General features: G+C 41.0%; 53 protein-coding genes and 1 non-coding gene across 54 annotated transcripts; 31 read left to right on the top strand and 23 right to left on the bottom strand.

The window, feature by feature from the left end:
• Nucleotides 1-911: 911 nt before the first annotated feature.
• Nucleotides 912-2,759, bottom strand: PCOAH_00007760 (Glucose-6-phosphate isomerase; the record flags this gene model as incomplete). The annotated part of the gene is made up of 1 exon (XM_020057586.1): nucleotides 912-2,759. One exon carries the CDS (start codon nucleotides 2,757-2,759, stop codon nucleotides 912-914), a length of 1,848 nt encoding a protein of 615 aa, XP_019913012.1.
• Nucleotides 2,760-4,935: 2,176 nt separating this feature from the next.
• PCOAH_00007770 (Uncharacterized protein) lies at nucleotides 4,936-5,868 on the top strand (the record flags this gene model as incomplete). The annotated part of the gene is made up of 1 exon (XM_020057587.1): nucleotides 4,936-5,868. The coding sequence occupies one exon, from the start codon at nucleotides 4,936-4,938 to the stop codon at nucleotides 5,866-5,868; it is 933 nt and encodes a 310-aa protein (XP_019913105.1).
• A 359-nt stretch (nucleotides 5,869-6,227) lies between these two features.
• PCOAH_00007780 (GTPase) lies at nucleotides 6,228-7,691 on the bottom strand (the record flags this gene model as incomplete). The annotated part of the gene is made up of 1 exon (XM_020057588.1): nucleotides 6,228-7,691. One exon carries the CDS (start codon nucleotides 7,689-7,691, stop codon nucleotides 6,228-6,230), a length of 1,464 nt encoding a protein of 487 aa, XP_019913063.1.
• Nucleotides 7,692-11,013: 3,322 nt separating this feature from the next.
• PCOAH_00007790 (Uncharacterized protein) lies at nucleotides 11,014-15,016 on the top strand (the record flags this gene model as incomplete). The annotated part of the gene is made up of 9 exons (XM_020057589.1): nucleotides 11,014-11,878; nucleotides 12,062-12,177; nucleotides 12,348-12,523; nucleotides 12,753-12,859; nucleotides 13,017-13,049; nucleotides 13,149-13,403; nucleotides 13,590-13,690; nucleotides 13,986-14,090; nucleotides 14,237-15,016. 9 exons carry the CDS (start codon nucleotides 11,014-11,016, stop codon nucleotides 15,014-15,016), a joined length of 2,538 nt encoding a protein of 845 aa, XP_019913156.1.
• A 3,264-nt stretch (nucleotides 15,017-18,280) lies between these two features.
• On the top strand, nucleotides 18,281-23,377 carry PCOAH_00007800 (Uncharacterized protein; the record flags this gene model as incomplete). Its single annotated transcript, XM_020057590.1, has 1 exon — nucleotides 18,281-23,377. The coding sequence occupies one exon, from the start codon at nucleotides 18,281-18,283 to the stop codon at nucleotides 23,375-23,377; it is 5,097 nt and encodes a 1,698-aa protein (XP_019913132.1).
• A 414-nt stretch (nucleotides 23,378-23,791) lies between these two features.
• Nucleotides 23,792-24,508, bottom strand: PCOAH_00007810 (Uncharacterized protein; the record flags this gene model as incomplete). Its single annotated transcript, XM_020057591.1, has 1 exon — nucleotides 23,792-24,508. The coding sequence occupies one exon, from the start codon at nucleotides 24,506-24,508 to the stop codon at nucleotides 23,792-23,794; it is 717 nt and encodes a 238-aa protein (XP_019913034.1).
• Nucleotides 24,509-26,103: 1,595 nt separating this feature from the next.
• On the top strand, nucleotides 26,104-26,679 carry PCOAH_00007820 (Uncharacterized protein; the record flags this gene model as incomplete). Its single annotated transcript, XM_020057592.1, has 1 exon — nucleotides 26,104-26,679. One exon carries the CDS (start codon nucleotides 26,104-26,106, stop codon nucleotides 26,677-26,679), a length of 576 nt encoding a protein of 191 aa, XP_019913286.1.
• Nucleotides 26,680-29,465: 2,786 nt separating this feature from the next.
• Nucleotides 29,466-38,510, top strand: PCOAH_00007830 (NAD(P)H-dependent glutamate synthase; the record flags this gene model as incomplete). Its single annotated transcript, XM_020057593.1, has 1 exon — nucleotides 29,466-38,510. The coding sequence occupies one exon, from the start codon at nucleotides 29,466-29,468 to the stop codon at nucleotides 38,508-38,510; it is 9,045 nt and encodes a 3,014-aa protein (XP_019913183.1).
• Nucleotides 38,511-39,254: 744 nt separating this feature from the next.
• On the bottom strand, nucleotides 39,255-41,383 carry PCOAH_00007840 (Uncharacterized protein; the record flags this gene model as incomplete). Its single annotated transcript, XM_020057594.1, has 4 exons — nucleotides 39,255-40,055; nucleotides 40,157-40,338; nucleotides 40,493-40,568; nucleotides 40,705-41,383. 4 exons carry the CDS (start codon nucleotides 40,792-40,794, stop codon nucleotides 39,255-39,257), a joined length of 1,149 nt encoding a protein of 382 aa, XP_019913175.1.
• A 1,455-nt stretch (nucleotides 41,384-42,838) lies between these two features.
• PCOAH_00007850 (Uncharacterized protein) lies at nucleotides 42,839-43,885 on the top strand (the record flags this gene model as incomplete). Its single annotated transcript, XM_020057595.1, has 1 exon — nucleotides 42,839-43,885. The coding sequence occupies one exon, from the start codon at nucleotides 42,839-42,841 to the stop codon at nucleotides 43,883-43,885; it is 1,047 nt and encodes a 348-aa protein (XP_019913076.1).
• Nucleotides 43,886-44,059: 174 nt separating this feature from the next.
• On the bottom strand, nucleotides 44,060-45,292 carry PCOAH_00007860 (Cytochrome c oxidase assembly protein; the record flags this gene model as incomplete). The annotated part of the gene is made up of 1 exon (XM_020057596.1): nucleotides 44,060-45,292. One exon carries the CDS (start codon nucleotides 45,290-45,292, stop codon nucleotides 44,060-44,062), a length of 1,233 nt encoding a protein of 410 aa, XP_019913335.1.
• A 1,374-nt stretch (nucleotides 45,293-46,666) lies between these two features.
• PCOAH_00007870 (Uncharacterized protein) lies at nucleotides 46,667-48,342 on the bottom strand (the record flags this gene model as incomplete). Its single annotated transcript, XM_020057597.1, has 4 exons — nucleotides 46,667-46,786; nucleotides 46,956-47,164; nucleotides 47,308-47,437; nucleotides 47,744-48,342. 4 exons carry the CDS (start codon nucleotides 48,284-48,286, stop codon nucleotides 46,667-46,669), a joined length of 1,002 nt encoding a protein of 333 aa, XP_019913228.1.
• A 677-nt stretch (nucleotides 48,343-49,019) lies between these two features.
• On the bottom strand, nucleotides 49,020-49,784 carry PCOAH_00007880 (Mitochondrial glycoprotein domain containing protein; the record flags this gene model as incomplete). The annotated part of the gene is made up of 1 exon (XM_020057598.1): nucleotides 49,020-49,784. The coding sequence occupies one exon, from the start codon at nucleotides 49,782-49,784 to the stop codon at nucleotides 49,020-49,022; it is 765 nt and encodes a 254-aa protein (XP_019913216.1).
• A 2,379-nt stretch (nucleotides 49,785-52,163) lies between these two features.
• Nucleotides 52,164-52,652, top strand: PCOAH_00007890 (Uncharacterized protein; the record flags this gene model as incomplete). The annotated part of the gene is made up of 1 exon (XM_020057599.1): nucleotides 52,164-52,652. The coding sequence occupies one exon, from the start codon at nucleotides 52,164-52,166 to the stop codon at nucleotides 52,650-52,652; it is 489 nt and encodes a 162-aa protein (XP_019913118.1).
• Nucleotides 52,653-54,010: 1,358 nt separating this feature from the next.
• Nucleotides 54,011-55,639, bottom strand: PCOAH_00007900 (Methionine aminopeptidase 2; the record flags this gene model as incomplete). Its single annotated transcript, XM_020057600.1, has 1 exon — nucleotides 54,011-55,639. One exon carries the CDS (start codon nucleotides 55,637-55,639, stop codon nucleotides 54,011-54,013), a length of 1,629 nt encoding a protein of 542 aa, XP_019913236.1.
• Nucleotides 55,640-57,149: 1,510 nt separating this feature from the next.
• PCOAH_00007910 (Uncharacterized protein) lies at nucleotides 57,150-78,452 on the top strand (the record flags this gene model as incomplete). Its single annotated transcript, XM_020057601.1, has 1 exon — nucleotides 57,150-78,452. The coding sequence occupies one exon, from the start codon at nucleotides 57,150-57,152 to the stop codon at nucleotides 78,450-78,452; it is 21,303 nt and encodes a 7,100-aa protein (XP_019913342.1).
• Nucleotides 78,453-79,936: 1,484 nt separating this feature from the next.
• On the top strand, nucleotides 79,937-81,103 carry PCOAH_00007920 (Uncharacterized protein; the record flags this gene model as incomplete). The annotated part of the gene is made up of 3 exons (XM_020057602.1): nucleotides 79,937-79,976; nucleotides 80,164-80,208; nucleotides 80,334-81,103. The coding sequence occupies 3 exons, from the start codon at nucleotides 79,937-79,939 to the stop codon at nucleotides 81,101-81,103; spliced, it is 855 nt and encodes a 284-aa protein (XP_019913084.1).
• Nucleotides 81,104-81,835: 732 nt separating this feature from the next.
• PCOAH_00007930 (STI1-like protein) lies at nucleotides 81,836-83,518 on the bottom strand (the record flags this gene model as incomplete). Its single annotated transcript, XM_020057603.1, has 1 exon — nucleotides 81,836-83,518. The coding sequence occupies one exon, from the start codon at nucleotides 83,516-83,518 to the stop codon at nucleotides 81,836-81,838; it is 1,683 nt and encodes a 560-aa protein (XP_019913182.1).
• Nucleotides 83,519-86,203: 2,685 nt separating this feature from the next.
• Nucleotides 86,204-87,612, top strand: PCOAH_00007940 (Calmodulin; the record flags this gene model as incomplete). The annotated part of the gene is made up of 2 exons (XM_020057604.1): nucleotides 86,204-86,490; nucleotides 87,071-87,612. 2 exons carry the CDS (start codon nucleotides 86,412-86,414, stop codon nucleotides 87,439-87,441), a joined length of 450 nt encoding a protein of 149 aa, XP_019913284.1.
• Nucleotides 87,613-88,281: 669 nt separating this feature from the next.
• Nucleotides 88,282-89,472, bottom strand: PCOAH_00007950 (tRNA-ribosyltransferase; the record flags this gene model as incomplete). The annotated part of the gene is made up of 1 exon (XM_020057605.1): nucleotides 88,282-89,472. The coding sequence occupies one exon, from the start codon at nucleotides 89,470-89,472 to the stop codon at nucleotides 88,282-88,284; it is 1,191 nt and encodes a 396-aa protein (XP_019913033.1).
• A 767-nt stretch (nucleotides 89,473-90,239) lies between these two features.
• Nucleotides 90,240-91,805, top strand: PCOAH_00007960 (ABC transporter; the record flags this gene model as incomplete). Its single annotated transcript, XM_020057606.1, has 6 exons — nucleotides 90,240-90,416; nucleotides 90,569-90,668; nucleotides 90,829-91,063; nucleotides 91,216-91,362; nucleotides 91,557-91,645; nucleotides 91,780-91,805. The coding sequence occupies 6 exons, from the start codon at nucleotides 90,240-90,242 to the stop codon at nucleotides 91,803-91,805; spliced, it is 774 nt and encodes a 257-aa protein (XP_019913130.1).
• A 356-nt stretch (nucleotides 91,806-92,161) lies between these two features.
• PCOAH_00007970 (Serine/threonine protein kinase) lies at nucleotides 92,162-97,363 on the bottom strand (the record flags this gene model as incomplete). Its single annotated transcript, XM_020057607.1, has 1 exon — nucleotides 92,162-97,363. The coding sequence occupies one exon, from the start codon at nucleotides 97,361-97,363 to the stop codon at nucleotides 92,162-92,164; it is 5,202 nt and encodes a 1,733-aa protein (XP_019913227.1).
• A 1,684-nt stretch (nucleotides 97,364-99,047) lies between these two features.
• PCOAH_00007980 (Uncharacterized protein) lies at nucleotides 99,048-105,755 on the top strand (the record flags this gene model as incomplete). Its single annotated transcript, XM_020057608.1, has 1 exon — nucleotides 99,048-105,755. The coding sequence occupies one exon, from the start codon at nucleotides 99,048-99,050 to the stop codon at nucleotides 105,753-105,755; it is 6,708 nt and encodes a 2,235-aa protein (XP_019913333.1).
• A 979-nt stretch (nucleotides 105,756-106,734) lies between these two features.
• PCOAH_00007990 (Uncharacterized protein) lies at nucleotides 106,735-112,363 on the top strand (the record flags this gene model as incomplete). The annotated part of the gene is made up of 2 exons (XM_020057609.1): nucleotides 106,735-111,983; nucleotides 112,120-112,363. 2 exons carry the CDS (start codon nucleotides 106,735-106,737, stop codon nucleotides 112,361-112,363), a joined length of 5,493 nt encoding a protein of 1,830 aa, XP_019913081.1.
• Nucleotides 112,364-112,525: 162 nt separating this feature from the next.
• On the bottom strand, nucleotides 112,526-113,086 carry PCOAH_00008000 (Microsomal signal peptidase 12 kDa subunit; the record flags this gene model as incomplete). Its single annotated transcript, XM_020057610.1, has 3 exons — nucleotides 112,526-112,615; nucleotides 112,755-112,901; nucleotides 113,018-113,086. 3 exons carry the CDS (start codon nucleotides 113,084-113,086, stop codon nucleotides 112,526-112,528), a joined length of 306 nt encoding a protein of 101 aa, XP_019913262.1.
• Nucleotides 113,087-117,016: 3,930 nt separating this feature from the next.
• PCOAH_00008010 (DNA topoisomerase 2) lies at nucleotides 117,017-121,993 on the top strand (the record flags this gene model as incomplete). Its single annotated transcript, XM_020057611.1, has 4 exons — nucleotides 117,017-121,259; nucleotides 121,465-121,565; nucleotides 121,725-121,793; nucleotides 121,952-121,993. The coding sequence occupies 4 exons, from the start codon at nucleotides 117,017-117,019 to the stop codon at nucleotides 121,991-121,993; spliced, it is 4,455 nt and encodes a 1,484-aa protein (XP_019913011.1).
• Nucleotides 121,994-126,540: 4,547 nt separating this feature from the next.
• PCOAH_00008020 (Uncharacterized protein) lies at nucleotides 126,541-141,881 on the top strand (the record flags this gene model as incomplete). Its single annotated transcript, XM_020057612.1, has 4 exons — nucleotides 126,541-128,473; nucleotides 128,620-128,652; nucleotides 129,036-137,869; nucleotides 137,976-141,881. 4 exons carry the CDS (start codon nucleotides 126,541-126,543, stop codon nucleotides 141,879-141,881), a joined length of 14,706 nt encoding a protein of 4,901 aa, XP_019913104.1.
• Nucleotides 141,882-142,380: 499 nt separating this feature from the next.
• On the bottom strand, nucleotides 142,381-144,324 carry PCOAH_00008030 (Chromatin assembly factor 1 p55 subunit; the record flags this gene model as incomplete). Its single annotated transcript, XM_020057613.1, has 4 exons — nucleotides 142,381-142,485; nucleotides 142,651-143,766; nucleotides 143,877-143,958; nucleotides 144,125-144,324. The coding sequence occupies 4 exons, from the start codon at nucleotides 144,322-144,324 to the stop codon at nucleotides 142,381-142,383; spliced, it is 1,503 nt and encodes a 500-aa protein (XP_019913201.1).
• A 2,715-nt stretch (nucleotides 144,325-147,039) lies between these two features.
• Nucleotides 147,040-150,324, top strand: PCOAH_00008040 (Uncharacterized protein; the record flags this gene model as incomplete). Its single annotated transcript, XM_020057614.1, has 1 exon — nucleotides 147,040-150,324. The coding sequence occupies one exon, from the start codon at nucleotides 147,040-147,042 to the stop codon at nucleotides 150,322-150,324; it is 3,285 nt and encodes a 1,094-aa protein (XP_019913190.1).
• Nucleotides 150,325-150,741: 417 nt separating this feature from the next.
• Nucleotides 150,742-154,640, bottom strand: PCOAH_00008050 (Uncharacterized protein; the record flags this gene model as incomplete). The annotated part of the gene is made up of 6 exons (XM_020057615.1): nucleotides 150,742-150,972; nucleotides 151,144-151,238; nucleotides 151,518-152,622; nucleotides 152,789-154,119; nucleotides 154,290-154,527; nucleotides 154,632-154,640. 6 exons carry the CDS (start codon nucleotides 154,638-154,640, stop codon nucleotides 150,742-150,744), a joined length of 3,009 nt encoding a protein of 1,002 aa, XP_019913296.1.
• Nucleotides 154,641-155,185: 545 nt separating this feature from the next.
• PCOAH_00008060 (Ribosome biogenesis protein Nop10) lies at nucleotides 155,186-155,585 on the top strand (the record flags this gene model as incomplete). Its single annotated transcript, XM_020057616.1, has 2 exons — nucleotides 155,186-155,317; nucleotides 155,475-155,585. Coding segments are annotated over 2 exons (243 nt in total), but the record flags the coding sequence as incomplete, so codon positions are not given.
• A 975-nt stretch (nucleotides 155,586-156,560) lies between these two features.
• On the top strand, nucleotides 156,561-157,492 carry PCOAH_00008070 (SF-assemblin/beta giardin domain containing protein; the record flags this gene model as incomplete). Its single annotated transcript, XM_020057617.1, has 2 exons — nucleotides 156,561-157,280; nucleotides 157,427-157,492. 2 exons carry the CDS (start codon nucleotides 156,561-156,563, stop codon nucleotides 157,490-157,492), a joined length of 786 nt encoding a protein of 261 aa, XP_019913163.1.
• A 952-nt stretch (nucleotides 157,493-158,444) lies between these two features.
• On the top strand, nucleotides 158,445-160,286 carry PCOAH_00008080 (Uncharacterized protein; the record flags this gene model as incomplete). Its single annotated transcript, XM_020057618.1, has 1 exon — nucleotides 158,445-160,286. One exon carries the CDS (start codon nucleotides 158,445-158,447, stop codon nucleotides 160,284-160,286), a length of 1,842 nt encoding a protein of 613 aa, XP_019913154.1.
• A 1,607-nt stretch (nucleotides 160,287-161,893) lies between these two features.
• On the top strand, nucleotides 161,894-163,264 carry PCOAH_00008090 (Protein-L-isoaspartate O-methyltransferase; the record flags this gene model as incomplete). The annotated part of the gene is made up of 3 exons (XM_020057619.1): nucleotides 161,894-162,208; nucleotides 162,436-162,589; nucleotides 162,843-163,264. The coding sequence occupies 3 exons, from the start codon at nucleotides 161,894-161,896 to the stop codon at nucleotides 163,262-163,264; spliced, it is 891 nt and encodes a 296-aa protein (XP_019913258.1).
• Nucleotides 163,265-164,653: 1,389 nt separating this feature from the next.
• Nucleotides 164,654-168,124, top strand: PCOAH_00008100 (Uncharacterized protein; the record flags this gene model as incomplete). Its single annotated transcript, XM_020057620.1, has 1 exon — nucleotides 164,654-168,124. One exon carries the CDS (start codon nucleotides 164,654-164,656, stop codon nucleotides 168,122-168,124), a length of 3,471 nt encoding a protein of 1,156 aa, XP_019913145.1.
• A 112-nt stretch (nucleotides 168,125-168,236) lies between these two features.
• PCOAH_00008110 (Uncharacterized protein) lies at nucleotides 168,237-169,775 on the bottom strand (the record flags this gene model as incomplete). Its single annotated transcript, XM_020057621.1, has 2 exons — nucleotides 168,237-168,471; nucleotides 168,628-169,775. 2 exons carry the CDS (start codon nucleotides 169,773-169,775, stop codon nucleotides 168,237-168,239), a joined length of 1,383 nt encoding a protein of 460 aa, XP_019913052.1.
• Nucleotides 169,776-170,785: 1,010 nt separating this feature from the next.
• PCOAH_00008120 (Uncharacterized protein) lies at nucleotides 170,786-177,626 on the top strand (the record flags this gene model as incomplete). Its single annotated transcript, XM_020057622.1, has 18 exons — nucleotides 170,786-170,811; nucleotides 170,942-171,177; nucleotides 171,413-171,662; nucleotides 171,798-171,877; nucleotides 172,000-172,067; nucleotides 172,217-172,441; nucleotides 172,614-172,690; nucleotides 172,804-172,923; nucleotides 173,076-173,210; nucleotides 173,329-173,391; nucleotides 173,516-173,650; nucleotides 173,748-175,096; nucleotides 175,244-176,058; nucleotides 176,160-176,252; nucleotides 176,413-176,648; nucleotides 176,768-177,197; nucleotides 177,293-177,337; nucleotides 177,564-177,626. 18 exons carry the CDS (start codon nucleotides 170,786-170,788, stop codon nucleotides 177,624-177,626), a joined length of 4,446 nt encoding a protein of 1,481 aa, XP_019913306.1.
• Nucleotides 177,627-179,932: 2,306 nt separating this feature from the next.
• Nucleotides 179,933-185,662, top strand: PCOAH_00008130 (SICA antigen; the record flags this gene model as incomplete). The annotated part of the gene is made up of 6 exons (XM_020057623.1): nucleotides 179,933-180,743; nucleotides 180,892-181,709; nucleotides 181,928-182,668; nucleotides 182,832-183,780; nucleotides 183,900-184,402; nucleotides 185,327-185,662. 6 exons carry the CDS (start codon nucleotides 179,933-179,935, stop codon nucleotides 185,660-185,662), a joined length of 4,158 nt encoding a protein of 1,385 aa, XP_019913203.1.
• Nucleotides 185,663-187,174: 1,512 nt separating this feature from the next.
• PCOAH_00008140 (Uncharacterized protein) lies at nucleotides 187,175-192,156 on the top strand (the record flags this gene model as incomplete). The annotated part of the gene is made up of 3 exons (XM_020057624.1): nucleotides 187,175-189,778; nucleotides 189,900-191,859; nucleotides 191,990-192,156. 3 exons carry the CDS (start codon nucleotides 187,175-187,177, stop codon nucleotides 192,154-192,156), a joined length of 4,731 nt encoding a protein of 1,576 aa, XP_019913106.1.
• A 4,582-nt stretch (nucleotides 192,157-196,738) lies between these two features.
• On the top strand, nucleotides 196,739-197,821 carry PCOAH_00008150 (Uncharacterized protein; the record flags this gene model as incomplete). Its single annotated transcript, XM_020057625.1, has 1 exon — nucleotides 196,739-197,821. One exon carries the CDS (start codon nucleotides 196,739-196,741, stop codon nucleotides 197,819-197,821), a length of 1,083 nt encoding a protein of 360 aa, XP_019913343.1.
• A 3,727-nt stretch (nucleotides 197,822-201,548) lies between these two features.
• Nucleotides 201,549-201,884, top strand: PCOAH_00008160 (Uncharacterized protein; the record flags this gene model as incomplete). Its single annotated transcript, XM_020057626.1, has 1 exon — nucleotides 201,549-201,884. The coding sequence occupies one exon, from the start codon at nucleotides 201,549-201,551 to the stop codon at nucleotides 201,882-201,884; it is 336 nt and encodes a 111-aa protein (XP_019913238.1).
• A 3,268-nt stretch (nucleotides 201,885-205,152) lies between these two features.
• PCOAH_00008170 (Uncharacterized protein) lies at nucleotides 205,153-208,939 on the bottom strand (the record flags this gene model as incomplete). Its single annotated transcript, XM_020057627.1, has 3 exons — nucleotides 205,153-205,332; nucleotides 205,436-205,545; nucleotides 205,699-208,939. The coding sequence occupies 3 exons, from the start codon at nucleotides 208,937-208,939 to the stop codon at nucleotides 205,153-205,155; spliced, it is 3,531 nt and encodes a 1,176-aa protein (XP_019913141.1).
• Nucleotides 208,940-209,925: 986 nt separating this feature from the next.
• Nucleotides 209,926-211,494, top strand: PCOAH_00008180 (Polyprenyl synthetase; the record flags this gene model as incomplete). The annotated part of the gene is made up of 1 exon (XM_020057628.1): nucleotides 209,926-211,494. The coding sequence occupies one exon, from the start codon at nucleotides 209,926-209,928 to the stop codon at nucleotides 211,492-211,494; it is 1,569 nt and encodes a 522-aa protein (XP_019913278.1).
• A 721-nt stretch (nucleotides 211,495-212,215) lies between these two features.
• PCOAH_00008190 (Uncharacterized protein) lies at nucleotides 212,216-213,130 on the bottom strand (the record flags this gene model as incomplete). Its single annotated transcript, XM_020057629.1, has 3 exons — nucleotides 212,216-212,457; nucleotides 212,781-212,861; nucleotides 213,094-213,130. 3 exons carry the CDS (start codon nucleotides 213,128-213,130, stop codon nucleotides 212,216-212,218), a joined length of 360 nt encoding a protein of 119 aa, XP_019913299.1.
• Nucleotides 213,131-213,871: 741 nt separating this feature from the next.
• PCOAH_00008200 (Palmitoyltransferase) lies at nucleotides 213,872-215,731 on the top strand (the record flags this gene model as incomplete). Its single annotated transcript, XM_020057630.1, has 9 exons — nucleotides 213,872-213,878; nucleotides 213,967-214,009; nucleotides 214,137-214,204; nucleotides 214,321-214,423; nucleotides 214,645-214,805; nucleotides 214,949-214,996; nucleotides 215,155-215,216; nucleotides 215,320-215,509; nucleotides 215,658-215,731. The coding sequence occupies 9 exons, from the start codon at nucleotides 213,872-213,874 to the stop codon at nucleotides 215,729-215,731; spliced, it is 756 nt and encodes a 251-aa protein (XP_019913014.1).
• A 327-nt stretch (nucleotides 215,732-216,058) lies between these two features.
• On the bottom strand, nucleotides 216,059-221,506 carry PCOAH_00008210 (Uncharacterized protein; the record flags this gene model as incomplete). Its single annotated transcript, XM_020057631.1, has 1 exon — nucleotides 216,059-221,506. The coding sequence occupies one exon, from the start codon at nucleotides 221,504-221,506 to the stop codon at nucleotides 216,059-216,061; it is 5,448 nt and encodes a 1,815-aa protein (XP_019913108.1).
• A 2,844-nt stretch (nucleotides 221,507-224,350) lies between these two features.
• On the bottom strand, nucleotides 224,351-230,626 carry PCOAH_00008220 (STE/STE20 protein kinase; the record flags this gene model as incomplete). Its single annotated transcript, XM_020057632.1, has 1 exon — nucleotides 224,351-230,626. The coding sequence occupies one exon, from the start codon at nucleotides 230,624-230,626 to the stop codon at nucleotides 224,351-224,353; it is 6,276 nt and encodes a 2,091-aa protein (XP_019913166.1).
• A 21,744-nt stretch (nucleotides 230,627-252,370) lies between these two features.
• Nucleotides 252,371-253,705, bottom strand: PCOAH_00008230 (Uncharacterized protein; the record flags this gene model as incomplete). Its single annotated transcript, XM_020057633.1, has 1 exon — nucleotides 252,371-253,705. One exon carries the CDS (start codon nucleotides 253,703-253,705, stop codon nucleotides 252,371-252,373), a length of 1,335 nt encoding a protein of 444 aa, XP_019913268.1.
• A 1,068-nt stretch (nucleotides 253,706-254,773) lies between these two features.
• Nucleotides 254,774-255,463, top strand: PCOAH_00008240 (Nucleotide excision repair protein; the record flags this gene model as incomplete). The annotated part of the gene is made up of 1 exon (XM_020057634.1): nucleotides 254,774-255,463. One exon carries the CDS (start codon nucleotides 254,774-254,776, stop codon nucleotides 255,461-255,463), a length of 690 nt encoding a protein of 229 aa, XP_019913077.1.
• A 510-nt stretch (nucleotides 255,464-255,973) lies between these two features.
• On the bottom strand, nucleotides 255,974-257,528 carry PCOAH_00008250 (Uncharacterized protein; the record flags this gene model as incomplete). Its single annotated transcript, XM_020057635.1, has 5 exons — nucleotides 255,974-256,079; nucleotides 256,225-256,392; nucleotides 256,569-256,658; nucleotides 256,895-257,043; nucleotides 257,239-257,528. 4 exons carry the CDS (start codon nucleotides 256,896-256,898, stop codon nucleotides 256,066-256,068), a joined length of 276 nt encoding a protein of 91 aa, XP_019913177.1.
• Nucleotides 257,529-258,536: 1,008 nt separating this feature from the next.
• Nucleotides 258,537-258,608, top strand: Gln_CTG (the record flags this gene model as incomplete). Its single annotated transcript has 1 exon — nucleotides 258,537-258,608. It is a non-coding gene; the product is annotated as a tRNA-Gln (tRNA).
• Nucleotides 258,609-259,991: 1,383 nt separating this feature from the next.
• PCOAH_00008270 (Uncharacterized protein) lies at nucleotides 259,992-261,542 on the top strand (the record flags this gene model as incomplete). Its single annotated transcript, XM_020057636.1, has 1 exon — nucleotides 259,992-261,542. One exon carries the CDS (start codon nucleotides 259,992-259,994, stop codon nucleotides 261,540-261,542), a length of 1,551 nt encoding a protein of 516 aa, XP_019913310.1.
• Nucleotides 261,543-262,113: 571 nt separating this feature from the next.
• Nucleotides 262,114-263,398, bottom strand: PCOAH_00008280 (MAK16-related protein; the record flags this gene model as incomplete). Its single annotated transcript, XM_020057637.1, has 2 exons — nucleotides 262,114-262,151; nucleotides 262,297-263,398. 2 exons carry the CDS (start codon nucleotides 263,396-263,398, stop codon nucleotides 262,114-262,116), a joined length of 1,140 nt encoding a protein of 379 aa, XP_019913121.1.
• Nucleotides 263,399-265,201: 1,803 nt separating this feature from the next.
• PCOAH_00008290 (Uncharacterized protein) lies at nucleotides 265,202-268,738 on the bottom strand (the record flags this gene model as incomplete). The annotated part of the gene is made up of 12 exons (XM_020057638.1): nucleotides 265,202-265,375; nucleotides 265,552-265,641; nucleotides 265,889-266,271; nucleotides 266,394-266,490; nucleotides 266,674-266,712; nucleotides 266,889-266,996; nucleotides 267,189-267,260; nucleotides 267,393-267,483; nucleotides 267,682-267,793; nucleotides 267,973-268,014; nucleotides 268,157-268,205; nucleotides 268,340-268,738. 12 exons carry the CDS (start codon nucleotides 268,736-268,738, stop codon nucleotides 265,202-265,204), a joined length of 1,656 nt encoding a protein of 551 aa, XP_019913218.1.
• Between the last annotated feature and the right edge of the window lie 1,078 nt (nucleotides 268,739-269,816).

Below are 269,816 nucleotides of genomic sequence, written 5' to 3' on the forward strand. Positions count from 1 at the left end.
TTTTTTTTTTTTTTTTTTTTTTTTTGCACACTGGGAATGGTGAGTAGATATACAGGCAAACTATAGTCATGCAATTTGAGTGACTCGTCGATCGTTTTTCTTTTTCCTTTTTAATCTGATCACGTTGGCAAATTTTTGTACGTATCGAGGGAGGCTAGTTTTCCGAGTTTCCCACTTTTAACACAGTTGTAAGTTTAACAAAGGCTCGTGTGCGATTTTTCCCAATTCGTAAAATTCCTATTTTTGCCTCCTGCGTTGGTCCAGTGGACGAGAATTCCCCTCTGTTGGATGCATCACCGGTCATGCGACTCGTTCAGCATATGCCCGGTGAGCTACAATCCCTGTTACACAACTAACAGGTAGAAAAAAGGTAAATGGGCGGACCCCTTTTGCAGGAGTGAAGACGCACTTTTACGACTTACTTGGTGACAAAAAAATTATAAGTACAAGAGTACCTCCAAAGAATGGTAATATTTCGCGCATGGGAAATGGTCCCTATCGTGGCATTTTTTTTTTTTTTTTTTATTGCAAATTGAAAACGCGTTTGGTGATGTGGGCACATGTACGTTTGCATGGGAATAGAAAAAACTTTTCGCATTTTTCCTTTTTCTCCGTTTGGCACATCAGCAAGGTACTTGGCAAACATAATCCACACGAACTTTAAAAAAAAAAATTAATTTGAAGAGACAGACATATGGGGACACATACGGAGGGGGGAGAAAAAAAAAAAAAAAAAACGAAAAGTTCAGAATCAGAGGAGCACAGGGGTATACATGCGTGTGCATCGGTAAACACGCACTCCTACGCGTGATTTTTAGCGCCCCGTTAAATTACGTGCCAAAAAGGGGAAATGAATAATTTTTACAATCACGCATGGTGGATATGGATTTGTCCGTGCGATGACGCTGTACCTAGCTGAGGTAGTAACCCAGCAATATTTTGGTGGATTCGTTAAACCCGTAGGCGGTGGTGGTGGTGGTGGTGGCGGGCTGCTTCTTCGAACGCACCTCGTGGAAGTAGTTGCGGACCTCCTTGGCCAGGACCTTGCCGAGTTCGACACCCCACTGGTCGAAGCTGTTCACATTGAGCAGGTATCCCTCAGCGACGATTCGGGATTCGTATAGAGAGAGGAGCAATCCGCACGTGTAGAAGTTTAATTCATCAAACAGTAGCAAAGTGGAAGGTCTATTACCTTGGAAAACTTTATGGGTTAGCAATTCTGGAGCCATTTTTTTTTTGTTCATTTCGTTTTCTTGAGCTACTTGTTGTAAGGTTTTCCCCATGGCTAAAGCATCGGCTTGGGCAAAAAAGTTAGTCATCAATTCATCATGGTTACTAACCTTTTCACTTGGGAAGTGAAGAGGAAAGTGGGAATGTTTGAAACCGATTAATTCTACTGGAATGATCTGTCCTTGGTGAATTAACTGATAGAAGCTGTGTTGTCCATTGGTCCCTGGTTCTCCGAAAAACACCTGACACGTGTTATAATTTATAAGATTGTTACTTCGGTCTACTGTTTTCCCGTTGCTCTCCATCGACAGCTGCTGAATATGAGCAGCAAATTTTAGCAGGTTCTGGAAGTATGGCAAAATGGCCACATTTTTACAATCCCAAAATTGGTTATTGTAAAAACTGGTTAACGCTAATAGGACTGGAATGTTCTCCTCAAACTTTGTTTTTAAAAAATGTTCATCCATGTCATGACAGCCATTTAGGAATTGTCTCATATTTTCATATCCAAATGCAATGGAAAGAGGTAGAATACCTACTGCACTTGTTACAGAGAATCTTCCTCCTACCCAGTCCCAAAATTCAAATACGTTCTCACGCACTATGCCGAATTCGTCTGTCAGTTCTAAGTTCGTACTAACTGCAACCATATGTTTGCTCAAATCTTGGTCATCTTTTATCTTTAATTTTAGCCAATGTTTCATGGATCTCGCATTAAGCATCGTCTCTGCTGTTGTAAACGTTTTGGAAATTATCACGATAAGTGTGTCCGTCTGATCAATGTTGTGTATAGCCCTGTTGATATCGTTTGGATCCACGTTGGCCAAAAATCGTACGTTAATAATTTCGTCTTGGTCATAATTTATATTGAAATTACTTTCTGCGTCATTTTTGCACACATCCTGGTTTGCCCCGTTTGCCTGGTTCGCTCCGTTTGCTTGGTTTGCCCCGTTTACCTGGTTTGCCTGGTTTGTTTTTTTTTGTTTTTTTTTCTTCTCCAGTATGGTGTTGTAATAGTAGTACTTCATCGCCTCGTATACGAACTCCGTTCCAAGGTACGATCCCCCTATGCCTATACATATTAAATTTTTAAACTTGGTGTTTTTGCAAGTCCTTATAGTTCCGTTTCGAATGCTATTTGAATATGCTTCAATTTTTTTTAACACCTCATGTACATTTTCAAGAATATTTTTTCCGTCCAGGACAATTTTGTGTGTATTTATTTTTTCGATTGGCATTCGCAAGGCAGTGTGAAGGACGCTCCTATTTTCTGTCATGTTCATTTTTTCTCCTTTAAATGTCTTCTCAATTTTTTCCTTCAGTTTTACTTCCTCCGCGTAGTCGATTAATTTGTTTAGCGTCTTCGTTCCATACCTTTGCCTAGACAAGTCAATGTAGAAGTTCTTAAACTTTTTGATCAGCAGCTGCGACCTCTCCTTATCCTTCAGATACTCCTTCAGGTTCACTTTTTTCTCCTCCTCGGTTAGCTTTACCAGTTCCGTGTAGCTTTTCAGCCCGGTGACATCCATGGTTACGATGGCGTAGCGGTGCAACGATAAAATAACGTTAGATCAAATGTTCGATCAAGTGGTAAAAAATTGGCAAAAAAATAATGAAAAGGGGAAGTTACTAATGCAGCCGGCTTAGCGCACGAAGTGAAGCGGTGTACCCTGCCAAACACACACTCGGGGGGACATGCAAACACGCACAACTACATATGTATAAGCATACAAACGCAAACGTACGTATTATCACTCGTACAGGTGCGTGTGCTTTCGCGGTTTTCCAATTTAAAAAAAAAAAAAAAAATTGCTCCTCCGATCATGTAACAACGCCAAGATTGCAGCGAAGTAAGTAAGCAATTGGAGAGGGCTCAAGGGATAATTTCGTGTATCGTTAATATTTTTGCATTTTCCCTGGATGGTCTACAGTGCGATTTCCTCGCAAGCTTTATCGTTCATTTCGATGTTGCAAACGAATGACAACTGTTCATTCCTCTATGCTACGCATAATTACTGCGCAAACAAATATGTACACGGATGGTAAACGAAAAAAAAAAAAAAAAAAAAAAAAATATAGCACGTTCACTTTTGTTAAATCCTTTCTGTTCCTTCGCTGGAACGGCGTACGAATATTTCAAACGTATACGTCACAAGCACAGGTGGTTGCCAAAGATCGCACCCATGTAACTGTCACACATGTAGGGATAGATGTTTTACGCAGAATGGCGTAAAAATATACTTTTTTTTGCAAGTTCTCACGTGCAGCAAATTTTTAACAACTAAAAGCTGCGTAAAGGGTGTCATGCAATTTTCGCCAAAAAAGTCAACTTGTAAGAAATGTAAATAATTGCGGCGAAAAAAAGGAAATAATTCTGCCAAAGGATTGTAGAAGTTTGTTAAGAATTTGCCAACTTTCCAGTTTTACAGTTGTCACAATTCGACAAATGTTCACCCACTTATGCTCGACAGGTTAGGCACATTAAATTAATGGTCAACGTTGTATAGGAGGTGAAAAATAAATTATCTTTCCCTTGCGAAAAGGGATATTATATGATACGTGTTCTTCGCTCCGCGGTAACGATTTGGTGTAGCGTTGCCAAATTTTTGTCGACACTTGGGAGAAGAATCGCCCCCCCAATTGGCGAAATATTGCGGGCTAAGCTTCACACAAAATTGGTGCAAATTTTACAAAAAATTCACATATATTTCATGCAAATTCGATGCAATTTTTTCCCCCTTATTTTTGTTGCTACTCACGCCGCTGTATTCCGCTTACCGGTTCTGCTCTCCCGGAGTGGCAATATAACTATCCGCTACACTGACACATTTGACGGCACCGAATAGGGCTGCGCCATTTGCCGGGGCTGTCGCGGGCGCTTGTGGCGTTAACACCGTTACGTGATTGCTGCAGCTAAAAGGTACGCTTCGGGAGTGTTGCTTAAAAAGCTACGCTAAAAAGTTACCTGATAAAGCTTAAGCTTCGAATGCCACTTGTATGCCATGCTCCGCATCCGCTTTGCCAATTGGGTCGAAAAAATACATTCATGTCTTAACTGCAAGTTTACGCCTCCTGCATTCAAAATTAGTTATTGCCATTTTCCCCCTCGTATGTTTACAAAAAAAAAAAAAAAAAAAAATACACACATAACATATACACGGTAGGGCCTCATTTTGAAAGGAATGTCTTCGCAAGATCCAAATAATTTTATTTTAAATAAATCAAAAAAAAAAAAAAAAATACCTATTCGCTCATGTAACCTTCATTTAAATGGAATAATTACGAAGCAGCAGATGGTGTAGCATATAACTCCCATTTCATTTTTCGCACCTGCGCATTATTCGCGCTTGCCGCAAATTGGCATATGCATATTATTTAAGTGCCTAAAAAAAAATATATTTCTCTTTAAACTCATGTATAACCCTCCGCGTGCGTTTCCATGACGAGGTACTTCCCCCTATTGCATTTTTCGCTACTTAAAAATAAACGTAAAAAATACCGGCGCGGTGAGCCCCCTGCATAATCGAAGAGGAGCCTGCGCAAAGGACATCCCACTTTAAAAAGGTCGTGCAATTACGCCTTTGAATAACACCAGCGCTTATGTACCCTTATGTTTACGCAAACATGAACGTGTGATCAGAGCAACTGATACACGCGTGCAGCGCGCACATTATATATGTACCCCCCTCCAACGAAGCGCGCAAAATGAACCCGTTCCTCCTCCGGCGCTGCCAAAAGTTCAAACCCTTTGAGACATTCAAAAGGTCCAAATGCCTAATCAACAACGCACTGAGTAGTAAAAACTTAAAATGGAAGACCACAAACGAGTCGTACTGTGAGTACATACTCACGCCCGAGGAGGAAGCCCAACTAAGACAAAATCATTTTCGCATAATTGCAAGCAGCGACATAAATGTAGATGGGCATGTCATGCACGAAGGCGTTAAAAATTATAAGGACAATATGAACACCTCTACATACTACAAAAAATTAAACTCCAATTTGAATGACATCAAAAGTGGCAGCAGCTTCTTTGGTCAATATTATGTGAAAATTTTAAACAGTCTGATGGAAAAGGTTCGGAATGTTCCCGTTATAAATTATCTGTACAACAATATCGTCTTGAGGTACAGAGTAAACATTCACGTGTTTGTTTCTCCACTGTACGAAAGAATAAACAATGAAAAACTGTTTGTAAAATTTCAAATAAACAAAAACGACGTTCGACAAATTATGTACTTTTTATGTATGCACGTGTGGATTTACTGCGCCAAGTTAAATACAATGAATAATCGATATTTAAAGATTCTCCTGTGGGAAATCATATGGGATTATTACAGGGCATTACTCATCAAGTACAAAATTTCTGAGTTTTCCTTCAATACGTATTTGATTAATATGCAAGAATATTCCCTAGGCTTTTGCATCGGGTTGGATGAATGCATAGGGAAGGAGTTCTACGCGGGAAATATTTGCAACCTGCTTTTTAATCACATTTACAGCGAGAATGAGCAATTTAAGAACTCCAAAGAGTTAATAGACTTAACCGTTTACTGCATACGGATGTACCACTTTGTTAACCAGTTGCCCGAGGACAACTTCACGAACGCGAGGTTTACTTGGCCAGACGTGAAGTAGGCTTCCTCAGCCCTTCAAAATTTTGAACTGCATTAAAGCCTGTTAAATTGGATTGTTTTTTTTTTTTTTTTTTTTTTTGTGTGCATGTACATGTGTACATACAGCTAGCCACCGACTCCCCGCGCACACATCGCAGGTGCGTACTTTTCTCCATAGGAGAACAACAACAAAAAAAAAATGCTAAAATAGCAACCCTATATGGGCTTTAAATCATCGGGGTAAATGCACACGTAGGAAACCCCCCATAAAATGTGCAATTTTTACTTTTTTTTTGGTTAGCTGGTGTGTCTTCCAAATGAATTATGCCTGACTTGTTCAGGTAAATTCGCATTCGCAATTGGGATGTGTGCCTCTCCCTGTTAAGTGCTAACCGACTTCACGTGGATGTGAACGTACACATTCTGGCCCCACAGCTGCGTCAACTTGTAAGACACATTTCTGCGCATGTTAATAATAAGCTTGTTGTGAACGCCGCAAATCATTTTAGCAACCTTTTGGCTTTTCACAACAATTTGATATTCAATGATGAGGGAGTTGTCCAAATTCACACACCATGACAGCATGTTGTGCTTGACTTTATAAGGGACATCCTTATTAAACCAGCAATACAAATAGGTGTTAATCAGCTGTTCAACGACTTGTACTTTGGTCAAAGTTGTGTTGGAATCCTTGGGGTACACCCAAAATTGATTTTTAGCCTTAAACTTGGCGATATAATCCAATAATTCCTCAATACCTTTGTTATATTTTGCAGAAATAAAAAATATGTTGTCAAAATTCCCGTTGCTCATAAATTCCTTAGCCCGCGCATTGGCCCACTTATTGTTTGTGCATAAATCTACTTTGTTTAGGACGAGTATCACCGGCGGGACCAACTTTTGCTGTTCCCCTTCACCATTCGGCGTGTTCTTACTGTTTACATCACTGTTGTACGATTCAATAATTTTTTTCCTATTTTTAAGTAAGTTTTCTTTGACACTTTTGTCCCTATACTTGGCCTCCTTTTCCATTGCGGTGGAAAAATAATCTACAAATTTTTGCACATTTTTTTTGGAATTTTCGTAAAGCTCTTCATTAGTGGAGCCGCTATTCAAATCAATTTGTGGTTCCTCCTGATCATTGTCTTCACTAGGATGGTTATAGCTGTAGTGCTGCGTTTCCCCCTCGTCTTCGCTCTCACTGCTGTATGCTTCTACCTTTTTGGGTGCTAGCATTCGTACTATGTTGAACACATCGTGCGTTGGCCTCTTCACAGTGTCCGCGATAAATAAAACCAAGTCTGCTTCCTCATATCCCTTCCATGCATAACTCACTAATTCTTTACAAAACTTTTTTTTCTTATGTGACGGGACAATACCAGGCGAATCAATAAAAATTATCTGAACGTTGTCTTTTGTGTATATTCCTTTTATGTCCTGTCTGGTAGTATTAATTTTTGGCGAAACTGCTGAAATGGTTTTATTCAATATTGAATTTAGGAGAGAGCTTTTCCCTGCATTGGGGGCCCCAATTAGTGCCACTTTTAGATATTTCGGATTTGCCGGCTGTTCTGGTATTTTCCACGTATTCATGTAGGCACTTTTGGGTATAACTCCTCTGGTTATATTGGGGGGGTAATATGTGCTTGCGCCTTTTTCACTGGCCTTTCTTGCCCCTTCACTTTTGATCCCTTCATTTTGCGCCTCCTTAATTTTCAACTCGTGTGACAGCGGCTTCGCCCTTATGTATCTTTCCAAAATGGAAAAATTCCGCGCACTGAAATGTGGGGTACATTTGGGCTTCCTATTTAGTGGGCCAAATAGATACGCGGCATATTTCAGCATTTTTATTTGTACACACTGCGGGGAACATGCACAAAGTGTGTGCGTTCATTTGGTGGTTTCTTTTATTTGTAGGAGGCCACCAGCCGCAGGTAGATCCATTTCGGTTTCAGCGCAAAAATGAGGAAAAAATGAGCATAGGTGTGTCTCCTTTTGATACCCTCCAGGGGAGTGGGATTTTTTCCAGTGCTGCTGCGTTGCAGTTTGCTTCATTGATGCACGAACGAGAGATGTGCCGTTTTGCAGATTTAGCCAGATGGTCTATGAGAACACAATACGTGAGGATGTGCTTTCCCAATTCCCCTCCACATTGCTAAGAATTTTTTGTGCCCCTAAAACGGTGTTCCCCTTATGGAAGCAAAGCCCAGGTTGAACAGTTGAACATCGGGGTGGTCAGAAAAAAGGAGGGGAAAAAAAAAAGGAACATTTATTAACGACCATGTGAAAGCAATAAAATGCTGAAATCCTTGAAAAGTAGTGAATCGAGTTTTTCCTTTTGGCATTCAATATATGAGGAAAGATAAATAGCATGTTCTCAAAATGGTTCATTTGCACTAGTGCGCGATTGCGTAACGGGTTTGTCAATGCAGTAGGCGACGTGAGGACATGTCCCGTTCGCATGACACATTTTTGGAAAAAAAAAAAAAAATTCAAAACATATTCTTTTCGATAAATAGATATTTGTGCCTTTCCGCTAACTGGGTGAACCTCTTTGAGTATAAGCACTTTCCCATTTTTTGGGATACTCTGCGTTTTGTTTCTTTTCGTTTGTTCCTTTTTTGCACTTTAGCAAAGGGATGTCGCGTTTTTCAAACCTGTACATACAAAGCGCGTGTGACAACAGGGAAAAGGTGAAAAAGTGAACGGTCGCTTTTCTTCCTCCTCTTTTGTATTTCACACCAACCACTTAGGATCTCCTTCTACATGTGGAAAAATTTACGAAAGGGTTAGGAACTCATTCCATTTTTTGTGTGTCACATTTTTTTTTCAACAAATTGGGGGAAAAGGTTAACAGCCCAGACATATCGTTTGGGAAAAAGGAAATGTGCAGAAAGGGGGGGAGAATTATCCGTCCAGTGGGTGGATAAACGAAGGGGAAAGTATAAGCAAATAAAAAAAAAAAAAAAAAAAACTTTTTCTTCAAAGGGGAATGCGAATTGCGCATGATATATCTCACATCACACATTTTGATGAAGTTTTTTTTTTTTTTTTTTTTTTTTTTCTTTTGCTTATTCTTTCCCCTTCGCTTGTTTGGAAAAGAAACCACAGCAGAAAGAACGGACGCGACGGGAAAGACATTTTCACCTCTTCAGACATATTATTATCCCCCTATTTGAACATATCCCAAATTTTATGAAGTGATATAATACCATATTTAACGCTCTACATGGATGTTAATCCGTGTAACTCCTCGTGTAAGACTTGTTCTTTGCATGCGAGTTTCTTCCTAACGGCATTTTTTTCGCATTCATAAAATACGCATATGTGCAAGGAATACACACACAAGCTTGTACATATGTGGGCGTCTATATACACATGTAGCCATTTTATGAGCTTCTTCCCCGATATATTTTTTAACGACCGAGTGACAAAACTTCCGTGCAATGTTTTGTGAACACCTCTTGGTGGGCCTTAGATAATAAAGAACAAAATCAATTTTCACCGATTGGGACACTCGTTTCTCATTTTTCGCCACCCCATATGCACATCCCTCAACAAATTTATTGAACCTGCTCAGAGGAAGCACCTCGGGTGGGCAGCTACACAATCACACGCGTAGGCACATACGTTCACATGTGCACAGCTTAAACATATTCTCTTTCGTCTGGCCAGTCCTACACATGACCTAACAACGCGCTTTTTCTTCCAAACGGGTGTAGGATAAAATTTTGCGTGCCTTTTGGCGAACGCCGCCAAGTTGAAATCTTTTACGAGTCCTCATTTGAAACGAAAAAACGGAGCTATCACCTATAGCCGGTTGAAACTTTTTTCGTTGACCTGTTTTTTTTTCCTTTTTCTTTTGTCCTTACTTATCCCTTTTTACAATAGGGACAAAAACGCAATGTTACGCAAAACAGCCGTGCTTGCTGCCATACAGGAAAGTAACTCCTCTATGTAACACAGAACCATTCGGAAACTTGCAAATGGGTGGAGCGAAATCAGGGCGCCAGTCAGCACATGTGCACAATTTTATTTTTCCTCCCCCTTTGTGCAATCTTTGCAATATATGAAGAATACCACGTTGAGGGCATACGACCGTACATCGTAGATTTACAAACCTGTTGCAACAAAGTGCCAAGTTAGAAGCAGGCTTGCGTGGGTTTTATTTCCGGGCAATCATCTTCGCGAGCTTGTTCATATTTTTTTAATGTGCTTACGTATTGCACATCCCCCCCTACATGCGTGCAGTTTTGGCGGTAAGGTCACCCGTGGGGCGTTCCTAAAGGCGTTTGGCAAGATTGTTGGTGTGCTCATCTGTGAGCTTAGTAGTCAGATTACCAGTGCTTTACTAGCATGCTTGCTAGATGCTTATCACCATTTTTTCGTTCCTTTGCCGCCACGCCAAGCATACTTCCACACACCTCAAATAATTTTTTTTTTTATCCCAGATTTGGTTTTTTTCCTTTTTTTTTTCCGTTAGATAAATATACCGACTTATTGTGTGTTCCATTCCTGCCTACATTTGTTTGTTTTTTTTTTTTTCGTTTGTTTTTCCCCCCTTTTTTTCTGCAATCCGTGCGGTTTATTATTCTTTTCCAAATGTGAGGGGGCCAACCGTTTTTCTTCTTTGCTTCCAATTGTGCCTACCCAATACATACATGCAGAGTAATTAAAATGTTTAATTGCGCCAGGGGGAGAAGCGTTCGTGAAATTTGTTTGTAGCAGTACGGATTCGTTGCAGAGGACGAGGGCCAAGTGGCAAAAAAGGAGAGGGGAAATACGTCAGTATATTACCACTGTGTATATATACACATAATATGTGATCACATGTAGGAACCCCACACAGGCCTACGTATGTACCACTGCCCCCGTCCTGAAGGCACCGTCGCATGAGCGAACCGGGAAGAAGCACCCCTCCCCTCCGCAAAAATACAAAATTAAAACAACCGTCGTAGAAGCTGGGGAACCGGCTCTGGCAAGGGACAACCAACCAGTGAGGACACCGAAGGAAGTACCGCCTATCCGTTTTGCGAGCCGCTTAACAGACCGCCTTACAAATCGCTTTCCAACTGCATAGCAACTGCGTAGCAACTGCTTTTGACGCCCTCCAGCGAAAGAATGAATTTGCACCCCACACCACCTACCCCGCAAGAGTAATCACACAATGAAGAAAACGGGACAGGGAAAATCGTCCGAAACGCACAGGAGCGTCAACCAGGAGAGGCTGGCCTACGTAATGTGCTGCCTCGTAGGGAACGAAGTAAACGTTCATATGAAGGATGGAAATGAAGTGAAAGGATTATTTCACGCATATAATTATGCAAATAAAGGAGAAAAAAAACAAGGTGATATTTCGTTAAATTACGCTAGGGTTCAACCGAAGAAGGACCAAGTTAGCGGCCCAATAAATAAAGCAATGATCATTCCAGAAAATTCATACAACGTAATTGTTGTGAAAAATATGAACCTAGAGTTAAAAGACCCAGATGGGGTGCAAAATGTGAAAGGGAGGTTTCAAATTGATACAGACATTTCGGAAAAAAAAAAAAAATATAATTTAAATAGTGCCAATAGAGAGTTAAAGAGGTGGGTATGTGAAGGCTCATTTTACGACGAAAATAAATTAACGTTAGACGATAACACGAAAGAACCATGGGATCAATTCGAACACAACAGGAAGTTGTATGGGGTCACAACTACATATAAAGAAGAATTATACACCACAAACTTAGACGTGAACAAGATTCCGCAGCATGTAAAAATGCACGCAGATAAAATTGCCAAGGAATTGGAAAACAGAGGAATGCACCTCGACCCAGAGGATGCAGAAAGGGACAATAAAGAATTGGACGAGGAAGATTTGTTCGGAGCCGTTAGACAAAGTAAGGATAAATTCGGGAAATTTTTCAAAGGCAAAAGGGAGGAAGGAAAAAGCAGCCACCCGCAGGGCAGGTTTAACCAGTTCGCCCTCAGGGACTTGAAGGAGAAAATCCAGTCAGTCAAAATGGAGAACGAGAAAAAATATCCAAGTGGGTGAACTCGCCACGCAACTGCGTTAGCGTCCGTGTTAGCGTCTGCTCAAATGGCGCCCCGATTGACCTAATCCTTTGGTCACCTTTGTATCCTCTACCATTTTTTGCCGCCCCTACCCGACGGACAATGCAACATTTTCCCTCTCTTTCCTTTTCCTTCCCCCCGCACATTATCTGAAGCTAATAAGCAGAAAAAAATAAATTTCACCATATCGGCAAGTGGGGAAGACGTGGAAAGCAGCGAGAAAAACAATGACTCCTCGAAGAAGGAAGACGGAAAAAGCGCGGAGTTTATTGTAAGAGTTCAAAGGAAAAATAGATGCGTTCTAGTTGCCCATTCATTTGCGCGTTTGCCCTATGCGTATCATGTGTGCATACCCAAACGAACACATCCCCCTGACGTTCCCTTGTTTGCACTTCATTAGTACATCTATCAGTTCACCCTCCTGTTCATCCGCCCGTGCAGGGAATCAATGCCCTAAATTTAGAACCAGCGTTGCCAAGACTGGATGAAAAAACCCGAACGGAATGGATCATGTTTAAGAATAAGGCAAAAAATAAAATTGTCAACAAGAAGGACAAGTCAACGGAAAAACAAGAATTTATAACAGCAGCAAAGGAGTTTAATGAAAAATTAGCCAAGTAAAAAAAAAAAAAAAAAAAAAAAATTCGATTTTTTTAAATTGAGCACGTTAATACGTCATGTATACAAATGCTGATATGTACACATATGCATTTACACCCCATTCGATAACTTCGTGGAAGACATAGTTATGTAAAATTTATCTCTCTTCATTTACATCTCCCGATTACAACTGTTAAATATCAAATGAGTAAATTTTTCCTTTTTTTTTTTTTTCGCAATTTTTAGCAAAATGAGTACACACACGCAGGAATCGAAGAATGAAGGGAACTTTGACCAGCTGGAGATCGACAACCCGCCGTCGGAGCTGCAGACAACTGAGTCAAACATTACAGGTGAGGTCTCCGTGGGGGACTCTATCGCACTGGTGGCAGTTGACCGAATGGTGGATAGGCCCATTGGAAGCGCTACGGTGGTCACCACATACATATACGCGTTACACTAATTACACATTTTTTTTTTTTTTTTTTTTTTTTTACCGCCCCCCTGCAGAGAACGTCAACAATGACAACGTGGACGAAACGGGTAAAACATCCTGCACATTGTAGAGATGACTAAGTGATACGTCCGCAATAACGCCCTCTTAACTATGCCTTCTTCTTCTTTCCTCCCGTCAATAAGCAGATGAGAATATAGCCCCTGAAAACGAAAACACGATAGTAAAGAGCAACACCGTCAGTTTGAGCAACTCGAGTCTGCGCCCGTACGATGCCTACATTTCAAACTTTAACAACTTTAGTAACCTAAGCAATTTTAACAACCTGAGTAGCCTGAGCAACATTAGTAACCAGAACAGCATTGGCAATCTGAACGACCTGAACGAGTTTAACTATGCCAAACAATTTAACATGAAGCATGGCATGGTTGGCCATAACGCGGGTACGAGGGAGGAGTGTACACACAAGCGCTACTATGCAATGCCCGCGTGAAGAGGAAATATATTTGCGGGGAATAGTTTTCTTAGTTATACACATAGCAGACAGTTGTAGGATGTGCCTGCCCCAATTGAGCATTTCTAAATTACTTTTTTTTTTGCCCCCCTTTTTGTATTATCACCCAACGCAGAGTACCGCCCCATGGTAGCCCAAGTACCCAACACGCCAACTCAGATATACCCTACGTCCGATTTGTATATGCGAAAAAATGTAGGGACGAGACCAACATATGTAAGAATGGCCCCTTAGTACATGTGTGCATGAAGTGAATCCTCCACAGCTTGATCATTTAGGGAGATCACCCCTGTGGAGTTCACTCCACCTCCAATTGTTGAATCCGTTTGGGGGTTAATTTGCCATTTGTTAATTGAACTGCATGTGGCTACTCGCATCCGCGGCGTGTTTACAAAATAAATGGCACCATTGTAGTGTTGGATAATTGGGGCATATACACATATGTATACATATATACGTACATATATTTTTCAACTCATTTATCTGTTGCCCTTTCCCCCTTTTATTGCAGCAAAATGTGGACATGCTGGTGAACAAGTTTCATAACAATGTCAACCACCACCACAAGTATCCATCGTATAGGAAGCACCACAAGGAGTTCCACCCCTTTCCGACGGTAATGCATTACGGCAGCGTGCCCGTAGGAGACGCTACGAATTCTTTTTGTATCCCTGTGCATGTGAAAAAGGGTGCAGAGAAGAATTGCACTCGAACTGAGTAGACATATTTATACGTGCACATCCCCACTTTTTCTCCCCTCAGCGAACTTTCACACCGAAGAAACACTTCGACTCCCTTATGAACAACACCCTGAGGAACTCCAAAATGGAGGACTGCGTAAAAAGTCCCATCCACTTCAGAAACAACAGGCAGTATAGTTACAAAAACGTTTTCGGAGGACCTGCCATGCGTGCACCTGTCCACATATACAAGGAGGCAAACCATTTCCCCAGGAACATACCAGTGCAGCCGAACGTGCCAGGCATTCTGGTAAATGTCCCCGTCATACCTGTTGTCCACCCAACAGTTAATGGACCATTTATGGATAGCCACCCCCAATATTATAACCCCTATGTCAGAGGGCACTACGCGAATTATTCAATTCCTCCAAATGCAAATGGTGCATATTATTATAACATGCCCGTATCCAGTATGGACAGTAATTATTCTCCAAGTAAAAACATGAATTTGTTTGCGCCGCCAAATCCGCATGTACAATCTCCACAAGTGCCAAACGTGCACATACAGACTCCGCAGGTGCCAAATTTGCATGCACAAGATTCACACATGAACATTCCCGTAGCGCCATATATACCCCCAACACTGAACTATGGTGTTAACAGCAGCAACCCCCTGAACATGTCGAATAATTCCACTGTACCAAATCCGAACATTAACATTCCGCCGTATCCACCAGAATATGTTGTTATGAATACCCCGAAATATCCGAACACACAGACAGTGCCTATGCCTGTTTACCCACAGTATCAGTACCAAAATTATTATCCACCGTCATCGCCCCATGGGATGAAGAATTCTTAAATAGTGCTGAAAAATTTTACAGCTAGCTATTTTTTTTTTTTTTTTTTTTTCTACCGCTATATGTGTACTTGTTTAGTAAATAAAAATGTGTGCACGTGAACGACTTTTACTCGTGCGGCTGGTGAGTCTCCACTTGGAGAAGATGACGACAGCGTGGAATGTGCCAAGTTTGACTTACTGGAAGGAGAAGATCGGACCGTGCGGTCGCAGAAGAGATAAAAGGGCAGAAGGGGAGAGCTAGCCAAAGGGGGGGAAAAACTGAACAGGAAAAACAACATATGGACAGGAGGACAATATATGGAGATACTGCCACCGAATGGGCAACCTTGAAAAGCCAAAGAAAGGCATTTTTTTTTTTTTCGGAAGATCCCTGCCGCACAATGCATGTTCGTATGCACTGTTACCAAGCCAGCTTATTCCCCTCATAATTAACTTTATATGCCCAATATATATGTGACGTATTCGAATTTGTGTTTCGTAACGCCAGTGTATAGAGCAATACAACTGCTATACACATGGACATCTGTGTACCAGACTCGGTACTCTGCACCGAATGAAGAAAATTTTGTTTACAATTTATTTATTATTATTATTTTTTTTTTTTTTTTTTGCATATAAAAGTGCACGCTTAAAAGACAAATAACATTCGAATTAAATTAAATTTAATTTTTAATATTTGAAAAACAGAAAGTTTAAATAGAAGTAGTGCGCTTTCTCGGGCAAACCGGAACAAAGCCAAAAGAACAAATGTTCTATGCGAAAGTTGGAGCGAGAAAGCCGAGCGAGTTCCGTAAAAGGTGGGGGGAAAACATATACACATGTGAAGAGTCCCCACGAACGCGAAAAAATTTTAATTGAGTCTTCGTCGCAGTTTATTCAAAATGTAGGTGTACAGCGTAAGCAGGGTGCAGCGGCAACGCGCTAGCTATGCTTTGCCCCCCTCTGGTTCTATGCCACCAATGCGTTTGCGTGGCGCACAAACGACGCGATAAGTGATTTCCCCTAGCAGCCATATGAAGGCATAAAAATATACATACACATGTGTTACCATCCTTTTATTTTACACAAAATGTAAAGGAACGCACGTTCAAATGGTGAACTCATGAATGCTTCCACACACAACAATTGTTTAAAATTTCCCACTGGAGATTAATCAGAAAAGTGCACCCTTCCCTGAGAATTTTTATTTTTATTATTATTTTTTTTATTTATTCTTTAACAAATGGAAAAAACCTTTTTCTCATATTGCAGTACCCTTTGCGATGCACTGGGGGGCCTTTTAACTTGTGCAAAATTGAACAATCCCCCTGTTGCAGTTATAAGTGAAAATTTCGGGCAGGAATATATGTAGAAATATGAGGTGTTCATCCGTACGAGGCTGCGTTTAAAAAAAAAAATGCCTCACAGTTCTTTGCCGTGGCGCGCTTTCGCTGGAAAATGCAAAACAGTTGTATATTTGTGCAATCAATAAAAAAAAAAAATACAACAATGGGGTGTGACATAACGTAGGCCACATTTAAATATAATTTCTTTTTTTCCCTTTGACAAAAGGGGTTGCAATTAAGTGCTTCCTTTTGCTAAAAGGATCTGGGTCAGCAGTTTGGTTTGTACAAATGCCTTTACCACATCGGTATACAGCAGAAGTGCAAAGACGCACATTTCGCGATAAAACGAAAAGGAAAAGAAATAACGCTATTCAGTTACGAAGGAAAAAAACACTTTAACGATAGTAACATGCAGAATTGTTGGCCATCATTTTTTTTTTTTTTTTCTTTTTTCTGCACACATACGGGGAAAATTAAAAACAACGACACCACAACAACAACCTATTTTTTTCCCATTTTGCATTGACCATTTTTACTAAAAAAAAGACTTGTAAATTTTTCCTTCACGAACAGGAATAATATAATCGCGTAGAAACTGTTGTATTCATTTTAGTTGCTGAAACAGAAATGTGTGAGAAATGCGGAAAAATTGTGCAACTGTACGTGGTCAATTTGTTCAGTGTTCACTCGTAACGTAGTCTACAGTGTGTAGAAATCACCGTCACAGTTTTTTTTTTTTTCTTTTTTTTTTTTCCTTTGCTTCCTTTATGTACATATAACTGCACTGTCGTTTGAAATGGTCGTTCAGCTGGGGAACGGAAGACTGTGGTGAGGAAACGTTAGCGTGCGGACAATTCAATGTGCACAGGTGAATGTACTCACGTCTAACCCTACCTGCGCGTAACCGTAATTACACATGCGTGTGCGCGAACACACTTTCTTCTTCCACAAATGTTGCGTTTGCGTATACGTCAGACTTGGCGAGAAATTTCGCTCTTCCAGCGAACACTGCTATGTGTTGTCTACCCAACCTTTGACGTTCTTATTTCTGTGTGAACACTTTCGTTTTTCCTGCATAAATTGATCTTCCATTTGGGAATTTTTTTTTTGCAATTTCTGCGTAAGATGGAATGACCATGCAGAGTGTTTTTTTTTTTTTTTTTTTTTCTTTCTCTCTGTCAAGAATTATGCATTAATTTTTTTTCTTTTTTCCGATTTTCCACTTTGTTGTTTTTTTTTTTTTTTTTTTTTTTTTTCCAGAAGTGCCGAAACTGGCGCCTATGACAAACAACCCCGTGGCGTGTGGCATGGATGAACAGTTCTGGGGAAAAAAGAAAACGCCAATTTCTCGCAATCTTTAGTTTGTTGCGTTTTAACTATTTTTTCTTCCTTTCCTCCTTGTCATATAAAATTCATTACACGTGTAAAATTTCCAACTTTTTTTTTTCTGCGAAAGGTGAACGAAATATACGTAGCAGAATTGTAATTTTTTTCACAAAATGAGTGCCACATGAAATTGTTCTTTTTTTTCTTTTTTTTTCTCCTCGTTGTTAAACCGCTTTTATAATGTAGATTGTTACATTTCCCCTTTGTTGTTTCTTCCTTTGTGGTGGCACGACGCATTCGTGTGTATGTGTACGAACGCGCAGATCTATGCATGCATTCGCGTGATATACGTACACACATCATGAATAACACAGCATGAATACTTGTAGGTGTAGGAGTGACACTTTTGTAAAATTTTTTCACTCCACCACAACCTGCTTTTACAACGAAGTACTGGCTTTCATGACCTTGTCGTCTTATTCCCCCCTTGGCAATTTTTCGAAACATTGAACAGACCCCTCAGGAGCAAAAAGGGAAGTTCAATGATCTGTGATAAGTTGTCCCACTTCTAAACGTTTTGCATTTTTTCAAGAAAAGCAAAAAACATCCCGCCATGCAAGACATAATCGACACGTACGAAATAATTGGGAAAATAGATGATCAGAAATCCATTTCTTCGAACAGTTTGCTCAGCAATGAGGAATCCCATGAGGAATCTCATGAAGAGTCCCTGGGTGCAGGGGGGCAGGACCCCAATTTGGACAACACGGAGAGAAAACAATTAAGCAACAACGCGGATGGGAGAATCATCGAAAGTACGATGAATGGGGAAGAGGCTGAACAAGCGAGCAAAGTAAACGGGTGTGAAAGGGACAAAGTAGGGTGTTCAAAAGGGGACACGAGTAACTCCAAAAGTTGCACGATGGAAAATGTGAAGGGCGAATTCGAGGGGGAGACAAATGGTGGCAACTTAAATGGTGGGAATGAAAACAACTTCGTGAGCATCCACAATGGTGCTGGGAAGGACGCCCCCATTGGGGAAACGGAAAGCAAAAAAAATAACCAAATTGAGGAAACTCTAAATGGGGGTACTCCCCATGGAGGAAACCCCCCCACGGCGAACAACCCATATTGCAACCCCAACCAGGAAAGAACCTCCCAAATTGGCAACTCGAAAAATAACTGTAAGAAGCATTACAAAGTGCTCATACACGCGCCTGCCTGCTGGAAGGGAGAAAAGTTTAACTCCACTCCGTTCATTTTTGTATACGATAAATCAAGTAACTTTTTTACATATAGTGAATCTCCACTGGAAATTGAAAAATACATAATCGATACGAGTGCAGAAGATTTCCAAAGCAGAGTTCTGACAATTATTTTTTACGACTCCGTTTTTGCTTGCACCACTTCATCTCTTCTTCTGAAGAACAACAAGGGAGATATTCAGAACTTGCCCAAGCCACTCAGTGTGTTCTATCTCCCCCTAAGCAAGCTAGACTTATGTAACGATTCGGTTAAGTATAGGTTGGCTCTTAGAACGAATAGTATCCTTTGCGATGTAAATATTAAGGAAGCAATTAGCTTGTTCAATAACAATTCTAAAATAGCAGGACCGAATGTAAATAAGTTCAGTCTACATTTTATTTTAAAAAATAGAAACTACAATGACAATGAGCCGTATGGATATTTGAATTATCAGACAAAGTTTTACGGGTTGCCCAGATCTAACCTCTCATCCTGTGTGCAAAAGTACACAGGGGCCAATATGGATAAACCCCCCAGCAACGTGGCCAATAGGTACTTACCCAAATCGTCCAAGAGTCAGGTGTATACATTCACAAAACATGAGACGGATCCGAACCAGTTTGCTTCCCTCGAGAGGTTAAAAAATAAATGGGAAAATTACAACCACGTGAATAATGAAAAGAGGACTCAAAACCATTCGGTATACAATCCCTTAAAAAAAAAGGACACCAAACTTACTTCGTACGATATACCAAACGATAATGAATCCTTTGTTAGCAGGGTCAAATCGGAGGTGGCTCGTCAGGAGGCCGCCATGGCTGCGAAACGATCATCTCGAAATGACACCCGAAGGTTTGGCGAAGTGAACAATGAAGGGGGAAACCCACTCAACAGGAACCACCCCAACAGAAAGGACACTTACAATACGAATGATCAGATCAACTCATACAATTATGGGAAGACCAAATCGATGTATGATATTATGCATTCCAGTAGGGAGAAGCTGTCGGCCGATTTGGACGTGAAGGATGACGTGTTCCCAGAAGACAGTGCGTCCATGATAAACGTTTTTGAAAAGGGGTCCATTTTTTCCGAACGGGGGAAGCAGGGCGTAGAAGGGGGAAGCACCTTAACTAGCAATATGAGGGTCGCCAAAGATATGTACTCTCGTGTGAAGAGCGTTATGAAGAAGCGGGGAGATGCTAGTGGTCACACTGGGGATAACTATGGAGACCGTTTGGACGGAAAACCGGAGGAAGGCAACCCAAAGGGTCAGGTGGACCCATTCGAAGAGGATAGATCGGCGTGCTATTCCCAGGTGGACAACTTCAGATACTTCAACACGAACAACTCCGTGTGTTCGTCCTACGGAAAGAATGACGAAAACGTAATTCTGGCCATGAAGGAGATTAAGGAGTGGATGGAAAAGATAGAAGACAAGATGAGCACCATCTCCTGTGACAAAAGCGACCTTAACGCAGCAGTAGGGAATAAGGAACCCACAGATAAGAAGTATAACAAAATTATAGCCTTCCTCATGAAAAGCGTCAAAAATAACATAAGGCTGAAAAATAAGTGCATATACAGAAGCTGCTATCTGAACATACGAAATTTGTACTTGTTAAAAAAAAATGAAAAAGTTAAGTTTGAAAACAAACTCATGATGAGAAATTACGGGAATTTAAAGTCCAAGTATAAAAACGTACTCGTAAATCTGTGCAAAAAAAACCTACTCATAAAGTACTATTCCATAAAGGACAAATTTCAATACAGCAAGAAGTACGAAAATATGATGAGACACCTGCAGCAGGAGAAGAATGACCTACTGAGCGTTATAGAAGAGAAGAAGTACCAGCAGGAAAACAGCCACAATATTAATATGATGCTTTCGGAGGAGTTAAAAAAGGCGCAGGAAGATAAGGAGTCCATTTTGAGCGAAAATTTTTTCTACAAAAGTGAGACGGATAAAGCTGCCACCAAGTGTAAGTTGCTCCAGAAGGAGGTGGACCGCCTGAACGAGGAGCTGCAATGCGCCAAACGGGAAAGTGAAAAGGCGAAAACGGGGACAGGGCAGATCAAACTGGAAACAGAACAACTGAGAATAGAAAGGGAACAGCTTAAGATGGAGAGGGAACAACTCAAAATAGAGACCGAGCAACTAAAAATGGAGACGGAGCAACGCAAACGGGAGAAGGACGCCCTGATAAAGGAACTGGGAGACACGAAGGCGAAGTATTTCAACCTGACGGGGATACTAGAAGGGGAGGAAAAAATGTACAGCCAGAAGGTTAAAGAGTTGGAGAAAAAAATCGAAAATCTGACAGAAGAAAAAAATACACTCATTAGTGAGATAAAAAGCGAAATTGATAATTTCACAAAAATGCTAAATGATAAAGAAATGGAAAATACAAAAATGAAGGAAAAACTGAAGGAGTTAAAAAATGTAGAGGAGAAATACAAAGACACGCAAATAAACTTTGATTCGCTTAAGAAAGAATTTGAAAAGTCCTTCGATGAGGTCCAAATTATTTTAAAAGAAATGATACAAAAGGAGAAAGAATACACGAAAAAGTACAACAACAACATCAAATCTTTAGAGACGGAACATAAGAAGGTTGTGGAGAAACTACTCACCGAGAAGGAGCAATCCGTGACAGAAACGAATTACTACAAAGAGGTATGTCATAGTCAATGTAGTAAAATGACCTCCTTCGATGAAAGTCTAACCACAGCGGAAAAATTGCTAAACCATGTTTTGTCTCAGTACCCACAATTGTTCAACGAATTTAAAGTCAGCTCCAGAAACAATGTGCTAAATAAATCCTTTGGAAAAATGCACTACGAAAATATACAAGCTGTTAGAGATAATATTAAACTGATTAGGAAGTCCTTGAGTCAATTCAAAATGAGCTTTAAAAATAGTTCCTTCAACTTCCAAATGGGGTCTGATTACGGTAGGAAGTACTCCACCCAGAAGAAGACAAGCCTGTCGACCACCACGGGAAATAAACGAATGAACAGCATTATGAGGTATTATGAGAGCTATCACAAATATTCTAACCAGAGGGAGCAGCCACCATACGACGAGGACGAACCTTTATATGAAGAGCAAACCAGCAGGAGGAGATCCATAAGCAATAACAGCGCTAGAAATATGTCTATCATTTCGAACACCGGGAAAAGCATAAACTTGAAGAGCAAAATCGATTCGTACAATGCTGACCTCCAGAGGAATGTCTCCCAAAGTAGATGCAGAAGTGGATCCATTCATGGCAAGCAGAAGGTATCCCCATTATATGACGACTTGAAGAAAAGGCCCCCTAGCCGAAAGGGAAGCCACGATGAAGGGGCTCCAAATGAGAACGTAGAACATGGCAACTTGGATGATCAGCTCACCGAAAGGGACTCATCAAGGTACACCAAATCGAGGAGCGAACATCTCGGTGAGGAGACCCCCAAGGGTGGACACATTTCCCCTGGAAAGACCTACGAGGATGGGATAGAATGGCACGCAGACCCCAGCAACGGCATAAGGGGGATGAGTCACGTAATTGGCACAAACGACATGGACCAGCTGAACCACATCGATATTGTAAACATGTACGAAGAGAGTGGCTACTTCGACCAGGGGGAAGCCAAGAATGGATCCCCCCACGGCACATCGAACAATCTGTCGAACGTCCCATCCAATGCAGCCGGGATAGACGCAGAGGGAGATTTCTCCAACGACCACCCAAGCAAAACGGAAGCAAAAAGAAAAAACAACGCGAAGGAAAACTACGAGTTTGACAAGAACAACTTTAAGGAAATCATATCCTTTATAGAAAAAAACGTTATAAAAAATTCAGACACTTTAAATACAAGTGGGAAGGATAGAAAGAACGTAGATGATTGGAAGGGAGGAGAAGCCACGTGCGAAAATGAGGAGGAAAAGGACAGATCACCCAGGAGGGCACAAACGGGTCAGAAAAATATTTATCAATCCGCTGATAGCAAAAAAATAGGAACGTCTAATTACACAGATAAGGTGAGCAAACACGTTACAGACAACAACGTTCTCAAAAGTGTTAGTAATAATTCCAGGGCGAATAGTGGTCGAGGTAATATAGTAAGCAGCAAGGGTGATAACCCGATTGGACTACAAAGCAGCAGAACCAAGAACCCAAGCAACACGACACCAGTGACCAAAGTGGTAGTAGGCAGTTCCAGGAAGAACTCCTCCATGATTTACGGAAAGGGAAGCGAAAGTGGCACCGTCGGTAATAAAAATGACGATGCGGAGAAAAGACATATTAGTACTAGCTATAAGTACAAGGCTGCAGATGAGTCTGCTAAACATTTGAAAAAAGACAACACGGACGTTCTCAAATACGCGAAGGGGTCCATAGTAAGAAAGAGTGTAACTCCGGACAAGGAAAGGAATACAAGTAGCAATGCGAATAAATCAGCTCTTTCGAGGGCATAAATGGTTAGGACACTTGGTGGGTATAGGTCTTTTGTTCCATTTGATTGGAGCATTTACTAAGCGCACAGGGGGAGGGGGGTCCCAACAAAGTGTACTCCGTTATTTAGCCCCACCGGAATGGAAAAATATTTTATTATTTTATTTTTTTCCCACTCATCCGTATTATCAGTTGTACGTTTTGCATTTCTCTCTGCATTTTTTCATAAACTTAAGGTAACTTAAATTTTTTTTAACATTTTTATGAAAAAGTTGTTTAGGATTGTACTAATGTTATGGGGAGAGCGGTTCAGGCAAGCAGGTGAGCAATTCTCGCGGCTCCAAAAAATGGCGAGATGACTCCACCCACGCGGATGAAAAAATATACCCCACAGTTGTGCATGCAAAGGGGGGTGCTAGGAAGGAGTGCCAGACAAATCAGGAACCCTCGCTTTTCATGAGCTTGAGGAGGACCTGCTTCATTCGGCTGTTCTCCTTAAAATACTCCCCCTTTTCTACGTCCAAATATTGGAACACCTTCAGCCAAGTTTTGTTTTCCAAATTTTCTTCCTTTTTCTTTTCTTCATTTTTTTTTTTTTTAGACAGTTTTTTTTTCTCTTCAATTACAACGGCCATTTCTTCATACCATTTTTTTAAGTCTTCCGCAGCCTTCTTTTTTATTTCGATTTTTTTATTTTTTTCGTACTCTTTCCTTTCTTCTATCCTTTTTAATCTTTCTGATTCCCACGTGGTTGATTGTTCCGTGTCTGATATGTCGGATTCCTTTTCGTAAAATTGTTCGTATGTATTTTCGAAGGACATTTGGCTTTCCTTCTTAAGGGATGTTGTAAACTTATTGGGGGTGCCATTTTTGGACTCTCCCCAATTGTACTTGTTACTGCTACTGCCTGTTTCGTCTACCTCCCTTTTCGCTACATTCTGATCGCTATAAATGCTGTTAAGTGACATGTTCATGTGGTTGTAGTTGGGGCTGTTCTCCATAAGGTTCTCATTCAGTTCGTTGGATAATCCTAACTCTTCGCTCATTTCATACCCTCCGTTGGGCGCCGCCAGGTTCTTTTCCTCCATGGGGCCTCCCTTGCTGCCATCGTACTCGTTGAAGTTGAACTGGTCGAAGTCGTTCAGATCGCTCATCTTGTGGGTGGGTCGGAATCAGATTTTTATGCAAGCAAAACGCACACACTTGAACAAACAAACCAGCCGTTACACCGATTGGCAGTACATTACGCGAGGGGATCCCCTTAGCGAAAAACGAAAAAAACGTAAAAAAAAAAAAAAGAAAAAAAAAAGGGCAAACAGCGAGGTCTCAATAACGCTACGAAGCGCTAACGCGGTGTGAAGGTAAAAAAACAACACAGTTGCAACGTCTGCATGAATGTCCAATCGGATCAAGGACGCACCTTACGACGCAAGGGGGGATAACAAAAAAAATAAAAATAAAAAATGTAGCAACTGTGAAAGGGACCTTTTTCCGTGCAGTGTGAAATTTCTTCTTAAAGCGCGTTTTACCAGGTCACAAGATTAATAGCATAAAGTAAGGTGCCTGAGCAAACATGTAACGTAGGTACATGCACTTGCGTAGCCATATACCTCTTTTGGCGTAATTACCAAAGTATACCACATGGAACATCCTTTTTGCGAGGAAAACAGCAGGGCGAAAAATTCCCTTCCTTTACCCATGTGAGGCACCAAGTGGGAGAAACCTACCACCCACCAATGACATTAGGATGGTCATTCACCTGTATCTTAAATCACGCAGTACTTCATGGCTGCGCTTATGAACAAAAAATGCTTCAACGCGCACAAATTGATAAATCGACATAGGTATAATTTTTTCTAACCCTGGTGGTGGAATGGCCACGGTATGTCAGCTTATCTGTTTCATTTTTTTATACCACTTTAGAAAAAAAAAAAAATTGCCATGTGAGTGGAGCTCTCAATACGGATTAGTCCAAGTCGCACCCACAGCCTCTTCAAGGTGAGTATAAAATATATTTTTTTTTTTTTTTTTTCAAAGCGGCTTTCCATTTTGTGAACAGAAACCGTTCGAGGATGTTTCCCCGTGCAACGTTACGTGAAGGGCTGAATTAACATGCGGAGAAAATAAAAAGAGAGGGTTTGCAAAATTGGCGTTCAGCGGGATAAGAGCAGCTTGTACAGTCATATAAAGATACATACATATATATATATTTTTGCATCCCCATTCGATGCGTATTGTTCATAATTTCAGCTTAAATGGGCATTGTATATATTTTACCAGCTCAGCAGCATTACCCTACATAGGCCATTACAGCATAGTAATGTGATGAACATTTGTATTGCTCCGTTCTGCATATGTGTGGCTCATCGATTGCGCAGCTTTGATGGGTTGTTCCTACATCCTCCATCTTTCCATACTACCCCATTTTTAAGTCGATAGCTCCGGCCGACTGTGCACGAACAGCGTTCTTTGGGGGAAGCCTCTTTTTATTTTATTTATTTTGTTGCCTTCCCCGCCGCTTGGCACAGCAATTTTGGAGGAACCATTTCGATGTTGCCCCCAATAAGCATACGCACGTGTGAGTATATCTAGATAGAGACAAACCGACGAAGGAACGCCGTACAACTGGAGATAGTCTCACGTAACGACGTAACACTGCGCAAGACAGTCCCAATATACTAACAGATCCGTACCGCCATCCGTGAGCGCCAATATTCCCCCCTGAAACAGAAAAGAAAAAGAAGATAAAATGAGTAGATGGGAATTCAACCTTAAGAAATATGACGAAAAATGTGAAGGCACGACGGAGCCCTTTGGATACAAATTCGAGAAGGACGTGAGAGGAACATACGGAAGTGGAGACAGTTACATGAAAGTCGAAAAAAATATAAATAATTTACATAAGATAAGCAAAAGCGAAGTTAACAAGTCAACCACCTCATCTGCCATTAATCAAAAAGTGCTGGACAAAAAAGCGTGGGGCATTTGTCTTAATGCATTCAAAGGATTAGTGATGAATTTATTTGTTATGTTTATGTCTGGTGGGGCGTCAGGAATTTTTGGCATAATTTTTATTGTGTACTCAGTGTACAATATTTTAAAATCGTTACTTAACATTAATGATGCGTTTAAAAGTGTGGAAAATAATTCCAATCAGAAATTTTTGCCACAGAAATTTTGCTTTGCTCTTTTAAATTTTCTTTTTTTTCTTTACATTATGAATGTATGCTCCAACAGTGGGTTACTTCCCATAAGGTCTGCTGATTATTTTTATTTCATTCCCCACCAGACGATTCGGCAGAAGGCCATGTCGACTGTTTTTTAGTGCCGGCCATAACGTCCGCGCGTTTGGCGTGATTTCTCTGTACTCCTTTTGCGAAATCGCCTTACACCGGTTAACGTTACACCGACAATTTTTTTTTCCTTTTTTTTGTACAAACTCGAACTTTCTTTTTTTAAAGTTTGTAATTGCTCAACAGGAAAATGTAACACTCCGTGTGTTCGTTTGGATATGCCCCTTCCCACATAATCTATCAGAGGGAAATTTAAAAAAATGGGAAAAAATGCACGCATCCCTTTTTTTGCGCTTCATGGGCAACAATGGGGGGAGGCAAGTTGGGGACCACTGTCCTGTGTAGACCTGCACGGGGGAGTGCCACATTGAGTGCATGTACACTTAAGTGGAAATCCACAGGGAAAAAAATAAAAAAATACCTGCAGAAGAAGGATCAAGGTGAATTTTTTCCACTTTTTAAACACCCACTTTAGGAAGTTCCTGTCCACCTTTTTTTCTGCTTCACTACGCGTGGGTGTACGTACGTCTGTGCGCACATGAAAAGCGACGATGCAAGGAAATGTATTCCCCCATGCAGGACTGCACATTAATATGTATATATTTATATGCATATATGTACATTGCAAAGTTCACCCTGCATGCGTTTTATTTTTATTTTTTCAGATCACTTCTCGCGCTGTGTGGCGAATTAACACTCACTGTTCCGTAGAGGACATGCCAGCAAAACAATTTAACCCCAATTTTGTGAAAATCGGTTTGCATGGAGGAAATACACGGTGACGCGTATAGACCTTGACAAGCATGCAAAATCGTGTGTCTGCGCGTACGTACATGCATATTGTACACAGACAAATGTACATACCGTAATTTTTTTGTGCAGTGTAATCCACATGGAAATTGCGACTGGTGTAACAATTTGGCCATTTGGGTTGTTTTATTTGATGCTTTTTTTTTTTTTTTTTTTCCCCCATTTTTGAGCTCATTGGGGGAAAATACGCATGGCACACTGCGCTCTGGAAATATGTGCAACCCCATTTTTGTACACACTGCTGGTGCGATCTACAGCATACCTTACAATTTTCTCGTTTTTATGTTAAAAAAAAATAAACTTAAAAAGGCACCCCCGTGAAAGTTGCGTAACCCATGCGCAAGAAAATTGTTACAAAAATTTTCAAGCTTAAAACTGGTCAAATGACTTTTGCGTACGTCGCTGCAAAACTTCGCAACATAATTTTTCGTGCCCATTTCGTGTGCTTATTTTCGCGTCCTCACTTTCGCGATTAACGAATTTGTAACAAATTTATAATTAATGAAATATCTTATGCATGCATAACATTTGCCTACTTATTTGCCTTCTCATTTGTTTACTCATAATTTGCCTTTTCATTTTCCTACATGTTTGCCTTTTCATTTGCTTACTCATAATTCGCCTTCTTATTTGCTTACGCACAGTTTGCCTACTTATATGCTTACGCACAGTTTGCCTACTTATCTACGTACGCACATTTTGCCTACTTATCTACTTATGCACATTTTGCCTACTTATTTGCGTATTTTAAGGTGACCCGCAGCGCCAACAGTTAAGGCCTGCGGGCATCCCAACCCCCCACAGGAAACTGGAGGCGCGAATTAACTCGACATACCGCAGTTTGTCCCTCCCCCCCTGAATTTTCCACCGCCGCTGTGCGAGTGTATATGCGCACTTTTTTTTTTACTTTTTTTTTTTTTGCGACGCGGTTTGGAAGGAATTAAAAAATCGAAAAAAATACGCGAAAAAAAAGTGTACAAAAATAAGCAAAATTTATCCAAAATTAACAAAAATAAAAACAAGTGAAAAAAAAAAAAAATTAACAAACAAATGAACATATAAATGTGTAAAAAAAAAGAAAATAAAAACAACGACGAGAAAAGGAACAACGAACCAACAACGAACAACGAAAACAGCGCGCAGTTACATTCTGCATTTTTCTCTTCCGCGCTGAGAGCAAAATTACACGCGTTTGAGCTAACGCGTAAAAGTGCAAAAATCAGCCGCAACATTACTAGCAGTTGGAAATGCTGTATGTAAAAAAGTCGGCAAAAATATAACGCAGCTGTTGGGCGCAGTCGTACACATATGCCCCTGTGAACACCTGCGAGGAATAGTGTACCCACGCATACACATGTGCATACATTTGTCCTAGCACATATTCATATGCACCATCCTACGCATACTCCTACACACATGCATCACCTGGTGCGTACACACCCACAGTGAACTGCTTAACACATTCGAATTTTTTTATTTTTTTAGCCTTTAAATTAGTTCTCTTTTTTAATTCGTTAAAAAATTAACTTCAGAAATTTGAATCAACGTTCAGTCTGTTTTTTCTACGTCTACAAAGAAGATTTGCCGCGAGTAGTGCCACTTCATTTTGCTGCACGGTCGCCTTTGCGATTTGCGGAACTCGCCCTTTTTTTGTGTATATCATGGGACATGCGTGGGGGAACGCACCGTTAGTTTGTGCATAATAAACGAGTGAAAATATATTCATTATTTTTTTTTTTTACTTTGCCTGGCCGGTAGACCTCGATTCGAAACGTATCCCTGCTGCCTTGTCTCTGCTGACATATGTGTACTGTACACTCATGCACACAGCCCCCTCAACCATGAGCACCACCACCCAATTGCGCTCCTCCAATTAGTCTTCCAACCCCCCTGTGGCAGCGTGTGTTTGCTTCTTTGCGTCGCTGCGCCGTAGTCCCCAATTGGTTCTTAACCAGACAGTAAATTCGAAGTGTCGACTTGGCTTCTCGAATTAGGAGGTAACAAAAAGATGAGGAAGGACGAGCAAAGTTGTGACACGCCGGAATTAACTACACAATATGGGCTGAAGACGAAGAAGATGAAGAAAACGAAGAAGAGGAAGGCCAAGCAGGCCGAACATGGCCTATACGACAGTAGAAATGAGAAAGACGCATGTGGAGTGGGAGTCGTGGCAGATATCAATGGAAAGAGTTCGAGGAGTGTTATCCAAAAGGCAATGCAAATACTACTTCGGCTGAGTCATAGAGGAGGAGTTCAATCGAATAACGGAGATGGAGCGGGGATTCTAGTGGGTATACCACATGATTACTTTCAAATGTTAAGTGACACATGTCAGTTGCCATTTTTGCTGCCAGAAAAAGGAGACTACGCAGTTGCACAAATATTCTTGCCACATAATGAAGAGAGGAGGTTATTTTTGTATCATGAAATTGAAAAGGAAGTGTACAACAATGGACTTGTAGTGCTGGGTTGGAGGTCGCCAATCCCAGTTCGCAGTGATGTAATTAGTGCATCTGTGAAGAAGAGTGAACCGTTCATAGCGCAAATGTTTGTATGTAAAAGGTCGGTATTTAAAAATTACGACGATTTTAATATTTACCCATTTTCAGACATAGATTTTACAGATGATAGCCACTTGAATTTGAGTAGCTTGCCAGACGACATAGAACTGCTAGCCTTTTTTATAAGAAAAAAATTGGTCAGACATAATGACATGTATTTCTGTAGTTTCTCTTCCAGGACGATTGTCTACAAGGGACTGTTAACCCCTTCTCAGATATATCTCTACTTTGAGGATTTACTAAGTGAGCAATTTACCACCTACCTGGCAATGGTTCACGTGAGATTCTCGACGAATACTTCCCCCACGTGGTATGCAGCACATCCATTCAGAAGAATATGTCACAATGGAGAAATCAACACCATTAGTGTGAACTCAATTTTATTTCAAGAGAGAATGGAGCTGTCGAAAGCGCCCAATTCGTTTAAGTCAGTGTCGATAAAAGATTTAAGACCCATAAATGAGGAGAATTATATTATATACGATAACGATGATGAGATTATTGAAAAGAAAGACACCTTTGAAGATATCATGTTGACAAAAAATAGACTAAAGAAAAAATCCAGGAGGAGGTTACTTCTCCGGTTGAAGAGAGACTTTACCTACAACAGTTCCGCTATCCATTACAAAATAAAAAGAGAATATATGAATTCGGACATTAATAGCAATTCTGAATTTTTAAGCAATGTGAATGAGCCGTCTGGGAGTTCGTCGGACGATTCGGAAGACCTCTCAGGGAAGGATGATAATGCTACCACTGCTAGACGGATAAAGGAGAAGAATGCCATTTCGCACATTTGCAGGAGTGAGAAAAACTTTGGTCACTCGGTAAAGACGCAGCTGAAACATGGGGAGTCTCGAAAAACTAAGGGCGCTATTAGCTACCCTTCTGATTCATCCTTGTTTGATAATGCCATCGATTTTCTGACCATGGCGGGAAGAGAAATAGAGCACGCAATTATGATGCTGATGCCAAGGGCATATCAAAAGGATCCAAATATAACTCCACTGGAAAAGGCCTTTTACGAATATCACACATGTATGATGGAGCCGTGGGATGGACCTGCATTAATTATCTTCACGGATGGAAATAAAGTAGGCGCTTCGTTGGATCGAAATGGATTAAGACCCGCTAGGTACAGCATCACAACTGATGGGTTATTCGTTCTGTCCAGCGAAACGGGGGTCGTCGATTTGGCTTATGATAAGATTACCCATAAGGGATGCGTATATCCTGGGAAAGTAGTCCTCATCGATTTTAAGGAAAAAAAATTCCTAAGACATGAAGAGGTGTTAAGCAAATTTTTGAAAGAGAAGCCTTACAAAAAATGGCTAGATCATTATTCCATCCACTTGGACAATATTATAAAACCGGCTTCCAACATGGAAAACATACGAATGAATGCTTATAAGTATGGAGCTATATTGAATAAGGAGAGTTCCTATGGGAGTAAGGATGCCGAAGAGGTTGACGACATGGATGACCCTAACGATGAGGCGTTAATTAAAAAGTTAAAAGCCTTTGGTTATACATATGACGCGTTTAATATGATAATTTCCCCCATGGTAAAGCATGCCGCTGATGGGCTTGGCGCAATGGGAAATGACACCGCCTTTCCCTTTTTAAGTTACTTACGGAGGAATCTTCTCTATTACTTCCAGCAAACCTTCGCACAAGTGACCAACCCGGCCATCGATCCGATTAGGGAGGAAAATATCATGTCTCTTATGAGCACCTTGGGAAAGGAAGGAGACATCCTCCATTCCAACTATACGAATTGTCAACGTATATTTATTAATGGTCCCATTCTGAATGATGCACTTTACAACTTGCTGCTCCAGTTGCCAGATTTCCCACATGTCATAATAGATATGACAGTAGATCTGAATAAACTGGAAGCGCTCATGGCGGGTGAATCGACTGACGAACTCAAATTTGATGTGGTCAAAAGTGTGTCTTCCCCAAAGAGGAGTTACCACGCGGATTGCAATATCAGCTACACGTTCAAGCTGGACGAGTATAAAAGCAAGCATAGCAAAGAAGATATGAATAAAACGAAAATAAAAAATAATATCATATCCAAGTATTTAATTAAATTTATCGATAGCGTTAATACGAATGTGGAAAATGCTGTTAGGAGGGGTAGCCAGCTGATTATTCTCTCACACGGTAACATAAACGAAAAGAGAGTGCCCATATTTTCCATCCTAATTGTTGGTGCGTTACATAAATATCTGTTAAGTAAAAATCTAAGAACCAAGTGCTCTCTCATAGTTAAAGCTGGGGATTGCTTCGAAATTCACCACTTAGCAGTGCTCCTCTCATTTGGCGCTGATTGTATATACCCCTTCATCTTGTACGAAAGTTTGCGCTTCATAAAATATGGAGATAATGAGGCCAGACTTAGTAACCAGCAAATGATAAGTAACTACCGTCATGCAGCAAATTATGGTATCCTAAAAATTATGTCGAAAAATGGTATTTCTACTCTCCCTAGTTATAAGGGATGTGGGCTGATGCAGCCATTGGGGATATCAGACGAAATTCTAAAAAAATGCTTCATCAATGTATGCGACTCCATTATCGGGGGGGTAACATTTGAATTTGTGGAGAAGGAAATTTTAAAGATGTTTTACAACGCCTACCCGAAGAGGATAATAACCCTGAACGTTAAGGACGCTACGGAGGAGCTCGACGACTATGGGGAGTACCACTTTAGGAGCATAGGAAATACACAAATACACATGAACCATCCAGAGACGATTAGTTTACTGCAAAAGGCAACTCGCACAGGCAGCACAGCTACGTATAAAAAGTACGCAGAACTGCAGAACGAACTGATAAACCATTGTGAGATTAGAGGACAGTTAGAAATAAATTATAAAAAATGCCCCTCGTATAATAAGAAGAAGAAAAAAAATGAACCCATAAATATTCAGCTAGTAGAATCTGTGAACAAAATTTTACTCAGATTTTGCACCGGCGCTATGTCTTTTGGGTCTCTCTCGGAGGAAGCACACACCACGGTTGCCACGGCTATGAATAACATGGGGTTGAAATCGAATACAGGTGAAGGAGGGGAAGCAGAAGATCGCATTAGGAGGGAGCCTACCGAAGGGAATGGGCCTAACGAACCCAACACCAACTCAGCGGTTAAACAAATCGCATCCGCCCGGTTCGGTGTCACGGCGTACAGTTTGGTAAACGCTCAGGAACTACAGATAAAAGTAGCACAGGGATCCAAACCTGGAGAAGGGGGAGAATTACCAGGATACAAAGTGAGTGCAAAAATTGCCTCTGTTCGTAGAAGCACACCAGGTGTTGGGCTAATTTCACCACCACCACACCATGATATGTATTCCATTGAAGATGTGGGTCAGTTAGTCTATGACTTAAAGAATATAAACAAGGAAGCTAAGATTTCTGTGAAACTAGTGTCGAAGCTAGGAATAGGTGTTATCACTTCAGGAGTTGTGAAAGGAAATTGCGAACAGATTCTGATCAGTGGAATGTCTGGTGGCACGGGGGCATCCAAGTGGACTTCCATTAAACATGCGGGTCTTCCATGGGAAATCGGACTAGCAGAGGCGCACCAAACTTTGTGCAAATCCAAGTTGAGAAAAAGAGTTATCTTACAAATTGATGGACAACTAAAAACAGGGAGAGATGTCATCTTAGGTGCACTACTCGGTGCAGAATCTTTTAGCTTCTCGACCCAACCGTTAATTGCTTTAGGGTGCATTATGATGAGGAAATGCCACCTGAATATCTGCCCTGTTGGCATATGTACACAAGACCCAGAGTTGAGAAAAAAATTCGAAGGCAAACCAGAATATATAATAAACTTTTTTTTCATGCTAGCAGAAGAGGTCAGGGAGTACTTGGCCAGCATGGGGTTCAGGAAGTTTTCCCAAATTATCGGAAGGTCCGATTTGCTCAAAAAGAAGGACCACTTAAAATATGACGAGAAGAGGAAGCTGCTGGACTTCTCCAAGTTGCTCTTCCCAGGGTGGAAATATTATGCAGAAGAGGAAATGAAAGATGTTGTGAAGAAAAGATACAACAAAAATGCCAACGAGAAGAAGAGGCAAGTTGGTGGAAGTTCCCTCTACTCTGGTTCGACCTACAAAGCAGGAGGGTCGCTCTCCCCGGGGGTGAACAACGCGTTAGACAAAATGAGAAGGAAGCAGGTACTCATAAACGAAAATTACAACACGGTGCAGAAGTACGATGTGGTGAAGAGGGCAGACGAGGGTGGAGAACACACGGACGGACTGAATCATGCGGGGGAGACGTGCTCCTCTGTGGGGGAATACGATGAGGAGGCGGCAGCGGATGATGCGGAAGATGAGAAGGAGGACAGGGAGGATGACGACGATAACGAGGAAGAAGATGACGAAGATGATGAGGACGATGATGGAGAGGAAGAACGTGACAGCAGCGATGGCGAAGTAGAAACGAACCCGAATGACCCCGATGAGGTGCGTGTTTCGAACGAAGTGAACGGCTCCGTCCACCCACGCAGCGTGCAGACCGGCCAAGGCAAAAGGGAAAAACCGAAGAGGAGACAAAAACCGCTGTGCGAAGAAGATGACTTGAACCTGGAATATTCCAAAGGTGAACGTATCAAACATAACTTAGCGATAAACAGAAGGAGTGCAAAGAACGCTATGGTGTGCACCACCAAGATGATGAGAAAAAAAATGAACGAGAAAAAAATGCATTCGAAGAAGAAGGAACCCAAACCGATGGCAATCTTCTGTTGCGAAACGCAGAACCATAAATTGTCTGATATTATTGATAGAGAACTTATAAGAAGGTCGAAAATAGCTTTGCTGAATTGTACACCTGTGAATATAAAGATGCCTATAAAGAATACGGACCGAGCAGTGGGAGCCATGTTAAGTTACCATATCATTCAGAAATATGGGGAACCAGGATTACCCATGGATACTATAAAGGTGAAATTTAGAGGAACAGGAGGATTATCCTTTGGAGTATTCTTAACAAGCGGTGTGAACTTTGAGCTGGAAGGAGATGCAAACGATTTTGTGGGGAAGGGTCTATCTGGTGGAATTATATCTGTGCATTTTCCCAAAACGTCGTTATTCATAAATGAGTGTCAGAAGAACATGATTGCAGGAAATTCTGTTCTTTATGGTGCCACAAAAGGAAGAGCTTTTTTCGCGGGAAGAGCTGGGGAAAGATTTGCAGTTCGTAATTCTGGGGCTATTGCAGTTGTGGAAGGAGTCGGGTGTCACGGGTGTGAGTACATGACAAAGGGGATAGTAGTTGTGTTGGGTGAAATTGGATGTAACTTTGCTGCAGGAATGAGTGGCGGAATTGCATACGTCTTAGACATTAACAGAAAAAACGTAAACCATCAAATGGTAGATTTGAAGGTATGCAAAACGATGGATGAAAAAATGACTCTAGAAAAACTACTACATGAGCATTACGAAAGGACCAATTCGTATACAGCTAAGGTTTTGCTGCAAGATTTTGACGCGAATCTTCACAGGTTTACGAAAATTATTCCAAGAGATATTAAACGAGTGCTAACTGAAGCGTGTATCGAATTTGTGAAGACAGGGAATGAAGAAGCCGCAGCGATTTTAGACGATTGGGCGTCTTTGTTGAAAAATGTCGACCAGCCAGAAAACATGTATAAGAAGGCTATGCAATTTTTTACCACCATTTCGGATGACATTTCTGGATTGCCCAAAACGCTAGCACTGAGAAATGTGGATGGACTGATCATATATGATATTTTGCAAGACAGTCATAGTAGGAAATTATTAACAGTGAAAAATTATACGCCCGAATTGAATTCCACACAGGGGAGTGAACAATTGCAAGGACAGGTGAAGAAGAAAAAAATTTTTGACTTTGAAGGGTTTATTCATAATTTAGAACTTTGTAGAAAAAATAACCGAAAGTGGAGGAGGTTCACAGAAATCCCATTTAAGTGTAGCGCCTTTGCGGAATTTAAAAATATTTTCCCAAAAAAGCTAGATGAAAAGTCAAAGGAAATGATAAAAAAGTATATCCTAAATGAGAAGTACCTGCTGGATCTTCACCTAAAATCCCTAAATTCGAATTCCTTTATTGACAGCCTGATTGATAGGGAGGAGGGAGACGACTACATGAACATGAGTCAGCAACAGATGAGCCCCAATGTGTTCTCTTTGAAAAGTTTTCTCTACGCAAGTGAGAAGAGTGAGGGAAGTGTTAAGGATAACCAGCCTGCCGTCCGATCTTCCGACGGCGGGGGATTTAGGGGCACTTCTACCACTTCGGCACGCAGCATCGCTGGGGCGTCCATCTCATCGGTGGATCCATCTGACGGAAAACCTGACTCCACCACCACGTCGATAACCGCCCCACTGAATGGGTCTATCCCTGGGATTACTTCCGGACCGATTGCCGACCCCATCACTACAGCATGCACCACCCCATGTGCCAATGCTGCTTCCCCCCCGGTAACCAAACCGAGCATCACAAACACGCAAGGAAGTAGTTACGAAGTGGAAGCCACAGAGTCGGTAATGCCTGGAATGAGCCAAGCCAAACCCTTTCTCGCGGTAAACCCGAATAAAGTCACCGGGTTTAAGGAGTACGAACGGTTATCCCACCCGCTAAAGGATATTAGCAGTAGGGTGTTGGACTATTCGGAGATCATCGTGCCAATTAATGCAAAAAGTAAACTCCACAACCAGTTGCTAAAGACACAGGCATCTAGATGCGTAGACTGTGGAACCCCAACTTGTCATTATCCAAACTCCAGCGGAGGAGGGTGTCCTTTAGGCAACAGAATATTTGACTGGAATAATTTAATATACGAAAATGAGTGGAAAAAAGCTCTGGAAAGATTGCTAGATACAAATAATTTTCCAGAAATCACGGGGCGAGTTTGTCCAGCTCCTTGTGAAGATGCTTGCGTTTTAAGCATTAATGAGAAACCAGTATCGATTAAATTTATTGAGTTATCCATTATCGAATGTGGATTTTTAAAAAAGTGGATTCAGCCAATCATTCCGCATACCAGGACGGGGAAAAAAGTTGCCATCGTAGGTTCAGGTCCCGCAGGACTAACAGCAGCTCAGCAGTTGAATAAAGCAGGACATGAAGTAACAATCTTCGAGAAGGACGAATATTTTGGAGGCTTACTAATGAACGGAATACCAAACGTTCGACTGGATAAAAAAATTGTAGAGAGAAGGTTAAGCATAATGAGAAAGGAAGGGATCATTATGAGAAACAACACCAACGTAGGGGAGGATATAACCTTATCCGAGCTAGCCAAAAATTTCGACGCTGTTTTATTATCCACTGGGTATAAAGTCCCAAGGAAGTTGGACATTCCAGGATCGAATTTGAATAATATTTATTTTGCCATGGATTTTCTCACCACATGTCAGAAGTCGCTCCTTAAATCTGACCTAACGGATGAAAACTACATAGATGTATCAGAGCGGCACGTAATTATTCTAGGCGGAGGGAAGACAGCTGTGGATTGCATAAGTTTGGCCATCCGAATGGGAGCAGCTAGCGTTTTACAATTCACCAGACAAGATATTCCACCCATGACAAGCACAGAATATTCTTGGCCAGGGGTGAAAAATGTATTCAAGGTAGATTACTCACATGATGAAGCGATAATAATCCAAGGGAGGGATCCACGGGAATTCTGTGTTAGGAGTTTAGAATTTATTCCCTCTAGTAAGGACCCTAAGAGAGTGTCTGGCATTAGGGCCATTAAAGTCAAATTGAAGAAAGTTCCCAAGGGGGAGGTGCATAAGCATGCCCTGGTGAGGACGCCCTCCAAGAAATCCACAGATGTCACCATTACCACGTCGAACACCACCGCTAGTATGCCCAGAAGCAATGGGGTGATATCCAATCTGGAGTCGAAAAAACATCAAACAAAATCTGGCAAAGCGAAGGGGAAGAAGGATACGTCCAAGTGTGGAACTGGGAAGGCATCCGGGACAGCGACCGCTAGTGCATCCGCCACAGCTACATCCAGTCGAACCTCCAGCGCAAGGACCAGCTCGCATTCCTCATCCCCCGGAACGACCAACGATATTATTCAAAACTACCAAACGACGAAGAAGCAAAAGGAGTATGTCGATATCCCTTTCACCGAAAGGATTTACAAAGCAGACGTTGTTATCATGGCCTTGGGATTTTCCAAGACGGATGACTCCCTATGGGAAAATGACTCCATTAAGATCGAGCTGGACAATTATAACTGCATTAAGACGAAAATTAGAACTTACCAGACGAACTATAAGAAGATATTTGCCTGTGGGGACTGTAGAGTCGGGCCTAGTACCGTCGTGCAGGCCATAGCCGATGGGAGAGACGTTGCCGCCAAGATCGATGAGTTTCTCATGAATGCAGAATCGATACTACCCTCCTGCAACACGTACTATTACTACCCCCCCAACTATAAGAGCGTCCCCTTTGGGTCTGCCCACTGGGGTTAACGCGAGGGGGGCTAAGACCTAGACGTTGGTGAGCACCTTCATTGGTGATACCATTTCATCCCCCTATTACCTCTTTTTTTATCCAATTTTTCCTTTTTCTTTTTTTTCCCAATTTGCGGCTAATTTTCCCGTGCACACTTCACCAACGTTGTTTGTTACACATCGGAGCGTCACCCCATTTGTATGTCCAAAATGAAAAAAAAAAAAAAACGCGGCGCAACAAAGTCAACCACAGATACAAACCCCCAATTGAGAATTAATTAAAAATATTCGTAAATTTTGCAAAAAGGCTAAATGAACGAGTTCAGTCAGTGGAAGGATTAAAACGAAACAAACGGCATTGCCTGTGTAACGCGTGTGGAACAAGCACGGACAAACATTTTGGGAAGGCTTGGAAGGCCAGGCGAAATATACACACGCACGTGTAGGGGGGGGGGGGGAAATGTTTGCGCTAAATCCTCCTTGGCATGGCTGCTCATGTGGATGGAAGAAGCGCCGTATGGTGTAGGTACATCTGTGCGGGTGTGCCGTCAACCGGACAGGGGTAAACAAAATTGGGGCAGGAAACACATACGTAGTTCCCCCCTCGGCAGGGAAAAAACAAAATTCACAAAACATACATTTTTAGGGTACCATGTGGGGCGCGTAAAAGAAAGGCGCACATCTCGTATGGAGGGATTTCTTCAAATCGTTGCAGGATAGATTAAAGGACAGTTTATCTTTTGCTTCCCTTGGAGGGGGTGCTCACTTGACTAAGGTCCTCTTCACGTGTACCCTCCTACTCAAGGGCTCATCCTTACCAATAGAGGATGTCTTCATTTCCAAACTTCCCTTCGTACTCATGGAGGACAAATCGACATACACTTCCTTTTTCTTCTTCCTTAAAGAATACATTTTCGAAGAATCCGTTTTGTTGTTATCGTTTATAAGTTCCGTGATTATATTTTTCATATCTTGTTTTGTTGAGCGTCGTATATTTTTCATTCCAAAGGATCCGCTATTCTGTGGAGGAGGCAGCTGACTTGTGTTGGACTTTGAGTAAGCGAGCAGATCTTTTCGCTTTTCGTTAATTATTCTTTCTTGTTGTGCATTTATATTGCTAATTTCGTTGTTTAATTTTTGTATATATTTTCTCCTTTCCTGTTCGTGTTTCTCTTCCTTAGTGTGTTCACCCCGTTGGTGTTTCCTCGGGACATGTGTCTGTTCCACGGTTGCTGTGTTGTCCACTCTGTAGGGAAGCTCCCCTTCGTCTTCTCTTGTGCTGTTCATGTCGTAATATATATCCTCATCACCTCCGGTATCTTTCACAGTGCAACTATTACTGTGGGATTGTTCAGCAAAATCCTGATCATTATCTCCTTTATATTTTTTATGCGCACCAACTGAGTCAGTGACAAATGGAGCTCCACCGTATTGTGCGAACTCTCCCCCGTCATTATAAAAAGGTGCAACAGTGCCTCTCTTCATCATTTCGTTTAAAGACATGGAGTGTTCTCCTGGGGAAGAATCGAAGTTGGGAATGATTTGGACATTGCTAGATTGCTCCTGCGTGGGTGTAAGGTAAAAAGGGAGTTTTTTTTTTTTTTTTTTCTCTATCACTCATAAGGGAGGGTGTGCCTATATCTTGCGCGCACCGTCGTTCCTACCTGTTCCTTCTTCCTCGCCTGGACGTAGTTCTTCCACTCAGCTTCAGTCATCCCAATTTTCTCGGCCACATTTCTGCAAAGGATATCTTCAGGGTTCAAAATGTTGTAGTTCCCTATCCACATTTTCGGCTTCATTTTGTTTGGGTAATAAACGAAGGTGCCTTGGACGGTGCTCCCATCAACTGGTAAGGAAAAAAAAAAGAATGACTGATTTGGGGGCATAGAACTTTGTGGCATAACATGCACAGAGTGGTGTCCAAGTTATGGAAAAAAAAATGATAACAATTCTGCGCTAGTATGTTTAGGACAGTTTTATCCCCTTCCGAATTTTTTTACCCGTTATGTTCTTGCTTAATGCTTCGTTCATCATTTTCCGTGGGAAGTCTGGATCTTCGACCATCTCAGGATCTCCCTGAAAAGGTGAGCAAGTTGAGCATATATGCATGGGGGTGTCGACAGGTCCACTTATTTGCCTTTACCAATAGGTGCTCACACGTCTATATATGCATGTTTGTGGCTGCGTTCGAGGCGCCTACTGCTCTTTGCACCTCATTTATCGTTCGGTATTCCCCAATCTTTGTGCTTAGCTCAAGCAGTGTCAATGGCTTCCTGGTTTGCCCACTGGATATGTTCCCCATTTGTATGTGGAGCGTTTCTGTTGTGCCTTTTTCGCGAAGTGCCAGTTGGTCTGCGCGGCTATATGGGTGTTTATACGTATAGACACACGTACATGCACAAGTATATATTTAGAGTGCGTGCTTCCTTCCAGATCAGCTTGGCAGTGGGATAATCACAGACAGAAACGTTCGCTTCTACCAAGGAGTGTGTCCTTCCCCCTGATTGGCACAAACGGGCGGTACACCGAAAAGTTAAAAACACTGTACTGGTTCAGTCGTGCTTTTTTCGCTTTTTCAATTAAAAGTGTTGTTGGTGCAGTTTTGTGAAGCTAGCCAAGTTGCTTTTTAATTCTTTTAAAATTTTCTTAAATGTGTGCAAAAAAAAAAAAAAAAAAAAAAATAGCGTACAACAATGGGTGTGTAAAACCCTTTTTTGCAATTGAAAGTCCTGATTTGTTGCCTTTTCGAGGAACTGCTTACAGACTAAATAATTTTTCTCCCATTAAAATTGGTTCAATTTGATATGTACAGGTAAGAATATAATTTTTTCTTTTCCGTTTAGGTAGAAATTTGTGTACTTCCCTTTTGTAAGTACCAAATTGTAGACATTTTTTTTTTTTTTTTTTTTTTTTTTTCTTGCAGCTCAAAAGGTTAGGCGTAGTAAAACGTGACCTACAAATTTGTAACTTTGTTCGTTGTGCTATATGGGTGTAAAGGGGGAGGGCCTTCCCTAAGCAGATATATCCGCAAGTACACGTTTGTTTTCATTTGTGTAGAGGTCTGCACAGGGGCGTTGAATTTTTTGATCGCCGTCGCCGTCTGTTAGGCATTTCGAGCGGGGTTTACAGCGTTTTTTTTTTTTTTTTTGCAATGGTCCCATTTCGTTGCCGTTGGTTAAATTTACGCAGGGCAGACAGTGCAGTCCTCGATTGTTCCTGTCTGTCCTTCCTCTTACATAAGTGTGCAAGCATGTCACATGCCTGTCACATTTTTTCCCCTACGTTTAGAACGAACATGTCTACCTTTCATGGCACATAAAAAGGAAAAAAAAATGTTCAGGCTAGCCAATTGAAAAGGCGCACGGGGAATCAGCTGATAATGCCGTGCAGGCTAATGCAAAAATAAATTTCTGTGTGAGGTTCCTCAAAAGGGGTTAAACCGGGGAGGTCACCTCTAGTGCAAACACAAGTAAACATATAACCCTTTTCTATATATGTACATGGGTTGTGCTAAGGATGGGGAGCGTATGTGTTGGGGGAAGACTTGCCTTCCTTGTCGATGATCTGTACGTTAGAGGTGACAAAATTGGCAGAGCGAATTAGACTGCACAAAGGAACACACTAACAGGGATGAATAACGCCACAAATATTTTACCCCTTTATTGAAAGTGTGCACTTTTTTTACTTGGCAAATTGTGCCCCTGGTTCGATTGGCTCTCACCCTTTTTGCAGCCTCCATCGGGGGGGTGCCCATTTTTAAGGGGAAAAATGAACCATTGATGGGATTTCATCGGGGAGGATTACTCACAAAGGTGGGCATAGAAATAAACCGGACACATAGGCACACACATGTGTGAAGTGAAAATGGTGGACCATTTCCGTTTCATTCGCCTCACACATTTAAGTAGGACGAGGAAATTATTCTACTTGGCGTTTGTCTTCTCACGGGCATAGGTGCTCAGGTCAGCCTTCCTACTTTTGCGTTTATAAATCCCCCCATGGGTACATTTTTTTTGGAATTTAGGGAGACATGCCTTTGGGGGGAGGCCTAATTTGCAACTTGCTATTTTTTGCGGCCTATTTTCACCGCGTGCACGTCCCGCGAGACGCCCTATTGGGGGGGGAAAGGCTTCCCCAATATTTTGCCCCTCAGCAGAATGGTACATCCATATGCGCGCACATGCGCGTTGTGCAGGTCGTCATGTGAGCCAAGCGTGATTATGGGAGGACCCCTGTTTGTCGTCGTTTTGGAGGAAGATAAAAAGGGAAAAAATATATGGCGCGAACTTTTCCCTATAAATTTTCCATGTCAATTAGCCCCCCTCCACAAACCTCCTTTACGCACGATGGAGGATTCGAAGAATGCGTTTCTGTTCCACCTATTCTCCTCCTCAGAGGGAGAGCAGGCAGGGGAACAAAAAACCAAGGTGACAAATTACAGGTTCATTAAACTGCCCAGCATAAGCGAGCCGCACAAATGTGTGTTATACCACTACAATGAAAGGAACAACCTGCTGTACCTACTGGAAAGGAATTACTATAATCCAAAAATTGAGTCCTTAAAACATGAGAATGAAAAAATAAACAAAAGCTGTGTTTCCCTTTTTATAAATAATTACGCTGTGCAAAATGAATGCAGCTTTTTCTGTTACCCCATCGATGCAATTTTTCTCTTCATAAGTATCATATATCAAAATTGCGCCAGCAACACGTATACCACGCTGGGGGATTACCTAGACAATGTTTTAAAAGACAAAGAAAAGAGGGAACAAAACGAAATAAGAAAAAATGTCTTTTTCATTTTCAACAAAAATGTCAGTAACATCAAGGAGAGGTTAAAAAATATCTGCGACGAATGTTACGAGATGGGAAAATATTATTTCAAACCGAATTTAAAAAAAGTCCAAAATTTTTTCAATCTTAAATGTGTAAAGTTATTCAATTATATTGTCGAAAATAAAATTGTCTTCTCTGATTATGCCCACACAGTGGAGGAGGATATTTTGAAGAAACACAATGTTGACATGGACCTCCATGAGAGAAGCACGTCTAAAGTTAAAAATGCTAAATGGAAACAAATCGATGTGTATGGTGAATATAAAAAGCTGGTAGACTCATACGTAATACAGTTTAATAAAAAGTACTACAAATTTGGTGGATCCAATTTGAGGACATTCGTTTGGCTAATTGTGAAGGGGTTTATGAGTTCTTCTTTGAGTGAAAAACTCACCCCTTTAGATATACAGGAAAAATTAAGCAAAATGAAGGAGGACGATAAGAAGAAGAAAATGCAACAGAATGATAATTTGCCCAAGGGGAAGAAGCACTCCCTGCAGCAACCCAGGAATCAGCTGATGATCGAGTCCTTTTTTAAAAAGAAAAAGACCAAGTGAGGGGTGTCTCCTCCACGGTGTACCACGGGGGGGGAATAGGAACAAACAAGCGAATGCAATTGTGTACGCCCCATTTTGGTGAATCACCTTAAAGATGCCACAGAAGACAGGGGAGTCAACATGGGAAAAAAAAAAAAAAAAATAAACACACACACAAAAACAAAAATCTGCTCCTTACACGCGGAAGACCCGCTTGGCCAAGTGAAGCAAGGTGGACAGAATGCAAAAGCCCCCGAACTGGTGCACCAGGGCCAGGTGCACAGGCACGTGGTGCACAAGGGTGCTTATGCCGGTGAGCATTTGCGCGGTTGTGATGAAGGGCAACACGAAGAAGAGTCGTTTGGTTTTTTTGCTAAGTGCCATTTTCTGCGACCAAAAATATAAGAGGAAGCTATTCAAGACAATCAAGTAGCTAAGCATCCGATGATTAAATTGCACCAAAGCTGTGTTCTCAAACAACTGCTCATACTTTCTCTTCTTGCTAAGGTAAAAATTTCTCACATCATCCGGAATGAATTTGTCTAACATTTTGGGCCACGTGTTGTAGGCATACCCTGCGTCATTTCCAGCCACAAAGCCTCCATACATAATATTAGAAAGAACGAGAAAGGCAAAACAAAGTAGGCCCAACTTGGTCCCCCTGGTAAAGTTTCTCCGTTCATACGCTTCGTGCATTAATTGACTTCGTAGAAATTCTGGCCATTCGGCTATTTGACTCTTAGCAAACTGTTTCCTCAGTTTTCCCACCTCGATCAACGTCAGTCCGTTAAGAAAAAGATAGCTGTACGTTACGGTGGCGCAGAAGAGGTGGAAGACTAACCTGTATGGAGACACCCTGGGGGTCTTATTCTCCGTCTGTGGAATTTCAAACCCACTTTTAACCATCCACCAACCTACAAATCCTTGAAATGTTCCTAAGGCGAAGATGACACTCAACTTTTTAATCATACTTTTTTTTAAATAATTTTTATATAAAAAAAAACTAGCACCTCCGACAAAAAATAATCCTATAAAACGACCAAATGTTCTGTGTAGCCATTCATTAAAAAATATTTTTTTATAATCCTCCAAGGACAGGTTATAATGTACTTGTTTATATTCCGGTGTTAATTTATACTTTTCAAATTCTTGCAGCCATTCTTCTTCATTTTTTGGGTACTTTACGCCCTGAAATTTCCAGTGCGTTATTGACAACCCACTTTCGGTCAAGCGGGTGTAACCTCCTATACTTATCATGCCTAGTATTAACAGGCTGCATGTGTTCAGCCACATTCCTACTTTAAATTCTTGGCCTTCCTTCACATAATTCATGTACCTATTCGCCTTCCTAATAACGAACGATTCTTCTGCTTTACTCAGTTTGTCGAATGTGCTGAAGAACCTTCTACTTTGGAATGTCCGATTCATGGCTGTCCTGTTGAGCCCGTTCCGTACATGGGCATAGTGCCCCAAAGAGACAACTCTGTGTAGGCACATGTTGACAAGCAGCTGGACGGTGCAAAATGTGAGGTGTGCCTAACTGTAAATATGCTCACACAAAAAAAGAGGACACACAGGGGAGACAAAAAGGAGGAGAATATACCACGTGACAGAATTATACTTAGCCATGTCAAAAATTGGAAGAGAGACGTTCCAGGTAGAGGGGGAACCTCAGGGCACTCTTCACAGTACGGTAACAACAGATTGGAAAAACATGTTAAACCCTCCACTCTTCAATAATTCGTATTCCACACATGGAAAGGTTAGGATTATTCTCGCAGATGCTATCCCCAATAATTAGGGTCATATTTACAGCTCCGCAAAAGAGAAAAAATTGTTCATCCATCCATGTGGGACTTATTTTTCCATCGCCCCTTTTTGCACAGATGTATTATAAGCTTTGTTGATTCCATTCGGAGGATATTTTGAAAAAAGAAAAATCCCCTCGTTCATTTCTACTTTTCTCTACATTTTTTTTTTTTTTTTTTTTTTTTGTGCGTAAAGGAGTACTCACATGTAACCCTTAGATGCTTCAAAGGTAATGGATGATAAGCCCAACGCAGCAGCGATTCTTTACCCCATAGAGGTACAACGGCGTAAATTCCTTGTGGATTCAAAAGTTGGTGCTTTTTCGCTGTTAACAGGCAAGGTGGAGCCAAACCACCTGTGCAGCAAAATAAATTTTGGTGTGCGTTACACATGCGTAGATAACGAGGATGTGTCTTGTTCTTTTGGAATGGATGCCGCTAGAACATAGTGAATACCTTCTCAAAATGAGGCCAAAACGATCTCGTGTTGTCCACACATTTTTTTTTTTTTCTCATGCGAGTTTTATTAATAAAAAAAAAGGCGAAGGGATCATGTGGTAGCCTCCCTAGCAGTGGTTGTCGGCCCCCACACGTGTGGCGCTAAACAGGCAACGCGTAGCAACAAGAGTAAGCCCCAATAGGGGGGCACAGAATGATGGATAAGGTTAGCACATGCCTACACATTAACGGTTAACCGTTCAGCATGTACACAACAGTTCGGCAAACTCGTCATGTGCATTGTTGTTGGTGAGGGGGAGCACCTTGCGGACGCGAATCAGAAACAATTGGCAACCAAAGAGGAGCACCCACAAAAAAGGATATAAAAAAAAAAAAAAAACGATTCTACAAAACAATTGGGGTAGGGGTGGAAGCAAAGAAGAAAGTGGCCATGTTGCGAAGTATAATCACTGCGTGCTAAACAATGCACATAACAAAATGACATGCAGAAACAAATTAATATAAAGCAAAACAGAAGGTACTAACCCCACTTGCGTCAGCAGAAGGCGGTGCAGCTTTCCTCACTTGCAATTTTGAGATCAGTGGGGGCATTCCACTTGGACCCCTCCAACGTGTACCTACTATTTAACGATCTAACCTTAACTGTCTTTTCAGCCTGTAAAAAAGGAGGAAGGAAAAATGGTCGGATGAAATTGGGCAGAATTGGCCAGGATTGGCCAAAATTGGAGTCGCCTCAAAATGTGGCAATTTTGCCCATGCCATTTATTCCGCGAAAAACGGAATGTGTGTCCATTTGGGGGGACCCCTATTTTGCCGCACATTACCAAATTGTGGTGCCCAGGTATGTGTCTCCTGTCAGGTTCACCTCCACCCGATTCTTCATTCTTCAAGGGAACGTTTTCTTCCTCTGAGTCGTTTTGCATTATATAGTCTCTCAAATGGTCCATGTGAGCAGGAAATGAGACAAACTCGTAGAATGTTCCTTTCTGTTCATTTAAGGGGGTCTCCTTACGTTGCAAGGAAGCAATTTTACCTGCGAAAAAAAAAGGGGAAATAATTTGGGTTAAATTTTAAAAGGTATAAAAAGTGGGACATACTAGGGGGAAATTAAAAAAAGGTTGTCTGCCCTAATATTTTGGAAGAGATATCAAAATAGAAAGGTATAATGTGTTCCACCTTTTAAGACATTCCTAGTGTGATTTAACGCCCTGTCTTTGTAGTTCAGTCGCAGGTTGTACATCGCGTTTGTCTTCAGGTAGGATCGATTTAGCTTGAGCAGGTCCATGGGGTAGCAATTGTATGTGCCCTGAAATGAAGCAGGAAAATATATTTTTCTTACTACGCAGAATGTGCAGCCATCGCCGCCGGGGATACATAAAATTGTCAATGAAAAAATGGTTTAGTCATATTTTAGTTGGACTCTTTCTCCTAAAATGTGCAACAATTCGCATGTTAATTGTTATGGTGCTTTTCCAGGCAGAGGCGATTATCTTATTTTTTTCCTTAAATCGCACTCCTGCATGGTCAATTTGGCAGAGGCAAAATAATTTAGTGCGAAGATGCACACGCTCCTCTGCATTATGGATGCTTAAGGAGGCAATCATTTACGTACATTTTCCAGCAAGACGTACACGTAATTTTCCCCTATAAATTTTAAAAATTTGCCCTTGCCTTCTGGTGCTACAATTTCACACATGTCATCCAGCACATCGGAAATGGGGTCATTCGTCCGTGCTACTCTGTTCTGCACTTTCTGTTTGCTGCCACATGATATGTAACTGCTTGGGTGCTTATCTATTTTCAGACTTTCCAGAGAGCTTTTACTCTTATAGAAGCATTTGGATTGCACTATGCTGTGACGGCTTCTACTGCTTCCATTGCTTCCTCCTTCGATTGACCCTTTTAAATGGTGCGAAGAACTCGTAGCACTTGATATTTTGGACTTCGAAGAAGCCGCGTAGTCATAGATCGCTCCAAATTTGTTCTCATTTCTGGCCGGGTGCTTGTTGAAAACTATCCCACGGTCCTCATCGCAGTATTTCATCACTGCCGCGGCCATATCATTCTTGTTGCACAGTTTTAAATAGTTGACAAGGATGTCTTTTTTGCTTATGTTTTCCATGTTTGGAGCGTGGATTGGGGAAGTTGTGTGCATGGTGTGGAAGAGAAAAGCTGCCTATTTTGTGCAGAGGAAAAATTACACATTTTACACCTCCTTCAAATGTTACTGCCGTGCACACGCGGTAATACAAAAACGTTGTAAAGAAAAAAGAGCACACACGGATGAAAAGTAAGGGAACTCGCCAGTTGGTTAAAGAAACAGCCAATTTTAACATTCTACATGAAAAAAAAAAAAAAAAAACTTTGCAAAAAAAAAATACACAAAACACACAGAATGGCTAGATCTTTTCCATGTTTACCTGACCTGTTCATACAAAAGTGAACTTTTTTTTTTTTCTCCTTTTTGCTTCACGTTTCCTTATTAAGCCGCATGATGTTGCAAAAAATGGAACTGGCCTCATGTGCATTTTTCCCTCGCACAGAGAAGTACAATAGCACGCATCCAAGCGGGGCGATGTAATACAGAATAAAAAAGAGAAAAAAGCTGAGACAATAATTTAAATTAATAATTCTTTAAAAATGGGCTTTGTTGTATAGTTAATTTAAAAAATACAGTTAATTTTCGCCAGGAAAATAAACTGTTAAAATGGGTGGGTGGGTTGTTCAATTGTGGCACTTAACAATTTATATAATGCATAACATAGGCGTTGCATACCATGTAGGGAAAATGATATGAGATGTCAGTCTGTACACATATATATAAAAATAGTTAAGACGTGTTGTGCACACAATTTTATGTTAAAAATGTGGGGGGTGGGGGAACGAAATTAAGATTCGATAAAATTCGAAATGTTCTGTAACCATGACATGTATTCCCTTTGCTCTTTGTCAATGCTACAGGAATCGATAAAATCACACAACTCGGAATCTACTCCTAAGTTCGCCAACCATTCATCGAGCGAAGTTTGTAAGGAGTCATCGAGGTCTTCAAATTCAGGTCCATTATAAGCAGACACGGAATTTTTTCCTTCTTCATTTTTATAATACTTAACATTTCCAATCATATATCTGAATTTCTCATCATTCTGTAAGGTGGTACAATAAAATGTAATACCTCCTTGTTTGTTTGGCTTTTCAACGGTGACAGAAAAGTCAGTCATTTCTGCTTGCGCTTCATTTTCTCCTTCGGCTTGAAATGGGGACACAAGTTGAAAATCGATAATAATTTTCATTCCATCCACATTTTTGGTTAACACCATGTTGACATCCCCTTCTTGTTCCTCAAATTTCCATCCGGAGGTTTGCAAAAACTTCTTAATATTATCTGGTGCCTCATAATTCGACTTCTCATGTTGCACTTCTGCTTTTACAACTTCGGACAGCTTCTGCGCTTCACCTGAAGCAAATCTTTTTGCTCCAATGATAGAGCCGGAATTGGTTGCTTGGTACCTTTGTCCATATTTTCCAAGGTTTATTATGTTGGAAAACTTTCTCTTATTCAGGTTGGTTAACTCGTGCACAGAGCAGTTCAGGTGCTTTCCCAAGACTTTACCTTTACACAAATTTGCTGCGTTTCTTCTTAGGAAGTTCATCTTTTCAAAAGTTGTGTTTAAAGTGGAAGGTGTGGGTATAACACAGTGTGGTGTGCCTTACTACGTATAAAAAGGCTGCTTATTCGCGTAACCCGAACTATACTCACACAAAAGAGTTGCGTTCAGATGTTCACTCGGGGGAGGCACGTGTGAAGATTACGAGTAAGGTTCATTCACTAACGGTGATGCGGCAAAGGCTCTACAATTGCGTGCTACCTTTATTTTGGCTATATGTTTTTTCCTTTTTTATTTCAAAAACTGATGGGAGAAGCACTGTTTAGCGTTAAAACTGTAGCGTGGTAACTGTGTGGTTAGTTTTCTCAGTTGATTCGCACGTGAGGAAAGAATGTTGCCGAGGTGTTGAATTTGCGCGGAATGATAAATGTTAACCTATGACATCATGCTTTCGTAAAATTTTCACATTTTTGCGATTTTAAAAAAGAATTAAAGCGACGAGGGGATTTACGCATACCAGTAATGTACATTTATTCGTGTACTTATGGGGGCATATATTTATATATGTACTTGTGCGTTGCGGCACATTCCCACTCACCTTTTTCCCGCATAAGCCAGTCTCGCCCCACAGAATACGTATCTGAGCCATGTACACTCAGCTTGCACCAAGAAAAAAAAAAAAAAAAAAAAAAAAAGCGACGGGATAAGTGACCATTAAGCGGAAAAATGGTTACGTGAAATTTTCGTTTCTTTCCAACTGACTACCATGTATGATGGTGTGAAAATGTACTGCTTCGTTTTATCCATTCATCTGATGTTCACCTATGTGTAAGGCCTTTTTGGCACGAAAATTATGCCCCTAACTGTGGGCCCCCATTTGGGGAGAGAACTGTATACCTGCGACCGATCGTATGTGGGTATGTTGCCATTTGTAGGGCACTGTTACGGGTGCGCCCCAGAAAAAAAGTGTTAAAAATGGGTGCATACATACGGTGATGGAAGCACAGCCTTTGCACATGGGCAGTACATTTCTCCGCCAATTTTATGAAGCGGTAAGTGTGGCGCTTAAAAAAGGGAGGATTACTTGAGTACATATGTGCTTGAGGGCGCCGCTTAAAACTGCAGTGGTACGAAGCGCATACGGTCATATATAGATCCCGACTTTATAACAAATGAAGGGCAATAAAAATAAAAAAACTCGCTTTACGCAAAGAGGATAAAGAAATAAAAAAGAAAAAATTCACATTTTTTTTTTTTTTTTATGTCGATTTTGCATACTGTACTTAAAATTAAAACCCTTTTTAAGCGAATTAAAAAATTTGTTTTTAACTGATGCGACAGAGGAGGTTTGATACCTTTGCAAATTTACAGTTGAGTGAAATGAACGCATATCTATGTGGGAATACTTAAAGTGGTCCCCACTGAGAAGGCGATAAAGTTATGTAGCCAAGCTGGGCGTTTTAAATGCGCCCCAAGATGGTACAATTATTTGTGTAAAGAACACGGTGACAACAGAGTCAGGTGTACGCCACTGTGCCATTTGCGCGATTTGCCCTATTTTATACAGCAATTCACTTGCCAATTGTGGTGGCACACTGTTTGCATTTCCTGCGCAATAACAGCAGTTGATTTAGTGGCATAGAAGAGATTCTGTTTTGGGGGAGGGGCTCTTTGCAGCGTATGCACACCGCGCAGAGCGCACATATGGGTGGATATATATATGCCTACATATGTGTATATGCCTATGTATGTATGCTCGTACCAACGCCTAGGGGTGCCTACGTATAGGAAACTGTGAACCCCGCCCCTTGTTAAGAACCATGCGCCATACTTACAGAATAGATAAGGTTACATATAGGTGCATCTATACCAGAAGAAGGTACACGGAATGACACGTTCGTGAAACTACACGCAAGTTGCCTATACTGGAGTGAGCAGTTTTAAGAAAAAAAAGGGTGACTTGATTTTATGGCTAAAGTTCCGACAAACGACCTTACCCTTTTCTTTTTTAAACCTTTGTAAATTTCGTTGCAAGAGCGTCCTTCGCTGTACCAACGTGTAAAACATTTCCGGTTAGGGTTTTAATGTATAAACTCCCCACGTAGAAGGAACATATTTCTGAAGAGGCAGAACTGATGCGCAAGCGAAGAAAAGTATTCAAATTCAATTGTTGGATGATCTTACAACGTATAAAATTAAACACACTACAACGCCCTCCTGTAGGAATGTAAATAAATGCAGACCTTTTGCACACATAACGGAAGTCCCTTCATTTATATTTTTTTCTTTCCGCCTTTTGAGGAGTGAGCATTCGATCACCATCGCACAATCGTACAAATTATAGGAGCAACTTCCCTGCACAGAAAAAAAAGGGGCATATGTTTCATTTTTTTTTTTCCCCTTTTGAGTGATATGTTTTAAAAAATGTTACAAGAAAGAGACTTAGCGAGGGAGCCATGCCCTGACAGAATCATAGAAGATATGGGTGGCGCATTCGGCATGGGTTGCATAGGAGGGTACATATGGCATTTTTTAAAGGGCGCAAGAAATAGCCCCCAGGGGGATGTGTTAAGTGGCGCTTTGTACAGCGGCCGTATGAGGGCCCCCATTTTGGGAGGTAATTTTGCCGTGTGGGGAGGCACATTTAGTTGCTTCGATTGTACGTTTCAATATATACGGAAAAAGGAAGACCACTGGAATGCCATAGGTAGTGGTTTTTTCACGGGTGGTGTTTTAGCCATGAGGGGTGGTTGGAGATCTGCTTCGAGGAATGCTATCGTCGGTGGAGTTTTGCTAGCCATTATAGAAGTCGTTTCGCTTGTATTGACCCGTAAGACAACACCGACCCCTAGACAGCAATTTCAGCAACAGATGGAGTTAGAAAAAAAAATGGCGTCCAAAAATAGCAAATAAAAACCGCGTATGTTTATGTGAACGTCAAATGTTATGATATTTGCTCTGTGCGTAGTGATTTGCCAGTTCCTATGTACAGCCTAATCTTTCCCCCACCAGTACCGCTAACCAATATATGTGTGTGTGAATACCCTTATCAATTTTAATTAACACCTTGCGCACGTACATACATGTGGCGCATTCCAAAGGTGGAGCTTTTCTCTGCCTTTTTTTTTTTTTTTTTTTTTTTTAATTCTATGCCTTCTTCTACTTCATTGTTGTGGTGCATATGCCTCTACGTGAGAGTTGCTCCACGTGTGTGTGTGAAAACGCCCCGGGTTGCTTCCCTCGCGTTGCCATTTTCCCAAGGTGCGTGCTTCAAAATTTACCATTTTTGTTTTATTTTTAAGTGGAATTAATAACTATTCGTAATGGTGCGTTGGTACATATGCATGGCATTGTGTGGCTGTTACACGCTACCACTGCGCGACCATTTATGATGCCCGTTGTGCGCATTATTGCCCCCTACTTATTTACTTACCTACTTATGCTTTTTTTTGTGTCTTCTGCAACACACGAACTTTTTAATATCGAATCCTTCCAAAAAATGGAGGAATAGAAATGTGTTAAAAGGGTTTGGTTTTCCATTTCGGATTACCATTTTGCTGTAGGCACTTTGCACGCCCCCTAATGGGACCGTCACTGTCCGTTCAATACGTTGCGCAAAATTTAGCCATAGCATAGTGCTAAACGAATAAGTTATTAAAAAGTGAAGTAAAAGTGTTGCGACATTTGACGTGTCTGTGTATATTCCCCAACAAAGCTTCCTACCCGCTGACGTGGGGATATACACTGCGGTGGTGTTAAAAATGGTTTTGGATAAGCCTTGCGAAGGGTGGCAAGAGCAAGCGCATTTGCGTACGCTATGCGGGTGCTGTTCCCCCAGGATGAATTAAAAAAAAAGGGGGGGAAGACGGCTTTTTTCTTTTTTTTCCTAATAGGCGCGGAAATAATTTACAAAATTGACGCTATTTTATGCTATGATGGGTGGAGATTTGCGCACAAAAAGTAGAGCACCTACCTGATTGGATAATATGTGACCAGGTAACATCCCCATGTGTGAAACAACACAGGCTCACACTTGTGGGCGAAGGGGGCATTTCACCGTAGTGCGGTGATACGTCCAGCCAAGGTGTACAAAAAATGTGCAGCTTGCTAGAACTTCTTTTTCTCCCAACAGATCAGATGGGTAGCCCCACTTGTACCAGGTACATGTTAGCAAATAATGTCACAAAATTATACCCTGCTAATATGCCAACGTTGTTGTGCATATGCAGAGGGGGAGAGTCTTCTCCGTTGGGCGCTGCCATCTGGCCCGGTTAGAAGTCTGGCCCCCGAGAGAGAACCTCCTTACACGTCGGGCGGAGCAAAATGGTGTGCTCCATTTGTGACGTAAAGGAGTTCTTCACATCGCACAGGGGGGGATACGGCTCCACTATGTTTAAATCTACCAGCGTTTTCAAAGCCATGAAATGTCTCTTCTGTCCTAAGTCATCCAACCATCTATGGCAAAATGGCAGTGTATCAAAATTATCGTTAATGACTTTTAATAGCGTCTTTGCAGAATTTAATCTAATGGGTACAAATTGTTTGTCTGGATTTCTCATATAATGGGAACATTCATTGTCGTGCGTAACATAACCCTTTCCAGTGGACGCAAAAGTTTCGATGGCAAATAGTTCCCCCTCTTCCATAATTTCATTTTTTTCTTTCTGCTTCACAATGGGGACACATTTCCCCCCATGAATAATATACTTATTAATGGAGTGTCCTCTGAGATTTGAAATGGCCTTAATAGGATAAATTTTTTGATTCAATTCAATTTCGTATGACTCGATAGCTTCTTGGATTGCTTCTCCTATGTCACACATTCTGGCGTCAATTCCTGCTTCCTTAATACCTGTGTTTGTTCCATCTTGCGTGGCCTTAATAAGGTTATCATACTTTTCGTCGAAAGCAATGGTAAAAGCGCAGTCGATAATATACCCATTAACATGCACTCCAAAATCTAACTTACACACATCGTCATATTTTAAAACCGTTTCGTCTCCATAATTTGGCGTATAATGAGCTGCACAATGGTTTAATGAACACCCTGTTGGGAACCCCCAGCCACAATTTAACTTATGTGATAAAATCAACTCCTTCGTTTTTTTCTCTGTCTCTTTTACTATATCTATCATTTTTCTTCCCGGTTGGATATACGTCTGTATGTATTTCCTAACTTGCCTATGACACTCTGCAGCTTTTCTTAAATCCTCATAATAATCCAAACTTAATTTTTCGAGCTCTTTTTTTTCTTGTAGTGTTTTTCCACTAAGGACATGTTTATAGTTTTGTATTTCTCCGACGGGGTAGTTCTTCCCTCGGTAAACCATTTCGATTGGTACTGTTGCTGGGTTGGTCTGTATGCTCCTTTCCACTTGGGGCCAATTTTTTAGTAATCTTATGTGGCTATTATTTTGCTCCTCCATTAGGTGTTCCTTCAGGGTGATGTTTTTTTTTATTTTTTCAATTTCGAACTCGTCAAAGTCTATTTTGCATTTCTCCTCCGCCGGGACAGGTTCTGCTTCGTCTTCTACTGCATGGTGACCATTTTGGGCGGCTCCGTTTTGGTTTGTTTCGCTTTTGAATTCGTTCAGAATGAGGTCTAGCTTGTCCACCTTCTTCTTGCTCTTCTTCGCGGGGGCCTTGCCGCCGTTTGGTTTGTTCGCAGCGGCTTTGTTGGGGGTTGGTTTGTTAGGAGCTGCCTTGTTGGCAGATTCCTTCTTCACTGCCTCCACATCGGCGCACTCCCTCTTTTCGTTCTCCTGCTGGGTTGTCGTCTTATTCCCTACGGTGGGGACCCCGCCCCCATTGGCGCTTTTGCTCTTTTCATTGTTCTGCGTGGGTTTCTTCTTCCCGCTGGTGGTGTTGCCCTTCGCCCCCCCCTTGTTACTCTTATTCATCTTGATTGAAGCGCTCTTTTGGAGAGTACTCCTGTTGGGGTGAGCATACAGTTACGCCCGTTTCCTTAGCAAGCGTATGGTTGTCGTATGTCACACGCGTAGGGGGAATGGAACGTCCCTCTGTTTATGATTATTCCCGTTAGAGATGTTCCACTTTGTTTCTTTTTTTTTCCCCTTCTGCACAATTTTAAAATATTTTGGGGGAAAAAGGAACCCCTTTGCCCTTCGCACTGCTCTGTTGGGTATTTCTGTTGCCGACCTTTTTGGCTGTTTCGCAGAACGGTTAAACAGGGGCGGCGTTCCGGGTGGCACACTGCTAACTAAATGAATAAGCAAATAAACGCGTAAATAAGTAAAAATAAATACTTATACATGTACGTAAATACGCGCGCATACTTGTGATGTACTTCACTCCGGTCGGCGTCGCAAAGTATGCATTCATAGGAGTATTTCTTTTTTTTTTTTTTTTTTTTGGCTGTTTCGACCCCCGCTGCGCGCATACCATATATAACATACAGAATGTATTTCTACATCTGACGCGCGATGTGCTTCTGCCCCTGGGCGCCTTGGCTTGCTATTTTTTTTTTTTTTTTTTTTTCCGCATCGTTTGTTCTTCCATTTCCAGATTGGCAGCTTGCGCCGAGGAACCCTGTATACATAAGAATACAAAAATATGAACAAACTTGGAAAATTTTCTTTCTTTTTTTTTTTTTTTTCCTTATTATTCCGCACTTTGTTTGCGTTTCATTTTTTCACATGACATCTTTAACGAACTTATTTGTGAATCTTTCATTTGTAATTTCCATCTGTTTGGGTTTTACAAGCATACGTATAAAGTACGTGCGTTGAATGTACGTTTTCCGTCCTACACGTTGCGGAGCTGTGCTTTGTTTTTACAAAGTTACCAGCGCATCAACGTTGTCAAGAATATCTTTTTTGTGCGCCGAGCAGGTGGTTGGTTATGTGGCCATCCCCTCTGCGAAGCGTCTCAGTTTGCGTAATAATTGTGCAACCGTAGTCTAGTGAGCGTTTGCTCCAGTTTGTTCTGTTCGCGGGGGAGACAATCTCTGCATTCCCCAAGGGTGCAGCAAGCACCAGCCAATTTGGAGAAGAAAAAAAAACTACAACAAAGAAGAAAAGAAGTCTTTACAAGTGGCACAGAAAATAGATTTTGTATCACCTCGAATCAACGGAGAAAGGCACCCTTGCCTTGTATGCATATGTTATGTGCTACCTACTGTAGTATTCACTTTTTTTGACATTTGTTTGCCAGTTTGTTTTCCAGTTTGTTAGTCTGTTTGTTTGTTTGTTTGCCAGCTTTTTGTCTAGCTTGTTTTCCATTCTGTGCACCCCTCGCCTGGTGCCATGGATTACATAGCCCAACTGTTGCATTGAGCTTCTTTTTTTTACCGTCATGCAAATTTTGCTGAAGCGATCATACAGTCATATGCATGCACATATATTTGTGCACGACGTTTAACAACGGTTTGTAAATTTAAAAAAAGAAAAAATGAAAAACCCGGCGGAGAGGACAAAACTGCTGTGGTGCGAAGAAATAATAAGCCACATCAGGGCAGGGAAAGGCCCCATTTGCAAAGAAAAAATTTCTCGGACAGACAGATTCAATCAAGAGGAAGAATCAGCACCAAGAAGGAGAAGAAGTAAAAGGGATTGCCTACACTTCGAACGTAACTGTGTTAAGCATATTTATAAGAATTGCTTCCTCCTGCATAAATTGCTTCGTTATAAAGCGCATGTTGCACGACGTAAAAGGGTTAATAGACATACCCCATTAGCCCAAATTGCACATGTCACAAATGGAGGAAGCACCACGCGTGATATTGCCCTGAAGGATGAAATGCTGAGAAGACCATCCAGGGGCATGTCTACAAGAGGACATAAATACACAGCAGATTTGATTTTAACGCAGACCATCGTCCTAACCCTGTTCGAACCTTCCTTGTTAAAAATTTCTTTAAAATATTTTAACCTCTTAACCGCGTCGATAGTGAATCAGATATTTCAGGAGGCGCTACACTTGGCCAGTTACAACTGTGTCGAAGGGGGGGACCAGAATGAAAGAAAAAACGGAGACTTCCTAGGTACTCTTAATTTAGCCGGAACAGGGAGAGAGACCCCATTTGACGGAGGTGACACCCCCCCCGTTCTGCACATTTACAATCTTATTCAGAAGTATGACATAAATGTGGAATTTTATTTCTGCATGATATGTATGAATAGCATACTGTTTAGCAAGGATTCATTTTTCAAAAGTGCGATAGATTATTTTTTTAAGGAGGTGTTTCCAAAATCTGCTCACTGTTATGGGTATTTCGACGCGATCGTATCGAGGTACTTGAAGGAGCAGGATTCCCCACAGGTGGAGGGGATAAATGTCAGTGACGTTGAGGGCATTCCCAGGAGCTCTATGAGGTGTCCATCATTTAGTACTTCTACCCATTATTGCGTCCAAATGCTGCTCCTTTTTTGCCACCTGAGCTTGGAGAAGACGTTGGACAGAATGTACCTGAATCTGTTGCCGGCGATTTTAAAATGCAAAAAGAGGAACCCATTTTTTGAGGATTTAATTTATCTGATTTATTTGCACTATCATAAAATTGGGCGGACTGTCTTTGTAGAGGAAATTGTGACCAATCAGCTGGTTAGAAAGAATGATGTCACGCGTGATGAGGGTTCCCCCCTATTTAACTGCTCCATTGGGAGTACACATAACCGTGAAGTGGTTCATGACGCATCACGCGATATACGACGCGTCTTACTAAAGCACCGATACAACGTGCACAACTTGGATTACCTGCACGTGGAAAATTTTCGAGTGAACAGAGAAGAAAATGCCTGTGTCAAATTTTGCGTGGACATCGAATCGGTGGTATATCCATCTTTCTGCGTCAGAGGGAGAGAATTGAAGAGGGAGAAGACAGAAGGAAGAACCAAGTTTATCCTGACCAGCAGGCTGAAGAGCATAATCGAAATGGTGGTGACAAACATCTATGACAACAGACCAACCATCCTGATAGGAACTCAAGGTTCTGGAAAAACGTCCCTAATAAATTATATACATGAAAAAATATATGAAAATGAAAATGCGAAGAAAGGAAAGGTCATAAGTTTATACCTTGACGACGTGGTAGATTCTAAGTCCATTTTAGGCATTTGGGAAAGCAATGAGAAACGCTTCGAATTTAAGTTTGGCGTACTGGCCAAAGCTATGATGAATGGAAACTGGATCGTTTTTGAAAATGTGAATAACATTTCCAGCAGTGTGGTAGAGAAGCTATGCGAGCTCACTACCAAGGGGCACATTTATTTGTCCGAAAAGGGGGAGCACATCTATCCACATAAGGACTTCCGCCTGTTCGCCACCATCACGGTGGGGGACACTGTAGCAGGTGTTGGCAATATTATCCATGCTGGCAATGTTGTTGGTGATGACAATGCTAAGGGCTGCTCGAACTGCCAACTGAGCGAGCTGGTCCGACTGAACCAGCGCCCAGGCCACCTAAGCAGCCTGTTCAACAAGTGGCACAGTGTACATATAGGAAGCTACACAGAAGAGGAAGTGGAAGAAATTCTGTGCAAAAAATTGAAGCGCGCAGTAAACGAAAACTACAGGACAGTAATTCTTCGAAGCTACCACGGAGTGAAGACCCTGCTGGAGAAGTACCCCCTGCTCAGAAGCATCAACCTGCATGACTTGGTAAAAATTATCCAACGGGTTAAGAAAAGAAAAATCTTCACGCACGATAATGAGAAAACGAGGGCCATACTTTTCCAAACGTGCAAATCGATCCTCACGTCGCATGTGCCAAATGGAAACTTAAGGTCCCACTTTCAGAAAAAACTTCTTAAAATATTCGACCTACACGAAAAAACTGTCACCAAGTGGGTACAACTGCACACCCTTAATGACTTCATGGACCATTTTAACGAAACGTTGCGAAACGAAAAGGGGAAAATTTCCCTACAGTGTGAGAAAATTACTAACCAATCCTTCCTCCTAACATCCGTGCATAAATCCATTTTGTACGAAATTATCGAAGGGGTCCACAATAAGGAAAGCATACTCCTCATAGGAGACACTGGAGTTGGAAAAACAGCCCTGGTGGATTACGTTGCGAAAATATTTGGGAAAAAATTACTCGTTTTTGTCTTCAGCGAACAGTCTGAAGCGTCAGATCTGATAGGAAATTACTACCCATTCAATATAAGCGTAAAGACGAATGAATTATTCGAAGAATTAAAAAATTTGAATTTTCAGGTTGGTAAGCATCTATGTCCGAAGGAGTTAGACATGCTTTACCTCAAACTGAAGATCCTTTTAAGTGAGAAGAAATTTATCACCTTTTTAAATACCTGCCACAATTTTGCCAAGTGTCTGGTCGAGAAATTTGAAAATGACACGAGCATCTTTGATATGCGCGTTGTCAAGAAGTACAGAATATTTCAGCACGACTGTCAAGGTGTGATCCATTTTTGGAGATCCGGTGGGGCGAAATGTGTGACACTTAACCGGGATGGTAACAACTCTCCTGCGTTGAAGCTCCAATTTGATAAGTTCTTCCCAAAGGAGGGACAACAAAATGGACACCTTACCCCGAACAACTCGTGTGAAGTACCCCCAGAGGAGCAACAGCAGGAAGAAGAGTGCAACCTAAACGCGAATGAGCTGATTTTCAAATTCCACGACGGAATATTGATTGACTGCATAAGAAATGGTTACTGGCTACTGCTGGACGAAATAAACCTCGCACAGACGGAAATTTTGCAACGGTTGCAGGGGTTACTCGATTTGTCCAACAAACACTTCGATGTGGTGGAGAAAGGAAATGAGCAGATAAAAATTCACCCCAACTTTCGTCTCTTCGCGTGTATGAACCCGCCAATTATCCCGAATTTGAAGAAGGGAAAAGGCAACCTGGGGGGGGAAGCAAACAACGGAAAGGTTAGCTCCCTCCACGAGGGTAATCACGTCGATACGGACCAGGTGGACGATGAGGACCACCACATCGACCTGTACAACAGTTCTGTATCCTCAGGGAAGAAGGAACTACCACCCATTTTACGGAACAAATTTACAGAAATTTTTGTGGACGAAATATTGCAGTATGAGGACGTCGAAATGGTTGTTAAACACTTACTTAGGGAGGTCACTTCCGATGGAGAGTTGATAAGAAACATAACCAACTGCTATCTTGAAGTAAAGAGGGAGAGTTTGAAAAATATGAATGGAGCACAAAATAAGCCCATTTTTTTTTCCACGAGAAATTTAGTAAGGGCAGTACAGTATGCAATCTACGTGCACAAAAGAAAATTCAACCCATTACCACTTAATGCAGCTGTTAGAAATGGGTTCGTGTGTAACTTCCTAAGCTCTGTCAGTGTGGATAATGAGAAACTAATGGATCATATTTTTAATAAACACTTCAAATGTGATAAAGGGAAGAGTGCGCTACAGAGTGGAAATCCCCAAATGGAGAAAAGCATGCAGATTGAAAAAAACGGGGTGATAAATTATGCCTTGTTAGAGAGCTACTATCAGTATAGACATTTCGACACGAAAAAGGGAATCTGCACAGAAAGAAGTGACCTCTCCTCCTTTGTAAAAAATTCAAACGCTGCAAGGAGGGAAGAAGCACAAACAGATGGGCAGGAGTATCCCCCTGGAGGGGACAACCAAACGAATGAACATGTGGAGAAGTACGCTTGTGTAGAAAACAGCTGGATCCTCTGCGGAAGGGAAGAAATAAACCTCGTGAATATTTTGTCCAATTTTATAATTACGAAAAATGTGAAGGAAAATATCCGGAAGTTGGCGCTCTGTTTGAGTGGTTCCAAAACGCCGATTTTATTGGAGGGGAACACCTCTGTTGGAAAAACCTCCCTGGTGAAATTCTTTGCAGACATTACAGGGCACAAATTTGTAAGGATAAATAATCACATGAACACAGATATAAATGAGTACTTTGGGCAATTTGTAAATGACCCAAGTACCGGAAATTTAATATTTGAAGAAGGCGTTTTTGTGAAGGCAGTACGAAATGGCTACTGGGTTGTTTTAGATGAACTGAACTTAGCACCATCAGAAGTTTTAGAATCCTTGAACAGAATTTTAGATGACAATAAGGAATTGTACATCCCTGAATTGAAGCGATACGTTAAGGCGCATAAAGACTTCATGCTTTTTGCGACTCAAAATCCAGCCAATAATAATAACTACCTTGGAAGGAAAGAATTATCAAAAGCGTTTAGGAGCAGATTCATAGAATTTTACATTAACGATTTTGAAGAAGGCGAGTTGGAAATTATTTTACACAGACGCTGTGCCATATCACCAAGTATTGCCAAAAAAATGATACGTGTTTTTTCGCAACTGAAAATTGTAAAATCGAACTACAACTACTTTAATGATAATTTAATGACTTTGCGTGATTTAATAAAATGGGGAAATAGATGTCCTAGGAGCAATGCGGATGCGTGTTTACAGGGGTACTACATCATTGCAGAGAAGCTAAGAAATGAGAAGGATCAACTGACCGTCAGAACTATTCTGAGTGAAAACTTTTTACCGAAAGGGGAGCAATTGATCGTCAAGTACGAGGACGATCAGGATGTGCTTCATCTGAAGGAACATTTTTGGAGGAAAATTTCACAATTGAATGGACACACACTAGTGCAGAGGAGCATCATCAATACGGGGGAGCAACATACCCCTGGGGAAAAGTCCCAAACATTTTCCCACGACGACGTTGGGAGAGTGCACTATCTGAAGAATATGCACTTGGGGAAAAGCACGAGCAGAATATTGTGCCTTCTGCTGAAATGCTTCAAATATAAGGAATCGGCCCTGCTGATCGGAGAAACGGGGTGCGGAAAAACGACCTGTTGCGAATTGCTAAGTTTTGTCAAAAATCAAAAACTGAACATTTTAAATTGTAACGAAAGCACAGATGTATACGACATTATAGGTAGCTTAAAATTGGTGAGAAATAAAAAGGAAAATTTTGAAAAAGTAAAAAAAAACTGCATCGAATTGTACAACGAAATATTGAGCCAGTATGAGGACACATTTGCAGCGAATTACCTTAGCGGTATAATACACGACCAAATTAGGGAGGTAAAAAAGGAAGACCTACTAATATTTACGCTATATCTACAGAAGAGGTACACCCTAAGCGAGTCCATAAAGAACAAACTGCTCAAACTGGAAATGTCCATAAACAATTTAAAGTCCATTTTTACCTGGTTCGATGGCATTCTTGTTTCTTCTTTAAAAAAAGGAGATATTTTCCTGATGGATGAAATTTCGCTAGTCGAATCGGCGGTCATAGAAAGACTAAACTCCGTGTTGGAATATGAGAGGACTTTATTATTAACAGAAAAAGGGGGGAAGGATATTCAAAATGTGAAGGCGCACGATGAGTTTTGCTTCATAGGAACGATGAATCCAAGTGGAGATTTTGGAAAAAAGGAAATCTCACAAACATTGAAAAATAGGTTCACGGAAATTTTTGTGCCACCTTTTGCGTACGACTCGGAGGATTACTACTTTTTAATCCTCAAGCAGATGAAGTTTACCAAGGTGAGGAGGTTCAAATGTGGGACGGCCGATTGTCTGCGCCTCCTCTTTTATCGAATCGCACAAAATAAATCCTTCACAAATGAGGTCGTCCTTTCGGTAAGGGACACCATTAAATGGATCTCCTTCATGAATGTGTATCTAACTAGACGGAAGGAGATATATCTGCGTAAGGGGATAAACCTAACGAAGAGCACCCTCAAACGGTATATTGTGAGAAGCTTTTTCCACAGTGGTTTCCTCATACTGATAGATGGAAAAGAGGACGCCAAAACGAAAGCGGTTTTGAAGGAACTACTGCGGAGGAGCTTGCTAGAATTGGCTTCGTCCATTAACTGTAACGTGGCAAATGATGGGGCACAGAAAACTAGAGAACGTGCGATGGTAGAATCCCTTTTCAACCAAACGTACCATTTCAAGTTTAAGAGAAAGTACCTCCAGGTGAACGACTTTCGAATCAAATTCAGGAGAAAACTTACAACCCCATTTGATCAGTTCTCGCAGAATTGCCAATTCGTTTTTGACACACCAAACATTAAAAAGAATTTATTTAAAATTGTGAGAGCAATGCAGCTGGACAATTCTATCCTACTGGAGGGCTCTCCTGGGGTCGGGAAAACGTGCATAATTAACATCCTGGCAAAATTGACAAATAATAAATTGATCCGGATTAATCTATCCGAGTGTACCGACATTTACGACTTGATAGGGTCCTACTTCCCCATAAAGGATGAGAAGAGAAAAGGCCCCCAAGGTGGGACCCAAGTTAAGGGAAACAACCGCGCATTGCATAACGGAGGGAAGGAGGAGCAAACACCTGATGGAGGCAACACAGGAGAGCGCGATAATTCCCCATTCCAATACTTTTGGAAAGACGGAAAACTCATCGAGTGCATGAAGAAGGGCTATTGGATCCTTGTGGATGAAATAAATTTAGCCAACCAACAAACCTTGGAGGGGATCAACTCCATTCTGGATCACAGAAAAGAAATATTCATCCCAGAAACGAACGAAACGGTTAAGAGCCATCCGAATTTTCGACTGTTCTGTTGTCAGAATCCGTACAGCGAAGGCGGGGGGAGAAAGGGTCTCCCCAAATCCTTCCTGAACAGATTTTCCAAAATATATTTTGAGGAACTGAACGAGGAAGACTACCTCTGCATTGTAGAGAGGCTCTATGGCAGCTGCATCCCCAAGGAAGACATACAAAAGATTATAAGTGTGGCCTTCGTGATGAAAAAAATAAATCCCCTCCTTAGGAATAGTGAATGTTGGGTGTGGAATCTCAGGGACATTTTGCGAATTTGCAAATTTTTGCAGGCCAATGGGGGAACCAGCTTTGTCCCAATCTGTGATATGCTGGTGTGCAGCCGTCTCACGTGTGCCGAGGATAGAGAAATCGTGCGCTCCGTTATAGCGAACGTGTACGGTGGTGCCGAAATTAGGCGGGATGAGTTTTTAAGAAGCCTCTCCGAAGCAACGTCCAGGGAGAACCTGATCGCCCTTGTGAGGAGCACCGAGGTGAAGCACCTAAACGCCTTTTACACAAATTTCTATTACCACCAGGATAATCTATGCACGGCATGTGAATGGAGAACTAAATCAGACCCACTCAAAATGGGAAAGATACCAAGTCAAGTACAGCCATCCACCTTTCTCTTATCCAAAGACGAAAAAATTTACTACGCATGCGAAGCGGCCATAAGGTTGAGTATTCCCATTCTGTTAATTGGAAAAAATAATGGCGGAAAATCCACCTTCGTTAACCAATTGGCGCATACATTTGAGAAGAAGCTATTCGAATTTTCCCTAACAAATGATATGGACACCTTCGACCTATTCGGTTGCTACGAACACAACAGTCGAGATAATGTAATAAAAAAAGTGGAAAGGAAAATGCACAATTTGAATAAACTACTTTTGAGAAATATTTTGAAAAAAAAAAATTTTAAAAAATTTTACCACTCGTATTTTACCAAAGGGGAATTCCAACGTAAAATCAAACGAAAGAAAATTAACATCATGGTAAAATTAAATAATTTATCAGAGGAATTCATTAATGCGTTGAGGAAGAGTGATGTATCTGATGAGGACGCCTCGTCTGCTCAGAAGAACTACGTGCATTTTGTGCAAATGAGTATGAAGACCACGACGGAAATGCAGAATAAGTGTAATAGAAAAAGAAACCGTATTGAAAAAGCCCTCCTAGACATAACCCACCTTTTTGAAACCATTAGGAAGAACCACATTAACGAAAATGTGTACATTTACAATGAGGGGAATTTTATTAAATCGATCAGGAAGGGACATTGGGTTCTTGTTAAGCATGTGCACCTTTCAACCCCCTCCCTCTTGGACAGACTGAATAGTCTGTTTGAAGAAAACGGATACATGCTTTTACACGAATTCGGAAAGAAGAAAAAAATCAAGCCTCACAGAAATTTCCAGATCTTTTTAACCTTAAATTCGGAGGAACATTACAAAATTAGTAAAGCGTTGCGAAACCGCTGTTTTGAGATTTACTTTGGGGGGCCCTCTTGTGAGTATGTCGGCAACGCCGTAAATTTGCATGACCAATCCGGGGGAAGCGTTTTTGCCACAGGTGATCCATCGTCCTTCCGAAGAACTGATACGGTTGAACAGACTAATGAGGAGGCACGATCGGTATGTAGCGCTAACGGTGAAGCCGGCACTTTTGAGGGGAACAATACGCACGATGAGCAGAGTACTACCCCTGATAGCAGCTTCGTCATGCGTGTGGCGAATATTTGCTTTAGCGGGGTGAAAGGTTGCCGGTTAGAGGTTAATGATGCAGAGGTGAAGACGGAAGAAGAGGAATATTTGAACCTCGTCAGAAAGGGCAACGTGCTCCACTACATGATGCAGGCCTTTTTGAAGAAGATTCAGAAGGAGATGGGGGCTGCATACAGGCGTGACGAAGATGTGAAGACCGAAATGGTGGCCCTCTTCTTCAGCCGGGCAGATCTAAAAACAAATTGCACCAAAATGATGGATTATGTAAACTACTGCTACGAGCGTTTCCTAAGTGTAAAGGGAGTGAGGCCCACCACAGACATTATACATTTCTGCGTAGCCATATCGATGACGGTGTACCTGATGGAAAACATGCTAGAAGAAGAAGAGGTGACAGAAATAAGGAAAAAAGTTGCCCACATGGAGCAGGCAAATTGGAAGAGAAAGAACATGAAGTGGCACAAAAACTTTAAAATCCATCTAAACGCATTGCTAAATCATAAGTTCGAAAATAATTTTTACCATGTAGATAATTACATCATGTATATGTGTAGCCACTTTTTACGGGTCAGAAAGGATCGAACAGGGGGAGAAAAAGTTGTTTCCCTTTTTAAGAAGTGGACAGAAATGTTTTCAAATTCATTTGTAAATTTTTACTGCCAAATGTACTCGACGTTGAATGAAAAAACGCAATTATTTTTTTTCCCATTTTTTGAATGTCTTCACAAATGCGTACTAAGGACGGTACTTCAGATCAGAAATGGGATCCGTCACTTTGTAAAAAGTGGGAACCTTCAGGACGGGCTTATACAAAAAATGAACTGTTCGAACAAATTCGCTCACAGGATAAAGTCGAGGCATTTTATTTACTTTTATTTTCACTGCTTCATTAATTATGTTAATACCTATTACAGAAGTTATCGGAAGGAAAGGAAGAGAGGTCTCTTCGCCAACGATGGAGGAGCGTGTCCCCCAGTTTACATAGCGAAGGAGATTGCATTGATAAACTCCATGAGCAACCTTAAATTGAACAGACTGTTTTGCTATTCCGTGTACTGCTTTTTGGAAAATTTCTCCTACAATGACCTCTTCTACAGATATGAGCATCTTCTAAACATTAAAAATAGGATGGTCCTTAGAAGTAATTCTGAGGACATACATATGGTGAAGTACCTCGATTATATTACGGGCAAAGTTATAAGGGGGAAGATGGATTACTTTGTTGTTATGCGCGATTATGTGTTTGGATCGATTAGCGCAGAATGTAACGGAGATTCACTAAAAGTTGCAGAGCCCCCCGCAAAGGCCTCACTTAGACCACTGCCCGCCGCAAGGAAACGCCTCCTCACCCAGGAAGACCCAAAACTGGCGAAGCGGCAGTACCTCTTTGAGGCGTTTCTTAAGTGGAATTTGAGCTACCAATACTTTGAAAGTTACAGCCACTTTGTAAGGTCCAAGTACGTTGCAGATTGTCAACCCCCTACCGAATGCGGGGCCGCCTCCAAATCGACAGCGAAGAAACAGCGCCGCCTCTGGCTGCTAACGAACAAGTTCCTAATGCATATAGAGAAGGTACTCTTCCAAATGGCCAAGTATAGAAAAACATCCCGAGAGAATGATGAGGACATTTTCAGTTACTACCTGTTTGTATACCTATTCACTTTTGACAACCTGTGCAACTTCAAGAGCGATTCTGTGTACGTGAAAATTATCTTCCTCATTGACGCTTTGAAATACGCATTTAAGTGGGACAAATATGTCAAGCAGAATTGCAGGTTGATGAAATTTTTACAAAAGGCAAAAAGGGCAGCTGATCGGAGCGAATTGCATGCTCCTCATGGGGACATCCAAATGGGTAGCAACTTCCACGAAAATGAGAACTCCCCTCTGAACGACCTTAACAGAGTGAAGGAAAAAATGAGATGGTGGGGAAAATCCACCAGCAAAAAACAGATGACTATGGTGACCCCCTCAATGGAATACTTCCCCAACGGGTGGGTAAAAAACGTTTTCGAAGTTGTAAATAATATATATATAAGTCATTTTGTGAAATCGGTGAATCTGGGCAGATATTATTACGCCATGCTGAATCGCCCCCTCAGCGGTGCAGAAGAAGAGGGTAGGAGAGTAAGTCCTTTGTACAGCTTCCATTTTAATGGGGAAGAGGGAAAAAACGTGAACGTGGATGTAGACGTTGACGTAGACGTGAACGACGATGTAGAGAATCTTCTTATACAAACAAAGTCCTTCTCATACGCTTTAAAAGTTTTACCAAGTGACGATCCCAAGGTAGCACAAATTGAGAAATTAATTTTGGACAGTTTATCTACCAAAAAGGATGTGATAAATTTGGATGTATTTACATCGACGGAAGGATTACAACCCATGGGGGATTACCAAAATGAAGAAGGCAACGAACAGGATGGACCCAGATACCTACCCCGAAATGAAGACAACTCAGATGGAAAAGGAAATCAACTGTTATTTCACTATCAGTTTATCATTTTTAATATAAACTTGAAGTACCTACATAACGCATTTGTCTACTTTTTAAACACATACATGTGGTTGAAGTGGGAGCAGCTGTACGATCACATGGAGGCGAGCTGCCCAGGGGAAGGTTCCCACAGGACCACAAGTGACACTATAGAGCGCGTGAAAGAGGACATAAAACGAATGTACAATTACCTACGCGGAATGGAAAAAAGCATATTTGTGCAGGAAGAAAAAATCGAGGTGCTCGGCTTGCTGAAGGAGAAGTATGGCAGGTTGGAATGGGCCCAGCAGCAGGGACGACAAAGCGGTACGAAAGATGCCCCCCCAAATGTTACCCCTGAGGGGGAGTCAGCCCCCTTCGAGTTGCAGGTGACCTTCTCCATAATGGAAGAATTGATCAACCTACTTTACTGCTTCCTAATGAATGTGTATCTGATGAGGGACAAAAGTTACGACTACGCAAAGGAGGATGTTAATCGCGTAGAATTTGGCCACAATGAAGATGAGGTGGATTATTCACGTGGCTTTTTTAGCGAAGAGTGGGGAGCATATCAGGGCGAGTCCCAACCAAATTGCCCGAATATGCATCACCCGGGTTTGTCCCCCTCATGGGGTATTAACAACACGATTGGGCCTACCACCGATGCTTCTGCTCAGGATATAATGAAGCAAAGCAACGTAACTTACGAAGGGTACACCCTATTTAAGGACATCTACCTGAACAAATGCTTCGACCAGACAAGCACATTCCGGCTGTATCCATACGTGTGTTCGTCGTTGGTGAACAAAACGGTGATATTCGATTCAGTGGTGAGCGTATATCAGGAGCTGAGAAGAAAGAAGGTTACCCTGTTTTATTTAAACATGAGCAATATTATCTTTCGCAGCTTGAAAAGGAGTTATCAGGACTATGTGGAAAGGGCTGCACCTGATGTGGTGGTTCCAACTGATGCCTCTCCCGGAGAAGAATCCTTTTGGACTAGCAAAAGATTACTGAACAGCAGAGGGCAAAGCAGCACGCGTTACTATTTCGCGTTCCACGCAATGACCATACTTTTTAACATCCTAAACAGTGAAGCGTTAAAAGGGGAAGAAGCGAAGAGGGACAGAATGCTGCTGCACGTTCTTGAACTTTTCCGCTTTATCATAGATGGGAAAGGGAAGAAGGCATCCCCCGAAATGTTACTGCACTTGTTGGAGATACACAAATGTATACGCAGAATCAGTGTTAAAGTTCGTCAGGTTGAGAAAATCCAAAAGTACGTCTTTGCAGTGCTGTTTATTCTGTTTAAATTTATTTTAAGAAATTTGCAGAGCCACAATGGAGGAGGTGAAAAGGGATCCCCACTGAGCGATAGCAAAGTAGTGCTTAGATCACATGATTCTCCTATCGGGGGTAGCCTACAGCAGAGGCATCCCTCAACGGGTGATTGCTTGCCTGCAGAATGTACCATAAAGCACTCAGAAGAATGCATAAACGGAGGATGCGCAGCATATGAACACATTGAAGAGATTACAGATGAACCAAGTAAAAACAGTGAAGAGTTGTACAGCTGGATGCACCACCTCCTGGGGAAGGCGAACAAGGAGGTGAGACAAATGCTGTATCTGCTCTTCCCGGATCATGTCATCGCAGTAGATTTGACGGAAAAGTACCAAGAGGAAGAGTTCCTTTTTTCCCTGGGTTGTCTCTACATTTCGCACTACTTTTTAAACGTTATTTGCTCCCAAGTGAGGAAAGAAATTAAAAACATTTTCAAACAGATGGAGGTGCAAGATTACCTGAACAAGACAGTTGCATTGTTGAAGGAGGAAATTTACATGGGTGCCCAGCATAACATGTATACGGAGAAAGTGAACCCATTTGCTCAGGTGTCCTATGGTGATTTCATCAAAATGAGGAGGAAGAAACAGTTGAAGGGGTACATAAAAAATATGAAAACGAATTTGCCGCTACTACCGAATGTTTTACAGAATATAAAAAAAGGAAAGAAAAAAAAATTGGAAACTCTTTTATCCAAATGTGAAAGGAACAACAACCCATGTGGGTATTTCATCGCAGGGTACATAAGTAAAAACAGTGCAAACAACATCCACACATTGTACTTAGAATTAAAAAATGAATACAAGGAATTTATAAAGAATTTGCTACCTCTGGAGAGTATAGAAAATAATGTTCTCTTATCCCTGATCAATTCGGACGAGTTAATTAACCCTTCGCTTGTAAACACGTGTCTCAATTTTGCGCACCACGTGAGGGACAAGTACAGTTTGGTGTCAAAGTTTGCACAGGCCATCACGCATTCTGTGAGTGTGCTAATACATGCAGTGCACCAGATTAATTTCGCTATATTGAGGAATAAACAAATCGGAGAAAGTGGAAAAATGGAAAGAAGAACAACCCCACGGGGCATTCTCCAACTTGACCAAAAAGGAAACAAGAAGAATGATTTATACAGGTGTATTAAATTCCCGCTCAATTTTAACAAAATTTTAAAGCTAAAAAAAAATTGCTATGAAAGCCAAATTAACGATTTGGAATACCTCCACTTCGTCACGAAGATGCTAAAAAAACCGAAGAATATTTCCACACAATTTGACGTGGCATCGTTGCTCCCTCTTCTAAAACGGATGTGTAGGCAAGTTGTCATTTTTAATGAAAAGGACGAAACTGACAACATGAACGAATTTCTGAAAATTGATCAGTTCAAAAGTAGGACCGCCAAGGAGATGCACCAAAGTTTGGTCGACAGGGAGTTTATAGAGAAGAACATCGAGATGGAGTTGGACAGTGTGTTCTACTCGCCAGAATACTTTTCGACCCAAGCGGGGGTCACATCGGTTGGACATGGTACTACGGGAGTTGCAAGGGAGGAGGAGGACAGCGAAGGGGAAGACACCAAAGAGGAGCGTATCGAAGAGGCAAATCAGGAACGTGGCAAACGTGACGCCGAACAAGTAGAAACGGAAAAGCCAAACGAACCGCTCTTCAACAAAATTGTCTACAAAATGGCAAAGTTATTCAAGGGGGGGAAGTACAAATACACCAACGGGAAGAAAACCCCACGAAGTGAAATTGAAAGAACGAAAAAAAGCGTAAGGCACACGCTGGATATGCTCATAAGATTGAACTACGGGGAGGAGTATATTCGGAAGGATCCAAACTGTGGGGAGAAAAAAAAAAGCGTCGTTACGTCTACACACAGAAGGGAGGAACAAAACGGATGCACATTCCTGCTCAGGAAGAAGAATGAAGAAAAGAGGCTGCTCCTTTTTACACTTAACATGTTGACCCAATTTAACGACTTGACAAAATATAATGGCAACAAATTTGCAATTTTTAAAAAAAAAATAGCAGAGTGTTTGCAAAACTGTAGGAACAAAAACCACGTATATATAAATAACTATGTTAACCTGCTCGACGATAACTTCATGGAGTGTATTTTCAGCGCGCTGAACGACTTGTGCTTTTTGCTAATCAATTTGAGGAAGGAGTTTATACCCATTTATAATGAAAGTGCAAATATCAATGTGCTCAGCATACTAAATAGCATTAATAGCATATTAAGTTTCTCCATTAACAACATTGAAAATGAGATAGAGAAAATAATTCACAAACTGGAATATTTGGTTAGTCTAATCCTCTCTCTGAAGAATGACAATTATGTAAGTTTTGATGAGGTCACCATGAGGAGGCTCAAACAGATCATGCAGAACAGCGCACCTGAGGATTTGCTAATCTATACCGTTTATTTCAGACTCTACAAACTGAGCAGCGTAAAAACTATTCGGAAAAATCTAAATAGGAAAATTGTGAAAAAGCGGACTCTGAGTTTGTTCTCCTATATGTTTTACCTTTGCTATGATGATGCGCAAGGGGGGGAGTTCAGCAGTAGTGCCAACGGGGTGAATATGAACCGGGGAAATACCAATAATTGTGAGAATGACCCCCACTTGGACAACCTTGCCAAGGTAAAAATTGTGAAGACATTCGAAACGCTGGTCATTTTTTTGAGGGACTCGATGGTGGGCGAATTCCCAGCGCGGCTAAACCTGATAGATTTTATCGCCCATTTGTTTAGAAATTCGGAAAAGCAAAGCGAAAGGATAATGAGTAATGTGTTTTCAAATGTGTATAGCTACATGCGAATATATTTGCCACTTATAAAAAAACGAATTGAAGATTCTAAGAAATATTTTGACATCCAACTGAGGAAGGAGTTAGAAAAAATGAACTTTGACTTGGTGGACCTGGAGGCTTACAAGTGGTCAATCATGAAGTTGAAGAGGAAAATTGCCTACTTTACCAAGTTGTATTTCCAGCAGATCAGCGTCACCGTGGATAAGCTCATCGTGCAGAATGGACCCTCCTTTGGGGTGGAATCGAAACGGGGAAATAATTCAAACGGTGCAAGTACCAGTTTTACGCAAAACGGCATGGACACCTTGGCAGATCAACGCGAAGACGAGGTGACGTCCGATGTGCACAACTCAAGCGGTTCGTCATCTCCTGAAGAGGAGCAGCAGAATGGAGCCACGGTCGATTCGTCCGAAGAGGATGAAAAGAAATCAATTCGTCATAACGACGCTGCTGATGAACGGGAGGAGAACAACACTACCCCTGCGGGGGAAAAGCAGAACCGGTTCCACGACCAACTGAACGAATTGAAAGAATCCCTAAGTAGATTGAGAAAAAAAGTAAAAACAAAAAAAACCTTGGACCAGTTTTTAACCAACATGGATCTTCACAACAGCTTTGAAGATATCTCCAGAAATTACGTCGCAGAGGTGAAGAACATATTAAATGTGCAGTGTAAAGATGCTGGAATAAATCAGAAGAAGAGGTGGATCTACATACTGAAGCATTTCCTGAGCAAAAAATTAAACATCCCTCCTTTGAAAAATTTTGACAATTTTAATTTTTTTTCGAGCGTTTTTCAAAATGACGTACAATTTTGTGACAGTACTAGGGGTAGTTTATTTGGCCTGGAATATCGCTGCGCTGACGACATTTTGATGGAGCTGAAAAATTGCCTAACGTATATGATCGAGCAGGATGACACGTTAAACGATGATATAAAAACTAATCATATGAAGCGAGCGAATGAGGAGGTGCTCCTCATGGGAGAGCAATTACAGAAAGACGTAAAGAAAAACAGACTATACACTCTCCACTTTTTAGACGAAATAAACGACATTGTAAATCATAGTGAAGAAAAGAACGCAGAAATTTTGCATTTGACAATTTATATAAGATCCCTAAATATGCATGAAGACATGGCAAATGATGAAACCTTGTACTACCTTTTTAATTCCATCATTTGCGAATACTTTAATTTGAGAAAGGAGGTCAACATTTTTTACCGCCATTTTGTTCGCTACTACCTACTCGTGACAACACTTTTATGTGAAAAGAGATACGGACTGGATTATATTCTTGTCGACTTTGCCACTTTTGAGAACTTTTTGGAAAAATGTAACCTCGTGAAGGGTGCACTACTGCAGGTTCTAACCGTCCGTTTCGGTGCAACAACGTGTAAGGTGGACCGACAGAGGGGTAGGAATTTCTTCAGAAGCGCACTCAAATGCGTTTACAAAATGGCATACATCACGCACAGCTCAAACGAATTCAGAATGTTTAACTACTTTAGAAATGTATACACTTCCACCTGGGGTGGTAGCGGTTTAGAAGAATTGGGTTCCACCCTTCCCAACGTGAAACTCAGAATGAACGTCAATTTTTTGGAGTGCCTAAACACGTGCGTAAATTTTTTGAGAGACAACTTGAGTGAAATTTCTGCCCTGAATGTGGCTCCCTATTTTAAGGATAAGATTCACGCACAAGTGGTCAAATTAGTTGATCTCTTTTACCAGATGAAAGGTGGTTCGCCGGGGGTTGCATCCCATTGTAATGGGGGGATGATATCCCCCTGTGAACAGGACCCGAAGCAGTATTGCTATAATTCCCCACATGAAGACCAAGTAGAAAAACTGAACGACCAAATGTGCCGGTTCATAAGCAACGTTGTGCAGAAAAAATCTATCATATATATTAGGGACTACCCAGATTTTCAAAATGAAAAAAATGTGAATGAAATGTACTGCATGAAGGAAATCGTCAGAATGTACTTGACGTTGCAAAGTAATTATGGTATACTTATAGGAAGCGAAAAGGATAGCAAGTCAATTAAAGTATTTCACTATCTGAATAAAAATTTGTTCTACTTTACCAAGTGCGTCCTTCTATATATTCTCGATATATTCCTGGGCTTCTCAAACGTGTCTCTTTACTTCCTAAAAGTGTTGAAAATTTTATACACGAAGGGACTCTGTAGGGAAGCCGCAAACGGAAAGGACGCTATGAAAGAGGCAAAGGAAGAAGAGGACGTTTTCCACAAGGTGGATTTCCTACAAGGAATAGGATTAGGAGAAGGAAAAGGAATTAAAAATATTTCCAACCAAGTGGATAATGAAGACTTAGATAACATTTACAATGAGGACGAAAATAATTTCAGCCAAGATGAAAACGACTTCAATGAAGAAGCTATTGAGGCGACCTACAATTTTGAAAAATTCTGTGAGAAGGAACTACCCGGAGGTGAGGAGCACGGCGGGGAGGAAAACTCCACCAAGTTAGAAAACGAACAGAATAATTTAGACATGGAAAGGAAGGAACAAAGCAAGGAGGAACAGAATAATATTAATAATAAGAACAATGAAGCGAACAAAACGGATGGTGAAAAAAATGAGGGAGGAGATCCAGAAGCCGACGCACAGCACCCTATCGATGATGTCCTCGAAAAGAATAATAGCAACCAGTGGGATGTAAGTGAGCGCAGCGCCGCGTTGAAGGATGCATTGAAGGGGGACGACCAGGAGGAAGCCAACAACGAAAAGGAAGCTGGTAGCGAAACGGCAGATAACCCAGATAGGGAAGCGGAAAAACCCGAACAACCTATAGAGGGTAACCGAACGGACGAGCCCTCCAGCGGAGCCCCCAACGATCAGAAAACGGTCAATGTAGAGAATGATGAAGGGGACACGAATGAATTTCCAAAGGGAGAACAAAATGACAGTTGTGATTTAACCAACGAGCAACAAGCTGGTAATCAGAGCACAGATAACCTGGATGGCCTAATGGGTGAAGAAAGTAAAATGCCATATGGAGAGAACGACGAAATGAACAACGAATTTGACTTTAACTTGGACTCCAATTTTGAAATAGAATCGAGCGACTTTTCCAGAAGCTGCAGCGAAAGGTCCTTTGGCAGCAGGGAGGAAAACTTCGACGCACACTCGGATGAGGAGATGGGAAAGGAAGACCAAGCAGGTGCTACGAAAAGGGAAGAACGGGACGCGTGCCTAAGGGATGAACGTGAATTTAGCGAACAGGATCCAGGCGAAGTTGACATTCACCACGAAGTAGAAGAGTTGGATGGGGATGCTTCCCACGAGGAGGAGGCCGCAGAACAATCGGATGACGCGTATGACGGGGATCGATCAGAGACGGACCAGGTGGACCAATTCGATACGGATAAGCATACGAATGATAGAACAGGAAAGGGGTTTAAGAGCGGTCAGGTAGAGCCGGAGGAGGGGAATGCGGACCCCGCTGAAGAAGAAAGGGAGAGCGCGGACGGCTTGGATGGCGCAGAGGACAGGAACGACGGGACGCTTTCCCCGGATGATGAAAAAGCGGATGATCAGAATGGGGACCAATCTGGTGACCAAATGGACGACCAACCTGTGGCCGAACCGGGTGAAGAGCCAATCGCAGAAGCCTGCAAAGAAACGGATAACCCCGCTGAGGCACAAAGCCGCAATGATCCCGTTGAGGAGTCAGAAGGGGGGGCAGCCGAGGATGATACACACAATAACGATGTGCAAGGCGAAAGAAAGCCAACTAGGCCAGGTGAAGAGCACAACGAACGTAGGGAAAAATTTGGGGAGACTGCCAAAGGGGACATTACCTCAGAGGAAGAACTTCAGAATGAGTACCAAGATAAGTACAAAGGTGAAAGAATGAGGAACGCAGCCCCAACGGGGCATATCGACTCGGAGAAGGACCACCAGCAGATGGACAATACTACACACAATTGGGGTGACGCAGGAATTAGTAACGAACAGGAGTTCCACAAATGGGACGATGCAGAAGCGGACGCTACAAATAGGCAAAACGAAAGGGAGGGAAGTAGCCGCCCAGGGAAGAGCGACCAGAAAGACAACAACGATGATGAAGGGACCGATGCGAACGATATTTCATTTTCAATTGACAAGTGCAACATATATACAAAAAATTTTGTCGACATAAGTAACTTTATCGAAAAAATAAATGAGCGGTTGCTGAACATGAATAGGGAGAAGGATTCGGCGGAGAATGAGAAGACGAGGGAAGATTCCCAAACGGTGAAAGAAAATTTTAACATAAAGAAAGAGGAACATCGTAAAAGCAAGGATGAAGAAAACATGTGCGAAGAGATGGCCATGGATTTTGTCACCACAGGGGAAGTGCAGTCCGTGGAAGGGATGAGCGAAAGGGACGCCGAGAAGGTGAAGCAAAATGAGAAGAAAGAGGACACCCACGAAGGAAATGAAGAAAAAAGTAAATATTCGAACGAGGCAAATTCGAAGAGGGCTCCGCGTGAGAGGAAAGACATGCTCGATGTGAAGAGCAGAGGAGACGACTCCGAGGAGGAAGATAGAGCAGACCAATTGGAAGAGGAATTTGCTGACCAAAGGAGCGACTTCCCCTCGATGGACAGCGGGTCAACCGACAATGCTAGGGAGGAGGTTGCCAGAAACCCGTACGAAACAACCTTCCAGGAGGAGGCTAACAACGATGTAGAAGTCGCCGAAAGGGAAAGTATCCATTATTCGGAGGAAAATTTACAAGCGCACAAAAAGGAGGAAAAAGAAAACGCAAAAAGGGATGAAAACTATTATAAGGTTCATCAAAATGAAAAGGCGCTGGAAAGGGAGTACGCAGAAGACGAGGATGGGGAAAACGCTAACAATAAGGTGAACCCTGCAGAGGGAGCAACGGAAATGGCCCTGATTAACGACCACATAACCGCAGAGTATGAAGAAATATACGACCAAATAAACAACGAAACGGAGGTGATGTCCAGTCAGCTGTGTGAGCAATTAAAAATAATCCTCGAACCAACTGTGCGGAATAAATACCAAGGAGATTACAAGTCGGGCAAAAAATTAAATATAAAAAAATTAGTAAACTATTTTGCCAGCGATTTCCGAAACAATAAAATATGGAAAAGACGAACCAAATTGAACAAACGAGATTACAACATCGTCATCGCAATTGATAATACAAAAAGTATGCAAATAAATAACATACAAAAAATAACATTAAATGCTATATTTTTAGTGGCCAGAGCGTTTGAAAAATTACAAGTGGGAAGAATTGGCATATGTTCCTTTGGGGAAAATGATAACGGAATTCATGCAAACAATGTTGTATGTTCCATGAAAAATAGTCTTAATAAACAGGACTTTTTAAAAATTCTAAACCATTTCCAATTTAATCATGACACGAAGAATTCTTTCGACAATGCCATGTTGAATGCGCTCAAAATTTGCAGTTACATCCTTAAGAATACGCATAGTTGTACCACACAAAATGGAGGGAAAAATGTAGTGAACCATTTAATGCTCATAATCAGCGATGGCAGATTTAACAAGAGTACTGTCAGAGGGGAGATTTTCAAATGCATACAAAATAACTTCATCCCCGTGTTGATGATTATTGATACGCAGCTTTCCAATAATAAGGCACAGTCCATTTTCAATTTGAAACAAACGTTTTACAAAGATAATAAACTGCATATAGTTCCCTACCTGCACGACTTCCCCTTTCCGTACTTTGTCGTCGTCAATGACGTAAATGAGATTCCCACGCTCATGTGTGATATTATAAGGCAATGGTTTCAGACGCTTAACAATAGGTAGTTTGAAACAGGTGCAGCCACGGCTGATGTTGCTTCAGTAGGCATAACTGAACACACATACAGCAAGTGAACATTTTTAAAAGAAGCGACATTCTATTGTATGATTTTTTTTTAATTTAATTGTTACGTTTGGAGATTGTGTACATGTGAAAGACGTTTTTTTTTCGCTAGCTAGCTAGCTAGTTTTTTTTTTTTTTTTTTTTTTTTTTTGCTGCTATGAGTGGAAAGGCAATTCTTTTTGTTCACCATGTCCATCCGTCGAACACGCGAAATCGCTAAACTGCTCACATTTATTTTTATACACGCGTAACCGAGCCGCGTTGCCATTTTGTGTACTTGTTTCTGTCTGGTTCATTCTCCTTTTCGTGTTCACCCCCATGGGATGAGAATATTTACTATTTACTCGCGAAGAGACTTTTTAAAAACTCTCACCATTTGCAACTCGTTAATATTGAAAAAATGAAGAAGCAGATTTATCGCGGCGTTTCGTTTTACCCCGCCGATCGCGCATACACATGTGCGTACAGTACACTAGAATTATGCGTGCATGCAAGGGGGCCCCACCTGTGCAAATGTGTTGGAGACATGTTCGCCCGTCGCGGACGCAAATTTGCAGTTCACATTTTTAACATTATCACTGTGAGAAATAACTTTGACATAACAGCGGACGTCAGAAGGAGAGTGTAATTTTTTTTTTTTTTTTTTTCCCGTCACTTTTTCAATTGGGGGCAATTCTGTAGGGTGAATTAAAATTTTCGGTCATTCCCCTCGGAGGAGAAGATTTTTCCTGCGTCAATTTTAACCACGCCAGTTTCACCATTTAAAATTTTTAAATGTGGACAGTTGTTCTGTTGTCGTCCATTTGTTGTCCATTTTTGTGCATCTTCCAGCGCAGTACGCCGCGCATTTGTCATTCACGTTTCTTACTTTTTGCCTTTCGCGAAGACGGAAAACGTGAAAAAATGCCAACAGGAAAATGTGGCAAAAAATGACATGCAGGGAATGAGCGCATGTTGAGACATTTTTTGGAGTATTCCAGCTCAGAAATTATTTGACCCATTTTAAGTCACTTTTTGAACTGCATTTCTTCTTTTTTTTTTTTTATGACATTAAAGGGGGAGAGAAAATCTGTCTACACATGGGTGTTGCGTGAGCGGTGCTGTTCATTTGTTAGCACATACGAATTCGCGCTGGGAGTTCGCCCCTTGCTATCTTCCGGCGTGATTATTTGATTGTCTGGTTGCTTTGCCGTCTCGCTCCTCCTCGCACGCCCCCACAACCAAGTGAAACAAAAGAGTCAAATTAAAAACAACTTGGCAAACCAGTTTGTTGGGAGAGCCTTTTTGCTACATCATTTGAATATTTATTCCAATTTTTTTCTTTTAAACATGAAAAAAAAAAAAAACACGTAAAATAAAAAGAAAATAAAAGCATGCCAAATATGCACCCCCAAGTGAAATGTTCCCTTAACAGTTATTTTTAAAAATGAAATTATATCTTTTATTACTGAATTGTTTAATTTTTGGTGAGAAGAAGAAAAAGACGGGGAGGGAAACGGAATGATGGAGTTGCCCTAGGTGCGGGTGTGTATTTTGTTACACACCTGTGTGGGGAATATAAATTTTGGGGCAAGCTTCTTTTCCACGAGGGAGACCGCTCTTTTATGTAACGCATATGCGACATCACCACCATCCCCATTGCTCCCTTCGCAGGTAATTTAAGAGGCGCCCAAAGTAGGAATACCCCATATAAAGAAGGTTCGTCTACCGTTTGTTCGTCTCGCCTGGCGCCAGGTGGTGCTATATATATAGGAGTGTGCAGATAGGACTGTATATATAGCCGTATACATTTTTGCATTTACATTTTGTGCTACCCCCCACAGACGCAGGAGGCGTTTCCGAAGAAGCGATAAAGAAGCTAAAAGAAATTAAAAAGCTCGAGTTGGATATCCTGAAGGACTTCGTAAAGCAAGACACGACGCATTCTGACATGTACAAGAGATACCACTGCATCGCCAGTGACTTCATTTCGGGTGATCCCAAAAGGAGCAGTCCCAAGGGAAGGACCCCAAATAATCACCCAGAAGAAAACAAAACGGAGGAAAAAAATTTGGCAAAAGAAGGGGAGAAGTCAGAAAAAAGTTTCATAGAAAAAATTATATCCTTTGTATCCATTTTTCGCTACGATAACGTAAGCAATATTTATTCTGAGTATGTCCAGAAAAGTTTTCCGACGGAAAGGGATCACGCTGATGATGCAAATGGTCACGATGCCATATATAAGGAAGAGAAAACTGAAATAGGAAAAAAACAAAACTCAAGCTCTTACGTACAATTATCAGGATTACATTTAATGAAGAAGAATATGTTTTTAGGTGGCAAGGACAATTCTAGTGAGCATTTTGAGGTAGGAAACTTGGGTTCTTTTTACATGATTTTTGGGGCCCGTAATACTGATTACCCTTGGGCGTGTTCATGCGACCCTCTTCAGTTGATAGATTATAAGGAGAAGAAGAGGAACTACGTTTTGTGTAGCAACCAAGTGGATATGTCTATACAGAACGCCGATTTGTTTTGCAATCCCAAGAATTCGTCTGGCTACTTTTACTTGTCCTACGTTTTTATGTTTCTAGTTGTGATCGTGTGCTTTTAAGGGTTGGAGCAGAAGCGGGAGGAGCGTCAAAAAAGCATTTTTCCTAGGAACGGACTGCAGGTAGGAGTGGACTCCTAGGAAGAACGTTGGAAAACGCAACAAACTTGAGGGTAACAAAATGGTGTGCTCCACCCCGTGCCTCCTGTTCGCCAGCATTTTCTTCCCCTTCTTTGCGTGCGCCTGTGCACGCGTGTTCGCACTATACATGTTCTACGTTTTGGGCCAGTGGTACATGCACGCCCCGTTGGGGCCCCCAACTCGTTGCGTTGGACCCAATAAATAATTAAACAAAGAGAGGAGAAAGGGCTACCCACGGGGGAAGTGTACAAAATGTCGCCAAAAAGGGGAACAAATTTCCTCTTCCTCCATTTGGGAAAAATGCGAACGGGCTAGGCCACCGCTGCTGTGGCGAAATGGTGCCTACGTGGGGCGTGACTCGGCTGGGTCAGCGTTGTCCAGAAGGAAATTTTTTCATAACGTGGTGTTAATAACAGTTTTCTTTTTTTTAGCGTTCGTGTGTTTGTTAATTTTTCGTTTTTTTCGTTTTTTTTTTTTTTTGCACCTTTTGGGTGGAAGTGTAATGAATTAGGGAAGTAACGCTATCGCGAGAGACACATCATGGAGGGACATTAATGTCCAATTTTTTCACGTAAATAAAAAGAAACCCAAGGGAAATGGAAGCGGTGGGCGCGCCGAGCAGGCACGCATTCACATTTACGCGCGGTGCAATGTTTAGCGAACTTTGAGTATCCCTGCGGCGATCAGCTTCTGCAGGCCGTTAAAAATCTTGGGGTCCTTTATATACTCCGAAATGGAATTGGGGTTTTCATTCAGCCTCTGCAGAATTATCTGGAACTGTGGGTCGGAAATGATTTGCTGGATTTCAGGGTCGGCCATGGATTTTTTAAACTGCTCTTCATCTACTTTTTCCGATTTGGACATTTCGTCAATTTTGTACACACATCTTTGGTACCCCTCGAGGCATTCCTTATTGTTGGGGTCCAGTTCCAGACCTTTATTATAAGCCTGCAAAGCTTTATAATAATCCTTCATAAGGAAGTGTAGGTTTCCCTTTCTGCTGTGCGCTTTTACAAAATTAGGATCGAGTTCAAGGGCCTTCATTACATCTTCCAGGGCTGATGGATATTCTAACAACTTGGTCAGTGCAGCAGCTCTATTGGAGTACAACTTGGCGTCATTTGGATTTCTCCTAATAGCTTCATCATATTCCTTTTTCGCATTAGGGTAATCATTATTTTTAAAGTATTCATTTCCTTTATTTTTGTGTTCTTCAGCTTTTTCAGGATCGATATAGGCTTCCCTTTCTTCTTTTTCCTTCTTCCTTTCGAGTTCTTTTAAAGCGTTTCTCGTAGCTCTGTTGTTATCTTCAACGAGCGACTTTCTATACGCCTCAATAGCTTTATCGTAATTCTTCACATTCGTATAGCTGATAGCTAGTCGATTGTATACCTTTGCTACTTGAGCAAAATCGGCCTTAAAATTGTACCTATTTTCAATTGCGTATAGACAAGTTTCTATGGCCTTATCGAATTCTTTCATTTCTATATATACTGCCGCTTTGTTATAATGGTACATAATATCATTGGGATTTATTTTTATAGCTTCTTCATATTCTTGCAGAGCTTCTTCAAATTTCTTTTGTTTATAAAATTCATTTCCCTTCTGTTTATGTTCATCACCTTGTATTTCTTCTGGTGATCGATTTTTTCTTTTCCTTTCTTCTTCTTCTTCCTTCTCTTTTTGTTTTTTTTTTTTCATTTCTTCTTCTTCCATTTTTCTTTGTCTTTCTTCATTGTAGCTGGAGTCATCATTAAATTTTATGCCAAAAAATTTCTCCACTCCTTCGCTTATCTTCCTATCGCAGGAGGAAAGTATGTATCGAATGTTCATGGGGTTTGTATTAATAGCCTTTATGGTGTTTAACAGTTCATTTGGGTAATTTGCATTTTCTTCTTTGTACGATCTTAACGTGGCGTCATTTTGAATGATGGTATTTATGTGATTTATGTACTCCATGTTTTCTGCTACTTTTTCCTTCCTCACATTTTCCAACGCATCCTTTAACGATTTGTTGTTTGGGTCTATTTGGAGTCCTTCCAGGTAGGTCTTTTCCGCGCTGTCCAGTTGCCTTAACCCATGTTCTGCACACCCTTTCCTTATGTATCCCTTTGGCCAGTCTTTCTTTAAACTTATGCACTTGTTTGCGCTTTCTAGGGCTTCATAGAACCTCCCCATACTTGCATACGCCCCGGATAGGTTTGAATGTAGCACGTGGTCCTGAGGGTCATTCTTAATTGCGTTCGTAAAGTGGGTAACGGCTTCATCAAACTTCCCTTCCTGGAAGCACTTGTTTCCAATCTCCTTCAACCGTAGCGCCTCTTCCTTGTTGACCATTTTTGGAGGGGGTTAACTGGGTATACAAATGTGGGTATAAATATATATGTGTGCTCAGAGGGGGAATCTTGGCTGCAACACGGGTGTGCCTTTTCCCTGTGCCTATTTCACCTGGTGGAACTACTCTTGCGCCGACTACAGGTTGTTCTTCGTTTCACTTCTGTAACGAAGCGTATGAGCTTTTCCCTGTAGGATTGGTGGCTTAAAAGTTCTCCTTCTTAATTGGAACGTGTGGGGACGTTTCTGCGGGAGCTCCTTCGTGCGTCACGTCGGCTTCTACAACGTTGGCGAAATTTTTTTTTTTTTTTTTTCTTCCCTCAACTGCTTATTTCTGATGTGCTTTCTTTGCTCCTTGTTTGGTGCTTGCACGGTAAACGTAAAGGATGCCTTTTATCGCAGGTTGTATACGCGAGTGTTTTTTTTTAATTTTTTCCTAAGAGTTTGTATGCCATGTGGCAGTTGGTCATGAACGCGTTTTGTGGATTTGGTGCTATACTGCTTCGTTGCTGCGCCGCTTTCCTGTTTTTCTCTTCTCCATGCTGGAATTGGCTCCTTCATTGGGGGAACTGGCTTAATTTTTAAAGTAACGTTGCTTCTATTGCGCTTTCTCACGCGCATCCCTTCGGAGTGCGTATTACAAATGTATATTGCACCCAAGTGGGGAAGTGGTCCTGCAAACGTTCGCCTGGCAATCTAAATGTACCGCTACATATTACATGTATGTATGCCCCGTGGCGACGCGAAGGGGGCAGCACCAAACGATCGGCTCGCCCTGTACGTTTCTGCAGCCGAACCGCAGCCATTTATTTTCTCCCTACAGTGCGGAAGTGCGTGGAAGATTCTACTCATACGTTTTATTCCATACCACGAAATGCTTAACTAGGTGAATTTTTTTTTTTTTCACAACATTTTACTTTCCAACAAATAGCCCACTCGGGAGCAATCGATAGGAGGTTGCGCTGGAATCACATCCACCTACAAAAGTTGGAAGCGAGGAGAGTAAACATAGTGCAGTCTCCTCACACAAGTTCTTTTCCATTTTGGGGAGGCCTTTTTTTATGTGAATATAATTCATACCTACGGAACACACATACGTAACATTATGTGTGGAGTTTTTGCCCCGTATGACCCTTTTTTTTCTTCCACAAAATTATTACGTGAATATATCTTGTGCGTATCCATCATATGTTGTAGGTGGATATTATGCGTGCTTACCTCTTGCATTTATTTAGCACGAGGAAGTTCTGGCGAGAAGAAGAGTACGGACGTTCCATTACCTACCCGCATGAACCCCCGTTCATCCATTTCGTCTCACAATAGGAGGCAGAACTTAATGTAGACAACAAAATGGCGGAGAGAAACACGCAGGTTAGCAAAACCAACGCGACGCTTCCACGTAGGGGAACACAAAACGGATAAAAAGGTTACTCATTTGTTCATCCCTTTTTTTCTTAAAAAAAAAGCGAGTTTGCTTTCCGTATATGTATCAGCCAACTTTCTCTCGTGTTAATCAGTTCAAAGGACTGGCAAGAGACCGTTTCCACAAGGTGTTTTGTTGCCCTCGTTAAAGGGGCGAAATTCAGGGGGATATTTTTTTCTTCATTTATTTGCAGCATTTAGAAAAGTAAAAGAACTTTTTTCCACAGTGGTGAATCGCCTACGTGTATGGCGGTGGAATGTTCAGTGTTCCCAAGGTTGTTTCCTTCTCCGATAAAGCATTTGCGCCCCTTCGAAGGGGCACTTAATTTGTTTAAAAGGATGATCAATGAGCCATTTTTTTTCTTCCATTTTGTTTTGCACCAGTTTGTGCGGAATGGTTTTCACGCCGTATTTCTGTGCGTGGGAAATTTTCCTTATTTCCCCCCCATGGTGTGTTTTTTCCTTTGGGATCATTGTCTTTGAAAGAGCTGCGTGTCTACGCCTGGCTCAATTAAATGAGCATACTGTGCTAAACAGCGGATACGTGACCGGGACGCAAAACAGAGTAACAAACGTGTGCGGTGGTGAAGCGCGGTACAGGCGTCTTGCGCGAGCTGAGAAGTGCAAATCCGCGTAAAAAAAAAGAAAAGCACAATTTTGTGTATGGCAGTGTAACAGCATAGCAACAGGGCATCATACCTGCGTGACTGTGTAGAAAAATCTCTGTTCTGCAAATTCGCACAGCTGGTTTTAACAAACACAAATGTGAGTGCCACGGGGACTAGAAATTCCGCGTGTCGCATACGCGTAAGAATGGGAAGCCCTCTTCAAATTGATTGCGGAAAAAGGGGAAAATCTGACAGGAATTCTGCCCTTAAAGGAGGAATTTAAAAAAAATTAAAGCAAATGTTAAGGTACCCCCCAGTTCGCTCACACATAGTAATAGGCGATACGCTATGGCAGTGCCAAGTTGCGGGAAAATCTGGCACATGGGCACGGCCTTTGGCTAAGAAAGGGAATTCTTACAAGGGACAATTTTAAAAGTGCACGGAAAGGCAAATTTGTGTAAAAATAAAAGGTGTGTTTGCATAGTTCGCGTTCGCGCAGTGGAGGACATACATTCGCACTACACATTTTTGTACACGGCACTTTTTAAATCGCCTTCTGTATTCGTCCCAGTTTTTTACTTTTTTTTTCTTTTTCCCTTAATTCGTTCCTCCGTTCCTTCTCTTCGCTTTTCTTTCTTTTTTTACGTTCAATATTTTCGCACAATTTTGTATTGAAAAAAAAAAAAAGGTACACAATACTTCTTAGCGGAAGCTACATATCATCACGATAATCGAAATATCAATTTTTGGAAACATAAAAAAATTCCCCATTCGTTTTTCATGCGTTAAATTCCAATTAAAGGAGGGGAAAAGGAACAGAGGGCAGAAAATTTCTGCGCGCATTTTCTGCATAGCCGAATAGCACAATGGCAGACAAGTTAACGGAGGAGCAAATTTCCGAATTCAAGGAGGCCTTTAGCTTATTTGACAAGGATGGCGATGGAAGTAAGTAAAAGAATACGCTAACGGGCGAAGTTAACATGCGAACATACACATGAAAAAATGCAATTGCGAAAGGGAAAGTGCGAAAATGCCCAAACGCGGAGGGTACCGAACCGTGCATAGACAGTTCCACTTCCAGGTGGCGGAGCGTGCGAGTTGGCTTCTACTCTTTGCCCCTACGGTTTGCTCCTGCGGCGTGGTTCGCTTTTACACCCAACAACACGCATATGAAAGACGCATAAGACATTCGCAAAAGGATACATGGCATGTGTTCCGTGTTGCCGCTAAGCATACACACTCACCTACACGCGCAAGAACGGATCACATGTCCTAAACCGTTTGAATTATTCATCAGTGTGGAAAGTTCAACTATGAGCTTCTAATGAGTTTTCGTTCACAGATTAAAAATGAAAAAAACGCACACAACTCGATCGCTCGTGTTGTGTCGAAATGTGTAGTCAGCTAGCCAAAATGAAACGTAGCGGGAAAAAAAAAAAATATATATATATATATATATATTAACCGTTCCTGTATTTTTATTTTATTATTATTTTTTTTTTTTTTTTCCCTACCCCCCGAATAGCCATAACAACCAAAGAATTGGGGACAGTCATGAGGTCACTGGGGCAAAACCCAACCGAAGCAGAATTGCAAGATATGATAAACGAAATAGACACAGACGGAAATGGAACCATCGATTTCCCCGAGTTCTTAACTCTGATGGCGAGAAAAATGAAAGATACGGACACGGAAGAGGAACTAATTGAAGCCTTCAGAGTATTCGACAGAGACGGGGATGGATACATAAGTGCAGATGAGCTAAGACACGTCATGACAAACTTGGGAGAAAAACTAACCAATGAGGAAGTGGACGAAATGATACGAGAGGCGGACATTGACGGGGATGGCCAGATCAATTACGAGGAGTTCGTCAAAATGATGATAGCCAAGTAGCTGGTTATCCATATGTGTGTATGTGTGTGTTTATTCGCGCAAGTGTCTGTTTTTTCATATATCCATTCGTATGCTTATGCGGACGTGTTCATGTTGTTGCACACAAGCGCGCAAATCTGAGTGCTTGTCTGTGTGTACTTACGTATGTGTGTGCATGTCTGCGGAAACGCGCCCCCCCCTTTTTATTCATCAAAAGTTTTTCATCCATTTTAACGCAAGCCAACTTTTATTTTGTTTTACCTGAAGTTATTCTAAATCTTCCCTCGAAGGAGAAGCGCGGATGGGGGAGAACGATTGCGGCAGGTCTCGTGTGGGGTCTGCCACAAACCGGTACTGCGCCGTAGTAACTATGTTGTCATGCCTGTGGGGGAACCGTTCCAACCCACCTTTTGTGTATAGGGTCCTCATGACCCCGTCCCCGTTGCAGCACGGAGGGCAGCAAAATTGAATTGAATTGAATTAAATTAAATTGAATTAAATTAAATTGAATTAAATTAAAGTAGCCAAGGGGATTTTTCAAAAAATGGACAAGGATACAAATGTAACGCAAACAAACTGTTAAAACGTTGGTATCGTTCGAAGGAACGAAAAAGGGGCAAATGCAAAAAAATGCTGCGCGACGGGGGGAAATGACAAATAGGCGCTTTATAAAGGGGATAATTTGACAATGGGGCACGTTGGCTGAGATGTTTTTAACGTTTAACAATGTTCATTTGGGATGGAGTAAGTTATAGGCAAACGGCACACGCATCATTTTTTCGCTGTACCCGCTTCAACCAATTTGCCCAAATTTTCACCTCTCCGTAGCCCGCCGCTCAGCCTGCAGGGGGGCGCTTTCTTCTAACCCAGTTGGTGCCGCTGGACGAACCAGCTGATGTAACTGAGAAAATTGCCACTTCTTATCTGCGTTCGAATTTCTTGAAAGAACAAACTGTAGATGTACAAATTGTGGTAGGACAAAATGACATTTGCGGTGAGCTCCTGACACTTGAGCAAATGGTGAACATACGACTTCGTTTCATTTCGGGGGGAATTTTCCGTTATGGGAGAATAATCTAAAGAATATTTTTCATCGTTTAAGTCTATAATAAAAATGTCTTTATTGTGAAAATTTATATGGTTTATATCGTGCAGTTTGTTTGTGCAGTTGTGCTCCATTGTATCCATTTTTATGTGCATATTTAGAGCCTTTCCATTTCTTGCCAATTCGTAGGGGAAGTTCGCTTCGACGATGTCTATTCCGTGATAAACGGAGTGTAAAATTTCGACAGGGGTGCCTACACTTAGTTGTATAAGCTTCAACTTGTCTGTCGGTAGAGCCGCTAAAGTGCTTTTCAAATGGCTGGTTCTCTCTTCATTCGATTCATCGTAACCAATCCCACTTAGCATAAACCCCCCAATAAGGGAGTCGTACTTATTTAGCATTTCCTCCATTGTGCCTTTGTCCAAATGGATAGTGGATGGCACCGTCACAATGCAGATGGAGTCTCCACCCACTTGGTTATCCTTGACACTTTTTATTTTTTTTAAAAATTCATCCATTAGTGTTATTATTCGTATTTTTTTCTTCTTCCCCACTTCTTCATTTATTTTTATCTCCTCCGATGGGATGCAGAAAATGTCTGGCTCAAAAATATGGACACATTTGCAAAAGTCGTCTATGGAAAATATGGTCGTTTGGTTACTCTGCTTCATCGTAATATTTTTATTAATATTTATCGAAAAATTATTTGTCAAAATATTTCTCACGTTCATATATCTGTAGCTGTTTTCAAAGTCGGAGAAGCTGTGCAGATACGATTTGCCCTTCTTTCCTCCATGTTTGGAAAAATATTCTTTCGCCTTTTCATATACATCCATGTTTTTGTATACCTCCTGTAGTGGACAATTCAGGATGAAATTATTCTTCTCAATTTTTCGAAGTAACTCGAAGTTGATATATTCTGGTTGTATGTCATTGGTGAGGATGGTCGTGGCAGGCGTTTCGATGTCCTTTATTTTGTGCAACCGGTATTGGGGAGGATCCTCCATTTTGGTAATTTAAAACGGGGTTGCTAAATTGGGCAATAACGGTCTTATATAATACATGCATATACCCGAAGGATTGGCCCTCAACTGTCCACGCGAGTCAACCAGATCGATCAACTCAAAAGGAACAGGCGAATCTGCCGAAGCTGTATTCCTATGCATGCTCGTTTGGGCTCCCAAGAAGAGGAATGCCTCCTCACAATTTTGGAAAACTACAAACGGGGGTGTTATCCTTCCGGCTGACTCCCCTGAGTGAAGAAATTTTAAAAGAAAAAAAAAAAATATGTTAAAAGGAAATGGCACATATACGTAGTACGGAGGAATAACATGTCGATTGCCACCTCCCTCCGGCACGATAACACCAGTTCCCAAAAGAAAAATTATTAAAATGGAAAAAATTATTTCTCTTTGCATTGGGCTTTATGGCACTATCGCAGCACCACCAAGCTGGCCCTACAGAACGAGAGCGTTGTGAGCTGTTGCCCCCCTGAAACAAAATAAAGGGAACGCAACTCCATGCAATTCGAACTGGTGACAAGTAGATAAGCACAATGCATCATTTTGTTAGCCTTCTTTGGGCCCCTTTTTTTCCACCACTTCCTTATGTACGCCTTTAACATGGGTGGTAGAATAAAACAACCGCGACAACACCCACAGCAATGATAACCTAACCTGGCATGCACTAATTTACAATTGACGCATATGGCTAGTCGCCTTAACCAAAGAACTGGCAACAGTACCCGTTTCTGTTAGACCCCTTTTTGCCCCAAATGAACGAAATAGTAATAAACAATTTGAGTTATAATTATTACAATAGAGTAGGAAACACGAAAACTGCAGCACTGGAAAATGTAAATTTATCCTTCGGTCGAGGCATGCGAATTGTCGTTTGCGGGAAAAACGGAGCAGGGAAGAGTACCCTATTGAGCATCATAGCAGGCAAGAAGGTAGGACCGTTTTGCTAGAACACGAAACGTGGCTGCTGCAACGGTCTTGTCGCCTACGTACACGTCTACACAGGTGCATATAAGGATATATATATGCACGCATGTAGGTATGTATATATATGTGCACACGTATGTCACCCCTTTTTTTACAGCTGGTAAAGGAGGAATCCGTTCTGGTGTTCAACAAGCCCGCGTTCCATGACACCACGCTGTCAAGCAGAATCGGGTTCGTTGGGGAGTGGTGGAGCGACGGTATGAGGAAAGAAGTGCTTGTTCCTATTTTGGGGCAGCTAAATAAACCAATAGGGATCCTCCCCCCAAATGGGTACTCTCCCGCCGTTTGTTAAATCAGTTGGAGATTATTTCCAGAACGACTTCACCTTGCGCTCTGTTTTGCCACCACCTTTCACAGATTACGCAATGAACATCACGGTGAAGGACTTCTTCGCAAAGTACAAAGACTCCAAGAGGTACAGGAAGCTGCTGAAGCTGTTCGAAATCAGCGAAGACAAACTTATATCTTCCGCCTCAAAGGGGGAAAAGAAAAAAATTCAAATTCTGGTTAACTTGGTAACGAGAAAGGACGTCTACATTTTCGATGAGGCAACCGAGTCGCTGGACCTGATATCTCGGAAGTTATTGCTGGAGTAGGAACAGTCGACTATGTGCGCCCGTGCATTTAGCTACATGAGGAGTTATCCCACCCTCCTCCTGGGTGCTTCCCCTAAAGGGGGGGAAGAACACACACCCCAACGGAGACATGTACCAACCTATGCCAATTGCCATACCAATTCTGCAGGTTTCTAAAGAGGGAATGCATAAAGCACAACTGCATCATCATTTATTCGACCCACATTTTCGATTATATGGAAAAATGGTGTAGCCATATTTTATACCTGTCCAAAGGTTCAGTGGCTTTTTTTTCCGACATAGGGACTGTAACGAGGTAATTTACGTGGGAAAGAAAGGTGTACCTCCTTCCGAACTGGGTCGCAACGTAGATCCACTTTTGCTGATCCTCTGCATGTAACAATTACCATGACACTGTTGTGCACATTTGCTAATTACTACGCGTTCCATTTTGTGTGCCAATTTGTATGCCCATTGACTGATCGCTTGGCCTTTCACCCCCCACTGCAGCGCCAAGGACTACACCTCCCTAGCGGATTATATTTTCGACCATATGATGGAGGAGACGAGTGAAGAGCAGCACATGAAAACCATGGAAGGTACGCCCCTCTGAGCTTCGCTTCTTTTGTGCATGTGTGCAGGTGTATGTGTAATGCGGTATGTCCCTTCTTTTTAAAGTGTTAAAATTTTGCGTAAAAGTACGAATTTAAAAATATCGCTTTTGTTATCTCAGATTTGTTCCTAGAAGATTCAGAATAAATGCACGATTTTCTTTAACAGAAAGAAAATCGTTTTAGGAGGTCCAAATGAGACAGAACAGCGCGACATAAAAATGCCCCCCTTGATAAGGTGCACCACGAGAACGGTTAGCGTATCTGAGTACATTGCGCAAAGGAAGGAAAACTAATTCATCAATGTGGGGTGGATAAATGGAGACGTACAGAAGGGGGCTGTCAAATTGGGATGCCCCCCCCGAATTGGAAAATAACAACAAAATTTTGCGAATTGTCACCCAGCTTTGCTGTGTGTAAATACCACTGCACATTCGTCTTCCTGTTTTCCTCCTACGTCAGCCCCTTCGTGTCTACAACGTTGAACGGGCGAATCATCCCGGGTTAACTTAAAAAAAAGGTGCGCATAAGCAGGCGCAGCAAATCCGTGTCCATTTCTGACAAGGAAAAGGACTCTCTCGATTGCAAAAGGAAAAACAAATCCGCTGGATCTGTCTTCAACGTGACACACACAAAAAAAAACAAAAAAAGGTTTGCGAAATTGTAGGGTTCCCATGCGTGTATTTTCTCGACGGAGTTAACATCGTACTCACTTTTTTCATTTCCCAAAATAAAAAAAAAAGTTTTTTTTTTATCCGTCGAATTGGCTAGCTGGTGAATTTTTACCTGAATGTTCATAAAAAAAAAAAAAAAAAAATGAGCAAAATTTTTCATCTGATTTTTGTAGATCTTCATTTTGCTATGTTTACAAAAGTGGTTCCACGTGGGGCTACCTCTCCCCGTAAGTTTGTTAAGATGCCTATAAAATTCATTTTTTGTGCGTTTGTTTTTCTTATAAAAGAGTTTTCTTTTTAAATACAAAATGGGAATACGCGTGATGCGTCCATTCCTGTTGTTATAAAGAGAAATTAGCTGTTGATTCATCTTGGGGGGGAAAACAATAACTGGGCCTTCACCTAAGTTGGGTAAACAGATAAACTCTTTTGCTTCCCTGTCCATGTGAGCAATGAGGTAAACATTGCCCACCTTCAGTATGTTATGTTTGGCCAGCCCGTGGAGCATCATTTTAGCATTCCTCAAACATTGCACCCTTTCGAAGGGGAGCCGACTAACGCATGAATTGTAACGTACGTTGAGAGGCAGCTCTGCGTACTGTCCGTTCTTCACAACGATATATGAGACGAACGTATGCTTGTCACTGACTCGAATTTCATCTCCTTTCTGATATTTTGTAACGAGATGGGTATGCAACTCCAAACTGTGGAGTGAGTAATTCCCGTTCCTTTTTACTACCTCCTGTTGCGGGGAAAACGGTCGAATATTCGTCCTTCCCGTGGGGAAGACACCCTCCTCATTGATCTTATGAGGTTTTTCCCCTGGAAAGACACTATTCACGCCTGTCCAGTCTATCCGTTTTAGCAATTCGCTATGCCTCTTTAACTTTGCGTCATAATAGAGAAAGAGCTCACCACAGTGTGCATATATTTCGTCGATGGATTTCCTCTTCCTCACGTCAAACTGGAAAAAAAGATGGAAAAATTTTTTAATTTTCTTCAAATTATTGTCAATTTTTTCGTTAATCATTTTATCGAGTAGGTCTTTCCTCTGATCTATCTTTATGTACAAAAATATATTGCACTCATTTGTTAATGGTTCATTTGTGATCATCTCGAAAAGTAGAAAGCCAAGTAACCACACGTCGCTTTTTTGGATGTCTCTTCTTCTCCTGTGAAAAATTCGCCTCTTCAACAGCTTCTTCTTTAGCAGTCTCTTCATTTCGTCAATCTGTTTGTTGCAATATCGAAATGGGGACGCCTTCCGAATGGTCAATCTGTGGGGGTCGCTTCTTCCCACACTGCTATGATTTGTTTTTTTCTTCCGACCGATTATGCTTTGGCTGCTTCCCATTCGGACAATAATTTTTAAGTTCGCTGAATTGGCTGTAATTCGATTGTGGATTCCTCTGCTTAGCCACTTTGTTGCTAAACCAGCACTTCTGCCAAACATGTGGTTATGAGTGGCCGTATCCATTCCCCGCTTTTCCTTCCCCGCACCCATTTTCATCAGCTCCGGCGCAGACATCATTTCGTTTCCCCTGCTTGTTCGAAAAAATAGGAAATCCTTATTGCTGAAAAAGGCTTTACTTTCTCCAAAGTCGTTAATGACGATGGATGGAAGGTTAGGGATTTTACCCATAAGGTGGGTATGTCTCCTTTGGACAGGTGTAGCATAACATTGGGAAGTGGACACAAGGCTCATTCTGTCCAGATTGATTCCACCCGTTGTGTTATTCTTCATTGGGTTTAAATTTTCCTGTGTGTTTCGACTTTCCGCCATTCCTTCCATTTTTGTCGTTTTTACTTTTTTGCCTAAACGGGTCAGGTAACTCGTCCGTGGTGCAAAAAAGGAGGAAGACAGATTGTTTCCCACTTGGGGAGCATTTTCTCCCTTCTGGTATCCATTCCGACGACGTTGAAACCCATCGAAAGGAGTTTTCCCTTTTAATGGTGACAAAGCAGATCCATCGTAATTTACCAAAATGTTACTTGAGTTAATGTCAAAATGGGTTATCCGTCTTCTATGAATTCGCATAACGGTTTGTACAATTTGTTCGAACAACCTCAAAACAGACGTCACGTATTGTAACTGGTTTACCCTCATATGGATGCTCCTTCTCAACATGGCATAATATAATGATAAATTCATTTTTGTGGATTTTACCCTCCATTGGGGAATTTTATTTGTTATTTTTTTAAATATTTTTTTTTTCCTGAACAGTAAATGTCCATTTTTGTCCATTCCATGGGGGCCCCAAAAGGGCAACAAATTTGCACACACAATTTTTTCTCTTTTTAGCAAGTAATCTTCGTATAAATAATTTATATAATTTTTTAAATTGTCATCGTAATGCTGCATTAGTATGTAATAAGTGAAGGTCCTACAATCGCCATTTTTTTTAACCCCGTATTGGTACATTTGGCATATGCTTCCATGCACATGTTGAAAAGTTCGGAGGCATTTTATTTCATCGAAAACATTTTTAAAAGCGTAATTTTCGTTGATATGCTTTTGTATCTTTATCAGCTTTATAATGAATGGTTTATGTGGGAAAATGGAATGGGAACATAAGTGTACCGTTCCATTCCCGTCTTCATTTATTTTTCTCAGAAAATGCAAATGCTTCATGTTGCTAACCACGGCAAGGTTGTAGAGCATTTGCAGTGGTTCATTCCCCTGTATGTATTTCTTAACGCGGCGCAGAAGCTTTTGTGCATTCTGCTTGTTCAGGTGAAGCTGCAGGACCTTCATGATTGGTATGTCTTCCGCGTTTATAAGTTCGTCAATTGGGGCGTACTTCCGGGGAATCTTGGGAAAACTGCACATCTTCCCTGATTTGACGCCGATGTGGTTGTTAAATCTGTTTAGAACGTCTTCATGCTGGCCGTAGTAATTCTCATTAAAGTAGAAGCAGTTCAGGTCCTTCCTATTGTACGACGTGCAGAGGGAAAAGATCAAGAGGACTGTCCACGTGGCGACATCGATATTTTGGAAGGCATTACCAATTGGTGCTACTTTCGCCCATTTGTCTTTTCCCAGGCAACCTGACCCATTTGTCGTTACCGAATTGGATCCTTCCTCAGACGGGTATGTCTTTCCATTCGTTATCCGTGCCAATTTTCCACGACGATGTTGGTGATCATGTGTATGTGAAGACTGGGAGATGCATAATTCGTTGGTCCGCTCCTCCAACATAGGGGACTTCTTCTGAACGAAGTATCTTGGGGAGCGTTTCTGAAGACGATTTAATGCGAGGGGGCGAATAAAAATTTGTTTCTCCACTTTTTTACTTTTCGCACTATTGGTGTTAACTGATGGGGGATTGAAAATGCAGAGGTGATTATCTTCTTCGTTTGTGTCTCCCCCACTGGTGCGACTTTTATCCCGTATACGAAGAGATTGTTCCTCCCGTTGCTTGTGCATGTTAACTGCTTTACGTGAAACGACACGTGAGTGTTCGCCACGGCTACTTGCCCCAACGCAGTGCAGCATGAATTCCAAAATTCTCACTCTGTGAAAGTAAAACTGTAGAAGGAAATTCTTCTGCTCCGATAGGGAAAACAAAATTTTTAAAAAAATCGTCAAAAAGGGGGTCGCCACTTGGGATCCTTTTGCACAAGACATGATTGTGAAGAGAAGAAAGTACTTCTTCCCCATGTGCATGTAAAACTCGTTTTTTACTTTTCTAAACTTTTCTTTAAAATGGGACAACCATGTTGCTTTTCCTGGAAATGACTCCTCCCCACTGGGAAATGAGAAACAACGCCTATTCTGGAGGGGCACCATTTTTTCGCCTTTGAAAAGGTGACCCCTTTCGATATACCTCAGGAAGTGCAAATACATTTTATAATATTTTCGAAGCCAAATTCGTTTGCCCCTCCGCTGGTTCAAAATTTGGTGAGCAATATGCTCTGCCCACTTGAGGGGACACCCACTAGGGGCACCCCCCTCCAGGGTCTCTTCACCATGTATAAGAAGTTTCTCAAAGTGGGAAAAAAATTTCTTTTTTAAAAGCATGCAAAAAATTTGCTCCTCAACCAGGTGTGCTACTCGCTCCAGCTTTACCTCACAATTTGTGCAAACTTCATTTTTTTTTTTTCCCAAATGGGGATTGCCCCTTTTTTGATAACTCCTGTTTATGATTCTTAGGAGGATTTGAAGGAGGTAGACAAGGACAAATTTTACGTCCTTCATATTGGTTGCATTCTTCCAAACTGGAACAAATGCAGAGTTGGCGCTGCTGGAAAGTTTACATATGAGCGAAATAAAGAAGCTTTGATAATACTTGCGTTCATCTTTTTTGGTAATGACCACGTCTGTTGCGGGTGGCAGTTTCATCCCTGTCTTGATTGGTACTCCATCCTGCTTTACCCTTTTGTAGGATGTGCGCCCCTTGTTGATAATTGCAATTTTTAGCAGAACATACCTCTTCTGGACGTCCCCCTTGTATTTACGCAGAGCGTGAAAAAGCAAATAGACATACGAAGTAAACACTCGCGTGAAGAGATATACAAAGGAGTGTAGCTTCTCGGGGGGCAAGCGACTCCCAATTTGTGATGGGTACTTCTTGCCTAATCTGTTCCCACCTCGTTTGTGCTGCTTTTCTGTGCAGTTTTCTTTTCTACCCTTAACCATTACAGCAGCACTTGTCTTGGAACCCACATCCTGCCGTCGCAATAAGTGCAGGACTCGTAGAAAGGTCTCCCCATACGTATGCGTGAAACGCTTCATAGTTTGGATGCATTTTGTGATTACTTCAAAGTGTTCCCTTTCGATGAGAAGCACTAAACGCTTAGCCCTCTCGCAGAGGGTTAAAAGGAACGCCTTTTCCCTTATCAGGTGGTTTATCTGTTCGTTAGGGTTGAATATCTCCCCCTTTACCCTTTTAAAATGGGACATAAGAGATGCACGTACTGTAGTCCCACTTACAACTTTTAGTACTCCTTTGTGGGGGGTAACCCCCCGGTTGAAACGACAGTCGTTTAATCCGTTCAGTCCCATTTTCCTCCTCACATATGTTCGCTTCATCTTTTTTGTAGGTGGGATGGGATGGGATTGTCCTGCCAACTGTCGACCTCACGGTTAACAGAGACAAGCAGGCAAAACGTCCCCCTGCAAATGATCTATCTCGTGTGCTGCACTTCGTATCCCTGTGTATATTTCTGTGAAAATTTTCCTTTCTTGGTGGGGCTCCTCCCACATGATAAACTGCGCCATTTGCTTTGATGCGTCTCTTTCTAGGTCGGTATCAAACATGTGCTCATGGGCATAGAGGGGGGGGTGCATGCTTTTGTGTATTCCACCACTGTGCAAAGTGACATACTCAACCAAATATGGACGAGTCGTTTTCAAGTGATGCGCAAGAAAACTTCAGAGCAGCAGAGATGAGGGGGGGAAGGAGTTAAACACAACACACAGTGTACTTATTGCGAAGGGGCAATTCCCCCAAATGAAGAATTGTCGAAAGCGTAAAAAAAGGAAAAAGTACCAACAAAAAGGAAAGACTGTTATTTCAACTTACACCCATTGTGCTAAAAAAATGCTTATTCAACTTTTTTTAAAATTCTTCCATTTTGAGGGAGTTTAAAAAAAAAAAAAGAGAACGTACATTTACAAAGCGTTGTTCCACCAACCTGGTCACTGTTTTATAAAAAAGGAAAAGGCGTAATTTACAAGACGAAGCATCTCATGTCCACTTTTTTGAGATCCCCCCAAAAAATGAATCATGCACCGGGAATAAAGATGAAGGTGTTTGTATTTTGCTAAACATTTTGTTTGCGTTTCTATCTTTCCCCTTGGGAGTTATTAGTTCCTTTTTTTTCTATGCTCCCTGCTTGGATGCGTTCTCCCTCTTCGGTTAAAACATGGACGCCTCTCACGGGTGGTTGTAACTTGGAGCGACACAAAATTGAGTATCGCCCTGACGGCATGGGAATACTTCCCACAAGGTGGATCATAAAAAGAGTTTTTTCCTTTCACACCGCTTCTTTGGAGATGCACAGAGAGGGGGAAGAAAATAAAAAAAAAAAAAAAAACTGCCCGAATTGAATCACTCACAGGGTTACTTAGCCATTCCTTTTACACAAGATATATTCGCCATCTCATTTGGGGAAGCCTTCGTGTCCCTCCTTTTATGTTCATTTGTGTGTTTCCAAATGGGTGGCCTCGCTAAGCAATTAACTGCTTCATTCTCATTTTTTTTTTTTTTCCTACACATTTTTCTTCATTTTTATTTTGTCAATTCGTCCTTTTAGTACATTCTGCTGCGCGCTTTTGCGAGGTAGTTTCTGGAGGGAATTTTCCAAGTTTTTTTTCCGCTCAGTTTTGTTCCCGCCGTTTATCCTTTTTGCAAGTATCCCTCCCATTTTTGTCTTTCCCCATTTTTTATTAGTATGTATATATTTTCGCTCCTCTCCTTTTAGCGCGATTTAAAATTTGTAAGCATGTCCAAGGGGTCGTTTTCTCCTTTCCATTCGTAATTGTTGCGTGTGAGAAGGGTAACAGAAGGAGGATCACGTGAAGGGAGAAAATCTGTCGGTGTAACTATAAGCAGATGCTCTCCCATTTTGTGCAAAATTGACATTGGATACAGGACGCTCCCTCTCTGCTTCCCACCGCACAGTTCCCCTTTCCTGTGTATGTGCGGGCCCACCCTTTAGGCAGTAGACAGAGGGGTAAAAGAAGCGTAAGAGGAAGAAAAAACCCACCCAAAATGAACCACCGAAGGAAGGGGAAACGAAAATGCAAAATCAACTACATAGACATAGAACTGGAGGCCTTCATCTTTGGGTGCTTCTTCTACACGTGGAATAAAATCTTCACCGAAAATGTGAAGCAAAAGAAGAAGGGAAACAAAAGGAGCAATAGCGGAGTAGGTAAGCCCACCTCTAGGGTAAGCAGCAACAGCAGAGGAGGGGGAAGAAGCATCCAAAGTTTCACTGTCGGGAAGACGACAAACACAGTTAAGAGGAAGTCCAACCCGTTTGTTGCTAAAAATAAGACGTGTGCAGTTAAAAGTGCGAACCTTTTAGAGGTTCCAACTTGGGAGAAGGACGTTGGCAGAAAAAGCTGCGAAGATGATGAAGGCACCTTGCCACACGGGTCAGCCAGCAACATTGGTAGAAACTTAAGTGAAGAATTTCAGAGGAAGCACAAAATAAACATTAACGATCTGAACGAGAAATTGCTCCATTTTGTTAAGCTAAACTTCTGCTTGGATGATAGGAATTTTCACATATTTCACGATTTGTATTCTTTCTATGATCACATAAGGGAGGAGAAGAAACACGAGGAGGTTAATGTGCACCGTGTTTTCTTCAAAACGAATGAGGGGTGCACATCTCACGGGGGGGAGGGGATGAGCAGTACAGATGGAAACAGCATGGGGGGGAAAAGTGCAGTGGGTCGGAAGGGGTTCAAAAGGGGCACCCAAAAGTTGTTCTCGCCAGACGGTTCCAAGTTGTGCGCTCCTGATTGGTTGAACCCCACCAGCACATCACGATCCACCTGCACATCACGATCCACTTGCACATTACGATCCAATTGCACATTACGATCCACTTGCCCCTTCTGCGAGCTGACACGGAGAAAAGACAAGGAAATTAAATCGATGAGGAGACAAAAGTTCATACACGCATGCACAAAAAGGATATACGGAGAGAAGAATCTCCAGCTTGTAAACAAATGTATAATAAACATAAAAACGTTTGACGATAGCTTCGTGCATTCAATCACCATCGAAAGATTATTCAGTTACATAAACAAAAGGAACAACAAAAATTTGCTCTTTTTTTGGTTCGAATTTTTGAATGTCCTTTTAAAGGTTACAATTAACAAACAGCTAATGATGCAAATTTTTTTTTTCTTTTGTGTTAAAAATTTACTTATAAGTTCTTACTTTAACACAGAACAAATTATGGGCAGTGATGAATTCACCGCGGGGAAAACATTCTCCCCAAAAGGACAGGAAAAAAATTCCTTCCTCGTAGATATGTTAAAGAAATACAAATATGAATCGTTTAGCAACATCATCTTAAATAACAATTACAAACTTTTGCAAAATTTATTCGATTATTTTTTCTTTATATGTTCAAAGAGGAGTTTAAAATTTTACGACAATTTTTTTTTAAATGTCCAGATGATTAATTTTATTTATCTTGTGCAGGTAAATTTTTTTCACTATTACTACATAGGTTTGTGTTCCAAGTTTTACCAATGGGAGGCCTCCAACCGGGGGGGCACAAGCAAACTCGTCATATCTACCTCAAAGCGGGGAAGCAACTACACCATTCGGCTTCCAAAACGGACAGAACTTAGTGAAGATACGAAGGGGAAAATTGCCCCCTTTAGTCGCCTGAAGAGGAAAGACGGAGAGACAGCCAATCTAACTAACCTGTGCAGTGCAAAAAAGGGACACAAAAACGAATCTACCGTTGGGGCAAAGTTCAGGAGGGTCACTGGCGGGAAGCCGATTGACCCCATGAGTGAATTCAGTTACACTGAGGAGGTTTCCTCGCCACATGGGAGAAGTGACATTGGAGGCATTTTCATTGGAAAGCACTACAACGTGGGTGCGAAGCGGCTCTGTAAGGTCAACCTGAGTTATTACAACTATGTGTGGGGTAGACAGGGCAGCATCAGTCGATACGTGGCAAATCAGATGGTGGAGCAGGCCCCTCCGCACAGTAATAATATTGCCCTGCTGACGCAGAATGAGGAGATCCAACTGGCCCCCCCCACGAAGCGCTTAGCAAGAAATTTGAAAATCTTCTTCAACCGATCACACAACTTCCTAAACAAATACATTCAATCAAACCAGCTAACCAAGCAGAGCAACATTTTCTCCTTCCTCTTCGACGCGCTGCCAGCAGGCAACCTCCGTAGCAACGTGAACAACACGTTGGAGCCGTATATCCATTCTATATTTTCCAAGTATGAGTTTATGGAAGTGCACGATTTTGTCGAGAGCCTAAAAGGATTATACAATTTGAAAAGGAAAAAAAAAGGGAAAAAAAAAACTCTGCGGAGTAGTGAACAACCTAATGTGAAGTTCCTGAATGATATGCAGGGATTTAATTACATCTACCACAATTTGAAGAATGACTACCTCATGTTGGCCGAGAGCCTATATTTTGACATGCGTGGGGAAAAAACGCACGAAAAGGAAAAAACATACAAAAAGGACAAGGGGAAAGAGGAAAAGTACGGCAGGATGAGAATCTCCAATTTAATACAGAATGAAAAGACAGACATATTTAGAAATGTGTCCATATATAAATTTTCATCCAAAAAATTGACCGTACAACATAACCTCTTTAATATATACCTGGAGTGCAAATTGCTGAACAAGGCGTTTAAGCTGCTTCTGGTGGATTACAATTTTTCCTTTTCCCTCACGTCGGAAGTTATTTTCCTCTACAAAATGTATCTCATTGAATTGAAAAGGAAAAATATTTTATTCGCATTTGAACTTTTGAGTAGGACCTTTAGCAAGTGTTTTATTCTTTTGAAAAAATATCTTTGCAATCCTACGTCGTTTAAATTGCTGTCTTTGGTTTGCCTGGACTTTAGTAACCTCCTTTTTAACTACCCTTTTTTAAGGACCTATCTCTCCTTCTGTCCGAATGATAAGATTAAATTTTTGAGAAGTAATATAATTCTGCATGAAAATGTTACAGCCAATTGTTACTACAATGATTACTTCAGTCAGAGGAATGACGTGGATTCGTTAAATTTACTCTGTGATGATGCATGGAATGGAAGGGGTTGTTATGGAGTTGTGCGGGAGGAAGGACTAGGGGGAATCCGCAGAGAAGCTCTACCGGAGGATATTTCCAATTTCATCGGGGAAGACACAACCTCCGCACGGCGTGCCTTCAGTTCACGTGCCATGTATAGCTCCCAACGGTTGTACAATTCGCACAATCACTATGCTGACTCCGTTGGGAGGTTCGCACCTCGTTCCGTCATCAGGGGGGACATCTCTCCGTGTGGTCCTGACGGGGGGGGAAACGAAGTGGAGAGGGGCTCCGAGTTCGCTCCACACGATCACTACCCTCAACGTGGCCAATACGATCAGTACGATCACTACGATAACTACTTCGAAGCAGCTACGCGGGACAGGCGTGGGGTACGCAGCGAATCGGTCACGCTCTCCGTTAGACAACCCTTCCCATATGAGGATGAACCCTTTTGCAGAAATGCACCCATCGACCTCTGCAGTAGTGTTGCTCGAGGAGCCGCCTCCAGCAGGGGGGGAGACTTCCACAGGAGTGCATCACACAGAAGTGCATCTCACAGAAGTGCATCCCGCAGAAGTCCATCTCGAATGAGCTACGTCAAAGGGGATCATCTCACGTGTGGCCACTCCAGCGATGATTCATCTCAATCTGGGGAAAGTGCAAAACACCACCACTTTTTCAGCCAGCACGATCATTTGTATATGAGAAAAATTGTCCAAAGTTTTAATTTTATTTTTAATATTTTGGAGAAAACGGTGACGAGTTGTGAGGTGTCCCTGCTGAGTTGTAAGGAAACGGTGGGGCGGCCAAATGGGGACCTTCGAATGGGTCACACCACCGTGGAGCCACCCCAGGGCAACACATCGAACATGCTCACGCAGAGCAGCTACCAAGACAACGTTGGTAACATGACCAACTTTATAAAGGAAGTGGTAAACAAAGTGGATTCCTATTTCTGCGAAAAATTTACACGAATGAATATGAAAAAGCATATTAAACAAATGGGAAGAAAAAAGTACAAAAATTTTTTATATGACTCGAAGGAAATGAGATCGTTGAGAGAAGAACACGATGATTGCTTCTTCTCCTGTTTGGATTTTTTATTTCTCGCATACATATGCTCAAATTATTTTTCAGACCATGTGTCTAAAAGCTATAAGGATTGTTTCAAGTCCTTTAACTTCAATAACATCTGGCCAAGCAACCAACAGATAAAGGTGAAGATTTTACTCTCCTTGATGCACCTCCTTCTGCACGAAATTAACCTCATAAATTTGAACGGCTTTTTTTTGCAAATTTTGAAAATAATTTTAAATAAATTTTACAAACATTTGGATTACAACGACCTGCAAATGTTTCAGTACATTTATATGAGTCTGTCTAATGAGACTTTGTTTTCTTGTTTCTCCATCTGTGATGAGATTAGGGATGTTATTCGGGGTAGCTTTTCCTCCGTGAGGGAGTTCGATTACGTCTTTCAGTTAGCCAGAAGGAGGGACGCCTTTTCGTTGTGTCATCTTGGCTTTGTGGGGGATCCCCTCAGGGACGACCTTTTTATGACGGACATTTTGGACTTCCTTCTGGGGCGGGATGCGATGATCCGAAAAGGGGACAAACCAAACGTAGAAGAAATACTCATCGGGGACCCCCTCAATGAAACGGCCCTGTGGGTGGACACCTTCACCTTTGATTGCCCACACAACGAGACAATTAGAGATGACTCTACGGTGCATGCACGGGTCGACCAGTTTACGATGGATACGGAGGATGAGCAACATGGAGATTATGCAAAGTACCAATTTGACGATTTCAAAAGCGAAGCATCCTTTGAGAAAAACGACTTTGTCTTCTTTAAAAAAGGTGAACAAGGGGGAAGAAGTTCCCCTCTGGATAATATACTCCTCCACCTGAATGAAGAAAATACGAATGGAAGGAAAAGCCCAATGAAGGGAGTCTCCACTTGGGATGAAGCAGCAGAGAAACGCACCCCCCTGAGGGAGAAAATACACGCGGTCCAAAGTGCAGAAGAGAAATACAAACAAATGTTGCGCCATTTTAAAATTAGCAAAGAGGACCATATAGAAAAGAACCTGAACAGGAAAAACGAATGGTCCATAAAATTGAAGACCTGGAGGGATCGTTCCCATTATTATGAGAATGTGAAGCCTGATCACTATGAGGCGTATAACTTGGAAAAAGAATACTACCTACCGGAGGAACTTTTCGAAACGAACTGCTTCATCCTAGCGGAGGAGAAACACCAAATGAGAGTTGCATTTAATGTGGAAAAAAATAACTACCTTTCTGAGTGCCTAAATTTATTGAAGACGATAGACTTATACATGGAATGTAGAACCAGTACATGCAACAAGCCGCTCTACTTTGTAAAAAGTTTAATCATCACATGCTTAAGTGTTAGCTATTCTAGGCAACTCTCCGTAGTGTATATACACGCCCTCATACGATTATGTTTGTTTGAACTACGCATGGATAATTCCCATACGGCTGTCTGTATTCTCCTCGAAATTTTAAGCCACTTTGAGCAGGTAAAAAGTTACAGAAATATGTTGGGCATTATTTTTTACCTTTGCGGGTATTCGTTGCTGCACCAGTTTAACTTGCAGTCGGAGCGCATGCAAAGGGAAGGAAGGAAAAGGGAACTGATCAAGGAATACCACCACTATGCAAATGTGAAGAGGGAATATTTCGACTCCTACCAGGGGTGTAAACTGGGCGGATCCACATTTCTGAACAGTTGCAACACGACACCTGATATTTCTCCGATTTGTAGAAGGGGGTCCCACCTTTGCAACGAGGAGGAGGAGGATCAACGGGGTGTAGACTCCCACAGCATGAACTGGGGAGAACGCACCATTGGCTCCGTTCCCATGAGTAAAAGAGATTATTTGGACGGTGCACTATCCGAGCGTAGCCACCGAAGCAGTAATTGTACGCCCAGCCCGCTAGCCAGGGAGAAGACCACACCGGACGATTTTGCCAGCAGCGTGGAAAGGAGAAGAAACAGCTGCGGGAAAGGGAGCCTCCCCAAGGGCGGCTCCGCAAAGTGTGCCAAGAAGCTAATCCCGTTGGCAAAGAACCAAATAAAAATCACCGACTACTTTTCCAATGTGAAGAACGAAAAGGTGCAAGAGCCACTTTCGGACGCCGACTCAGCCAACTCCACCAACTCTGACAGCGATATTCACCTCAACAGTGCAGGTAAAAAATGCGTAAAGAAAAGAAAAAAAAATGACGGATTAACCGATGACGTAGTTGAGCAGAAGGAGAGGCCCACCACAGATACATATTTGGAAGAGATAAAGGAACAGCCGTACGACCCACTAGAACAGATAAATAAAAAGCAATTTTTTTTACTTTTAATTTGCTTCTACATGAAGCGAGCTCTGTACCACTGGGAGAATGACGGAGATGTGGTTGGAATTTCCAACGGAATTCAACAAAAGAAAAGGATAAAGGATGCCCTCTTCTTCCTCATGTCTTCTTATAAATTTTTTTACAAATCATCCCTTTTTCTGTCAAAGCATGAAAAGATTGGGAGTTTTAAATTTCCACTTTTTGACTTTCACCTTTTCGGGCAGTATAAGACGTTTTACGCCTTCTACAGGGGGGCCTTTCTCCGGTGCTGCAACGAGAATGTGACGTGCTCCTCGCGGGGTTGACCTCACCATTGTGTGCAGCCATTCACTCATCCATTTGCTAATTTTTTTTTTTTTTTTTTTTTGTTGTTCATATGTCAGCGCCCATGTGCGATACAACTCCTGGTGTGTGTTTTTTTTTTATCAACTTTTTTTGCTCCATTTGGGAAAAATACGAACAGGTGGGGACCCCACTAAGCACAACAACACCCTTCCTCCAGTTGCCCCGTTCGGCTGACTCATTCGTTTGTACCAGACAAAACGGGTCATGGTCATTGTTGCGCGGTACCCAGATAAAGGGTAATAAAAATGTCCAAATGACGGCAAAAGAGCGGCAATCGTAGGTGTTCAAAATGTGCCCTGCCTTACACTTTCTTTTGTGTGAATAAAAATCGTCGTTGCCTTCCCCAATCGGCACGCCAGGGGAGCCCCACAACAGCAGCTTAAAAGGGTAAACTGGCTAGCGCAAAAAAAAAAAAAAAAAATTGCACACATGTAGCTGTTCCCGTTGTGCATATTTAAGCACCACACGCGGGGTGATCCGTCCGTGATTTTTTTTTTTTTTATAAAAATGTAGATCTGAAGAGTCAATCAAAATTACTCGCCACATTTACCGTAAAACAGTTCGGAAATATCCACAGCCAGGCCTACAATTTGTTTATCCCATATTTGGCGCCACAACATATTGAAACGAAACAACACGGAGCGTTTCAGCTTGCATAAAAAGGGTTAACATCACATAGGGTGTGACGGAATGAACTTCACAACGTAGGAACCTTGCAAACATGTGAAGGGAACGTCCCCTCAGTTTCACCCATTTTTGTAAACGTGTCACCGTTTCATCCGTATGTACCCCTGATTGTGCGATAAAATGAGTTCACCACGGATGTCAACGAGGGGGGCACTTTGATATGTAGGAGACCCTCCGGAAGAGGAGGCACCACCCAACCAGCCCACACGGAATGTACTAACGGAAAGCGTACAACTTTTTTCGTAAAATGAAATGATATTTTCCCCTTTTGTTTTAATTCTCTTGTCTTTGTTGCCTCCCCAATGGAAATGCCATTTTTGCAAATTTGAAAAGAACCAGGGGAAGTATTTATCCCCCCCAGTTGGAAAAGTGAGGAAGGACTCCAGGCTTTTTTTCCGGTTGCATAGAAAGGGTAGTAGAGATTATCACCCATGGAGAGAACAACAAGGTATGTCAGTATGCCCCTTAAGGGGGGGTATTGTCTGTTTACAAAATGAAAGGCCGAATGACTGTGTATGGAACCGACTTAGGTTAAATACCCTACTTTGTGTTAGACCTTTCCAGCGCGAATGTGCCTCCATGTGCAGAAGTTTTGACAAACGGGGAAAGAACAATACGACGCAGTGGGAAAGATACAACAAGGAAAAGGCTCAAACGATGTTTATTTGGAGCAAGACAGGTTTCAATTTTCCTAAGCGCAAAAGAGGTGGCAGGAGTGACCGTGCTTCAGGCGGAACCATCAGCTGGAACATCGGCACACGGTTTGAAGTTCATAGGAAGGGGAAGTTACTACCTTGGGGGGGAGAAAAGGATAGACTCCAGGACAGTTTCGCGCAAATCACAAACGATGTAAACCTTCCAGATGGTATTCCCACAGTGGGAGAATCATGCAACGGTTTCGAAATGCCCCGAGACAGACCCTCATCCTCCGAGTGCACTAAAACGTTTCTAAGAAACATTCTGCAGAGAAGCTCCATACATAATTGCACACAAAATGAGGGCCTGTTCAGGATGCTAAAGGGGATAAACGCTCTGCTTAGCAAATTACATGTGAGTGATTACGGAAAGGAAGACGAAGGAGGGGGTGTACTAGATACCCAATCTGTGTCTACAAATGAGGGAGATGCCAAAAGTGGAGAAGAACAAATGATTAATGTGCACAACCTGAACAGGGGTACCCTTTCTAAGCGTAACTACCTGAACAAGACAGGCGATTTTTCTACAACGGATAAACATAATATGAGTGGTGAACACACTTCTGCGTCTTCCTCCCCTCCCGATGTACCCACAGGAAAGGAATTTAAAACGTGGGGGTTGCCACTCAATTTGATGCTTATAAAATCGTGTGTCGATAAAGTTGTAAAATCCGTGTGTGCAGATGATCACGCTGAGAGGGAAATTTCAAAAGGAAGTAACATCTTTGTTAAGTGCGAAAATGTTATCCAAAAAAGGTTGTTCTTTCATTTGGTGTGTCTTCACACACGGATGGCGACGTGGACAGGGGGACGCCGAAGGGATGTGATTCTATACCTTTACAGAGAGGACGAAGAGGAGGCAGAAAATTTCTACAGCCATTTGAAGGGTATCTATTCGGAAGAGTCGGTCAGCTTTTTTAATTACAAAAATTGCATACATAATGATAAGACGGCTTTTATAATTTTATTATCGTATTATGAATTCTTCAACTTAACTCTACACGTTGCTAACAAAACGCCCGCTGATTTGGAGGGGTACCTAAACGGAAAGGCGAGTTATGGCTCTGGATGTCCAAACCTGTTTTCCCTTTTTTCGCAGTTGCTTGTAAGTGAGCCCCACGGTGTTGCAGCGAAATGCCACGAACCGCAGCACAATTTTAAAATATTTCTAGACGATTTCAACGTAACATATAATTATGGCCAAAGCGCGATAGAGAAAAATCTTTACGAGCATCTTTTCCCTGCGATTGACTTGCGAAGGGGGAACGTCACATTTTATCCTCTTCTGAGGACCTCCTTCCCCACGCTGTGGTTTAAAACTTGGCTGGAACATGTCCACAAGGAGTGCTGTTCCGTCAATCTGCGAAAAGGGAAAAACGTTTTTATTTTGCACAAAAGGTTTATTCTGCCGCTGTTGGATGGGAAGGAAACCGCCCAGTGGAGCTCCAGCAGTTCGGGTAGAAGAGGCCCAAAAGAAATTGCGCAAAGGGACAAGGCGATGATAAACCCAAGTTTGTATCCCCTTTTCGATCTGGCTACAAATAAAAAAAGAAATTTCCGAACCCCACAGGTGGAACAATACATGTCCATTTTTAACAAACACAGAAAAGAAATTATCGTGGAGTATTTGAAAAGACACAACTTGTACAATATAAATAAGTTAAAAAGGAAAGACAAAAAAATAAAAAGGAAATTTAATATAGCCAGGCGTTTTTTAAAAAAAAAAAAAAAAAATTTGCCAGATTTGGAAATTTCGCACTACATAAATTTCTTCATGAATAGGAAAAAAAAAGGAAGCATATTCTTCAGAAAAAACGTCATTGATTATGGTTATGTGGCAGAAAGGGAGTTTCTACAGGGGAGGGATAAAATACACATATTGACCAAGGGGTTATTGTCTGGTTGGCATTGTGGGGACGCATCCTATTCAGGTGAACCGCACAACAGTGTTAAACAAATTGATAGTTCGCGAAAAGTGGGCAGGCAGAAGGTACATTGTTCCAAATGGGAGGAAGATGAAAAGTGCGATGAAGAAATGAATGCCCCGTTTTTTTTGCAAAGTAGAGGAGAGACACGCCTTCGCTTCGGTATAGACACGTCTCTCCCAAATGAATCAAAACATTTTTTTTACAAAAGTGGAGACGCACAGGAAGGGTCGTCTCAATCTACTGCGCGGGTCGTGGCTCCACTATACCCTTGCATTTACTACAGATTCGATAAGGACACGTTCGAAAAGTTTTCCAAAGAGGTGTACGCAGGGCTTCCGTTTTTACCTGAACGGTTCAGGCGAAAATGGAGAAGTGTGTTAAAAAAATATGAACAGGAAATACGGCCAAGTTTTTCCTTTAAAAAGTACCTCCGAAAGGGGCTCTTCCTGGTCAGGGAAAAGTTAAGCAAACTGGAAAAACAGTTCATTGGAGAGTTACTAAAAAATGACCTTATAAAAATTATTTTGTCCTGTGTAGACATTTCTTCGGATGCTATTGGGGTGAACACCGTGTTTGTGGAGGATGTGCAGGTTTACGTAAAGGATAAACTTCCTCAGTATAATCGGCTTCTTAACCTGATAAATGGCTTACACGGGGAGGTTATAAAACACCCGTCCTGTGGGAGCAGCTCCTACGGGGAAGAAGGCCCCCCAGGGGATGACTTATACAGACTCCACTTTGTAAAATACTTTTTGTATTTAAATTGGGCCAAGATATTCAGAAAATACACCCTGTCAAATAATGACCTGTTAAATTTATGTGCAAATAGCACAAACTGTTTTTTAATCCCAAGGAGGTATGAAGACATTTCCATTTTGTTAAATTTGCAGAACGAGGGTTACTTAAATATATCCCATTTGCACAAAACGTTGTTGCGTGATTTTTATTTTAACCTGTACAGTAGCAGCATCAGCAGGGGGATTTCTTTTCTCCTGAACGGGGCAGGTGAATGGCAAATAAATTCATCACCCATGTTTGATGACCAGGTGAGCAGCGCTCCTGAGGGAGAAAAATCCTATCGCTTTTTCTATACTCAGCGGAGGTGGGGCCAAGACCAAGTGGAAGGTCTCTCCCCACATAATATCATTCATATGGCAATAAAAACAGCGCAAGGCGTTCACAAAATTTACAAATATAAAGAGACGAATGAGACCATTCTGGTGGACCGTTTTTTGGGCATGTCGAATGAGACGGCCTACTCGATTAACTACTTCGACTTTTTGTACTTTCACTTTTTGACGAACAAAAATATTGGAACAGTAAAAAGGCAGCTCATAAATAACGTGTTCGAATTTTACGCCGTTCAGAGGAAAGAATGGGAAAAGGTGTTTGTCACCTCCGACAGGGAGGACAAAATGAATGACTATCTGGAGAGGGTCCAAGAAATAAAAAAGTATTTCCCAGAAGATTACGCATATGTTTATTACGATACGTTTGTAAAATATAACAACGTAAGGAAGGAAGTGAGAAAGAAATTGAGAAATATATACAGGCAAAAGTATAGCATGCTGCGTGAAAGCATCTGTGAAGGAGACCAAACTGATGTGGTCCTGACTACTGTCGACGAGGAGCGCTGCATCATTCTGGACGTGTATAAAATGAACCCATCCATGGGGGAGAAAAAAAAAAAACAGAAAAGTGACCTGTACGTTTGCGCCAACAGCAAAGGTGACCTCTTCATATGCAACATATTCTTTTTTGATAGAGTCTTAAAGGATAAAGAAATGTGTGACTTTATTAGGGAAAGAAACAAAGGCATAAACTACGTTGATTTTTTATTTGGCCAAAGGGACGTGGTTAATTACGAGCTGCTTTTTAATGAGCGCCACTTCCCCTTTGATATTCATCTGGGAGATTGCAAAAACTGCGCAGACGGAAAGGACAACAAGTGTCACCCCACAGACGGGGAAAAAAAAAAAAAAAAAAAAATTTTCCACCAATTTGTAGTCAACAAAATCAGGATAAACGAAACTTCGGGCAGTCAGAAAAAGTGTAATAATAATAAGGAGGAACAAATTTCGCAACCGCATGGGGAGGAAACGAAAATGGTGAATGTGGAGGACTTATTTAAAAATTGGTACAGCGAAAATTTGTACAGTCGGAGAAGGAGGCTTTCCCTTTACTGGAAAAAGTTGATGACCTTGAAGAGGGAAATGCTTAATCAATGCGCCAGCAGGTTGAACAAGGACATGGGGAAAAATGCACACATAGGATGTGTAGAAGAGGACCACTATAACAAAGCGGAACGGCATCCCGTGGAGGAGAAAAAAAAACCTGTGACGTACGAAGTGAACCGGTTCAGCGAAGGTGCCACGACAAGTTGTGTGACGCGGAACGGACACTGCCAATCATCTGAAAACAAAATTATGAGCGCGAAAATTATGGGCACCCTCAAGAAATACAAAAAAAAAAAAAACAGTGGAAATAGAAATAATTACACAAAGGAGATGAACAAAGTGGATCGAATATTTGGAAACAAAAGAAAGACCATAATGGATGAATTTAGGAACATGTTGTCTTTTCTACAACACCTCGATCTTATCGACACGCTCAGGAAGTTTCTAAACCCATACGTTCGAAATAGTCTCTGGTTTTACGTCATAACTCTGTACCTTAACCAGCAGTATGAGATTGACCCAGGGAAGTTCCTTGTCCAGCCGGAACGCGTAATTATAATTTTTTACATATGTTTTTGCAAAGGAAAGGGGGATTACTTGGGGAACTATTTGGCTTCTTTTCAAGTCGATAACGATGGATTGCGGGACGTTGTCGTGGATGTGTTTGCATACAAGCAGTTGTTATGCTGTGTGCAGGACAGGTGAGTTCGCTAGCAGATCGGCACACATAGCGGTAAACGCGTCAGTTCGTGCCTTTGTGTCTAGTCCGCATTTCTCGAGCGCACCCCCAATTTGCCTTCCCCCAGTTTATCGTAACTAACCCACCCCTTTTCGCAGGTTCCAAATCAACGTGGAAATCCCGTTCAACCTGGAGGGCGTGCAAAACGTGTACGATGGGTTAATTAAATTAAGGGAAAAAAAGTACACAGAAATGGACCTCGAGGTGAAGGCCAAACTGAGTAAGCTGAGCACCATCGTTCAGGTATGTATTTCCAACAATTTTAACCAAGGCGTAAATCAAATTCTGCTTAACTTTGTTCGTTCTGTGGACCACATGAGGACAATCACCCAGGTGATGTAGCCCCTCCGGGTGCAGACGCTAATATAACATTGGCATAATCACATGGCGTGGAAAAAAAAAAAAGGCCGAGTTGTATAACGAGGTGTGCTCATGCAACGGGGGACAATAATCATTAGACCCCTCTACATGGTCTATATTTTCATTGCGAATTTTTTTTTTTTTTTATCTTCGCTTCCTATCCTCCGTGGACTCATCTGCACTTTCCCACTGAATGTTGTTCTTGTTGTATATGGGCCACGTGGGCATGATTAGCTGCAAGGGGGGTAAAAAAGTAGGGTATCCATGAATTTTTGAACGGGGCATTAATATCCGCTCCCTTCTGCGGGGGTATTTACGCACGCGTGCATCTTGCGTGACAACAGGAGGCGTGGTCACTCTCCCTTGTTCTTACCAAAGCAGACAAGACTGTACCGGCCAGAATGATGTAGGCACTGAGGGCTAAGTCCTCTTTGTAATAACCGACTGCAATGGAGACAACTGTGCTGATCGTGAAGACGATATTTTTAATTAAAAATGCGAGCTTCTGACCGTGGAAATCCTGCAAAAGATTGGGTGGGATGTGGATTGGTGAGGTGACGCTCGTTTGGGATCGAGTTACCGTTTTGCATGCTGCTATACAGTACTACTCTGTACCCAACCTAGTGGATGACTTACCATGCGATTCCTCCGGAGACACACGTAGGTGTGCACTATGCTGTTTTTAATATCGCTAATTAGGCCCATGGGGTTATCGTTCGAATGGGGGTGTGGGGGTAGAACTTTCGAGGAGGTTTCCTTTCTCCTTCGTTATCCACGTGTGGCGTTGCGCGGGAGGAAGCCGGACTGTATAATCTCCGTTGTAGCAATGCGAATGGGGTGTTATACTACCTCACAAGTGTGAATTCTTTTAACAATTGTGACAGGTTTGGGGAGGCGAATCTTCCTGCTGTGCGTTGGTCCACCTTTCTTCCTAGTTATACGCGAGCGTGCTAGTAACTATGCAGGAGGATATTTCATTCCAAACATGGCAGTGATATAAAGAGGAGCCTAAGGATTGTAGTCAGCCCGCACAATTGGCTTCGCGTAAAGTTTATGACTTTCCCGCTGGGAGTGCTTACCTTTTTATTTGTTAGCCTGCCGGTTGGCTTGTTCTCGTGGGGAGGCCGAAAAAGGAAGGGAAAAAAAAAAAAATTACCCAACTGGAGGAGTAAAACATTGCAGTTACACTGCGCGAGGGTGAAAAAGAGCTTATTTTGTCAGGCGTAATTTTTGATGTGCCGGTGAAGAGGGAATTGTGGACCCAGGTTAAAGCACCAGGAGATACGACGCGGTCATTTGGCCGTAAAAATGGGAAACATGCATTTTACACGCAGGGCGTGAAAAGAGGATTGTGTAATTAAATGCACCGCAGGAGGGGGGAAGACCTCCCAAGGGTTAAATCAACTACATGGGGGAAAAAATAACGCCCGAGTGGAAAATTAAAAATGGGATGTCACAACGTTTGCCTTGGGGTTCGGGGGATATTCTCCCCTGCGTTGAAGAGGATTGCCCTTCATGGGAGGAAGACTCCTCCTTCGCAAGGATGCAAAATGGAAGGGCACATAACGGAACGATGTTCGAAGGTGCCCTCTACGCGTCACACAATCATGTAGAATGTTTCACCTGCATGAGGAAATCTCTCCTTACAATTTTTCAACCGGTGTAGGACCTCCCCCCCGTTGATTTGTTCTCCTCTTACGGCTCTTCTGCGATTGGGGAATATAGTGACAAGAAAAAAAAAACAACAAGAGATGGAACTATATTTGAAATTCCTTAAACGGGTGAGCATGTTCAGTGAAGAATGAAGGAACCAAATGTTGTGGAGCTTGCGAGTTACCCCCCCTTCGTAGTAGCGAAATGGTAAGCAGTGACGAGAGCGAACCAGGCAGTAACCGAGGGAGAGCAATAAACGCCCCGCCAAACTAACCCACGCGGTAATAGCCCATTTAAAACGAGGAAAGAGGAAGAAGTGCGAAATCAAACTTCAACAATGGATGAAAAAATGAACAGAACGGAGATGCCATCCGAGCAGGAAACTGGGTAAGACAAATTGAAGGGTAACTAAAGGGTTAGGAGCTTTTTAGGGGAGTACCCCCTCCCACGGGTGCGCATACACATATATGTCCTTGTATACGTGTAACACCTCCATGTATGCATTCGTTTCGCGTGAAGAGTGAGAAAAAAAAAAGACATGTGTGTTGCTTCATTTTGTAGTGTAAGGCCAAATAATTTTGTCTTTGCGTTCCCTTGCGGGGGCCCCCTATTTTGCCACACAGTATGCATCACATGGGGAAATGCTTACTCTGCGAATGTGAAATTTTTTTTTTTTTTTTTTTTTTTTTTTTTCGATACTTCCCCCACGTTGATACATGCACTTGCACACCGTTTGTTAACGCATTTTTCAAACTTCCCAAATGAAGTACTTGCGTGAATGTCCCATTCACGAGTTTGCAAATTTTTTTGTAATGCTCCTTTTTTTCGCTTCAGTAATTTATCTGCCATTGCTTTCACAGCAGAGTTTTTTGCGCCCATGTGTTTAGCGCGTATCTCAGCTATATGTCTTTTTCCTTTCTCCCCCGAGAGTATGAATTTCGGGGAGAGTCACTTAAGTTCCATTTCGTAGTTTTTGCTAATTTACCTTTTCTTATGAATTTTACTATTTCACTCAGAGAGACATAAAATGAGTATGTGAGCCCGTCCCTGCGCGGGAGAGATTTACTCATTACGTTCGCCTGGGCTGTGTGATACGCAAATGTGACCATTAAAATAAAATTGCCTTGCTGTACCCAACGAAGCCTGACGGGGCGATTGCCTTTACGTGCGTTTGCACCGCTAGGCAAACCTTTTTTCTCTGTTTGATGCGCAGCCATTTGTTCCCAACTGGCAGCCACCAAAGGGTACACATGCATACATGCGCAATACACACATGTGCAATGTAATTTTAAATGCATACGTGTGAGTATACTAACATTTCCTCCCCCCCCTAAAGCACTACCCAATCGGTGAGCCGTTTTTTCCTTTCATTAGCGTAGCGGGTACACATGAACCATTGAATATTGGGTGCTCGCTCTTTCCACCAGGTAGCACTGATTAGGAAAAAAAAAAAAAAAAAATAAAATAAAATAATTTTTTCTTTTCCTCATCAAAAATTAGCAAGTGAACCTCGCCAGGCAAGTGTATATGGGCACACATTCGAACATTGCCCAGAATGATACGTTAATGTGCATTAACGAGTGTTTCCCTTTCGATCGGCTAGCTGTGCACATGCATATCGTTGCACATCGTTGGGGCAGTCAATTTGCGATAATATGCATAGCCAAGTGTAACAGCGAAAAATTAGAAAAAAAAGTGAAAAAAAAAAAAAAAAAATTAGAAAAAAAAAAATATATATAGTTACATAGTTATATATATATATATATATAAATAACCAGTAAAGATCGCTTCCCCTTTTTTTCCACCCTGTGCGCACTTTTCACTGTGTAAGAAATTTCTTCGTTTTCCACTGGAGATGTGTGGGGGCCATCCCAGGGCCATTAGGAAGTACGCACGCGCGCTGGTACGTGTGCACACGGACGCACCTGTGATTTGTGTTGTGTGGCCACTTTATTCAGAATTCGTTCATTGCGCAGAAATATATGCCGAAGAAGTAGTTGTCATATTTTTGTTTCCGTCTGTTGATTCTCTCCTGATTCGCATCTTCTTCGTTCCCGCTATTTTTTTTTTTTTTTTTTTTTTTTTTATTTTATTTTATTGCCCCCCAGCGGCGTTTCCCCCTTTTTCGCTGGACCCAATTTAATGATTCACTTCATTCTTCTCCTGTCAATCAACCCACAATGCCACGAATTGAGCGAAGAAAACCGTGAACACTAGAATAGGGCGGAGGAGCGGCGTTTCCATTTTAGATCTTCACCCTGTTTGCCGCGAACTGTCCTGCGTGCATCCATTGCGTTTTACTCACATTTCGTCGCTTCATTTTTTTCCACTAATTTAGTTCATTTTACACCCCTTTCTTATCTTCGCCTGTTTCTCACGACGTATTATTTATTCTGCAATTATTTTTACTTTTATTTTAATTTTTTTTTTTATGCTTTAGCCGCTGGACTTTACCCCCTTAGGGCGCAGGAAAATTCCTCGGCGCCCCACCGGTGCCATTTTGCATCCAGCATGTGCAGCTAAATGCACAGGGGTGTCCAAGCGGAGTAGCGCTGCTTCCACATGTGTAGGTGTACCCCTGCGTGGTTTCCTCTGTGGAGCACACTTCGAAGAGTTCCCCTGATGGCTTTTCTTAGTTCCTCCAAACTGTTTGGCAAAGTCTTCCTAATTTTTCACAGCTTTCTCAACGTTTTATGTACGCATTTTATTTTGGCAAATCCTCTATATATAGTTAGTACCTAGTTATTATATAGCTTTTTTCTGCTCACTTGCCCTCCCGCCCCGCGTGCCGCCATGCACACCCTGCATGCATCTGCACGGAGTTCGGGTAGACCGTTCCGCACGGCGTAGGCGAACCCCGGAAGGTGCCTGTCCGTTTGGTGGGCTATTTGGCATCTTTTTGCAGATCGTTGCATCTGATTACACCACCCTGATAGAGGTGGCACTTTGCCTTTTTCTACCCTAACCGACTCATTGGCAACCATGTCGAAGAATAAGTCTATCGAGGAGAGATACCAGAAGAAATCGCAGATAGAGCACATCCTGCTCAGGCCAGATACGTATATTGGAAGTGTGGAGATGCACACACAGCAACTATGGGTATGGAACAAGGAGCGTAATCGAATGGTGCAGAAAAATATAACCTACGTGCCAGGTTTGTATAAAATTTTCGACGAAATAATAGTCAATGCAGCAGATGTGAAGGCGAGGGAAAAGGAGAAAAGCGAAAACCCTATGACGTGTATAAAAATAGAAATAAATAAGGAACAAAAAAAAATAAGTGTTTACAACGATGGGGAAGGAATACCAGTAGAGATACACAAGGAAATGAATATTTACGTGCCACATATGATTTTTGGAGAACTCCTAACTTCAGATAATTATGACGATGCGGAGGATAGAATTACAGGAGGAAGAAATGGATTCGGAGCAAAGTTGACAAATATATTTAGCAAAGAATTCGTCGTACAGTGTGGGGATAGTTCCAGAAAGAAAGAATTTAAAATGGTGTGGACAGATAATATGTCTAAATTTTCAGAACCACTTATTAAAAACTATAATGGGAAGGATTTCGTGAGGGTTACTTTTAAACCTGACTTGGCTAAATTTGGTATGACAGAAATGGATGACGATATAGAAAGTTTGCTCTGCAAGCGTGTATACGATTTGGCCGGTACGTGTAGTGTGAGGGTTTATCTGAATGGGAATAGGCTAGCTATTAAGGATTTTAAAAGCTACGTCGATCTGTATCTGAAGGATAACGCTGGGGTGAGCCCCGGGAAGGGGGGTGCAAACAATAACGCAAATGCAAATGCGAATGGTAACGCAGAGGGGAATGCAAACCAAGATGGGCAAAACCCAGAGGTGAGCATGTCACAGGAAGGGGGAGAAGCAACCCCCAACAAAAGCGCTGCGAATGGTACGCACAACAACGATGAGGAAGAAATCGTTAAGATACACGAGAAGCAACACAGGTGGGAAATAGTCGTATCGAAGACGGATGGTTCGCAATTCCAACAGGTGTCCTTTGTCAATAGCATATGCACAACGAAAGGAGGATCCCACGTAAACTACATCGTGGAGCAGTTATTGAATTCGCTCAGTAAGAAGGCGAACGCGAAGAACAAAGGAGGAATGGAAATAAAGTCGGGACATATAAAGAACCACTTGTGGGTGTTCGTGAATTGCTTAATCGTTAACCCGACGTTCGACTCACAGACGAAGGAAACATTAACCACGAAACCTGTCAAGTTTGGTAGCAAGTGCATCCTGTCGGATAAGACTATTAATGGCGTTCTGAAGAGCCCCATCCTTAGCAACATTCTCCTGTGGGCGCAAGCAAAGGCACAGGTAGAATTGAGGAAGAAAATGAAGGCAGGGTCATCCAAAGCGAGGGAAAGAATTATTGGAATACCAAAACTGGAGGATGCAAACGATGCGGGAAGTAAGCACAGTCAGGATTGTACACTCATCCTTACGGAGGGTGATTCTGCTAAGACATCCTGCTTAGCTGGATTATCCATAGTGGGGAGAGATAAGTATGGGGTGTTCCCCTTGAAGGGAAAATTACTAAACGTGAGGGATGCATCATTTAAGCAACTAATGGATAACAAGGAAATACAAAATATTTTTAAAATTATGGGGTTAGACATTACAGACAAGAATAAGGAAGACATAAAAGGGTTGAGATACGGGTCACTCATGATTATGACTGATCAGGATTATGACGGTTCTCACATTAAAGGGTTACTAATAAATATGATCCATAAGTTTTGGCCTAGTTTGCTAAAGCATAGGGGGTTCCTAAGCGAATTCGTAACGCCAATTGTGAAGGTACAGAAGGGAAATCAGGAACATTCCTTCTTTACCATCGCAGAGTATGAAGAATGGAAGGAGAGCACAAACCTAGTTGGGTGGAAAATAAAATACTACAAAGGGTTGGGTACTTCCACCGATAAGGAATTCAAACAGTATTTCTCAGATATTAAAAATCATAAAATTATGTTTCTCTGGACGGGGGATCGAGATGGAGATTCGATCGATATGGCGTTCAGTAAAAAGCGTATTGAGGACAGAAAAATATGGCTCCAAAATTTCGTTATCGGTTCTTACGTGGATCACAAGGAGAAGGATTTATCCTACTACGACTTCGTCAATAAGGAGCTAATTTATTATTCCAGATATGACACGGAGAGAAGTATTCCAAATATCATGGATGGGTGGAAGCCCGGACAGAGGAAAGTATTATATGGTTGCTTTAAGAGGAACTTAAGGAATGAATGTAAAGTGGCCCAATTAGTTGGTTACATAGCAGAACATAGTGCCTACCACCATGGTGAATCATCCCTACAACAGACCATTATAAATATGGCGCAAACATTTGTAGGATCGAATAATATAAACTTCCTAGAACCATGTGGTCAATTCGGTAGTAGAAAGGAGGGAGGTAAGGACGCTTCCGCAGCTAGGTACATTTTTACCAAATTGGCTAGCTCCACAAGGAGCATATTCAACGAATACGATGATCCCATTTTGAAGTACCTAAATGAAGAGGGGCAGAAAATAGAACCAAAGTACTACATTCCAGTTATACCAACGATTTTGGTGAATGGATGTGAGGGAATTGGAACGGGTTACTCCTCCTTCATCCCAAATTATAACTACAAAGATATTATTGAAAATATTAAAAGGTACATAAATAAGGAACCACTCATCCCCATGATCCCATGGTATAAGGATTTCAAAGGAAGAATAGAATCGAACGGAAAGACGGGTTTCGAGACGATTGGAATAATTCGCAAGATAGACGATGAGACATTAGAGATTAACGAACTGCCAATTAAAAAGTGGACACAGGATTATAAGGAATTTTTGGAAGAGTTACTCACGGATGAGAAACAGCAACTAATTCTGGACTACATAGATAACAGCTCCCATGAGGAAATTTGCTTCACAATCAAAATGGACCCTGCAAAGATGAAGAAGGCTGAAGAGGAGGGTCTGGAAAAAGTTTTCAAATTGAAAAGTACCCTAACAACAACTAATATGACTTTATTTGACCATAACTTGAAGCTGCAAAAGTACGCCACTGAATTGGACATCCTGAAAGAATTCTGCTTCCAACGATTGCAGGCTTATGAAAATAGGAAGAGCTACTTAATATCCAAACTGGAGAAGGAGAAAAAAATCATCTCGAATAAGAGCAAATTTATTCTTGCCATTGTAAATAATGAGCTGATTGTTAACAAGAAAAAGAAAAAAGTCCTTGTGGAAGAATTGTACAGAAAAGGATATGACCCTTACAAGGATATTAACAAAATTAAAAAGGAAGAAATTTTCGAACAGGAATTACTGGAAACGGCAGATAATCCTGAAGACAACGAAGAAATAATTGCCGGCATTTCTGTGAAGGATTATGACTACCTGTTGAGTATGCCCATTTTTAGTCTCACTTTAGAAAAGGTAGAAGAACTGATAGCGCAACATAAGGAAAAAGAGAAAGAGTTGGAAATTTTAAGAAATATTACCGTGGAAACCATGTGGCTGAAGGATATCGAAAAAGTGGAGGAAGCTATTGAGTTCCAACGAAATGTAGAATTGGCCAACAGGGAGGAAAGCAACAAATTCAAGGTCGCCAGGAAGCAAATTGGTAGCAGCAACAGGAAGAAGAAGAAGAAAAAAAAACTTTCCAGTGATGAAGAATCATCAGGTGACTCCTCAGACAGTAGCGAATTCTTAGTGCACAGTTTAAACATTAGGAAAAATAAAAAACCGCCAAATAGTAATGGTCCTAGTAGTACTACACGGAAAAAATTGAGGAAAACGAACGAGGGGGAAGACAATAGTAATAATAATAATGACGCCCCTGTTGTAGTCAATGTGGATGTAGACAATAGTGCATCTAACCCCAACGCAGGGGACGATGCTGCCACGAACCTTTCAGACTCCACGCCGCTGCTTGGTAAAATCCTAGCAGACGCAGATGCAGCTAGCCAAAGTAACCACAACAGTAACAAACCTAGTAGTAGTAAAAACGCTAGGAAGAGAAAGCTGCCCTTTTCGGGGCAGTCCCTCGATAGTGTTGAGTCTGAGGGGGTTGCGGTCAACGAGCCTGACCAGACGCCCAACAAACCGTTAGGCATCCCCGAGAGCATCACCATTTCGCCTAACAGTACTATCAACCTCAATGACTTCTCCGGCATCCGGAGCAAGTTGCTCGAGCTCGGTACTGTCCTTGCGGCAGCCGTTTGTGCATCTGCGTAGTGAGCGGTCTATGCGGTATTATATGCACCTGTATATTGAGCGGTTTATGCACCTGTGTAGGAGCGGTTTATGCATCTGTGTAGGAGCGGTTTACCCCCCTGTGTGACGTGTGTACCTTCCCAACTATGCCCATGCTTATGCATCCCCGTGTGTATACGCCCCTGCAGAAAATAAGAAGAAGCCACGACTGAGCTTGGCCGAGAAAGTGAAGATGAAAGCCACGGAGAATAAAAGCTCCGGAGGAAAGTCCCCACCCAAGAGGAAGAAGGTAAAACAGAAAGTCTGCATCTGTCATCATGAAAATGTTGCCCTTAGTATGTTCACGCTGCGTGCATTGGTGCAAAGGTGGAGTTCCCCCTGAATTTTCTTTTCTTCCACTGTCTGTTATTATGCCCATTCTGTTAATTCTTTCGTCTTCACCCCGCAGAGCAACTTACTTGACGGCTCAAAGTCGAAAAAGGCATCCAAATTGGATAGTGATGATTCTAACGAAGATGTAAGTCACGTTATGGCAACGATGTGTGGCATCTCACCAAGAGTTAATTATTACTCTTCCCTTTTTACTTTGCTATGTTTTTGTTGCTTCCCCATTTGTTACGTGGACTCCCCTTCATTCTCATATCCGGGTGCTGTATCTTTTTCCCCTTTTTACAGTTTGCCTCATCAGATGAGAGTGACAGTTCCTATAACATATAAGAAGGACTTCCCAATGCTGACCAATAGATCACTACTCATTTCATGAAGTAGCCTTTTCATTACGCCGAAAAAGGAGACCAGTTAGGTGGACCCTATTTACGTAATTTTTTTTTCTGTACATATGTGTGGGTCATTTTGCTTCCCCCCTTTTCTCCCCTTTTTTTCCTTTTTATGATGCGTGTGTGGGTATGGAGTCTTCCCTTTTCAGTTGCACAGAAGTGTGCCCTCTTCAGTGGTACATACACCTTTGCATTTGCAAACTCGAACGGACTCCCGCCGACGGGCGCTGCTTTTATTAAATAAAAAGTGTGGACAAGACATGGTCCCAGAGGGTGGCCACATGTCAATCGCGTAACAACCACACTGCTGCGTTTCTAACCGGGTGAACGAGGCCGCTCTTCGATCGTTCCTTCGCGTAGCAGCAGCCTCCCCATGGTGGTCTTTTGTGTTTCCGCCTCCTGGTCATCATCAGAATGGACGTTTTCTAAGTGGTTCTCTGGGGATTCATAAGAAGGGAAGCTTTTCTGAGCTGGTCTACGCCCATATGGGTGGAATCCATATTTTTTTTTTTTTTTTTTCTCAAGCGATGCTAACTTTTGTGTGCATATCAAATTGCAAAAACTCTATCAATTGAAGTAGCGAAAAAAAAAAAAAAAAAAAAAAAAAACCACGCCGAAGTGCATGCACTTGTATTGTGCTGTATTTATTAGCTACAATAAATTATGTTATGTTGAGATAAGCTGGACTGATTATTTTTTTTTTCCTTATTGGGTGAGGTGAAGTACTTCTTCATGTTTTCCTGCAGTGTGTACCGGTTTCATTAATCCACTGAAAATTCAGAACTGATTAAGAGTCCGTCGAAAGGGTATTAACCCCTCCCCCTTCCTTCTATTTGTCAAACAAAATATAAAAATAAAATGTCCAGAGGTGTAGACATATGTGATCAGTTTTTTTTGACGCTTATCAGGAGAAGAGTGTCCCTACTTTGCATTCCGCCTACTAACCAAGTGTTATAATACGTTGTAGCTCCATCCCGCCGCCGATGTAAAATCACCCGAATGGAATGATGTGTGTAGAAATGTCTTTTCCATGCGGAATGATGTTAACACGTGGACGATATTGTGCTGGAAGTTGTGGCAGAATAAGTTGGCGGTGTCAGAAGAAGGGGAAATAGGATATAGTGGCGGCGGTGTGCGCTAGCTGTTTGCAGACAGGGGAGTTGCTAACATAGTTATGACAGTGATCATCAAAGTTCCTGCTAAGTGGGAGGAGCGAAGAGCTTCCTTGCAACCAAACCAGAAAGAAGTTGGGAAGTTTCCTCGAGGGTGATTATCATGCATTATGTATAAAAGGAGGATCTCTTCAGCATGGTGCTACGCGTGAGAACAACCCAATGTGTTCGTTATTTAGTGATGAACTTTAGTGAGGGAACATAACAGTTTTTTTTTTCCCCCCCCCTTCCTCTACGTACAACATAAAATGTGGCCTTTTCTACACAGTGCAGATTTAGGCTTCACATTATTCAAACAATCAGTTGGTGCCCCCCTCTCTGATAAGATGCCAATAAACAGCCATGGAAGAACGTTGCCAAGATTTTGAGATCTGGCCAAAAAAAAAAAAAAAATTATACATGTTCCCACCCCCTCCGGGAAGATCGATGAAGATCTGACCAATAATACGATAATTGGGAAGGGTGCATATGGGCACTATTTTTTCTGCCCACAAAATTTACCAATTTGTAGTGACACCTTCTCCATTTTAGCAAACAAGTTAGGATCTTTTAATTTTTCGAAATGATTTTACGTAGAAGGCGGTCACCTCATCGAAGTAACCAAGGGGAGCATGGTTGACATCCATTTCGATGTGGCGAAAAAGAAGCAACAAAGGAAGAGAAAGGGAACAGGAAAGGTTTTCCCCTCGCAGATCATTCGAAACGACGATTGTTTAAATACAAGCAGAACGGCTCCCTACTGCACTGAGTTAATAACATACTTTCGTATAGAACGGAAAATACGTAACTGGTTGGAAATTCCGGTCGAACTGGGTGCCCCTTTTGGAGACGCCCCTTATGAGTTGGCACCCCCGAACAAAATGGTAAGCCTTTTACGTACCCTTCAGCTTAACCGCGTATACACATATACACCTGTAAATAAGCATGCGGAGGGGTGAGCGAAGTACTAGGAGGCATAGAAAAAAAAAAAAAAAAAAAAAACATTCCATTCCGTGAACAGAAATACCAAGGGTGAGCAATCCTTTTGATAGTTACATGGTGCGTGTATCCCCTGCCGTAGTTAATTCGTTACATTTTTATTTCCTTTTCTTGTTCGCCCTGTGCTGCTCGCGTTTTTTTTTTTTTTTTAAGCGTACAATTGGTGCAAACAATGAAAGGGGTGTATGCGAAGGGATATGCAGAGAAGTCGAAGGGGATCACTTCGCGGCGGGGAAAACTCTCCCCCAAACAGCGCCCTTATATTTTATCACCTTGAAGAAATACCATATACGGCAATCACAAAATAAAAAAAAAAATTTTTAAAGGAAAAAATAAAAATAAAATAAATGTTTTTTCATGCGTTATATGTGCCCCTTCACAAGTAGCATTTTTTTTTTTTTTTTTCTTGTGTGTGTGTGCACGTGCTACTTTTGCTACGTGGAGCTTATCCCGCAAGGGGGATAAAAGAGAATGCCTATTTGTGTCCTTTATATTTTTTGGCCTAGTTGAATAATTTTTTTCTGCTTTGACCAATGTGCATAGAATTGCTGCGTTTGCGTTGCGTTTGCGTTTGTGACATTTGGGGCCGCTGAATGTTCCCACTTTGCCCGGGGGGAGTGAACCGTACCCGTGTCATCGTGCACGCCACGCGCATACACGTACGTGTAAGTAGCACGCCCATGCAAGGTGTACGGGTAACTATGCATATCTTCGCTTGGGAATACGCAAGAGCATGCATGTCATTCGGTTGGATATACGAAGAAGTATTCATACCCCTCCCTTGGGTATACTCCGAAGCAATGCGTAATTCCCCGCATGCGTATACGCATGCATACACGTAATGGTATGTGATAAGAATGCGAATTTTTCATATTCCTACGTCTTGCAATTTTCTTATTTTTTCAGTTTTATTTTATCCTTTCACACCCTCCACCCCCCAGTCCACCTCGCGCGTTATCCGCATTTCATCATCCGTATCGCGCGCATTATACTCTTATGGCAAAATAGCATACCATTTTAACACATTTTTCCATATTTAAAAAGGTACGCAGAAAAAAAAACAAAAAAAAACTCAGTACGTATTAATCAATCTCATTGTGCGCAGAACACCGTACATGCCTCAGTGGCATTTTAAAAAAAAAAAAAAAAATGTTAATTTGTTTTTCAATCAGAAATGAGCTTACATTTCTGCAAGGAAGAAAGTGAGCAGAGAAGAAATTATCACACTTGCACACGCAACAAAATCGCAATTTTTTCTCTTGCGCGTAGGCGTTTTTTACGTGCCCCCTATTTTATTGCGTGTCCCCTTTCGCTCGCACTTCGCGCCAGTGTGCGATGAGCTTGCGACCAACTGAAGTGAATGGATAGCAACTGCTACCATTTTACTCACCTTTGTGTGTTTTTTCCCCCGTTTTGTTCGCATTTCCTTGTCGGACCTGCTGGCACCTACTGCTCTGATTTGCTAGCATTTCTGCTGGGACAAGACCGGGATTTCTCTCCGACCCTGTTTTTCACTTTGTTCACATTCTGTTCCCACGTCTTTGCGTCTTTACGTATTTGCTTCTTTGTGTCCTCATTTATGTGAATATTTCTGCCCCCCCTTTAATGTACACACCTGTGTTCCCATTTATACCCCCGTTTCAAATTTTTTTTCTTCTTCTCACACTTTTACACTTTCCTTATTTTTCCTTCACCCTTCCAATTGTATACGATATTACGTATTTATTTTTAACGTGCTGATCACCCCCCCTTTCGAGCACGTAATATTTCCTTTTTTTTTCGAGGCAAGTTGGGATTGTACGCCATTTTGTACATCCAGCGTTTGTTACGCACAAACATGTACCTGCCAGGCGTAGTGTACTTACCGCGTCATTACTTATAGGCGTATTCCACGCTATGTGTTGTCATGTTAATTTATTCTCTCATTTAATGCACATTTTGTGATTGTAATTTTATACAGTTTGCATTTTTTGAAGTAAAATCATTGTGTATTATTTTTCCCCCTTTTTGTCCGCCGTGATTTTTTTCTTTTTTTTCAAGAGGGAATTTTATCACTCCGCGGCATTTTTTTTAAATGTTAAGTGAGGGCGAAAAAAAAGAAACAAGCTGATGTAGCTTACCAGAGAAGTTAACAGCTGTGAAGCAGCCAAGTAACCGCAGTGGAATAGCCAACTGGCGACAACTCAACTTTGATTAATTCACATCATATCATCTTAAAAAAAAAAAAAAGAAGAAAACACCAAGGGGAGGAAAAAAAAAATAATAAATACCTGATAAACTAATCCACCCTCTCCCCATTTTGACATGTAAACATAAAAAACGAATGAGTCACTCCAAAATGAGTTCTGTTCAAGGCTCAAGTGTAAACAAAGTGCTATGTAGAAATAAAATGAAGGTTACCTTCGACCATGGTTTAACATATGGAGGTGTATATAAAGGTACAGCAAAAATGGAGAAGAATCAAAATGCAGAGTGGTACCTACAGAACTACGCTTACCACGTGCCAGTGAAAAAGGGACCTTACCTTGACGAAAATGCAAAAGTGTACCTCCTTGTTATGCGCCACCTACATAGGAAGCATGATAATCAGAATGCCATCTATGGTGAGATGAAGAGAAATAATTTTTTGAACAATATAAAGTGCGGTGTTTTACTGCTACTTGTGTTGTATAAGAATAGGAAGAAAGCTAGCCTTGTGGCGGACCTTGCAGTGAATTCGGGTTCCCCAGAAAGTGTAATGTCTCACGGGGAAGAGACATACGACGGAGGTGATGCTTGCCGCGATGATGAGACGGAGCAGGAATCCGAGAGGGGACGTAACGGAAATGACGAGAAGGGTATCTACCTGGATGCACATTCCAGAGGAAGGACCACTTCTCAACCCCCCCCCAAAAATATTCTCTTTTTAAAAACAAGTGGGGATAATGCCATTCTCCCATTTTGTAATAATATCAACTACGTAAAGGTGAAAAAGAAAATAGGCTACCACAAGAGAAACCTCGCCAAGACGCACCTCGTAATGTGCAGGTCCATTTCCAGCACGAGTGTTAACCATACAAAAACGAGCAACAAAACTACAGTCCGTCTTTTGTGCAGGCCATGTAACTTGCGGTGTGCAGAAGATGCCAACCAAGGGAACAAACGGACAGTTGGTTCCTTCGCCCCTATTAATGATTCACAATATTGTAAGAAAAATGGGAAGAAGGTGTTATGTTCCCACATGGGTAGCAACGAGAAAAGTGTAGCAGGAGCTAACACAAACGATCTAGTCACCCTTTTACGTTCCCAACTTTTCCACGCCAAGGGGAAAGATCCACAAATTACACCCAAAAGTAAAGTACTAATTTTCACAACAAAGGACTATCAGAATGTTCCTTTTATTTTTCCTTCTTCCAGTATTGGAAACGTAGGAGGCAATAAAAAAATATTTGTAGCTGTAGAGAACAGTAAAATCAGTAGCATTTGCGGTAAAGCCAATTGGTCCAGTTGTAAGAGCCGCTTGGGAGGGACCCCTCTTTTGTGTTCGCATGTGATTAACCGGTTCGCAGCCAACAGTGTACCAATCATGGGGGTGATAGCCGAAGGAACACTCTGTGATTTTATGAATTTTCTGCTCCAAGTTGCCATCCCTAGCGTGGTACGAATGGCAGCCGCAATGTGTGTCATTGTAGGCTCCGTAGTAATTGCGCTGAGGGAGGTTCTCATATATGCCCAACTTTGTGCCCACCTGATGACACATCTATTGACGAAGCGGCCACCTCTAATGATCAGACATAGGAAGTGTAGTGAAGGGACAAACCCAGAGCAGAGATACATGTCTACCCACAAATATAATATATTAAACATATCCCTTAAGGATTGCAAAACGGGTCAGGTAATTCCTTCCCACAGTAAAAGCGCCCTCATATCACACTCAAGCAGTATTTTGTCGAAAAAGGAAATTGGCATATGCAAGGTTGGTTGCTCTTCAATGGAGAGTTCACCATCTGGTAATTTGAAAGCGGAAGAAAACAAGTCATTGCTGGCTGTGCATGTTAAAGGGGAGCGTAATGGCCGAAAGAATATTACCCTAGTTGATATGCCGAGAGAAAGAGTTAAGCAGCCCGTGTGTACCTTTTTTCTGCTTTGTAACGTATCGAATGTGTCTTTTGAAAGGGACCATTGTTTGATGTTTTCGACGTGTATCCCCATTGTTCATGTCGGGGGTAGAAGCGAAGACCGCCCAAGTGGCCACACCGATTTGCCATTTTGCCCACTGATGAACAGCTCAAGTGATTATTTTTCTCCATGCAATAATGAACCAATAAGTGAAACGTGCAAATGTTTTACTTATCGTTCATGCTCTGTGTGCATCCCTCTTGGGGAATTTAGCTCCCGTCATGAATTTCACCGTGTGTTAATTTTTCATGTCGCGCAGTTACGCGTAGGCGTGTTAGGTTTTACAAGAGAGGTGGGATTCATCAACACATTGGTGACCCGCCTCACGTTTGCCGAATTGATTATTTTCCTTTTTTTTGTAATTCATGTGATGTCCGTCCGTTTATGTGCCTCCATGATAGCTATTTTGAATGAGGAAGGCGATGCATTGTTAAGCATATTTTTTTCGAACAAGGGGGCATTCACTAGAGTGCTCACTTGCGTTGTTTCTTCCCGTTTGGTCCATTTATTGGAAAAATATTTCAAAGCAGATTTGCGTGGACCGCTTATTTTTTACCTGAACGGTGCAGGTAAATTGGGCAGTAAAACGAACAGTGATATATGCTGCCGCCAATTTATTGCCATGTTTGTATTATTACACACCTATGATGATTGCCCCTTTTTTGTTTAACGCAGGAATGAGCCCTATATTTTGTATAACGTCGGATGAGTATAAGATCAGCGAGAAGGAATCCCCCCAGACGATATTGCCTATCGTAGGTAACCCCCGATTGTGTGGTGACCATCCGTGGAAATCGTGGAAATATGGTTTCAGTAGAAGGGACCCCGCCGTATGTAGCAACCAAGTGGGGGACAGCGAATGGGGCGGCAACAGCAACGAATATGTAGAAGGTGGTAATCGTCCAACAGGAGGAGGAAACCCCAATGAAGGCGGTAATTACCCTCAAGAGGTTAACAATAACCCAAATGGGAATGGTAACGGGGGAGGTAACGGAGCAGGTAACGAAGGAGATGGGGATGACCGAGATTGGAATGACAACAATGAGGACAACAGAGGAGGCTTCCCAGAGGAGGAGGAAGAGGAAGAGGAGAATGTTCTGATGGGAACTCAAAATGGGAAGACGAAAAAGAAACGGAAAAAAAAGTTAAACGACAAAAGTAGGAATATTAATAAAGCCACCAGTGGAAGGAAGGGTAGAAAAAAAATGGACATCCTAAATGATATGCAGGAGGAGAGTAACGTAACTGCAGGCAACTACGGAAGTGTGCGTAACGTGAAACCGTTTCATAACATTGGAGGGATGAATAGCGTTGCCGGTGTGAACCACATGGGAGGCATGCACAATGGTTCCTTCGCTTATAGTAGCCATGTGCCAGATAAAATTATGCATGACAGTATGGGTAAGCTAAATATGAAGTCAGGGGGTGGGTACCCTAGTAGGATGGGTGGTCCAATGGGCGATCATGTTAGCAGCAATGCGGTTGGTCAGATGCCCAACGGGAATTTGAACATGTATTTAGGTAATCACGGGAATATGCCTTACGTGCCACCCTATGGCAACTCTAACGGCCCTGTGGGGATCAGTTTGAATAGTAGGGTGGGAGGGTCGATAAACGGCTCTCTAGGTAACAACGCTAATAGCAGCACCCAGGCTAGCAATTCGATGCATGGCCAGATGAACCACATGAACAGCGTCTTCCGAAACAGTATTATGAAAAGCAATAGCAGTCAGGTGAACCGAATGATGAGCAACACACTCAGTCCACACGTACCGAACGGTGGCGTGAACAGTAGTGTGAACAGCGGGGTAGGTAATAACATGGGTAATTACGGGATGCACTTTAACCAGCAAAAGGGAAGTGTATCGAATGGGCACGTTGGCAATAAAGTGATTTTTCAGGTGAATGGGCAAATGGGAGTAGGATACGGGATGAACAACGGAGGTAGTAGTAGTTTTGTACACCCCTCGAACAACCATGTTGGAAACGTGCCGAATAGTTTATCTAGTTCAGTAAGTAGCAACGCTAATATGCATATGGAGGGCTCAAGTACTAGTGGAAGCACTCATAAGAAGGGGCATGTGAATCTGCATCAGGGAGGGAACAAGATGAGCACGAGTTCGGTGAGTAGCCAATTGGGGGGTCTCCCAGGCACGAAATCAGGGGTGCATATGAATGGGCATATGCGTAGTCCGGGGAGCGGTCACATGGTTAACCAGATAGGCGCACGTGGGATGACTCAGACGGGTGGACCACTGATGAGTCAAACGAGTGGGCACTCGAACAAATCGCTCATCAGTACTATAAGCATAGACAAGTTAAGCAACAGCAGTAAAGCCAAAAGTGGAAATGGAAGTTTGAACCTGAACAACCATATGATGAACCAAATGGCTAGCTACGTGAGCCCCAACATGGGTCGAAGTTCTGTGACAAAAAGTATGATGAGTGCAAATGTACCAGACGGAATGAACAACGCCAAAATGAAGGACACAGTTATGAACAACAACCTGTATAGGAGCAACAGTCTTTTGAGGGACACTCTGGTGGGCAGCAACAAGGCGAATCAAAGCGGCTCGATGATGAAAAATGAGATGGTAAAGAATCAGATGATGAAGAACCAAATGAGGAATAATAACGGTTATATGATCGGCATGGTGAACAACAATTTGGTCAACATGAACATGCAGCTAGGAGCGCGTGGTAACTTTCCCCCCATGAATAACCTCCCCATTTGTAGCAATGGAAGCCCCATGAAATTTGCAGGTGAGAGGTACGCCATGAATAAAATGCTCCCCAACGGCAACGCAGGAGGAAGCAATGTTAACGGCGGCATGATGATAATGAACAGGGAGATGAGCGAAATGGGCAACACCCCCGGAATGATCAGTTATCTAAGTGGCAACAATACTGTAAATAAAAATATGAGAGGTTTGAAGGTGGAGAGCAGCTACCCCTTTGAGCAGATGAACATGAGGAACGACCAACTAAATCAGGTGCAGGTCCAACAGGCAAACATGGGCAACATGACCAACATGCATATGAATGTGAATTTGAATAGCGCTAAAATGTACCTGAACAATGTGCAGGTGGGGAGTGAAAAATTAAGCAGCGGGAATTTTCTCCAGGGAGAAAGTAATCACCCATATTCGTATGGAAGTGGGTTAAACGGCACATGCGGAAGTAGTGTGCATAACCAGAAGGATGACATGAACGAAATAGCAGGAAATGCCAGTGTATATGCAACTGGGAACGATGTAGAATGTGTCAGTAGCAAGAAAAACAACACAGTCCTCAATAACAAGAAGAAAAACAAGAACAATTTAAAAAATGGACGGGAAGATGAATTGAATAACAGCCAGAATTTAAGAAGTGTAAAAATTAACTGGAGTAAATATGATAGCATTTTTAAAAAAATAAAATTAGAAAAAGATTATGAAAAATTTATCAACACAGATGAGGAAAAGATAAACATCTCAGATGCAGACACGGAGGATAAATCAGATTGGGATCAGAACCCAGACCCAGGATCTAATGATTTGTTGAATATTAACTTTAGGTCCTTCATTCATGATTATAATGATGTGCTCAATAAGTTAAACTCTATCAAGGTGAATGATAAAAATGGGTTCAAGAAAAATGCCTACACAGAGTTGTATGAGGAGATTTTCCTAAATATCGAACGTTTTTTTGACATTTCACAGCTGAGGCATGAAAATAATTTTACGCACTCAAATTTTTACAAAAACACCCTAGACCGTGTGACCGGAGGAGACATGCTTTTTGCCAATGGGAATGGAAGCGACTGCTACGAAGGGGGGATCACCTCCACCGAGGTGGTAGTAGTAACCCCAACTGCAGCATCTGCTACTGCATCTAGTGTGGCCAATAAGGCAGGCATGAAAAAGCCCAACGGAGGAATCTCACAATGTAGCAACGCTGAGAAGGAAAATAATGATGATGATGAAATTATGAATAAAGGAAAGACCAACTTTTTTCAAAGTGTGTCCCTCAGCGCAGACAATAATACCCTCTTCGAAATGTTACTAAAAAAAAAAAAAGAGTTTGACGAAATTTGCACGTTGCATAACTTCGACTCGGCGATCACGAATGAGGAAGGGCCCACAGGGAACGAGACCAGTGGTAGGAACTTCCTTTCCAGCAGTTTGCTTGGATCCCCTGCGAAAAATAAGATAGGCGCTACCGTGGCAGACTACAGAAGCGGTGTTACCCACTTAGCAAGCGGCAACGTTCGGCACACACAGGAGGGCAACCCAGGGACGAACAAAAAGGGAGGCAGTGAAGTAAAAAACGCAGCGTACCAAAACCACTTCATCGAAAAGATACTATCGAAGAGGTACAGGACTTATTCCATTAACGAATTTGTAAATGTCCAGCTGAATGATAATCTGCTTGAGCTCATCGACATCTACAAGCAGAACCTCTGTTTTAACATCAGGAAGATGTTGAAGAAAAGAATTAGTCACCAGGGGGAGAGGCGCTTCGATTGGCATTATGGCGCCAAGAGGATGATGCGAATCGGCAAAAAGACGCAGAAAGGAAGGAGAAAGGAATTACTCAGGGGAAGGAAGAAAAAAAGGAGAAGGATACTACGGAAGGGTGATCAGTTTCCCGGAACAACGTTAAAGCTGGTAGGAAAGATGAACAACAGTGATAAGTTGGTAAGTGGGGAAGCAGGGCTGGCTGACCACTTGGGAGGGGATGATCACCCCGTCACGGGAGCGAAGAATGCATCTGGGGAAAATCTGGAAAAACCGCTTTTTTCCTTCTCATCGGGAAATGTTAAGAAGAAAAAGAAAATCGATCAAGAGGATTCTGCTAATGTGGGCGATAGTATGCCTACAGAAGGGGGGAGGAAATGCAAGCAGGAGGAAGGGAAGGATGATGGGATCAACAATATTGTGAGCAAATTATCCTTTGGACTCTTCCAAACGAAACTGAAGTCCCCCCAGAAGAGCGAAGGGGAAATGAAAAATAAAAGCGAAAGTACAGTAGACCACTGCACGATGGAAAACCACGGTGACATTAGCCTCTACATAGAGAAGAAAATCACGCAAAAGAAATCTTACCCAATGAATGGAGGCTTCACCCAAGCATTAAAAATGGAGTGGACGAATCTTTCCATTAGTAGATTGCAAAAAAGGTTGTTTGAAGAAAGGCAGAAAAACAAACTGAACAAGCGAAAAAAAATGATGAATCTGAAATACAAAACAAATGCAATCATCGACTTTGGAGATAAAATCGTCTGGGTGTCCTTCGAATTCAACCACCTAGACACACTGAGGAAGATTAGGAATAACATTTTCCAAATGTACAATTTGAGACAAATAGAAAAAATGAATAAGTCGGAGATCAACTTGGAAAAGTGCATTACCAATGAAATGAGAAAATATAAAAATGTAAAAATCAGGTTTTATAAATTCCTCAGTTATTATGATTTTGTTTTTTTGAAGAACCGATTGAACTTCATCAAAATTAAGTATAAGAATGGGGTGGCAAAGAATCCAAAAGGGATGACCTTTCCAGGTAGTTCCTTAACAAGGTTGGCCGACACGCAGGGGGATCACCCAGCTGAGCCTACCGCGGAAGGAGTTGTTTTAAAGGAGGGTGGCGGTGGAACCATCCTAAGTGATCCAACTGTAGGGAATGTGAAATGTGAGGTGGTAGAAAAAAAAGACAGGAGTGATAGCTCCCCGCAGGATGGATCTAGTAAAGATGTGGACCAGAGGAAGGGGGCTGCTCTACTGAGCGATGTGCACCCTAGTGCCGAGTTTGTCACGAAGGATAATTCGCAGACAGGTGTAACATTCTGTGAGGAGGGGCTCATAAAAGGAGGAGAAGTGAACAACGGAAACAACCCCCCCGTTTTGAAGAGCGAAGTAGAAGACCAACGCCCGCAAGAGCAAGTTGTTTCCCCTCTGCATGGTGCCTCCGTCTTTGCCAAAAGTGAGCACCCCAAGAGTGAGGTAATATACCCATATCTGCCCTTCGCGAAAGGAAAAGATGCCGATATTAATCAGCTTCTGAATGACGTGAAGAATCTCTGCATCGAACCGAATGACAATATGATTAAGAAAAAAAAGCTACGGAAGGACATAACCCTGTTCCCCCTGATTGACAAGAAGAGGCTGAATACCTACATCCGTCTCGATCTAAATGCGGCTGCGAAGAAGGAAGAACTTGTAACAAATGAAACCACGAACAATTATTCAATCGATAAGGAGATAAACATCCTTAACAAATTTTTGAGTACAGGCTTGAAGCTTGAAAAAATGGAATTTGGAAAAGTCGGGTCGGGAATAACAACAACAGGAACAGGAGGAACAGTTGGCTTAGCATCTGGCCCAACAGCTACCGCAGGAATAGTTGCAGAAAATTATGACCATACAAGAAACCACCACATGCATAGTGAGAAACACAACGCAACCAATTCTGTTCTGATTGACAACTGCGTCTGGTCCAACAACCCCTCCCTTTTCAGCATCTTCGAGAAATATTATCTACTGCTAAAAATGCAAAAGTACATTTTGCAATATAAGCACTTTTCAAAGAATAGCATTAAGAAGAAACTGAGTTCTGAGTCCAACTGTGATGCGTATTCCAGTTCGAATTCGTTGAAGGGTTCCTCTAGTGGGAACGTCAGAGGGAGAAGGAGGTATGGCAAGGGGAGTAAGGGTGCAAAGAGGGGCGGAGGGCGTAGACTTCCTTCCAAAGGTGCAAGGCTGGGGGTGGCCGGGGTTATGACATCCACTAATGAGGCAATCCCCGTGGATGATTTGGTTGGTGTGAAACGGAGGAGAAAGGTCGGAGTGGCTAGCAATCAACCATGCGAAGATTTAACTGCCCCGATGGGTGACGCGGAAATGGTATGCGAAAATAATGGCATGATCAACAGCGAAAGGAATGAACAGTTGGGAGGAAGCGCATTTGTAAAGGTGGAACAGGAAGGCGCACAAATGAGTGTGGATTCGATCCAGAATGAAGGGGGTGACCTACAAGGGATAGCCCTACAAGGAAGTGGTACACCCATTGGCAAGGCAACCAACGGTAGTGTAGAAGTGCCCCCCGAGCAGATTGGCTCTTTTTACCCCCCCATGAAGAACGAACTGGAGGACGATGTAAACGTGCCAAATGGAGGGACATTCGCGCAAGATGTGCGAATGAAAAATGAACTAAGTGCCATACGTACCTGTAGAAGCGGAAGCAACAGCAGTGGAAGTGTCAGAAGCGCGAACATGAGGAACTCGATACAAAAAGGTGCACCCAAGCGGGAGGTGAACTTCCTGGAGGTAGAAACAGACAAGGATGTAGACAGAGATTCAGACGGAGAGGCAGAGTTTGACACAGAGTTTGAGATGGATGACGGAAGTGGGAAGAAAAGAAGAGGAAGGAAAAAAGGAAAAAAGAGAGGCAGGAAAAAAGGAGGAAGAAATAAATGCAAATTAGAAGAAGATAACATAACAGAAGGAGCAGAAAATAGCAGAACAATTTGGAGAAAAAAAAACGGAGAATATGAAAAGTACCAATTGAAGGACATGAAAAGATTCGCAGACTTTACAAACAGCGAAGAAATGTTAGACGAAGTGGATAAGGAAATTTTGGCCAACGAAATTATACCCATCGATAAGGACATAATAATAGATCTGCTATGTGAAGAGGAAAAGCTAATAGAAAGTTACATTAAAAATTCTAAATTTGTAGATAAAAATTTAATATGCTTTTTGATTTATCTGAATACGGTTCAGAAGAGGCTGAGCTGCATCTCAAACAGGTTACTTAGGAAAGTCATCCGGGAGAATAAGATGCCTCCAAAGATCAGTGAAAATGTAAGTCGAAGTGATGAGATAACTTATAGGTACCTTATGTTTGAACGGTGGAACCAGTTGAGGTACTCTCTTTTTTACAACATAAATTATGTCCGTAGTGGTAGCAGGGTGATGCTTCATGAAGGGACCCAAGCGGATGGATACAAAAATGTAAATATACAGACCATTTTTGACTTACACAAATTTTCTGGAAAGTATAGAAAGCAGAAATTACCTCCCTTTGAGTATAGCATCTTTCTTAAGTATAAAATTCACAGGCAGAGTAAGTCATCTACAGGTGGAGATGGTGGCGAATCTTCCCCGAGTGGTAGATGCAAAGAAGGGGTGGAAGAAACGCAAGATGAAGAGGCGCTATTTATAAATAATGAAGAGAATTTCTGCGGCTTTTCAAATAATACCGATTTGAATATAACTCCAGTGCTATCCTACTGCTGCGTTTGCTTCAATGATGATTATAACAGCACGCAGATCGGTGAACAGGGAGACGCTGCTCAGAACGTGTCTAGGAACAACTCCATTTCGAACCCATCCGTAGAGGTGAAAAATGAAATCATGGATAAGACGCAGCAGGGACAGGGCAGAAGTAGGTCCACCTGCAAGAGGGAGGATATAACTCCTGGTTCGTCGGAACAGAATGGGCGTGAGAAGGGCGCCACGGAGATGACCACCACACGGGATGGTACTTTGGGCAGTGTGACAATTGCCCAGATGAAGAACCCCCCCGGTGAGTGCGAGAAAAAAATCAACGGTACCTCCAGCGGAACGGACATTGCCATTATCGAAAAGAATATCAAAAGCAACCGCAACCTGATGATGCGTTGCGTAAGGTGCTACATGCACGTGCACAAGTTCTGCTACATTTCTACAAAAAAAACGGAGGAAAGTAGTTCCACTTACGCACAGGCAACCACTTCCATCGGTTCCAACGAATGGCTCTGTCAGAGGTGCGAATTTGAAAAGAAAACCTTGGGCAACAATTACCTCTACCTATTTGACAACCATATCAAGTGTTACATATGCATAGAAAGAGGAGGAGCCTTCATCCAACTGAGGAGTGATATTTTTGTCCACACGTTCTGCGCCATGTTCTGTGTACCAGATTTGCTCGTAAACGCAAATGTGAATTTGGAAAATTTGGAAGAATTTTTGAAACTAAATAATTTGTCTTTAACGCAGGAGGTTTTGTCATCTTTGGAGAGGAAGAGGCGAAAGCTCTTGATGAGCAAAAACCCCACCAAGGGTGCAAAGCAGGATGGACTGTCCTACATAACCGGGAATAGCAACTTAATAGATCCTGGTAACGAATCGCTATCTCATCCCAGTCTGAGCAATTTGCCAGTGAATACTCCCCCACATGTAAACGGCGCAGAAGAAAAGACGGCAGATTTTTTAACCTTGGGGAAGAATGAAGAGACGGAGGGAAGAACGAATTCCCTGTCGAGGCACACGTTTAGCGGATCAGCTGATCGTGGAAGCCCCAACGCCGAGGTGGACACCGAACATCGGTCCAAAATCCAATCGATAAAGTCAATTTTTTCGAAAAATTACATCTCCAGTGTGAAGCAAGGTGTTAAAAAAAACGTGGATACGATGAATGCTGGTGCAAAAGTTGGTGAGTTTTTCCCGTTTGAGAAGGAGGATAAGAAGAAGAGGGGAAGTGAAAGCGTTAGCCAAATTGAAAATTTGAAAAAAAAAAAAAAAAAAAACTTCCACGGGGAATATGATTAACGAGGTGAATGCTACGTTGCTTTCGGGGGAGGGTGGTTCCAAGGGTGACGATCAGCGGGAGAGCAATAGCCGTGCGAATCTCCCTGAAGGTGGTGACGCTAACAGAAGCGACTTTGATCACAGTAAGGAGACGGATCGATTGCAAGAAAAGAAGGACAGTGTGCGAATGCAATATGGGGAGAGTTACCCACAGGATGGATACTCCTCCTCCGAATCGTCGTGCTCCACCATGACGGCGTCTTCCATTCGATCCGACTCGACGTTCCCAAACCGGCATGGTGACGCCACACTAAACCCATCGGTGGGAAGGCAAAAGGAGAAGAACCTCCCCTCTAAACCATTATCGTGTAGCCCATACCTGCTGAACGGCTACGTACAGGATAAGGTACGCTGCGATGTTTGTTTAAAGAGCAAAGGATTATTCATAAAATGTGAAAATATAAAATGCGAAAAGTACGTCCACCCGTTATGCGCCTACATGTGTGGGTTATACATCAAGTGCAAAAACTCAGATAAGAAATTTTTAAAATTTCAGAACAAAATAGATTATTGCTTCCCCCGGATATTCTTCTTCACCAAGTGTATCTTCCACTCTATTAAAAAATGTGGCGTCATTAGGATCTACGATGAGATCATTAAACGGAGGACCAAGTACCTCAACCGGGATTTGTATCCAAGCATATATGAGAGCAATAAAAAGGAGAGGAAGCAGAAGAATTCTGTTAAATACAAAATTAGAAACAATGGTAGTAATATTAAAAAAGGGGGAAGTATCCCAGGAGCAGTAGGCAGTGGACCAGCAGCCATAGCAGCAGGGGGAGGAGGTATTGGAGGTGGAACAGGAGATGTATATGAAGTTCTGGCTTTTAACTTTAACTACTTAGATTCATATCAGTATAATTTTTTCCTCCTTCCATCTATTGATTATATAAAAAATGATATTTGTTTGGTTTGCTTTACGTCACACAAGAAGAAGAAGCTCCTCTACTGTAAGTATTGCAACATGTGTGTGCATAAGAGCTGCTACCTTATCGACTCGACCTACCTGGAATACCACTTCTATCGAAAGAATAAAAGGACACACACCTTTTTAATGCACTCGAAACAACAGAAGGTGAAGAATTTGCTGGGGAAACTAAAGGAGAAGAAGGAAGCGCTGCTCAATATTCTACTCGGGGAGAATAGTCACAACGCTTGTTATGATTTACCAGCCGGAGGAGTAGTTACTGCAGGTGTGAAGAGGGAGGACCTATCCTATGGGCAGATTATTCCCCACCAGGGGATGGATCTTCCACCACGAGAGAATACACGAAGTGATCATCTCATCTCAGTAAAATGTGAGAACCTGGAAGAGCAACTTCCGGAAGGGCATCATGATCCCCCTGCAATCAATCCTATCACCATTCCTGAAGGAGGCGAACCAAGTTGTGTAGCACAAGGGGAGGCAGCCCCCGAAATGTTTGCAACCCCCCCGTGTGGGGAACCTCCACAGTTGGTAAAACCAACCAGTACGAACGAAGAAATAGAAAAGTCCAAACAATTCAAGGAGTTAATGCAAAAGGAAGTTATGAACTGTCTGTACACCCCTGAATATTTCCAAAGCGCAGAAAATATGAACAAACTGAAGGAGTTTAAAAAGAAGCAAAAGTTTCTGCATCTAAGTGAAAACGGCAACTACCGCTGCGAGGAGGAGAAGTGCCTGACCGACTTAGACGACATAGAAGAGAGGAAATTATTTGTGTGCGATTTGTGTGCCAATAATTACAACCATGAAAATGTGAACTGCATACTCTGCAGCAGAAGGGGAGGCGCCATCAAATTAATCAAAGTGAATGATCACAATAGGGTCGACAAAAATAAAAATAAAAAAAACGCCTTCTTGAAAGGAGAGAAGGATTTTGTATTTGTGCACATGCAGTGTGCCTTGTATGCTCCGCAAATTGTTATACAGGATATAGGGGAAGAATATTACCAGATTTTTAATTACGATAATTTTTCTGCGCAAGAATGTGACCAGGTGGAACAGATGAAGGAGAAGGATATCAAATCAGACACGGAAGTTTGTTCTTTGAATAACGAGTGTGACTATGATGAGAAGCAGAGTTTGTTGGGGGAGTTCCTATACCGCCACGCAGCGGCGCCTAGTGTAAACAAGGGTACAAACATCCCTACGGTGGCTAGTAGGAAGAACTTTGCTAGTTCTGCGTTACCAGTGGCAAATGCGACGTCAAGTGCAGTGGCCAATGTAGCAGTGAGCGGAACTGCTACCCTTCCGAATACTGTCTCCCTCGTCTCGGCGTCGCTTAACCCCCCACAGGGAATTGCTACAGAAATGGGCGCGCCGGTCGAGGTAGACACCCAAATGAAGAATGAAACGAACGAAGGAAGTGTTTTCGTAGGGGAAGTTGTGCCACCGGTTAGTTGCAGTGTCAGTCAGCCTAACCCTATTGGCAACCCCGGTGAGGGAGAAGGCAACGCGAAGGAAGGAACAGATGGAGTGGGGACACTATCACAAAATGCAGCAAATAATGTACCCCATAATGAAGAGCAATGTGGCGCCAACTTAGTTAAGAAGGAGCAGCAACACACAACCGAGTTGCACAACCTGATGAACGTCGCGCAAAATGGGGGTGCGCTTAACTGGCCTATCATAACCACGAGTAGTAACGTAATTCCAAACAAAATAGACAAAAACGGAAGGAAACTTAAAAAAGGAAAAGAAATTTTATCCTACGGTAAATCGAGCAGCATGCTGGGAGACACGAACAAAAGGCTAATCGTCACACCCCCCACACACGTAGGATTTTCAAACAAAAAAACCACCAACCTTTATTACTACAATTTTAACAGAAGAAAAAATAATTACAAAATAATAATTAAAGATAAATTAAAAAAACACCTAAATAAAAATGTGTGCTATATTTGTAACCTCACTTATGGCTATACACAAAAATGTGTGGAAAATAATTGCAACCATTATTTTCATATATCCTGTGCGAAAATACACAAACTTTTTTTTGAGTTCGATTATACATTTTTTAAAATTTATCCAAATGTGACCAGCATGCAAATTTCAAAGTTGCCTAACTGTTCCGTCGGGGCCATCATCTTCTGTGAGGTACACTCCAGGATCAGGAGGAAGATCAATCCATCCATTAAATTATTTTCCAAGCTGAGATCCTTCTTAGAACTGGCACGGATAATTGTGGGACAAATGAAGAAAAGGGAGGACATTAAAAATGAATGGATAAGGGAGAAGGAGAACAAGGACATTACAGCTATTGAGCGTGGGGAAATAGAGGAGGTGGATATTCAAGAATATGTAGAAGACGACCCCGAGGAAGTAGACGATGTGGAAAATTCCCTTTTCACGTCCGACGATGAGGACGATAACGACTATGACGATGGGGACGATTCGGATGACGATGAGGATTACTCCGAAGAGGAAGAAGAGGGCAGCATCCTCAGTGGAAGCGACAGGGGGGTGAGAAGGAGTGAATTATATGCGCTACAGACGGGAGGAGGAGAAGGTGAAGGAAACACTTCCCTTCCAATGCACAGCAACCAGTTTGATGACGGTGGTACTGGGGGCGATCGTCCAAGCAGACTGCCTAGTGATGCCATACGGATGATGCATGACAGTGCCCCCTGCAGCAGTAGCAGTAGTAGAAGTGGTCTAAGTCGTCGAAGCAATAACACTAAGGGAGGTGAAAAGGAACCCACACCAATGGAGGACCAACTCCAAATGGAAGGTATCCCTGATCAGAATGATACCCTTGATGATCACCATAAGTTTAGTGTGCAAAGTGATTCTGTAGATGCACCAAATGGAGAGAGCAATGAACCCTTGTCGGAGGAAATGCAAAATTCGCTTGAAGACCAAGTGGACAAAACGGTCAGTGATAAGGACGAGGATTACGTGCCGGAGGACGAAGGTGAGGATTCCTAACCACGTGGAAGACGTGCGGAAAAGCCAAACCTGTCCCACGTTAGGACGAAAACACATAGCTGAACGTGGCTCTCCAAAAAAGGGGGTCACACTTTACTGATTACTTTCTGCAAGTTTGCTAATGGTTCGCCAATAAAGTGCATTTGTGAAGTGCCCCTCATCGGATCCTTTTGTGTGCATACATGGGATACGCCACGTCTCCGCACTCCCTTTTTATGTTTGCGCGGTTCGCTTATCGTGCCACTTGTTCATTTTAACACCCGGGCGGATAACCGCGAAGGGGAAGTCATATCAACTTTGATTTTCCCGACATAAATTTCACCAAAAAAAAAAAAAAAAAAAAAAAAAAAAAAAAAAGAATTTCACCCGTGTGAAAAACTGCTTATTGATTACTGATTAACTAAAAAAAAAATTTTAAAAAACAAATGAAGGGTGATGAAGTTGTGCTCGTATGAGTGTGTGATGCGCTGTAGGGATGCATTTCGCATGCGCCTCGTGGCTACTCCACTTCGGTGTCATCGTATGTATCTGAGGCATCCTCGTAGGCCTGCCTGGAGGGCTGCCAGATGTGCAACGTGTTGTCTTCGCTGATGGAGGAGATCATCTGCGTGAAAAGGGAGGGTGAACGAAGTGTGTGTGGTGATGGAGTCATAGACGGGGAGCGGTCCCGACGCTTGTGCCAAATGAACGGCGAGACAGCAGGCCAGGCAAGCTAGCGCTCCTCGCGCTGCGCATCATGCAAAGGTTTGTATAAGAGTTGATAACGCACCATGGAGTAGGACGAGTTGAGGGAGAAGTCCAGGATGTTGGAGGAATGGCCACCGTGAATGAAAATAAGTTCGGGGGGTCCGTCCTGCGAATCCTCGTATGTCTGCTCAATGCCAATTCTGTTTGTGTCAAAAAAATAAATGTACTTATCACTGGAGGAGGAAGACAAAATGCCAGGCTGATATTTGTCCCACTGTAGCTTTATAATGGTTTCCTTGTGGGATATGATCCTGTGCAGAGATTTGTTAGTGTATCGAATATCCCACAAGTCAATTTCCTTGTTCGTGCCACCTGTCGCGAAGATATTTTTATTATGTGGATTCACATCGATGGAGTTTAAGGTACAGTTGGTAGCTTTGATGGAACTCACTGCACTCTTGTTTCTAATGTCGTAAATATGTATGTGTCCGTTATCCGATACGGTCAACACATTGTTGTCCTTCCAGCAGCAATCTTGCAGAGGCACATTGTCATTAAAAAATTTTATCAAAGGGTATATTATTCCTTTGCAGTTTTCGCTGTTCGAACTGGTGCAGGCAAAATCACCACCTCCAGCACCAGTCGTGGTGGACATTCCTCCTCCGCTAGGTACGGTTGCACTGGATGTGATGCCCCCTGCAGCTGGACCGGATGGAACCCCTCCCACGGTACTGCCCGCAACGGATCCGCAAGCACTCCCACTAACAGGCGGAGGAGCCACATTCGAACTGCTCGTCGCACAGGAAGCACTTGCATTTATATCCCATATACATAAATACGAATCATCACCGCAGGAAGAAATTAAATTGTTATCTACACCCCATTGAATTCCCCACCCCTGGTACAGGTGACCCTTAAGTGTATAATCAAACGTCACAACGGAATTACTTTTCCCTTCATTTTCTTCATACTTGTAGTTACTTAAATTTAATATGTTGATATTTCCATCGGAGGAAAAGCAGGCAATCACATCCTTGTTTTGGGGACTACAAGTAATTTTGTTAATTTCACATTCGTGGTAAATTTTGTTTTTCATTTTGAAATTTTTGCTCGTGTCGTTGGAGGTGTTGTGTCGGTAATTGTTTATCTTTTCGTAGTACAGGTTGGAGTGGGACAACTCTTCACTTGGGAGGTTCACCTGAGGGGAAAAATGGCGGGGTGGGCATTTACGGAAAGTTGCTTCAATTTGTGACGATTTACTGCTGTACAGTTGGTGTCTTTTCCCTTTTTCCCTCCGTGCTTGCTTACCTCCAGAATCAATATGTAGTTGTTTTTCTCCGTGGTGTAGGTACCCAGGATGAGGTCCTGGTTGTAAACATCATCGTCACTCCTAAGATTTTGATAAGGGGGGGAGAAGCGGCGTGATAGACGGACAGGCAAAAAAAAAAAATAAATAAATAAAATGCACTTCGTTAGGATCACACATCCATGGGGTGCTGTTCGCATGGGTGTGGCTTGCGACGCAACCTCTGATCAGGCCTCTACCCGTGACCTACCTGCACACGTTGGGCACCCACTCGATAAAGAGCGAGGGCCATTCGCACGTGTATATCATAATCACATTGTAAAGCAGGAGGGTGTTGTACTGCCAGTACTTGTGGTTGTCCACACTGGAATTCACGTAGTTGTGTTTTGCCTCCTCATTTTGGCTGTTAAGGTCATTTAGGGCGTTCACGTGGTTCCCCTGCTTTTTCATTTTTTTTCACGTTCTGGTTGGAACATGTGCGTAAGGGTAGGCAAGTGTGTGTAAGTGTGTGCGTATGCAAACTGTTACATAGTTTGTTAGACGTGCACACCTGCCTACACGGACTAACGGACAATCGGACGAACTGACGCCTCAACGAATTTCCCACAAGGATACGATTCGATAGAGGTTCACATTCTATCACGCATGAAAGGCGAAAATCGAAAAAAAAAAAAAAAAAAAAAAAAACTAAACAATACAAGTACGCAGAAGGAGTAAGCATGTGAATATCAAAAGCTAAACTGCTACGCATGCGTGGCGTAACTGCGATGTAGCCCCACGTTCCAGCCGCAATGCACCTGCGACGTAACTGAGGGGGACGTGTAAAATTAGCAAAAGGGAACTCTCCATTTCCTGAAACATTACTCCCTTCACATTAAATCTTTTCTTTGCTATTATCACCTTTGGCAAAAAAAAGGAAGAACAGAAGGTTTTATCTTTTGCATAAAGAAGCAAAGAAACGAAAACGAATGACTCACATTTTTATATGTACATATTCCTTGTGGTATTTTTCCGCTCTCTTAATCTGTTTTTTTTTTTTTTTCCCCCTTTTTTTTCGCATTTATTTTTATTATCTTCCCCTTTCGCAGGGAGAAATACAAACAATGGTTACGATCACCCGAACAATGTTAGCGTTAGTGGCACAATTTTTGCGTGCCCATTTTTACACGCACATAATGTTATGTACCTCCTCCATCTGGTCATTTTCTTGTGTGTTTTTTCCTTGTGCAAATAATTTGCATTTTGAGGGATTGCACAGAGGAAAAAAAAAAAAAGCGAAAAAAAATGTGTTTGCCGTTCATCGGTTAACCTTCAGGGACGACTGCTTTAAGGTTCAGTGGCTGGGAAGTTACCCGTTCAATGTTTAGGCCTTATGTTTCCCTTTAATGGATAATGTTCGCAGGGTGAATAATCTCCTCACACAGGAGAAAGCCTTTCATCCTTGCTGCTTCCTTCCACGTGGAACGTTCATTGGGGGGTCCCCACCACTCCAAGTGACGGGAAAGAATGGAGGTACCCATTTTGTATGCCTCGCGAATTGTGTGTTCATGAAGTGTATGCTTGGCACACCTTGGAGAAGGGAACTGCGACGAACGCGGCAGCGCACCCAGGCGAAGTTGCCAAATTCGAGTGCGGCAAACTTCAGTCAACTTTGCCTCCGTTCGACGGGAACTTATGCAGTTATAGGGGTGTGTGCAGGGAACCCGCCTTTGCATACACCATGCAACTCCTCTCCGACGCGGGATTTCCAATCGGCACAACCGTACGGTTGCATATGTCCTTACTGAGCTGGGAACTCTGTCACCTTTGGGAAACACTTCTAAACCAGCTCGGTTAAGTTTTTCCATCACAAGTTGGAAGAACAAATGCATAACTTCGGTTATGGGCCGAGGGAACCTCACCGAAGAAACTGCCACTTGATAGCTCCCCATTTGGCTGTTTCAAATATCCTCATTTTTATTTTCCACGTGTTAACACGCCAGAAAAAAAAAACAATAAAAATACAAACAAACAAACGAACAAGCAAATTCTGCAAGGTCGTCATTCCCCATGCCTGCTATCCATTTCACCCCACGGCAGGAACAATTTAAAAAAAAACAAAAACAAAAAGCAAATAAAATGATCCACTCATCATTTAATATCTCCCTCCAAGTGGAACACTTCGGGGAGGAATCATTTCCAACCCGTTTGGTGAAAGTCACAGTTGGGGCGTCGCTGCACGAAAAATGGGGTTGAGCTACCCCGCCGTGGGGGACTGTTCTGTTATGTTAATGGTTCTCCGGGAATGGGTGAAGTAGATTGGACAAACGTGTTTACCGTTTATGGGTGGGGAAAATTGCCCAATAAGCTCGCCACTACCCTGTCGTTGCGTCGTTATTCATCTGCTTGCCCATTTTGACTTTTCCCCCATCGCCGTCCGATCCGTTAACGCAGAGGAGGAACCCCTCTACAATACTTTTGAGTGTGCGGATGATGCACAAAAGGGGGTCACACAGGAACAAAAGAACCACGCATAAAAGCAGAAATGCTATTTTATGAATTTTGGAAAAATAAATAGCCACTCGTCTCTACCGAACTTCACTATTAAGGAAGTGACAGACGTGGAGACCGATGCACGAGTAGGTCTCGCAAAGTATTTTTTCCTCCCCTACGGAAAAAAAAAAAAATTCCCGTTCACTCTATCTTCAATTCGCTTAATGAAAAAAAGAAAAGAAACAACATCGCCGATGCGAATGAATCCCCGTGGCATACTCTAAAGCGCAGGTATATACTATGTGTCACTGTCTATGAGCGAGCATCTCCTCTCTCTACTTCCGGTAGCCCCCCCCCACATGTGCACACCTCGATCAGAGGCGCGTAGTGGGGTTAAAAAAAGCGCGAAAAAAAAAAAAAAAAAATGAATGAGCCAAAGAGCGAGGCAACGGATAAGTAGGGAGAAAAATACGTCGCTCATAGGAAGGATTCCACGTGCGTATAGGCAAAGATGGATAAGGGAACGAATGGGCCACTGCGCTCATAGTGAAGGTGTCCTAACGTAGTGCTGGCGGACAGCTAACCGAGCCCGCCCTGGGAAGACCCAGCGTGGCCGTGACGAAGAGTCTCAAATTCGCACAAGGTACACATCCCAGGGAATTCCCCTTCTGCGGATTCGACCTACCCAACAGAATGAACGAAAATAAAAAGTTGGATATCATTCGGAGCATGCTGCACACCCTACTGGGGGATTCGGACAAAGAAAGAAAAGACGAAAATGATATAGACGAGGATGTAGCAGACGAAAATAATAATCCACTGCACTGCCCCCCACGAGGTGACCACCGCAACGTTTGCAATAACACAGAGAAGGAACAAAAGGAGAGAAACAATTTGAAGAAAAAGTATGTAGAGAAATCCAAAGAAGTAATATCTTTTTACAGAAATTACATGAACAAGTCAGAACAAAAAGAGCTGGAAAAATATGCCAATCTTTACGACATCGTTTTAAATAATTCCTTCGAACATACAGAAAGGGACAGCATAGACACGTACATGTATTGTAACGTCTTCCCTATGTTAAAAAAAACGTTTGACGCATTCGTTGTCTATGTAGCCAAATTAAATGAACACAAATATGATGAAAGTTACACAAAAGTTATAAAAAATTTTGACCCAATTTTATTGTTCTCTCAATATATTATACGCTTGACGGATGAAGACTTTTCGCAAAGTGATAAGGAGAACAGTTTGTTTGAAGAGGAGCTTAGTGGATGTTTCTCTCCAGGGGGAGATTTCCAAAAGAAGGGAACTCTCGAATTGGACAAACTTATACATGATCAGTGCTTCGTTACCACTGGTGAGATGCCCACCAATGGAATTGACCTTGACCCTACTCGTGGGAAAAAAAAAGACGCAGAATTGACACAAGTGGAAAAAGAAATTAACGATTTTTACAACAACTATGATATGGTGGAGGAAGAGAATAAATTGAAGAGGACGCAAAAAAGGAGGGACATTTTGAAGTCCATTTATAGCAAGAAAAACGTCTTAACAGCTGATGAAATAGCCTTGTATAATTCCTACTATGAGGAGCGTATAAAAGTAAGGGGTAAGAAGGTGCTAACAGGTAGACGCGATTCATCACTCATCCTGAACTTCGCTGCGACCAACTCGTTTGGAAATGTCGCTGTGGCGCCTAATGCGTTTAACATAACTCTCGATTTGGAGGAGGCGAGAGGGGGGAAATGTGATGATGCAAATAGTGGTGAACTCCAGGTTAAGGAGAAGGGTCACCCCAACGTGAACCCCCCTTGCGATGACCACCCAGATGGAGTGGGTGAAAACCTGGATGAGCTAATCAAACAACTGGAACGAAGAGAAAGCTCCTACTTCGAAAAGAGGATCCACTTTGTGCTAGACAAATGGGTGCGAGAAGAAGACGGACGCAGACTCATAATCAACCAAAAGGATAAAATAAAACTAATCTTCGATGAATTTAAAAAGAAAAACTACACCATCACAGATAAAGACATCATTCCATTGCTATTCTTCATAGACAAAAAATTATTTCTAAATTATACCCTTGTGCACCAGTACAATTTTAACAACTTCCACTACATATTTTTTCTGCACTCATCTTTCTACTGTTCCGATACGAATAGTATTACGTTTGAAGAATTGTGGACTTTCCTTGTTTCTAACTTGCCTCTAAATTCCCACTTGTATAAGGAAGACATTTTAATTGGGCTGGAGAAATTTTACAGAAAAAAAAAAATGGTCCGAAATTTTCAGTTCACCATTACTTTTGTGAAGAACTTCCTTCTCTTTCTACTTATGGACATGTTTTTATTCCTTTCTCGTTTTGTCAAGCAGGAGTTAAGTCACCACCCCGTTGGGCCTCTTAGAGGAAGCGAGAACCTTGGGGGTATTTCCCTAGCAGGCAATTTTTACCTCCATATGGACTCCCTTTCGCCTTTTTTCTCCTCTTCGGAGGGTTCCTCCACTGAGACGTTTTCCTCCATGGGGAAGTTTCGCTCAGTTTGTGCATACCCCTCCGTGCATCAAGACAGCAGCACCCAAGTAATAGACGGGGGGGATGTCCTCCCTGAGAACAACCCATCCCAGAAAACACTTCCACCGTTTACCCCCAACGAAGATGAACAACTGGAACACAATCACAGTGAGAATAATCCACAAACGTTGCACACCGAGGGGTGCGTGAAAAGAAATCTACTTCTCCACCTGCTGATGCTCCTCTGGGGAATCAACATAAAGATGGATGGGCTGCAAGAGGAGGTTCTCATTTCGGATGAATTGTCCACCGATATGGAGGGGGAAGCGGCGGACACGATAGACACGGTGGATGCGGTGGATGTGGATGACGCTCTTGGGCAGCCTGCCTTGGCGAAACCATACGAAGACGCACCTGCTCCAGAGGGAGGCGGCAAACCGTTACACAGACGGGCCCACCAACAGATTTACCCACATAGCAAAAAGAACGCACACGAATGCACCTGCAAAAGTGACGGGGAAATAGCAAAAAAAGGAATTCCGAACAGATTTTCAAAAAGAGTTCCACCCCAAAAAAGGAGCCTGTCAACGGACGGATGGAACAAACAGTACAGGTTGAAAAAAACATCAGTGGAAGACGCAATTAGAAGTAAGAAAAAAATAAATGAAGACGAATTAGAAGAAGAAAAAAACAGGAAAGAAAAAAAACGCACTCACAATATGTATACATTACGAAAAAAATATAAAAAAAAAAATTATAAAAAAAAACTCTCCATTTTGGTGCACTCTATTGTTAAAAATATTAAGCCGAGGAAAAAAAATTATTACAATAAGCTCCTTCAAATGCTGAATGGAGGTGCGAAGAAGAAAGTCTTTTGGGACCTTTTTCTTTTCCCATTGGAGGGTTACGATCAATTTACCACAGAGCATGATATAGGATGGGCACTGCACGGTGTAGACAGCACCGCGACCATGAGCACTGATGGGCATTCGACATTCCGTGAAAACGCAAGCGGCGGGGGAAGTAACAACCATTTAGGTGGTAGCTTAGACGGTCGCCACTCTTTCAGAAGCACCAATTCATTGACCACCCCCTGCGGAATGCACACGTTTAATGGAGGAGAAGGAGACCCCTCCAAAATACCCTTCTTCCCAGAAGATGAAATTTTCCCGCAAGTGGAAAATTTCATTCAAACGTACATCAAAAAGAAAAGGAAAAGGAAGTCTTCCGACGGGGATCACAAAATGGGGGACACAACAATGGAGGAAGTAAAATCAAGTGCTTCTTCCAAAAAAAGTAACGACTCATCCATCCGCCTCCTGTGCAGCTTCAGACTGTACAAAAAAAAATTCCTCAATAAATTTACAACGGAGCATATCTACCTGCTACTCCTTTTTGTGTGTTACGTTAACAAAACCATGGACTCCTTTTTCCTGCGGCGCGCAGGCACCAAGGGGAAATGAAGTTACCACCCTCACGCAACGCTATGGACGCATCCTCTTCGCGTTTCACTTTTCCGCTTTACCTATTTTTCTTTTTTTTTTTTTTTGTTCCTTTCGTCGACTCGAAAAAAAAAGAAAATAAAAAAAGGATGTACTCTGTCTGGCGCACTAACCCGTGTTTCTCATTTGTAAAGTCAAAAAAAGGGAAAAAAAGATGCCATCTTTTTTAAATATAAATATATTCCCGCTTATAGAGACCCACACGTCGATAGTCCACATGGACAAGTTTTTAATCACCTAACGGTTGGAAAGTTGGGATGCCCCCGTAGGGAGGTGCACATGACAGGTTAATCAGCGTCCTATTCTTCGCTCCCTTTTGGGACATACCACTTCTTAACCTCGGCATACGTCTCCACATCCACCATCGCACAGCGCGAACTAAAATATAAACTTAATGCCTCCATTTATGAACAGATTTTCCTTGTACATGTGGGAGAACAAGAGAAAGTACATGTAGCTAGTGACCCACTTGGAGAGAAGAATGTTCTTCTCGTACTTCCTTATGATGAAAGGAATTTTGTTATTTTTTATGGTCGAACAGTGGTTTTTAATTAAATTCACGACATCGTTGTAGTCCAGTATTTCCTTCTCGTCACACTCTTCTTCGATCTGCATGGTGGAGTCGAAAATATTACCGAGGTGTGTACAGTGGAAGGGTAGTGTGCCGTCTGTGCACCAGCTCAATCAGCGCATCGAAAAGACATCCACTCCTCCGCACGAATTCAGCAGGGGGAGCAAATCGCAATGCGGTTTGGTCTACCCAGTTTTTGCGCTAATTACCAGATTCGCCAAGTCATAAATTATGCTGTCGATGAACTGCAGGGGCAGCTTGTTCTTCCAGTTGACTAGCCAACTTTCGGTGGGTACCCAGTGATCTGCATAAACGGAAAGGGAAAAAAAAAAAAAAAGGCAGTAATGTGTGCAAAAATAAGTAGCGATGTGTCCACTTTGGCTAGCTGACTTCGGAAATGGCTAGCCGGGGGAAAAAAAAAAAATTCGCAGCGATGTGTGCAATTTGGCTAGCTCCAAAACGAGAAAAAAAAATTACAAAATATTGCAATGAGTAATAACTGCACAATGGCCCCAATGCACCATTCCCTGCGGGGCGACGCACGACCTAGTTCCCATTGGGGTAGACCAAATAGGAGACTCACCAGCCGGGGGGGTGGAGACAGAAAGGCAGTTATCCTTTAACATCTGGTCCAAGTTGTGAATGGAGAAAAAGACGTCCTTGTTCTTTATGATCATGTAAATCAAATTGTAGTTATCATTTAAGTTGTGCGATAGGATGTTGTTTATAAAATCCAGCATAAGAAAAAGTGAATAATAATGATGTTGGGATGAGAGGAGCCATTCCTTTTTTAAAACTTTTTTTAAAATATTAATTATGCTCTCGCAGGAGTAGGTGTTCATGGACTTGATGTAAACGCTGACATTCGTCAGGATGGTAATGGACATATCGATAATTCGCTCGAACTTTAGAAAAAAAATGTTGTCATTGATCAGCATGCATAAGGTGTACACTAGGAAGTCCACGTAGGAGTCAAACTGGTAGACGTTTCTTAGCGGGAACTTCACCTTAATTTTCTGGTCGTACTTTTGGTTGAGGTTTTTGCAAATGGTTGCGTTGGATGACACCTTCAGGATTATGAAAAGGCAAATGTAAATCAGGCCGTCTATTTTGCGTACGTTGAACTCGTCGCACTTGCCCGACTGGTTGAAGCTTCCGTTGTGGTAGACGTGCGGTTGTTCGTCGTAGTTGTTTGTGTTGGGCGGGTTGCTTATGTTAGTGGTGGTGTCTGCGGCTGTGTCCACGGTTGTGGTAACGGTCATACCGACTGCCTTCTCGCGTTTGCGCAGGTCGGCCAGAGCTTGCATTTCTCGTTTCCGCTGATGATTAAAGCAGACCAGTATGTACAGAATGTAAAAGAGGAACAAGCTGCTATTGTGGTCTTTCATGTGCCTAATAAACAGCCGATTGTTATCCATCAAGTGCCACAGAAGACACAAATAATTGTGAAGAAACAAAACCTGCTCCTCATAATGCTCGTAGTACAGCTTGTAACTTATCAGTATGTTTAACGCTCCTTTGTAAATGTACGAAATATCGTTTATGTCTAACTTACGCAGCATTTCTTGGTACACATTATTGGAGCGCAGTTTTCTGGACTTCTTTTGCTTTTTTAAAAAATCGTAGTAATAGTCCCTATTTGTGTTTTTCCCCTTTGGATTAATTTCGTTTAAGTAAAATTTTCGTTTCTTCATAAGGTGCTCGAGTTGTGGAAATTTTTTTTTTTTTTTTTTTTTTTTTTTCACAACTGTTCAGGTAGCCATTTTGTCCTGCGTCTGTGCACGTGCTTGATGAGTTGCATGATCCCTCCGAGGAATCATCAAGGATGATAAAATCAGCATGTGAATTCGCGACCGTTTCGTTGATTCTTTGTTCGTCCTTTTCGGGAAGGTGCTCCTCCCCCTTTGTGCTTTTATCCGTGTCTGACTTGCCCTCTTCACCACTTTCGCCATGAGTTACCAGCGTGTCGTCCCACTTGATTGGTTCTTTTCCGCTCTGATTTAGCGACTGGGTGCTGCTGCTACTTCGGAGGGAGGCATCCCCCCCGTGTTCTCCTCCTATGTGCTCTTCTCCCCCTTGTGCGACGCTGTAGAAGTACCTGGTCGCGCCTCTCAGGTAGTGCACCCTCTTGTCGTCCTCCAAAACAAACGGACTAAAATCAATCAGCAAGTTCAAAATGTGAATGCACAAATTGTAAAACTCCAAATAGCTATTATCATAAAAATAAAAACTAAAATAATTAAATTCATTGTCATATATGACGGTCAGGAGGGAAAAAAAAAAATTTGCAGTATAGTAAACTTCCCCACTTGTAAAAAGAAAAAGAAAAAAATTCTTCTCTTTTAGGTACTTGCTTTCGTCTAAATATACATACGAGCTTAACAGGATTAGGAGGCACTTTAAAATAGCGCTTCTGTTTTTTATTAATTCCAGGTTTATATCGTTACTGTGTGGGGGTGCTACATCGACGCTGCTTGGGTTCCTCTTTAAAGGAGTCGTCGTCATCTCATCTGCCTTTTGACATTTTAAGCAGATTTCACCGTTTGATATTTCATAACTTGGGTTTGCTTCCCCAGGGGAGATGGTACTAGCATTTCCGCTGTCACAGACGTCTGAGCAGTTGGGGCCCAGTTTGGCGTGTTTTCCATCGCCGACGCCACTAACGCTATCACAATCGTCCTTGCCTACAACCAGTGGTGCACTCCCTTCTTTACCATTTATTACATGCTCACCACCATGTTCACACTTTTCGCTTCCCAGCTCGTCTTGTCCACTCCTCTCATATTTGACTCTCTGATGAATGCAAAACTTGTGCAACCATAGTTTTCTTACATCCACTGTGTTTACAGGCAGGGAGGAGATGCCCTTCAGTTGGTTGGCATCCTCCAGGTCGTCTGCATTGTCGGAACCCTTTGCGTGGTCTGTAACGACCGTGGCATCGCCCCCTCCTCCTCCCTGAATACATATACCTTCCGTGAACAAGGCGAGAAGGAAAAAGTTGTACAGGTGGAGAATGAGCACATTGCTCGTGCATGCGTAGTTCGGTTGGACGGGGCACTCTACACGATTTTCTCTCCACAGCAAATCGAAAACCTCCTTTTTGTGGCAGTTATATTGTAACACTGGGAGCAGCATAAGGCATATGTTTACACACGCTTTGCAATCATCTAGGCATTCCGTAGAACCTGTCAGTGGGTGGGGGAAATGGATAACAATACGTGTTGTTATGGTATAGTTTACTACAAAGAGGGTAGAGGTTACCCTGATTGTTTGCTCTCTACTAAGGTACACTGTCAGAAAAGATTTAGCTCGACCAATATATGTATGTTGTGAGCGCCACCATCGATATACTCACCCTTTAGTATCAACTTTTGCAACGTGTTTATCAAAAAATTGAAAAAAATTCTGACACATTTTTCATCGTCTAAGACCCTTTTACATAAGGAGAAGTCCTCCTGGTTGTGTAGGCTCCTACCCAAGGATGACAGTTCGCCGTACAACTCGACGTCGTTCCATTTTTCGCCATTCGCCTTCTCCAACAGGGATATTATCCTTTTGCTGTTATTTTGACCCATCAGTGCTGCTACATATGGCTACTGGTCGGGGGTTTGCGTCGTGAAAAAAGGGGGAACAAAAAAAGCACCCACGTGGACCAGGCGTATTAACATAGATGAAGGTTCATCCTTCTGGGACATACCACGGGCATGCCTTTCACACCTGACAGAGGGAAACGCTTTATCCTGCATTCCGCAAGTGCAAATGTGGGCAGAGTAGAAAGGAGGCACATTCACGTTGTAAAACCCCGCAGGGCAGTGGTAACCATGGAGGAGATAAAAATCAGCGAAACTCACTTTACTACGCAATGCACATGATTGCATTTTCGAGATGAGCGTGGAGAGGCTGCCCTATTTTGTGTGCCCCGAAAGGCTTTAGGGTATGCGCGGCGGGCTAGAAAAAAATAGCCCAAAAAGGGGGCGCAAAAAAAAAAAAAAAAAAAAAAAAAAGAACAAAAAAAAGAACAAAAAAAAAAAGAAGTAAAAAAAAGATCAAACAAAGTCACAAAAAAAAAAAAGCGAAAATAATTCGAGTAAAAATAATTCCGAAAAAACGCAAAAGGAACCAATAAAACAGCGTCACTTAAGGAGCCAACCAGATTCCAGGATAAACCGCAAAGGATTGTTTCCTTTTTTCCCCTTTGAACTTTTTTACTCGATAGTTTGCATGCCCCCGCGGTATCATTTCAAGTAGCAGAGTTCCCACAACATATTTGAGTGCAGCGGCTTGAGTATTTTTATCCCAATAGAGTCACATGACTGGTCGAAGAAAATGTATATGCTAAGGTATTATTTGGACGCCAATGGGAAGAGGGTATACACGGTGAAGGTAAGGAGGAGAGAGGCCCTTCGCGTCGGACCTGGCGAGCAGTGCGGCTGCAACGTTGCTATTGCATTCGCGCGACAGGTTCACAAAGTTACATTTTCCATTTGTCGTTTTTCATTTTTGCCATTTTTTATTTTCCATTTTTTCGTTTTCCCCTCAGCCCGTGGTCGATGGGAAGGTGACCTTCTCGGCCCACCCCTGCCGATTCTCGCCGGACGACAAGTTCTCCTCCCAAAGGGTAGCCCTCAAGAAGAGATTCAACCTGTTGTAAGGTGTGGGGAGGAGGAGCATCCATTTGTGTCTATACGAATGGGTGCTCGAAGCTGCACCTGCAAATGGAGTTTCCACGTGGGGGAACAAAACGCCCGTATTAAAAGGGAGAAGGACGGAAGAGAAGTGGTGCTAGGGAGAAGACCCTGTGAAGTAAAAGAATTGTAACATAATATTGTGTATACATATATATATAACCCCCCATGAGTTGCATTCATACGCGCCGCAGAACCGTTCGCAACTGCTGGAGCAGTCTTCACGTGTGTAGCTTGATTTTGCAGCTCGCACGATAGACCCAGTGCAAGTTATCGTTCAACCGTATGCTGCATTTGCGCATGCTTTAATTTTTTCCCAAAAATTGTGTACACGGCAGGGCGATTCGCCCTTTTACCTTTTTTTTAAAAAAAAACAACAAACATTTGCAACAGTTAATTTGTGAAAAAGCTTAAATTAACGGAGTGTTAACGGAGCTATGCAATGCTTCGCAGCACTAGGGGGAGTTCCCCCCCAAAAAAAAAAAAAAAAATTTAAATGGCATCCCACCAAGTGCACAACTGAAAAGACGATACGGATAAGTCACTGCACATATTTTTTTTTTTTTTTTTTTAAGTATTTACAACGATTGTTTGGCGAAAAGGAGGAAAACAAAATGCGATCCTTTTTTTTTTTTTTTTATTTTTCCTTTTCTGGTCCTTTCACTTTTGCTAGTGAATAATTGTGCGCCATTTAAGACAGACATTTTTTGCAGTGATTGGGAACGCGACTTGTCCGGGTGGTAATTAGGGTAACTAAAGGAGGTCGCACATTCTTCTCCGCCACGCATACGTGCAGCAGGACTTCGCGTGTGTGGTTTTTTCCCTTTCCAGGTGAAGCATACGCAAAAGGCTAATAGGCAGAACTAGCCAGACTTACACCACCGAAAGGCACAACTACCGAGACGGACTCCGCTAATAGTGCCACCTCCGAGACTGCTACAATGCGCCAGCGCAGCAGCAGCTCGTGCGTATCCGACGGGCATGGTGCATACAGCCTGCACTCTCAGCGAACAATGGCGGACACGCACTTCTTCGCAGAATCGAATGTCCTGGACGACCCCAGGGAGACCACCAACTCGTACAAAGAAATCAAATACGACTTGCTCCGCATAGAAAGGAATATCAACATAGAGGTACGCAAAAGAATCGAAGCAAATAAAAACATCCAACAGTTAATTGAGCACACAGCAAATGACATGATCAACAACGTACTTAACAAAATAACAACAAAAATAGAAAACATATCCTTCGACCTCGACAAAATTATAAAAAAATGTGATGAGTTGGAAAAACTTGTGGGACAGATTAAGGTAACATTGCCTACCAAAATACAAACGGAAATGATGAGCTTGAAAAGGGAAGTGTCAGACTTTTTTATCATACTAAACAAATACGCCAACAATAGAAAGAAGAGAAATAATGTGCTGTTCACGAAGATGGAAAATATGAATGCCTATGTGACAAATAAAATACACAGCGAAGTTTCCTTTACGGATGAGGACTTTCTTTTTTTTCGAAAAGAGAGTGCCAAGCTGCTTGTTCATGACTCGGAGGATGAGCAGGGCTTTAAGGATGCCTTTCTGCAGGAGGTGGAGGAGATTCGGGACGCCCTCGCCCTCACCGTTAAGGCGCGAGAGCAATCCGACGACGACATCATCCAGGTGGGTATTAGCATGAACTGCCTTGCGATGTCATCCCATGTGATGCTGTGCCACTTTGCATTCCCTTTTCCCAACAAATGCGTTTCATTCATTCATTAATCGATCCATTAATGTGTCTTTTTTTTCTTTCCACTTCACACCAACAGGCGATGAATAAATACACGAGTGTCCTACAGAAGGCGCTGCAGTCCGTCATCACGAGCGGTCACTAAGGGAGGGGTGGCCGTCCCACTATTCAAGTGGGTCCCTTTTGAGTCACCACCCCTTCCCTTTCCCCCGATCAGTTCGAGGAGATGCCTAAACGTGTAACAGACCCACTGGAGCAACGTGTGTGTACATGTGCATACGCCCAATAGTTTTCCCGTCCCGCAGCAGGTGTACTATACGTTACGGGGGTGAAGTCAACACTGTATGGCGAGTCCGTTTTATGTTATTTTATTTTTTTTTTTTTTTGCACAGTATATTACCCTATTTTGCGTTAAAACGGTTGAATTAATTAAACATGTTGGGTTTGATTGGATTTTGTATCATTTGGTATGGTACAGTTTGGCTTTTTTTTTTTTTTTTTTTTTTTTTTTAACCCTGTGGTTTGCCTTCCCATTTGGTACATTTTTTTTTTTTTTGTTTTTCCGTCGATCCGTTTGTATACCGACTAGCTCACAGCTCACCCGTCATATGTAACTCCTTTTTTAACAATAACAAAATTCACCGCGAGAGGTAATTAACCCCTGAGAAAAGGGTTAACCTTTGTATTGTCGCATGTTCGCTTGCATCCGGCTGGTGCCACATCCCGGGAATGAGCTTAACAGAGGTTTACACAGAAAAAACATATACAGAGTTGTAGCCCCTACCCCCTTGCGCAAAAAAATATGAGCATTTTTTTTTTTGTGGAGGGATACCCAAGGGGACATGACGAATGTGGGACACCTCGCCATGTGACGAGGAACTCCATTTTTTGCTGCTTGACATCGTGCTAGTGTACGCATGGGCTTATGCACGTACGAATGTATGTTCATGTATATATGGGTGCCCTCCCTGGCTGCGTTAGCGTTTTCATATAAAGGGTGAGGCGGCTGAGTAGCTAAGCGGTCACAACGCGCAGACACACGAATACACATACGTACATAAGAACCACCCAAGTGTGGCGCGCTACCCCCCACCCAAATGACTATCTGCTCCGGGTGCGGAGCCTCTACCGATGCCACCATATGCTGCCCCATATGCCTGAAAAACAACAAGAAGATATTTTACTGTTCGCAAGAATGCTTCGAGAAGAACTACACTGAACACAAGAAAATCCACTATTTCATAAAAATGATAAGCAGCGAAGAAATGCACAGCAAAATGTTGGAGCGGGACGGCGGTAGTGAGAGGCACAACTTGCCCGTGATAATACTGGGGGATGAGAGGGTCGACGAGAACGGGGGGGAGGCGGTGGACAGGTCATCCTTCCAGGCACACCTGGCATCGGAGCACGGTAACTACGACGTTAGTGGCAACTACGACGTTAGCGGAAACTATGACGTTAGTGACCATCGCGAAGGGGGTGATGCCTACCCATCCAGCGTGGAAACAAAGAAAGGCTCCAAAAATAGCAAATTTGAAAATATGTACCGGAAAAAGAATAACAAAAAATATAAAACGATAAACAACAATGGCTACCTGTTTGATGACTCTAGTGAACAGAACGAAACAAGTGACAACAACTCCTACAAGGGAAATCACAAAAGAAGCAAATTGTCCACCTACATGCACAATCTGTCAGGCTACCTCTTCTGCAATAAGTACAACATGATACTGCCATACTATAACGATATGTCGGTCAATCCAGACAAAATTAACTTAAAAAATATAAAGGGGAAAAATAAACTGAGCGATAAAAAGATACAGGAAATAAAAAAACAGATAAAGAAGAAGAGAATTTTCCAACTCACCATTCTCCTGGTAGTCATATCGATTGTTGTCATTTTGGCTACCTGTATATTCTCGTACATCCTTGAAACGTCACAGAAGAATCTCCAAATAAACTCAGAAATTTTATTAAACAAAAATAATGCTGCGAAGAATGCCGAGATTGTCGAACTGAAATCGTACATCAACGTCATAGAAGATTTGCGAAAAGAAATTTATGAAATGAAGGAAGTTCTCTACACACATAATGTTTTTTTAAGTAAAAATTTTAACCTGAACATGTCATACCCTTTATTTAACAATTCGAACAAAATGAAGTCAAGCCCTGCTGCTACGCATAGTAAGAAGTCGGCAGATAAGTTGGGGAGTCTTACTTCGCACCTGTTTTATGATAAACCCTCTTCTACCTCCGATGGGATATATACTTTTGGGAATCCTGGAGGAGATGAAAAAGCCAACCATTTTGACAGTTCCATACATCTAACTCAACAGCATTATGATATTAATGATATTCACGAGGTAAGTAATGGCAGCCATGGGGAGATCGCTAAGCATGAAGGGGGAGAAATTAATCTTCCCAATCGCACAGATGGGGAAGGGGAACACCCCCATTCTCAAATGAAAGATTTGAGGGAATCCTTCCCATCGAGTGGTGTAAAAAATGCGGACAACACTGTAGGGGGAAACACCCCTTCGCAAAATGGGGAGGTAAACTTGAGTAGTGAAAACTCCAGCGAACGGAGTGGAGACCCGCTCACAAGCGAAAACGAACTGGTGCAGGAAAATGTGAACAATTTTATAAAAAATCACAACATGCCGAATAACGTGGAGCAGGCAAAAATAAGTAACGTAATCGTCAATGAAGAGAAACCCATAAACTCCAAAAATCTCATGGCAGAAAATAGCGGCACCACGAGTGACACGCAGCAAGTGGAGATAAACAACGCGCCCAATGAAAATGACATACATAGTCACGAGGAAAAGCTGAAACGTAAGAAGTATACCTCCAAAGCGGAGGGCGGCGAAGGCGACAACAACACAGAGAGAAAATTCGTCAGTAACAAAATGAACAAAAAGAAACAGAACACGATTTGATATGCCTGTGTGCAAGCGTAGATCGGAGCACACATATTAATGATTAAAAAAAAAAAAAAAAAAATGCTAATAAATAGACAAATTTTACCTGAACGGTCAGGTGAATTGGGTTACATTTTAGCTAGCTGGGGAGGGGGCAGTTGCACATACCGTGGAGCGAAGGATGGAAGGCATAAAAGTGTGCCAAAAAAAACGACCAAAACGGTAGTGTCCAACGGAGATGTAATTTCATTAACGGGAAGTATAAGTAAAAACACGGGTGGTAATCAAAATACCATTAAATAAGCAAAACGAAGCAGATCCGAAGTAAATGCTCATTTGTCGAGGAGCAAAGTTTATTCACCGTGGTTCATGTAAAATGATGCAGTTCGAATGGCACTGCGCAGGCTACCTGGTCAATGCCTACAGGTGGGTGTCCATCCAGCTATCTGTGTGTGTTTACCCTTTGGGGTAGATCTCATGGTAGTAGTTCCTGCGTCATTGACATACGCATAAATGACCCTCCCCAAGCGTTTGTATCTACGAGTATCTCTTTTCCCCTTAGCCCCTCCGAAGAACCAATGTTGTACGTTTAAAAAGGGAAACTAAGTCAGGTCGATTTTTTTGAATTTTTTCCCCATTTGTTTCGTATTGTCCTGATTAAACCTTTTTTTTTCCCTCCCTCCATTTTATAGCTCACTTTTTATTTTCATCCCTTGCACGGTGTTTACACTACTTGCCCTTTTTTAAGCAAAAGAAAGGTGTTTTCCCCCGTTTTTTTTATTTTTCTATTTTTCCGCAACGTCGCGTAGAAAACATGTTATCCCTTTTAACATTAAAGGGAGGGTGTATTCAAGACGCCTTGAATACTTTTTACGTGCAGAATTTATACTTACCACACACGCATATGTATAGGCACGCACGTACACATGAACACATACGTGTATGCCCCTTCACGTAGTATGTGTACGTGTATGCGCGAACAAAACTTCCACCTGGGCACACGGCGGGATGCCCACCCAAGGGAAATCCCCCTTTTAAATAATTAGCACATCATACTGTGCTGCTTTCTGCCTTGTTGCGCGCTGAACCAGTACGCTTAACCTTTTCCGAGCATTCATTTAAGAGGCACTTGTATAGCCACTGTCTATTCGTCCTTGAGCAGGTCACTTTTCGCGATGTGGCCGAGCGAGGGGAAAAACCACTCCGGGGGCTAGTCCACGTGCACAAAGAAGTGTTTTGGCTCCCCACGGGTCAGCACTAGGCCCTACGGTACGCAGTGGCCAAATGCATACTCGCGGGAATATAATTTTATTTTTCTCTTATTGCATGGAACGAAATTTCGTCGAGGGTGTAGCCATGCGAAAACACAGCTGGGAAAAAAAAGTAAATGGCAAAACGGGGACGTGTAAAAGTGTCAAGTGTGAAGGCTAAGTGTGAGTGCGCAGCGTGAATGCGGTGTGATAAAAAAATTGAGAAAAAAAAAAAAAAAAGCACAAAAAAATGAACACAAATTAAGCAAATGAAGGAAATGAGGCAAAATAATGATAACACCCAAAAGTAAACACTAAAGAGAAAAGCAATTTTTTTAAATCCCCCAAAATTACAAACACAAAAATGAACAAAAAATGCACTGTTCAGTCTTGAACCTTCTGATTTACAAAACACTTTTGTGTAAACCCATCCATACATCTAAAAAGCTAACATCGGAAGTAAAAGCGACAAAAGTGTTTTTTTGCCAGCCACTCTGTAATGAAAGGAAATTATTCTCCCAGAAGTTAAATTTATCCAGGGATAATTATTTCACGAAAAGAAGGTCGGCAAAAAACACACAGACGAGGAACATGTACACCCTCGCAGAAAAAAACCACAAGAGTTTAATCGACAGTCTTAAGGACAGAGGCATAATTGACGATGACGACGTGTACGAAACAATGCTACAGGTTGGTGAAAATGTGAGAGGGACCCATTGGGGGGAGAGAAAAAAAAAAGTCCAAAAAAAAAAAAAAAAAAAGTAAGAGGGTTCCTTACTTGGAATAAGCAAAGCACCCCTTGGGGTCCATTTCAACGTCTGCACATTTTCGTGTTGTTCGAATAAGCGGCACCAACGGGGGACACTCCAACACGTGACCCGTCATTTACACCCGCACACACGTCCCCACCATCGCAGGTGGACAGGGGAAAGTACATAAAGGAGAAACCCTACGTGGACATGCCCGTCTACATCAGCCACGGGGTCACCATATCCTCCCCGCACATGCACGCCCTGTCTCTGAAGCGCCTTATGGATGTGTTGAAGCCGGGATCGCGAGCCATGGACGTGGGTAATCATGCAGAACAGTGAGAGAAAGAGAGTGATGGAAGGAGAAATGAAGAACGAACGAACGAACGAATGAGTAGGCTGTTTGTTCAATGTCCCCCTACCTTTGGGGGGGAAGTGATGCATTTCCCCTAAGCTCACTCCCCACCGTGTGAGACTTCGTGTTGTGCGATTTTCTGGGCGTGCCCGTTTCGCTCTCTTCCCGCGCCTGCTGTACCGATCACACCGGTTATTTTCCTTCCCCTCCGCATGAACAGGGTCCGGGTCGGGCTACATAACCGTGTGCATGGCCATGAGAACGAAGGTGCTGGAGAACAAGGACTCCTTCGTGATAGGGCTCGAGAGAGTAAAAGACGTGGCCAACTTTTCCATCGAAAACATAAGAAGAGACAAACCAGAATTACTGCACTTGGATAATTTTAAAATTATTCACAAAAATATATACCAAGTGAGTGAACAGGAAAAGGAACAGTTAGGATTGTTCGATGCCATTCATGTAGGAGCATCTGCAAGTGAGTTGCCAGAAATTTTAATCGATCTGTTGGCGGAGAATGGGAAGCTGATCATCCCGCTCGATGAGGGGTACACGCAGGTTTTGTACGAAATTACCAAAAACAATGGGAAAATAGTAAAAGATAGGCTCTTCGAAGTTTGCTTCGTAAATTTGAAAAAGAATTAGCTCTCAAGGGGATCAGTCACCGCGTCGGTGTGTCACCATGTAGGAAAGGGGGGGGGAGCAGGGCTAGCAGTGACGACTGATGACTGGTGCGGCGTCTGCACATCCCGGTTTCTCATTTTCGCTTTTTTTTTTTTTGCCATTTCCCCTGTTCACGTCGAGGGGAAGAAGCCTTCCGGACGGCACCCCCGGTGAGTAGGTTTAGTTGGAGGTTTGAAAGAACGTGTCTGCAGGGTTGAGGCACTGGAAGGGAAGAATATCCACCCCTCTATTTTTGCCGCATGAGTTTGACATCTTTCTCCGCCGTTTCAAGTGAATATTTTTTTTTCCCTTCTTCTTTACTTCTTTTTTTTTTTTTTTTTTTGCTCTCCATTCTTATTTCCCAGTTTACTAGTGTACACATAGGTACATGTGTGGTCTAGAAGGAGGGAGAGAAAAAACATCCGAGCTGAGGCCCCATTGAGTAGCAGGATCTCTCCTTTCCGCCATTTGCAGAAAAAGAAGCCGTGACCCCGGAGAATGTAGCTTTAATCGTCCATTCATATATGTGCTTAGCTCTCCGTGTGTTACCCCCTTCCCTCCTCTCCACGATGACTCCTTGCTTGTGTTAGTCCTCACCTGCATAGCATATGCCTGCATGATTTAAATAAGCCTCATGGATTCTACTTGTATTTCCTATCCCACTCTCCCTCATGTGTGTGTGTATTCTTTAGCCATGTACTGTTCACCTCAGCGTAGGACATCGTGCAGCATTCTGCCGCCTCTTCCTCCTATGCCCCCTTTTCTTCCTTACACCCTGCAAGAATTTGCATATCACAGATAGTGTAGATGGTTTTGCGCTTTACCATACATTTATTAATATTTTTGTTATTTTATTTTATTTTATTTTTTTGCAATTTTTTAGTAGGCCCTTTTTTTTTTTTTTTTTAACGTCTCCCAACTGTTGGCCGATCCTTTCTTTTTTTGTTAAAACGGATTCATTGTAACATCACTTTGTTGTGTGGACTTCGGATTGGGTTACACATCATAGCGTAGCATGGAGTAGCATATCATAGCGGAGGATTTTTTTTTTTTTTTTTCACATGTAAATGTCAAACTGGAGGAACCCCCCCCTTTGTGATGCTACTTTGGGGGGATGCAAACTGGAACACCGAACCCCCCCTGGAGTGTCCCCCCCATTGGGTAGTTCACCTCTCAATTTATCGCAACGCCGTTATTGTGAAGTGACCCCGTGGGCACATCTTAAAGACAAGGAAACGCACAGGGACCCTGTAGCACCTTCATGGTTGACGAATCAGCGCAGCGGTGAAGAGGCCAGTTGGCCGCATCGGCACATCGCCGTGTCAGCAATTCACCGCTCAAGCGTTTAACCTGTCAACCGGTTCACGCCAAATGGGGAAAACCGGCAGAGCGGCAAAAAGGTCGCCGCAGATTGAGCTTAACGAAATTGACCAGGAACTGTTCGGCGAGGAGGAGCTGGAGATCCTGCAAAGGGGACACGTGTCCAGTGATGAGGATCGCCAAAAAGAGGAGAACCTTGCAGACAGCGAATTGTTAGCGGTGAACCAAGAAGACTTTATCATCTTTGAAGGCGCCAGCAGCAATGAGAGTGCTACGAGTGGTGCAAGCAACGAAGGGAACTCCGATTCGGATGTGCAGATCATCCAGGAGGAGACCGAGCACAAGGAGGGAAGTCCCAAAAAGAAGGCCGGAACCCCCCAAAGGAAAGGAAAAGCCAAAGAGAAGACCCACTCCGAGGAGGAAAAAGCACACCGAAAGAAAAAGCACAACCTAGATGATGAAGAGGAGCAGGAAAACCAACTGTCCAGCGAAAAAGTATGGAACTTCATGCAAATGAGGACGAAAAACGTAAAAAAAAAAATTGAAGAAAATAAACTAATCACGCACATGCTCTGTTGGGTAGCCCACCTGCAATTCTTAAACGAGACGTGCAACAACAAATTTGCCCAAGCATTAATATACTCTGTGTATGTGAATTACCAAAAGGGGAAGGACAGCAAGCTGTACAAAGATCCGATCTACTTGTTCATGTTTATAAAGAGCACATTTGAACTTGTCCTCGATGGGAAGTCTTGGGTGTCTGGAGATCAGCACGTCACGAGCAACCCTCGTGGTTCCATCCTGTTTCGCTTGCTCAGGTGTATACAAAGAAGAAGGGGAAATAACATACTGATCAATTTAATATTTATTTGCCTTTGTAGATGCTTAAATATTCCCAGCCGTATCTGCTTGACGCTGCCCAGTTTAAAAAACGAAACTGATGTTGGACAGGACAAGTGGCTCTTGAAAAAGTGCACTGGGGAATACCACCCTCATTTTAGCAGAAGTATTTTTTATCGTCAATTCGTGAACTCAGTCAGTGAGGGCAGCAATGACGAGGACAACGTAGCTAGCTGCACTGATGGTGGTGCACAGGGCAGCCGCGATGATGATGTGATACTTATCGACAGGGAGGAATTCCTTCAAAGCGGGGCGAACAGCTACGCCAGCGCATTCAAACAAGGGGACAACGTGAATAAGGGGAAAGGCTCCAAAAAAGTGGTGAAAGATGAGACCGCCCAATTCAATATCTTCTCCGAGTGCTACTCGACCAGCTTCAACAAATGGGTGTCCTTCTTTTTTTGCTTTAACGTTTACTATTTTAATTTTGTGAATTTCTCCAAATATGACAGCTCTGTTGCGCATGAAGATAAGGCCTTCCACATTTTGCTGCCCCTTCCTAAGAACCCCGAAGAGATAAAAACGTTCAGGACACAGCGGAGGGTCAGTGGTCTTGGCGGCTTTGCGCGCTCACTCTTCATGCGCAGGGGGGGCAAAGCGAGTGAAAACGGCAGCGAAAACGGCAATGAAAACGACAGTGAAAGTGAACATGGCAGAGTACGTGATTGCGAACGTGGGAGCAACTCTCCCTGCAGCGGAGACAGCGAAGGTGAGGCAGACCCCGGGTCCCCGAAAATGTCCCGAGCGGATGCTTCCCCGCTGAGCACAAAGAGAAGCAGCCCTCAGTGCAACGCCCACGATCAGTACGGTGGACTTACAATAGATGGTCTACACACTGGAGAGAAGCATAAGGAGGGTTGTCCAGGAACATCAGAAATAAATAGCTTACCATTGGGAGGACCCATCCCAGGGGGAAGAAGCATCCCATCAGTGAGAGACAACTTGGCTAGCTCGAAATTTCAAATTTTGAGCGACGACCATGGGGGGAAGATGTACATCGAGAGGGACAACAAGTTCTTCATCGTTGACAAGAAGAGCAAGCGGGTGGTTAGGATTGCCTACCTGGAGACGCCTCCAGAGGGTGTCCATACAGAACGAAAAAAATCAACAACGGGAGGTAAACGGACGAAAGTGGGGATGGAACCCCCCCTGTATGACTTCGAACGGGAAGAAGAAAACAACGAAATAGTGAACTCGCTAGCGAATATATACAGCTCTGGGGGGAAGCGAAATTTGCTGCTAAATCAGATCAGGGAGTTGCGTGTAGCCAACAGTAAGTTACGAGGTGATGCCAACAGTGCCAGCATGAATGTGTTTGTGCACGACTACGGAGAGATCACTTATGATAAGATGGCGAACCCAGTGAAGACATCTTCACTCGAGGGGAAATACATAAAGGTATTCATAAACAGCAACGTATATAAATTTTTGTACAGCCTGGACCATTACAACTTATACATATGTATTAACCGATATGGCATTGTGCGTGACGTGAGTGTGCGCCATAAGCTGAGGTATACCGGTGGGGGGAGTTCTCAGCGAAGTGGCCAACGAAGCAGAGGAAACAGCAGCAATGCCATCATTAAGGGAGACAGACACTGCAACGCTGTAAGGAACCACTTCCGAAGAATTGCCTACCAAATTAACAAAAAAAAATATAATGACTTTGAACAAGCACTGGATAAATTAGACGATGAGTATTTGTACAATCTTTATGTGACCAATATGATACCGACGGAGAAAACTGATTTTCTTAAGTCCAGTTATTATATATTAAGATCCATGCTGAAGAAGAACCAGGTGATTTATCCGAATGCCCCCGTTGGGCTGTTCAAGGGAGAAAATGTGTACTTGAAGGAAAACTTTTACAACTTAGTCAGGAGAGAGTACCTGGAAAATAAACAATACTACATTAGCGATGCGGAAAAGCCGCTAAGCTATGAGTTCGATGAGTACAGCAAAGTTAAGGTGCCTCTATATGCGCAATTTCAGCTGAGGAGGCGAACAGAGGCAGCGGTGAGCAGAAGGGGAGGGACTGACCTAGAAAGCAGCACGAACGTTGTGAGCAGTGGTAACAACGATGGTAGTAGCAATGTCGGTCACACGGAAGAAACATGCCCCCTAGCGGAGGAAGAAAACTTCGACTACATTTACAGCAGGAAAGATAAACTGCACGTGCTCAAGACGAAGCTGTTTGCACACCTGAAGGCGAGCAACATCATCGAGCTGAACGACGAAGACGTGTGCATTTGTAACGTCAAACTGAAATACGTCATTAAACATTTACGGGGAGTCATCCCATACAAAATTGTCTATAACACCTCCTACTTTTTTAATAAATTTCGTAAAAGGCCAAATGTACCAACGGATGCTGACAAAATTATAATTAAAAAAAAACATATGCCACAGTTTAAAAATCTGTACATACCACAAAAACAAACACAGGACGAATTTTTACTAAGTGATAAAACGAAGCAAATCAAAAACCTGTGGAAGGTACTCTGCAAGAGTATCCTGTACGAGCAGGTGAACAAGAAGGCGATCCAGGACAGGGCTCGCGCTAGGGGAATTTACAAGATGAAGGAATTCAACACGGACGTCGATCGGTACTTTCAAATTTGAGGCCGCCCCCACGTGCTGTGTGCACCAGCGAGGGGGTCATACAAATGTGCCGTTTTTTTTTTTTTTTTTTTTTTCCAGCTAGCCATTTCCGAAGTTGTTAGCTAGCCACCCGCTACACGAGAATGTTATGAAACAGCGACAGCGTTATCGCTATGGCCTCTTCTGTTCGTATTGTCCTGGAGGTCTGGTGGGGACACGTGTTAACGAACAGGTGGAATTTCTTCAACATTTTGTTCAAAACTTTGCTCCTCTTCTCCACGGCGTAATTTTTTTTTTTCCGCTCTTCTCGCTCCTTGATGAGCAGATCTTCTAGCCCCTGCTTGTTTCCGAACACGATGAGGATGGAGCTGCGGTGGGGTGAGAAAAAAATGGGGTGAACGATGAGGGGGGATTGATCGAAACTAGCAGGGTTGCGTAGGTTGGCACGCGTGAACATACACACATGCAGTCACGTGAACGTGTGAGCATACACGCACGCATTTCCGCGTGGCGGTGCACCCAACCTGACTCCTCTGACCGCGTCGGCCGCGTCATCCATGAAGTGCCCCCGCTCGGAGGTGCCCACGATGTAATCTACGCTGAGGTCAAAAACATCGCTCAGCCGTTTTAGCAGCTCGACGGAGTACCCCCAATACAAATTGTACAGCTTTGGAGTACTGGGGTTGATTAATTTTCCTGAAAATAAAACATTTGCATTTCTCCTCTGGAATAGGAGAAACGAATTGGGATGAAACAAGACGGTAACTCTCGTCCCAATATCTACGTGGTTTACATTTTCTATATGTGCATGAGCAAATAACCCAACGTCCACAATGACTCCATTTGACTTCTTCTTTATTACAACCCCTTCGCGAAATGGAAGCCACTCATCGCTTCTTAAGTGATGGGGAGCATCCACAGGATTCATTATTCCTGAGTGCTTTAAAAAGTGAGTTATAGGGAAAAGGTGCTTCCTCAAATATTGGGGTGTCTCCAAATATTGTAAGTTGTAGTGTAGGTACTGACACAGGTAGGAATATTCTGGGGGTGATATTTCTCCTTCTCCTTCCTGTGAGGATGAATGACTGGTTGGTCTCTTTCCTTGGTGTTTACTGCCAACCTTATCGCTGTGGTAGTTTTTATCCCCTTCTTTCGTCTTGTGCGGATGGCTAGTACCATGGGTGGAATTTCCACTGTTCAACTGCTGCTCACTCCGCTCAAATCGCTCGTTCAACATTTGGTCGTCATATATGTACACCTTGGAGACAGAAAAAACGGTGAATATTCTTGCCAAGTAGCTGCTCAAATAAGACTTTATTACGTCGCTTCTGTTGTTTATAATGGAGGAGGGAATCGCTACAGAAAGGTCCACTTGTAAGTTTCTGCTAACGTTTGGTATTCTTTTCTCTATGCACTGCTTTATGTCTTCATTGAGTACTACTTGTGCTTTCTCTGGGCTCTTCCCCGTGCCATCTGTTTGGTGGGCTTGCGTTGGGGGGGCGTCCCCCTCGCTTGATGCGGCAGCTCCTATCTCGTCAAACTGCTCACCCTTATCACTAAGCTGATCATCCTCCCCACCGCCAAGATGGTCATCCCCCTTGGCGCGCTTCACCTCCTCCGCCCTTTCCCCATTCTGAATAAACCTCTTCGCACTCTTTCCCCTTTCCGTCATGACTCAGATAATCATATTCCTCCTTCCACCTGCTGAGGCGTGTACGTATCAGCCTTGAAGAAGTGACGGTCCTCGTGAACTCCCATGTCGAAACCCTTCGGGAGGTCCTTGTGAAGGCGCCTTATTTTATTCCTCGTTTGACCTGTCCTTGGCTCAATCGCATGCAATTAAGCCAAATGGTGGGGGGCAACTTTTCCACTCCCAGCTTCGTGGGCACAATGTGGTTCCCTCTCCTGGGGAAGCACTGGCATGAGTGCAACGTACAAGTGAGTGGGAAAAAAATTAAATAAAATTATATAAAAATAAATAAAACAAAAAAAATAATTGCAAAAAAAAAAAAGCGAATAAAACGAGTGCCGAGAAAACGCGGCCAGGGGGGCACGCACATATATCCACATATATACAGTTATACAGTTTACGCATCCATGTATGCACTTGGTGGAGTGCGGCATTTCCCATGGGGTCATTTCTTCCCCATTGCGCTGTCCTGCAGTGCACACGGAGAGGAGTTTCCCTCTGTAGGAGGTGCAATAACACAGCGCATGTGGTCGGTGCGGAGAACACACATGAAAGGTGGGGGGAAAAAAAAGGAACATTTAAGGAAGCCCGGCCATTAGGACACACATAAATGGTGCATGCTCCGAAGTTAAATCACCCTACCTTAGGAGGAAGCATTCTTCACGTTTCAGCACAGGCAAAGTGAAGAATAACACCGCGGGAAGGAGCTCGGAGAGAAGCCCAGCAGCTGGAAATCCAAAGGACCGCCGTGTCCGACCAGGGAGGAAAAATAAAAAATACCGCCAGAAAAGTTTATCTGGAAGGGTGGAAAAAAAAAAAAAAATAAAATAAAAGTAGTCCACAAGCGCAGCTGCGAATCTGTAGTAGTAGCAGCAGTAGTCGTAGTAATATCATAACCCTTCTGCAAGCACGCACATCCTCCTGATCACCGTGCATCTAACACTGTTCCGCTTCCCTTTTGCGCTACCACCCGAAAAAGTTGATCCTACATGATGGATACCCCAAAGGAAGAGGAGGAGTACACAATACCGCGATACGCACGAAAAAAGAAAAAAAAAAAAAATAGAGCAAACTTGTGCACACCTATTAGCCACAGGATGTAGTGACAACAGTGGACAGCTTCTCCATCGATCCACTCTACCCCACAGGGAATACTTAAAGCTGATAAAATGCTCGAACAATGTGGAGTTCAAGACAAACGAGGAGATAGACGCGCTGGAAATTTGTATGGAGAAATCCATCAATTTGAAAATAATCCAGTACTTTGTTAACATAAAGGAGTTGTACTTGATAAAAAATAACATCTCTGATGTGACACCCTTGCTGGAGTGCACAAATCTGAGGGTCTTATTTCTGCAAATCAATAAGATCAGGAGCGTCCTAGGTAAAGAAGGGAGACGACATGACAAAGAAGGTGCCCCTTTTGTCCCGATTGCACTTTTTGCTTGTATCTAACGCGGTTACTCCATAAGCGGGTGAACTGAGAGAAAATTATGTTTGATCATCCGTTGGGCGCGCAGACGAAGCGGCAAATGGGGAGATGCACCTTTCCCTGTTCCGCTTCGTATTTGCCGTTCCCCCTTCACAGTTCCTCTTTCACCGCCCCGTTTTCACCGCAGGGCTCGGGAAGCTGAAGAAACTGGAGAAACTGAACCTCTTCAGCAATGAACTGACGGAGAGTGGCATCGACCTGGGAGAAAACAAACAGTTGTACTACATCGACCTGAGCGACAACGCACTGGAAAGTATCGACTTCTTCTGGTGTACCACTTCTTTTGTGCACATCAATTTAGCCAACAATCGGATTCGAACCCTGGATCCGCTGCGGAATAATGCAAAATTGGAGCACCTAAATGTCAGCGGGAACAGGTTTGCCTCTCCTGCCTTGATCAGAGGGGCGGCTTCCACTGGCCCCCCCCAGTTCCGCAATTACACCGATCCGTTCGCTACCCATTCGCTGAGAACTCTCCGCTAATTTGCCAACCACCACCACCACCTTGGAAGGCTCGAACGTTTTGAAGACGTCCAGGCGCTCCGCTTACTGCCGAACATTAAGGAGCTGTACCTCAGTTCGATCTACTACAGTAATGGTGCACGCGGATACACAGATCGTAATATGGTGATTGTGTGATAACAGCATCTGCCCTGTACAATACAGGACTCACAATCCACGTTGCACTCCACTCTACGTTCCGCCCCCCTACAGGAAGCAGCACTCTAGTGGAGAGCCTACTCTACAAGCACTACTTCTGCACTAATTTTCCAAATTTACTGGTAGGGAAGAAATGGCGCCGGGGCCCTGCACGTGGTTGTACTTCCGTTGTGATGGGGTATACGGACATGGACATTGCATTCGATAAGATTGCTCTTCGGTGTGCTCCTACTGCCAAACTTCACCACCTCCCCACCTGCCTTGCTACCAGATATTAGACCACCAAGTGGTGAGCAGCCAGGACAGGAAGCTAACCGCGCGGGACATGGAGACACTCAGAAGCATCTCCGACTTCAAAATAAATTTTATCGAAGAAAAATACATAAAGGAAAAACACCACCTCCTGTTCATAAACAACAAAAATTTATTTTACTTGAATGAAGTTCTATGGCCAATTCATCTTTATCTCAACCTGGAGGGATCTCCAATGGATGCTGTAATTGACTACTATTAATTTTAGACGTACATTGTTGTGGGTCTTTTTTATGTCCCTATTTTATATGTGCACAATTTGGACAAAACTGCCTGAACGGTTCACGCAAAATTTTATGTTTCAAATGGGCACCTGTGAATAACTTCTCCCTTTTTTTTTTTTTTTTCCTGAAAAGAATACCGAGGGGGAACACGAGCGAATGGAAGAGATAAAACGGGAGGTATCCTTTCTACTGAGCGCGTACACCTCCAGGTGGGACCGTCAAGAAGGTGAAGTGTATCATGTGTGGGAGCAACATCGCGCTTTGGAACTCCCCCAAATGGGAACCCTCCTAATGAGAGCTTCCTCCTTCCCCCCCGCGGCAGATTTAACTACATCCTGAGGAGACTGAAGGAGGAGCGGGACCTGCAAATAAGATATGTCTCCACGTCGATGAATTCCTATTTCAATATTTTCTTCCAAGTCGTGACGAAGCAGCAAGCAGAGTGAGCATTCGGGAAGAGCAACTTGTCTGGCCTCTGTGCAGAGATCAAACTGTGCATCTCTTCAGTTGTTGGTTCGACTGTGCGGGAGGGGAAAGCATGATTCGTGTGGATACGGGATAAAAAGACATCGTATTGGAGTCTCCCCTGTGCAGGTACACCCAAGTCGAGGATTTACTGAAGCGAAACTTCAGCGCAGAGTCGCTAAAGCGCTACTTTGTGGAGGACATAAAAATTGAAAGCATCATAAAGGTGAAGAAGCTCAACCATGGTTGCCTGGACGTGTTAATGTAAGTTCACGTGACGTGAACTACTGGGAACTGACAAGTGCCTCTCAGATGGTGCACACTTCCGACTCCTCTCTTCCCCCCCATTCGTTCTTTTCTTTTTTTTTTTCCCCTTCCGCAGTGAGGACCACCTGAACAGCGTGGTTTATGAAAAAAATTTGCTCTTCCTGCATCCGTACAATTAGTAATAATATAAAGGGGGGACAGGATAGAGGGAAGCATATATGAGTAGAACACGGAACGCGCCATTAGTGCTCCCCTATGCACCCCTTTCCCCACTGCACACACCGCTAACCACCCAACCTCAGCTGCAAAATTAACGACCACTTCGATTTTGACGAGAAAGAACTTGTGGTGGAAGACCCGGAGAGGAGGAAGTTCTTCGAGAAAAACTTCGTCTGCTCGTGCCTCAGCTTGAGCCACGTGTTGAAGACGGCCATAAGGTAAGTTTGTGTGGGGGGGTGCGCCTTGGTCGTTTTGCTGCAAACCGGTTGCCCCGTGTAGACGCTGTACATGACCGCACTCCGCCCCAACTCGCAGGATGTTCTTGGCAGAGGATCAGGACGACCTGGTGCACCCGATTTACCTTAGAAGCAAGGGGGAAGCAACTCCGGCAAGCATGCCAACCGTGGATGTTTCTCCCACCGCGTGCGCCCAGACAACGGAGGTGAACCTGAAGAAGAAAATTGTGCGAAGCAGAAAGTTTGACTTCCCCCCAGTTCGCATATACGTCGTGGAGAGTTACTTCTTCCCGAACGAGCACAAAGAAGTGACGGCCTACAGCTCGTCCGGAGGTCGGAAAGACAATGAAAAAAACGAGCAGTCTAAATTTAAAATATACTACACTCAGCCAAAACACACCAACTTGAAATATATAGTCAACGTCAGTCTAGTTAGTAGCGGCGGAGCGCTGAATAGCAGCGCAGTGGTGAGCAAGGGAAATTCCCTCATAGGAGTAGGTGCGGAAAAAAAAGGGAAAGAAAAAGAAAAAAACTTCGACATGGACTTTCTCAATTGTGTAAAAATACAAGATACTGTGGATACTCCAAATGGATCACATGCAAAAAAGAAACTTAAAAAAGATTTTTACGAATTCCTTTTAACTTTCAAATTGATTAACTTTTTTTATATCACGAAATATTTTATCAAGTTGAGTAAAATAATTTGTGAGATCAAGAAGTGTGTGTCGATCCTTTTGGCTAGATGTAACTTGAAGTACCTTCTTCCCTTGGGTGTCAAACATTTCCAGGACAAGTTGGAAGTGACTTCACCTGAGCATATTCATATATTGGAGAAGAAGAGGTTGGACCTTGTTCGCCTCTTTAGGGAGTCATCTGCAGGTGGGGCTTCCCCCACTGAGGACACTACCTCCGCAGCAGCTACACAGGACGGGGGTGACAGTAAAGCGCACGCCGAAATGGAAGCCCTACACCTTAGCAGCTTCCACGTGCACAAATTGAACTTGCGAATCATACGGGACATTTTTAAAAATTTGAAAAAGTTATGTCTAGTTAATAACAACATCAGCGACTTAAGTTTGCTTTTCCATTGTGGGGAAGACGACATTGATTCTTTACTGCACCTCGACCTTTCCTTTAACTGTATCACCACCCTTGCCCCGATATGCAGCAAATTCAAAAAGTTAATGCACTTTGATGTATCTTTTAACTGTATTTGTGATTATGTCGAAATTGTAATGTTCAGTCGGAACCATAAGGAGGTGGAGTCGCTATCGCTTGTTGGCAACTCCCTTTATGTGAAGCCCTCACACCAGACGTGTGTCCACCGGATTTTCCCTCGCATCGTATGGCTCAACGGGGTGCGCATCACTTCCAGTGGGGAGTTCGATTTGGAAGAGCACTCTTCAGTTGGGAGTCCATGGGGCGACGGTAAGATATCCAGGGGAGGTGGCGAATTCGCGCAGCGTGTCAGTGGGATGTGTTGGTGGACTTTCACGGTTTACCACACTGGGAGTTCCTCCGCCGAAAGGACGATCCTCTGATTCTGCCATCCCCTTCCCTTTGTCCCGTCTGCAGGCCCTAGCAGCGACAGACACGCCATCATTTCCAAGGAACCCAAGTGCAGCGACTACCTGAATAAAGTGGAACTATTGAACATGTCAGACCTGTACACCCCTCTTCCCATCTCCGACTTCTCCGTTTTGCCAAACTTAAAAGAGTTAAATTTGGCCAACAACGGAATGGACAGTGTGGAGAACCTGAAACTACCTACGAGCTTACATAAGCTCAACTTGAGAAACAACAGATTAAGAAACATCAACTTTTTAAAAAGCCACTTAAACATTGAAATTCTCATTTTGGATAAAAACCATCTTGTAAATATCGACATGGTGAACTGTCTGAAAAGGTTAAAGGTACTAAGATGTGCACACAACAAATTGGAGACCATCCCATTAATGCAGAATGCACATCTGGTTGAACTAAACATACACGACAACTTCATAGAAGACATTACCCACTTGGTTTTGATGAAAAAAAAAAAGTCTCTAAGGTCCATCAACATTTACAAGAACAAAATAAACTTCCCCAATTTAGAACTCTACCTCATCCACACATTCAGAAATTTGATCATCTTAAATGACACCTATATAGAGAGAGGAGATCATGTAGATTCATTTTTTAAAAAAATATACACCCTTAATGTTTTTCATGATCTGTACAACTTATTTCCTCCCTACACATCATTGAGAAATCTCGAAATTAAAAACCTGAAGATTCGAAGCATCATGTTTCGCATCAGCAATGAGAACTTTGCCAACTTAGAGCGCCTGGACTTGTCTAACAACTTCCTCAGCAGCATCGCCAACGTGGGCCCGCTTGACGGCCTCAAGGTGGGAAAAGCATCTTTGCTGCTTCTGCCAACCTGCGCCGCTTAGGCAATTTCCCACGCCATTTTTCTTCATAGTTTTCCTTCATATGTTCCCCCCTGCAGGTCCTCCTCCTAAACAACAACAAACATATCAGCGATGAGTCTTTCACGGGACCGGACGAAAGGAACGTATTGAACTCTTTTATGTCACTGGAGGTAGGGGTTGTGCATCAATGCTCAGATAGAGTAGTGCGCAGGCAAAGTAGTAGGCATATGGGGTGCTGTCCACATGGAGGTACTCCCACCCTGCTAGCTACACTCGTAACGACGGGGTGTCCCTTCTTTTCTTCACCCTCTCCCCCCCAACTCAATGCAGGAACTGGACATTAGCTCCTGCATGCTGTGCAGAACGGACTTCCTCAGCAAGTGCACCAATTTGAAAAACTTGAGGAGCCTCAACTTGGAAGGAAATAACATCCACTCAGTGAAGAGCCTGTCCCACTTGGGGAATCTCCTCGACTTAAATTTGTCCAACAACAAAGTGTCGAAGATGTGCCCTGATTCATTTCCCCCCCATGTGCAGCGGCTGAATCTGTCCAACAACTTGATCAGGTTAGGCGACCATGGGGCGATTGGGCGATGGGCTCATCCGCAGAGAGAGGACCAACCTCCGATGCCAGACCGCACTACACGCCCGTTGCACAGCGCCCTGTCGCCTCATCACTTTGCAGGAATCTGGCTCCACTGCGCACGCTGCAAAACGTGGAATTACTGGACCTCCGCGTTAACCGAATCGACAATGTAGACGAGTTCATCTCATTAAGGGATATAGACACGTTGAGGATTCTCTACCTAAATGGGAACAGAAAGATAAAGGAACACTTCCCAAGCATCAGGAACATGCTCAAGCAAGTAGGCACCTTCGATGACAAGATTGTGAGAGAGCATGACAAGGTGATGGAGCATATATCAGAAAAGAAGGAATGCGCCAAGGGAGATCGAGGCACAAATGCAAAGCAGCCAAGGGTGCAGGATCATAAGGGTGCTATGAAAGACGCCATTAAGGAAGTAACTGAGTATACCAGTCGGAGTATCACGAGGGATGTCATTAGGAGTTTCAATAGGGAGACGCCTAGAAAAGCGGTGGCCATCCGCGCACAGGTGAGTTGACCCCTCAAAGTGAAAAATTTCTGTCCCCTATGTTGGCGTTCCATTGTATGTTTCTACCACGCACCTTTCCTTGATGTTTCGTGCAGACCAAGCTGCATTGCCCTCCAAGGAAGAAGGATGCCTTTGATGAGGTAATTACAAGCAAAGGGAAGGAGAAACAGTGAACTAGTCCCAGTTTGACACCTCTGGTGCATATGTGTCCCACTTGATGGGCAGATGTGAAGAAGCATCCGTTAACACCTCTCTTCTATGGGCATAATTGTACTATTTCGCTGTGATAAGTCCAGTTTGGTCCATCGGTAGAGGCAATGGAAATATTTTTTTATTTTTTTTATTTCTATTTTTTTTTCTCTTTAGCAAATTAAGAAGGAGAGCTTTACCATTATAGGTAAACGTGTGAGCAGAAGCGGTGATTACTAAGGGAAGACATCCTCCCCTTCCTGTAATTCACTCACCACCACCATCATTTGGTGGAAATTGGAAAAACCCACTATGTTTTGGATTGTCTTTGACATCTGTCACGCGAAAAGGCATGCACAGAATGGCACATCGAATGTGGACTACCTTTTTTTTTTTTTTATTTAAGAACGTCCTTCAATCATATGCTAATTAATTAAGCTTCCCTATGATTATTTTTCCTGCACACAGAGTGGTGCTTTTTTTCTTTAAAAATGCAAAGAACGCATAGGAAAGGAGGTTATTCCTTTTCTTTTTAATTTGTTTTAATAAAGTGCAAATAAATCGCAGAAGGAACAAACAAAGAAGAGGCGGGTAATTCCCCCCTCTTTTTTTTTCAGACGAAAGACGAAAAAATAAAAAAAAAAAATTGGAGAGAAGAACGAAAAAAGGTAGGCTTTTCTTTACTCTTCTCTTCTTGTCTTTATCATCTTCCCCTTCCTTTTAAGAGAATGAACTTTATGGAGGAAGGAATGAAAAGATTGCTCCTATTTCATTCTCTTTGAGGGAAAGAATGTGTATGGGAGAGTTCTCTTCTTTTTTCTTAGAAGAATGCAGTTTATATAAAAAGAAAAGAATGAAAAAGCGGAATTCCCCTCTCTTGTTCCTCTTTTTCTTTTAAAAAAGAATGTAATGCATATAAGGAAAGGAAGGGGAAGGGACGAGGGAAAATTACTCTCTCCTTTCCTTTTTTACTTTAGAAGAAGTAAAAGGGAAGGAAGTTAAGAAAAAAAAGAAAAAAAAGCTTAAGGAAAAGAAAAAAAGGGAATTGAGGAAAAAAAAAGAAGGAAGGAAAGTGGGTATTTCCCTCCTTTCCTTGTTTTTAGAACAATGCAAAAAAAAAAAAGGGTACATATGTAAAAGGTATATGAAAAGGAAGAAAGTTTGTTTTCCTCTCTTTTTTTTTAATCCAATGAATGGTGAACTTTTATAAGAAGGAAAGAAAAGGAGAATGTACAATGTTGGGGTAGATTCGTCTTTTTTTTTTATTAAAAAATGTAAAAAGTTCATAGGAATGAAGGTTCCTTTTTTTTTTTTTTACTTTTTTAGAAAATTTTAAGAAGTGCATATAGATAGAATGTATAAGAAAAAAGAGGGAGGGAAGGAACGGGAAGGGAATATTTCTTCCCTCACTTCTTCTCCCTCTCTTATTTTTAATAGTAATGCAGTGTATGTAAGGAAAGGGTGGGGTAGGTTCCTTCTTCTCTTCTTCTCTTGTTTCGATGAATGTAAGGAATGAATAAAAGGAAAGGATGCTTTTTTTTTTTTCTTTTTAGAGAAAAGTAGAAAAAAGAAAAAGGAAAAGAAAAGAAAGAAAGGTGGATAATTCCTCTCCTCTCTTTTTTTTAAAAGAGAACGAGGAAATAAAAAAAAATGTGGGAAAAGAAGGAAGGTAGGAAATTCCTCCCTTTCTTCTTCTCTCTTCTTTCTTTTTCTTTTTTTCAGAAGTAAGAATGTAGTGTATGTAAGGAAAAGTGGAGAATAAGGAAGGTTGCATGCGCAGAATTTTTCTGTTTTTGTTTTTTTTTTTTTAGGAAGGAGAAAGGAAGGAAGGTGCGTATATTTCTCTCTCCTTTCTTTTTTTAAGTAGAATACAGTGTATGTAAAGAAGGGGAAGAAAAGGTTGCTTTTCTTTAGGAACAAATAGGTTAAAGAACAAAAGAGGAAAATCGAAAAAAAAGAAAAATGTTTAAGAGAAATATAAAATTAAGCAAAGAAAAGAAAAAACAAAAAGGTTTAAACAAAAATGAAAAAAGGTTTTTAAAGGAAAGAAAAAAAAAAAACGCATGGTTAAAAGCAAGGGTGGCAAGTATATTATGCACATAGTATACATATATGGATGAAAAAGGATGGTTATAATGGGATTCCTTTTTTTTCCACTTTTTATTTTTGCTTCCTTGAAAAGTCCTAAGGAAATTACAAAAATAAAAAGGAAAGAAGGGAAAATATGAATATGTGATGGAAGGAAAATATAAAACAATTGTAAAGAATGAAGTATCTATGTTGTCATAATATAAGGAGTATAAAATGGGAGCCTCCATGTGAAAGATTCTGCATATATATAAGGAAAATATAGAAAGAAGTGTGAAAAATGGCTCCATTGAAGAAAGGAGACGTAAGGAGTGTGGATGACATAATCAAAGGCTGGGGTGTAAGTGTGTCATAGGGTTTATATGTGTGAAGTAGATGTAAAATGTGCTTTGTATTGGGAATTAAAATACAAGTAGAAGTGGAAAAATAAGAAATGAAAGTGCATTAAGTATAAATAAATGTATGAATATTCATTCAATTCACAGAGTGCAAAGAAGGAGGAAATCATAGAACTATTCAAAGTATTCTCAAAGAAAGAAATAGAACATGAAAGAAAGGACGAATATGAAGTATTATATCCATTGTGCGAGTCGTGGGATGATAAGGACGGAATGTACAGTGGATGCATGGATAAAGATTTATGTGAAGCTCTTGCAAGGAATACAATGATTGCAACATGGCGTAATATAGATGCGGGCAGTTGGAAAAGAGATTGGAGGGAAATGATGCCAGATGCAAAATGCGATATTCTGCACTTATGGTTATATTATTATGAAAAAAGAGTATGTTCAATAGTTTTGGAGAATTATTATATAAGTACAGCAGTAGGAAGTTGGATTAATGAGTTTAAACAGGACGGAGATAGAGAGTGTAAATGGAGGAGTGCCAGGCAAGCATTAAATGCACAAAGTATGGAAGAAATTAATGCAATATTCCAATGGATTGACGCACAAGGAATTCTGGAAGACATGAAAAAAATAAGTGAAAGGAATGATTGTGGAACGAGCAGGGAAGAATGCAATAGAAAGAATAAGGAAAAAATTAAAGAACTCATGGAGAGCCAAGGCGTACAAAATAATAATGAAGTAGAAATTGAAAAGAAAGCAGGAGAAATACAGAAGGATGTTAAGGAGTTTAAGGAAGAAATAGAGCAGGTTGAACAAGAATTAAAAGCATCCAGTGCTGACACACTAGTACCACCGAAGCCTCCATCCTCTACCTTCCATACGGAAGAGTGCACGGTGAAAGAAATTCTCGAAGAAGAAAAAGGTATGCTGTATCCTATGAGCTGTTCCATTTTATGTAGAATAAGTATGAGTAGTGCATGATAATATGTTGTGTTAGAAATATATGAGGTAGAATATATGGTAAGCATGAACATAAGTGTTTTGCATTAATTTTGTATTAAATTGTTTAGAGCAATGGGAAGAAACCATCACCCAATTTAACAATATTGTAGTGAATAATGATGCTCAGTATAATTTTCATGAAATGCAGAATTCATCCGCGTGGTGTGAGGAAGAGGATATTGGGGATGGAATAAATATGGGAGAATATAAGGAATTCTGTCAGACACTCGTAAAGAACCTGTTGCTTATAAGGAAAAATAAGTACAAATGTGAGAATGAAGCTAAAGTTAATGGAAAGAAGAAAGCATGCGTAAGGATGTGTGACCTCCTGAATATATGGTTACTAGGAATTGATGAAGATTGTGTGCCAGTGAAAGCTGTTAAACATATTTTTAAAACAGTGGAAGAAATGGAAAAACAATTTGGGCAAGAAGAAAAAGCGACCGAGTGCACGTATAGGTCAATTAAGGACATGTATAGATGTGAGGTGGACATGTTACCTAAAATTCAAGAATGGATGAAAGAGGGTACACAGAAGGGGAAGTTTGGTCATATGGCTAAGACTGGTTGGTGTGGGAATAAGGAAAAGAAGTATAGTGTTCGTGTGGGTAAAAGCGGAAACAATTATAAGAGGAGCGAAATTTTGAGCACAAATGGAGAACAATATTTTGAGAATGCGAAAGAAATAAAAGAAAAGAAGAAAGATGAATTAGAGAAAATACAAGAAATAATAGAAGAACAGAATAAACCCCTTCCTCCTCCACCACCACCAATTCAATCATCCTCAAGTAATGACTGTAAGGATAAGAAGGACCTATGTACCCGCGTAAAATGCGTAACAAAGAAATGGTTCACAAACAGTAGGAATGGATTAGATCCAACCTGGGTAAGTGAACACACAATATATATATTGTCCTCATTGCAAAAAGAGGAAAGTGTTGTTCATTCGAATTAAGTGAAGACAATATTGTCTTCATTAGAAAATAAAAAAAGGGAGGGAACACAATATATATTGTCTTCATTAGAATAAGGGGACAGTTTTGTGAATATTGCATTTTTGTACAAAACGAATACCGGGGAAAGAAAATAGACGCACACATATAGGATTCACATAATTATAGATGGTGGACATATAATAATTATGAGGGGGGAGATGGACATAATTACATAGCATACATTTGTTTCTTTTCCTTCTCTTTTTCCTCTTTCTATGAACAGGATAACATGAAGAATGACATTAACAATGAGGCCACAAACATGTTTACTAAAATATCTCAGGTTAGTAATAATATTCCAAGTTACTGTACTAATTCAGACGAAAATAGTAGAAGAGTCACTGCCTCAGAGAAAAAAACATGTAAATACATTACTTCAGGATTAGAGCACATATATAAACTTCAAGAGGATGATGTAGGCGGAGCACATAAGAAAGACAACAGGGAGTTGAAGCAAGCTATGTTATGCTTAGTTTTAAACGCTTATGCAAATAAATTGATACAGGAGGTTAAATTACCCTGTAAGATCGGGGAAGATACAATAAAACAATCATTTGAGAAAGGGAATGAGCAACTTACGAAATCGTGTAAGGGGGGGCAGGGTAATTGTATTAAGTGTGAGTGGATTAAAGACCTTATGAATTGTACAGTGGGTGAAGCAGAAGTGAAGAAAGAGTTGAATCAAATGCTTCAAAAGAACGATGCCCCAATACAACAAACTCTAAATACTCTAAATAATATAAATAAGAACTTATGTGATCGTGCCCAATGTGTAACAACACAAAGGACCAGGGACAAAAGGAAAGAGCGCGATGCGAAGAGAAAAGGGGGCACAGGCAAGATTTGGGAGGTTTGTAAGAATTCGTATTGAACATTACTATCTAGTTTTACAGAATTACAATGGGCGAACATATATATATATTTTTTTTCGCAGGAAGGAGCAGAAAAGTCTTCACATACATACTATTTATATTTACATGTTCCTTCCCTCCTTTTTTCCACTGTATGTGCAGGATAACATTTGGAATGATGGGGACATGGGGAAAGTATTGACTGAACTGTCTAATGCTATAGCCAGTGGAAGCACAAAGAATGATGATTCATGCAATAACATTGCAGTGACTAATGGAACAAAGAAGGAAGCGAACAAAGCAGCATGTAATTATATTGTTAAGGGTTTAAAGCATATAGACAGCCTGCAGGGGAATATTATTAATAATAATAATCTTGAGCACAAGGAAAATGACAAAATATTTGAACAAACTATGTTCTGCATGATGTTAAATGTATATGGAGAACTTCTCCAGGAAAAGTGCTTTACCGCAGGGGATACCGTGAAGGATGCCGTACAAAAGACCTTTACTGCCAATGGAAATCTCCATGAGTCTGGTGCATGCACGCAGGGTCCATGTAATCAATGTCATTGGGACACTTGTGCGGATATTAGAATTGGTGGGAGAGAAATACGGAATGGGTTAAAGACAATGCTCAAGCAGAATGACCAAATACAAACAACTCTGTCTACTATAACTACTTTATGTAAACAGAGTAAGGAGGACCCCGAAGTGAGTAATACAGTAGCCGACACTTCTGAGGACAATACTTCTGGGGACAGTACTACTGAAAGTACTGTTGGGACTCCTAGAAGTGAGTCTGGTACAGAGATTACTAAACCAGTGCCAAAGAAGGAGAATGTTAAGAAAGGTAAGGTGGCAGGGGAAGATGAACTCCTTACACTCCTTGATCAGGATGATAGTTATGTACCTCCCCCACCTCCGGGGAGTAAACCTAGTAACGAAGTAGACCCCCTTGGACTTATTACAGGGGGCAGTGGAAGAACAAACCTCGTGTCTACTGCAGTTACTCCTGAATTCACTCCAATATACCATGCAGATACAGATCACAATTCCAAATCTTCAGGTTCAGGTTCCGCAAGTCCAACTGTACCAGAAAGTACAACAGGTAAGGTTCATAGTAGTAATATGAACAATTGCATAGGAGGGTGCACACAGTATCTTCGGTGTTATTACTTCTGATTATACTAAAACGTACATTCCGCTTTTTTTCTATGTACCCTTCAGGTTCAGGAGCAGATATTGCCACACAAGATGATAAGGGCCAAGGTACTGCTATGGTCCCCGGTAGTCAAGGTAGTAGTCACACCAGTGGTGGTGGTGTCCCAGGTCAAGGGGATAGTCCCCCTGTTCAGGGTCCAGCTGCCCCTGCTGGTGATCAGAAGGGTGTTACTCAAATCGATGGAAGTGAAAGTACGAAGCAAACTGATAAAAGTAAGGAGACAGGTAAACCCAGTAATGTGGATACTGCTAAGGGTATTGGTCCCCCTACAGCACCAGCTGGCCCTGAGGATCCACCATCACGAACAACAGCAATAACTGCACAAGGAGAAGTTGGACAAAAGGGAGGTTCAAAAGTTCCAGAATTAAAAACGAATAAGGCTAAGAACACCCCTTCCACCCTTCCACTCAGTAATAAGATTGACAACCTTCCTGATCTCCTTACCCCATACCTTCCTACCATTCCTGTGTTCCTTGGTATGTCTGCTATTACCTATTTATTCTGGAAGGTAAGAAAAGGAAAGACAAAACAAAATAAAAGAAGAAATAAAGAAAGAATAAAATGAATAAAAAAAAAAAAAAAAAAAAAGAATGAATGAATCAGTGGGGAATGTGTAGGATTTCGCATTTTAGGGTGTGCGGGATTCCGCGCTTAGAAGTAGTCCAGGGTATGGGATATGAAGTTCAGGGTTTACGTTCGGGGTATAGAAATAGTGGTTCGCGGTACGGGAACTAAGGTTTAGGGTATAAGAACTGAAGTTTCAGGGTATGAAGAATTAGGGGTTAGGATATGGAGAATATGGAATTACGGGTGTAAGAACAACAATGTGGCGTGGTGTTCATGTGTTTTAGGGAGGATTATACATCTAAGATGTGCATACAAAGAAAAAGAAAAAAGAGAAAGAAAAAAAGAAAAAAAAAAAAAAAGGAAGAATAAAAAGAAGGTTCTTTTTTTTAAGGAAAAAAAAAAAAAAAAGAAAGAAAGAAAAAGAGAAAAAGAGAAAAAAGGAAATAGTGAATGATTGCATAGTGGATGTTGGATTTCGCATTTTAGGGTGTATGTAGGATTCCGCATTGAGGCGTGTGTGTAGGATTTCGCATTTTAGGGATGGTGTAGGATTTCGCACTTAAGGTGTGTGTTGGATTTAGTATTTTATGGTGTTTGTAGAATTTCGCATTTAGGATGTGTGCGTAGGATTTCGCATTTTAGGGATGGTGTATGTGTAGGATTTCACACTTATGGATGTTTGTAGGATTTCGCATTTTAGTGTGTGTAGTAGTAATTAGTGTTGCGTGAACAAACATTTCACACCCCAATTAAAGAAACATTTTTTTCCCTTTTTTTTTTTTTTTTTTTGTAGTATTTTTTTCTCCGTAAAAGAAGAAAACGTTACGGAAGAACTTATGAAGTATCTGGTCCTCCAACCTTACAGGAACAAATTATGGACCATGGTATGGACCATCCTGGTCCACATGAATATACCTTAGTAAAAAAACAAAGACACCCAAGATCTGTTCCAACGGGAAGAACGAAGAGCCCAAAAAAACAGAGCGTTGGTCGTCGCACTATTATTGATATTCATTTAGAAGTCTTAGACGAATGTCGAAAGGGGGACACCAAACTGGTTCAGGAGGACTTCCTTGCCATTCTTGTTCAAGAATTTATGGGAAGTGAATTTATAAAAGAAGACTTTGTTCCAAAGGAACAGGTTTCTATGGTTGATGTTCCTAAGGAACAGATTCAATGTTCGGGTTCAGGGTTTAGGTAGGAAAACTTTGTTCCCAAGGAGGAATTTTCTAGGGAACAGGTTCCGAGTTCTGATTCGGGTTTTAGGGAGGAAGACTTTGTTCCTAATGGATAGGTTCAAAGTTCAGATTCCGGATTTAGGATTGATGTTCCTCTCATAGATGTTCCTAGGGAAAATGTTCCTAAAGGAAATTTTTCTAAGGAACAGGTTCAAAGTTCAGATTCAGGGTTTTACGGAGGAAGACTTTGTTCCAAAGGAAGATGTTCGTAAGTAAGATATTCCTAAGGAACATGTTCCAAGTTCTGATTCGGGTTTTAGGGAGGAAGACTTTGTTCCTAAGGGATAGGTTCAAAGTTCAGATTCCGGATTTAGGATTGATGTTCCTCTCATAGATGTTCCTAGGGAAAATGTTCCTAAAGGAAGTGTTTCTAAGAAACAGGTTCAAAGTTCAGATTCCGGGTTTTAGGGAGGAAGACTTTGTTCCAAAGGAAGATGTTCGTAAGGAAGATATTCCTAAGGAACAGGTTCCAAGTTCAGATTCCGGGTTTAGGGTGTAATATAAATATTTTTTCTGTTTTTTCTTTTTTTCGTTTTGTGTATTAAATTGTTTACGTTCATGTGTGGTCAATATAAGTGGAAGTGAAAAAATTTTCCTCCGTTCACGGATGTACTTGGAAATTTTTTTTTATTGAAGATCCAAAATATTTTCATTAACTCTTTTTTTTCATATAGTTTTTTAATCTTAATAATTTTTTATTCCTTCTTTTTTAAGTACATAAATGCTATTTTAAAGAGGTCAGCACTTTCTTTTTTTTTCTTCCGCACCTCTTTTGGGAGGATTTTTCCCCATACAGTTGCTCATACATACAAATGGAAGAAAAAAAATAGAAAAAAAAGAAGCCAGCAGTCTTAAAAATAATTGTTGGAAATGAATTATCCCCCTTTTTTGCACACAAACTATGTACATACATATGCACAACACCAATTTGAAGTTGACATTGGAAAAAAGAAAAAAAAGAAAAAAAAAAAAAAAAAGGGCGACTTCTTAAAGGGTCAAAAGTCAGTCACCAAAATTTCGCCCACTCGAAGTCGGAGTGGCTGCTGAAAGGAAGAAAATAATTCCAGCACGCTATAGGGGGAAGCAGCGAACCCAAAGGGATTTGTGTACAAACGTGCATGCAAATGGATTTGACAGCCGGCACAAACATGCGCCGCTGCATATAAATGCGGACTTACGTGCTTGCGCGCGAGCGAGCAAAGCGGGGAACCTGCTTGAGGAGTGAACTGCAGAAAGGGAAAGCCACTTTAATTTTTTTTTTTTTTTTTTTACTGCCTGAGAGGGGCCACCATGGGGTTTCGCAATGCTCGAGAGGGACAGCTTACTCAACATACGATCCACTACATTCATGTCGTTTCATCCCTAAACGTATATGTTTCCCTTTTGTGCGGCCCCCTTCTTGTGGGTTAGTGCCTGATTGACAAATTGCCACGCCGCGTTCAAAGAAGATTCCGGAGCGTAGAGGCCATCCCACCATGGAGGGGGGGGAGAGTGGCCCGGCCCACATGGGCCCCGCAAATGGGACGCAGGAACTTCCGGAAACGCAGGGAGCGATTGCGCCGACTGTTGCGGTTCCCCCGCAGAGTGCTCAGGTGCTCACCCCGCAACACCAGCAAATCGTAGACGCGCTATATGACACGTGGTCGAACGACCAGGAGCGTAGAAAGGAGTCCGAGCGAATACTGAGCGAATGCGAAAAGGAAGAGCACTTCATTCTATACCTTCTAGACATTTGCTGCCTCACAGAGGTGCACAACAACGTGCGGAAGCTGGCCATCATATACTCCAAAAATTTGGTGAGTCGTTTCTGGAACTGTAAGGACCTCTTCCATTTTAGTAACGATATAAAGAAAATGGTGAAGGAGAAAATTCTGACCATCCTGGCCAACCGGAGCACCGTGAGTTATTACTACAAGGAGTTTTCCATCCTTCTGAGGAAGGTGGCCAGATACGAATTGGTGAATAATTTCCCCCAGCTGCTACAGTTCTTCGTTCAGGAATTGAGTGCGTTTGGGGGTGGGGACAACCCGAACAGCTTCGGTAGCCCCGGTACCCTCGACTTCCGCTACACCATGGACGGCCTTTGCAGCCTATACATCTACATGTATCTCCTGTACAAGGTGCTTCGGGAGCAGTACAGCAAGAAGCTGCTAAAAGACAAGAAGGAAACTTTCCATATTTCGCAGAAGTTTATCGACTGCCTTTACCCCATCTGGGAAAACAATCTGAATATGCACTTTCAGCGCAATCTGAACGAAGCGTGTATGTGTGGCAGTGAAGGCACGTGCAACAAGTGCTTTGGGGAGTACAGCGTTGTGATGGAGCTTGAGGCGAAGCTGACATTCTCACCAGGTGTAAGTTCCGCTGAATGTGTGCCCGTCCAGGGGAGGAGGAACAGCAGTAGTGTTGACGGGGGCGAGTCCAGCGATGTGCATTACGCGGGGGAACCATCAGCTGGGGGGAGTGACGCCTACTGTTGCCACTTTAACGCAGAGAGCGACAAAAAGGTGAAGATCCTCAAGTTCATGGACAGCATTCTGCTGAATTTAATTATCAGTAGGGACGACGTTCAGAGGGAACATGGGAGAATCTGCCCAGGGGGGGAGGGTCGCCTAGAGGGTGGTCACTCTGAACAGCGTGGCCAATCCCAGCAGGATGACCACTCCCAAACGGATGGCGAGTGCGCCCTGCGAAAGAAGCCCTTCCTGGATTGCCTGGCCAACAAAACTATATTCTACCTCAAATTCGTGCGCAAGGATTCCCCGCTATACTACCTAAAGTACTTGAAGTTCCTGCTGAGTAGCTTCCTCCACATTATTGAATTTCAGAGTGCCTTACATGAGTATATAAAAAAAGACACCACGGAGCAGTTTATCTGCCTGTTCTTGAAGAAGCATCTGAGTAAAGATCTATACATAAACAGTGACTGCTATGAAAGCAAATTTGTAGACATCATTAACATATGCATTGGCATCCTGAAGAGTCTCTTCTACCACTTCTGCTTAAGTCAGTACAACATGATAAAGCAAAAGAAGGTCCGAGAAAATTACCTAACGGTAAAAAGTATGATTAGCAATCAGAGTACCTTCAACGAAAACTATACTGAAAAAACAGACCTGCAGACAAAAATTATTAACACCCTAGTGGTGAACATTAACAATCTGGAGAATGAAAACAAAAAAGGGAGGGTAAATAAAAACTACACCTTTAGGGATATACTGACATATATAAGGGAGGAGGTGAAGTACGCACTGACTAGCGATGACTATATTTTAATGCACAATCAGAAGGCCCTGGAGATATTTGAGTTCTTGAGGACGCACTGCATTAACATGTCCGCTGAGCAAATCATGGATATTATGCTGAATGTTAAGGATAAAGATGGACATGAAGTGGAAGAAAATATCTTCTACTCATCTGCAAGAGAATGCATTATCGAAATAGCATCCGAGCCTTTTCTCTTCTCAATCTTTAGTCACTTCTTCGAACCCTTAATTAACTCCCTACATAATTATGTTCACATGATTAAGTCCGTTCCGGACAACTTGAAGGACCTACAGGTTCCAGAATTTTCTGAATCAATTATTGAGCTGGATGGATACTTAAATATTTACTACGTGTTGTATTCATCTTTACATAAGAAGATAAAAGCGGAGCATATCCTTTGCATGATTCAGTTTTTCACCGATTACTTGTCCATTGAGTTCACCCACCCCTTGGTCAGTTACCGCATTGCTTTAATATTAAAAGTGTGGATTAAGAATTACAAGGCTTCCTTTCCCTTCATTGATGAAGTGGCTGTGCTCATTTTTGAGAACATCCGCTTGTTGTGCATGCACTTGTCTCCCAAGTGTGTCGTGGGTTCTCTGCTTCGGACCCAGCCCTCATCAGGTGGCTTGGGCAAGAGGGACGCTCCCCCGGAAAACCACTACGCCGCCATGTCAGCCAATTTCCTCCCTCTCGTCTTCTTCAAATTTGTCTGTTTGTTCAACTACATATTTAAGTATGAGTATGTTTACGAGAACTACGACTTTATTAACGAGATTCTGGTGGGCCCCCTTATAAGTCTCCTCACACAGGTGCGTCATCGCAACGCAGAGGCACACGCGAGTGTGCATGCGAATGTACAATTAAATTACGCGTTTCGCTTGTCCCGCGTTTGATTATGCACCAATAATGTCGCTTCTTCACTCCTTGCAGATCGCCTACCCAAAGAGCATCCAGAAGATCCTGCAGATCCTCAGCCATATCGTCTTCATCAGCAACAAGGAAAAGGACATAACAATTTTCAAGGACAACTACAACTTTCTGCTAGATCTCTATAAGACCAGCAACCTCTCCATCAAGGAGTACATGCTGAACATCCTCGTGCAGATACTGAACAAGAATTACGAGTTTGGCTCTGGCCTGGTGGAGTTCACCCCCCAAGGAGGGCGACGCCAGGATGTAAATACCAACTCTGCCTCCATAAACACCCGCGGTGATGGCAACCACAACCAGAGTTATTACGCCCCACAGGGTGGGTCATCCCCCCACGGAGGTGTACCCAACAAAGGGGGCGATGATTATGTACTTTTCTACTTCAGCTTTGACGTAATAGAATATACCATACTGGGGAGGAAAACCACTGAGCAGTTTTCACCCCCAGGTGAAGGTAGACAGTATGCACTGAATCCCCGCGCCCTCCTCCCGTGCGGAGGAGACAATGAAGTAAATTTATATGTAGACCAAACCATTAGCGACAGTTTCTACACACTGTGGTTGTGTAATCTGAAGATCATTTCTAAATTATTCTCCGCAAAAAATGAGGAGATAATCAAGAGGGTGTGTTCCTTGTATGTGCGGACGGTCCACGTGATAAGCGAGCACTTTAAGAGGAAAGTCTCAAGAGAAACGACGCACGAAATGAGTAGCTCATGTTTTGATGTCCTCATGGAATACATGTGTCTGTTCATCCTTCACGAGACGCACACTTTTTACTTGACGTACGAATCTGCCTCAACCAACGTGCTGACTAACGAAATCTTGAAACCCCAATTGCTAGCAATTGTTAGAAATAACTTTACCCTGGATGATGATGGGAACACGGAGAGATGCATCTACGTTCTGCACGTCTGCATGGGTTTGTATAAAAATAGACTGAAGGACGACATGCCCATTCTTTACAACTATGTGACAAACTTTGTGATCATATACTTACTGAAGGTGGTGTTGAAGTACATGGGGAAGTTCTTCCCTCTGTATACGTGCTTTGAAGGGTCACCCAAGGGGGGTAAAAGCAGCGAGAAGGAAAGCGAAAAGGAAAGTGAAAAGGGTAGCACAGGGCATCTACAGGGGGACAGACACGCAGAGCTACTTTCGCAAACGGAGGGACACGTACCGAAGACGGACAAGGAAGATGCAACCCACCACAAGTTCATGACGCACAATGAAAGGCAAACGAAATACATATACGACAATGTGCTGTCTTATCAACGTGAAGAAAGTTTCGATACCCACTTTGGCCTGCTCCAAAATGATCTGAAGCAGCTTCTAGGGATGGAATACCTAAAGGACTACGACCTCGGAGCGGCCTTCAAAAATTATAACTTCTACACAGTCAACGAGGATAATTACACCTATGTGAACAAGCACACGGTGCTTACACTGATAGCTATTTTGTCACTGGATGAATCTTATCTACTCCATTATATTTTAATTTGTTTCCTAGTGTACTTTCGAATTAATGTACCTCTGTTCCTGTCCTCCATCTTTTGTCAAGCCCAGTACATACACAACAAGAGCGTCATGATGGCACTCCTGCTGTTCATTTATGTACTCACGGAAAATTATCTTTTTCGTGACTTTGTGCCTTCCCTGGTCAGATCCCACTTACGAACCACCTGCAGTAGTAGCACCCCCTACCTGGAAGAACTCCTCAACGACAAGAACAAATCCTCTGACCTGTTCACCTGCACACGGGAGGACTACACATTTCTCATCATACAGCTGCTTAAGCTGATTAATACGATACTGAACACGAGCAGGGACATCTACATTGAGAAGAAGAACATCCTCCACCTGAACACCGTTTCGTCCAACTTGAGCGCAACGAAAATGTACCACTCCGCTGGATACAACTGCGTCATGCGTGGAGTACTAAAGTACGACGACCTCCCGGGTAAGAGCAGCGAAGGTGCAATGGTTACAAAGGTGTAGTGGATGCAAAGCTATTCCTGTGCTCACACATACTGACCCCTTTTGGATGCTATTCACCAATCCGCTTCTACCCCCCGCTTCCCCCCCCACAGGCGTGTGCAACAAAACCCTCGATAACGTCCTGACCTTCCTGTTGGACGTGAAGGATCAGGACGACCGAAACGAGACAAGCGGCATTGTTAACTACTTGCGGGAAAACGTCGAGGGCATGAACGTCGCCCTCGTCGACATGTACAAGAAGTACTTGGGTTATCAATAGGGGGCGACCCCCTAACCCCCGTGCGGAGTTGTCACGAATGGACGCGCCTGTGAGAAGAGGTCGTTTAGTGGAAACCATTTCAGGTGCAACGCGGAGAGCGAAATGGGTGAGGCACCGCACGGCAGGACGTACACACGCGTACGTAGATATCGTGCCGGAATGGGGAAGACTGAACCGAAGGAGGAACCAAGAAAAGGTGGAGCTATGCCCATGAGAAGCGTCAAAATAGTGAAGGTGTATCACGTAATGGTGAAAGATAAATTGTTGTGATGAAGGAAAAAAAAAAAAAAAAAATTTATTAATAAATTAGTGATAAAATAGCTAGCCAGCTAGCCAATTGCTAACAAAACAAGCGGCAAACGTCCCACCGCGTGATCATTGCAGGGAATAAATATCAGTTGCCCACATTTTTCAGTTCACCCCACTCGCACACAGTGGACCAGTAGTACATAAACAGGAGCTGCAGAATTATGAGATTGTTAGATTTCTCTTCGTCCTCATGCTGAGCATTTTGGTTAATATTTTGGGGACCCCCCCCTTTTTGGTGAGGCTTGCCGGACATGAGGAAAGCGGCGCAGTGTTGCTGAAGAGAAAGTCGTCGTCCATATGGAGGAAGAAACACATGTGAGGGTTGTTTCGAAGAAGAATTTTTACAGTTTTGTTGGACGCTGAAACCATGGGAGGAGGATTGTTAAGGAAGTTGGACTGAATATAATTTACAAAAATATTTTCGAAGTTTTTTTTATTTTTAAATTCAGTTATGTAATTAATTCTGCTTTTTTTCCGTTTTATTACGTCGAAGATGGGTATGTTAATATCGGCGAGAGCGAAGTGGAAGATCCTTTTGTGAATACTTCGCCCTTCCCCCTTACTGTCGTTTCCACCACCACCCATCCCCTGTGGTGACAACTCCAATTTTATGAGAAAGATTATCGTGTGCCTTTTATATATATTTATCTTTTTATAATTTAGGAGCCTTTTTATGTTTCCAATTTTTTTTAAGTCAATGAAAAAGCGAGTATGGCGCGGCGTATTTGTGCCTTACCCGTGTGTTTAAATATGTGTCCGTGTTCCCATGTGCGTCCGCAGAAGGGCCGTGAGATTCATCATCGAGAGGGGTATCCCCATCGGGCGCTGCACCCCCCTCAAGCGTTGTACGCGTCTCCCGTGCCCGAGAATACACACCTATCAATGTTTTACAGGTGCCCCACCCCCCGCTGTGCTTAGATGGCAATGTTAAGCCATACGTGTCATCGGCGTACGTTTCTTTCTTTCATTCGTTTTTTTTTTTTTTTAAATTCATTTACAATTTTAGTTAGAATTGTTTTTTTTTCTCCTCGCGTTAGATCCCTTTTGTTTTCCATGTTTATCATTTGTGCGATCATCTCCACATGTGCCTTTTTTTTTTAATCCTTTCTTTTTTCCTTGCGACTTGTTTGGATATGTGTACACGTCGTTGTTGGGGCACTTCTATTTGTCGTCTCCCCCATCGTTGTAATTCGTATCCTTCCACCTTTTTTATCCATGCTTGTTTGTAGTCTCCTTGTGTATTGTGGTGTTTTCCCCACATTCGTGCAGGAGGCTGTGTATGTGCCTGTGGGGATGACCGCGGATGTGGTCGCGCATGTAACCGCGCTTATAACCGTGCTTATAGGTTTCCCCCGCTGGCCTTCCCCGCCGTAACATCGAAACAGTCGGCGAACTAATTCAAGAAAAACATTTTTTTTTTTTTCGTGCACAGTTTAGGGAAAAATTAAACATCTCCACGTTGTGTTGACCCACGAACTGCTCAACGTACCTGCGCACAACGGAGGACATAAGTGCATTGCAAAAAATGTGATATATAAATATGTGGTCAAAGTGGTACACCTCACGTTGGTACAGGATGGTGTGCTTGTCTGCAATCTGGACTCTGTCATTGTGCAGGAGGATTTTTTCTCCCTTTTTTTTTTTTAATATCTAAAATGAATACCATTGGGGGGGGAGGAGAAGGGGATGATGACCCCCTCCTTCCTTCCCTTTCTTCTTGTGTTGTCCCCGCTTCGGAATTGTATCATTCCGCCTTAGCACCCCCAGTACTGCCTTTCGTTTCTATGGCTGTATGTGGATTCCGTTCTTACTAGAGCTGTTCAAATTTCGAATGATTTTCTTAACTTTCCTGTCGTACGCAAACACCTTCATTTCGTTTAAAGTGCTGTTCGTGTCTTCCCCGTTTAGCGGTCTCTTCCCATCGCTAAATCGGGCGTACAAAAGAGTCACCGTTTTGACGGGGGGTTTGAACATTGCTGCGGAAATTTTTATACTTAGCATGCGGGTTGAGCACATCTCCGTTTGTTCTTCCCCTGGACAACATCTTATTGATGTCTTTTCTCCTAACAACATTGCCATTTTTTCAAGTAATTTTTAATCGCAGGTAGGGTCCCCTTTTAGAAGGTCTCTTTCTGCACCTTCCACGCTTAGTGCCTATCGCAACTGCAGCAGAACTTCGTCCACTATTCTGTACGCCTCCTCCACTTGTCCTTTTTTTTTTTTTTTTTTTTTATTTTCAGTTCTGTTATTATTACCTCCAAATTAAAATCTACAATCGCAACTGCAATTTCATGAGAATAAACTTATGCAAAAAAATTATTCAACATGAAAGCTAAACCCCCTAAATATGAGGACTGCACTTTGGAGTATTTTTCTCACTCGTGCAGCACCGAACGGTGAACTGTTCTTTTTACCCTTTTCGACATACACCACGAATGTTTTATAACTTATGAGCACCTCCCCCCCGTAGAAAAATTGAAGCGCAAAGTAGTTAACGCTCCGAAGTGTACAAATGATTCGGTTCAGTTTTCGCAGCTGAGTACATTATGGTACTCTCTCATTTTCGCATTTTCGTTTTTTTCATATTTTTTTCCTTTTAAAAAAGAAAACCCCCCCTTTTTTCTTATTTACCCTTTCGAAGAACTGGAGAAGGGTGAGTTACCCTTCATACGAAGTGCCATAATTTGGAAAGACCTTTTTTATCCCGTTCGCCGTTGCTTATTATTTTGCTAATCCTGGCATAGTTATATATAAATGTACGGTCTATGCCAAAGTAGCGCATATAAAAGGTACATGTATGAATGTATAAAATTTTTACAAATACGTCTACTACAATAGTTATAGTTAGAATGCCGATCAGGTACTTCACTTTCAAAAGTGTGCTTTTGATATTCGTACAGGGTAGGGTCTAAAAGGTTTACCACTAGCTTAGCATTTGAAAATTGATACAGGCTGCAGAACTGATCTAATGTAAACGAATTTTTCCTATTATTAATTTAAGAAAACGGCTTTTCCTTCGCTTTTTATATTCACCTTGCTGCATTTTAGCACGGTATACAAGGGCACAATTTTACGTTGTATATTTATTTGTACGATTATGCGTATGTCTGTATAGTTATACATATAATATGGTATTAATATATATATGTGATTTTTTTTTTTTTTTCTTTTTTTGTCCTACATTAAACAATTTTGGCGTTCACTATTTTAATTAATTTTTTCTCTTTGCAAGACTTTCGAGAAGGTTTTCAGATTTGTCCGTGTTAGCATTTTTGATGAACGAGACAATTTTATTCTAATGAGTCAAATTGAATTATTCCTTGAACGCTATATCCTAAGGTTGTATAAAAAAGGCGAGAGCGCATTAATTGTCTTTCTGGCATCTACATAATTAAGCTGAGGAGCACTGTTCCCTATATAGATTAATTATGCAAATATATCTATATAATAATATTATGCAGCACCAATTTATTTTTTTCGTATTTTTTTTCTTTTAACAATTCATCCATTTTAGCATTGTTAAAAAAAAAAAAATTAACGGAGTATATTAAAAATGACGTTCATATATATGCCGCTTTTATAAATAAATTTATTTTATTATTATTATTTTTTTTTGCGTGCCTATTTTTGGTTTTTTTTCTGTAGTAATCAAAGATGCAAAAAATGTTAATAAATAAGATTAACAAAATTTTTTCTGATATGTGAAATACCTGCCCTGATGAGCATATTTCTTTCTTTTTTCTTAATACCTGTTGGATTGTTAAGAAAAACAGGAAAAAAGCATATTTTTGGCCTAAAAGCGAGACAAAAAAATTGTTCGCAAAAAAAAGTACGCCATTTTTTTTATACATAATTGTATTTTTCTTCTTTGTTGGGACATCTGCCTATAGAGAACATTCTCTTCAGCCCTGTGCCCTCAAAGAAGCCATCATAAGCTAGAACTCGCATAAACATATATGCATATATTTATACATATATTTCTGTATGTCTGCAAATATTAGTACTTACGCATAATCCGTTAAACCCCTTGCGAACATTATTAATAGTTTATACGCGCGACAAGCGTTGATTGCATTTTTAACCCCCCTCTCTATACAAAATTGTAGCACCATTTCAACTCCAACGAGTAGTTGTCTTTCCATTTTTTTGAGCGCTGTACAATTTAGAAAGTTCTAAAGTGATTTAATTTCTTGCTTTTATTTTTTCATTTCCTTTTATTTATTTATTTTTTTTAATTTTTGTACCCTTTTTTGCTTTCTCCCAAATTGCGAAAATGCTCAAGAAATACATTGTTGTTATATCCGCTAACCTACTGCTAAACGTAGCATTTAATTCGAGTCCATTTGGTGTGCATGCCTTGGACACACTAACAGAACGGGAATCATCAAATGCAGGGGAAGAACATGTTTCGATTAACTACGAACCGCCAGAACAAGATTCAAGCGAAGCATGTGACTACACTGTATTAGAAGAATACAGTGACTGTGGAAATATAGCAAATGAGAAGTCTAACAATGAAAAAGATGTAGAACCTCAAGGCTCAAATAAAAGTATGAAAAGCGAAGAAAACGGAACACAAACAGAAGAGGAAGAAGAAGAAAAAGTGGAACAAGGGGAAGGGAACTACCATGACGCCTCTCATATAGATGGGCAAGAACAGGCTGATGGACAAAACAATGATAACGAATTAGCTGGCGAACATATAGTACAAGAAGTGAACGGAGATGTAGTAGTTTTAAATGAAAATACATACAGCATTGAAGAATTAGAAGATCCACTTGACAGCTATAGAACTCTCTATTCAATTTTATTTGCAGAATTTGAAACAACAAAAACGTACTTAACTAAAATTATGAACTGTACCACAGATGAAGAAAAAAATGAACTGTTAGAGGACCACATTGGTATTTTAAAAGAAATGTATGAAAATAGCAAACAAATTGAAAACTTTAGATTACCCTTCGAGATAAGGGATTCTATGGCACTTCGAATAAGTGACCGCCTTCGAGATTTCTGCTTTAGCGAATACCTAACAGATTCAAACATTTTAACATTACAGTCTCTTTTTTTAGTAGAATTAGAAGTTTTCAAAGGTCTCTTTTATTACTTAAAACATAAGAACACCTATAGTGAAAGAAAGGAAGTTATAAACGACTTAGAATTAATAAAATTATATCACGAAGAATTAATTACCGAAAATGGCTTGCACCTAACAGACGAACAGCTAGACAATGCAGCAATGAGAGTATCCAACTTTGTCCATGACTTATATTTTATGTGCTTCTCAAATTATCAAAATATGCTTATATTCCGTGAAATAAGGGATGCAATCTTACAGGATGCAATCACCACATAAATCACGCTCTGAAAATCACGCATTAAAACATCCTCTTCCTAGAAGTTTGCCTAACTTTTTCCGTAATAAAGATTAAGCAAGACCCCCTAGAAGCGCTGGTTACGCGAATGCGTATACCTCGTGTACCTATTGACATCTGTGTGTATACACGTTTGTACCTACTTTCTCCGAATTCTTTTTTTAATTGCTTCCCTTGGCTTATGCTTGGATATTTCCTCACTCCCCTAATGTTATGAATTATCGAAGGTGAAAAATCCTAGTGAAGGAAGTTTCGTAAAATATTAGCATATTATCTCGCCGCATATCCATTATAAGCGCCTTCCCTTTTTTATGTTTGTTTTTCTCCCCAATTAAAAAAAAAAAAAAAAGGAGAAATGCTCCGAATACGCAAATTGCAAAAATGAGATGATAATGATAATAATAATAATATTTCCCCTTTTGCTTTTACTTTCACGAAAGCAGGATGTAAGGAGAAATGAAAGAGGAAAAAAGGGAATGGCATAAAATGAAGGGACGTTTTGATAAGCCACGCTGTTGAAACGTTCCACCTTTTTTTTAACTTAACCAAATTTAAAGTTGTTTACATATCCACCTTTTAAACCCACGAAAAAGGAAAAGAAAATTGTAAAAATGCTTCCTTATTCCACCTGTGTTTTATGTTAAAAAAAATATGTACTTTTTTTTTGTTGTTTTCATTTTTCACCCCCGTCTTGATTTAGTACATTTATTTGTTTATTTTACAAAGAACTTTACAGCATCCATTAAATTATATGTAAAACAAACTATATTCAACTTTTTTCAATTTGTATTTTATTAATGTTTGCTTTAAAACGTACCACCCATCCATGCAGCTATGAATCGCATATACTAAGAATTACTGTCAGATGAATGATAACAAAATGGACGTTTAAAAAAAAAAAAAAAAAAAAAAAAGCGCCATTTTTTTCCCACGGAACTATTTAAAAACTGGTACACTATTACAATTTTTTTTCTTTGTTAATCTTTCCATCATATGAGATACCGCAATTTTCCTAAAGATTTCCATGAACACTGGGGTGTGAGATCCCACACTTTGTACACAATTCGCTTTATACTTGTATAGTACACGGCATAAAAAGCTCTGTACATGCAGGGAAGCGCGATTTGGGAAAAAAAAAAAATTCCAGCAATTCTGTATGTACGTTAAAAGCAAATTCGTGTATGTACATACGTGTACACACACGTACATGCTTAACAATTCGTTGCGTTAAAACTGGCTAAGCCGGAAAACGAAACGTAAAAATTGCGCCTGCTGTAACCATAACTTAAACCTACGCTGTGACCTTTTTTACAGCTAACATAAATCCCATTTGGCGTTAAAAAAAAGTGTATATAGCACGCGAAAAAAAATGTAAAAAAAATGGGCCATACGTATATAAGTTATCCCATATACCTGCTGCTTCATATGCGGGTAGAGTATATAGCACCTATGGGATTATATACTTCATTCTCCTATGCGTTGAATGAGTGGTGAGTTTTATAATTTCACCAAAGATATGTTACCAATGTGAGGAAGAGAGGGGAGGATTTTTTACATTACTACATACAGTACAATATTATATATATGCTATATACTAACCCCCGTATGTGTGTGGGGGGATGGGTAAACTTTGAGGGTTCACATTCACCCTTTCATAGGTCAGCGAATTTCTTCCTTGAAATAAAGTAAAAAGTCACGATGGGCTTATTTATTTGCTGATATAGAAAATATGGTAATTGCAGCCACTATTACCCCTTCTCCTTTTTGACGGTTTATTAAGCCCTTTTTAAATAATAATTATTATTGGGCTCTTTTTCCGTGTTAACGTTGAATATTCATGTAGTATAATTAAATGCTTGGAGAAATGTGCAGGTGGGGTTATTCATACCCCCATTATTATTTCATCATATTTGCTACAATTTTGTGAGGAATCCCCCACTCATTATATATATTATTTGCTATTTTATATGGTATACTTACAAATGATTGATGCGCCTTTTTTTTTTTTTTTTTTTTTTTCCTATTCCTCTACTGCAAAAAAGAAGGGGCCTTTATTTATTTTTGTTTTTTATGCTATATATAGGAGAAAAAATGAAACTTGTGCTGTGACTAACCAGAAAGGTACGCGCACCCTTGGTATACGCCCCTTAAAAAGTTATTGTGCAGGAAGTTATAATTAAAATTTTCCTGTAAAGCAAAGGGTCGGCGGTATTTTTATATTAATATAAAGCATTGCCATGATTAATTCCTTAAAATGAGGAAGAGAAAGAAAGGGCCAGGTGAGCTCTTCGCTTTTTTGCAAGGGCCACGCGGTACGCTATTCGCGTACTACTACTATAATAAATACTACTATACTACTCACCCCAATGCCCCTCTTAACCTATGAGAACGTACAAATAATATATTATATATATAATTATAGCCCTTTCTATGCAAATTAGTTATATTAAATTAAGCGCACGAGAAAAGGCACTCCCTTCCTCAGTGCTGCCGTTTTTCAACAAAGTTAGCACCTTGCTTCCTTCACTTTTTTACTTTTTGGTTAGGTTAGTTCACCCTTTTCATTTAATGGGTATAAACTTAAAAAAACAAGCGCGCTAAGTTTTCCATGTCCAAAAATCAACTCGCTAATCTATATATTTTCATATAGAACTGCCCTAACCTTAAAGGAGAAAAATTATTATTTAAAAAAAAAAAAAAAAGAAGCAAAAAGAAAAAGCCGCTTTTTTTTTAACGCTGTACCAATAACTAACTGTGCCAGGTGTTTATTTTTTTCTAACTGGTTTACTCGCTACGCCACAGAAGTTTTTTCTATTAATTTCAAAATGAATATATTATCAGTGAAGAAGGGGGGTTTATGGAAAGTAAAAAGTTAGCACAAAAAGGACGCAATCTAAACACTAGTACAGAATAATTATAAAGTGTCATTAAAGCGCTAGAACTATATACATGCAAATTAAAAAAAATTAAGGAAAGGTTATAATGGTGGGCTTGTTAGAAATATACTAACTTTTGGCAAGTGCGCATGAAAAAAAAAAAAAAAAAAAAAAAACCTAACTACTTTCTTGCTTTAAAATGAAGCACAAATTGCATAGTTTTTTTTAACCCCTTCGAAAATATGCATATTATAAAATCGGTTCACCAAAAAGAAGCTGTTTTAAATTAAAAAAAAATAGATTAATAATGGATGAAACCTGCTTTTTATAGCTTTTTCTTAATGCAAAATTAATTAAAATGAGAACGTTTCTAGATAACTTTTTATAGATAAATAGATAACTTCTTTTTTTTTTTTTACTAAGAAAATTTATCTAATCAATACGGCTTTTAATTAGCCAAAAATCTAACCGCACCTAAAGTTTTTATAAAAACTATTAAATTTATATAGAACTTTAAAAAACAAAATTAAAAATTATATTCAAAAAAATATATTTAATTTTTATTTTTTAAAAATATTTTTTAAAAGTTTTTATAAATTTTTATTCAAAAAAAAATTAAACTTTAATTTTTATACCTTTTTTTAATGAAAAATTATATTTTATCGAACATTTTAAAATTTAACAAAAACGCCTAAAACTTTTATAACGTTTATCCTAAATAACCAAAAAAAAATCCTATTTTGTTCTTTTTTCGACTTTGTTGCTTTTGCGCATTTTTACTAATTTTTATTTTTATAATCCATCCCAATCCTCCTCCCCCCTTTTATACAAAATGAAAATCACTAAAGTATTATACCTCATTGCTGCTTTGTTAGCAGTCAACTTCATTGCCCCAAGCTTCTACAATAATGTTGTCGAAGCAAAGAAAGCAGGTGGATACAAGAAATTATCTCCAGCTGAAAGAAAAAAGAGAAACCAAAAGATCATGATGATCTCCTCCATTGCTTCTGGTATTGCCGTACTCCTTGGTACTGCCTTAGGCTTAGGTATCCACTACAAGAACGGTAGCGGTAACAAAAAAGGAACCCCGTCCCCAAGAAAAGAGCCATTACTTGGTGCCCTGAACCAAAAACCACAACAACCACAACCCCCCAGAACCACGTACTAAATGGGAATAAACCTTTAGTCAAGGGGAAAACAGATTAACCACCAAAATGGGCATACAAAGGGCATTTGTGGGCTTTATGATTTAGAAGCCCATGGATCAAAGACCTAAACAGAAGATGAAGCCACTTGGGAGATATGCACGCCTATATATATATATGTACAATTAAGTACATGTGTATATATATGGTGTGACATAATTACAACACTTCATGGAGCCATATATTTTTACCGTACTACTACTTGAGATGACAAGCAAAAAATGGAGAAGGGAATCCCCAAGAAGAGATCAAAAAAAAAGAGGAACCGAGCCAAGACACAAACAATCCCCCTTGCTGATGATGTACTTATATTTTTCAAGAGAAAGCTTTAAGAGTGTTTAATGATTTTACGATAATAGAAAAATTAAAGAGCTGCATATATGTATATATATTATATATATGTAACTTTTTAAGAATGTTTTTCTTTTTTATCTGCTGCTTCTCATCTTTTAGCAAAAAAAAAAAAAAAAAAAAAAAAGCATAAAGAAGAGTAATTTTTACCTTTTGTGGAATGAGATTTATAATAAGTTCGTAGAGGTTGCATAGAAGAAAATATATACATATTTTATATGTGTATATATGTGCCTGTATGTGTACCTATATATATGTATATGTACCTATGTATATCTTTTATTCCAACCATTTTAGATACCCATTGATTAGTTAGCTTGATATATAATAGATCCTTAGACCTTTTAGAATAGAGCCTTTACATAAGAAATAACCTTTTTTTTTTTTTTTTTTTTTTATTATATATATATATATTGATAACCAATATATATATATATGCCCCTTTTTATTTTTTTATATATACAAAAAAAAAAAAAAAAAAATATAAATCGTGTACATTTTTCTTATGTAGATTATTATAAGAGAGGTTATACATATTTTTTTTAACGTATTAAGTTCTTTGAAGTAATTTCATTTACTAAGCGTGAGAAACTGAACTGTATTTTAATCCTTAAAATGTTTTAAATTCTGGAAATTCATAGACTAGATAAAAAGACCAGTACTGTGTAAAATATATAGGAGCTTTATTTATAAATAGTAGAAAATAAAGCGGAGGAATAGTACGCACCAATATTTTACACTGTCTCCTTATGCAGTGGTTGAGTGGAACTGGCGAGCCACAACAAAACCGGTGTGTGTTGTGGTAGGGTTGAACTGTACTGCGCTGTATACCCGTCGCCTTAATCTGAGTCCATTAGAAAGTGCTGCCACCCTTCTTTTTTGGAAAAAAGGGAGCATATTTAGCAGCTCTCCTTATCTGTCTTACGGAATAGGTGAATCTTAAAAAAGGTAGTTAAAATTAGGTTTAATTCTGGAGGAGGAGAGCAGGGGATTTGGGGTGTGGGATCCCCTTCGCTGTAGAAATTAAATCAGGAGGTACAGTTTGTTTTTACTCCATTGTGTTAGATAATATACTGAAGTAGAATGCATGAGTAGCCACTTTTATCGATACAATTGGTTTCACCTTTTTTCTGTTTCTTAAAATGCTTATGCATCAACAGAGAAACAACGCCTCCTCCCCCCATGCGTCACACGCACATGATTGCGATTCTGTTAAATTGCGAACAAATGATTAGGCAATTTTAGGACGCTAATAAGCTGTGTGTTACTCTCGCCCGCCTCATGGAAATAATATGTTCGCATGTAGAGGCAAACGCACCATAAAGGGGCAGCACATCTCCCCTGCTTCCCATGACATGGCATGTATCACCCCAAGTGTGTACTTACACGAAACACACAGTTTGCGTGCTCATTTAACATGGGGAAGTGCGACTGACGCGGGCCTATTATCATGGCAGCTGCTTGGCCAGTGTGTGTTGTCACCCTTTAAAAATGGGCACTAAAAAAGGGACCTTCTGCGGTTACGATGGGCACGCTTACATACAGAAGGGGAGGGGGAATATCTCCGTGCGCAGTGGCCTACACAGTTACTTGTACACCTGTGTTGATGCAACCCCCTGCCCTTCGCTGAACGGCGATAAAGTGGAAAAGAGTCAGCATGTGGTGTGCATATCTTTGCCTCGTCCTAGGCCACTTATTTTGGGAGGTCACCAAAAAAAAAAAAAAAAAAATGCCAATTGACAAACCTTTCGACATTAACACACAACGTAGTTCCTTGCTATCTTCCTTTTACCAGCACTTTGTTCCTCTATACCATGGTCACGCATGGACATAATACATACGTATGATATCTCATAATACCTTCACCATTAGACGCGTACATTCCTACCTTCCCATTCTACTTTTTCATTAAAGTTTTAAAATTAAAAACGGTAATACAAAAAAAAAAATGGACAAAATGGACAAATTTTGTAGCTATATCCCCGTTTCAACTTATTAACAAGAACGTGGCAGTAAACCAACTCCAACAATTTACTAACAGCAACACAACTGTTGTGCTTTTCAAAATAATCAGTGTATCCGTTCCGTTCAATGATAGCCTCCCACGATTTTTTTTTTTTTTTCTAATATGCGTTTAAAAAAAATTAAGGTAACGCATTTTTAGACAAAAAAAAAATAAACTGATCTATTTATGTGAAGTCTTTTCGAAATGTTTCCAATGAAAAAACAGGGACATATATTGCTATCCTTCTCTTCAAATGTAGGGAACTACACAAAAATTGCTTCATTTTTAATACAATGCAAATCGCACACATGTGACTGAAGGATCAACCCATGACATAACTCGTTGGGAGTATCACTTTCATTTTGCCTGCTTATCACATAGAAAAAAGATGTCTACAAAGATAATGCACATTGGTATTCTAAATATGTTTTTTTCTTCTTTCTGGAAAGTCCACTTATTTTATATAACATCCTACCGTCAAAATGCAAATGACCCAGGCTACCATATTGGCAGGATCCTACTGGGAAGAATCATCATACGCACATGTGCACCTTTCTATTCGCAAAGACCACCAATTAATTTCACCCCCTCATGGGCAAGTAAAACTGGCGAAAGTGGCATGAAGGGAAAAATGCGGGATTACTTCAATACGTATGCGATCATATGAACAAATTGAGCATTAACAAAAACACATTGTCCCTACTAAACAGGGAGCGCATACATAATACAAACGTGTATATATATATATATATATATATACCGCTTTGCAGCACACTGCTTACAAAAAAAAAAAAAAAAAAAGTGGCTACCTTTAACAGATAAAAGCAAATTGTCGACAAAAAAAAAATAGAAAAAAATGATTTTCCTGTGTCACATTAAATTCTGCTCGCAGATAACACAACAAATTTCGAGTCAGAAAAATTTATGCTCCTGTTCACAGTCCCTATGGGATTATACTTCAAAGAGAAAATATCACTGTACTCGTTAATTTCTAAAAAGGCATGACCGCCTTCAACAGATACACAGCAATTCGCAAGCATAAATGTTTCGTCCTCCTGAAGGTAGAAAAGTGGAAAAAGAAGGCAGACTAAATTTATGGAATAGTAACACATGTGTGAATCTACAGAAACCCGTGAGCGCCACTTTTAAATGTTACACATTTTGTAGTTTTCTTTCTCTCTTGACCTGACAGAACTTCTCATGCTTCACCTCCAGCTTCACGTAAATGCACCCGGTTTCATCTCCCGCCAACACGTACAAGTAATCCTCTGCGTCAAGGAAAAGGAAAAAAATGGGGGGGGAAGTGAATTTACGTTAACAGGCTGTCCTTACGGGTGTATGTAACAAAGGGAACATAATTATGTGCTGCACTCATGCACTTGCGTCTCGCACGCACACGTCCGTTGTGCATTTGTGCCTACCGTTAAAGCGAAACATACGCACTGCCTTCAGAACTATGTTAAAAAGACGCATAAATGGTCTCAAATCTTTACACTTTAAAAAGTCTAGCGGTGGTAGCTCCTTTAAGGCCTTCAAATATTTCAAACTGCCCGAATGGTATTCAAAAGGTTTTTCACGTAGCATGCGGCATTTTTTAATTTTTTTTTTCTTTTTTTTCTTCTCCTTTTTATCATTCAAATTAGCTGCTTCGAAATTCTCCTCATTTGTTAACTCTGCCTTCGCATCGAACCCATTCTGCTTGATCATCTTTCCATGCCAGTTGACCTTTTGATCTGCTGTCTCTTCGTAAAATTCATTCCATATTTGTGCACAACATGGGGGCTCCTTAACCGTTTCGACGCACTCCCTTTGGCTATCTCCCTCCCATTTGTTTTCTTCCTCTATATCGTTGGCACGAATGGAGTTAGTGTCTCTACTGGCGGTGGGGAGCAGCTCTCCCTCGTATTCATCAAGAAAATTTTTTTTTTGCATCATATTTGTAGGCACACATAATAAACCCTCTAATTTATTTTCCGTCCCATTATCTTTTTCCTGCACAAATTGCTCATTTGAGCTGTTTGGAAAAAGAATGGAATTTAGTTCTTCACCGTTCTTCATGAGATTTTCTCCTAACATATGTTTTGCGTCACCATCTGGGTCTTCTTCTAAACATTTGGTATGTTTATCTAATTCGTGATAATTACCTGAATCTTCCTCCTCTTGGTGTGGATAAAACTTTTTCTCAGTTTGGCCAACCAATTCAACTGTCTTTATTTCTTCCATTTCTTTGCCACTAAAATGGCTGTCTCCCTTGGATTCATTCATTTCTTCGATGTTAGCTTGTTCCCATTTTCCACCTTTCCCTTCCTCCACTTGCACCACCCTTTGCGCTGCAATTCCTTCTGTGTCTTCTCGCGCTTCATACAAAAATCCCCCCACTTTGTTCCTTCCAGTTAACTCCTCCAACGTTACGTATGTATCATTCTTGGTCCATTCATTGGGATTTGTAATTTTTAAGTCTACTGTTTCGAATGAATAAACACCATATGGCGTTTCCACCTTGCATTCTTCCTCGGCTTCTTCTGTTTGGTAGGTTTCTTCTCTATCGAAGAAATTCCTCTCCTTTGCGCTCGCTCCTCCGTCACCTTCCACCACGTCTAGCAGGTCCATCATGTCTACCATATTCACTGCATCCACCACCACTTCCATCGTTTGCTTATTTTCAAGGAGGGATGTGCCCCCCTCATTTTCCACTTCCACTACTTTCACCGATTCCTCACTTTGGAAAAGCGAAAAATCATCCTCACCGATCCTCATAGACCCCTCCGCAAGAAGAACCTCCTCACCCACAGATACATCATTCCCTTCATTGCTCTTTTCTACGTTCACTGTTTCAACCTTTTCCTTATTTTCAAAAGAAAAAGTTTCCCCAGCATGCTTCTCCGACATGGAAGCAACTTCATACTGTTCATCGTCACGGCAAAAAAAAGCATCAAACGATTTTTTTGCATTATCCATTTCGATGTTTCTCCTTTGGAAGGTATTTATCTGCATGCATTTTTCTTCGTCCCATTTTTCGGCTACACCAGTTTGTTCTACTTCACAAGTTTGTTTCTCATCACACAGAATTTTGCTTGGAACTTCTTTACCATTTTCATCTTCCACCTTTGGTAGTACCTCCTCCCTTTCGCTATCTACTAGAGAAGCATTCTCAAATGGGTGGTTCCCATTTTGTGTTTCCAATTCTTCGCTTATCTTTTCTAACTTTTTATTATCAAAGCAGGTGTCCATATCTTCCTCTTCTTTGCCATTGATATTAGCTAGCCCGGCGAATTCATATGAGCAGAAATTCAATCTGTCTTCACTATTTTTGGAACAACTGTGTATGTCCACCGGCCAGTAGTTGCTCTCTCCATTGTGGGCATCGCTGTAGTCACCACTACGTGCACCTTCATGGGCAGCATTCTGCCGCTCTCCGGGGAAGTGCACTCCTTGGAAAAAATTCCACTCAGATTCTTCGTCATCAGGGATTACGGGGTCTAACATAGGGAGCTCTTTCGTGGTGTCCTTTTCGGCTCCATTTGGGTTGTCCCCTTCTGCCCCTTTTCCAGCCTCATCTTCGGCAACTCCTCTGCTTGAACTCATCGTGTTGCGGCTCTCTCCCCTGGATCCCCTCTCATATGACACACCGACATCTGCAATCGTCCCCAATTGGCATTCCTCTTCCCCCTCCACAGCAATAGGTTCCCCCTCCAATTGTGTATGCAACACAGATTCTTCTTTAAAAATGCATTCCTGATTTTTTTCCTTCTCCTCCATTTGCGTGAAATCCTTGCCCTCCAATTTTATGCCTTCCTCATTTTCCTCTTCGCATTCTTCCCCCTTATTAAAATATCTTGTCAAATTTTCACGCGATATAGATTCCCCAAACGAGGCCATTTCCTCCTTCAATGGATATTTCTCCATCACTGTTTGGTCCAAATGACCGCTTTTAAGATGAGCCGTGGGATGTAAGGATATATTTATCTTCACATGATCGGAGCTTTCATTGAATAGTTGACCATTTTCTGAAGGGTCTTCATCGTTTTGCCTATTCGCAAAATCTTCTATTTTCCCTTCATCGTTTGAGTTTTCCACATGTTCCATTCCCCCCTTCCATTCATTAGCACAGCTAGCTGCAAACGTGAAGGAGGAAAAATTGTCTTGGTCTATTTTGAAAAATTCGTCACTGTTTTCATCAAATTCCTCAAACGGGGGATCTCCCTGTTGAGTATTCTTCTCATTTGTCTGATCATTTTTGATGCCATTTTGGTGATGCTCATTCGGATGGTCCAAGTGTGTGTTAACTTCTCCCTCTAAGGGTGCCACCCCTGTCCAAGTGGGGTTATCATCCCACCAAGTGTCCCCCCCCTGTTTACTAATCTCCGAAGCAAAACACCTTGCGCTCATTTTCTCACTTGCCAAGAAAATGTCGCTTTCTTTTTCCACTCCGTTGTCATGCCTTTCATTTTTCATTATACCTTCCCTACATGGTTCATTTTCCTCAAGGGCCCAAAATAAGTCTTCTTCCTTTTCCTTCTTATCCCTTTCGTTGCTTCTCCCTTTGGCGACATTCTCAGCAGCTAGACCAGTTACATTTCTACCGGCATCTACAATGTTGTCCTTTTCTTCTTCATGGCTTTTCCTCGATGCGGAAGTGAATTTATTGTACAAGTAAAACATTATTTCAAAGGTGAAACTACATGGAGGCTCAGAAAAATAACACAAAAAATTAAAATCTTCCTTTTTGCACCTCTTTAATGGGTATCTTTTCACCTCGCATTTTTCTCGTTCTAGTGACTAATGGATCTTATGTAACCTTCATTTTCGCTGCTGCTACAAATGTATGCCTCAAATTCTGCATAATGGGAAACAAAACAACAAGTTACACGAAAAGATTAATTCACACAAAACAAGGGGGAAAAAAAAACCCTCTGAAGGAAAAGGCAAAATGAATGATAACAACGTAGTGGAATATGTAAATCAAAACGCTGCAAGATTTTTTTCCTTTTCGGAGATATTTCACAATTTTGCTATTTTTCTGCAATCCGAGAGGCTAAAAAAAAAAAAAAAAAAAAGGATCGTATATTCGTTCTATTTATTCCTTTATTATTTTATCGTTTTATTATTTATTATTTTTTTTTTTTTTGTTGTTTTCTCATTTTTTCCCTCTTTTTCGTTTATGAAAACAAATGAAGAACGTCAAATTTTATCTACAAAATTTCCAGTGTTCACTATTTGTTTGAAAAAAGCGGGGGCGTGGAAAAAAAATCCGTTTACACTTTTTTGAAGATTTTTATTTTTTTCACCCCCTTTGAGGCATGTTATGCCAAGATGAGCAGCCCAAGCTGATTTTATATGAGTAAACCTAATTTCCAATCTTCGCTTCAACGTATGTAATACACGCACACGTATGTGGCAGATGCGTGCCTAACCCCACCCCACACCTGAGTTAAGAATGCAATTTTAGGGCATATCTCAACCGTTGAGCCTATGCAAAGTACTTGCGGACGTGGTGGCAGCTATACCCTCTGTGGGTTTATACGCCGTGTGCATACGCCCCAAACGCGAGCGCTTCTGCGCAATCGCTCATCCATGCGTGTGCATCCTAAACCGGCAAACTTGGCCCATCGCCCATTTCTCCACGTGTGACGCCCCTCCTCCGAAGGATGATCCTCCTCAGCAGGAGAAAAAACATTAAGGAGTTCCTGAACTACTGCAAAAGAAAATGCCTCAACTCACTACTAACCAACAAAAATGATGACCCAATTAAAGACGTCCTTCCGTGGAGAAGGAACGGCTTCCTTTCGGATAGTGGAAAAGACTCAAACCGCTTAGTGGATCTATTAAAAGAGTATCCCATAAAATTAACGGGGAATTACATAAAAAATAAAATATCATCGGACATTCACAAAATAGCATTTGACACATCCGGAATTGGCAACACAATATACTCAGAAAATATGTATAACGAAATTTTACTATGTATGAATGTGCTCAAGTACGAAGACGAGCAGGTAGAGAAAGAGTTAGCATCCTTACAAGATTATTTTAAAAACATAAAAAGTGGAATAGATCCATATATACTTTGTGAAAATAAAATAAAAAACATCGATGAACATATTTATAACATCATCAAAACGGACTACAACAATCTGGACGAATTTATAACATATATATACCACTATCAGGGGAAAAAATTTCGCGTCATTTTAAGCATTCTGTTGAAGAGCATACTATATCACGTGGACAATGTGTCCTCAAAAAATAATTTTAAATTTCGAAACATCCAACGGAATTATTCCAAATCTGTGAAAAGTACCAATTCGGCAAATAACATTATTGCGAAAAAAAAACTAGCCATTATAAATTATGCAAGTAATAATATATCTGAAAAAAAAATTGTGGAAAATCAGTGCAGAATTATTGCCGCGTCAGAAATTATTCACATGGGATCTCTCCTACATGATGATGTAATTGATGACTCAAATAACAGAAGGGGAGCTCTTGCATTACATAAAAAATATGGAAATAAAATATCCATCCTCTCTGGGGATTTCCTACTGGCGCGTGCTAGTTCTGTCTTTGCAAGCATTGGGTGCCCTCAAATATGCAAACGATTTGCATACGTGGTGGAAAGCTTAATAAAAGGAGAATTACTACAAACCAATCTCAAATTCAATAACATTGAAGATGCGTTAAAAACTTATTTTATTAAGACATATCATAAGACCGCTTCTCTTTTTTCCCATTTGTTTGCCTGCATGGCAATACTTTCTTTTAAAAATGAAAAGATCATTGATCTCTGCTTTAATTTGGGACTCCACATAGGTATGGCATTTCAGTTATATGATGATTATTTAGATTACAAGCCTGATAAGAAGACCAACAAACCAATTCTGAACGATTTAAACAACAGCATAAAAACAGCACCCTTTCTATTTAGCTATAACTACAACCCTGATACTGTACTCTCCTTAATAAATAAAAAGACTCTCTCAGATACCGACATTAGCAACATCTTATTTTATATTCATAGCACAAATAGTCTCAAAAAAAACGAACTCTGTTCTTTGCTACACATCAAGAGAGCAGCAGACATTTTGATCTCCATAATTTCCTACTGCAGGACGGCCAAAAATGCCGAAAAGGCCAGTTCGCAAAGGAATGACATCAACCAAAGTAGGGAAGCCCTAATTAACTTAGTGCTAAACATATTATCGCGCAGTGCCAAGTGAGGGGGAAGCCTCCCCCACCTGTCTCGAAGCGCACAGTACGGTCATGGCGTATGCGACCAAAAGAGCCGTCAAAGGAACTGCCCCAGTTTGCTACCAAAAAAAGCCAAATCAAATGCAACACTCGGAACAAATAGATTCACGTTGGTTCCATAGTTGGCACTCGATGGACCATTTTTGTTGGGGAAAGTCCAATTAAGACACTTTTTCTTCATAGCAGATATACGCCTAAGTTACGCGTGTCCCCATTCGAGGGCCTTCCGCTGTTCAAATTTTTTTTATATCACTTTTTTTTCACCATCTTCGTCTTCTTCGCTTTGTTCATTTTTTGGTGCCCTTCTCCTTACCGATGGGTAATTTTTTTTGTTTTCTTTCTCTCAATTTAATTCGAACGGGCGCAATCCATCCCGTGTGGGGTTTGCACCGTCTGTGGTTCACCCGTGTGGAGTTAACCCGCTTGGGGCAGACCCATCTAAATTTAACTACCTTTGCTTCCAGTGCCCATATTCTGTTTGCCTGTTTTATTCGTTTTTGTGTTTCCTTATTTGTCCCCTTTTTCCTACTCAACTTGTAATACCCGGCTTAGGCGCGGTCACTTCTGCGCATTGCAACTATAAGCGGGAAGGAGAAAAAAAAAAAATAAATATAATAAAATAATAAATTAAACAAACCACATTGGTGTCCATATATATGGTTAGGCAAAAATGCGCCCCTTTTTTTCCTCCTACCAGATGTTAAAATAGAGATTATTCCTCTTTGCGTCGAGCCAAAATGTTCTTTCCTCATCTTTGTCAAAAATTTCTATGTCTATTTCGGTCTCTACGTCTCGCCCGCTTGAATACAAAAAGATCATGTTCTTTAGAATAACTTTGTACAGTCGCAAGAGGTGGGAAGCTTCTTCATTTGAGTGCACCAACGCATAGGCTTCGTTCTTCGTGCGGTCCACGCGCATGAGGCAGACGTCCACTGAAGGGGCATACATGGAAGGGAATTTACGCGAATGCCCCTACACATGCTTCGCACACAGGGATTCACGCTTTATGTCTGCCCATGCAAGCAGTTTCGAAATTTTGTAGCACGACCAAAAAAGGTTTACACGAAAGGTGTGACGCAAGAGCGGAAAAATAAAACCCTCATCTGATTGTCTAATACGCAAAGGAGCCACAAATGCAGGGGCACCAAGCATTCAAATGCGAAATGAGAAGTGGGAATGCTCTTGAAGGAAGCTCTGCAAATGCTACAACAATTAAATAAGGAACTCATGGTTGAGCATCCTTAACGATACTTACCCATGTGTCCAAGGAAATTTTGTATCTCCAATTCTCCTTCGAAGGGGGCAATGTTTTTTATTTTTACTAAGGAGCCTGTTGCTATGGTGAAAAAAAAAAGTCATGAAAATCTACGTCATATTGTGTAAAAAAAAAAAAAAAAAAAATTCACATGGCTTCCTCACACTTTAACCTGACGCTGAGCCAAAAAAAAAAATTGTAACAACAAATAGAAGCGATGGGATAAGGAAAACAAAATTAATCACTACTCACTGCAACACACATAAAGGGACATCGGAAACGAATGCGAATCTCCCTCATTTTTAATACTTACGCTCAGTCGGAAATAAGCGAGACAACTTGTTCTCCATCTTGAAAAAAGAGAAAGTCTTCACAGAGAAGTGTTTGCTCCACCCTCGATCCCTTTTGCATCTCCAGACTTAACAAAAAAAAAAAAAAAAAGTATCCCTTTTTAAGCCTCTTTCACACACGTATTTCAGCGCAGCGAAACATGTAAAGGCACGCGCGAAAAATTGGGTACGTAAATATTTGCTCTTGCTTGAGTTACATACAGATCGGCTTCGGAAAAAGCGAAAAGAAAAAATTATTTCACATAAAGGGGCAGTCAAGATTTAGCGGAAAACATAAATTTGTAAAACTTGGAGAATATGCACTAGCGCGATTTATCCCTCTCTCTTCTTTCGCTTCCTGTTTTTTTTTTTTTTTTTTTTTTTTTCCAGTTTTAAATAATCCATGCAACGGCTAGCGCCAAGGCACACGTTACACACATGCTCAGAGAGTACACATTTTCTCATGCCCCTACGCGGTATCCCCAAACGGCATGAACAACTATTTAGGTTCATGTCGTTGGAAAGGAAACATATAGAAACATGAATAAATCTATAAGAGGACTCGTGGAATGGATTTTTCACACCTTCTGTCGCCTTTTTCAAGTTAAAAAAAAATGACTCAGAAAAGAAGCATCCCCACTCTTTCGTAATTTCTAAGCTTAATTTAATATTTCCCCTCTCCCCCCCTTACATATTTTTAAAACATACGAATTATAGGCCCTTTACCTTTTCTACCTCCTGAGTGGTTGTCTCATAATCCATATGGAGTGTACGTAAAAATTCATTACATTTTTGACGCACCGAATGACTATTCTGAAACCCTATTTGATCAATTCTCCTTTTCGCTTTTCCCCTAGCATACGCTATCTTAGGGCAGTATTGTCGCGTGGGCTACGATAGGTTCAGTTCCTTTACTACTTATGTCTAGTCGACGTGCGCATCCTCGTTTGGCGTCTATTCCATATGACTACACATCCGCAGCAATACGTGCACACTTCTATATCACCACCACCCCCTCTAACTGCAGAATTTTTTCCGTTCTACTTTTCGTAAGTGGTGCTTTATCTTTTCTTGCATGCTCCCTAAGTGACCCGGGTAATTTTCTCGATTCCGATAATTTGGATGATCCCCATATAGTCACTCTTTTACATACCCACACTTCAACCCCCTCTCATCTTAATGCACAAAAAAACTGCACCCCAAACTATCAGGCAAAATATCCCATACGTCGCTGGATAAACACCTCAAATTTTACCCCTACGACGAAGTCATTTTTCACCAAAACAACAAATGCAGCACTTGTCAGATGTTGAAGTAAGGTGAGGAGGGCGCCTACACATAAACGAAAAGAGATTGCGCTAAAGTGAATTATTAGTGAGTTATTTGGGCATCCGTCCTTCAAAAAGCTTACACCTACACACCCTATGTAGAGAACAATAATGCGCGCTAGAAAGACACAAGCACCAACTCAACGTAGAACATAAGAACTGCACAAACAGAATTATGCACATGAAAAATTTTGTTCCTTTTCTCAGACCTGCGCGAAGTAAACACTGTAAATATTGCTTGTCATGTATATCTCGCTACGACCACCACTGCTTTCTGTTAAACAATTGTATCGGCGGATATAACAGCATTTATTACCTTATTTTCATTTGCACAAATGCTACAATTGCCTTTCATTCCTTCTACATAAGTAAATCGACAAAAGGAGAGGGGGGCTACACCATTGGCATGCACCACTGTGCAAGTTGCTAGATGCTTTCCAAGCGTGTCTGTACTCGTTTCATTCATTCATTCATGCATTTTTTTTTTTTTTTTTTTTTTTTTCCTCTGTAGCTTTTCGCTGCCTATATAACATCATCAAATATGAAAACCTTCTCGAAGGTACCGACAAGAGAAAGGAAAGGGGGCCACAAGTTGGATGACACCTTCTCATAGGATGGATGGATGCCACACGTTTAAACATGACATTTTGCTCACGCACACATCCGTACATGCTTATACACGCGCGAACGAGCCCCTTTTATATTTCCCCCTCGCAGCCACGTTTATACACAAGGGGAGCAACCAGGAGATGCCGAATTCCTGCGTAACGATCGTTCGGGTGGGCAAATAAACACACAAAAAGCGGGAAATGAATAAACAGTCAGACAGACAAATTGCGCCTCCCCTACATACCACATTTCTTCCCTCCCCTCCTTTTGCAGTACCTGTTTTCCAAATGCACCCCCACCTTCTCCGTGTTTGTGGTATCCCTGCTTAGCGCCTCCCTTTTAGCGCTCCTTTTTTCGCATGAAATTTATTTAAACTTCTGCGTGAACATCACCAACAATGAGAAGAAAAAGTACGTCAGTTTGAAGGGCGATACTCCTGTGAATAGGCAGTTTTACAATAAAGGTAAGGACAAACTTTCGGCGAAACGACTACACTGGCGCGTTTGCATTATTGTTGGAAAATTCTCACATATATGGTATACAAAATGGCATAGGGCCATGTGATCTTTTTACTTATATATTTGCTTTTTTTTTATTTTTTTTCCCTGCAGGGTTCATAAAAAACGTGCAGGACGTGTTGTTTTACAAAAAAAACGTGGAGGAGTTTTTTAAAAAAAATTCATAAGAGCGCAAGTGAGTACACTTGCCAGTTTTGCGTGTGCCAAGGTGACGTCGCAACGTGAAGTGTTGCAACAAGATGTATCGCGTAGTAACCCCGCGCAGATAGCAGCGTTTACACAACTTTATATGGACGTATGTGTGTGCCCAAATTGGCCTACAAAATTTACCCCTTGAGGTGCATATTCCCACGGCAACGTATTTAACAGCGCAAGCAAATAACACACGCGTGGGCATATAACCCCCTTTTACAAAAAAAGACACCCAAACAATTGAAGAACAAAGAATTTGCCGACGGGGAGAGTGGGGAAGTTCCCCCCTCGTTTTGTCACATTTAGCAGAAGGGACTCCTGTGCACAAACGTTATGTCCCCTCTACAGTCAACAAATTCGTTAAAAATATTTTTCATTTTTTTCATGTCCTCCAAGTGGGCACTAATTTTTGGCGCATTGCTCAACCTGTTCGTGTGTGTAAAATTATTGTGGCTGATTATTTTGGGACCATTTACCATTGCCTTTACGGCATGAGCAGCTTCTTCGTGACACCTGCCCCCCATGTTGTGACGACCCCAATTGGGCAAATTATTTCTCTTCACATTTTGCGCCTTCCTCAAATTAATTACGTCATTAATTAAAACATTTTCTTGACTCTCCAATTTTGTGTTATTATTATCATCATACATAATACAGTTTTTATTATTTCCATGTGAATCGTCATCATCCTCTTCTACGTTAAAACATTTTTCATTACTCATATCTGAATATTTGTCCAGTTCTCTGTTTAAGGCAAAATTGCCTTTATTTGAAGAGTCGTTTAAATTTAGCTGCTTTATCATATTTTTTACTCTCTTTAGCTTCCTCACGCATTCTTGGTACTTATAAAGTAAAAGTTGATAATCCCTATTTAGCAATATTTTCGATTTTTTTTCGAAATTTAGATCTCTTCTTAACTGTGCTATAGTCTTTAATCTCATTTCGTCCTTTGAAAAGTTTAGTATGTCTGAGATTTTTCCTCCGCTTAGTGGCCCTCCTTTTCTTAATCCACCACCATAATGCTCACTCAGCTCGGCTAGTTCATTTTTCTTTTCCTCCAAAATGAAGTACACCATGTCTCTCTCCATACTACTTGATGACTGCAAATAGTTCTGAAAAAGGAACCACGAATCATCGTACCTTTGGTTATGACCGTCCCCTTGGTTATCGTCGTGCCCTTCATTGTCCATTTTTCCCTGTACCTTTTTAACATAATTCCTTAGCTTATTCATAAAGCAAAAATATTTCAGAAGGAGAGCTTTAATCTCCTCAGGCATGTAGATAAGCTTCCACAGATTCTTGTTTATCTGTTCAAAGTTTTTAACAAATTTATCGTTTAAAAATAGGAGGCTTAACATTTCGCTTAGAATTAGACACACAACTGTTATTACGTCTTTCTGAACCAACTGCGCATCTTCCTTTTTTACCCCATTCATTGCGTGTAAATTTTCCACATTTTTGGTGTACAAGTAGGACCCAATTATTTTGCCTCCTGCCTCGGAGTTACATTCATCAATTATTCTCATCACACGGTACTTGTCTTCCTCCAATGTGTTCACTTGTTCTGATGCCAGATTCTTCTTCTCATTCACATCCGGGGGAATCACTTTTCCCTCCTCCTCTGCGACACTCGCCTGTTCATTCGATACGCGATCCTTCCTAGATAACCATTTTCCCGATTTCACTTTTTCATTTTTCGCTTTCATTTTCTCATTCATTTTGGTTAGTGCAGCAATCTTTTCTTCATTTTCTTTATCCTTCACTTCGAGTTCCTTCAACTGGTTTAGCAGCTCTTTGATCCTTATGTCAGAGCTGTTTTTTTCGTTCAGTCCGTTGCTATACAGTAGGCTTAGTCTGTTTATTTCTTCCTTCAGGTGTGCTATTTCGTTTACGTACTCGCTCACTACCAATGTGGAGTCAACCCTCTTGGGAACACCTGTGCTGTAATTCACCTCCTCCACTTGGTCCATTTCGCAATTACCATTTTGGATGCTTAATTTATTTTCTCCATCACGGGTGAGATCATCACCACTAGGAGGGCTGCTCTTCTTCCCCTCCAACTCCTTATAAGTCCTATTTAACGCATCGTAATCTTTGCTCAAAGCATCATGCTTCAATTTTAGCACTTCGAATTGGTTTTTCAAGTCTTTTATCTCGTTAACGTAATTTTCCTTTTCCTTTTCACTTGCATCAATTGAGTCCTTCAATTTTTGTATAACTCCTATATTTTCGTTCAGCTTCAACATATAGTTATTTTCTTTCGAGTATAATTCTTCGTTCATTTGATCTGCGCTGTTTTTCAGTTCGTCAGCTTCTTTCCTCCACGTCTCGGCGTCCGCTTTCCACTTTGCTGCGTCTTCTTTCCATATCTCCGCTTCTCCTTCCCACTTCTTGGCTGCCTCCCTCGATTGTGCTTCTTCCTTCTTGATCTTTTCCACCTCTTCGTTCAGCTTCGCAATCTCTTCATTTGCACCCCCCAGTTGGGCGCTCAGCGTGTCCAATTTCTCTCTTTGCTCTTCTGCCTCTTTGTTCACCTTCGCCAAGGTGCTGTTCCGCTCATCCAGTTCGTTCTTCACATTTTTCAAATGCATGACCTCGTTCGTCAGGGTGCATATTTTGTCATTCAAGTCCTCAATTATCTTCTCCATTTGTTCCAGTTCGTTTTTGTATTTGTCCACGTCCTGGTTATCTGTTTCAGGTACCTTATCATTCTTACCACTCTGATCATTATCTGGCTCGTTTCTCCTGAGCTCCGTTTGTATTTCCTTCTCAGTTTTAGAGACCTTTCTTTTTTTCCCTTTTATTTTGCGAAGGGGAAAGTGTAAAAAGGATTTTAAATTGCCCCCCCCTTCCACGTCCGACTCGGAGATTTGTTCCTTGTCGGAGTCACTTCTTGTGTCTCCTCTCTTCGATTCGCTTCTCTCCTTCTCATTGATCGTCTTTCTGGATTGCTCATCTGCACGCCGCTTATACTCGCTGAGCTCTTCCGACAATCTTGCAATTTCGTTCTGCTTCTCCAGCTGCTCCTGTTCATTCTGTTCATTTTTATTCTTAAGCGCGCTAAGCGTCAAATTCAAGCTGTTAATTTCATCCACGTAGGAATTAATTTTCTCCTCGGAATTATTTATCTTATAAGAGGAAATGGTATCATTCAGGCTGTTTATCCTGCTGGTCAACTCGGCGATTGTGTTGTTCGACTCCTCTATCGTTTTTTCCTTCATCGCCAAATCGTTCTTCATTTTGGCAATCACTTCTCTGTGCTCTTCTTGCACACATTCTAGTTCTTTCTGTAGCGCCTGTAGGGTTGTGTTGTCAGTTGGGCTATTAGCATTATCAACCGGTTCGGCGTTCATAGAAGATTCACTCTTGTCCTCCCCAATGGTCTGTCCTTCATTATGCTGTTCCTCATTTTTCTCCCTGCTGTCCATTGCGCCAGACTGTTCATTCATCTGACTTATGTAGTTACCCACCCTTTCGAGAAGCTCATCCACCTGAACTTCATCGCTGTATGGGACCCTCACTTTGGAGCAGATATTCCTGAGGAGATTCATTTTGTCATCATACAGCTTAAGGTACTTTTCCTCTGTCTTCAATTTCAACTCCTTCAATTCGTCATTTTTTAAAATTAACATTTGTTCCTTTTCGCGCGATTTGTTCCGTATGTCATTTAATTCTTTTTCAAAATATTGTTGCTTCGATTTCAATTCTTCCTCATACTGTTTTATTTTTTTATCGTAGTCCTCCTTCATTTGTTTGTTTTCCTTTTCCTTTTCGCCAAGGAGGCTTTTTAGGTTGTCCAGTTCTTCTCTCATACTTTTGCTCACTTGATTGTCTGTATCTTTTAATTTTTCTTTCAACACGTTTATTTCATTTTTGTAATTATTTTCTATCTCTGTGATGAGTTTTTCCTTGCCTTCCTTTTCTTCGTTGATGGCGTTCATTTGCTCTTTCAGTTTGTTAATCAAGTTATCTGAAGAGCTTATTTCATTCTTCAGAGTGTTGATCAGATCGTTCAGTGTATTTATTTCTCCATTGAGTCCCTGTTTTTCCATATTTAACGCTGCAATTTCGCTGTTCAACGTGATTACTTTGTTATTTAGTCCCTCCTTTTCATTGGCTAAGGACTCCTTCTCTTCATTCAGCTTGTTTATCTCTCCACTGAGTGTTTGTTTTTCGTTGTTCAAGAGGTACTTCTCCTCGTGTACTGCATTCATTTCGACGCGCAGTTTGTTTATCTCCATTTCGTAGCCACTTTTCAGTTCTGCCAAATTGCTTTTGCTCTCCTCAATTTCATCATTCAGATTGTTTATTTCGTTGATATAGCTATTTTTTATCTCCACAAATTCTTTCCTTTTTTCATTCAGCTGGCTATTTAGTGTGTCTATTTCGTTTGTGTATTTTTCCTTCATTTCGTGGAGCTCTCTTTCCTTAATTTTGAGCAAATCGGTGAGGTTCTGCTCACATTCTACTTCCGCGTCTACCTTTTCTGTACTATCAACTTGGCTGGATGGCTTATCCGGCGCATCCACGTCACCATTGGAGGAACTGCATTTGGCAATTTCTTTTTCCTTTTCCTTTATCTGATCCTTTAACGAGCAAATTTCTCCATCGTAGGTGTTTTTTAAGTCCAATATTTCTCTCTCCTTCTCCACAAGGGCGCTGCTCAAATCTTTTATTTCTAATTTGTAGATCTTTAGCTGACAATCATTCTTCGAGAAGCTACTGCGAAGATCATTCAGCTCATCTTCCATGTGCAGGAAGTCATTTTCCCTGGTCTCAACTTCCTTTTCTCTGACCTTAACATCATTTAATTTTTGAAGAAGAGCATTTTGTTCCTTTTCTAACTCTTTAATTTTTTCTTCGAAATATTTTTCCTTTTCATTTGCTTTCACGTCCAGCAATTCGATTATCTTTCTTTTCTCTTCCACATCCTTCCCTAACTGTTCATATATTTTCTCCTTCTCTGTTATCTTTTCGTTAAGAGATTCTATCATTTCGTTTTTTTCCCTTATAAATTCTTTCAACTCCCTCAGTGTATTTTCCTTTAAAATTACTTTATTGCTCACATTTTCTAGACACTCCTTTTTGTCCTTAACTTCGTACTTTAGTTTTTCCAGCGAAATTTTAATGTCTGCAATTTCAAAATGGAGTTTTTCTTTTTCTTTATTTTTTTCCAAATACTCCTCCTGCAGATCATTCAGTTTGTCTTCCTTTTTCGAAATGAACATTTCTCTGTCATTAATTTTTTCTTCTCTCATATTTATATCCAGCTCCTTTTCGTTTAGTAGATTTTCCTTCTCATTTAGCATGCCAATTTTTTCTTTAATAAAATTCTCCTTTTCCTTCAACTCCTTTTCGTATGCCTTATCGACTTGTTTATCTTTTTCTATTTTTAGTTCTTTCTCCAAATCCTCAATCTTCGTTTCGTAATTCACAATTTTGGTCGACAAGGACGTGATAGATCTTAGCGTTTCCTTAAGCTGTTCTTCCAATTCGTAATCTTTACTTCTTTCCATCGTTCTGGTGCCATTTCCTTCACATTCCCCCTCCTGTTCTTCCTTCTCCTCCTCCTTATCGTCATGTTTGCTCTTCGTTATAATTGTATTGTCGATAATTTTCTTGTACCAGGAGTTACTTTTGTGATCTTTTTTTTCTCCCTCCTCATTGGCATTTCCTTCATTGTTTTGTGACAACTTGCTTACCTTGTCCGAGTTTTCTTCCTTCTTTTTCTTCTTAAATTTAAATACCATTTCGGTTAGGGGGGTTATCTGGTGCGCCAAGTGGGGCCATGCGAAGGGGAAAAGTCACGATATGCACGTCCACGGGAAGTACTCATCATACGCACATTCATGCAGACGCGTCTATAACACTTCTGCGCATATCCTGGTGTAACTGTGCTTCCTCTTTCAATACCTTCCGAACTTTCCTCTACAAAAAACTGGCATAAAATTACTAAAAACTATGCCAGGGGCAAAATGTTAGTACTCAAAAAAACGAAAAATAAAATAACAATACAACAAAAGGGGCCACTGAGATGGCGTAAACGGGTCGACCTAAATCGAGGTGACGTTGCACAGAAGCAGTGGCAGCTTCGGGGAAACAAAAAAAAAGGGGCAAATGAGCAAGCAAATCAACGGAGCAAGCACCCTGATGGGGCAAACAGGCGGCAAACAAATTGACAAATTTTTGCTGCTAAGTAGACCATGCCATAAAAAAAGGGAGGTCCACTCAACGGGAAGCCAGGGGTTCACAAAAAGTGAGGGAAGAATTCCGCAACACGTAAGCACCTATTACTACACAAATGCGTACCACATATGCATATGTATGTGTGCATGTGCCCGCTCAAATATCTGCATTTGCCTATACACATTTGTGCACACAGGTAATTCGCTGGGACAGAAATGGGACAGCCAAACGAAGGATGCAGGTTTCCCCAATCGGGGGAGAAAAAAAATGAATAAATGCTGACATAAAATGAGGAGCGATCCTCCAATACATTTATTCATTAATCAATCCGTGAAATTTCACGAAAACGAAACAATTCTCACAATGTGGATGACGCGAAAAATTAAAAATTTAAAAAAAAAAAAAAAAACTTAAACTAAAAAGGGCACAAAAACGAATAAAATAATAAAATGCAATAAAACACAGAAGAAGAGGGTTCAAAAAAATAAAAGAAATCAAACATATATACCATTTATTACTATAATGATAAAACGTGAAAAAGAAAAAAATAAATGTACCATAATGGTAAAATCCCTGCTCTTAAGATATTAAGCCAAGTGAAGCAGCCGAATCTAACCACGCAAAAAAAAAAAAAATAAAATAAAGCCAAAACTAGAGCAAAAGCTAACGATGAAAAATAAAAAAAATAAAAAAAAAAGAAACGGAAAAGTGAAGGCTTGGATTTTTTCAATGCAAATTTAACTTACACATAACATCCACCTATTGCTATTTTTTCTAAGTCCTTTTAATAAACCATTCCACCGAGCAAATAACTGAATAAATGCGTGTAGTGGGGCGTGTGTAGGTATCCATACATATTTACTCACAGGTTTAAAAACAATAAACATGAAAATAATGCTACACAACGTCAGCGATCGCAGAAGGACGTGATTTGGCTACACACCCTTCGCACATTCTTCACACATTTTTTTGGGCATTTTCTAACTGCGCAAAGTTCACCTCCCGCTAAACGTTGCCTCCGAAAAGAATAAAATACAAGTGAAAAAACGTTAGTTTCATTCCCACTACAATATTTTAATCACAAAAAAAAAAAAAAAAAAAAAAAAAAGGAAATCCCCGAAAAAAACTCCTACCAGGCAAATAAACTCCCAAGGGCAACATAAAAAAACGCCTCATGTAACAAAAAAAGGAATGTCAAATTTTTATTTGCACCCTTCCTGTGCAACTGCTGGGATTAGAAGTGGGATGCGTACTTTTGCAGGTCGGCGAAAACATCCTGAAGTACTCAATTCTGTATCTTTGGCAAAAAAAAAAAAAAATTCCCACCAATGTTTACGCATGTTGACTAATTTTACGCCTTCCGTTCATCCAAGTTGACAGTCCTAGTTTTTCAATCCTAGGGTTCTTTCCAAAAGGGCGAGCCCATAACTACAGAAGAATTACCCCCTTTCCCGGTACTTCACGTCTGCACATGCACATTATCGCGAATATAAGGCGCATCGCCTTTGCTATATTATAAGGAAAGGCCATAATACCACCCCTAACGTTTGGTGTGGTCTTTTTCCAGTGAACTTCTCACAAAAAGCGCCACAACGGGCAAAATTCTAAACGGTGCAACCCTTTATATTTACATAAACGGAAAGAACATTCCCACCGGAAAAATTGACATCTTCACATGATAAGAATAAAGGTGTAGGAGAAGCACCTACCTCTGTACACAAACAAATCTGCATCACTTTGGATAAGTCCCATTCCAAAATAGGAGGAAACTTTTTTTATGGAAGCAAATATAAAACTTTAATTAAAAATGAACTTGTTTTAATTACAACGACAAACGCGTTAAAAATGAAATTTGAAAAAGGTAAGAAGGGAAAAAATGATGAATAAATGAAATGATAATGGGGTACCAACGAAAAAAAAAAAAGTATTCCCTGACACGAACATGCACTGAAGGTAAATGTCCTTAACTCGTAGCCGAAAGAATCGCGAAACGCTACGTAGAAAGGACATCCACATGACATCGAATTAACAAAAAATAATTTGATGGACATACACAACTAAAACAACTTGGTAGACATCGCATGATATCTTTTAAAAGTGAAAAATAAAACTTTTTAATTGGGGCACTGGAAAAGGTCAGTGCGGCGGGTTACGAAGAAGGGCATATAAAGGGGACATGTTCACGTGGCGCCAGTCGGGACAGGTTCACATAGTCCATTCCGATCAGACGAACCGCAGTCGCACGACTTGTGAATAACCAATGCGCAATGCGTTAAAGGGGGGGAGGAAGCCATTCTGTTGGTTTTTTTCAAGCTTACTTCTTTCCTCTTTTTCGTCTTTCACTTTTCCCCTTTTTCCCTCTTTTTTTTTTCTACCCTAGTAACACTCCCCAATGTGAATGCGTATTTCTAGGCAGCATCAGCCTGCTTCGTTATGTCCTCCTTTGAATCGAGATAGTTTGAGGAAAGGTTATTCATCCGTTGGACATCTACCTCTGCGCATTCTGCGTCACCGTCGTCATGCACATTTGGCTCTGCTTTTCCATTTTCGCCGCCTTCCTTGCCGCCCTCTTCGTTTTCAGATTCCCCCAGCTTCGTCTCACCCACGTGCAAGTGGTCCAGAGACCTGCTGTTTTCGTCTCGCAACTTAATTTCGAAGAAGTCAAAGTTTTCTCGTTTTAATTGCTGGTAAAACATTTCCGGTTCGCAGGACTTAGAGCCCAAAGCTTTGTTCCTTCTCCGTTTGTTCTTATCATTAAAGAAAAAAATATTTTTGAAAAAATTTCGAAAAATATTATTTTTCCTCTTCCCATTGTTCACTTTGAGAATATCCCTAATTTCGAAAATGGAACTCGGTTTCCTCCGTAGGAGTCTCTTTTTCGTTAAAAATTTATGACCAAGTAGATGTGCAACCTTTGCCCTTTTTTCAGGATTATTTTGCAAACACGACTCAACAAAGAAGCAGAACTGTTTGCTAAAACCGGAGCAGAGATTAATTTTAGGAGAGGAATCCACAATCTGTTTTATAGATTCCTCAATATCTTTTTTCCCTTTCCATGGCAATGCACACATAACACTTTCGTATATAGTTATTCCTAACGACCAGATGTCTGCTGAGCAGTTATACTTTTCTCTCTTCAAAATTTCTGGAGAAATATAATAAAGAGTTCCCACAACTTCACGCAATTTTAGATCTTCTACCTTTTCGCAAGATCCGAAGTCTACTATCTTTGCCACTCCACTTTTCGAAAAAACGATATTCGTCGGTTTGATGTCCCTATGCACTAAACATAAGGGGCATTCGTTATGCAAATAATTTAACGCCTTTAATACGTCGTCTAAAATGTGCACCAACACATCTTCAGTTATCCTTCCACACTTTTTATATAAATCGAATAATGTTCCCCCTGAGAGGAACTCACACACTATGACCAGGTAGCAGGGAGGCCAGAAAAAGGATTCATGGTACTTAACAATATTAGGGTGGTTGCAAATTTGCAAGAAATGCACCTCCTTCATGATTCTCTTCAGACTGTTTTCTTTACTTAAATAGCGCAAGTTAATAATTTTCAGGCTCACCAAATTCTCTTCGTCATAGCTGCTCTGATCGCTGCTTTGACCGCTGTCTTTATCGTTGCCTTCATCGATGCACTCATCGTTCCTTTTATCGATGCTATCCCCCGCTGTTCCTTCCACTTCTTTGGTTCCCTCGCCTACTTCGTTTTCCTTCTCCAGGCCTGCGTCTTTTTCTGCCTTCTCTTCAAGCTGCTTACCAGTATCATCCCCTTCCTCCCCCCTCCACGCGGAAAACACCACCCCATGAGCCCCCTTACAAACCACCTTATTAATTTTGTACACTCGAGACCACTTACCCACTGTGTTCTCTCCTAACCACCCCGTGTCTTCTTTGTATACCTTTACAGAGCCATACCCATTATGGACGTATAAATTTTTCTTAAAAAACTCCACGGTATCATCTAAAATGAAGTTGATCCTTTCGGCAATCTTCTCGAAATTATTAATCATCTCATTTGAGCTTCCTGTGGGATCACTTTTTTGCCTCTTCAAATCAAGGTTTTCGCTGCATCCCAAGTTGGCCCTGTCCGCCGTTCTTAGCTCTCCATCTTTGGGGCAGAAAAAAGCGTCACTCTGTTCCTTGCCAAACAAAGCACATTTCTTTTCTTCGACCTGACTCGTTTCGCACACTGCGTTTGTAATATCGTCCCTCACAATGTTGGCGCTAATTTCGCTGCCTTCTTCGTCACCCCTTCGTAGTACGCACTTGTCCTCCTCGGTAAGAGTTCCCCCCTTTGCGTCCTTCACTTCGTCGTTTTGGTTACTCAGTGCACTCATTTGTGAGCCTTCCCCCGGGGATGTTTTTCCTCCGGCGAACTCGTTCCACGAGTGTCTACCCTTACTACCGTTACTACAACTTCTAGGGCTGCTACCTATTTGGCCACTCGCGCCCGTTGCTCCGTCGTCCGATCCTGCACACACGAGCTCCTCCACTTCGCTCGTGCCACAAATGATCTTATGTACCTCACGAGTTCCATTCTGCGAATTCACTGCAGTTGTCCCAGTCTCATCATTCTTGTCCTCCTCACCAGTGCATCCTCCATCGACCGCACCCGCCGAAACTTTCGCAACATCCCGCACTTCCCTCCCCCCCGGGCGACAAACCAACTCGGCGTTATATCTACATTCATACGAAATCGATTCCTGGTTGGTCCCCCCCGCATCACTCATTTTCGCCCCTTCCTCGAAAAAGGGGAAATTTTTAAAAATTGAGAATATCCCAACTTCGCTCCTTATTTTAAAAATCCCATTATGTAGGGCATTTTTCCCTTTGGAAAAATAAAGCCTTAATTTCTCCCCGTTAAATAAATCATGCTCGCTATGAAAAAAATTAAATCTCTCTGTCTGCTCTGGAATGGGATTATTATTTTTGCCACATAAATTTGTCTCTGTTTTTTGCTTGTTCAGTTCCTTTACATTTTCCCTATCCTCACACATCGTTCTATGATATTCCGATTGCGCCCTGTCCAAGTAGGTTCGTCCCATCTCGCCATCTTTCACGTCAATTTCCGATCCGCTTATCTTGTTTAATTGGTCAGCTCTACCTGAGACACAACTTTTGTCAACGTCGCTCCTCTTTAAGACATCCCCCCTGCTGTGCTCTTGAGTGTAATTCCCCTCACAGTTGGCCAACGGGGCAGAAGAAGTCCCCTCCTCACTAATGCCAAACGCTTTATATTCATTCTTCAAATTGTTCCTACTCCTGTTAATGATAAAATTTCTGTTGGTATACTTCTCGCCAGTTGTGTTGTTTCTTCTTTCTTTGTAGCAATTCTTAAGAAGGCTGTCCAAGGGGTGTCTCCACTTGTCTTCATTTCTTTTACAATTATTCACATAGGGGTTGTTACTCCCTTCTATTCTATCATAGTAGAACCCGTTTGAACTTCCCACATTTGATTCTTCTCTCATGTGTGTAGTACAATTAGGGGGAAAATTGCATTCCCCTCCTCCTTTAGCTAACAATTTATTTTTTACAAATTCATTTACATGAACATCATTACTCCGATTTGTAGCCACCGTGGGGCTCATTTCTGGTGAATCTTGTACCACGTACCCATTTCTATTTCTTATATGAAACACTTTTTTGTTTTTCGTTTTATCACTTCTCCGTATTGGAGTAAAGAGGGGGAAGATGGTTCTGCCGCTTTTTAATGGAAAAACATCCTTCACATTTTGATTCTTCACCCTTCTTCGATGATCTTCTTCTTTTATTTTTATGTTTTCCAGTTCTAACTGCATGCAGGAGTGATCCATTTCATTCTTCCTATTCGTCGAGAAAATAGATTTGTTAATTCGATCCAACAGGGTTTCCTTCATAGGGGGGTAATTCCCTCCCTGACCAACTTTTTCCTCACTGCCTGCTTGGTCACCACAAAAGGGCTTGTTAGTAACATCTTGTCCACCACAACGGGTGAAGTTCATTTGGCTGGGGGTGCTAACTTGTATGTTTTGCCTGGACGCCCAATTAGGAATACTTATAATACCATAATTGGTACCATTCATGCAGAACTCATTTTTGCTGTTCCTAACATGACCACTTCGCATGCTATCATTTTGTCGCTGATTTTTCGACCCACTCATTATATTCATTATGTGGTCACTATGGTTGGATCTGCTCACGGGGGAATGTTCTTCCCCCACCTTTTGAGTTACGTCTACCCCAGTGGTCAACTTGTCATGTGCGGTTACAACACGATGGTGAACTGAGCTAAAAGGATGGTTTGTCCTTCTGTCCTTCATGTTCGCCTCCTCTTCCCCCTTCGGTTCACCCAAGTGGGTATTGCTAAACATGTCATGAACGTGAAATAGCTTATATTGTATTGTTTTCCCCGTCGCTAGGTTACTATGTCTTCCTCCTCTTCCAAATTTTACACTTGAAAAATGGAGCCTTTTTTCTTTCTTTCCATTCCATACATTGTCACAATTTTTTTCTTTTTCCAATGGTGTCTTATCCGTTTTAAGCCCCACCTGACCTGCTACACATGGCTTCCTTTTCACGTCAATATTTTGTATGCTGTATGGTGATGACCCTCCTTTGAGCTCATCCGTTACGTTGAACTTCCAATTTAAGGGGGACGACTGATCTTCCATTGTGTCCATTCTGCGTGAGTATCCACTTGAGAGCACTTTTTCGTGGGAACTGCTTTGACCCTCATTGAAATCACATATATACCCATTTACGACAAAAGGGCGTTCTCCACCTTGCTTCATCATTAACCTGCTTTCATTCCTCAGCCTATTTGGTGACGTCTCCCTATTCGATGTACCCTCCAAATGGGGGGAAGTGGGCTCCTTTTCATCCCCACGCACCATGTCGCCCTTCTCTCTATCGCTCGAAGAATTGCCCTTTCTCCCCCTACTTGGGAACTTCCCATTTGTTTCACCTTTCTCCACAAATATTGACGTACCCTTTGGGGCGAGCAAAATAGTATTTCTTATATGTTGTACTACACCATGTTCCTTAGGTAGGTCCTTACACTTCCCATCCCCCTCTTTCTTCACATTCCTACTGCTACTGCTGCAGCTCCTCCGGTTACCATCCTTCTTACAGGCGTTGTTACCTCTTCTTTTCCTCAAAAAAATCACATTGTTTTTTAAAAAATTTACTGTGCTGACATTGGAATACACCTTCGCTGCTCTGTTTATGTGATGAACGCAGCGATAAGTGCAATTATCCGTCTTTATCTCTACTTCATTTAGGGAATGCAACATTTTCTTCTTCCCTATATCGGCGCTGAATAAAGTTTGTCGTTCTGTACCGTTGCTGCGAAGTGCGTTGTGGGTTTGTTCCCTTTTACCTTCCCTTTCTTCTGGATGGGTGATGTCTCCCTGTGCGATAGGGTGTATATTCACGGTACGGGCCTTCTTTTCTGTACCTTCCATTTCAGCCCCTTCCGGAGATGCTATATCAGAACCAATAGACTCACTTTTGCCTTCTACGCTAACAGGGTTTCTTATAGCACTCCCACTGTTTATCCCATTACATGCTTCCCCTTCCATTTTTGAGTGCTCCCAATTTTTCTCTTCGTTTTTATATTCTAAAATGTTGTCATCTGAGTGGTGGCTGCCTATAGGGGAATTGCCCAACTTTACCACATCAAACGTTGCTGCATCTCCATTGTTTAAATTCCCCATTTGATGATTTTCCCTATCTTGGATCCCCCCGTGTGTTGCAGCGTCATCGACCGATTCGGCACTCCTAACTGTGCTCATATCGGTCTCTCCTCCTTTTGTCCGCTCCTCATTTTCGTGTACTCCATTTTCATCATCCTGTAGTTTTCCTTCGAGATTAACCACACTATTTCCACATAGAGCAAAATCGTTGTTATCCCAGTTCATGATATTCCTCTTTGCGAGTGTGTTCCCCAAATGGGAATCCTTAGACATAGATCCCTTCACACTTTCGAAAATTCCATTCGTGAATTCCCCACTTTCAGAATTGCTTCCTTCACATTTTTCCAATTTCATTTTTGTTAAATTTACCGCTTTACTAATATGGCGCTCAAAATGTTGTGGCGGAACATGCGAACAGCAACCTCTGCGATGGTATCCTTTGGGGTAACATGTCAAAGGGTTATTTGACTCATTCGAGGGACTCACCAAGAGGCTTGTTTTCCCTTCGTTTTCACAATCAACACTGATGTTCCTTCGAGGGAGGGAGTACCTCATGGTGCTTTTATCCCTTACAAGGGTGTTATCACCCCAGGCGGGTTCTTGGCTACTGCTCCGAAGAAATTCTGCAACGGGTGTAATTTTACTTATCACATTCGTTTCATTCATCATCGTCGAATGAGTACCTTCATCAGCCTCTTCACTTGTGAGATTTACTCTTAAATGAGGTGCTTCCTGACTCAATGCTGTTTCTTCGCCTGGGTTGTCTTTCCCATTTTCACCCATTAAGCACTTTTTCTGTCCCACTTTCATCCCCCTCGCAAACATGATGGGAACGTTATTCGTCACCTCATTATGATCGACTTCATGTGCTTCCTTCCCTTCCCTTTTAATCTTTTTGTCTGTCTCTAATCGCTTAACCCCCCCATGAGTAGTAAATTTCTTACTCGTTTTCTTTTTTCCATACCCCAAGGTGTTTTCCGCTTCAACTGAGAACATATTTTACTTATGTTGTTTGAGTCATTACCCAAACCTCGCATGACCAGTAGGAAGAGCGTCTTCTGAGCTAATTACACGTTAACAAAATGGAAAATCTGCGTTGTACGTACAAAACTGCCAACACATAGTGCGCTCCATACGTACGTATATAAGTTCACGGTTGTTCCGCTGCGTTATGTTACCCCCCCGCACAGCCACATTTTGGAAAGGAACATTTTGAAATGTGTCCCAATATTTCGTCTACTAATCACCAATACAACTGTGGAAAAAAAAAAAAAAAATATGCTCATGTGCGTTTGCCGCATGAATAATCCTACCAACGTTATTTTCCTAGACGCGCATATTTTCCCTGCAGTGTATACCTTCTCAACAGCTCATAAGATTCTTTACGGAAAGGTTTCCTTCTAGCCTGCTCGCGCACAACATGGAAAAAAAAAAAAAAAAAAAAAAAAAAAATTTCAAATAATGCCTTGCCGATCAGGTAAAAAGTAACACCTCCTGTTATTCCCCTTTTTTTGGGAAAAACAAAAATTGAGCATCATTCCTGTGACTGTCAACATGATCAATGGGAGTTTTTTTTTTTTTTTTTTTTCCCACTAGAATTTTTCCTTCTTAAAAAGTGTAAACCATTTGTGGAAGTTACATTCGTGTGTAAAAAAGTACCACGCAATGGGCTTGTCACAAAAAATAAAATAGAATAAACACACCCCAGCGCAAAAGAACCTATGGTACAGCAGGACGTGATCATATGTGTACACATGCGATCGCTGCACGGCAACACAACTGCAGATGGAACCATCACATACAAGCGCAAATACCATTTGAATGGAAATTATAGTAAAAGCAAAAGGGTGTTTACCCCTCGGGTGTCTAACAAACGTACATATGCACGGATCAACCCCCCTTCAGTTGCCAAAATAATTTCGTTTGGATTAGCCGCTCTGTAGATGTTGTCTTAACTGTATGTGTCTTTTATTTTAGAAAAAAGAGGAGTGAAATAATTCTGCTTCCACGAAAGGCATCCTCCGCGTAGTTATATGTTCCTTTCCACTGTACTAGCAATGATGTGGTAAGTCAATGCAAAGGTATACTGAGAAAAAAATAAAAAAAGACAAGTTCGTAATCCCCAAATAGGAAATTTATATAGATGAACCTCTTGGAGGCGTTATTTTCAATGTGCCAACTAATTTCATTTACAAAAAAAAAAAAGGAGGTAAACAAAAACATTCTTTATGACCAAAATTTCTGTTCCACATGAAGGGAAAAGAAAATGTTAGTGTTACGCACAAACGGGGGGTAACCATATTGAAAGGAAAATTTTCAACCACATGAAAGAAGTGTATGAGTACTATAAGGACTATTCAACCATACAGAATTTAATGCAGGAACGTAATGATATTTATTTACTGTGGAGCATGCAGCGACTATTGGGGGATGGCTGCTACAGCGTACAGTGCTGTAGATAGAATTTGTAAGGGACCGAAGGATATTTTTTGTGCAGACTTTAGAGATAATTTCAATGATGGGAATATTCCGGAACCGGGAAATTTCAAGTACTCAGCAGCACCATAACAAGCAAAAGGGGAAAATAACGCAGAAGAGGGGACAACTGTGCAAATTCTGTCCAATTTGAAGATACAAGACCTGAAACAGCTAGTACAGTTAAGTATGTTACAGAGTGAAAAACTACATCAAAAAGGGGGAACTACATCTTAAATAAAGTAACATTGACAAGTAGAAGGAGTAAAGAATTCCCCTATAAGGGCAAGAATGAATGCATATATTCCTACTGGGGGGAACTCCCTCCTGGGAGAAACTTCCATTTAAACTCCCTAACCATGGTACATGGTACACATGTACCATCACCCAGGATGGAAAGAACAAATAGCAGACCACAACAAAGACAACGAAGAACCAATATAGCTTATCATCCTAGATAAAGAAGGTTAACATTCCTTCGCCCTTCCCTTTTTTTTTTTGGATGTGCATGTGCGTATTGTGAACATACCAAATTATCTTACATAGAAATTATAGGCTCCTCTATATTTCGTACTTTACGCCTCATAAGAGCATACATTGCCCACTTAAACATACATCATTCATGAAAAAGGAACCATCATTCATGAAGAAGGAATCACCCCTTCTTTTGAGCATAATAAACTACGGAAATATCGTATATATAGAGAATAATTTATATTTTTACGTGTTAGGAAAAAAGAAGGAAGCAAGGAAGCTGTACCACCATATGAGGGAGAAAAGGATCACTATTATTATGGCAAAAGTGTATATAAACATTCATGAATATTTTCCCCTGTTCACACATATATATATAAATATAATTCCATGCACAGTTCCCCCCTTCCATTCCTTTGCTTCCTTAACAATAAAATATAAAATGAATGAAATACATAATAAAATTTTCTATTTAAAAAGAACTGTTCCTTTGTGTATTTAATAACAGGAAAGCATATAAATATTAGTATAATGTTTTCAAGTAATCATGCGCACAGTACAATAATATAGCACATTGAATAAGGAATGTACATGGGGAATTGGAATTTCCCCCCCCTTCCTTTCTTCTGTTGTATGATTCTGTTCTTCGCTCCTTATATTTTCGCTTTATTTAAGTGTGTACGCGATGATTTAATACATATGCGTGCACTATTATTGTTTAAGGATCTCACATGTTTGCTTCGTACAAATAAGTGAACATCTTCAAACATAAATTCATTGTATACACAGGAGAATGTATATGAACAGTGGCAACAATGACAGGAAAAATTTTGGGTGTCCGTTATTTTACTGAAAGTGCATCTGTAAATATTATTAGTATAATATTCTGTGTACCGTACGAAAATGTAGAAATAAGAAATATATGGAAGTATATATATTTTTCCAACGCTACCTATAGAAGGATGATTTGAATCAATTACCCTCAAGAGGGAAGTATAATACATTAGATACGGAAGCAGGGAAACCGGGAAGACGAGCACATCTCCCTAAGGTGAAGAGGGAACTGGGTATTCATGTTACTAATGGCAATGTCCAGGATAAAATTATAAGTGTATTATATTATATAGGGGAAATCAAGAATGATGATAGTAGAAGGGGGGAGTTGTACAAATTCTTCTATTATTGGATGGGTGAATTGTTGTCCAAGGGTTCCGTGGATGCAGATTTTTTAAGAGTTATGGATGGATGCAGGAATGTACTTTTAACTGAATTGCCGGAATGTGGCATGCGCTTCCTGAAAACCTACGATAGTGTACAAAATTTTCAAACATGGAAAACAGTATTTGATTATAAGGAAGATCAGCAAGAAATAAAACAACAGTTAGCACGGGAAGGAGAGGGAGCAAAACAGTGCGATAACAATTATCACACATATCTACAACAAATAAAGGACGCCTATAGAACTGTACATGCAAAATGTACAGGGGGCGAAAGTAAAAAATGGAGTGAGTGGTGTGATGATTTTAAAATATGGTATCCAAAATATAAACAAGAGATAGAATTAAAGTTGCAATGTACCCCAACAGTGGCACAAGTGAAAAAAGCAACGAAGGTTTGTTCTTTTCTGTGTTCGAAATAGGAAATTGCGCATTATTCCTATAAAACTTTGCCCGTGATATAATAAATTTGGAAGGTATAAGGCACATAGGAGTACATATATACTTTTTGCCGAACACATTTGTAGGAGTTAGATTTGAGTAAATTACCCTCAAAGAAAATATACAATGAATGGGGCTCGGACATGGACTACTGTCAGGAGCACGGTCACCATATTGGGGAAGTAGGAAACAAATTAAAAGCGTGTTCTGAAATTGCGGATAATGTTAAGGAAATTCAGAATATACTATGTTATATGTCCGGCATGAAGAAAAAGTATGTACCAGATGAGGGACAATGTCTCTTTCTATACTTTTGGTTGGGGAATATGTTATTTAGCAGGTTCCACAATGATACATCCTTCTCTGATGCTATAGGGAAAATGTACAAAGCGCTGGATGAATTCCATGTAAGGGACAACTGTACGATTGTGCACAATAATACTACCAAAGACTTCTTCAATAGAAGAAAGGCAGTATATGATTTCATTGTTGATTATGGAGATATAGAAAAAAAATTGATGACGCCCGGGACTTATTGCGGTGGAGGATGTTATGAATACTTAAAGGGTATTTATGAAGCTTATAAATTCGTTCGTGATGATTGCATAGGGAAAAGTGATATATACTGTAGTACACTAAAAGAACAAATACAGAAGTGCAATCCTCTGAAACTACCAAATGTAACATGGAACTTGGAACATGAATTACAGTCTTCACGCAAATCTACTTTTACAGATGGAACAAGTCCATTATCTTCCAATAATATGACCTCTTTGAAAGGTGTCCTGGTTTTGCCCTATGCATTTGCCACATTAGGAGTAGGACTTGTTTCTTTCCTCCTATATAAGGTAAGCAGAATTATGGCACAAGTATGCATAGTACCATTAGTGGTAGTATTACTACTATATATATATATGCATATACATGTATATGTGCATACTGACCCTCACTTTCTCCCTTCTTTTCTTTCCTTTTTTTCTTTCAGTACGGTCTCTTACCTCATTGGTTCCGCAAGCAATTTAGAGGAGGAAGAAGAGGAAACAGAAGTTTGATCAAACGTGAATTTGACGACGACACACTCACAGAAGACGACACCTCCACAACATTATACACTAGCGATGATTCTACCACAATATATGGAACAGAAGTTTCTACCCCGTATACCACTGCTCGGTCTAAAGTAGGAAAGAATAGTGGACCACAACAAAAGCAGTCAAGAAAAAGAACAAATATCAGTTACCATCCTAAGTAAAATATCGCCCCTTCTTCCTTTCAAACAACTATAAGTAACCATGCACTGTGTTCCTAAGTAGAAAGGTGGACTACTACACTAACACTACACTATTACTACACTACTACTACACTAACACTACACTACTACTACACTAACAAAAACACCACACTAACAGCACACTAATAATACACTAAAATAAAATAATGCGCATGCACACTAAAATAAAATAATACCCCTAATTAACACCCCTAACACTACCTTCCTTCCACCAACCACCCCTAACAGAATCCTAACCTCTTACACCTAACAACCACCTAAACGCTAAAAAAAATTCTACCCCCTACACCCTAAACCCTGGAAAAAACCTTACACCCCTTTACACCCCCTCTTACACCTCCCACACCACACACCTACACCTAAAAAAAAGAAATTCTATCGTTCTTATATATGCAAAGGCATAATTCATTTTTTCCTTTAAAATACTTTATATCCCCCATTAACTCGAAATTAAAATAATAAAAATTTTTTGATTATAAACATATTTAACTTTATTTTTTTTTTTAAAAGGCATAAAATATTTCTATTACACCGTTAAAACGAAGGAAGGGTACGATGTATTTGAAGGGGTGTGGGGGTGTAGGTGTTACATTTTTTTTTTTTTTTTTTTTAATTTCTCTCTCTTTTTAGAAAAAAAGAAGAATATGAACCACCACTTTTAAGTTAACTTAATTTTTTTGAAACAACATATAATATAATTATGTGCAATTAAATGTAATTGTATTTCATTATTTCAAATTACCACATCCTTTTTCATTAATTATTATACCTTCCAATTAATTTTAAAATTTAAAAAATAAAAAAGTTACCTTCACACACTTAGAAAAAAAACAGTAGCTTATGTCCGAAAACAGCTTAAATTAAAACATTTTCCATATTAAACGGAGAAAAAAAAAAAAAGAAAGCAGGAAAAAAATACACACTTTTACTTAATAAACTCCTTTCCTTCATTTTTAAAAAAGGAAAAGAAACAAAAAAAAGAAAAAAATTAAAAAAAACGAAGAGCAAGAGCAAAAAAATGGCTCCTCTGACAAAATATTTAATACTCACCTCTATTCTGTACTTCTGGCAATTTAACCACTATGTACGATCATAACAACTATTAAATTTGTTAAAATTTGTGACGCACGCATATATTATGATTAGGAATTTTTTTTTATTTTGCTAGAGGGGGCGTTGGGGGAAGGGTGAAAACTTTCTTCCTTTATTATTAACAATTATGTATTGCATAAATTTCAAATAAAAAATTTAACTTACCCCCTTTTTTTTTTAGGTGCGTGCTTTAAGCACATATGACACATCCGATTCAAGCAGTGAAGGATCATCAGTAGGAAGTGAATCTGTTGTTAGAACAACGTTGCAAAGTCCATTTCATCATAGAAGTTATAATAATGAAGACGACCCCCCCTTTAGAAACACTTCTGTTGGTTCAAATGGAACATCTAAAAAATCAAACTTAGGAACAAATTCATGTGATTTATCACATGGAAGGAAGAACCCAAATAAAAATACTAACACCTTGACAGACAAATGTCAAAGGTTGTATAAAAAATGTAAATATGGTAAATTTAAACATAGAACCCTACTACTACTTATATTGGGCATTTTAGTATGCTGCGTGCTAATTCTATATTATGTCAGCTCACTTATACCAGCTTCTGATGATGAGCGTGGAAATCTTGTACCAACATTAAAAACATATTATACCAAGCTTGAGGAAATTACAAGTATTTGGGCGTGGGCACATGCTGTTTTTCCAATCATTGGATTTCTCATATTAGGTGCCCTACTTGGATTCTACTTCTGTAGAGCAAGAAAAAAATACATTCAGCGTTCCAAATATAAAAAGTACAAATTATAAGTTATAAATACTAGTTCCAATACAAAATTAAGTACCAAGTCGAAGTTGTATGTTGTACATTGGAAGTGTTTAAGTTGTAAAATGTGGCACTTTTTTTTTTTTTTCCTTCTTTTAAAAAAAAAAAACTTATTTTCAATATGTTCTTTAATTAAAAAAAATACTCATTTTTAAATAATATATGTTATTTTAAAAATGAGCAAAAAAATAAAGCGGTTGCACAATGTATATAATGGAGCAATTTTTTCATTTTTTTTTTTTTTCCTTTAATATGTGGGAAGGAATACATTGCACATATACATTATTATTATTATAGTTCCTTTAAAAAAAAAAAAAGGAGAGACATTACATACACACACATACATACACTAATTATGAGGTGAGGTGATGAGCACTTTACCCAGGATGGTAACCTACATTTGTTCTTTTCCTATTATTTGCCCTTCCCCTTTGGCCAGATGGTGGTGGTCGTCGTCCTGGTGGATATGTTGGTGGTGGTCCACTATATATTGTTGAATCCTCTGCGGAATGTGGGGTATAATCTGTTGTCGAATATTCGGTGGAGTCACCTACTGTAGAAGTATCTTCCCCTAACGTGTGGTGTTGCTGCCGTCTTACGGATCTTTTATTTTTTTTCCTTTGTCTTGGTAAAATACCTATCATAGAAAATATTGAAGTATACTAATAAAAGGAAAAAAAAAAATGTGCCACATATATATAATATAGCTTATTTCATATTTCCCTTAAATGAAAATAAATGTAGTATAAATAATATTAATTTTAGTTATGTACTTACTCTATATAAAAAAAAAGTGAACAATGGTATTCCCAATACTGAAAGTACAGATGGTAAAATAGTGTTAACTCCAAGGGACGCTTCATTGTAGGCTACTTCTGGATCTGTCTTAGAGGCATAAGCGCCTGGTGCTGTGTGCTTCTGTGAAGATATTAACTTTCTTTCCAACTCTAAGACCTCAGTATGTTTACCCTGATATAAATCCTTTTCGAACTGTGTGCAACATGCATCCTGATCACCTATACAACGCGCACGCACTGTCTTATAAGTTGAAATGAGGCCTCTCAGTTGTTTATAATATTCTTGAGTATAAGAATAATTATGGGTCACTAACTGACTGCGTATAGTCTCAAAAGAATGGAGGAAATTATATACTCCATTTCTTTGATCAAAAAGGTTCTTGTCAATATCACAGCACACATTGCCTGGGCTATTCCCAGAAGTGAGTGGTATCAGTATAGTGTAAATCTTCTTCATAATATCCGAGAAAGCTGTATCCTGCCCTAAATTTTTCGATACTATATCTCCTAACCAATAATAGAAAAGATAATACAGATTATCATCCAACTTCGTGTGTGCCCCCGGTCCAATTACTTTACACCAGGCCCTTAGAATCATATCAGCAAATCTTTTAATATTTCCATACGCTCCCAATTGGACCTCCAGTATAGTTTTAAAGGTTCCGGTCTTATTTTGACCTCCAACATTTATAATACACTCTGCAGTATTCTTGAATTCATCGTACATTGATTTTGAGGGTAAGTCCTTTAAATCTTCTTCCTATAAATATAATGGGAGAAATGTATGTTCCCCCATACTTTAAGACATTATTTCATTATATAACATACAAAATACTGTATCAGCATACTCCCTAAATTATTCATTTTGAATATAAGAACTGACTTTCAATGGTTCCTGTGCTCCTTCAACCATTGTTTATGTACATATACTTTCTGTATATATTTAATTCATTTTGAAATTATTCCTGCGCCTAAAGAGAATACATGTGCAGGAATTTTTGCCCTTTCCTATGATTATTATCATTAGCGGCTATATATAGAAATTTTTACTCTTTCGTTATACACATTGTTTACTCCTTAAATAATAATAATACATTATATGCGTATGAATAAACCCAAAATACAGGCGAATGTAGTGAAATAACAAAAAAAGGAATATGGATAAAATTTCTTTTTTTTTTTAATGCGTTCCATCATTCATTTATTATACTGTTGGATTATACGTGGTTACTGGGAAGCAATGCATTATTATATACAACATTCAGATATTACATATATATAAAGGTATAATTCTTTTCCCCGTGTGATCAGGAGAAAAATTGATCTCTCACTACTACTGCATATTATATTGTAATTCAAAAGGTTGCTATTAACAATTTGTTAGCATGCATATGGCACAGTCAACATATAAACGCAATTCCAGTATACCCTCAAAAATGCTCATATGCATCAATGTTTAGTGTAAAGTGTTAAGGCAAAAAAGTAGAATTTGAAAAGTGTGGTATATAGGAAATTGCTCTCATTATATATAAGGAAAAAGAAGAAAGTATGCGGTCCCTTTTTTAAAATATCTCCTGTACATTACCCCCCACCTCCCCTTTTCGATTACGGTCCCCTAAATATAATAATAATTACTTTTACCCTTTTTTCCTTTCATTTCGATAAGTACAAGGTATAAAGAACTTATTTACATGTAATACATGTATATGCATATATATATATGTGCATTGTGTATTATTTGAGCTATTACTCCCCTTCTTCCCACTTCTAATGTAGATTATATTTTACATATTAATATTCAATTGTTTATTTTTTTTTTCTCTTTTATTTTATTATTTTTTCCTTTTCGCTCTACACTAAGATGTTCATGTTAAGGTGTAACCAATATAAGCTAAAGAAAAATATTTTCTTACCCACTTTATTTTGATTTGTTGCGATAATTTTTTTACTGAAGAATTAAAAGGCTTATTTTTTTTTGTTAAAAAATTTTTTATCTTCATAACATTTTCTCCTTCATTTTTATATACAAACACTTTTTTGAAACGGTCAGTATTTTTTTTATGTTCCGCGTCCCGTTCGCAGAATACCTTATCTCAAGTTGTTATTCAAACATACAAATGGAAGAAAGAAAAGGAAGGAAAAAAAGAAAATTTTTTTTTTCCCTCCCTTCACTTTATTTTGAACTCTTGGCAAAATTTTAATATTTTATTCTGACTTGTTTGCAACTTCTTTATGGACGATCCAAAATATATGTTCATTAAATATTCTTTCTTACAAGTTCCTATTTTTATAATTCTTTCTTCTTTTTTCATATTTCCTTCTTCTTTCCTTTTTTTTTCCTTACAAGTATTTATGATTATGAATTTTTTTTTCTGCTTTTTCTTCCTTTTTTATGGAATTATAAAAAGAAATATAGAGCAGTTATTAGTATAATTTTGTTCCTTTCCCCCTTTTTTTTTTTTTTTTCTTTATAAATAAATACTTTTTACGAGAATAGGTAAGTACTTCCCTTCGTTCCCCTTTGTTCCTTAGACCTTCCCTTCCTCTTCTTTTTTTTGTCGAAGTGTGTAGAATAATGCACTTTAAAATTATATAAATTATGTAAATTATGTATATTAGGTGGGGAAGCGGAAATAGGAGACATTTTTTATCTAGGAAGTTGGTAAGCTCTTTACGTAGGATGGTAAGTAATATTCCTCCCTTCCCAGTTTTTTCTTTGTCTCTGTTGTTATTGACCTTTCCTTCTATTACTTTCCCTCCCTCCTTTGTCGGTAGATGGTGCAGTAGCAGTATATGGGGAAGAATATACTGTGGTGGATACCTATTCTGCTCTTATTGAACGAAGTGTGGAGTATTCTGTTGAATCTGTTGTTGTTGAACTTAGCATTGTTGAACCATCTGTTGAGCCAAATGCGGAACTATCTTCATACCCTATATTCAAACTATGTTCTATTGCACTTCTTTTTTTTCTTCTGTTGTTGCTTCTGGGGGTGTTGTTGATCCTCCTTATCCCAAAAGGTAAAAGATTATACTAAAAAAATAAAAAAGGGAATGGAAGTGGAGGTGTAAAGGCATAGGAATATGTCCACATATACATATGTATTCACAGCATAGTTTATTTTCTATATATACATATTTTTATTGTTGTTTATATATATAAAAAAGAAGAATGGTTGAGTGCATATGAATTATATTACTTATATATATATATATATATATATGCAAAAAAAAATATTTTTTTTTCTTCTTTTTTTTCTTTATTTACCTTATATAGAAGGAATAGGATGGTAAGGAGGCCTACTAGTGCGCTTAGTGTGGAGGAAGTAATGGCAGCTGGGGCGCCTACTCCGGATAAATTTTCAGTGGAAGGTGCGGGACCCACTTCATGTCCATGATGAATCCTTTGTTTAGTGCCCATATGTGAAGTAAGATCTACTTCGGGTTTCACTTCCGCAGGAGGACTCTGACCCATTAACTTCGATACAGATTTTGGTTCATGCTGCAGAGTACATTTCAATTTTGACTGTACATTCTTATTGTGCTGTGCATACTTTCTGTTAAAGTCCCCACAGTACTTATTCCCATTATAAGGACCTTCACATTTCCAATGCATAGTACTAAAGGCTGAAATAATACCCTTCAGGTAACGGTCATATTCCGGAGTGCAATACGAATCACCATTACTTATCTGTTGTTCTATATGCTCATGGTCATGGTAATACTCATATACTATTTTCATTTCCTTGAAAGTATCTTTGTCAATATCGTCGTACATAATTCCACACGCTGTTTCAGGAAAAACTTCCTTGAATTTTTCATAGATTGTTTTCATAATGTCTAAGAATGATTCACTGACTTGTAATTTGTTAATTAATAGATTACCTAACCAATAATAGAATAAATGGCAATTTGGACTATAAGATGGGTATCATCCTCCACTCCTAGATGTGTAGAAGCACGCTCCTGTAATTTTATCCGCATAACCTTGAGCATCTTTGCACTTATGCAGTATAATATGTACTGTATTTTCCATTCCTTCATATGAATCCCGAGGATTACAATAAACCATACCCCTACCGAAATCGCTGTATATTGCTCTTGACGGTAAGCTTCCCAAATGGGCACCGTATATATATAATTAGCGCAGTATATAAATATTTATTTCCCCTTATTTCCACATTTTTCATTAAATTATGCACAGAGTATCATGTGTACTCTATTGAATTATCACTTTTGGGGAAGGAAGAACGAACCCCCAGTATTATTTCACCCCCTTTCACCATGATTTGTGCATATTTCGGTTTATAATGATTCTATATTGAAATGTGCTATTCCTTATATATTCATGCAAAGGATGAATATGCGAATGCTTTACTACTGCTGTAATGTTCATAACGGACGAACATATATATATTAAATTCTTCCACTTTTTTTTTTCAATTAATGGACATTCCTCAATTCTTAGAAGGGATAGTAGAGCAAGTACATGTGCACCAAAATCATTCTATATACGGTCAATGCAGACGTAAGATAAGAATAAAAAAATATGTTAAAGGAAGTCGCATAATGAACACAGAAGGAAAAAGGAAAGGAAAGGAATAAGGAATAAGGAGGAGTGGAGGAAGGAAGGGGTGACCACATTCTTCCGTTTATATATATATATATAACTATATGTGTATTTAGTGTTTATTCACGTTACTACAGTAGTACGTAATTGTATATGTGATTGTTTGCCATTGTTCCTTGGAATGCTATGATACCATTATTTACTTTATTTAATTATTATTTATGTAAGGGTGTTATTTTTTTATTTTTTTGTTTTGGGTTTTTTCTTTCTGGCATAGAAATTTTAGCGTGCGCACTATTAATTTATATTTAACTGTTATTAAAAAAAAAAATTATTAACAAATATTGTTAACAAATATTGTACATATTTATAGTACAGTTCATACATGCACAGCACTTCTATCCTTAAATGTGCCTACATTCATTCATATTTAGTAAAGGGAGAGTGTGTACATTTTTATGGGAATTAAATGAGAAGGAAGTACATATAAAACCGACGGAACTTGTATACATTATATGTATGCAGGAAGGAGAAGGAGAAGGAAGAAAAGGAGAAGAATTTTATATGCACACCCTTTTACCATAATATTGCGTATTACACTGTTTTTACGTTTATTACCGTTCCACAGTAATAATAATTTTTATTTTTGTGTAATTCTTTTCTTTTCTTTTTTTTCCTTTTTTGTTCGATTCCTTTTCTTTCCTAAAATACATAAATACTCCTTTGCGAAAAGTTCAATATTCCTTTCCCTCTTCTTTTTTTCTTCTTTTTTCCTTTTTAATTTTTACTTCCCCACTTTTTAATTAAATATATTCATATATATTTAGGAAGAGTGATCCACCCATTCATAAATGTACTCATGAATGCACTCATGAAAGAATTCATGAATGGACTTTGTGAACAATAAAAACATTCGCTTCCTTCTCCCTTATATATGTGAAATACATACACATTATTATAGTTCTGGACAAGGGGGGAGGGATCGCAATGGACATTACGTAGGATGATACCTTATATTTCTATTCTGCCTTTGTTGGTTTCTCTGCCTATGTTGTTGATTATTCCTTCTTGTGGATGGTCGTCGTGTTCGTCCGTCATCATATATGGTGGAATTGTCTTCTGTTGTTGATGATGAATCTGTTATTGTGGAAGTGTCTGCTACTGTCGAAATGTTGGTTGAATCATAAGTTGATTCGTACGTTGAGGTGTTGTCCGATAAGGACGTGTTTAATTTGTGGTGGTAGATGGTGGACCTTGCCTTCCTTCGGTTGCTGCTTCCTCCTCCAAAGAGGGTGTTGCTCCTTATCAAAGAAGGTAAGGAAGTGTACTGTAGGGAAGTAAGGAAAGGAAGAAAAGAAGAAAGGAGTGGGATGTAAAATATATGTAAGTATGTATGTATCCCGCACATATATATATACAGCACAGCACAGAGTTCAATTAATGTATGTATGTGTGTGTGTGTGTACGAAGCATACACATCACACAATTTACACAATTCACAATTTACAGTTTGCATTTTACAGTTCACGCAGTTCACAATTTACAGTTTGCAGTTCACATAATTTACTTATTTTGCATTGTACATCTATTGTTTCACATCGATTGTTTCATACACATATATATGAATAAATATTTTATTAGTTATATTATTCACATATTTTTAAATGTATTTGTACATTGTAGTAGTAACTACCTTATATAAAAAGTAACCAAGTACTGATACACCCAGTGCAGACAATGTGGAAGAGACAGCAGTGGTGGCAACACTACCAGAGGAGGACGATTCTGATGTTGCGGGTGACAGCTCCGACACAAGTGCGGGTTTCTCGGGCAATCTGCTCGCTACATGGGTATCTCTATGCAGTTGGACTGCTATTTGTTCCACTGCAGTTCTTTCATCACATTGTAGTTCTTTCATTTTCTTCTCAAGATATTCCTTATATGTACTCTCATATTCCTTACAATATGTGTCATCCTCACCCTTCCCCGTACAATCTGCACTTACAGCTTGATAAGCTACTTCAACTGAGCTCAGATATTTGTTATAAGTCTCATCACAAGACTTCCCACCCGTGTCAAAGTTATGTTTTATAGTTTGGTAGTCCTTATAATAATCATATACAATTTTCCTATGATTGAAGAGGGTTTTGTCAATTTTACTGTTATTGTACATAAGTCCACATACCTCCATATAAGCTTTCTTTTTCCATTTTTCGTATATTTTCTGCATAATACTGGGGAATGACGTAACGTGTAACTGGTTAAATAATATATCTCCTAGCCAGAAATAAAAGAAGTGGCAATATTCATTCTTGAAATCATGCTCATCCCTCTTTGTGTATGTGTAACATTGCGCTTCCCAAATTTTCTTTACGTAGTTCTCCTTATTAGCATATGTGCCCAATGCATCCTTCACTGCTTCCTCGGTATTTAGACCACAACTGTCCGTACCATCCTCGAATTTACTGTAGAACATTGTTTTTGAAGTTAAGTTCTTCAAATTCTCGCTCTATAAATGTAATTATGGAAATATATTTTTACATATTTCTTTATATTTTCTGTATTATTCGGTACATTACACAATGGAGGAAGCATGATATATATATGTGATGTTCACATGTGCATACATACACTGCAAGTAGGAAAGATAACAAACCTGTACTGCTTGCACCATGGTTTATTTGTGTACACTTCTGTTCTTTGTTGTATATATAATAAATTTAATTTGACATATATTCTTTATATATTTGTACACAGAATGTGTTCATGTGTGCAGGAACTTCTTTTCTTCTCCCTGTGGGCGCACGGGCTCACACGATCTTCTCTCTCAGGATGATTATGAATGAATACATCTTAAATTTCTATTTTTTCAGCAATAAACACTATTCATTTTTTAAATAATAATAGTATACTATACATATATATATTTTTTAAATCATTGTACACAGAGTGAAATATGAACGACCTTACTGGGATAATAGAATAAGGAAGGGGAAGAATCAGTGTTCCCTGTACATTCTTCATTCATGCAATGTATTATTAAATTATAGGATGATTATTATTCGAAAAACATTATATTATTATTTATGCACTCCCCCCTTTTTTTTTCTTTTTTTTTCTCTGACGAAAGGGTAAAAGAATTCCGGTTCAAACAAATGTAAAGAGAGGGAAGGGGACAATGTGTACACAGAATTGGAAAAAGAGGGAGAGAACATGCTAAAATAGTACATAATGTGTACACATTCCATACAGAGCATTTATAATGCACTTATCTGAAAAGTATATAAAAGAAGGGGCGGAGAATGGAATTATAATAATAGAATGATCATAAATAGAAAAAGAAATGTGTGTCACAAAGAAAGGGGTATTATTATTATGTATTATTATTTATTAATATTATTATAGCGGGGCATACGCACATATCTGTTCTTCTTTTATATGTGTATATATGCTTCCATAAATAATTCATACAGTTCTCTTCCACCGTACGTAGTTCATTTATCCTATAAGCTGAGTTATTTCAATAAATATCAGTACATGTACATATATGTAAAAGAAGGAATTCCACCCTCCTCATTTATGCAATAATAAGAACATGTAAATAATAATTACAATAATACTCCTATAAAGGTTGTACTTGCTTTAATAATGGAGTGAATAAATGAAGGAATGTATGAAAAGTTCGTTCCTTTATTCTTGTTTCCTGCGATTTTTCAGCACACATTTATTCCTACTTCATATTAGTCATACATATGATAATATAATACATACATATAATGTGTCGCCATTACCTGAAAAATTAAAAAATATATATATTATGGAATAAAGTGAAAATTCCATACACTTCCACCCCTACACTTTACACTTACCGTTCATCATCATACAATCATCATAGGAACAAACAACAACTACTACAACAATTACACAACAATCCTTGTAACAACTACTACAACAACACCACACACTCTAATAATAATACCACCACACCACAACAGACCACAACAACAATTACACAATCCTTGTACACAACAACCACAACAATTACACAATCCTTGTACACAACAACCACAACAATTACACAATCCTTGTACACAACAACCACAACAATTACACAATCCTTGTACACAACAACCACAACAATTACACAATCCTTGTACACAACAACCACAACAATTACACAATCCTTGTACACAACAACCACAACAATTACACAATCCTTGTACACAACAACCACAACAATTACACAATCCTTGTACACAACAACCACAACAATTACACAATCCTTGTACACAACAACCACAACAACAACAACAACAACAACAACAACAACAACAACAACAACAACAACAACAACAACAACAACAACAAACAAACAAAATTTTTTGCATACCCCTTTTACACTTCCTCTATGTACAAAGTGCATAATTGTGTGAAGAATACAACAACACAACCCCTTTTAAAAAAGAAGAAAGGAAGTTCATTACATATACAAAGAAAATATATACACACATATAAAAAAGAATGGCTGAGGTAATACGCTCTATTTCTTATTCTAAAGTAGTATTTGAATAATATGTGCACATATATATATGCACATACATATATGTTCATATATATATAACATATGTATACATATATATGTACATATATATATATATTCCACACACTCCTCTTCCTCCTTCCTCCTCCTCCTCCTATCCCTTCTTTGCCAATAATTATATATATTTCTGCAGGTTCCATTTCCGGCTAGTTTACCTTCGGACAACAATTTCTATAGGACATTTAATGGAGGTTCGTGGCCCTGTGATGGGGATGATAGTAGTGAAAAGCTTAGGGATTTGAAGGGTCATTTGGAGCGTGCATTCACTGCGTACAATGAAGTTCTGAAGCATACCGAAAACATTAGGAAGGCCTATTGTTACGCATCCAAAAAGAAGGAATTACAGCCACATGATAATACACCCTGCCTATTCTTCTACTACTGGTTGGGGGATATATTACCTAGGAGTGACATGTATGATGCCCAATTCAGGAGCCATATAAATTCCATTTGCACATTAATAAATGATGCTCATGAAGGAAACAGATGTAAACTTACTTGCGCCGAGAATATCGACAGGGCTCTTTTCAATCATAGAAAAACAGTACTCGAATATTCCTTCGATTATAACAGGATAGAAGGGGAATTAAAGGAGGGCAAACCTTATTGCGAAAAGAAGTGGACAGCCCACCGGGAAAAAGTTATTCCAGCATGCACTGCTGTGCAAACGGATTGCACAACAGGGAGCAACCAGCAGAATAAGTCATATTGTGCCGAATTTAACGATAAGTACAAAGTATATTGTGATATAGTGAAAATGTTAAAACAGAAATGTGAATCACAAACTGCAATAAAAAAAGATAAGGCATGTACCGCCGTGAACGAAAAATTACATACCACCCCTAACAACCATCCTTCCACCACCACCACGGCCCTTTCTTCTATCTTTGGTACATTAGCAGCTACATCAGTTCCTCTCTTATTATATAAGGTAATTATTGAGACAGATAAAATGTGTACAGTAAAATTAATAAATATTATTTCACTATTAAAAATGCATGTAGATTCAACTGTGCAACCTGTGATACATAGCTCCTTTCCTTCCTCCTCTCTTAGACACATCTTTCCATTCTCCTCCTTTGAACCTCCTTTCCTTCCTCCTCCTTAGACCTCCTTCTTCCTTTCTTAGACCCTCCTTCCTTCCACCTACCACCCCTAACAACCTTCCTTCTATCCCTGACAACATCATCCTACCACCCCTAACAACCTTCGTTCTACCTATCACCCACCTAACAACCATCCTTCCATCTACCACCACCAACACAACCTTCCTTCCACCATCCACCCCTAACAACTCACCTAACAACCAGCTTCCCTCCACCTAACAACCCACCTACCACCCACCAATAACAACCTTCCCTTCCACCTGCCACCACCATAAAAACCCACCTACCACACTTACAACCTTCCTTCCATCCACCCTGCCATCACCCTAACAACCTTTCCTTCCACCTAACACAACCTTCCTTCCATCAACCACCTAACAACCCACCTACCACCACCCCTAACAACCCACCTATCACCCTACCACCTAACAACCCACCTATCACCCTACCACCTAACAACCCACCTATCAACCTACCACCTAACAACCCACCTATCACCCTACCACCTAACAACCCACCTATCACCCTACCACCTAACAACCCACCTATCACCAACCACCGCTTACAACATTCCTTCCACCTACCACACACCTAGCAACCTTGCTTCCACCACCCTACCACCTAACAACCCACCTACAACCCTACCACCACTAACAACCCACCTACAACCCTACCACCACTAACACCCCTTCCTTCCACCTACCACCGCTACCACCCTACCACCCATAACAACTCTCCTTCCACCCTACCACCCATCTAACAACCTTTTTTCCACCAACCACCACCCTAACAACCTCCCTACCACCCCTAACAACCCACCTAAAAAACCATCTACCATCACCAAGAACCTTCCTTCCTTCCGTTCAGTATAAACCATGGTCTACCTGGTTTGGTAACCACTCTTCTGGAAATGGAGGCAGAAGCAACAGAAGAAAGAGAAGATCAGCCGGGCGTGACATTGACGACTTAACAGAAACTTCTACTATAGGTCCAACTACAGAGAATGAATCAACGCTTGATTCAAGAGATTATTCCACCACACTACGTTCTCGTGCTGCATACACAAGACCGTCTACCCGGGGAGAAGCAAATAATAGTACACCGAGTCGTGGGATTGTAGGTTATCATAGAACATAGAACACTGAAGAAATGCCCTTCTCCTACGCCCCAAATCATAAAATGTGTGTAAGTTTCCTCCTTTTAAAACTGTAATGTTCCAGACACCGGAAAGTACAGTGACTCACCTTTCTGAGTACATAACCATAGTAATCATGACATGTAAGGGAAAAAAACTTATAAAAATGCACATATAATATTTAAATTTACTGCTGCATCATAAAGGTATAAAGGATAATGTACGTGTACTGCTCGCGCCGTTTACAATAATATTTTGGTATATATTTCGACCGTAAACTAATGCTTCTGTGATCTCTAAAGAAACATCTTTACATATATGCAAGAAAAGGGGTATATTTCTATGTTCCAATTTCTCTTATTTGCGTTTTCTTCATTTGCCTAGTGTATATATAAAGAGCGATAACGCAGAATTAAAGGAGAAATGCTACTCAGGAACAAGTTTGCGCAAGTATATCAAGAAAGCACTATTTTATGTGGATATGTTTTTTTTTGTCTTCTTATTTTTTATTTCTTTTCTAAATAAAAATGAGAGCACGAAATTTTAATATATGATATTATTTTTAATGTTAAGAAAAAGAACATATACAGTATTAAATTTTTTTTTATTCCTATTAATTGTTCCCAATTGCAATGCTTATTAAAAATATTCAAACCTTACAAATAATATTTCCATTTGTGAGCTCAGCCTCAGACAGTGGAATTCTTCTTCCTTCCTTTATTTTTTTTCACAGCAGTAAATTTGCGACATACATATCGTGTAAAAACCCGAAGGAAAAAAAAAAAAAAATTAAAACTTATATTTTGGAACTTTTGAAAAAAAAAAAAAAGACAAATATATGTTGAAAAGAAAAAACATTCAAGTATATTTATCTTATATACCCTTTTAAAAAGGATCCGAATATATTACTAAAAAGTTGTTCCTAAAAAAAAATGGTACTTAGAAGATATAGGCTCTTTTTATATTTTCTACCATCTTAAATTGTGTCCGTAACAATAGTGCCAGCAGTAGCATATGCAACACAAATCTTTTCACAACATATCCTTCCTTATTAGTTGTATATGGTATATTTCATGTATTAGTGTAGTCCATTTCTTAGGTGCAGTTTCCATGTTATATCCCTCATTTCTTAATAAAGAAAATAAAATTTGACATGATAGCAGATAAAAACCCTAAACTAGGTTATACGGAATATACAGTTCTTTTGTGAAACATATCTTTATATAAATAGAATCTGAAACATTTTTGAGAAAAGGAACACTCTAAATGTCATATTATTAATTATTCAACCATAGTGAATTCACCTAGATAAGTGCAATATTTAAGGCACACAAAACGGAGAACATGTGTATTTGTTTCATATGTGCATTTATATGTTTTTCCTGTTTTATGTTTTATGCTACATATTTTTTCAGTATAATTAACATTTTTCCTGATAAAATGCACGTATCTGCCTTTTTTTTTTTTTTTTGTACACATCTCTTTGGAAATATACTGCGCGCGCATTAACGTAGCATAAGACAACTGCATTAAGCGCTGCCCACACATTAAGATAAATTATATACTTAGCCTTAACAGGAGTATATTAATTACGATTTCTTTGTATGTTTGTTTGTTACACATTAGCTATTATCTAATAAATCATATGGAACTATTTTAATTTAATATAAATTAATTTGTAATTTCTTTTATTATTTTTTTCCCTTTTTCTTTCAAAATGAGAACAAATTTCAACACTACGAATCAAAATTGATTAGTGCTCTTTACTACATGGTCGTAGCTTACTATAAATCATACATGACATGGTACAGCGCAAAAAAAAAATGGTTACACATTTTATCGTAGCTAAACTGTGATATGATGTGTGCACCATAAATTAATATTTCTTTTTCCGCCAAATATAAACTTATTCCACAATTGCCGTAAACACAATTATATTGATTATGGTGTTATAACTGATTTTTGAGTAATAAAAGCACATAAAAAATAGTGCTATTACTAATGGTGCCACGAAACTTATAATTACAGCTTCCCGTGAATCAGGAAAAGGAACTGAATTCTATTTCATTTATTTCGCACATCGATGACTCTTCCCTTTTTCTTTTATAAATGCTCCAAAATGTATACTGTGTTTTTATTTTTATGCTACACATTTTCCACTTTTCTCATAGAAGCTTGAATTATATATTAACACATATTCATAATTATATGGGGATAATCCATATATTAATTTAGTACGAAATAAGAAATTTACGCGCTGCCATAAAGATATATGCCTTTACGAAATTGAACTTTCAAATTAGCGTCTATCAAATAATAATTCATAGGAATTACATAAAATTAAGATGTCCATTCCTATTGCTTTTACTCTGCATTTTTGAGCTTATTGCATTCTTCCAATTTAGGGTCACATAACACAAAAGGAATAGTATAATCGAAAGAACAGTATAATTGAAAATTATACTTTTTGCGTTTATTTAACCGTTCCAAATGTGATAGATATATATTATCATTCATATAGATGACAATTTGTATTAACTTTATACAATAATGTTAATACGGAAAAATATCCACACATCTATTGTACCAAGAATAGTTTATACACTAATTTATATAGGACTACTCAAAGGAAAAATTGCACGGGAAATTTAATTCCGATTTTTCCTTATTCGATAAGTACCTAGTTATATGAGTAGCAATGACCTTGGGTCAAAAAATCCAATGAAATGATTGTACGCTTTGCGCGCGAAAAAGAAAAAACTAATAATGACGAAACAACTTCTTCCTATATAGGGGGTCGAAAAATGTTCTGGATGCTACTTGACTCACTACATAAAGCAAATGTCTAGGCACATATTTTATGGAGTACTTATTAACGGAATAGCTTTTGACCATTTCTTCTGATTCATCCAACAATGAAACTTGCTCCTTTTTCAAGTGTTGTGCGTACAGTGGTCTTGTTACGTACGTTTGGTGTGCTATATTCCAGAAGGAGAAATTTGCGGCCGCATTTTTTGGGGATGCTTCCTCCTGCTTCTTCGTCCTCTCGCCCACCTTCAAACTCGTTATATTGCTATTGCTAGCGTTGTTGCCTTCCTCCCTGTTGGTTGCCCAACTGTTGTCATTGCTGCAGGTGGCCGTTTTTCTGCCATTGCGCACATGATCCTCGCGGGGGGGATTGTTTTCCCCGTCAGCCTTTGCAATAACCGCAGGAACAGCTGTTCGAGTGTCACCCCAATCCTTCACACCCTCTCCTTGCTGATGGTCCTGCATTGATAAGTTGTAAAATTCATCGTCCATCTCCCTCATGGTGGTTATATTTTTTTCCATCTTATCGTAGTTCAGACAAATGGACACATAGTTGGACCTCCTGGATGTTTCCTCGCTAGTACTTCTTTCACCATCCCCATCGTAGTGATCTTCATCCGACGAAAAAAACATAAGACTGCTCGTTATATCGTAGTTAAATGGGCCAGGAACGCCTCCTTTTACCTCCATATGAGTATGGCCATACTCGCTGCCCCCCTGTTGGTAATTTTTCGTAACAATGAGTGAACTCTTTCCTTGTGCGTCCTTACTCCCCGGTTTGGCCATCCCTTCATTCTGTTCTTCGTCGCTTTCTATTTCGGATATGTCACATGAGGAAGAATCATCATTTTTGGATTTCCCCTTCGGGAGCATTTTGTCCCTATCGATAAGCTCATTTTCTTTATCTTCCTGAAAAGATATTATGCTCTCATCAGGTTCTAAAGGGTACAGCTGTGTGGACCTTTTAACATTTCGATAAAGGGGGGAGCTGGCAACTTGGTTATTTCCCCCTCTGTGATAGTTTCCTCTATCCTCCTCATCCCCCTCCAACGTTTTGCTTGCATTTCTCTCATTTTCGTGTCGTAACCGTTTTACGTTTCTCACCTTGTCTGCTGTTGCCTCCTCGAGACTTTCCTGTCGCTTCCTCTTCTTCCCCTTCTCATCTTCTATGCGCAAAAAATTGGCGTTCACCAAGATGCCCGAGGTGAGGATGCTATCGATCCATTGAACGAAAGTAATTATGTTATTCCCTTCGCTGCTTTCGGTGTGACCTGGTGGAGCACTCATTTGGGTCACCAACTTTGGCGTCAATGTCCTTTAATCTTCCTCCGATCGATCGCATTCCTAGGAGGGATACCCATGCGGTGCACGGGCATAGGACGTACTCCTTCACTGTGTTGCAGTACACCTCACTACCGTATGTGCGTCATTGTTAATGTTCATGCGTCTGCAACTCTCACATCCATACGTCGCGGCACAAGGCAACGCTTCACCTTCGTGTGACCTCAATTGGGGGAAAAAATTAAGTTGTTGTATATACCCATTTGGACGAAAAAAAATATTACGCAAACGATTTCATCATTTGGTTTGTTTCGCTTGTAGCGTTTCTTCTCCCACAATCTGGAGTGTTTTTTTTTTTTTTTTTTTTTTAACGCGGAAAAATTCATATATTTTTTATTCGCGCTTTGATTTTACTTCCTACAGTGTTCTTTTCCTTCCCCACTGGTATATTTTGCTGCAATTCACGCTGCTCTTCTTTTGTGCGTGGTGCAGAATGACTCATTAATTCGCACCCACGAGCGCGTCGAGGGTTTTAATCCTGCCTTGTTCGTTTATCCGTTTGACCATCCGCTTCGAACCCGCTTGCTTCTCAACTGTTCCGTGTCATACGGTTGACCCGTTTTTATGGAGGCTACGCAGCGCGGAAGCGCAGACCCTTTGGAGCTCTTCCGAATAAGCGAAACTGCCAGCCTAATGGTGGAAAATTATTTGCGTATTCTCACGAAAGCGTGAGTGCATCAGCGCTTCCACCGCTTAGCAAAATGCACAGCCAAAAAATGAACGCTGCCCCATTAGGGATGACCCAAATGTATCACAATGTGTGAAGTACTTACGGTTAAGCGAAGTTGGCGAAGTTTTCGAACTGGTGAGATATAAACGAAAGGGCGAAAAAAGAAGGAGGTCGCCTTTCCTTCCTTCTGCCCATTTGAAGACCCGCATAAATCGAGGAAGGGGCGATTTTAATATCGTCTAAGTGACAAACGTGTGCGAACTTATGGGCGCCTTGGGCTGCTTCTGCAACTGTCCACAACATCGCCACGTCCGGAGTTTCCCATTTGTTTGCACCACGGCAACATGAGCGACAAACATGGCGAGCCTGGCACAGAAGGGGAGAATGGTTCCAATACCGACGAAGCGCCGAGGGGAGACGCCTTCTTCGATCCCAGCGCAGAACAGTACCTAGTCATTTCCCCCAGACAAAAGCTAAACCCAATCTTAAAAAAAATAAACAGAGTCCGATACAAATTTAGTAACATCATCCCGGATTTTTTAATCGGGAAGAATAACGCCTGCTTGTTCATATCGATGAAGTATCACAGACTGAGATCCAATTATTTAAAAGCACGAATCGAAACGCTGTCCAATAAGTACAATAACCGCATACTGCTATGCCTGGTGGATATCGAAAATATAGAAAATTCTCTGGGGGAAATAAACCAGCTGGCCTTTTGTTTTAACATGACGTTAATATTATGTTGGAGTACCGAAGAATGTGCACGGGTGATTGAAGACTTTAAAATTTACGAGAAAAAAATATCCTACATAAAGAACAACAAACTGACGTCCACGCATGCGGAGAAGATACACGAACTCTTGAAAAAAATTAGGTCCATCAACTCCTCCGACTGTGCAACTATCACAAACAAGTTCAAAAGTTTTAAAAATATTGTCATGGCTAAGAAGGACGACCTCATCAATTGCTCTGGTTTGGGCAACAAGAAAATACAGTCGCTCATATCTGCTTTTAATGACCCCTTTTTTTAGGACCACACACATATACATATGTATGTACGCATGTATGTATGTGTGGGTGGGGCGTGCATTTCTGCTGAAGGACGCGCTCACGCGTAAAGGGTACCCTCCTGCGTGCACACATAAAAGAATTTTGCCAGTGCGTCGCCAACACATGTGAACCGAAAGATCGACGCAGAACAGCCCGTTTAACCGATTCCACTGTTTTGCAATTTTAACGCCTATCTTTCCTTTCACATGAGCAAAAAAAACTTTTTAAAAATCCTCTATATACATTTTTCAAGAGTTACTTTTTCATAACGGCTGTTTAGCGTTCTTCAAAAACGGAGGTATAAATAAATATATATGTGTAATTGTGCGTATTTATACATTTTAAATAGATATACACTTGGCGCACGTGAAGGGGCAGCAACAGGTTGGGCTGGCTAGCTGTATGCGTAAATATATGTTACCAATTTATGTACAAAAAAAAAAAAAAAAAAAAAAAAAAAATCTAGCTATTTTTGTAAACCTTTTTTTTTTATGTCTACTTGGAGGTGCTCTATTTAATTTGTCCTTTCCCTTAGGATAGGGGATGCATGGGTTTATAATTCGCAGATAACTTGGGAAGACCCTCATCCGAATATGACTGAAAAAAAGGGGGTGTACAACGGTTAGCGCGTGTATGCATTGATACGTGCGTGATGCACATATGTGTACTACATACGTATGGCATTCACGCAAAAAAAACTGCGCACAATCCGCTCGTGAGCGCGTTTGCATCTCGCCCTTACTGCTTGACGCTCCTCCGGGGGGCTGGTTCACCTTCACGTTCGTCTTTTTGTCCGACTTAGATGGCAGCTTGTTCATTTCGGGGTTACCCGCAGCCTCCGAGCTCTCATTATTCTTTGAGGCCGAGTTCACATTTTTCTTGCTGGCATTTTTGTTCTCAGGTTCTACGTCTGCGGGGGGTATTAAAAGGGGGAATTTGTCACAGTGATCGTTCACTATCACAAGTGGTAGGCGTGAACGTGTGAGCAATGTACACAATCATACACGCGTCTCTCCGAATGCAATTGCATCTTCACATGCGCGTAATGCTCTCGGTGACACTCTTTGGCCACTCTCTCCCCCTTACAGTTTCCAAATGATACGGTGGAATTCCCTCCTGGGGCATTCGTAATTCTCGTGCTGGATCGGTTTTTAATAAATGGGTTGTCTCTTACGTCTGTGAAAATGGAAGCGAAGACGAGATCCCCCGGGAGGAGTCCATGTTGATGTTTGGATGTGGGAGAGAAGCATACGTGCATATACACAAGTGTAATCACCTGGGGTTCCCACCAACGAGCATAAAACACGCACACATAGATCACGTAAAAGGGGACCACGCGGAAACATCCATGCAAGGGGACTACGTAATACAGTTCCTCTGTCGTATGCGTCAGTGTGAGGTGCATCCCTTACCCATTTTCCACGCCTTGAAAAGAGAGATAAAATAAGAGGAGGCGATAAATATTTATTCACCGCTTAAACCTTCTCTGTGGATGATTTAAAACGCAGGGTGCGCTGCTTTCCTCGCTTGCTTGTTCGCTTGATTTCCTCGAGAGGAAGTTCTTCAAAAGGGGAAAGAAAATACACCCAAAGGGGGAAACTATATATTTATGTGCATATAAGTTCATCCACACATACGTATAACCCCTTCGAGCATGTTATCGAATCTCTACTAATTCAAAACATGCAGTGGCATCGCGCGGATCCTTCCGTAAGTGCGTGTGGGCTCATTCGAAGAGTCATACAATTTTACCTACTGTGTGTGTTAAAGTGTTTACAGGCGAGTCCAGAAAATGGGTTAAATTAAAAATGGCCAAATATTGCGCAGATCTTAAAAATTAAAAGTCGAAGATTCAAATGCTGAATGATGGAAGAAACTTATGTCACATAAAAAGGATTCCTCTCTACATAAACAAAATATCCTTTAATGTCTCCTTCCAAAAAAAAAATAAAAATAAAATATAAGGATACGATTTCTTTGCAAATTAAAAACGTTCAAAATATGCCTGAAGAAAAATATGTTCATGATCACGTGTCAAAATGCATCAAGAAAAAAAAAAAAAAAAAAAAAAAAACAATGTGTATACAAAAATAATATGGTGAGCACTTTTAAACGTAAAAAAACGTTAATTTTTTCACCTTTGCTACAGGGCAAACTGGAAAATTAACCTCGCGTACACATCCTAAGAGGGAGTACATTATACACTTACACATGGTACCGAAGAAGCGTCATCATCCACGTTGAATTATGTTAAGCATGAAACTGTTTTTTGCGGCCTTTAAGTTTTTTTTTTTTTTTTTTTTTTTTTCGTGATAGATGTGCACAGTGTATAGGTACACTCGCAAACAGCTTTTCCTTTTGTCTCCCCCGTTGGAAATGTGTATATGTAAAGGATTAAAAAAAAAAAAAGAATGAGATAAAAAGAGGATCACCCAGTTGAAATCCTCGAAAGTGGTCGAACTAACCCAACCATCATCAGCAGCTCATCAAAGTACTCCTAAGAGTATCGCTGTGTTAGCGTCTTAGCGGGGAAGTACAAATGTGATGTAGAATGTGGCAAGGGAAGAGAAAGCTAAATTGTAATCGTTAAGACCTTTTTTGAATTGTTCCTTTTGTAAGAACCGCTCGAGCTAATGCTCCAACGGTGCCAACGCCATCCTGGAAATGAGAATGCCAAATGAGAAAAAAGAAACCTTTTTGCTGCCTACCTCCTAAGCTGTAAACAGGTTCCCCCGCATGCAGGTGGCGAGGCGTAACTGGGTGCATACGGTCCATACGGGAATATAGCCCCCCTACATGCGCAGGCGCAATATGCATGTATGCATACGTCGCGGCACCGGGATTTTTGCCCCAAGTGAAAAAGGTCATTTAAAAAAAAAAAAAAAAGGGAATGTTATGTATCTTCGTTCAAATCACCACATAAAAATCATTTCCCAATTTTTTTTTTTTTTTTTTTCTTTATTGTGATAAAGGGCACAACGAATGGGGAAAAAAACATAAATGGCAAAGCATTAATAAATAATAAGGGAAAAGAAGAATAATATTACGTTGCTAGGTTCTGTAGTGTAGTGGTTAGCACTGCAGACTCTGACTCTGCAAACCTGGGTTCGAATCCCAGCAGAACCTCACATTGTTTTCTTATCAATTTATATAGTATTATTCTTATTGTCGAAATTGTTCTCCGCCAGAATGAAAGTATATTTTTATTTTCCCCTTCCAAAAATTATTTTAGCGTAGGGGGCGGGAGAAGAAAATATATTCTTAGCCATTTTATTTAACAGAATTTGTTCTTTTTCCAGGGACATGCGAAACACACTGTCACCCCAAAAGTTCGACATACATGCCTACATATACTTTTCCCTTTTGGATCACGTCTCTTTGAATCTCCTTTCACCCCTCAAAGGGGAAGAAAAAAAAAAGCACAAAAGAGAGAACCGGGGTGACGTTTTTTTTTTTTTTCTGTATTCCATCTTTGCGCTTCATCGGTCGGAACAAAAAATCTAAGATTACATTCTAAACTGCTTTGAAAAGAAAAAAAAACCTTCACCACATGTTTTTTGAAAGTGAGAACATCTGTCCGGGTCTCATGGTTCAAGGTTTAGGTTTAGGGCAACCAGTTCTGTCCCCCTAAATGTGACTTCTCCCGTTCGGGTGCCGCGCCCCACATTTGGGAAGTTTCATTTGAGGGCGAAAGAAGGTGAAACACTCCTTCTGTCACTACGCTCACACGGAGGGTGAAGTATGCCAAAGGGTAAAGCTCAAACGAATCCGTGCACCTCCCCAACAAAATGGAAGACGATACCAAGGCAGTGTCAACCCTGCGGTAGACTTCCCCAAAATGCCATAATCGATTTTGTGAACAAAAATGTAAAGGTCCCTTTTCCGATATGTAGAATGCACAGCGTATGAGACACCTCTCAGCTTCTACCGGAGTGTGTGTGTGGAGAATCCTAGTAACTAACTCATTGAGAGGAACTAACTCGGTAAACCATCCTAGCAAGGATAGGTAAGCAAACTTAACCTGATAGGCAAACCTAATTCGAGAAAAAGTGTAAACTTCCTTTCTCCTCTCAGTACCCCCCGCATGCAAAGTAAAAAAAAAAAAAAAAAAAAAAAAATGTGTACTGTGCTAGTGAAAAAAAAAAAAAAAAAAATACACGTAACAATCGCAAGTAAAAAAATATACTAAAGTGATAAAATGAGGATGTGCCAAGCTGTTATAAACTTCTAAAATGTTAAAATGCTAAATAATAAAATGGTAAATTGTAAAACGCTAATTCTAATATGCTAAAATCTTGAAAGGGGGACAAAATTTCATAAAAGGAGTTAAAAGGGAAATGCCATTCGCCCGGCTAGCCCCGCTTTTCCGTTTCTTCCCGTTCCTAATGTATCGCTGGCCGTAATAAATGAAGGCACACTAACGCGACGCGCGTGACGCAGTGCCCACCACACAGTTTGACGGAGAGCAGACGGCATGACGCCGACCGGATCGCCTCTGACAAAGCGCCAATGAATCTTTACCTAAATGTGCTGCACGAAATAGAGGCAATCCTTCAAAGGTGCAACGGAGACGTGTATCAAAAGGTTCGAAAAATAAACGAGTACATTCGGAAGAACTACGGGGAAGATCAGGAGGAGGTGGTCGCGCGGAAGAGAAGTACTGGTGCAAGGAAGAAAAGAGCCAATTCGAGGAGGCGAGATGAAAAAGACACGGGCGTGGCAAAATTGACAACGAAGCAGACGGCCAAGCAAGTGGCCAAACTGACAACGAGGCAGACGGCAAAGCTTGCGACGAAGCAGGGCGAAAACGCGAACAGCATAAAGAACTACTTCAAAGTAGTGAAGAGGGAATCTCCCTCTCCAAACCCGCATAATGCAGACACGCACGCGGAAGATGCCAAAACGGAAACATCATCCCAAATGGAAAGAAAAAAAAACAAAAGCACCATTCCACTAATTAACACTTTTTTCTTCTATGGAAATTATAACATTATAATAATCATATACTACATAATACATAAAGTAAAGCTACATAATGAGGAGGATATTTTTTGGAGTGACAGCCACCATGGGGGAAGCCCAAATGGAGGTGACAAGGATTTCATAATCCATAGTAACAAAAACGTTACACACATTATGTGTCCTCAACTGAAGGACAACGACGTGAAAGGATTGAACGAACTGGTGAATGAAATAATATCGTACAAGTTAAACTCCCTTCACATATTCATTGTAGAGTCCTTTAACTCCCTGAATCGTCAATTTAGGAAAATGTTCATGGGAAAAATTAGTAAAAGTAAAAATATCATTTTCATTCACAGCAGTGTTTGTTTGAATGACATTTCTTTAGCCAACTGTCTGTATGTCCGAATTCCCAAGCCAGACAAACTTTTATTCATTTCTCATTTTTTACATTTGTCTGAAGATAAGTACAATATTGATATTTACGATAAGGAGAGGAGGGACTACGTCGAAAATATGATAAGCAGTTGCAACTACGACATTCCCCTCATCCTCACCATGCTGTACTTTATAAAAATTAATAACTTCCCAGAGTTGAAAAAAGTTATTAAACTGATTATCAACACGAATGTAAAAAAGCTAGTTTGTATAATACACAAATGTGTTATTTCTAAAAGTTCCCTTTTCTTGATTAGAAATATTTTGTACTCTATTTTGTATACTTACAATTTTGACATGGACAATTTCTTGACTCTCTTTTGCAAGCAATTAATTTCCTTCCATAAAGACGATGACAATTATAAGAAGGAGATTTTCTCCTTGTTTTCAGAATATAGTTACTACTGTTCTTTACATGATAATCATATTTGCTCCTTGGAGAGCCTCGCCTCCAAAGTGATCCTCCTTGAACAGAAGTACATCACCACTTTGAACCGTAGCTATCCTGCTTCCGAGGATAGGGACGAACTCAGTACTAGTTTTCAGTCCGAGCTCACGTCAGAGCAGCAACCCCAGGAATGCACCTACACGAGCCCAACCCTGCCGGGGGAAGATTCTCCTGCTATTGCAATCGCAATAGAAAATGCAACTCCTAATTAGCAGAAAACTAAACAGAAATGACTTATTATTCAAACGGTTTACAAAATATCCAAATGGAGAAAAAAATGAAACACACATCCATACCTACACACAGCAGGGTGGACTTTAAAAATGTCTTCACTTCTGCTCATGCGCGAACAGAAGAGTGAAGGAAAAATAGGATGATGCTCACCTCACACGAGTCATTCTCCTACGTTGAATCCAATTCGAATACGCCCAAGGGGTGTTAAAATTATTGGGGGCATACCTATCTGCGCAGACACATGAACACACACATGCGCATGTATGTATGCCCCGAACGGACGCTCGCGCAAAGCGAATTCGATTAATTTTTTTTTTTTTTTATACAAAAAAAAGATACAAATTTTTGATACGCAAAAATGCCCCTTTGTTTTTTCATTCCTTGTTTTGTGCCCACGAATTATGGAGGCGCCTCGGTTGGAAGCAAGCATGAAAAAGCACTACCGCCCACTTCTAACTTATAACATCTAACTTGACACTTTACCCCGTGTGGTGCCGCAAAGCAGCATGCACACTCGCTTGTCCAACTACGTGCCAATATTTTGCAAGACTAATCATTTTCGTATGCTATTCGAATCTTCTTCTTGCCTACAATGTGGGTAAAAAAATGGGGAAAAAATGTAATCACACATGATGCGAAAAAACAGTGGGCAAATGGTTAGATGCCATTCCTTTCCCCCTTGGGGGAATTCCATTGAAGAACGCAACACGCAGCAGCTGCATGAATGCTTACCCTTCTTGCCGCCTGCCTTGGTGCTCCTCTTCTTCGTGAAGCTTCCGTCGAATTCCTCCACTTCGTCCTCATCAAACAGCTTCCCTTCCTCCTGCAGAGTCCTGATGTGCTCGCCGTCCACGTACTCCTTCGCAATTTTCTGCTTTCTCTTCGCCTTCTTCCCTCGGGGCTTTTCCTCCTCATCGATATCGTCCTCCCCATCGTCCTCTTCCTCCACGTCACTTTCCTCTCCCTCTTCATCGTCATCCTCCTCGTCGTCTTCACCCTCCAGGTCGTCCTCACTATCATCCTCTAACTCTTCATCTTCATCATCGTCTTCCTCCTCATCGTAATCGTCCTCGTCATCATCGTCTTCTTCTTCTTCCTCCTCTTCGTTTTCTTCTTCGTCGTCCTCCTCTTCCGCGTCGTCTTCGTCACTGACCTCCTCTTCTTCCTCCTCCTCCTGCTTCTCCAGTTGTTGCTTCTTCTTCCTCTTCTTCACGTCTTGCTCGTCCTCCACCTCGTCGAACAGCTTGGCCAACTCGGAGTCCTTATTTTTAACCTTCTTTTTGGGGGTCAAAAATTTATACAAATTGCCATACACCCCGCTATTCAACCGGTTGAGCAATTCTTTTTCGACATTATTTAAAATGTTGGCTGCTTTGAGAGCCTTATTTTCCCGGGTCCTATCCCTTCTTTCTGTTTTCTTTTTAATGGGAACCAACTTTACTTGTTTTTGCAAAATTAATTTCCTACTTCGCTTTAAAATCTCTTTCATCCGTACATATCTCTTCATGCATTTTTTTATTTGCTTTATATTATGGGTGTACTTCATTTCTTTATAGATAGCATTGAATGCTTCCTTTTTGTTTTGACTTAGCTGGATTCTGGTCCACATGGAGCTCGGAAGGTGGGCCTTCTCGGGGTACTTTAAGTATAAATAAATTTCTCCCTTATCTAAAATGACTGTTCCGTAGACACTGTTACTTAGAGGGCAGTTCACCTTGGTACATAGTCCCGTAACGTTATATTCATTCATGCAGAACATCTGTGTCTGCGTTTTTTTTTTGAACGAGCATTTTCCCTTGCCCAGGATTTCCCACGTGATGGTGTCGTCATTCATTTTGGCTTTTCTTCCTCAGGAGTGTGATGTGGCAAAAATTGCAAAGCAGTTTCTTCTACTTCCTCTTCGCCCTTGCTTTCAACGCTACAACGCGTATTGAACGGACGAGCGCACGCAAACGGTAGATTCGTCCTACCTCTTTTGCAGCGTGCGATGATGCGCAATTTATTTATGTACAGATAAACTGGCGACAAATTATTTCCATCTCATATACATATTATGCTTGGGGTCCAAAGGAAGGATTCGCTTTTTTCCTTCTGGGTGATTCCCTTATAATAGCTATTACATCTGTTTAAACAGTGCCCTCTTGAAAAACAGAGCACGGCATAGGCTTGACTGTTTTCTACCACTTTGGGAGGTGGCATCACAATGGAATATGCTTTGTAGGTACCTTTATATGCGCCCCTCTACAGTTGTAAATCTGCAGTTGTATACATAACCCTTTCGCTTTTTTTTATTTTTTTATTTTTTTTTCCTCTTTGAATAAAATGCTCATCCTTAGCAAGGCGTATTTATTTCTTTATTTTTTCCCGAAAAAAAAAAAAAAAAAACTCGCGAGCTCGGGATTACCCATACTCAGTGCAATGTTACATAATATAGTGCGCATTTTTATTTACATAATATGCACCGCGGAGTTTTCTGTTGCTTCTTTATCCCCTGGGGGAGAACAAAATATCTCAGTGCTTTCAAAAATGAACATATAAAAATAATCTACCTAGGAAATTATGTATCACTGGGGGAAGGGGGCCTATTTTTTTACCTGGCCAGATTGGCATACAATTTGAATTCTCCGTTGCGGGTAGAAGCGATGCCACTTCAGATTAACTACCAATTGAGGGAAGCAAAATTTGGTGCCACCCTCTGACAGGTGAGTTGGAAATTTTTTCCGCGTTACAAAATGGCGTTTTCTTCATGTAGGCGCGGAGGAAACAGGAAAGACTGGCTGGCGAATAGATTAAATGATGAATAAAAATTAAAGGCGTGTTATACCATTGGCATATTTCTAAATGGCCTACATGTAGAGGGGAGTATTAAGATACCTGTACGATGTGCCCCCTTGGCTGACAACTCACTTGCAATGTCGCTTGACAGCCTCTCGAAAAGACATGAGCGCAAATTTTCCATAGAGTTCCCATCTATAATTGCATTAACCCAAACGGGTTGAAAGATTACCATCATGTGAAAAAGAAAAATACACCACAGAGAAGAACATGTGCGCCATGTCCCCCAGCTGTAAGCTTGTAAGTATCAACAACCCCGCGGCACCATAAAATGGTTGCGACTTAGGAAGCGCCCCCCCTCCTGATAGTTAATTTAAAATTGAGATGTCATTCAGTTGGCAAACAAAATAAGTAAGGATGTAAGTACAAGTGTTAGTAAGAGTGTAAATAAAAAGTGTAACACACGCAATTTAGCAAAATTACGAATTAAAAAAAAAAAAAAAAAAAACGAATTCGCGCAGCCATTTGGGTTTCTGTGCATATGTGCACTTGTTTAATTCTATTTTTTTCTTCACATGCAAAGTCGCTAAACGTGTGGCGACAAAGAGCAACAACGTGAGATAGAGAAGCTAAAAAACGGACGTTCATACAAAGGAGCATGTACACACGTAACAACTCTGTGCAGATTAATTTGACACTGATTAACTTATCATTTGCTATCTCACGGGGGGAAAAAAAAAGCCAATGGGACAATGGGATAGTAATAAAAAATGCGACTTGGCAGTAATGACCAAATGGGATATGATGAGAATACGCGGAAAATTGGATTTACCTTCCTTATCTATACACCGCATGCACTCATTCACATGTGCCTACTGCAATTCTCCCAGCGCTTCTCAATCCTTGCCTTCTTCTCGGAATCCTTCCGTCGCTGATAATTTTGTTTTCTCTTAATTCTGCGTGAAATTTGTTCTGGATCTTCTTCGGGGATTCCAAATACCCTCCGGAAATTCGCGCGCAAGCATTCGGGACACTTCTACAATTTTGTGAAGAGGTATATTAAGAGAAAAGGAGATGAAGAAGGAAAAGAAACTGTGTGTTTTTAACTCAATAAGTAACACCGTCGGTGTAACCCTGTTCTCTGTGTGACAACCCGATCTGTGGACACATCAGAAGATGGACCCTCCCATCCCAGACAATACTTATCCTAACTTTTTTTTTGTCCTTCATTTCCGATTCGCTAATTTTGGGATAGTTCCTTAAAATTCGAATGAAGCCTTTATCGTCCCCGCATATGATGGTCTGAGCAAAAAAAAAAATAATAAATTTTTGGAAAGTTGAAATGTAAATGAAGAGAGGTGTACATTGTACAATTTTTTGTGCACAAAAATGTGCACTGTGGGGTTCCCATTTCGACGGGTAAAATAAAGCGAACGATTCGCTGCTAAACGTATCAGTTTGGTAATCCACGTAGGGGTATATCCGTCCAATCGCCTACACAGGGCTATACCCCCCGTGGCTACTTCACCATTACGCCAAATGGCCATACCGTCATGGAGCTATTCGAGGCAAGGACCTCCACGGACTTCCCACACACACTCTCCGAAGTGTAGTTGAGGAATTCCCCATCACGTAACGAAAAAAATAAAAGGGCACCAAAATCAAAACTTTCACCACTTATATTATTCTTTAATTTTTCATCTTGGATGTTATTTTTTAATATTCTTGTCTTAAATATTTCGCTTCTGTCCCGCGTACTCATGCGCATGTTCCTCGTGGCGATATCGCGTGCCTCTCCTCTCTTCGTGTTCGAACAATCTGCGTAATTAAAAAAGCTTTCGCAGAGCCTTATTCTCTGTAATCTGCTCGAGCTGTATAGGCACAGGATCTCCGCCATCAAGCTGTGGTTGCACAAATCCGGGTCTCTCAAACCTTCCAACGGGGGAAAAGCAGGGGGGGATGTAAAAGTGTAGTTTGCATAGGTGTACGTAGATGTGCACAGACAGGTAGGATATGAGGTTCCCCCTTTTCCAGTGTCGGAGAAGAAAACAAACCTGGGACATGAATGGCATACATCTTCTTCAGCACACTCGCGTCTAACTCCCAAAATTCTATCAAGTCCCACGATATTGTAAAGAACTTTTTGCTTATCTGGGGGGGGAAGATTAAAAAAAAAAGAATTATTCCACAATGCTACATTTACATGTAGGTTATTTGCCCACAAATTAAGGACAAAGTTGTTCGATCTTCTTTTAACTCTCGACACGAATATTTTAAAGGCATAAGATACTCGCCCGACGCGTGCATGTGCGCAAATGTCCGTATGAACTTCACCTGGTTGTGGTACACCTTTCCATTTATGGGAGATGGGTGCTAAAGGGAGTTACGAACGGGGGAAAAAATTCGTATAATTAGCGTTATGAAAAAGGGAAAAAACTGCAACAGGGACAGGTCAGCATAGGGGCAACACTCCGCTCGGCATGCCTCCTTCCGTAAGTACCTCTCCCTAACAGAGACACCCCTCACGTTCACTCATTCCAGTTCCTTACATCGTAAAAAACGAAAGCCGTGGGCTGAAATGTGTACGTGTTTTTAACCTTCTGTCTCGTCTTCTTCAACAAGTCGTAAATTCGCAGCGAAGACCCCTCCTGCTTTATCTGTAAATGTTAAGAAAAAAAAAAAAAAGACCGATCTGTGTTTATCCAAATGATGTGAACACAAGCGGAGTGAAGTTAAGAAGAAGCACTAAGCACATGGGAGGGGTGAACAGTTCAAATAACACCAATAGAAGTCTTCTGTAGACGTGACGATAGTGGCCAGACAAACTGCCCCCCCCTAGAGCGCATTACCAACAGCTTCGAAATGAGCAGCTCCAGGAACTGCATTTCCTTCCTTGGCAAAATCGATATTGTCGTTTCGACCTGGTGCGGGAAGTAAAAAAAGAGAAGTAAAAAGATTCACGATTTAGCTTTTCCAATTTTTGAGCATACAAAGAAGTATATACATATGCGGAGAAGTGGGCACTTCGCAAAAGGTATAAAATCAGGACATACAAGTCTCTCTCCGTTCTCGATGTCAAACAAGGCCAAAGGAATGGTGTTATTTATGGGTTGCTTAAACATGGCCACCAATCCGTCCGAAACTCTGCAGAAAAAGGGGGTAGTGCTTTCCTTTTTAATGATGGGTGGGAGGATGTACATAGAAAAGTTCAATTCTATGCCTGTGTTGATATGTTCTTTTATTTCCTCTCCTTCTGGAATGCACATATTTGTTCATATTTCATCCAGCCTTCTTATATGCACAGGATCATATAAGGAGACTTCTCCCCCACCTTTTACCCACCTGATTTCCTGAAATTCTTCTTCTATTTCAAACACCTGCTCATATGTCCGCATGTCCCAAAAGGTGTACGAGTTGGTGTTCAGGTTAGCAGCTCCTATTCGTCCATTTGTCTCTTCGGGGGGAGGGAAAAGGCGTCGATAAGAACATGAACCCCGTGTTTTCGTTGGTAGAGGAGGCAACATAAAAATGCGTTGTAAGCGTTTCCGCACTATCAGCCATCTACGCATCTACGATCCACATGGGTATGGTCAAACACGCGCTCATCTGGACGTTCTCCTCCCATTTTCGTACCGCAGAATTCAAAGAAGGCGGGGTGACTCAGGATGACCTTTTCTGCAAAGAGGGAAGAAAATGATTAAACGAGGGAAATCTGGGCAAATGCACCCATGTATAGTGCACCCAGGTAGAGCACACCCCTGTGATATTTTTTCGCTCCCTATTTTGCTTCCCTCCAGGATCGTGGAGAGGGGGTTACCGAACAGGGTGCCAAGTTTAGACGAGTCCGTTTTTCCTATCCTTAGGTCCTATTGGCGGAAAAAAGAAGGAAACACCACATTTGGCATGTAATTACACAGTGTCGCACACATCGATATAATTTGGCAAAGTCCCATCTTTCGCGACGACGTCTATGGGCAAGCCACTGTTCTCTCCACCTTACACAACAATCGATCACTTTGCACTGCAGGTGGGCCGGGAAAGACGCGTATGCCACTATCAAGGTATTGTTGTACGAATTGTGCACAATCGTATGGACCACTGAATAACTGCTCGGATTAATTTCGCACAAAAACTTCCCATTCACCACATCGTAAGCCCTAGATATTCCAGAAATTAACAAAACAACGATGACATCGTTGGCCAGAACAATTTCCTTAATGGGAGAACGTTCAATGCTCAAGCTGTTAACGGGCATGTTCTCATATATATCTATCATTTTTATCGTCTTGTAATTACAACATATGTTTTTCTGAATAACTTTGCTTTTATTTATTTTGGAGGATATGCTTCTCGGGATGTTATTTCCATATTTTTTGCGTTCTTTCATGTATTCCAGCATTTGCGAAACAAATGAAGTGTTAAAGGGTTAAAAAAGAAGAAAAAGGAAAACGCAGGATCCAGAAAAAGGGTTGACAACCAAAGGTGAATAACACGACAACGGTAGGTTAATGTGTGTGAGAGCGACTATACGATGCACCACTAATTCGAAATATGCCTCCCTGGGGGGAAGCTCTTCATGTATATGAGCGTGATTCCCCTGGCAGCTAAGACCACAATGTCGCGGGGAACTGTGAAGAGAGGTGGTTGCACAAACTGCAGGGTGTCCTTGCAAGTCGTTATGTTTGTCTATCCAGAAACAATTCAGACGCGAAAAGGTAGAGAGGTGGAGAAGCGAAGAGGCAGAGAAATGAAAAGGTGAAGAAACGAATAAAGGAACAAAAAGAATGGGGCGCCTCCACGGTGGCACAAATGAAAACCAAGTAGAACAAACAAATAATTTCACGAAAATATTCTTGTGACATAAAATACTTTAAAATGACAATTAAAAATTAAGGTTACTGTTAAAAAGGAGGGGGACGTTGTCGCGTAAATAAAAGCCATGGTGCGGAAACAACCCCCCGGGCGCGTGCTCATTAATGCGTGCAGGTGGCACACTGACGGGCTTGCATGCAGGTATGCATACATACAACCGGGTACGGCTGTGGGCGACTTGCGTAAACCGTAGGGGGACCACGACAAAAAAAAGAGGGACAACCCCACAGAAGATAATTAACAATTGGTAGCATCAAAAAAATGAGTAGTAAAAATGCGCAAACACAAAAAGGTGGGGGTATATCCCCTCAAATTACGTGGGGAAGAACAAAACCAAATATATTTGTGCATAGAGATAGCAGCACAAAGTACACCCACATGTTGACATAAATATACACGTTGGTTACGTTGAGGGGGGTTACCAGGTGCATGCGTGTTGTGCATACATATGCGCACGTGTGTACACGCTGAAACAATAACTGGGCTGCTACGTTTTTATTATCTACATACGCGAATAATCATCTACATTTTCTTTATTTCTTTCATTCATTCCTTTTTTAAGCAATACATTCATCCTATCTTGTCCCGTAGTAGTCGTTTATAAG

This window comes from Plasmodium coatneyi, chromosome 4 (assembly GCF_001680005.1).
Source record: "Plasmodium coatneyi strain Hackeri chromosome 4, complete sequence".
Taxonomy (NCBI): Eukaryota; Apicomplexa; class Aconoidasida; order Haemosporida; family Plasmodiidae; genus Plasmodium; species Plasmodium coatneyi.